The following is a 276,505-nucleotide window of genomic DNA, read 5'->3' as shown; positions in this document are numbered from 1 at the left end:
GGCGCGGCGGGCTGAGGTGTTCTCTGCGTGGTGGGGGCCGCGCGCGCTGCGCTGCCGTGCGAGGGGCCTGCGCGGCTTGGCGCGGCGCGGCGGCCCTGCGGGTACCGGGGCGCCGAGCAGCGGCTGCCGGGGACGGCGCGGGCGCCCGCGCCGCGCCAGAGAACGGGCGGGCTCGGCGCGGGAGAGGAAAGCGGCCGCGGTGCCCGCAGCGGCGTCCAGTAATGCCGTTCCTGGCAGCTGTGTGCGCGTCACGGAACTGAGCGGAGCTGCTCGATGGGTGCCGGTGTCTCTCTCGGTGCTGTAGGGCTCGTCCAGTCGCACTGTTCGCTGAGGCACGAAAGCTCTCCAGACCTCAGCACGAAGGCGGTTGTCCTTGTGGGCACAGCGGGTGCCACATCTCAGGCCTTGCCCAACTTTCTCGTGTTATCTCAGTGGTGATAAGGGTGCGGTGCTGGAGGGTCACCATGGTTTCCCTGAACCCAAAGTAGTTCTGCCCCTGCACTGAGTTCCTGTTCATCTGCACGTAACAAAGTTACCCGGTGTGTGTTCCAGTGGTCTGAACCATTGGGCAGTTGGAGGAAAGCGCTGGGTCAGAAGGCCATGTAAAGAAGTTCCTGTGGAACCAGAGGCCGGTTTGTTTTCCTGGCAGTGCTGTGATGAGCTGTTGGTGGGTGCTGTGAGGAAGTGCTGGTTGTGGTGCAAACCTCCCCAGCACGACTGCCCTGTGGCACAGCCATGGCTGGGAGCAGGAGCTGTGTCACAGGGTGCCTCTGGTAGGACTGCCCAACCAATGGACTCTGATGAAGCAGCAGGGGATAGCGGTGCAGAGTGGAGCTGCTTGGATGCAGAGGACCTCCTCAGCGCATGGCAGCTCCCTGTTTATGCTACTTCCCCTTATCCTACTGATGTGGCCAAACCTGCACAGCAGCACGCTGGGCAATGGTTTGCAGAGCAGCTGGTATCCCCAGACCTATGGAGGGGGTCTCCATGCTCTGCTGTGTCTGTGTTGTGTACATTTTATATCACACCTGCTGTATGCACAGCGCACCTCCTGAGAGCTGGGAAGGTTTATGAACATTAAACATTTGATGCATCCTCAAAATGAGCAATTCAGGATGTTTAGGGACTCAGTGGGTGAATAGTCCTGTCTGGAAAATACCCTTTCCCAAAGAAGAATTTATACCTCAGGTTTGCTTTCTTGCTCATTCCCTTTGTTGCAAAGGCTTGCCTTGCTACAAGATGACTAAATGCTGGTGTTTTAAATACAATTTTAGCAGGCAGTTGAGCCTGGAGGAGTATAAAGATGTGGTGGGAGAGAAACGCTTAATTGTGATGACTTACTAAGGAAAGTCCTGTTGCTGGGATAAGGACATACCTTCACCATGACATCTGTAAATGATGTTCCATTGGGATGCAGAAATGACTCAAACACCCTCTGAAGATCTGAAAATTCTACAGGTGACACAAGACATACCAGGAGCAATAAAGTTGGCTCTTCCTGTGCTTACAGCATGCAGGAGTGGCAGAGAGTGAATTTGGACGTGGTGCTGTGTCAGGATAGGCAGCTGGCCTCTGCCCTGTGGCTTTCCCAGCCCTGCACCTGAAGTGCCCACATTTACATAAAGCCCCACCTGCACTGCTCAAAGCCTGGAATGAGGCTGTGCTTCTCTAAATCCGACAGATCTGCTTTGGGATTCCCAATGACAACCAAAAGGTGTTAAATGCACAGTGATTTGTTCATTTCTTTTGAAGTTCGGGTGTTTTATTTTCAGTCACTCACTTAACCTGGAGCTCTGGAACTCTCGCATTGCAAATGGCCAGCTGCTTGTTTGCAGCATGACTGCATTCTGTCTATTGGCTGGGAACAGACAGGCACAGAGTTGGTTTTCTTTCGTGCAAGGGAGAGGGAGGTTTGACAAGGTTTGTGTTCACAACATGCAGCTCTGTTGATTCTGTTCTGCACGTAGGGATACGCTGTACTCTTCACAATATCTTTCATTTCCAAACTGATTTCACTTGGTTAGTTTTGGTGTTAAATATGTGATCAGAGTGGAAAGACCTCTCTTTGTTCCTCTAAGCAGTGGGAGGTTTAGAGAGCATTATGACTCCATGTTGCAACTTCTCAGTGTGAAAATGTACTTCCTGAGGCAGGCGTTGTTTTGGGAAGATCCCTCCTCGTCACCTTAATTATTTTAAGGTGAGCACCCCTTCAGCTGGATGAAAGAGCTGAGTTGCACTGGGGCATTTCTGTCAGCCTTCAGCCTTAGCTACTTCCTAATTGCTGGCAGTCTCAGTGCAGATGATGGTTTCACCACTTGCCAACTTGTATCATTTGTGAGAACAGCCCATAACTTGGGTCCTTTGCTGGTGTTACAGGGACCTGAGGTTGTGATGATTTGGCAAGGTGTTTGGTTCGCATCTCTGTAGGAAACCTTTTAGAATGCTTTTTAATAACAACAGCGTGCTTGAAATAGTAAAGATATCTTGGCAAAGGATATCTGAGCCCAGGCCATACCACATACCCCGGTTTGGAACATAGGTTTGGTATAAACCTTGTCTGTTTCATTTACACAACCTCCAAAGCGTTTTTGTATCAGAAGAAAACATCCCCTTAAAAGGGATGAGGCAGAGGGTGCCCTGCTCAGCCCTCCCAGCTGGAAGGCAGCTTGTTCCCGTGGCTCCCCAGAGCAGCGCTGTATGGACAGCCGTGGTCCTTGTTGTGCAGGAGTTCACACAGAATAAGTGCCGTTTATTCTATAAATAAATGAAGTGAGCCTGTGTTCTGTGAGCACACAGCACACTGGTGTGGTGCTGGCAAGTTAGCTGAGGGGAAACAGCTCTGACAAATGGTTTGGCTCATAGGATAAGAACGTTCTTTGTGGAGGTGCACAGGACTAGATCTGTGTGTCAGAAGTGTTCCGTAATGTCAGAGATTTTCTACAATAAAATAAAAGTAATAACAATCCATCTTGAATGCATGTTGTTTTTTTTTTTTAACAGTAGGGAATAGCATGTGTTATGGTTTTTGGAAACAAAAGTCAGATGCCAAGATAAGAATCTGTCGCTGCCTTCCCAGGGGGGTTTCCTCTCCTTTTCAGGGTTGGAATCCCATAGGAGCAGGAAGACACCAATGTGTTAGTGTTTAAAACTGGAAAATACAACTTCATCTGGAAATGACTAATGAATTCCATCTAAGTGAGTAATAAGCGTGCAGGCTTTGCACTGCTGCTCCTAGTGCTCTCCAGGCCCACAAGAACTGTTCCTGCGTGTGGAATTGCATGGGATGCTTGAGCTGATGTAACAGCCTGCTGCAGCTCCAGGAGGCCCCTTCCCTTTCCCATTGGGTTTGCTATCTGACAAGCTCTCAGTGTTTGCAATGAGAGGGGTTTTCCTGTCAGGTGAGTGACCTGAATCGGGTGCTGTAGAGGCGATGCAAGGTCAACACCACAATGTTCTTTGGGAGGAATTGTTCTGGAGGGTTAAAACTCCACCTTCCTCCGGTGGGAGATGCGAAGGGGCACAGATGTGTGTGCTTACCCTCGTAGCTGTGTTCAGCTTGGGGCTGGGTTTGTGTGTTCCTGTGGGTATCTCACTGCTGGATCCCCCCACCCAGCTTTACCATCATTTCAGTCTGTGCTGGCTCTTCTGTTCTTTGCTGCTGCCCCTGCCTGCAGCACCAGGAGGAACTGGGTGTTACCAGCAGATGGTCACTTCAGCTCTTACCTCCTTTTCCACATGGACATTCTTACCAACACCGCCAAGTTTGGGCTCCCGCTCTGTGAGGCTTCACTGTTGGCCTCAGCACTGTCAGAAATGGCTGTTTGTTCCTGCTCAGTTTCCTGCCCACGGCTTGATAACCCCTGGTGCCAGGCCTGTGGTTGCCATGGCAGCTTATTTTCCTTAAGAGCCTTTTGTGAAGAAGCTTGTTCAGTGTCTCCTAGAAATGAAGGTGGGCTGTATCCAGAAGAGTCAGTAGGCATGTGGATAAGCAAGATCTTGTAGAGAAATCCCACAGGCTTGTGAAATCCAGCTTTTCTGCAGCACTGATGTGCCCTTTCTTATGCTGTCATTTATCTGTTCTCTACTGCTGTGGTCTCTGGGATCACTTCTATTTACAGGCTCGTTTGGCTGTCACGTCGTGTTGTTGGGGGGGAGGGTGGGCACAACCTCTAACAGCCCATAAGAGCAAGCACCATTTTGCATGGGAGAATTTTCAAAGGATGTCATTGTGTGGCTTCTTTGGTGTCTCATGTCATTTTGTTTTCCTGCAGCCTTGCTTTGATAGAACGACACCTGGCAAAGAGAAATGAAGAATCTCCTTTAAAAAGTAAATGTTGTAAATTTATGAGAGCTTATATGCTGGGATTTTTGTTTTGCTCAGTTTAGTAGGAATTGGTCCACGGACTGAAAATTACTGGTAGTGGGAATTAGAGGAAAACAGGGAAAGGGATGTGCACCCAGCATACAGTTGTATAGGTCTGTTTCTGTAGGATGAGTTTAAAAACGTTTAATTGTGGTGCTACCATAAATACGATGAAATAAATCATGTAGAGCAAGACATAGCGAGCATGTGTACAGCTTGGTAGTGTGAGCAAGGGCAGAGAGCTAAAGCAGTACAAATAGCTGCCAAGGCTTCTGAAGGGCTGCTGTGACACTGTGATGTTTCGGATCCTCTGCCCTTGTAGTTCCAGACCGTGGTTCGTTCATTCTTCATCTCCTTCCTATTCCACAGCTCCAGAGTGTTTCTTCAGCTCTTCGAGGCTCTCCCCATGACGTACCTAAGCTCCAGCTGATTGTTCCCCTTGCCTTTACAGAAATCAAATGCACCAATAATGTCATTTCTCTCATCTTCCTAAGAAGAAGAGGGTCAGTATGCTGGGTCAGAAGAAGTGGTGTCACTTCTGTAGGTCTGCACACATCTCTTGCCATCTTCCCTCACCTGGGTGGTTTGTTTAACCCCTCTAACAGCCATCACCTCCATGAGCTGCATATGGAACAGCTTTCTTTGCCAAAGCAGTGAAGGCAGTGCTGAAATTTCCTTTGTCTCAAAATGTGTTGTAGGTAATTTTGAATGCTAATTACTGAGCTCTTGTGCAGAGCGCTGGATGTGTTCAGACCCTGACGAGGAGAGATGCTGCAAGTTGTATTTCGTTAAAAGCAGCCAGTGTGGATTCTGGCAGTGCTGTCCTTGTCCTTATGCTGGATGACAGTGAGAACTTGCAGTCAGGTCTTATCAAACATCCTGCAGTTCAAGTGGAACCGTGTTACCAGTGCTGCCAGAGAAGGAATGGAAACAAAAATGCAGGGAGCAGGGCATTTTAAATGTGTGTTTCAGTATCAGACTGCAATACATGCTTTTCTTCCCAACAGAAAAGCTGTGTCTTACACTTTGCAAAGGAATGTTTCCATGCCTTTCTGTCAGTATGTGGAAGGGTTGAGCACTGGTGCTGCGAAATGAAAGCCCTGCTGGATGTCTGCTGTGTGTACATCTGTGCTTCCTGGACTGACTGTTGAGGTGGCACCACCTTGTCTTTGAGTTGAAATGTTTGTTACTGCCACAGCCATTAAAGCTGGTAAAACAAACTGCTCTTTGCTATGCCATACTCTTCTGGTTTCTCATTACTGTTTGTGGATTTGCTCTGTCAGTGACCAGGTGGGACATTTGGGGTGAAGAGGCAGGGATATTGATGAGGAGTGAGAAACCAAGGAAGCAATGACGTCCCATTTACAGCAACTCAAATGACCATCTGTTTAGATGCCATTACTTCATGGACACTTCATTTTCTCTGGGCAAATGGGTTTTTATGAAGCTGCTGAAGCTTGAAGGTGTGTCCTGTTAAAACCATCAGAGTGTTTTCTCTGAGACTTCTGCCAGGGCTTCGTCCATGGGGACTGCCAGACCTGCGGGAATGCTTCACTTGCTGGAATGTCCGTAGCCTTTGTGCAGAGCTCGGTGTCTGCCCAAATAGTGCCAAAAACCACCTGCATTTTCTGTGCTGGATTCTGAGGGCTGCTCTCTTGTGTCACTGATGTAGTAGATGTAATTGTAAAACAGGCAGCTGGGAATAACCCTTTCAACTCTTACTTGCTCATAAATATTTTTGGCAGGCAGCTCCTTTGTTGCATCTCCATCAAACAACTTCCTTGACCTGAAGTCATGCTTTGATAACACCCACATCTGCAGTTTAACCATTGTATCTGCCTTTGTCCTGAAGGCAACCTGTTGCTCCTTTGTAAGTCCTGTTTGCATTCAAGCTCCTGACACGAGATAGTGACTCTCTGTGACTGTGATCACAGAAAGCATTCAGTGCGTGGGGCAGTCTGAACTGATCTGTAGTTCCCCAGGTCTGATCCCTTCACCTACAGACTGCTGAACAGCACACACAGCCTTTGCTGGATGTTACAAGGCGCAGTTGGTTTAACTTGGGTTGTTTGAATTGTGAATGTGTGACCAGGTTCATTGCTGCTTGGAGAGGTGAGCGTGACACAGGGAGAGCTTATGGGATCTGCATAGGAATGAGTGCATGATTGGAGAATGTGGGAATAGGGACAGGTTGCTCTGAAAGTAATGCCTCCTATTTATATCCTCAGAAACTACTACAGCTACAAAGAGCACAGTAACACTGTTTGTAATGCTTCATAGCTGGGAATTTGCTGTTTTCCAGCAGTCACCACTGCTAGCTCTGTGTTTTCACCAGGGACAAACATGAGTTTGCATGCCATGCTCATAAACATTTGCACCAGTGGAAATGACTGCTGTTGCCACTGCTGAAACACACCAGGCACCACCTCACCGTGTGCTGCACCCACTGTTTGGTCTCCAGCAGTGTTCAGCAAGCACTGATGAACATCCCTGGGTGCCTGTTTTTCTGCATGGAGGAATTCAGTGCTACTCCTTTGCTGTACCCACACTTCCATGCCAGCTGCTGTTGTGTCGGTCTGCCCCTCTGCTGCCATCTGTCACGTGGCCACAGCAGGCAATGGGATTGCATCCTGCTCCCCACAGCACGCAGACCTTGCACTGCACATTCCTGCATCAGACTCAGAGCTGCAGGCTGATTTTACAGCAAAAGTTATTCAAATTAATTCCTGAATATGAGATAAAGGCTTTTTTTTTTTTTTTGCCACTTTTTTTCCCTTAAGTATTTCAGAGGGAAAATTCTGCTGTTTTCCTGCTTCAGAGCCGAGAGCTGTAGCTGCCCTGTTCTGTGGCTTTCACGTGATAGCTGCACGTTGCTGCTGCGAGTGAATGAATCCCTGAAGTGACCGGTGTGTAAGCATCTGCAAAGTAGTGGGTGCTAGCTTGGCAGAGGCCATGAGATAGGTTCTTCAGAGTGGATCTGCACTTAGCAGATTTCACCGTTGTGCAGCTTTTACAGAAAGAACAGATTGCATCTGCCTCACTAAGAGTAACCTACACTGTATCCTTCCAGTTTTGTCAGGAAGGATGGGGCTGTGACAGACACCAGTCTGTTGTGGTGTAAACACAAGGCGTCCCCTGAGCACCAAACTATCTTAAACATAACTTCCAGGGCTGGGAAGCAAGGCTCTGAGTTCTTTGTGTGCTGTCACTGAGTTCTCGCTGTTGGTGTCTTTGTGTTGCATTCACGTTGCTTCCAAAGCATGCAAGTTACTGTGAACACAAACAGTCAACAAATGTTTCTTCTAACTTTGCTTGGGAGAGAACATTTGTTTTGGCAGAGGAGGAACTTGAACTAGCAGCAGCACAGCGCAGTGAACACAGCCAGCAGGGCGCTGCTGTGTGAGGGCAGAGCGTGGTGTTCAAGGAAGGGCAAGAACAATGCAAACTGCTTTAGCCTTGCTGAGAACTCACTGAGCTGTTAGTGCTTCAGAGTGCACTTGAAGACAAGCAGAAGCATCTGTGCGTGGAACTTGTCCTTTTTGCTGTGCTGAATCTTATGTCACCTGAGAGGTCGATGGGCTGGGGAGCAGCTGGGTGATGCTGTCTGTTGGTGGCTGGCAGTGCACTCACTGCTGGAGTCCAGTGACTTTAATGCTGTTTTTTTTCTTTCAATCTAAACATCCTGATTATATGGGATGAGAAAAATGGAGCTCGCCCTGCCTTCCCCATGTTCTTTTCTTTACAACCTCTTGTCTTACTCTCCACTTCATCAGAATTTTCTTGATAGTACAAGGGGGAATGGTTTTAAACTGAGACAGGGAGGTTGAGGCTGGATATTAGGAGGAAGTTCTTCACCCAGAGGGTGGTGAGGCACTGGCACAGGTTGCCCAAGGAGGCTGTGGATGCCCCATCCCTGCAGGCATTCAAGGCCAGGCTGGATGTGGCTCTGGGCAGCCTGGGCTGCTGGTTGGTGACCTGCACACAGCAGGAGGTTGGAAGCAGATGAGCACTGTGCTCCTTTGCAACCCAGGCCATTCTAGGATTCTTTGATTTTCCTGTTTTAGCTTTGCAGTATGTTTTCTTGAAGACCCCCAGCTCAGCATGTTGAGGTGGTTAAGGGTTTAATGTAACATTGGTTCTGTGGCCCTCTAGCAGCTTGCTCGCAAGCAGAGAGCTAGGCTCCTGTTTTGCCTTGCAGTTGTTTCCCTTTTGAATCCTCAGTGTGCTTTCGAAGAATTGCAGAACATTGATCACTCAGACACAGCTCTGTCCTCTAAGCAGGGCATGCTCCAGTGAGGGAAGATATCCTGTACAGATTTTTATCTTCGAAGTTTTGTCTAATGAAAACTATTACTGTGGAGACTATTAAAATGTGTTTATATCTAGTCATTCTGTTTGTTAACGTTTTCACTGATTGTTTTGCTGGCATTTCCAGCCATATAGCTTGGAATCCAGATCCACGTTGCACTTACAGCCGCTGAGAGATATGAAAGCTGTAGCATCCTGAGATCTCTATCTGATGTTGTGCCTTTATTGAAAGAAGGAGTTGCACGCAGTGGTTCTTTACTTTTACTTCCCAGCTCTGTCTGGGCATTCTTTGTTCCAGGACAATGCTGAACACAACAAAAAAGGAGAGACCTTGAGTTAGTCTCTTGCTCTGTCTTGGGGAAGGTCATTTACCATGTTCTTGACAGGTGCTTGTCTAATCTCTTAATTGCTGGGAATTCCACTGCATTTCTTAAGCAGGTTATTTCAGTGCTTTTTGTTCTTGCTGCTTTTTTGTTTGATTTTTCCTGCTGTGTAACTGACAGATGTTGCAGTAATAACCTGACTTGGTCACACCCAGCTGTTTCTGATGAGCCATTTTCTCCCAGGATCTCTAACACAAATTGTGTGTCTTGTGTCCCAGTTTCCAATGTTTGCTCACAGATCTTGTTCTCGTGCTTCCTGACCCCGCTCACTGCTGAGCACACACTCCCCCATCGGTTCCTCTCCTGCCTCCTGGAGCCCAGCTGGGCACCGTGCTGTGATGCTGGTGTTGTGCAGGTGCCGGTGGATTGCTCTGTGCCGACGTGTTTTGGAGAGCTGTGCACAGGCTCAGAAGTGCTCCTCTTGCGCACAGCTCAGACGAGGCTTTGCCAGTGCTGGAGGTTCTGTCTTTGCCTGTGCTCAGTGGTGTGCCTGGGTCACTGTTGGTTCTGCCATTCAGAAAAGTGCGTTTGTCCTCCTCCCACGTGGGGAACGAGAGGGACAGGATGGGAAGCTGCTTGGGACAGATGGATATCTGCCCTCTGCAGAAGCAGCTGCCCGGCCTGCTTAACGAGAGGCACGATGCCACGTTTGTCTGGCTTCTTGTCTGGACGTGGTTGATTGCTCAGGAGCTGGGGCTTTCTTGCTTGCTCTTGTCTGGGGGAATGAAGGCCTTCCATCTGGATGCTGTTGCCCCATGCAGTTGTCTGCTGCCATTTGATTATCTGCAGCCTTCAGTATTCATAAAGAGAGGTGAAGAGAGGCTGCCTTGTTTGCTGAGAGTTAAGCTGCTGAAAGCATACTGGAGCGTGGCTTCTCCACGTCCTTTCAAATGCTCTTTTCTTTGTTACTATAAAGTGGTACAAATCCTTATGACTACCTCTGACAATACAGCAAGAGGATTTACTTGATTGTGGTAAAAGTATAGAAGCACCTTTGTGGGAGGGGAAAAAAAAAGAAAAAAATGGGAATAAGTGAAAAAAAATGTGCAAAAAGGTGTAAAAGGGGTTTTAATGGGAACATCTAATGGGAATGTAGCCTCTGCCTTCAAAATCTTCCTCTAAGATGTGTGTGGGTAATAGCTGTCTGCCAGCACTGTGTGTGCAGCTCGCGTCTCTCACGCTGGAGGCCCACTTTTGTACCTGTGGGTGTGTTTGAGCCTTGGAGTCAATCTTTCAGTTATGTCGTAATTAACAACACTTATTTGGGTCCCAGCTTCTTCAAATAACATTATTTGTTCCCCATCCATGTGTAGTTTGAAATGAATTAGTTAGACACAGTGTGGAAGTGGTACTGTGCAGTGTTACGCGTGGGATGAGCTGTACTTAGATTTCATTCCTTTTTTATTTTGATATCATCTCTTAATGTGTTTACAAGCTAAATTTTCGGTGGGCTGGTAGAAATGGGATGAAAAATTAAATTTGCAATGATACCGTTTTGTGTTTTTTAGTCTTTCCTGGCTTTTGTTCATGCTGTAGATCGATATTGATGACCATGCCCAGTGGTTTCGCAGTGTATTTTTGCTGTGGATTGGTGTTTTCCCACCTCTTTATCTCACTGGGTGACAATCGGTGCTGTCACCTTTGCTGCCCTCCTGTCACCCTGAGTGCCGGCCTCTGATGGATCGGCCCCGTCCCCCCCGGAGCACTGCGGGGTGCTGCAGGCCTGGGCTGTGGTGGGGAAGCAGCCTCTGTGCAGCTGTAACAGATGGCTGTTGTGGGGTTTCCTTGGCTGTTGGACGCTGACTGCGTACGAGGAATCATCACCAACCACCACAGCCGTTCTGCTTTTCTGCATGAATTTGGAATTCCACGGCGGTCGGATTGACAGCAGATGAACGAGTCTTTCAGTACTGAAAAACCCGCGGTGACAGTGATTGAAGCAGCTTTTTTTTCCTTTCCCCCGCCTGTGCTCTTTGTTACTCCCAGCAACGTTAGCTGTGTTTTGCTCTGCTGTGTGTTTGGTGGTGGTGGTGGTTGTCAGTAAAGGCATGCAGGAAGACAGGTACCTCTGCGAGTTAAAGAGCAGTTTGTGGTCTCATGTATAATAATTGTGATACTGAGGTTTGTCTGGAGGTGGGAAAGCAGCTGGCATTTTGCTTCTGTGCTGTGGCTCTCAGTGCAATGGGGCTTTGCTCTGTAGTTGAGCACCTTCCCAGGTGCAGCAGCAAGTAGTAGAGGAGCAAACAGCTTCTCCACTCACCTGGCTGTTCTCCTGAGAGTAGGAATTTCTTTTCTATTGCTGCAACTCAGAGGTCAGCAGTACTTTATTCTAAAATACAGCTTGTATTATGTCGCTTACCTTGGCAATGTATTTCATCGATACTTAGAAGAACAGTCGAGAAGATTCATCAATCTCTTGTTTGCTTTCCCTTCTCAGAGCTCTCAGTTATCCAAGGCAAAAAAGAAGTCAGATGCCCTCTGACTCCTTGACAGAGTCATATGTTACGCTGTGCCTGAGCTTCACCTCTCTGCTTCAGAAGCCATTTGTCTTGTGCTCTGCTCTCATGAGCACAGTGCACAGTTCCACTGCTGGTTTATCTTCTGCTCTGTTCTGTTTCGACTTCAGATGATCTGTTCCCTGTTCAATCTCCAGAGCTGTTTCCTGCCCCTCCAAAGGATTTTCACATTGGCTGTGTTTGAGCCATCATTCGATAGGCTTTGTGAGTCTATTGATCAGTAAGTCAATTCTAATAGTTGCAAAGCCCCCCATCTTCAGAAAAAAAGAAAGTTTGTGCTGTGTGTCCCTAATTTGTAGCTCCTCCTCATTGGAAAGGAAGATGTTTAAGAAAAAGGAAGGCTAGAATGGAGTGGAACAGCAGTGGCTGGAAGCAGGAGCTGGAGGGCTAAGCACGGGGTTTAGCAGCTTGAATCAGAACTTCTAGCCTTTGGCAGCAGGGAAGTAGCTGTTTTGGTGTGAGGAGCAGGAATGTGACCAGCGAGCCAACCAGCTGCTCTGCCACCAGTCCTGTCTGTGAGAACTGCTGTTGCCTTTCTGGCTGCAAGGATCCATTTTGCTCCGTGACCCGGAGTGGGCAGTTCAACACAATACGAGTACTCTGCTCAGAAAAGCAATCACAGACTTCAGGTGTCCCCTTTGGTATTACCTTGGGCTTGTCATGACAACAGTGTGTTGGTTTCAGGCAACCAGGCAAGCCAGAATTTACCATAGCGATCGTCTCCTCCATCTGCTTGTAAGGCAGCCTAGTTGTAGCAAGTCTGGGCACTGGCAGGTAGGTTACAAATGAACATCGTGTTAGAGAGCAGTCAATAATAAACATCCTTTCCAAAGTTCATGTACAAATAAAAAGTATTTTAGCAGAACGTTGTGCTGAACAGCACGTTCAGGTTCTTCTTTTTCCGGTGAATTACATTCAGGGCTTTTCTTCCTTTGGCAGTTTGTCTGATCATCCACTTCTCGCAGATGATTCTCTTGTTATTTGAGGGAGGTCAGTTCCTACTTAGCATGACAACCTCTTTCAAGTGTCTCTGCCAAAATTGTTTTCATGTTCGAGTATCCTTTGGCTTCGCAGAACACATGGATGCTCCTGCTGCAGCAACTGCTGTGTGGTGCTTGCTGCTGTAATGAATCACTGCTCTCTCTGCTCTGCAGAATAACCAAAAACTGATGGTAGAGCCTTTTGTATCTGTTGGTATTGACACTTGTTAAGCTTAAAACCTGAGTTCCTTAGCTTTGCTCTCTGAATGCTGGTGAGGTGTTTGTAGCTTCAGCACGGGAAATGTCGATGTAACCAAGAACTGTCTCATTGGGCTTTCTCTCCATTTATCCACTGTATCCAGAATGGAAGATGGGTATATTGACTGCATTTAATTTCTGAATAGAACATGAGCACTGAAGTGTTGAAGAAGTCCCTGAACTGTGGCTGCAGAGGAAGGGCTGGGTGCTCAGCACTGCTGGGCTTTGCTGGCGTTGTTGGGATGGTTGGCACTAAAACAGATCTTTCATTAAAAGCTGCAGTTCTGTCACACAGAAACAGGCCTTTGAAAGTATTGATCTTTGGTCCGTCGATGTCCCTGTGGTGACTGCATCATCTGCAAGCAGGGGAGGCCGTCCAGCCATACTGCAGGAGAGTGGCAACTTAATTACATTGCTTTGATGTGGGCTAGTGAGCGTGATAGAAATGTGTGCAGAGTCTGTCATCTTTTGTGCTTTTTCTTGACCAGTCGTCTGTTGTTAGCTGGTGTCATAAGAGTTGTGTTACCAGGAGGGCTTGGGCTCTGAGACCAAACACAGGTAGAAGACGTAAGCAGCCATGCTGCAGGGCAGGGAAAATGGAACTTATTTGCATTCAGTGCTGTGTGCTACATGTTACCAATTTGTAGTGTAAAACCAGTGAGAAAACTGGTTATATATGAATATATATATATATATATAATTGAAACAAACCTAATTGAGGCAAGAACGAGTGCAGCCACATCTGAATGGTTTCTGTGCCCCTGGAGAAGGCAGGCGCTGTGCTGAGATGTCAGATCTGCTGCTGGTACTGTTCTGTGTGGCGTTAAGTCAGTGCTGGTTTTGCATGGTATGTGCAAAAAACAAGAAGTTTTAGAAGTCAATTTCATTCCTTTTTTTTTTCTTACTGAAAGGGTACCAAGAGGGAAAAAAAACAACACATGGAATGCTCGAGTGTGGTAAAACCTAGTAAGTAACAGTGTTGATTTTTTTTCCCTAAATGGGCAGTGAACTCCAAATTCTATGGGAGTCTGGTATTCAGGAGTTCCCAGTGCTCAGGAAGGTGTGCTGTTGTCAACATACATATCTTAAAACAGTGGCTCTGAGCACAGAGCAAAGCCAGGTTTTACCCTGCAGGTAGGGAAGGTGTCTTGCACAGGAGGAGCCATAAACCTAAAGGGGTTCGTTCCAAAAGATGATTTGTTGCCGTTTGTCTCTTTAGCAGCATCAGGAGCCAATATAGGAACATTTTTGCTAAATGTAAAAATCAGTGATGGAAATGGCTCTAGAGCTGCCCAGCTTTGAAACTGCTCTCTCTGGTTGCCTCTGGCAGGCAGCAGGAGCCCAGCAGGCAGGCTGTCATGGTGTTCCTGTCTGGAAGTGCCCAGAGGTGTTGGTTCCACCATAACGTGTTCTGTTAGAGATTTTACAAGTGCACGTTGGAGTACATCCCTGTTGGAAAACATTATTTACAAAGCAAGGGAAGACTGTTATAACGGTAGAAAAGGCAGTGCTGAGTTAAAGAATAAAAGGTGAGATTCCTCGTTGTTTCCCCCAGCCACAGACGCAGAATTGATTAGAGCAGTATTGGACTTGAGCTACGTAATTAATGAATGATGAAAAGGGCCACGAGCAATCTGGATGGTATTGAACGCGAGCTGTGTAATGAAGTACGGAGGTGAGCTCAACAACATTAAATGGGAGAACCTGTCACATCTGTAATATTAAAAAGCTGTTCCACTATTGGAAAAACCTGCAAGGGCAAAGTACTCAAATTCGGAATGTTAAGCAGAAAATTTTTTGAATGAGCCAAATGGCCCCAGTAAAATCTGAAGGTTTATAAAAGCTCTAAGCACTAAATAAGGACTCTATTTTAATTCATAACAGCCATTAAAGTTGAATGAGGAAAAACCCTGCTGCAACCCGTGAGAGTAAGTGCACAAGGAGAAGCTGCTTTGAAATCCTTGTGAACATCTCTCCACTGGACTCAGTTAAATACTGTGGAACATGGATCTGGGCTGGTCTCATGCATGGTGCGATTGCTGATATCCTCTTGTTCTTGCTAGAACTGGAAAAGATAATCCTTGGTATGTTTGTTTAATTGTATACTTCCACTGATGAGGGACTCAAAACTGAATTATTGTCTGTTATGAATCTTTGGAGATTTTTCTGGTTTAGGGCTCCTAGGATCATGGTTGAGATGAAACCTACGCTTTTCTGCCTAATCAAGCAGCTTCCTTGTCTTCGGCTGATGAAAGCTTTTTGGCACCCTGCTCTGGAGCTCTCCTTGCTGTCGCTGTCAGCTTGCTGCTGCCGAGGTAATGGCAGCTCCGTGCAGGAAGAGAAGAGAAGCTCGCTGTTGGCTGGAGCCGACTCCAGGAGTCCCTTCTGGTGCCTGGAACCGCTCAGCTGAGCAGGAGAAGGTCCAGGATATCCCCCCACTCTGATCAACATGCACAGCTCGGGATGAGCCCCAGCAGTAGCTGAGCAGCCACAGGGAAGCAAGGAAAGCTGGCCAGAAGTTCCCTAGCTTTACAATTTCTTCAAAAGTTCAGATCCTGCACTGGGTTTTCTGGGGTACTGAGTCGCACCACGTCACCTGGAAACACATTTTTCCACAAATTGTTTCATAACTGCTTTTGAGCCATCCAGCTCACTCCTTGCAGTAAGGTAGCTGTCTTTGGTGTGCTGATGAGTTGAATTAGATAAGCAGAGCAACGCCTTTCAGATTTACCACCAGCTTCTTTTCTTAGCTGCTTTTCACAATTCCTTTGGTTGTAATCAGGATTTTTCATTTACTTCTTCCCAGGATGTGCCCCTTCCTGCTCAACACGTGGCTGCTTTTCCTGCAGCACATGCTTGTACCATTCAGAACTGGGGCTGCTGCAGGAGGCACCGATGGGTAAGCAGGTTTGTAGCGTAAGGCTGAGGCAGTAACCACATTTAGCTGGGCAGTTTGTGTAAAACATTGCTGCCTTTTTCCAGTAATAAAGTTGTGATAAAAATTCTGAGCTGTTCTAGCTCGCTGTTAATGTGTGCTCCCTAATGCAGTTGGGTGCTCCGTTCCCTCTTGTTGAAACCCGAAGCAGGAAAATAAATGTTTTGTCACTGGAAAAACAATACTGGAAATGTTTTAATTTGCTCTCAGCCACTCTTATGAACTCACTGCATTTTCCTCAGAAAGTATTTTTGAAAAAATGAGGATATTAATTTAGTTGGTTTTCCCTCAAATTATAGGAAAGTGCCTTTTGTTGTTACATGTAGCTGTGTAAGTGAATGGTTATTGCCTTGACTACTCAACTTCCCCACTGAATAGGACCTAGAGTGTGTGTGTGTGTGTGTGCAGGATTGCACTGATGTGCCATTTAGTGCTTCTCTAAGGAGGAATGGAATCAATAGACTAATTCATGATTTCTCAGAATGGACTCAGATTGAGATAGATGTGATATTAGTACGTGAAAGTTGGTTTTCTTTTTAATGAAGCTTTTTCTTTGGTAGAGATGCTGCTGCTAGCCCTTTGAGAAGACAAAAACAACTTGTACCAGACCAGAAGGCTGGCTCTTACTGCATCTGTATAATCATTTATTAAATTATCTACTCTCATTGTCGTCTGTGCATAGCAGTGCTTTGCGTGTTATCAGGGAAGCCATAAATAACTTCCTTTTCTCCAAGCTTACTTTATGATTTTGAAAAGCCAATTATCACTCCGAGTTCTATTTAAACATCGTAACAGTTCTGAACGTCTGGGATCCGGGAGGTCAGCTGGGCAATGTCTGAAGGTAGCTGTGCTGAGTGGAACAGGCTGAGGTGTTCTCTGCACACACAGCTGCCCCAAGTTCTTAGGGTTTGTCTGCACACTGGGAGTCCCTTCAAACCTGAACATTGAGCTGTGCTCTCCTAGAGGGAAGTCCAGGTGTTTGCTTCTAAGTGGTCTCACAGGTATTGGGAAGCAAGCAAATACACTCCTATCATCAGGAGGAACAATTCTATTTATCGGATAATGCAGTATTATTTGTTCTTTTATTAGGAGACACCCCTTCATTCAGCAATATTTCATGTACTGTTTTATCACTGGGAAATTTATTGTGACTTTCTAACTGCTTCTCAGTCAGGGAGTGGAGTTTTGTGAGGTTACATATTACCCAGCAAACTGCACTTAGAAAAATCACCCAGTCTTTCCTGGCTATTAGATACATTTGCTGTTGGTTCTTTAGATTTATCAGTTATATTTTGGATTGGTGTCAGCTGAGGTAGTGAAGTGCTTCTTAAACGTGTTGAAGGGTTATCACAATTTATTTTGTAACCTATAATCCAGTAACTGAACACAACACTTCCTGAGATGCACCTACAGGAAAAATGCTTGTCAGCTGGAAACAGTGCTTTGTAGCATCTCCTTTCCTTCATTTCTGAGCCCTTTTTCTCCTCTGTTAAAATAAGAAAATGCTCACAATATAGAAGGATAAATTGATAAGCAATTGGTAAATCCTGTGCTACTAAAACTCTGGAGCATTCAGAATAGTTCTGTGGGTCTCTATTGGGCTCTGGGAGACATTAAAGCAGACATTCACAGTAAGGAGTGTGAAAGCGTTCAGAACCAGAGCAAGTCCTCTCAAACAGCTCTTCAGTACCCATCTGATCATCCACGTGTATTCCAAATGCTTGTAAGGTAGCAGAGGAGCCTAAGGGTTTTTGGCAAGTAATATGCTGCTTGGGTGGAAAAATAAGTATTGTAACCACTTTTCCTGAGGGATTCCTTGGTTTTTCTTGGTCTACACATATCCATGCAGGTGGTTTGATATCACTTTTTGAAGAATCATGCTTTGCTTTTCTATGTTTCCGTGTTATGTTGGTTTTCTATGGCAGTGAGGCAGCTGATGATGTGCAGTGGGGCAGCAGCAGTGGAGGTGCTGGGTGCTGGTACAGCAGGGGAATGAGATGCATCACTGCTTGGGATGTTTTTTTATATTGTTAATTTTTGATCTTCAGTTGTTCTGAAATAGGCTTATAACTCATTTTTATAGTAAGACATCACATGTTAGATAAATGCATTAGACTGTATTGCTGTGTGCTTCTTCTGAAAACGATGGCCAATTACAATGGAATTTGAAAGAATGACACGGGGGAGTTGTCAGAAGGAGAAATGTCCCATGGTTTTTATGAGGGGAGAAGGCTGAAGGCACTGATATCATCTCTCTTTCTCGTCCTGCTGCTACGCCCGTGCCTCTCTGTCTCCAATGAAAGCAGCAGCAAGATTAAATGGCTGCATGTCAGAGAATCCATGCGGAGTTGCAGGACAGCAGTCCATGGAGAAGCAGGCATTGTTGTTTCCATTATGAATCTGCTGGAAAAGACAAACAGAAGGAATGCATAGAAGTACACAGCAGTCCCAGCTGGACAAACACTAAAAAGAAAACTCAGGTTGGAGTGGCAGGAAGGATTTTCAGGTTCGTGATTCCTGAAAACATGAATAGTGTTCTTATTGTGGAAGGAAATCTTGAAAACAGGTTATACAGAGTAAGTAGGTTCTCTGGAAGGACAGGAGAAGGAGCAGCAGAGTGCATCAGTACCTCCTCAGAAATGGCCGTGGGGCAGCTGATCAGATTTAGGATCACATTTGATGGCTCATGGCTGTTCTTGCAATTTTATTCTTGTTAGTATGACTGTGCTCGCCTTTTCCAAATCCACGCAATCCATTTACTGCACTGACAGAGAGCAGTCCTTGCATAAGAGCAAAATACTGTTAGATGAGATTTTTTTTCTGTTGCCTGGGAGGGGATAGTTTCACTGTTTACTCTTTTTCATTAGTTCTGAAGATATTTCTCTAAGGAAAAGGTTGCTGCACTCATCCTGTCACACGCGGGCAGCAGTGGTTGCAGGATGGGGACACGCACTGACCAGTGCAGCATGCAGTAAGGTTTCATTCTGCTTCACCCATAATAAATTGTGGGAAATGTTATGGAGAAATATTGTAATTTAAGAAGCACTTTATCTGCTTTAAGAACTATTTTTTAAAATTAGTCAGTTGGGGAAAAATTCAGCATGGTGGAGACTTGGACACTGGTGCTCTTCAGCACAAACTAAGTGTTGTGCATTGCCTATGAGCATGCCAGTGAGCAATAGGGTTATGGTTAGATTGCTGGAAAACATCACTTTAATTTTTAATGTTTTTGAGGAAGAGGAAAGCATAACCTTCAAATAAAGCAGAAAGCCTGGTGAGTCCCACAGCCTTATTGCTGATACCCGTTAAGAATGAAACATAAAGTGTGAGAATGATGCATGTGGTGAATAGGTTATTGGAGAAAAGCCATGAAGGCTTCATTTAAACAATCGATTTTTCCTGGCAGTGCTAACATATTAATTTAGTGAGATTATATTCATGGGATTCTGTTAACAAAGCTGGTATTAATGTGGGCTTTTGAGCTCAATCTGAAGAAAAATGTGAGTTGAGAGGTGACTTGTATTTTCACAGATAAGCATCACCATTCAGGTACTTATTTTTAAGAGCAAATTTATGTAGAAAGAAACCAGTAGCATTTTGTAACACTCATTTTGTTTCTCTGAATGGCAGCACTTCACTCCTCTAGACATGAAGACAGAAGCAGCATACATGATCAAATGTAGAGACTCGTTTGGGATGCAGGGAGAGCCCAAGATTTGCTTGGGTTTGTGTGTTCAGGGACAGCAACTTAATTCTGGAGAGCTTTAAGGGAGATAAGAAAGAATGTGATTAAATGGTATTTTTCTTCAAAACTGGCTGCAGGGATTTAAAAAGAATTGAGTTGAAGGGTTGTGTTGATACAAAATCTCACCTATGCAAATACAAGCAGTCGAGTGAGCTGGATCTGGAGATTATTCCAGGGCAGTATGTCCACGTGCACATGGATGCCTTGTGCCCTGCTTCTGGCCTGGGTGGAAGCACTCATCTTTGCAAATCTTCTGCCCAGCATGCTGGTTTTATTATTATAGATTGGTTTATGCTGATGTTTAGAAGTAAGAAAGTATTGAACTGTGAACGAGCCTCACTGTTTAAATAATTTCAAGGTTAAGGCATCTTTCCTCTTTCCTAGTTGTGGGAAGTTGGCTCAGGAAGCTGCCATCAGCCACACTCTGTGTTTAAACTGGGTTACAATTCACAATTCTGGATACAAACTTCCAGGGCTGTGCCTAAGGGTGTCTTACTGCGGAGGCTGAGGGTGCTTGTCTGTCACCTTCAGGCAGTATTCTTCAGTCAGTGCTGCGTGTCCTGAGTGCTGCCTGATGTCCACAGCAGGCAAACACTGCCTCTCACCTTGTTGTGAACACTGGCTTGTAATGCTGGGCTTTTTGTGTTCAGCCCCCCAGCAGCCGCTCTGTGCATACAGCACCGCTCGGCCTTCACCGGCTGCTCCGTGTTCCCAAGCAGAAAACAATGCACAACTGTTTGTTGGGGTGTTCTTGGTTTTTTTGTTTTTGTTCTTTCCCAGTCTTTATCATGTGAGAAAATGATTTGAACTGGGTTTGGAGGATGTGAGAAAGGAAACCAAAGCGCTTCTCAAGGTCACGTTACAGCTGAGCAGCCACTGCAGTGTTTGTGTCATTGCCAGAGGCAGCAATTGGTTCTCCAGAGTGCAAGACTCTCAGACAAACCTTTGTCGGTTACACAGAGAATGTTCTTTGTTTCAATGTAGCTTTCGAAAGGTCAGAAAGGACTCTGTGGACAGGAGATGTGTGGTAGCTGAGGTGGTAAGGCAGAGCGCGTCCATGAGGATGGAGCAACTGCTGAGTCAGCAGCTCCCGGCAGCGCTGCCAGGCTGTCAGCTGTGAGCTGAGTTTTCCTGAGGCTGTCTGTCGCAGGGACTGGCTGTGCTGGGGTGTGTGGTGCTTTACTGCTGTAGGCATCACGGACGGTGGTCATCACCAAGTGAGCTAACAGACATGCAGCCAGCAGCTGGTAGGTGTCCAGCTCTGGATTCAGTCAGCGTTCTTCCTTGAGCTCGGCTGCTGCTGTAGAAAGGCACTGCCAGCTGATTGTGTGAAGTCTGGCGAGGCTGAAACTTTACGCTCTGTTCCTGAGCTGTGTACTCTATACCCAGTTCCCACCTTAGGTACTCTAGAACACAGTGTTCTTTTCTCTTACTATGGGGATTTTACTCAAAAACAAACAATAGAAAATGAAATTACTTCAGGTGCGTTCCGCATCTTGATCAGCTCAGACCGTGTAATGACTCATAATGATCATGTGAAGAATTTTCCCCTTAGAATTGCAGCATTTTTTTCATATTTATGAGTTTTTTGCACTTAAATAGAAATGCAAGAGTTGTATTTTGGAGCTAAATACGTGACAGATATTTTTTGTTTGTGTGAGTCTAAACTTGTAATTGCTTTCCAGACATTTCATTTTGTAGACCTAAAGCTATGCTATCTTTTTTTTTTCTTTTGTGGGTGCATCTGATGTGTTATTCTGAGCCCTGGTTATTAATTGACAGATGAGTTACGCTATGATGGCACTTAAAATGCACAACATGTATTTCTGAAAGCAGTCGTTGCTATAGCAACTTTCTAGTAGGTCACCGGCAGTGTTGTGTGCGTGTGTGTGTATGATTTGGCTGTTAATGCAGGCTAATACTGATAGAAAAATGAGAAATGTAAGCAGGAGAAGGTAGCCCTTCCCCCTGCCCTCTGCACCCCCTCCAAAATAGGGCACGGTAATTTTGGTACTGCTTAGTTAAGGTATTGCATGCGTTGGCAAGAGATTGGCTGTCATCTGCCATAATTAGATGCTTCTGTTCTATTTTTGCAAAGATTGTAAGAGCAAATCGCCTTAATCTCATTCTGTTTTTCTTTTGACATCTTTGCAGTTCATGTAGGAAAGGAATTTGTGTTGAATTATCAGAAAGCAATGCCTGCTATTTATTGAGCAGGGAGATCTATTTTTAGAGACAAAAAGTGCATGAGACGCCACGAGTGAAAATTTGGAAAAGCCATTTTTCCTCCTCATCTTTAAGGCACATCAGTGAGATAGGAGTGCAGAGCGGTGCGGGCCGACGGCGTGCTGCTGGGTCCTGTAGTGCTGCGGCCCCACAGCTGCCTCGGGGAGCCCATCCAGACACCAGCAACGTGGAAACAAGTTTGGAAACTGCTAGATGACTTCCTGGGTTGTGTAAATGGGCAGAAAGCCAAATGGCAGTACAGGCACAGGAGGAGGGAACTGCAGCTGCAGGTCAGCGCTCACGGCAGGGACTGGGGGTGTTCCGAGGGGCTGAAGGTGCTGCTCCTCGTGACTTCTGAAGCATTACTGATGGTACTGTAGAAATGCCATTGTTTTGCAGTTGTATTCTTTGAAACAGGTCTCTAATAGGAGATCATCTGTTTCTTGTGTAGTTGTGGATTTGGGTATTTTTGGTAGTAGTATCATACTGATGAAGTTGAAGTTGTTCATATGTCCTTTGGGGAGATCAACTTATAGCCAAGGTAGTGTTTGCAGTCTCAAATTAACCATTTCCTAAGGCACTGGAAAAGGTTAGATTTCAAGTAACACATTTGGGCAATAAGTAAAAACAATGACAAGTGTAGCAAGTGTTTTACGGTACTGTAACCCACTATATTGTTATCAAATTGTAGTGCTGATTAAAAACCAAACAAAAGTGTAAGGATTGAATGTTGTTGTGTGTTGACTCAGTTGTTTTCCAAAAGAAATGAACAAGTCACACTTGATTACGACTGAGCCAGTAAGGTAGAATAGGTGTGTGGTGTGGGTGGAGGCAATGGAAGGTGATGGTCGGGAGGGCAGTAGGGATGTAGGGATGGGCTGCTGGCCACCTTCTGCTTTTTCCAGTCTTCTCTCTTTCTTCTCAGCCTCGCTGTGGCCAGAGCAGTGTAAGGGCAGTTGTAAGGGCAGAAGCAGGAATGTGAGGCCAGGAGTAGGAGGAAGGAGCAAGGACTGCTTTTCAAACAGTGGCAACCTGACAGTTTAGTTCAAGTGTTGCATGAAACCTCATCCCAAGGCTACTGAAAACGTGTAATCATGTTCTGTGTTTTAAGAACTTGATTTCTGCCAGTACAAAGTGTTGATTTAACTCCTGCAAAAATCTTTCTCAACTCATTTAATTATTGAAATGATTGTTGAGTGCTTTATTACACGATCTCATTGTGTATACTGTGCACTCTGGAAAAGCTTGCTATAATTTAGCCTCTGGGATGAAGGCAGCGCATTGAGATTAATGTTTCCATTTGGTAATTTTGTGGGGAGACAGAAGTAGGAGCAGGTGGAAGAGAAGAGGAAAGTTCATGTCGTTCCTAAAGGAAGCGTTCCCTTGTTTAACTTGTAGCTTTTGGTTTGAACTTATCTCATGGGAGCTGAGAATCTGTTGAAGGAAATGCTTCAAAACATTCCCACTCTTGCTCTTGCAGCCTGACACCTTCAAATGTCAATTGCTGTATGTATTTTTGTTCTGTGTAGCTGTGTAACAGATACTGAAAATTCACTCCCTATCTGTGCAGAGCACAGAAGGAAGTGCCTGCAAATCCTGCACTGTTTGAAACGATGTGCTCTGATCCCTTCTCTGGAAAAAAGAAAAGCTAAGAAGTTTTCCAGGGAAAAGTAACCTCTTGTGTGGATCAGCTGCTGGAATTTCCTCTCCCTGGAGATCCTGTGCTTCTGGCAGTGGCAGTTTTTCTTGTCCAGGGCTTCTGTTATATTTCACTCCATTCTACCTAACAGTAGCTTAGAGAACTTGAGCTTTTCATTTTCAGTGTTTTGTATTTGATAGTGGAGGTATGATGATTCCCTTCTAGGCAAGAGGGTTTTTTTCTCCCCTCATCCATTACTTTTTCTTCTTGCCTTAGTCTCCCATTCACTGGGAGGATGTGTTTAACAGGTTTGACATCAGCAGACCAGTTAGAGACCATCTTTATAACTGAGCAGAGAAGTCTGTGAAGAGCAAGTATTTTTCTGTGTGAGTTGTTGAAGCTTACATGATCCATACTCAGAATGCTGACCTTAATTTTGCAGCTATTTTCTTCCCCTGAATGAACCTGTGACCTCTGCTGCCTCTGAAACCAACTAGATAGCGCTCGATCCTCAAAGTCTGTCTTTATTTCTTTTTTAACAAGTTTTGTTTGTGTCAGCATAGCCTCAGGATTCTGGGTTGCTCTTGTTCTTGTTCTGGGTCTCCCAGAAGTGTTGGTTTGTGCAGCACAGCTTGTATCCGTTCCTGATCTAATCTGTTAGCCTCTTTTCTGTAAGGCAACTGCAGCTGCTCTATTTGGAGGCTACTGGTAGTTGTCCAACATGGGTGTCTCTGTTCTTGCCTTTCCTCCTTATGTTTCAGATAAAACCTGTCTGGTTTTAGAGATCAGTTTGGAATTGGGGTCTTTGCTGGTTCTGCACTCTCCAGTCATCATCCCTCTATCCGGACCACTGAAAAGCAGTGAAATAGGTAGTATTTGGAAGCATAATTTCTCGGTAGAGTTTTCCTTTGAATGGATTTATTTCTGTGTGGGAGATATTTTTAAACAGAAAAGAATAGGCAGTTTCACCCCCTACTGATTCTTCCTGTGGTTGTTGACTGACTGAGACTAATTTCATCACCAAATGATAGAAGCATTTCTTCAAGATCATTTAGTGAGCTAAAATCTTGTCTCCAGCTGCTGCTTTGTCTTTTCCTGAGGATTACCAGTGCTTTGGACTATTGCAGAACTATTTCCAATTTTATGTAGCATTTGTTAATAACTTTCCATGTTTACTGTTACCATTGCATTGATTTCCTGCTCCTGGTGTGTCGGGGCACTCGTTAGGGAATGCTGGTGGTAGCTTATCTTTAAGGTCTTCAGTCCTTATAGATCCCTCTTTTCCCTCAGAGCATCTTCATATGTAAGAGTGCAGAGGCTCTTCAGTGCACATAGGGCGTTATGGAGGTTAGCTGACAGCCTTGTGAAAAAGTAGATAAGATTCTGTGTCAAATGCCTTTAGCCTGAAATAAAATCACAGCCCTCAGTACAGGTGGGAAGCAGTTGCTGTGAGGGGGGGAGAATGCTGACGTTTCCCATAGGGCAGAGAAACAAGTTATCTTAACCATGGAACTTTGGAGGCGGAGGAAACAGCTGTGTAATAAAGCCACTTTCCTTGTTAAGTTCATTATTTAAAGTGCTCACGAATTTTTAATTTCCAGATGTGTTTTACTGTGAGTTTTGGATCATGTGCAACAACTCAGAAGTGCACTGATTTTGTGCCCTGAATTGTTCTGCTGCCAAGCAACTGTTTTGGAGCTCATGCTGCTGGTCCTGCTGTTTTTCACCCGTGCAGTTTTGGGGGAGTCACCTTCAGGCTTGGAATCACGTTAGTCTGGAATATGGCTCTGTAAGGACTCTGGATTCGGGTTGGAATTGGGGCTGCAGTCTGAATTATGTAACGTGGTCACTGGAAACATGTTTGCAGGATTTTTTGTTGTTGGGGTTCTTTTTTGTTGTTGTTTTTGGAGGTGTGGTGGTGTTTTGGGTTTCTTCTTTTAGCTCCAAAATGGTTATATGTGTCCATGGAAAAATAAACTTCTGCCAATCGATTTGTTACGGCTGGATTGTTTTAGGATTGGGAAAGTATTTTAAGGTACACTTTTCCAGTAGAGGTTTTAACAGTGCTCTGATAGAAGGCTGTGGCATTTGTAGAACTCAAGGCACACCCTGAGGCAGAGGCTGTCAGACAAAATCCTGGTGCCCTTCTGTGTAGCAGCGGCTGTAGGCAGAGTTCTGGGTGGATGAGTGAAAGCAAGCAGTGCTGAGTGCCCTGGCAGCAAACGGGACAGTTGTTGGTGCAGTTGTTGGTACGCTGCCTGCGCATTATCGCTTGTTTGCATTTCAGGTGGCTGTTGGCTTTAGGCACAAGGGGTGTTGGTCTGGGTGTGCAGGGAAGCAATAGCAGGGCAGGTTCTGGGAGCAGCCTCACAGAAGAATGGCCAACAGCATGTGTTGGTTGAGTATCAGTGTTCAGACTGCAGAATAGATCTCATATGGATGTTTTAAGAAAGGCTGGTTGTGTCTTCATAATCTCTTAAGTAACTCACGAGGATCACAGCGTATCAGTAGGTTTGCTCCAGTGCCATAAGGCTGTGTCAGTGTCAGGTTAGGATGGAGGTGTCTACCAGCATGCAGATTCTGCAGTTCGTTGTAAATTCCTGAGGCAAAAAACATGGCTTTACAGAATGAGAGAATGGTGATCCCACTTACTGCATCTGTGGTAGCACTGATGGCTTTGTTAGATTACTTAAACTGTATAGTATAGAGAAGAAGTTGATCTTGAAGATAATTAACTTGCTCAGTGGCAAAGAGGATTTTTTTTTCCATGTTTTTTGATGGGTTTTGTTCTACCTGTTGTTCTTGGTTTAAACACCTTCCAGGTTTCTTGCTTGTCCATCTCGAAGAGAATATGAAGTTCGTGGGATGGTAGGTTTCACAGAATCACAGAATCACAGAATTGTAGGGGCTGGAAGGGACCTCTGGAGATCATCGAGTCCAACCCCCCCGCCAAAGCAGGTTCCCTACAGCAGGTCGCACAGGTCAGCTTCCAGGCAGGTCTTGAAAAGGTTTGTTAGTCTGTTGGGAAAAAAACCTGGAAGATTTGTGGTGGAGTCAAATCAGAGTTGCAGCGTTGTTCTGTCGATTACCAGGTTCGGGGTTTCCTGTAGCTGCTCTGTTGGTTTATGGGACGTGGCAGGATATAAAGCTGGGTAATTCTTCAGTGGAAGGTTATAGTTTTGGATTGTCTCGGAGTTGTGGTGCACATGGTAGGTGAGTGGTGTGTGGTTGACATGGGGTTGGGTTTTCTCAGGAAAAGGTTGGGAGGTAAGGTTCGATTCGCCATTTGGTTTTTTTTGCTGTTGTTCTTTAATAGTTTATTGGCCAACTTTATCTTGCCTACATTTGCCACACATTTTAAGCTCTTGTTCTGTTTTCACGAACTTGTTTTAGGAGTTTCATATATTTGTAATTTAGGTATTTTAGTGCTCTTTCTGTTAGCAGCTACATGAACTTATCGTTTTAGTGAATATTCTCCTAGAGCCTCTGTGCACACCCCGCTCACGATGATGAGGACTAGCATGAGCCACTCCCAGAGCTCTGAATTTACATGAACCTCTAAAGTGCTTGTTTTCTTTGCTGATGTGCACAAATTGTTCTGCTGCTCCTCTCGTCTCTTCTCACTAGTGCCAGCTGAGAAGAGATGGAGCAAAAAACAAATGCCCAAGGAATAAAACTCCTAGTCCTCATGAGTTTTCTTCCTTCCTGCAGTGTTCTGCATGTCAGACTTTGCTTCTCGATGTGAAAATCGGTTTTATTGTTGGCAGTGTTCCAGTTGCAATGCCAGATGTCCTCTGCAGCAAAAAAATTACAGATGAGTAAACGCTCTCCTAAGGTAGCATAAAAATCTATTAATGCTGCTTCTGGTGCGCCTGCAGACTGCCCACAAATATCATAGAATCATATGATGGCCCATTGTGCTTTGTGCTGCACACAGATAAAAACTCAAAGCTTTTGTGTCCATCTAAATGTGTTTGACTACACGAGGGACTCCTGCTGTCCCCAAGATGTGGATTATTTAGCAGTAATAAGCACTTACTCAGCAAAGTGCTCGACTGAGGATTTAATCGCTGGATTTAATTTTAATTATTGTCACACGTGGATTTCACTGAGGATAAAGTAACAGAAGCATTAAAATAAATGAGGGGTGGGGAAGGTAAGGAAGGATATTGAGTAGATCTGGTTCTCGCCCTTTCCCCTCCAGCAGGCAGTTACAGTTGTGTTAGCAGACCCAAGGCCTGCTCTGGTTTTCCTGCTGTGTATCAGTCTTTTAGGAGTGGATCTCTTCAGTGGTGGATAATCCGCCACAGTTCTTTCAAGCTAACTATCAAGTGCTTCACTAGATCTTACCAACTTTTTCTCAATGTCTTACTTGACTTTTCTGGGAAAAAGCATTTATTCCCCCCTTGCCTTCCTGTTTGTGGCAGTTTGTATGTGCTGAGGAAGAAATCATCCTTCCTCAATCTTGTCTGATTCCAGCTTTACTGTCCTGATGCCTTTCTGTGCCCAGCTGGTACTGTGCCTCCTGCAGCCCTGGTTTGGCTCCCTGAAACTGCCTATGCAAAAACCTGGAAACTTGAATGCCACTGTAGTGTGCTGAGCTGACTTACTGCGAAAGCAATCAAACAGGTACCCTTTTTGCCTGGCAGTGTGTCGTGTTAACTCAGCTATCTTCTAAAACCTAAACCCTAGCACTAAAAGGGTGTAGTGAACACCTAGGCAGTCCATCTCTTCATTCAGTCTTTTTCCAAGTTCTCATTCCTCATTCTTTTGTTTGCAATATGACTCCAGTTTCATTTCTGTTTGCTAGGCAGATTCTCTCTTTGCTCTGTGGGCTTTTTTGTGCCTCTCAGTTCCCTTGCATCTCCTAAAAATATCACTGAGTTTATCTTACGTCTCCATCTGAGTTATGGAAATATCACTGCAGAGAAGCAGAAGACTTCTTACTGTCTTTTTATACTGACATCTTTATACTGATATCTGAGGACAGTAGAAGCTAATTTCTTTACCGCCCTTTTTAAATTATGTTTATTTTACGTTCAAAGCAGGTAGGTAGGAGAACAGTAGTTAAATAATCCTAGTGACTAGATGACAAGGAGAAAATGCTTGATTTTAATGATGCGTTAATTCCACGTGTTGGCGGAAGGTTGGAATTTTGTGCCATAACTCCAGGTCTTGTGCAGTCAGACCATAATGATTTGCCGTGTGAGTGACGGCATGCCTGCAGCCCCGCCAGCTCAGTCGCAGTTGTGAATGCTCAGCGCTGCAGAAAATCAGGTCAAGTGTCGCGCTGGGTGTCCAGAGCCAGGAGCAGCTCGAGGGTCTGTAGGAGTACAAGGAAAGCAAGCTGGTTTTCATGCCTTCAGTCCATCAGGCTTACTTGGATTTTGAAATAATAGTCTAGAAATTGAAAAAGACAGAAAAGATTCGTTCTTCAGAAAGCTGTATCTTACAAGGAAACATTTGCAACAAGTTGTTTGATTAATTTCTTTAATATCAGCCATTGTAGGTGTTACGAGATGATAAATGAACGCAATTGAAAGCTATTGAAACAAACACTGGAGGTAATCAAACAAAACTGAGTGATGCGTGTTGTGAACTAAGCTGTTAAAACCACGGTTAGCAGATTGTGACATCTTTCCTATGGAATCTTGGTAGCACAGGCCTTTCATCATGCAGGAATTAGCTGCTCCCTTCTGCAAGTACCAGCAGAACATACAGAGAAGTGGATTGCTTTTGGCAGTTCGCACAGTTTTAGAGACAGAAAACCGAGTATAGAAATGTAGTAGTATGACTTAATGCTTGTTGGGCTTTGTCATGTAAGGATTTTATCCCCAGCTCTGCAAGAAGATTTGTGTAACCTTTCAGTGTGAGGTCTTGCATTCGTAATTGTGCAGTGTGCAGAATATTGCACAGTGGAAAGTGGGACTTATTTTTCTGGCTGGCTGGGCAGGACATCTCTAAGCTAAAAGCATTTGGTGAGAGGAAGCAGCAGCAGCTGTTCTGTGTGTTGTTTAGAGTCAGCTCTGCAAGTTGGTGCAACTGTAGATAAACTGAGGAGAAAAGTGAAATCAAACACTACTTTAAAGGGACTGCGAGAGGTTACCAGTAGGTAATCTTTTTCCCCACATTTTATGTGGAACACATCTGGAAATATCCTTAAAGAACTGGGGCTATGAAGCCCTAGTCCGTGGTAATGGGCATCTAAAAGCTTTCATTCCGTGTTGTTCTTGGCTTCACGCTTCTCAGCTTCCCTGGGAGCCTACTTCTTTTTCTATTTTTTTCCATTTTACGTATTAACTTCTTATTGAAGTTAATTGAGGAAAAGACGGATTGTCTTCAACCAGATGCCACAGGCTTCAAAACCACTCTTTCACTGCAAAACAAAAATATGCCTGTGGCTCTGTCCTACTGGGCAGCTCAGCCCAAGACACCAACACATCCCCTGGGCTTGGGCAGAGCAGGAGGGTCACAGCAGTGCTTGCCAGCATGATTTCTATGTTAAAAGTGTGGTGCATTTTTTGTGTAAAAGAACTTGAGTGAAATTATCTTAAAGGTAAGCTAGCTAAGCTATATTGGTTGCCCTTAAATTATAATGCTAATATTCAAAGTTAGGGCTGGAAGACGTCATTTAGCATAGATTTCAGCTTAAGTGGCTGCAGGGTAAACAAATTATTGCTTCTAGTTCCAAACCTGAAGCAGAAATAAAGCTTACACTTTTAGAAATAGGTAATCCACACAAACCTAAAAGCCCTCCACAAGATCAGTAGCCATGAGTAATGAAGAACAGGTCGCAGCGCCTGGTGAATCAGTTACATTGTTAGTTCCTCACAACTTTTTTTTCCCCCTGAAGATTTAGAATTTATGCTTGAAATTCCTAAATATTATTCTCACTTTGCAAATAGGACAGCTGAGCAGGAGGGATTTAAGCAGCTTGCTGAAGGCCGTGCTCAGGGTTGGATAAAGCAGTAAAATGCTGGAATTTATCTGCCTGCCTGCAAGATAACCTCACCTTTGTTGATCAAAGCTTTTGGTGCTCTGTGTAAGTGCAGCACGCTGCTTTCTATCAGCATTGCCCCTTGCTGCTGATGTGCAGCCCTTTTGTGGCTGTCAGGCACCGCTGCTGGGTGGCATAACTGAAGGGACAAGTCTCCTCTCTAAACTGAATATGGAGAGCTCGAGTGTTGCTGGTGCTGCATCACAGCTTACCGTCACGTGTAGCTTCTCTGCACAAGCAGAAGTTTGGAGCTTTCCAGCTTCCTTTGAGCCTTAATGGAATGATGAAGTGTTCTGCTTTATTCATTTTAAACTTGAGAGAAAAGGTACAAGCATGGAGGGAGAAAGCAGAGTCATACCAAGTGGAAAAGGCAGCTGTGGTGTATAGACGTTACCCATTCAGCAGCTGAAGATGTCGTTGCATTCGGATGAGCCACTGTTTGAATATCTTTTCCACCAAGTTGGAACTAAGTCACTTGATCAACAAGGAAAGGGTTTTGAAAATGGGAGTAAATCAGATACCTGTTATCTTTTATTTTGCTTATCTTCTAGGCGACGGAGTTAGCAGTGATGTAACTCCTGTTTTTTTGTGTGTGTGTTTTTGTTTTGGGCTTTGCCTTCAGCTCTATGACATGTAGTTACGTGGTGTGTAGTAAGGTCAGCTGAACCTTGTGTTGCTTCAGGCAGCAACCAAACCTATCTGCGTTCAAGGTTCAGGTCAGGTTCAGCTGTTTGGCTGAAATGGTGTTTTACTTCAGCACCAGAGAGGCAAATTATCTAAAGGCTGCAAGAAGTAGATAGTTTTTAACATTAGTAGGAACTGGAGAAAATGCTGATGAAATGCTGTAAAATTATATGACTTTTCTGAAGGCTGAGCTCCTTGTGAGATACGTCTTGAAGAAAAAGTGCCATAAAACAGATCGTTTACAGGAAGAGGTGCTTTTTCAAATACAGCTTTATTTAACGCTCATAGAAATGAACGTTATAGACATGGCTGTTGTGGCTTTTGCATTGGTTGTTATAGGTTGTCTTAAAAAGAAAACAAAACAACTGGAAGTGAAAACATTTACTTGTTTTCCCAACACGTGTTTAACTGAATGGTCTCTTCCTGCGTGCTTCATGCTCTGTGATTGGTCATTTTTAACCATCCCAGCATAAACTGATGTCACCTGTGAGCACAGGTATGCACATTCAAAGAGCTGCAGCCATGCTAGGAGCATTAAAACTGGGCGTAAGAGAAAACATCACATTAAAAAAAAACAACCCTGCCTCCTACAATAGAAGCAGCTGGCTGCATTTTATAAGGACTTAATTGTGTCATGTTTATTATGGTGTAAATGACACCTTACTCTTCTCTTCCTCTGCTTCCCTATGCAACGTGTAAGGAAAAAAATGACAAAAATGGGAGTCTGCCTCAACTTTCAAGAGTGTATGTAAGTGCCTTTATGTGACCGAAGGAGACAGAAAGGGGAGGGAGGAGCTTCATTTTTTCATTTTATAAAAGCATCATCTTTGAGAAGCAGGTATTGCTTTTATTAAAACCAGTCCATAACGACCAGTGATTTCTCTACAGTTGTCAAATTCGCTTTGATTACAAGACTAAATTGAGAACTCTGTTCCAAGCACATAGGACTTTTCATTAGTCCCTGTAGTAACTTGTATTTCATTTCCAAACCAAGACAGAGCAACATGGGTGACAATTTAAGACTGAATTTTGGAAACAAGGAGTGGTGTTTCTTTGAGCTTAGCAGTTTTACCACTGTGTGAAGCTACAAGATTTTCACAAGGCTTGTAAGGGTTTCCTAGCTTCAACTGAGGAAGAAAGGCACAGCACTGAGAACAGCCAGCAACAGCTGTGTTGGATAGAGGTGAAGATACAGCTGGCTTGGGCCAGGTGAGGGGTAGTGGCATTCCATGCAGTGTAAGATGCCGCTGCTGGTCAGTCCCATGAATTAATCAGGATTGTGGCTTTTCCATTTGGGCTTCTAGTTGTGCGTTGTTCATTTTCCAGCTTGCCAGCACTGATAGTCCTTATATTTAGCTCTCCTTGGCTTAATCCTTCTTAACTGCCTTTAAATAAGCACAAGACAGTAGAAGGGCAATTGTCTTCTAGATGTCTGAGTCTGGACCTGACCACATACAGCTGGGTTTTTTCCAGCATTGTGTTGCAGTTTCCGTTCAGCACATAGGCTTGGGGAAGATACCACAGGACCCCACAGTCGCCTTTGTGTCAGGTTGTCCTCCCCTCACACTGTGTCAAGGCTGCGTGTCCAACTTCCTTGCTGCTTCAGTCTCTTCCGACTTAAGAGCTCACCTCTTCTCCCTTGGACTTTCTGTACCCTTAATACCATACTTTCTTCTTGGCTAAATTATATCTGAGCAAGCATACATCTGAGTGTGATAGCTAAGCTAAAAAAATCAAGTAATAATAATTAGAAAATAAACCAAACAACTCTACATATCAGATGTCCAGAATGCCTTGTATGTGTGCAGAGAATGCTGCACATGAAATACACATCAGTTTCCTTGAACTTCTTTTGAAATTCCTTTTGAGGAGTGAGGTTGATGCCCTGTATCTTTCCAGATGTAGATAAAAACAAACTGTTGATCCCTGATGGATAGATTTCCTTTCGACAATAGCATATTATGGAATGTGTGTGTAAGTACATGAGCTTGTGTGTGCACTAAAGATATTTACTGTGTTTAAAATAAAGGGAACGTACTACTAACTAAGACAGTTATTGCAGTGAAAAAAATGCATCCCTCATGGTGTACATGACATGGTGACACGGTGATGAGATGCTGTAAGAAAAACTGTTGATAGCATGAAGTAGTAAGTGCTGGCAGAAATAGCCATGATGCATAGTGTGCATCTGTGAGCCTAATTGGAACTGTAATAACCAGAGGCAAAGAAGTCTGTTCGCGTTGTACAGTTACAATTTTGTTAAATAAATATTGATGCAGTAGGATGCAAATAGTACTTTACATTTTGTACTGTTTTGCTGACACTGGCGCAGTTCTATTTAGATAGTTTGCTGCTTCTGCTTTCATTTAGCACATGTGCCACATTGCCCTGCTATGTAATGGCAGTCAACTCCTTGGTCAGTCTTCTGCTACAGAAATATTACTAGTAGGCCTAGCAATGCCATGCATGCAGTCTGATTTTTTGCTTAAACTTTGGTTTCATCATTAAATATTTCCTATTGCATCTAGATACTGGTCCAGCTTCTGATTTATCTTCTCTGAAGTTCAGCCATGTGGATCTGTGAGCCTGTTAGTCCGATTTTAGAGGTGTAGTTCAGTTAAGGGAATACCATCAGGGTTGTTGTCATGCCTAAACCAGAACTTGTGTGTTTTGCTGTGGGTCTCCTGCCTTTATTCAGAACTAAAACAGGCTGTTTCTTATGAAACCAAACTTTTATCTTTCAAGTTTATTCTGTTGTTCTGTGAAGAGAGAGTAGATTCCTTCAGTCTACATCATGACATGCTTTCTGGTTGCTCATGTTCATATAGTTATCTTGTTTATTAACATTTTCTCAGTTCTGTTTGCATTTTTATATTAGTTACAGTAAATGCATATGGGAGGTAACAGAAAATACTTTGTTTAGATTACGCAATAGGAAGCCCTGAAGCAGCAGCTGAAGCAAAATCTTAAGCAGAAATGGAACCACGGAATGCAAGAATATGGTTTTGCTGTCCTGGGGATGCTGGTTCTGAGCTTCAAGTGGACTAATAGCGATCATGCTTCAAACTGAGGGCAGAACTTCTCTTTGCAGTGGTTTTCATTCAATGTATGACTGTTCTGGAATCACAACTAACGTTTTTTTTCTCTTTTTTACAGACTGGACTTTGACATTCTTTTCATGACAGAGGTTTCCAAGTAGTTGTCTTGCTATAACTTTGAGAAGAAGTTCTATGTAGCTCTTACTTTCGAGAGTGCTGCAAAAATGATTACTTCAGATTTGCCAGTACTACAGTGAGTATGCACTTCTTTATGTATTTGAATTTCTCAGCTTTCAAAATGCAGAATTGAGCAGGAAGCAGACCGGTGTTCCAGACTTCGTGCGTTGTCATAGCCTGGAAAGCTATAAAACTTAAGGGTTTCCTTTAAAGGGTGGCTCCTTATATGGAGATTTTACTTTGATGTGAAAAGTGAAAACAAGTATTTGCTACTCTTATGCTTCTAATGTTACAAGATTTCAGAAATAGGAATGGGCTTTTGTCATAATTGAGCACTTCTGCGTATTCCAGGAGGGCACTTCTTTCCGTGAGCTGTATTTATTGTACAAAAGGCCTCTGGCTCCTCTGGTTGAAGCGTGCAAGCGGCGTTCACGTGTTCTGGTCCAGCCAGCCCCGCAGTGCTGCTTCCTCACAGTCCTTTTCCCGCCCTTTTTACAACCCGCCCCCCAGCAGAGCTGCCGGCCGCGCTGATTGGCTGAGCCGCTCCTCACGGAGCTGGCTGCGACCGGCTGCAGTGCCCGCGCCTCCTGAGGCTGCAGCAGACAGCGGTCAGCAAGCGATAATCTGATGGGAATGGAGAGGTGAACGTGGAAGTTGGCACTGCATGTCAAACAGCCTTCCTTCTGTGATGGGCCTGACCTCAGATTTAAGTCCCTTTGAAGAATCTGAGTGTTTTGACAACTGTGAAATTATTTGACCTTAATAATAGTATGCCCAGGACTGCCGTTATCTCCTGTATTTTTAAAGCCATTTCCAGAGAAAAGCCAATCCTTGTGGTGAGCCGGCAGTGGGTGGCTGTGATGGGTACCACCGAGGGGCAGCGTTCCAGGAGATGCTCTCAGTTAAAATTTTCCTGTGTGTGCCATGTTCAAGTAACTGAAATGTGCTGAGGACAGAAAGCTTTTACGTTTTGTCACTGTGATTATGGGAAAGGGATATTCCCGTTCCCAGTTCACAAGTCTGCATGGCCCTAAGAAGTGAATGGAGCAGCGTAGAATTTAGAGTTATATAATGCATATTAATAGATTCCATTACTCAGCACCCCAGCTGGGAAGTGTGAGGGACATTTGATAGTGCAGTTCTGCTCAACCCAGAGATGACTGAGGTGGCAGTAAACCACCCATACTGTCCAACTTAAACAACCTAACCAACCTTTAAGGCCATCCTTTTAGACAAAGAGTTTGAAAGTCGATTTGTTTCGTTAATATACTTAGAACAGTATCAGTGACTCCCTCTCAGAATTCTTCCCTTTGAGGGCACACAAAAAGGAGGAATCTTTAGTTTTTCTGGATTCACTGAAGTGGCTTCAGAATGTCCTGAAGGCAGAATGCTACGTATCCATCTTTCAGACGTAGCACAGAGCTCTGTCTGGTTTACGTGACCTAGGTGACTGCTGAAAGCTGGGCCTCGGTGGGATGAGTCATGTTTGCTGTGAGGCACGCTCTCAGATTTTGAAGATCAACCATGAGAGCTGATTCATCCATGATTCATGAGCCTGTGCATTTAGCCATTTTTCTTTGGGAATGCTTTTCTTCACGAGGCTGAGGCTGGTGGCAGCAATTACTGGATTTATGTCTGCCAGAACCTTGAGCCACCTCAACAACACAGACAAGGTCTACAGAAGTGTTTTTATTTACTAGAACTGGTGTATGAACATAGGTTTTTGGTGTGGTTGTTTCTTTAGTTTTGTTTTAAGGGCATGGTATGAATTACACAGCTAGGGCTTTGTGTAGTAGTAGAAGGAAGGTAAATTTAATTCAGTTGATTTATTTTGCAGAGATTTGAAATTTATTGTGTCGATGGAAATATTTTCTTTAGAAGCATGACATAGCAAAGGACTGACGAGTAACCCATTAATTCTTCATTAACACATGATTAGTTTAATTGGCCAGGATTTACAACTTCAGAATAATATCCAGAGTTTCTAGGAGGCATTCTGGAGTTACTGCCAAGTTTTCTAGAATGCCTGTGCCACCACAGAAACCAGAAAGAAAGGCAGAGTATACTTAGGTTCCTTACAGAGGTTATGACTTCTCTTCCTTACTTTGTTCAGCCTGGTCTTGTAGGTCTCCTCACGCTCTGCCAAGTTCTCTCATGTCTCTGCCATGGTCAGGGTGTCTTGGAGAGGAAGAGCTTAGCCTTCAGCACTGCTGCCTTTCCTCTCATGCAGGTCTGTTTAGGCCCACTTTCCATCCCAACAGCTTCAGGAAAGGTAAATGGAAAATTACGGCAAAACCTAGGTTTTTCTCTCAGGTGACGAGTCACACACACACGTGAAGAATAAGGATAGGATAATTCTGGTCTGTTAAGTTGCAGGTGAATGCCACAGGAAAAATCGCTTCCTAGCAGCTCTGAAAGATGTGTAGGGAACGAGAGATGGATGCTGGCCAGATGCTCCTCTCAGTAAGTGTTAAAAACCTGACAGAACTGCAAGCAGTTCTGAGATGCTTTGTTCCTCCCCTGAGTTCATAACTAAGAAGAAAGGAACATGGGTGTGTGCATTCAGAGCAGCTATAAGGCTTCGCCAGGAGCGAGAAGCACTTCCTCCCACACTCTGAAGGAGCTCTAGGCCTCAGTGCAAGGGCCTTTTTGTGCAGGAGCTGCATGGTTCCAGCAGAACCGCCTGCTTCTGGAAATACTGCGGGTGTTTGTTTTCATGATAAGTCAGCCGAGGACTGTAGGTTGTCCTTATCCTGTCACCCCTCTCCATAAACGTGATCTGCTTATTAATTTGTTCACCTGTTACAAGCTTATGTTCCTCTGTGGGAAGAAATATTTTCTCTTCCCCGCTTACTGTTAGGGGGAGATTGATCTTTTTAAAATGTTGAACGTTTGTATTTGAGAACCTTGTCTAGACCACCTTTCTATTAGTGGAGGAAAGAAAACTCATAAATTGTCTAACCTATTTTGGACAGTGATTTCAGCATGAGGTATATTGCAGATTTTCAGTGTGTATTGTATACGTCTAAAAGTAAGACAAAGTGAATCATACCTCGCTGATTTCTTGGGCCTCTCCAAAAAAGCTTCCAGCAAATGAGAGGTGTTTCGACAGGAGAATCAGAGAAGCGTGCTTATCACGTTTGAGACAGAGCTCTGCTGAAAAGTGAAAAGGTTAGTAATAATTCAAATGTTCATTTCATACATAGAGCTCTGAAGTGATTGCTAAACACTCAGGTCTCCATAGATGGAGTTAGACCCAGACACTGGTGTAGCAAAATGAAGATGTCCATGGACTGGGTGCATGCAAAATGGTAGGATGGTTTGATTTATTTCCTTCCATAACTCAGCATTTCGGGGAAGTAGTAGAGCCATTTGTCATGGCAGACTGCTGAATCTGCTTTTAATGGAGAAGAATATTTGTCTCGATGACTTTAGGTGTGTGGTTTTGTAAGCTAAGGAAGTTACAGCATTTCCACAGAACTGCGGTATTGTTTGGACCACCCCATGCCTGACACATTTTTGTTAGGGTTCTGTGGATGAGAGCAGCTGTTTTTTTCTACACAGAGCAAGAGTGAATGGCTTTAATTTATCTGCAGCCACAGAATGCAGCAGATATTTCTATGCATGTTCCTCACTTCTGCATTCAGAAGTTATTAAAAAAAAAAAGCTGTCATTGTAAGGCAAATGCATGTTTTACACATTGAGTTGTAGCATGTGCAGAGCCTGGATACATCCGTCCACGTAGGCATTGTTTTCATCTGCTGGGTTGGTTTTCATCATTGTGAAGCCAAGTCATTTTGAACTGTTGTTGGGTTTCACTGATTTTTTTTTTTCCCTCATTTGGTTTCACTTATTTTTCAAATGAGTTGGGTTTTTCAAATGTCCTGCTTAAGGAGCAGACAAGTTAATTCTCTAGTTCCATCACACCTAAGCTTCAGTTTAAGTTGTAGAAATACTGCCATAAAAACATGCAGTCTGCAAACTAGAATGTGCTTGGATACAGTTGGTATTGAATGTGGGCATGTGCATTTCTGGGATACATAGACTACTGCAGGGTAGTCCATCAGCAGTGCTGTCAGGAAAGCAGATTGCTGTGTCTTCTTCTGTGTTCCAACTTTTGTAAACGCACACTGCATGGTGTTCCTGTGCTTGTAAACTGGAAAAGGTCAGAAAATAATTCCTCAAAATACTAGAATTTCAGCATAGTTCCACAAAATCATCTGTGTTAGAGGAGGCATATGCTAATTTAGGGGAATGCACTAATTTCAGTCAAGACAAGTGTCAAAGATTCCTGATTCTGGTGTAGTGATATTTGCATCTTTCTGCATTATTGAATAGCTTTCTTGGTGATGCAGCAAATTTCTGAGGTATTCCTGATTCAAGCAAACAAGTGAACAGAAATCACTGACAGCGTGGAGGTCTTAGCTTCTCAGTTTCCACAAACCAGATCACTAATGCCTTTCATATTGGAGGGTTTATAATTTAATGGGACAGATGTGATTTTTTCCCCCTTCCCTCCGTACAAGTTTTACTGCAATTTAACTGCCTTCACTTCAAGGAAATTATACTGCCTTTAAGGAAGGCTGTGATTAGAACTAGACTTGACCCAGCTTTGAACAAACGAGGACATTGCTGTAGGTATTCTTTCACTTGTGGAGATGTCATGCACTGCTGGTCTTGCAAAGAACAATGCACATCATTCACAGGTGGTTTTGGTTGTGGGTTTCTCTTGGGCAAAACGTAATGTTGGAACATGACTTATAAGCTGAGTTTGTTCAAGCAGCCAGGTCTGTTTTAAAGGGAGGTACGTGTGGGCCTGGCTTGTAGGGGGAAAGAAGAGGAATTGGAGGTAATGAATGTTTCTCCCTATTGAGTATGGCCTTAGTCTAAACCAGGAATTGCTACAATTGTTATGAGCTTCTCTGCTGATAATCTGAGCTTTGTGAGGTTTCTTTTGTTTGTTTTTTGTTATTATTGCACAAGTGGAAGCATTTTCCTAGCTGCAAGGATCTTCAATGATTTAAGATTGAAGTGAGTCCTCTGGTTTGTGCCTCGTGGTCACTGTTAATCCGTTTTTATTAACAGCTGCACAATGGCGTTGTCTTCAAGCGTGACTAAAAACAGGATTTAACCCTAGTGGGACTTTGTGCAACTGCCCTAATGCTGTGGTAGCCAGATCAGGTGCTTGATTGGTTTCTCTCTAACCTTAAAAGCAGCTCAAAAGTACTTAAGAAAGCTGATACTAGTGAATATACTACGTATGATGGGTATATTGACAATATGCCGCTTGATATAGTGAGTTTTTGAAGTGCAACTTGATTTCAAAAGAAGCTACTAATTTAAAGAAGTTTCAGTCTATAAAATGACATTCCAGCCCATAAAAAGGTAAGGACTTTTGCCAGGGGTGGCATTGCTTGGTTCCTTAGTTTGCAGAATAAATGTGGCAAGCCTTTTAATGCTTTTTTTTCCTGATTTAGGACTAAAAATTTAATCAGTCAGTTATAGATTACTTGTTGATTTCAAATCATTTTCATTTATCTAGTATTTTTCCCCCCTAGGGATTCTACAAATGAAACTACTGCACATTCAGATGCTGGCAGTGAGCTTGAAGAAACAGAAGTCAAAGGAAAAAGAAAAAGGGGCCGTCCTGGCAGGCCTCCAGTATGTGTAATTTAGTTTTATTTTGTTATGCATCTATCTAAAATTGACTGCAAACTGTTTTTCATCTAATCGTCTTGTGGTCACATAAATAGGCTTTTAATGAGCCCTATGTCAAACTATGAAGACTTGTAGTATGAAGTATTTATCAGGTTGAAATACAAGTGTTTGAAGTAATTAAAAAGGGACATAAAAATGAGTTCATACAGCTTTTTAAAATTTACTAGCTCTGTACTGTTTTGTTGCTGTCATGTTACAACATTCTTCCAGACCTGAGCAGAGTCTCACTGAACACAACCACTTTGTCTAGAAAGTTGTAATGATTTTTTTTTCAAGTGACAAATGACAGCTGAGCCATGTTCTTAGGAACTGATCATCTCTTGGTGTGAATGGAATAGCTTCAGCATAGTACTAACAATGTCTCAGAAGATCAATTAATGCATCTTAAAAAATCATATAATTGGCACACCTGATGTTCTGCATATCAGTAGGGAGCTTTGACTTCTTATCTAACATACAACCATAGTTAACCCATGATTTTGCTGTCTGCTGTGTGAGATTTGCTAACAGACTGCTTTTCTTAGCTGTGTTTGCCCATTTCTGGCCCATAAATGGGAAGATGCAGAAACAAATCTCTATCACACAGTGTTAAGGCAGGTTGGTCTTGTATTTTCATTTCCTTTACAAATTACTACCCAGCTTATTAGGAATGACTGAAGTTCTGTTGCGTCTTGTGCTCTTTTTCTTTTGTAAGTTCAAGGCCACGTGATGCAGTTCTCCTGTTTGACATCACCTGAAATACACAGTGTGCAATGAGATTTTTGGTGGCAAGTTCTGTGTTTGCTATTAATTGTTTTGATTCTCCTCTTAGTGTTTGCCTCCAGGTTCACCCCTATATACAGTGCTGAGAGACTGAGATTTTGTGCATTTGTTTTCCTTTTTATCCTAAGAGCATCCACCCTAAATCTAATCCCTAACCATAGCTAGTGAGGCTGTAGGCATGGGCAGAAGCATGTGTTTCTCTCTAGTATGCAGACAAAGCATACTGGCTTTCAGTTTGCATTCCAGTTTCTGGAGTTCATGAGCCAAGATTTTAGGTCCTGGGCTTTTCTTGGCAAGTCTTACTCCTTCCTGAAAGTTTTTGGGTAGTCTTTTCTGTGAGGCTATGTATTTTCCATCAGATAGATAAGCTTACCTTATCTTAACAAGAAAGATGTAAAGAAAAGAAATCGTCTGTTTACACAGCCTGCAAGAAAAGAGTGAAATGAGAAATTCTTAATGTTTCATTAGTGAATGTATCAGTTATTAGATTCCAATTGAAAAAGAAAAGAAAACAAAAAACTTGGTTTTTTGCAACCTGATTGCTAACCCAGAAGGCTGTCAGTCTGTGAATGGAAGGTAAAACAACACTGCTATTATTATATTCCCCTTTCATATTGAGTGGAAAAGAGAGGTGAATGTTATAATGTATTCCTCATCCCTCTGTTTGAGCATATCAGTAACTCCTGTGAGAGCATTTACTGAAGCACTCCTGCTTCAAGTTTCTACAGGAGCATTTGCTTATGTATAGAGCAACCCCCAATGTTAAGCATGCAAGTGTTGAAAATGCTCTTCAGCTCTCTTGATGTGGAGGACCAAGATGCTGTGAAAGGGTCACCTTTATGTTTTCTAGAAGTTAAAAAGAAAAAGCAAATCTAGTGTTTAAAACCAAGGAAGACAATAGAACATGAGTAGTTTTTGTAATTCTTGTTTTCCAAAATTGGACTTCTTTGCATAAGTCTGATTTCTTGACTCCTTTCTACCCCTAACCCAAAATCACAAGGAAGTTACACTGGGACTGGAACGGGTTCAGAGAGGAGTGCAGTGATGAGCAGTCATAGAGTCACTGGAGTGGGAGGGACTTTGTGAGGCTCTGTTCTGACCTGCTCAAAGCACAGTCAGCTTTGGGATCAGAGCATGTCACTCAGAGCTTTTGCAGTCTGGTTCTGAAAACCTTGAGGGCTGGATAGTATACGCCCTCTCTAAGCAATTTGTTTCGTTGCTTGACTTTTCTGCTGCAAAAAAGCTTTTTCTTTTTGCTTGATGAGAACCTTTCTTGCTTCAGTTCTTGACTGTTGTCGCTTGTCTTCGCACTGTATGCTGTTGCAATAAAAGCCCCATTGGGGAAGTGTTCCCAGCCCCTGTCTGTGCTGAGCCAGAACCAGTCACAGTATTCCAGATACAGGCTAACAAGTGCTGAGTGGGAGAGGATAATCCACCTCCTTGATGTACTGGCTGTGTTACATTAGTGCAGGCTAGGCTGCTGATGACCTGTAGTGCCAGGACACCCCGCTGTCTACCATGACTCTGATGGTATTTTCCACAGAATAAAGGCCCAACTAGCCCGCAGCCTGTAGGTGCAGGGATTTGTTACTCTGCCATGGGACAGGTCTTTGTCCATTTTGAAATGGGAGTGTCCTGTTAGCCTAGTCCTCCAGCTGCCCACAGCAGTCTTGCCCTTGATATCACTGTGTGGTCGCCGTGTGGATTTCATGTCGTCTGCACACCTGACAGAAACCCATTTTCTCCCCTCTTTGGCTGTCTGATAAAGATGTGGAATAAGACACATTCCAGTGTAATCTTCCTTCATACCCTTACAGCCAGTAGAGACTGACATGTTAGCCCCTGTCCTCTGAGTTCAGCCATTTCTCCAGCCATCTAATTCTGTTGTCTGCCCATCTGGATCACAACTTCCCAATCTACATACAATTCTGTGATTCTGTGATCTGCATAGAAGAATACTGTGAGAAATTGTGGAAATCGTGGCTAACATTGATAAATAACATTTACTGCTTTCCCCTCACCACAAATTTTCTAAGTTTTTGTGATGGCTTGAGACAAAATGTTTGTGTTTGGATCCACAATGGCACCTTGCCTGCACAGTTCGTACTGCAGCAATGGAAAGGAATAAATAAGCATCTTCAACAGAAAATGACTGAAAAGGAGAAAGCCACACAGTCTTTGATATCTTTAAGGAGAAATGCAAACTCCTTTGAAAGACTAGTTCCAGGCATTTAAATTTATAACATTATTTGATATTGAAAATCATGGCCTTAGTAAGAGGTACTTAGAGGTGTTGGTTTTGCAAACGTTGGACGTTCGCTTTCTTCCTCCTCCTCCCTGTGGCCTCATCCCTGCTGCGATCCTGCCTGGATTGCACAGCTGAATTGTCTGACACAGGAGTTGTGGCTCCCCAGCTCCTCCATCTGCTTGCGTCACTTGTAGTTCCTCCACAGCTACCACCTATCTTTAGTCTTAAATGTGTCACAGATTGCAGTATTTAGAGCTATTCTGCTCAACTGATATTTAGATGTTTTGATTTTCATTTCTCTTACAGACAAAGAAAGGCTTTGTGCCCAAAGATACTGTTTCAGTATTTTTTTCCTCTAACTAAAATATTATGGTCTAATAAGAATTAATCTCTCCTCAGAAATGCTGACTTGCTTACATCCTTTAGGTCATTGCAGCTATGGTGGCATGTCTGCCATAAGCATATTTGGAAAGAAAGTTTACTCTTCTGTGCTGTTCTGTTACAGAGCTGTACACAATGTACTCAATCAAAAAAACCCATACACGTATTTACCTTAATAAGATTTTAGCTGTGGGGTTGTAGAATTGATTTCACATTTTATCAGAAAGACAGGCTGGTGTTTTATTTCCAGCCTTCTTTTTCCAGAAAGACATTTTCTCATTGCAGTTGGGACACTTCTGTAAGTGATAGAGCTCATTTAAATAATTTACCATTGGTAACACAGATTTTTTTGATTCCTAGAAAGCCTTAATACTTGGGGGAAGCCTTCCTTTCTGAAAGGGTTACTTTCCATGTTGCTCCCCCAGTTCTCTAGAGACAGTTCTAAAGAGGTACTGGGTAGAGTCCAAACTGACTGATGAAGAGATTAATCATCTTGATCTGGTGAGTAATCTGACTGCACTGAACTCATGCAGTGAACCTGGCAGGAGTTGCACCATGTTCTGTCCCAGCACTGGTGTGGCTGAGGCAGGCCTCCCCTGGGCCACGTGCTCTTCTGAACAGCCTGGCTGTAGAGCAGATGCCTAGGATCAATTGACTGCGTTGGGTGGCTCTGTCCAGTCAGTGGCTATGTGTTGGTGTGTGTGTTCACATAGAGCTGTGTGTGAGATAGCCAACGAGGTGTACGTTCAGTAAATCGTGTGCTGTGTGTATAAGGAGTTCTCTGGTTGGAGCTGCTGAGCTAAAAAATGCCTTTTCTGTACGCTGCATTATTGAAATTGGATGCTCTCTTCTAGGTAGGGGATTTGAAACCCCAGTGAAGCTTTCACATTAGTGAGCTCAGGCTCAGATCAGTTATTCATTTATCCGCTGTTTTTGCCTCCTCTCTTGGATCAGAGATGTCTTACAGAGTTGTTTAATTTCAGTTGCCATGCTTTATATTAACCTACCTGGCCTTACCTCCCCAGGATCTCAGAATTGCACGGCTTAAACCTCAGCTCTTAGAGGACTAAGGGAATGAGAGAGGTTTGGGTTTTAGAGGTTTTCAGCTATTGTATTTTGAAATGGGAGTAGGTAGAGATTGGCTTGTTTGGAGGATAAGAAGAAAAGTCAGTCTGTTCCAGGGGTGGCAATTCTGAGATCTCTGCTGGTGTGTTTCTCATCTCATAGTCCTGGAGGCTGCTGCATGCTGTTCTTCAGCTTCTCTCCTCGTATTTCTTTTTGAGGTAAGATGAAGCAAAGCACTTTGGATGCTTTTGTTCCCAGCACAGACTGTATGGTTTTGCTTTCAGGTACTTTTGTATTTATTTCTTTTGGTGTGGAGGAGACAGACCACGGTACCTTATATTTGCTTTCATATGTGAGATTTTCAATTGGTCTCATATCTGAATGATAAATATTTTAGGGAATTGAGTTTTCCTCCTAGTTCCAAATCACATGCGTCCCAATTGACAGGAGGCAGAAATCCTCTTGGAAGAATTTAATGGTGGATTTGTGCTTTAGTGTGACATCCATCACTGCCCTGTTTCAGCTTGCTGACCTGGTATTTTACGTCTGTCCCTTAAAACTGGAGTTGAGTCTTTGTGCGTGTCGTGCAGCTGTGCGTGAAGCGGCTGTTAGCAGTCCTGTATCTTGTCTTTATGTGCAGGATGAGGTTTTTCAAATAGGAGCACCTTGTTTGTTTCTGTGATGAAGTTCAAAGGACCGACTCCAATAACTTCCACCTGGATAGCTAGATAGGGAGCTTCTTTCTATAAGGATTCATTCAGAAAGAGCTCAAACCAGATACTCTTTTGCTGAACAGTGTTAAGCAAAGTTTATCGAGACGATGATGCCTTTGAGAGGCAAGTTCTTCTGTCTTGCTCAGGTGGAGGGTTGAAAAACTTCTGTCTTAAGAAATGGGATGTTACTTTAAATTACTTGTGGTGTGAGTGCACATATAGGCTGTCACTGGGGGCAGTGGAATTAATGACCTGTAATTCTTCTAGTGTCTATTTCTTCTTGAAATATTTCCCATCAGTTTGGGCAACATTAATGGAAAATGCCAAGCTGTTTTATTTTCTTGTTTTATTTAGTGTCTCTATTGCTCTATTTAGTGAACTCTATTGCTTGTTAACTCTATAACTTGTTCATTCAAGTGTGAGTCACATTTTTTCCCTTCAGAATCGTTTTAAAGACACGAAAGGGAAAACATTAGCTTATTTATTACAGAATTCTTAATTTTCTCAATGTTAGTCTAGTTACAGTTAAGGATTTTGCTTCTTGTTTGCCCTTAGTTTAAGCCATAAAGCAACAGCTGAGCCTGGGGTCAGTAGTAAGACCATTTCAGAGTTTTTCTGGCATGTTCTGAAATTCCTAGATTTCGTAATGCTTACGTGGTTTAATTCTCAGCCCTGTTTGCTGCTAGTTTAGCCTAATGCACAAACCCCAAAGAGTAAGTAATAACTTCTGTTTTCATATGACTGTACTTTGGAGGCTTTCGTGTATTTGAGGCTGATGTCTGTGACAGCATTTGTCAGAACATTTTTCTGATTTTGAACATGAGCAGAGTCACTTCTACTGAATTCTGTGAGAATGAAACTCATGTCTAATGATTACTTGTGTGGAATAATGGCGTAACAGGGTAAAGTATTTTGTGTATAGGTTGAGCTTAGAATTGGTTTTGGAATAGTTTAGAGAAGAAAAAGTTAGAGAAGTCTCTCTTTGGTCTTGGTGGGGTGACCCCAGTTCCCATCTCAGACAGCACACTGTTCTGGCCTTCCCACCAGTCTGACTCCATGCACCCGGGTCTCAGAGTGAAAGCACAGCTTTGGCTGTTGCAGCCTCGTGCCCCCATGCAGCGCCTTTGTGAGGTTAAGCCTCAAGCTTCCTTTCCTTGCACTACTTCTTTGTCTCTCCCTCTGGATGCCCTGGCTCACGTCATCAGCGTCCTGCTTTGTCTCTGCAGCAGATACCTGCACTAAGGAGGATTACAAATGTATTTAGATACAGTGCAGCCATCCGGCTTGCCTTTTCCATATTCAGGGATTCCTGTTCCCTATTCAGGGATCCCTCTCATTAACAGAAGAAAAGTCAATCTTTTTGAGCCTAGAAAACGAAGCCACTTCAGGATTCTGACAAACTGATGCTTAAAATGAAAAACAGGCAAACCACCACGGGTGACTGTCAAGTTAAGGGGCTTTAGGTAGAAAGCAGCAATTTCGGGCATCTCAAGGTGCTGAAACAGTAGGTGAGATGGGGCACACAGTAACTGCTGTTGTTGCTCCCATTAGAAAGCACAGGAATCTTTTTCCTGTATCTGGATGATAGTTTGGTGGATCCTGAGGAGAGTGGACTTGACACGAACTTATTTCTGTCAGATGTCAAGAAATGTCACGTTATGCTTGTAAGAGGTTTACTGGAGCCCGACTCATCCTTGGTGGGGGCTGCTGCTGTGTGGAAGCTCTTGATGGCATTTGAGGACTTTGTTTTTTGGATTGAGCTGAAGGCCCACCCTAACCTGTGAAAGCATGTCTCTCTTTTGAGATGCAGGACTACCTGTGCTTCACATTCTTGGTGTGTGCATTTCACATCCAGCTCCTACTGTTTTCCCTAGTCCTTGCAGGATTTAACATCACCCTTTTGAATTTCATGTTGAGAGGAGCTGAGTATAGAGGGGCCATGTTCTGGCTTATGTTAGCATCTGTGGAGGGCATCAACTTGCCTTCCTGCTTTCTTTTAGCAATACTTCTAGCTAGATCATATGCTTATGGCTTTCTGTCACCCAGATTGAGTAAGCATGTGGATTGTACATTCTGGAATGGAATCATAGAGTGTTTTAGTTTGGAAGGGTCCTTAAAGACCAGGCAGTTCCAAACCCCTGCCACGAGCAGAGACAACTCCCACTGGGTCAGGTTGCCTGGTCTCCATCCAGCTGAGCCTTGAACACCTGCAGGGATGGGGCATCCACCACCCTCAGCAATCTGTGCCAGGGCCTTGCCACTTTCATAAAGCATTTCTTCAGATCATCTAATCGGTACCTGAACCAAGCTACTTTTACTTCTTCACTCTTATTAAACAGTGGTAGTGTGTCTCTTCAGAGCTTGGTAGATCTCAAACATTAAGTGTATTTATAGCTTTCTTGTTGATAAAGGAAACTTTGCAAAAAAAAAAAAAAAAAAAATTGGGAGGGAACTCTTATTCTTCTAATCATAAATGCAGAGAAGAAGTTTTTCATAGATATTCTGCCATTGTTTTAAGCTTTCTATCTTGCATTTGTATGCAAGGCCTTAACTGACTGTTGTCAAGAAGCAGTTGCACTATTCCTCGCCGTTTTCTCTCTGTCCCCACCAGTGGTGATCCCTTTTAAAGGAGAAGGCTAGCCTACAGCTCTGTCTTCTACCAGCTCTATTCCAGAAATCAGATTCCTTTCCGTTCATCCTGGAAGATGCAACTAAAAACGCTGACTTCCTGCTCTTTACATTAAAAGCTTTAATGGAAACTGGGTGCCTGTATATTCAAGGTAAATGGTACTGTGACAGTATTGTCCTCAGTACAATTTTAGAGTTGCTTGCATGTTGTTTTCTATAACAGTATTCCTCAAAAGGCTGCATTGTTCTGTGGCAGATGGCAGTTTTTGCTTTTGCCTGCCTCACAGTAGGGAGAAAGAGAAGATTCACACATGAGATTGTAGCAGGAATCTTAATTTTTTTCCCCCCAGAAAGTGAATTTTTTCCATGAGATGAAAAATTCTAACAGTTAACTACGTGACCCATCACAAATGGGATCTACAACAGCTGATTGTAAGCTCAAAAAATCTATTAAACAATTCATGTTTACAGGGAAGAAGTTTTACTCAGAATTCTGAAGCAGGAAAGGAGGGGCTTTGATGATGATCTGCCAAATCCAGCTGTAAATTTCATTATTTAATTTTATCGGAGCTGAAGTGTTGTGTCTTCATTGCACTGTTTTTCATTAAGGTTGTATAACTGCTTAGAGAAAATGACTGTTAACATGACAAGTATATGTGTAATAAATTATTTGTTGTTTTCCAAAGGTCCTCATTCTGAAAGTTTACGTTGTATGCCAGCATAAAACACTTCTACTGTCCTGTCTGTAATTTGCTGCCATTTATCCAGTTTGAGTTATGCTGTCAACTGTCTGTTTGTTTTGATTAAGACTAATATGGATGTTGACGTGAACTGATGCTTAAAAACTGGGAATTCAGTGGTTTGGAATTCCTTGGCTTGACAGTGGCTTTTAGGTTATTTCTCAACAGCTGCTGATGATGGAAAATATACATTCCTGACTGAATAAAGCCCTGAATTTCGTAGCTGACTTTGCTTTGACCTTGCAGGAGATAAGACTGGAGACCAGAGATCCGTTTTAGCCTGGCTTGTTCTGTGATGTTCATGTATATTTATGCGTGTGAGTGAACACGTGTGTGTAGTATCTATCTATGATGTATAAGGATACTTGGAGTGATGTCAGATCTCATAGCTATAATAAATTTTTCGTTCTGCTGGTTTTCTTTGCCCAGTCTGCCACTAAGAAACCTCGGAAGTCTCCAGGAGACAAAGGTCGTTCTGAATCTGGAGCCAGAGGAGCAAGTCGTGGAAGAGCTAATGGCCACCCTCAGCAGAATGGAGAAGGAGACCCCGTCACTTTGTTTGAGGTGGTTAAGCTGGGGAAGAGTGCCATGCAGGTAAAATACCTAACTGTGTTATACCTTCAGATTGCAGGGCATCCTGGCTGTAGGAGTTTGACCTAAGCCGTGCTTTTGTAAACACTTGGATTTTTTTCATAAGCTCTATTGGTCCAATAAACTCTCATGTTTAACGTTATCTTAGTCTGTATCTGATAAGGAGCAGTGAGCTGTGTTGGAGCTGGGGCTGTTATGCTTCTGAAAGACAGGTGGCAGTTCAGAAAGTCGTTAGTTGAATTCACAAATATTTTGTTGATTGCTTTTGAGCTGAAAATGCATGTTGCTATTAAGCAGTCCATTAAACAATAAGCTGTGGTATGTTTTGCAGGAAGACAAAGTATAAAATGATACTTCTGTTGGATACAAAGCTTTTTGTTTTCCTGTTTGGCTTTTTTTTCCAAATAGCTGCTGGCACGCTTTTGAGTACTTGCATCCCTCTTGCTGTCTCCACCAGAACTACAGAATAGAGCTAAGCTAGTTGCCTTCACTTCCTCTCTAACTGAGGAGCAAAGATTGACACACCCTGAAGGCAATTTTTTTACTCCAAGATGAATATCTAAGGCAGCTCTTTTGAAATGCCTCCAAAAAAGTTTCGTAGGTCTCTATGTTTTGATCTGAGGTCTTAAAGTTATTTATTAGCCTAGATGAGGCCCATCTGAAGAACCTCTATAGGTGATTGTTTTGTGTTTGTGTGGTTGTAGTAACTTGCTGTGCTTCAGCTATTTCTTTTTGGCATGCAAAGGAGAAATGGTGGGCCCAGAATACTGATAACCTATTGCTGTTAAAAGCCAACAGCAGTTACTGCTGAAGGGTTGTGTAAGAAGACCTCCTTTATTTTGCATTTCAACAAAATGGGTCCCATGCGACATCAACATCAGTTGGTGTGTTTTGATTTTGTGAGAGAAACTGTAAATTAGGAAAGTGAGGCTCAAAATCACAGTCATTATGTTTAGCCTTCCACAGGCATGAAAGCTATGGAATGTTTTCTCTGGATTTCAAATCTGTGATGTAGAATGTTGTTCCTGTTACACAGGATCGTCCCTTGTCTAGTAGGTGAAGACAGAACAAATTTACTCCTAACAAAACTACAGGTTCTGTGTGCCCCTCCTTCCTACATGTTTTACATTGAGGCTTCCAACTCACTTGGATTTCAATGCTTTTTCAAATTTTGTTTTTGGCAGGATTTGAGGAAACATCTGGAGTCTATTTTCTGGTTTTACTGCAGTACTGAACATACATTCTGCTTTACGTAGTGTGTTTGTCTTAGAGTTACTGATATTTGCAGGAGCCAAACGAGAAGTAGTGAGCGATTGCTTTGATGTTTGATGACTCTGTGTGTGTGGGACTGCCTGATACGTTTTCTCTATTTCAAAGAAGTCTTCCTCAAATTAAATTCTAGAAAGAAATCACCTGTGTGTTTGTATTAAGAGACCTTTGGAATTCAAATACAAAGGAACTGTTTTGAGAAATGTAATGGTTGTGTAAAAATATACGAGGGGTGTGTTTATGTGCATGTGCTCATGTGCTTACAAAATGCTCAGCCTGTGTCTGATACGCATGAGAAAGAAGTAGGTGGAGCATCTGAAGCTGTTCCTATGAGTGAACAAAAGGCAGAGGAGTAGGCAGGTTTGTCTGCAGGCACAGAGCACCGATGCCCCGCACTTCAGGGCAGCATCAGGAACTCTGATGCTAATTTCAAGAGTGTGTCACTTGTGTCCCTTCCCAAATTTGCTATTGATTAAAAAAAAATTCCAAAAATAATAATAGTACCAAATGCTACAGTCGGGGAGAGGATGCAATTATGATGGGATTAGATTACTTTGAGTTCCTGGATAATAATGCCACGTGAAACAAAGGTAATAGTTGAGGGATTTTATGAAACAATGAGGAATGCTCAGCTTTTTTTTTTTTTTAGCTCACAGTTTTGATGCAGGTTTTAGTTGTGGATTTTTTAGCAATTTGTCAGTATTGTCAATTGTCAGAGAAATGACATGAATTTGCATTTGTCAGAGCCTATTATTTACTGCTATTTAATTATTTTTCTGTAATATGAGCCTGCCTTTATTGTAGTGCTCTTAGCTTTGCTTCCAGCAATGCAAAACAGAAAAAAATCAATTAATATAGTTTCAAATTACATGGGAATTTTACTTCGTGTGCTTTCATTTCTGATCTGTCTGCTCCAGCTGTTTGCTCTCAGGATGTATTTTAGTTGGTAGATTTTTCTGGCTTAGTATTGCCAGCTCCTGGAAGTCTAGCTGAGGAGTTGTATTCAGTTCCACTTGATTTTTTTCCTCTGTTTTGGTTCTCATTGCAAGCTTACTGCCCTTTGGTTCTTCCAGGGAAGCAAAGTTGTGTTAATATTTTGTTTTCCAAGTGCATATCATAGAATCATAGAATCACCAAGGTTGGAAAAGACCTAAAAGATCACCCAGTCCAACCGTTCACCTATTCCCAATAGCTCCTACTAAACCACGTCCCTCAACACAACATCCAGCCTTTCCTTGAACACCCCCAGGGTCGGTGACTCCACCACCTCCCTGGGCATCCATTCCAGTGCCTGACCACCCTTTCTGACAAGTAATACTTCCTCATGTCCAGCCTGAATCTCCCCTGCCGTAGCTTGAAGCCATTCCCCCTGGTCCTATCACTAATGACACGAGAGAAGAGGCCGACCCCCAGCTCACTACAACCTCCCTTCAGGAAGTTATAGAGAGCAATGAGGTCTCCCCTGAGCCTCCTCTTCTCCAGGCTGAACATTCCCAGCTCCTTCAGCCTCTCCTATCACTTCAGAGGTGCTCTTGGCCTATGAATCTTTGCCTCTTTCATGAAGTGTTAGCTGTATCCATCCATCACATTCTCATTTGAACTCTGTAAATGGATTTGATACCCACATTAGCCTGGTACTGGGTTGCTGGTATTGGTTTTGGTTTTTAGCTCTGGTACCATTAATTGCTTCAGAAGCTGGCAATTCTCTTTGTATGCAGTGCAGTATGTCCTTACTGCTTTCTGATGGTACATTGCTTTGATCCAGTAAAACTGTTCCTAGAGCTGTTTATGCACACGTTTTTCTTTTATGCAAATATGACACTTTCCTGCTTTTTATCATTTAGCTCTTTTCTTTACCTTGAATGCTGGGTGCAGATATATCCACTATATTTCCCCACCCTTAAATTCTGTTGGCCAAAAAGACCGCCTCATCATTTCTCATGTTAAACTGTCTGAGCTCCCACTGGTGGGAGTGAAGGCCGTGGATTAATGCCCACCAGCAGCACAGCTGAGCCCCACTGTGCAGGCTGACCTGTGGCTGAAGATTTCCTGGGCACTTCTGCACTGCTCTCTGACCCGGCATGAAGCCAGTGCTGAGCACGTGCTCATCTCACATGTTGTTTAGACTGCAAGCTGAACATTTCTTATGGGTCAGTTATGTCCAGTTAGCAGTAATGAAGTTTATGCTTCTGTGTTGGTCAACCCAGGTGTGGAGGCATTTTGCTTTCGTGTGTACAGAGGAGATCTGTGCCTCTCCCAGAAAACCAGAGATAATCAGCAGTAATCAAACAAGGCATTTGGTAGCAAAACATAAACAGATCTGTGCTGAGATCATATTGTGTGCACTGCCACTTACCCTTATCTGGAGTGAACTGCAAACATCAGGTTAATGTTGATATTTGAAATATTTGAGCCCCCTGCTTATATGTTGCTGTTGAGTAGTGATGGTTCAGAGTAAAACATCTCCATTGAGTGCAACTTTGTGTGTGTTTTAGGCTTTGTATCCCAAGGTATTTTAGTATGTTGAAATGGAATTGTCATGGTGCTGACATGCATTACAGCATGGCCAGTGCCAGAGCCTGTGCAGCATTACCAGCTGCTTCCCAGCACATTCAGCATCCAGACGAAGCTTTGCTTTGCTTTCTTCTCCACTCCCTGAAATCTAGTCACAGTTATTTTAATTGCATAATTATTATGCAGTGTAATCTCTGTGATCCTTAGACCTCTCATTGGCTCTAGTTAAGAGCAGTTGTTGTCTGCCCACTTCCATTTTCATACACTGAGGCTGCTGTGGATCAGATCTGTCCCACCTTCTCTCCCACCCACAGCTGGTGTATTTTACACTTTTCTGGTGTATTTGGTAGTCACACAGAGGCAGATACGTGGCACTGGGATGGATATTTCTCAGCTGGATCGGCTCTCTGATTCAGCTCATCTCTGGCAGCAGCTCAGAATTATTCTGGGTTGAAATGGTTGTATAGCCACGATCATATCTACCTTATTCAGGAGTTGTGTTCTGCATACACACCTCGTTACTTGAGCTTAAAAACATAAACATTCTAGCTCTGACTGGATCATCTCATAAGTCCAATATCCTGTCACTGGCAAAGGCAAATAAGAAAGGACGATTAGACATCAAAACATATTTTGGGAATTCTCCCTACCTCAGACTGTTTGCAGCTCAGAGTGAATGTCCTTTCTGTGTTTACAGGAGCCTTAATGGCTTTTTTCTCCCTGAATTCTACCAGAAGCCCTCTTCAGTGCGTAGTGTCTCTGCATCTACCATGACTATTTCAGGAAGTCAAGGTTTTCCATAAGATTTAACAGCATACAAACTTTAGGATGTTAAGTGTTATTCCTGTTCTTTGTATTGAAAGCATGGTTTGTTAGTCTTTTGCTGTATTGTAACAGTTCTGCGTTCTCTTGAAGACTGGATAATGACCTGGGATAATGACCTGGTATTTTACCAAACAGCCTCAGAAACTCCTAAGGAGTTTTAAGTAGATGTTCTCTAAAGTTTACAGAATAAAATGACTACAACTATTATTGTCATTTTAAATAGTATTTAGTTTTGATTCTGCTAGATGGATTTTTCTGCAACCTCATCTTGGTTTGCTTTAGATATATGCTGCTGGTTTAAAAGGAAGAATCTGAACCAGGTACATGCTCTCATGCTTGCTGTGCTAGCAACAGCTTAGCTGCCAAATTAAACATCAGTTAAGTGAAGATGCATCCCTTAATACCAAATAACTTTTTTCTGCAGTCATACAGTTCTTCTTTTCCCTTGTGTAATTCACGGTTGATGATTTTGCAACTAAGGTGAGCTTACAGTGCAGTGTGCAAAGACCTGAGAATGCCCACTGTGGTTAAAGCCAGATGAATGTTTTGCTCTCTGGAATGTCAGCCTTTTTTAGAGTATCTGAGCTGATATGTGAACTTTTCCAAATAACATTAGCAAAAGAAATTGAAGCATGGTTTTTAATGATTCTCGTATTGGAATAACTGATTTTGTTTCTGTGCTCCTCTAGTGATTTTCAAATCTCATGCACAGCCATCAGAACCATTTGTGCCCATGAATGGTCCAATTTAAACAGGCAGAGCCCTTTAGAAATTGTGTCATACGTAAATGGTGAGAGATCAGCTGCACAGTCTGTATCATTGTGGAAAATGGGCTTGGTATGAGGCTGCTGCAGCCTGACCTTCTTTCCTGAGGGCTGGGGTGAGGAGGTGCCATTCTGAGTGCTGTAGCTGTGCTGCAGCAAGGATACTCGTCCTTGCTGGCTCCTGTCATTTGAATCCATCTGCAAGAATAATTTTTCCAGTACCTATTATGCATATAAGAGTAATGCCACTTGAGTCGTGCCATTGTAATACTCTTAGGGAGCTAAATATTTTTCAGCAGTGGGTATATTTCCAACCACATTTTTCCATGCAATGCGTTAGAGTGCTTGCCCCACATAATGACAGCTCACACTCAATCTTCTGCATAGAAATACACAAAAAGCAAACAGGTGCCTCTGTGTGGAGAGCGTGAGTCCCTTTGTTTTATCTTAAGATTTTGTTCCTTTACTCTCTGTGCTTCAAGGAAAAAAAGTTACATAGATAAGCACTGCGTAAGCAGATTTTCTTGTCTTTGCTTATAGAGAACAAGAATCAGTGATAAAGTAAGATATAAAATAATCATTTGGGCTTGTTAGAAAATGCTCTCTAGCAGCTAGCAGAGCGTGAACTCTCTTAATTTGAAATAACCATCTTTAGAGGAAAAAGAATAAATTGCAGCTTTTTGATCTACAGTTCTGTTTTATTAACCTTACCTTAGTTCTTTCTGTGGGTGTATATTCCTGTCTGCCATTAGGAATGCAATCAGTCATCTGGAAGTCTGACGCAAACCTTAAATTGCACATACTGTGACATGCTAGGTGCTGCCTTCTCCTTGGTAACTGTGCAGTGACCTCAGTCTTCACAAAATTTGACCCTAAATACTTCCATTATTAAAAAGAAAAGAAGAAAAGAAAAAAGAGAGATAGGGTTACTTGAAGAACTTTACACAGAACACTACGAGTCTTTTGTACTTCAGTTTCTTTCCCTGTATTCTTATTTTCACTGTTCTTTTAAGTTATTCTCACCACCTGTTAAAGGTGTTTCCTAGCTTTTCTCTTTTCTTGAGGCTGTTCTTTATAACTGAAATCATAACGTTCCTGTGCTTTCTGTTTCAGTAAGCTTTGAATTTCATTTGATTAACAATTCATTGGCAGAAGACCTCACTGTAAGCCGCATTTTATGCTTTCGTTTTATTTTCTGTGCCTTCAATACAAACACACCGTGCACTCATCTCCAGTCGTATTTTGTCCTTTGTGTTCAGTGTGAGGGAGGCAAGTCCACAGTCAGATGTAAGAAAAGGCAAATGATTTCAGTGTTCCTAATCACTGCTCTGCCTTAGTGCACAGCAGGCTCACATCTTTCACTTGAACATCCCCTTTGGATATAGTATTTACTTTCTGTTGGTAGCACTGCTGCCAAATTGTTGCTCAATTTAAATTGTGAAATAGCTTTATGAAATGAACTTTCATTAATATTTAGAGAGACTGTGCTAATTTACATGAGCTAGCCAAGTATCACCAGCAGTTAGTCCCTATGGTTCCTCCAGCATGTGATGCTTCTGAGTGCTGTAATGTTCTTCCACTGTAGGAATATGAAATTGATTCATAGCTGAAAAGCCTCCAGGAGGTAATAAGATAATGAGCTTCATTTTTTTTGTTCACTGCCTCAGACTTTTGCTTTTACTGGCATTTGAACCTGTTGTTCCTCTCAGGAATCAGAAGCGTTCTGATGTATCTTTCAGCAGACTTAGAGGTGTGAAGGTCAATGCATCCGTAAAGATTCCATGATTGATTTTAAGTTACTTATTCAGATCTGTTTTGTTGCTTCCTTAACTTTCGTCAAGCTCCTAATTTTCAGCTTACCAGCCTTGTTAAATTTTGTCTTCCAACAGTGCTGTGTGGCAGGTTTTGAAGCAGTTGTCTGTGAGATTGTCTGAAAAGCAGCTATGAAATTTTTAAAATCTCTGTATTGACCCCTTATTCTTAATATATCAACTGTTATTTGCAGAAGATCTTGAGTCTGCATTCAATTCTCATAAGAATGGAAATATTTTAAAATCAAAAAAATACTGGAAAAAATTCATTTGTGTAGCACAAAGCCATCCCAGCAACTGACTCAGATGTGGTGCATCTGGGTGCATGTCTGTGTCTGTCTGTAGCCTCGATACAGGGAGGTGTGTATGCATCTGTGTGTGCACATATGGCTGCTTTCTTAGGGCAGAGAACTAGAAGACGTCATATGGTATTATTGGAGTAATTGCTTGCTCCAGTCCGGAAAGGAAAATGAGAAGCTAAAGAGTTTTTCATGCACTTTCTCATTTGTTGTCCATCGTAATGCTGTCAAAGGCCTTTTCCTTGTTGTGTGCATTCTTTGCATTTGGTGATCTCGAAAGCATTGGTTTCCTGCACCTGGAGAACTTGTACTGTAGATCTCAAGCTCCCCAGGAATGCTGTGTTTAGCTTCGTAAGTGTTATTTTCCATATGGTAGATCAACACTCTCTACTACATCTGAAAGTAACAACGCCTGGCAGCAGATGGGTACCAGCAGCACGACTCATGCAGTCTGTTTGTGCCACCTTTCCTAAGTGTTCTGCTGAAGTAGGCAACAAGATTTGGGGTGAATTCTGCTGGATGGAGCTGACTTGCAGCTGCCTCTTTTCCAAAGAGCTCTCTGAGCCTTTCCTCCCCCGGTGCCTTCGCTCCAACATCAGTGCTGTGTGTAGGGGAGGCGACAAGGAAAGGGCCAGGAAATGAGTTGTTGCTGTGAGAATTATTAATGTAGTTTGTTGCTTGCTTATGTCTGAGATACCCTTGAAAGTGGGATTGCTGGAATGGGAGTAGTAACAAGATCAGTTGATTTGGAAGGGTTGGTTTTAATCTGTGGATTGTCAGCAAGAAGTCCTTGTTTTTAATGGCAGTCTTTCCCTCTGTGCATATTTAGCAAAAAAAATTCCTTTTCTGGCAGTGATTCGTTGTTGCACCCATTGCTACATTATTGCCTGCCCGATCTCTTGTTCTCTGTTTGTGAAACCACACCTCTTTTTGTGGTTTTTGGATTACTGCTGTCTTTTCTTGGTTCAGTTGGTATTTGTCTCTGTTTTGGGTGTGATATGTATCTTTTTCTTATTTTCATCCAAATGTTTTCTGGCTTATAGCTCCTTTCTGTTACATCAAAAGTTAACAGTTTGCTTCGGTTCCAACTGTTGTAGCATATGTAGACTGGCTTCATTATCTCCTGTTGCCTTCAACTGTAATCTATAAAAAAAAAACCCTACCAATAAGCATGCCTAATGTCCGTGAGGGGTTGAATTATGTAGATCTACAGGTGTTACTTCCATTTTGATACATTGGAAATACTTGCCCTCCTCCAGGGTTCCAGGATTAGTGAGCACAGTTTGTGTAGCTGTGCACTGGTGCCAAGGGCTGAGGGGCCTCTTTGTCACCCCCATCTCCCCAGGCAGCCAGCAGGGCACTGCTTGGTGTCACCGTGAGCAGCCTTTAGCAGGAGTTGTCTTGCCTCACAGTGCGTTCCTGTTCTGCACAGATGAATTACACCATAGATTCTACCGAATATTGATATAGATATACATGTAAGTCTGTAGATTGCTCCAAAAGTAATGCCTCTGTAGTTTTCCCCATGGAAACTACAACAGTGAGAACCATACCACCATCTGATGGAGCGAATTTTTGGTACAAAACACTCTTTTTCAACACAATCACCACCATCAGCTATGCATTTTTGCCAGCAATGGACAAGACCCTGCTGCACTCACAATAATCTGTACCAGCAGTTGACAGTTGTTGCCACTGTTGAAGAGTACCATCCACCCTTCACTGTGCTACATCCACTGTTGGTCTCCAGAAATGTTCATCAAGTCAGTTAACATCGCTGTGTTCTCTTTTTTCACATGGAGGAATTCAGTGACACATCTTTGCTTCATCTGCACCTCCCTGTCAGACACCACCTGTCAGACTGCCCCTCGCTGCCATCTGCCACATGGCAACAAGAATATTGTAACAATACATGGTAACAGAATATTGGTGGAAGGTTCAACCTCTGCTGCCTCCCACCAACACCCAACTGTGGTGTCATGGGCCAACCTCATAAAATAGGAGGCATTGCTTTCAGAGCAACTGTTGCACAATGAATATATATATATATATATATATATATATATACACTGTTGAGTTTAGGACTGACTGGCACATAAAGTAAGGTGAGGCAATTCGTACCCAAACCTTAGAAATTTTAGCTCAGCTGTTCTGTCAGTTTTCTGCGAGGTGGTACAGGAAGCAGTCTGCCTGCTGTCCCTGCTCTACGCATTACTTCTGATTTTACTGTTCTCTATCTGCTGCTGGTGCTACTGACTCTGCAGCGCTTCTCGTCTGGTCCGCGGGACTTGAGATCTTCTGTTTGTCTCTGTTCTTCTTGGAATTGCATCGTGGTTCTCAGTTTAACACAGCAAGTACTGTGCTTGTGAGGATGCAGTGGGTGCTTAGTGCTCAAGGCCACAGCTCATCCCTCACTAATTGCAGTTACATGAAAAGATCAAAAAGAAAAAAGAAAAAAAGCAGGAGGTCATTGAGTTGAACTGATGCTACAGTTTTGAGGAACTTTTTACAAACAAAAATTTTGTTTGAAATAAGTAGAATCAAAACAGGAAAATCTTCCTCTGAATCTCCCTCTTTTTAAGGCAGATGGGTTCACTGATGTAATTTATAGCATGGTGCAGAAGCACTTGCAGTGCTATAGCTGAAGGGGCAGAATGTCATAGCGGCAACCAGGAGCAAAACTGAAGTTGGAAAGGAATCTTTCAGGTCAGCCTTGCTTCTGCAGGGAAGGCTTTAGTGACATTGGGCTGGGGTGGTGCACAATCACTGGCTGAGAACTAGATGCTAACGCATCAGAATCACCTGAGATTTCCCAGGCTGAAAAAGAAAGATGGTAAACTTCAGAATACGTTAAGAGCAAAGGTTGAAATATGGAAGTGCTTCTGTGTAAGTCACAGCAGCACTGCATGAGGTGCTGCTGCCTGAGAGCTGGCAAGTGCAGAATGTGATGGAAGCATGGAGAATGTAAATTGGGCTGGAGGTTTGTGTTCTCTTCTGTAAGAATTAGGTGGCATTGAGTAGAACTTGCCCCTAGCAAATTTAAAACACAAGTTACTCTTTTTTTCTTCTTTTTTTTTGTTGTGAATAATTGACTGTTGAGATACACTGCAACCGAATGATGATAAAGTTTTCTGGTTCCCGGACGCATTCTTTACAATAGAAATGAAGTGTGTGGAACAATATTCATAGACCAGGAAACTTGTGAGGTGTAGATTAAGGGTCTGGGAGGGCGACTGGAAGTATCAGTGAGCTGTTACACTACAGGGTGAGACCTGTTGGGCCAGAAGCTGTGGGCTGACTCGGCCCAGCTGCTGTTTTTTAAGCTGGCAATTACGTGTTGTTCTGATAGTCACACTAATAAAGCTGCTCAAGCAAATGTTTTGTTTGTACACCAGCAGGCTGGGCATTAAGCTTGGTCAATATTTGGCTTAGTAAAAAAATTTCACACTTGGCTATATTTGGTTTTATGGGCTGGGAGAATTCTGCAGGTGATTGGTACTAAGAGGAACAGGTCTACATTCGTGCTGAAATTATGGTGAAACATTCTGAATAGTTTTGCTGTGTGTTTTCTCAACTAGGTTAATTTGAGCCAAGTCTTCCTTTGTTGTTTCCTTTTGAGGAGCAGATAGACAGTGCTTCTACTGTGCATGTGTGTGAGTGTGTTGGTAGGCAAAACCTCCAAAAACTTAGTTTCCTGGCAATTGGGATGTGTAGGGATTTATGCTCGTTGTTGAATAACTGCTGATAGTCTCATCCTGACTTGGGTTAAGAACAAGTGTAGTGATTTGTGTTAAAGATGGAGCATATTGGCTAATTTTGCAGATGCTGTTCTTGCAAATACATAGAAAGAAAAGCATTATAAGCCCAAACTTCAAAATACAAGAATCCATTTGTCAGATATGCTCCAAAAGCCTCATCATGCTTCTCCTGGTGAGTGCTGTCTCATGCACGGAGCAGGAAGGATTTTTTTTCTCCTAATCAAATGAGTAAAACATGACATCATAGTGACATTAAGCACGTACAATTCACGACAGTCCCTGCTTGTGTTACTGAGGAAGTCAGAATGGAGAGCTCTGATAATACTGTGTATCAGTGACATGGAAGGAAGTCGTTCGTGTATTGCTAAAGACCTCAGCAACCCACACAACCCTCTTGCTTTTTTACTGTAGTTTTAAAATTATTTCCACAGTTTCTTTCTTTGGTTCTTCCTCGTTGCTTCATTTTAGTGACTTTGGGAGGTTTAAAAATCATGGGTCTCCCCTGCATTGATAGTTCTGCAGTCAGAACTGTAGGCAAAGTGTCAGGGAGGCAGCTATGGGCTTTGCCATTCATTATGTGTTTCTGCATTCATTTCAGCTGGTGTATAACTGCTGTTGGCCCTTTCCAGTGATGTGATTGCACTTTTATGTTGACTGGCAAAATTCATTTATTGGATGTTTTCATCAAGCCACTGAAGCACGTTCTGTGTCCCCAGAGATTAATACATGACAAATACAAACCTCGACACCTGTGTGCTTTCTGTCCTCTCCCCTGCTATGATTCATAGCAATGGCCGCGTGCTGTGCCTGCTGATCAGTGATGATAAAGACATCTGACTAAATACAGTTCTGAGCACGGTTTGAAACTGACTCTGCTGAGAGTCAACTGAGACTCAGGTGGCTTAATGACTTCCAAACACTATAAAAGCAACTTCTGTATATGGGATTTGTTTACAAAATACTCATTTCATTCTGCCTTCTTGAGCTACGTACAGTGTTTCTGAATGATTGATGCAGTATTTAGACCTCTATAAATATTGACATGTTCATTATGCAGTGTAAATTCATTTTTTTTATCCCCAAATGACTTCTGCTCATTAGTTTCCTGGGCATGTATGTTGGTCACTCTGTATGTAGTCATAGTCTTTGTTTTTTTAATGCAAGTGTGAAACTGGATAAATACTGCAAGTGGAATTTTCAGGAATTAAAGTAATCTGAATTTGAACCTGTGTTTTATGTGATTATACTATGGAAAACAGTGCATATGGTTCTGCTCTCTAACAGTATTTGTTCTGTCTCCACCCTGAGAGAAGGTGTACAGATTTCTGCATTTGTATACACATGTAATTATGTAAAATAAATTCTCAGTTATGAAATTAGATTCTGAAAAGAATAAATACTTTGCCTTTAATAAAATGTTTTTTTGAGAGTGTCTGATCAGTATTCTTTTTTTCTTGACAGTCTGTGGTGGACGACTGGATTGAATCATATAAACAAGACAGGGACATAGCACTTCTGGATTTAATCAACTTCTTTATCCAGTGTTCAGGATGTCGAGGTACAGAACGTTGGGAACAAGTTGTATAGAATAAATCTGACAGCCATACAAGTTGTCTTAGTGAAAATGCTGATTCTGTTGTGGGAGGTGTGTGGAGGTATTCCGTGTGTGCATGGTTTATACAGAAATATTGTCTGCATTCAGGAGTAATTTTATTAAAGCTTGTTTGTCAAGGGCATACCCTTTCTTTTTCTCACTTTCCTGTCATCATCCTAAAGTGTACAAATCCTCACAGAGACACTCTGCTCGTCAGCAAAAGGAGACCAAAGATCTGTTAATCAAGGTAGGCGTATCTTTACTTCCCCTTTCTCTTCCTCCCTAATCTTTTTATTACAAGAATTAGTAGGTGTAACTATACTTCAACTGCCTTTTTTTCTCTTTCTCTAGGAAAATAAGCCTTTTTTTAACTGAAGAGGAGGGAGTCGGGCTTGGGTTGCCTTCAAATAGGAAGAAAGAAGCTGTTCTTGGCTTTTTGGTTTGTTTTTTTTCTCCCTGAAGCACCAATCTCAATTCTTCTTCTGTAATATTGTATCAAGCCAGCAGCCAGTGGATAGTCTTCTAAACCCCATTTAATCAGTCTCCATTTATCTGGCACGGGCTGCTCTTTCCAGTATTCTCTTCTACAATGTGCTTTGTAATGAATTTTTCATGTATTGCCATTTTACAGTTAACTCAACCTTGAAAAGAGTGAAAGACAAAACTCCAGTCTGTAGCACCCAGAGCCAAACTGTTAATAGTTTAATAATGTTTCATATGATTTGCCTGGAGTATTATTGAAAATAACCTACAATTCAAAAATACTTTTATTCCATTTTGTAACTGGCATGTAAATATACTGTCAGACCATCCAATGCTTTAGTCAGAAGTCCATTTTCTTCCTTCTTAAATATAAGGAGAAGTCCCAGCTACAGGTAAAAGCATCAGAGAGAAAGAAATGTCAGCCAACAGTAGCTTCAGCAAGTGTGTTTTAGTAGCTTAACAAAATAAAGTTATTTATGGATGGTAGGAAAGACAGGAGCTATGGAAGGACTGAAGCTTGGGGTTTAGGATACCAGCCTGTGTCTGTGCTCTTCACACAGATTACCTGAAATATTTTCCAGACTTGTTTGGCTGCTTATGTGAAAGTGGTTGAACTTTTTTTATTTTTTAATTATTTTTACCACTTTATTTTGAAAGTGCGTGTGGAAAAAAGACCAGACTTCTACACCTTCATTCCTTGGCTGCTCTTCCCTAATTCCTACATTTCCCTATTTGAGAAGGCAGCACTTAAAATCTCAGAAGAATCATATTATTTTAAACATGTTGTTACTGACTGCTGAGGCTGAATGCCCGCTGTCAGCCATATGCTATTGGAGCAAATGCTTCCCAGAAAAGCTATCCATTACTGGCTGTGAAGCACAGCACTTCAAGTGGCTGATGTCATTTAATCTTTATGCTGTTGTTGGGTTTTTTATTTTTATTTGTTTGATGGATTTATGGTAAATAGTTCTGCATTCACAGGGAATCTCTCTGCTGAGTTCGCTTTAGTGGCCTTCTGGTTTCAAATAGCAAGGGCAAGAAAAAGGAGGCAAAGATGACTTGTCCCTTGGCTTTACAGTGTGGTGGTGGAGGGATTTGTTTCTGTGCTGGAGTTTTTGCAGTGGGTGCAAAACAGCTGTGAGGAGGGTTAAAACCCTGGCAAACAGCTCTGTTCTTCACCATTCCCAGCTCTGCCTTTTCTCGCTCTCGTGCTGTAAGCATGCTTGTGCACTGCAAAAAGTAAAAGCTTTACCACAAGATGGTGGATTTCCTTGATAGGCTGCTTAGAGTAAGACCTGCAGTAAGCCATCCTTAAAGCAAATGAGGTCTGGAAATTTGGCCATTTTCTGTGTTTGTGTGAGGAAGTTTCCTTTTCATTGGAAGAATACATGCTCTATTATATCATAGAATCCTAGAATGGCCTGGGTTGCAAAGGAGCACAGTGCTCATCCAGCTCCAACCCCCTGCTGTGTGCAGGTCACCAACCAGCAGCCCAGGCTGCCCAGAGCCACATCCAGCCTGGCCTTGAATGCCTGCAGGGATGGGGCATCCACAGCCTCCTTGGGCAACCTGTTCCAGTGCCTCACCACCCTCTGGCTGAAAAACTTCCTCCCAAATATGACATTTTAATTTCTAATCTAAAATAGAAGTCTGATCTAAATGCTAACCACTAACAGATGTAACTTTGTGAGTATTAATTGAGGGAAGGAGAGCAGCAGCTAACTTGGGAGGAGGCTCCCCAGGGAGCTTTGAAAGGGACACTGAGTTTAGCAAATAGAAATATTTGATATCTAAATATATGTAAAATACACTTAGCTTGACATTTATTTCAAAACCTTCAAATAGCTGAAGAGTAGGTGCCTCTTCTGACTTTTATTAGAGACTGTTTGGGTACCAAACTTAACAGCTTTATTTGGCAGCAGTACTGAACCTGACAAAAATATTTATAATCAGAGAAATAGTGATTTTTACACATTTATTCCATTCTATTGGGCTGCACGTATGCTTGAATGAGTTTTGGCATCCTTCAGTTTTGCTTAGAGATTTTCCTGAAATGAGAAGGTGACTTCTTGCAAGTAGGAATAAGCAGTCACATAGCATCAATTATTTAGAAATGGAAAATGTTATGTATTGTGCAGGCTAACGTGTGAGATATGTGTAACTTCCAATAAATATTAACCAAATGTTCAAGAGTCTGCTTATTTCTTTGTCAGCACTTTTGAGTATTTAATCAGTTACTTTCTGTATGATGTGTTCTGGTTTGTGTAATTATGACAATTAAAACATGAGAGAATTATTTCCAGGATGACTTCCATAATCTTTCCTGTATTTTAAAGGTGATCATGAATGTAGTGGTTGTCCTGTTAAGCTAACAAAAGCATCTCCATCCAATAATTGGATTTTCAAAGGGCCTAAATTAATTCTTTACACCATTTTTTGCACTAGTTTTCCCACTCAACATTTATGTTTATTGCCTTTGCTGATTTTGGTTACAAAAACATGAAAGCAGTTCAAGTTTTCCTTTATTTTACTCTCCTTAAGAATTCCAGCAAAAATCCTTTCCTTTGACACTCTGTTGATGTAGTGTTCTTTGTGACGGTTTGTGCTGCTTCTATGAAAGAAGAATGGCTGCCAAGAACTGGCAAATTGATAAATGTATTTTCTTGTTTCCTCCCACTTTAAGATGCTTCTCATTTTCTAGAGGGAAGTTCTTAAGTTAGCTGGTGGCTTTGAAAGATGAAAAAGTTAATGTTCAGTTTTTAAAAAGCTTTTGCTTTTGGAAAAACCATAAATAAATGCTGTTTCCAGTCCTAGGAAGAAGATTTGTTTGTTTGGTAATACTTGTTTTCTACAGTATTCACAGTTCATAACACAGGTGTTGTATTTGCATTCTTCCAGGTCTGCCAGAAACTAAATGCAGCAGTTTGCATTCTTAAATAACAGGGAGCTTATAGAATTTAGGCTGTTGTGGTGATAAACTGGTTGCTTCCACTTGACAGGAGGGAATAAGTACATCTGTGCAACTGAGTTTGCCAGTGCAGATTTGGTAGTTTGATCTGTGGCAGTGAGGATACAGCTGTCCTCTGCGGTGGCGTTGCAGCTCAGTGTCAGTCTGCTGCGTTTGTTTCAGAGCTCTTTTCAGTTGCTTTCTTATCTGAAGGAACTTTTTTTCTTTCATGCTAGCTGCAAGTAAGCTGAAATGTCTCAGCAGCAGGATGTGTGCCCGGGTCCCTGAAGGATCTGTGTCAGTGTGATGCTGCTTCTGGGCTAATTAGCTCTGCCTCTCAGACTGAGTAATTAGCTCAGGTAGCATGCTCTGCTGCTATGACAACCAGGCTGTTTCCATTTCTGGAGCTCCATGGATTTAGAGCTGATTTGCATTATCTGCATTGCTGTGTGCTTTTGCCTTCTGTTATTGGTACAAAACAAACAGAAAACCCCATAAGCACTCTGACCTTTCTGGATTTTAAAGGCTGAGAGCCATACTTGCGGAATAAATGTATCTTTTTTCCTAACCAAAAGCAATTAGTGGCTGAAACCACCTCTTAAGCTGTGAAGGACAAACCGACCTATCAGGTTCATGTAAGAAAAGAAGCTTTCTTTTGAAGGAAAAAAGCTCACTACGTGTTGAAGGGGAGAACCTCTTGACTACTTCTAAGTATGTAGCAAAATCACTGCCATTTGTTTTCTCCATCTCATTTCTTTTCTGATAGGTAAACCAGAGACCTGCAAATTCTTGAGAGGATTTTACAAAGTGATTTGAGCACTGTGTCCTCTGCTAGCCGTGCCTGGTGTTGACCAGCTTCAGGACACCAGTTACTGAAGGAACATAACTGGCAAAACGCCCTCACTGTTCATTGCTTCGTGTGGCAGCCTTGTCTGGATTTTAGGGGGCTCTCCCTTAGAAAAAGTTAGGTGATACGGCACGCTAAAGCTGATCTTAGGAGTAGTACTGTTGGTCAGGGAAATTAGGGGATTTCCTTTTTATGAAGTTTCTTATGTCTAGTTTCCCATCAGAAGCTTCACTTTGCTCTGTTTGTGGAATCAGATGTTAATGAAAAACGTTCATACTGCCACCTGTCAGCCCTGACTGTTAGTGGGTTTTAGGGTTGCCTTTTTGTAATTGCAGGAAAGCAGGAATCTGTGTAAGAGCTTTGTGCACAGCAGGATGTTTATTGCTGAGGCTCTCCTTGTGAATCAGGCACTTAGGGATCAGCACCCTTCACTTGGAGCGCTTCATCATTCCTCACGCGTTCCTGTAAGATGCTCTGAAAAATGCTGTGATCAAATGATAGAAATCAATAGAATCAAGAAGTGCAGGATTTAGGAGCTAGCTCGTGTGAGTCCAAGACACATGCTCATTTTGGGATCTATTCATGTTCTGTGCTCTTAATTAAGGGCAGGGAGCAAGCTAATGGATTTATATTTCGCCAGAGGAAATTGAAGGCTAAGAACAGGAAAAAGCACTGTGATGTGTCCATTGCATAATCTGGCAAAACAAATGAAGAAACAACTGCTTGCATTGCTCTTGAGCAGGATTTCAGAAAGCAAATTAGGCAGGAAATAGTAACATTTGCTTCAATTAATAATGCTTTAATAAGGCTATGATGTTGTAAATGGAATAATGGTTTGGTTTAGAAAGAATCAGTTGTACATCAGTTACTTACTTGCACAGAATTTTGTTTTGTGATCAGTGGAATAATACTGATCTTACAGACGTTATTGAGCACTGAAAGAAGGATGAATGATAAGAATAATTTTCTGCCAATTGTCTTTACAAAAGGAACTGCAGAATTGCTGGTGGGAAATGTTACTAGCTTTGGCATGTGGAAGACACTTTCTTCAGTCATTCATGTACTATTAAGAAATTAATAGCTTATATGTATTTAATATCTTTAAAATAATTGAAAATAAGGTTCTTCATTATGTTGGACTTTGCATTTTTATTCAGGTGTAAAATATGCTTTCTCTTTGTTGTTTTTATTTTAGTAAAATCCCTTTTTAGTGTGTGAGTATAGGGGAGAAGCTGCAAGGTAAAGGAGCAGTGTGCATGAAAAAAGAAGGCCTGTATATGTTTTAAGTCCTGGTGATGTCGGGGTTTTAGAAAATATTTTCTATGCAAAGCATACAGAAATAAAAATACACCCCCAAAACCTGTATTAGGCATTAAAAGGATTCTGCTAACCACATTCAAGAATATGCAGGACTGAAGAATGGAAGTGACTTTATTTTCTTCTTAATTTTATCTGTTGTGTAGATAAACCAGTTCTGAACTTCATACATTTTGATTCTGAGCCTCGGGGCCATTTTTAGTGTTTATCATGAAATGAAAGCTTACCAAATTCTAAGTGAAAATAAGATGCAAACGATAAACCTGGCTTGGGTGGAAAGCAGATCAGATTACCAGAGCTACTTTAAATCCCTCATCAGTTCATTTCTTTAAATGAAGATAAGTCAGGTTAGAATGTAATAAATGTAATATAAAATACTTGACAGGTGATATGGTTATGTTTAGATATCTTTTTTTTTTTTTCCTTCTTTTTTAGTGAGCATTTGCAAATGGCTGATTTTTGTTGAATTTCTTGGAGCTCAAGCCTTAGCTTCACTGTTGGACTTATAGTTCATAAAGGCTTTCCGTCTTGCTTCCAGTTTCTCTGCAGAACGTATCTGTGCTTTTCATCTCATGTTCTATTTCTTCACTATCTTTTTTGTTCTTTACCTCTTCAAAATGTCTTTGGCTGTGGGCAGAATAGCTGCAGAACTCTGGTTTTAAGCTTTGCATTTCCCTGATGTTTCCAGGGATGGAAAGCCGTGAAAAATTAGAAGTAAAATAATTCAGTTGTGAAAGTATGAAGAAGGTCTGAAGCAGCACATCATGTTTTGATAAGTACCTTTGAGCCCATGTCCATTTTTTCCCCAAAGGTGCATCCTGCTTTCAGGAAGTAGTGGGAAAAACCTTGCAGAAATCTGCTGAGTGTGCAGTGCAGAGATGTGAGTGAGGGCCATGCTGGGTCTGTGGTTCCAGAATCACTGAATGAAATACCTGCTGGTTTGAGGTCTGACTTCAGTCCAGGAGTTCACCCTAGAAATTGGTAACAGAAGCAGCAGTGATTTAAACTAAACTGCTTTTTAAAAATAGATTACTTTCTCAGAAATACGTTTATCTATTCATACATCAAGTACAATGACAAACCAAACATAAGATGGCTTAAAATCAAGATATTACCTGATTAATTCATGTGAATTAATTTAAATTTTCAGATTATCAAAAACAAATTTATTCAGTTAACTGGCAGGACAATCAATACTGGAATATTTTAGAGCACTCAAACGTATAACATAGGGAAGGACAAACTACCTTTGTAGTTACAGTTCAGGAGCGAGTTCTGCACTGCCAGTGCTGTATCGTGTGTTCAAATCTCTGCTGAAGATGAAATTGCTCCTTGTAAGTGTGGAACAAAGTTTATGTTCTACCCTTGTGCACCACTTACTAAATTCATAGTGTGTAGCATTTTTGGTAGTGCTCGCTGAGCCTAAGTTGTACCAGGCTTTCTGATGTTCCCACTTGTTCCCTACCATAGTCATTTGATGACATAGGTATGGACCTGGGAAGTTGTTCTCATTGTGATTATGAAGTCACTGTGTGAGAGATCTCGCAGATAAGTGATGATGCTTCAGCTGTTTTTAAAGAGAAGACCAATCAAACCTCTTGATGTTCAGGATTCAGAAGAGTTGTTGTCTTACTGGTCACATCCGTATGATTTTCTCTGTTTGTTTTCTGTGTCAAACAGATTTAAAAAAAACATCAAAAAGCCATAACAGAGCAGAGATTTTTGTTGGACAGTACTCTTCTAAGGCACATGAGCAAATTGTGCCTGTGCGTGAGTTCTTCTTTACCAATGTTTTAATAACATTTGCTAGGTTTTGTTTGTTTGTTTGTTTTTGATGACTTCAGAGGGACTTTCTGTTGAGACAAAAACTAATTATAAAAAGCCATCAAGTACCACTAGATCTCAGTGCATTCTTAAGAGATGACAAATGCAAAGGCTCCTCATCTCTCTTGTCTTTCCAAACTTATGCTTTCTGCTGAAGCTGGAGTCTGACTGCAGGCAAAGGGTAGGAATTAAGTTCTCAGGTAACACTGTCATTTTGATTCTTTCTCTCTTGCATTAAGGAAACTATAGGCTTCAGTAATTTCTTTTTAATATTGCATGCTTTATTAGCTCTTTACATCAATCTACTCCCTCAATCTTCTTTAACCTGAATCATGACCGCATGAGCTTTAACCTTTCCTCCTCCTTTTAGTGGGTAGTTATGACATATTCTAGTGTGACAAGGCTCAGATCTATTACAGAACGCTGTTACGTATGTCCTTTACCTCCATGTTGTCTTTTGCCTCAAGCAAGAAGCTTAGTACAAATTTTGGGGATACCTGGGAGAACAGAAAAGGGCATCAAACAAAAGTATGATCAACTCTTGCAGGAGCACTGAGGAGCAGCCTTTCCGGCACTGTCTGTGCCTTTGCTTAAATAAGCAAAGGTGATCCCAGTTCTTGGGTAACTTGTCATCAAATGAGAAGTGGGTACATCAGTAGAAATGTGTGTCCTCTTTCAGTTAATACCATCAGGTTAAATTTTAGCTTAGAACAACTGATATTCATGCTCACCATCTGTAGCATTTCAGTTTGAAACTGGTCAATTTCAGAAAGGGCTGAATTTGGGAGTTACAAAGTTAAAACAGCTTTGACTGATGAGAAGATGGTTTCTCTCAGGAGCAGCCTGCTGAGACTAATGGGCACCACCTGCTGCAAAACAAATCCCTGCAAAGTCAAAACGTCATCTTTTGAAATACCTTTCATGTAGTCATCAGATTTATCACAATCCCTGTTGTTTATTATTGAAATGAATCTAGATTGCTTGTGAGTTGTTGTGACTTAGGAAACCATGGTCATGGAAAGAGGGCCTAGAAATTTCAGAAACTTTTGGGAATGAAAGCTGATTTAGTTACACATTGAATCATAGAATCATAGTATCGCTCAGGTTGGAAGATACAGGCAGTAATGTTCTTGCTGACCATATGTGTATATAGCTGATAATGTTACTTGAAATATGCTCCTATTAGACTCTAAACCCACTAAAACAAATTCTGCTTCAGATCTAAGTCAGTATGACAAGAATACGTTTGCTACTGACACATTTATTCCCAGCTCAGACCCTGGACAGACAGTACGGCCAGCTGTATGAATCGAGCCATTAAGTAACGCAAGCAGTGCCTTGGAAGAGGTAGAGGTAATGCTTTACTAAAATACCACCAAAGAGTGATAGCAGTTTAAAAACATTATTAACGTTGTGGAGTGATGGTTCTTAAAAATTTTGCCTGGGTAGTTGTGAATGTTTCGTAACTTAAATATTGCAGCTCAAACAAATTAAAATTTTCTTTCAGGGGTTGCACTGGGGTCCTGTTTACGCAGCTGTGCAAGGTGGTAAATTGGATCACCACAGAGCACCTGTTACAAGAGGTTTCTGTATCATCCAGTTAGAGAAGGTGCTGCAGCAAAAGGCAGAACCATTTCAAGCAAAAACAAATGATATACCAAAAATTGCTTGGAAGGAAGAATCACAAATCTCCAGATAGGACATCCTCAGGTGAACTAATGGCATGCCAATCAGACTGATCAGAGAATGCTCCTCGACTTTTAAACAGTTTAGAAATAAAATCATTAAACTACTAGCAAAAGAATGTCGTCCTCATTAAGGATGGTTATTCTTCCAGAGATGACAGACTGGAATTTTACATAGGTGTAATTTGCTTCTGGGAACAGAAGTCACAGTAATCCTTCAGAGATCAGGGAGGAGAATAATAGTAAAATTAATGAATGAAGTAAGATGTCTGGAACAGAGTGGAAGATAGTATATTCGAGAGAGGAAAGCCACATCGTTTACTGTACTGGCATCCCTTAAGTACACAAAGTAATGTGGAAGAGCAGTTCTGCACAAGAGCTGTTAAGAAAAATAGTTTATGACCAACTATTAAAAGAAAGAGATACATTTTCATTTCAGGAGACCAAAGCTGATTAGTAAGTACCTCATGTGGTATACGTATGGAAATGGAAAGTCATTTAAGTCCCTTTAATTATGCTACTCTGTAATGAGGAAATTTCAGAGGGACCTAACAGTTAAGTAGCCTTTCTTTTATTAAATTGAGAACTATTATACATCTACTTGATGATGGAAATAAATAGTACTTTTTTTTTTTTTTTTTTTTTTTCCTAAATAATGTAGCTGAAAATAGCTTGGTGGATGTGGTGGTGCTGGTGGAACTTTAGCTTTTGGTGAAGTAAGTGTGTGACAAGTTTCTGTTGGGTTGATTCAAACCATTTTTGCCCATAGTTTTCATCTTGTATTCTTCAAATCAGTTTAATTAATTAGGCACTCAGGGTGACTCATTAATAAAGATGAGGAAGATCATCTTCTGAGATTAGCAAAAGATTACTGTTACTTCTGTGTTCTTACTGATTACCTTTGAGCTGTTTTTTCCTGAGGGCTAGGAAGAATAAAGAGGCAAAATTCAGCTGAGGTCAGATGTGTTTCCACAGCTTCTTGTAACATCCTGAGTCATTTCTTCCAGTTAGAGCTGGATTCATTGAGCCTCTTCTTTATTTCTTAAATTATGAACATAAAGAAATGGAGTTTCCCCTTGAATTCATACTGCATTGAGTGTACTAGGATATCTGTAGGGAGCTTCTATGGTACACCAGGTACAGTTCTTGTGACTTTTGTTTGAAGTCGATTCAGACTGAGTCCTTGAAGTAATCGCAATCCCTTCAGACTACAACAAAAAGCCCTGTGAAACTTAGTGAATTATTGAACGTTTTGGAGCTGACAACATTTGCTGGACAAGTCAAGTTGCTGAGCATTCCTTCTGCCCTTACACCAAGTGTTGTAACATGAATGTGCTGTGTTTTAGAGAATAGAGCCAGCGGAAGATTTTCAGTTCCTGTGAAGCAAATACAAGTGGGGAACATAGTGGAATTCATTAAAATCCCTTCTTTCAAGTCTTTGAAAACAAGTTACTTCAGATCTGCAATGAGTCGTTTCTTATAAAACTGATCTAGCAAAAAGAAAAAATCTGTTTTTTGCAATTCAAAATAGAAAAGCACATGCACTAACATTTGTTTTTGAAGGGGGAAGAATATAAATTTAGCTACTGTACCTGACTCTCAATCACATTTTCATAGTGCTGGGGTCACCACTGGTAGAGAAATAGCAAACCCTGTTGTTTTCAGCTTCAGAAAAAAAGTAAGTAGGTCACTCCAAAAGTAATACCTCCTATTTATTTCCATGGAAACTACAACAAGTAAATAACACCACTTGAGAGAGCGAATTCTTAGCTACCTAACACAGTTTTTCAACACAGTCACCACCATTAGCTGTGCATTTTTGCCAGCAGTGCTGCGCTCACTATAATCTGCATCACTGGAGGTGACCACTGTTGCCTTTGCAGAAACACACCACCCTCCTCCTCACTGTGCTCACATCAACTGTTTGGTCTCCAGAAGCATTCAGCAAGCACTGATGAATGTCACTGGGTCTCTTTTTCCCACAGGGAGGAATTTAGTGACACACCTTTGTTTCATCTGCATTTCTGTCAGACTCCATCTGTCAGACGGCCCCTCTGCTGCCACATGGCAATAACGTGTAACAGAATATTGATGGGAAGGTTCAGCCTCTGCTGCCATCCCACCAACGTCTGCCTCTGGTGTCACAGGCCAGTAAAATAGGAGGCATTGCTTTCGGAGCAGCCCTCATTTAAATTTGTGTTCCTGTCTTGCTGTGTTATTTGCCCAATGGATAAATGACGAGTGACAGAATAGCTTTTAGTTTTGAATTATGAGAAGATCGATTTATGGATTGAGGGACTTTGATTTATAATTTTCCAGGCAGCTGTTGGACTGTAATTCTTTTTCAGCAGTTACCACTGGCATTGCATCCAGAAGATGAAGTCCTTTCCATTAATATACAGAAGGAAATATTTGCTAGTCACTTCCTGATGCCACCTGTGAGTAGTTCTCTTACAGGACTGGAGTTCTATGTCTGGAATAACAAAGGAACCATAGGACATTCCAACTGTTTTGAATTGTTCAACTGAGTTAGAAATAATATAATCTTATTATATTTTTAATGCATAATTGTGCATGAGTTAATTTACTCTTTGTTCTCAAGTGATGTTATTTATCTTGTTCCTGTTTGTTGTTACTTGACACACCAACCTCCCAGTGCTAGTATTAGAACCAAGGCAGTATTGGTATTAGAACCAAGGCTTGTAATTGGCCTGGAGATTGGAATTCTTGGAGATGTATGCAAAATACAATTTATCCTCTACCAACCTCACTCACATGACCAGAGTTTAATTTGCAATGTGTACATATAGTTATGTTAACTTTTGTTTTTTTTGAAGGTGTATATTTGAGCTGTGAAGATGTTCAGACACACTAAACATCACGTCTGTGTGGGCTTACAGAGCAGCATGAAAGCGCAAACAGGAAAGACAGCAGTGCAGGCCCGTACCAAGTTACTTTGTCTGATAGCAGTGAAGAACATTCCTATTCACAGATTTGTCTGATAAGCTGATTCTCAATCCGTTTGTATTTCTGGTTTCCATGGTAGCCTGTAGCAGAAGGTGTTGTGCTTCAGCTGTGTGACGTTTACAGAAAATCACTATGTATCTTTCTAATGCTCCACTGGCCAGTTCCTTGGGACTTATTTTGGTTTTCGGTTGTTGTTTTCTTCAGACATCATGTCTTCGTATTAAATAGTTTATTGATACAAATATTTCATATGTATCATTTATATCTTTAGTCCCATGTGGAATTTTGTAAGGACTTCTCATAACTCTGTTTTACCCACTTTTTCCTTTGTATTCCTCTTTGTATAAAAAATGCATCAGTTGAGCTCAGAGAATGAAATGCAAACAGAGCTTTGGTGTTACCATTTTGTTGGTCAGCAGTGCCCAGGTTCAGCAGTTCACAAGACATTTCCAGACTACCTTCCTATCTGTTGGCCTTAAACTTTTCAGTCTTGAGAAGGAGTGGTTGCCCGTTAAAATTGTCAGTTGGTTTAACCTGCAGTATTACTTTATTGCTCTTATTATTTGATATTCAGCCACTATTACTCTTTAGTGTTACTTTGCGTATTACATATATAACACCACAGTTGTTTATTTTACCTCCTTAATTGAGATATGAGATGAACTTTGATTTAGTTTTGACATAATGCTTTTCTGCATGAGTGGTAGCTTGGTAAACTGAACTAATTGATTGCAGAGGTGTTTAGTAATGCATTCTTAGGGAGGAAAGATAAAAATACAGTAGGAAGTTGCAGCGCATTCGAAGTTTGTTAATTGATCTCAATGATGTACTAGATTAATTTAGTATAGTGCAATCTAAACTAATGCATATTAGTAGTGGGATTCTAATAGTAAGGTGTGTTTAATTCAGCTTACAATATTAATAGGAGTTGAGCTCGCTCACTTTGCTCCAACCAAGGTAGGTTAGAAAATAGAGACACTCCAGGGATCAGGTTCAGTATCAAAGACATGGGTCAAGTTACAGATAAACTGCAGGGCTTCTATCTAGGTTTAACTTGCACAGATGATTGCGCAGATGGATATTCCATAGCTTTCCCCAGGGAAAAAAAGAATTAATCTTACTAAGTGGCTTTTGTTTCCCAGTGCTCTGAAGGGAGACTGAGCAGCAAGCTGCTTTCGGGAAACACAAGTGTCTGCGCTCCTCACCCCCTGGTAGTGTTCTTCCCTGCCTGCATGTGCCAAGTAAAGCTTGCAGTTGTGTATAGAAACAGTGAGATATTGCAGTGTTTTGTAAGATGCATTTAACCTTTAGGTATTTTGAGACTTTGATCTCATGGAAACAGCGTAACGTGGCAGGCATTTTGAAAATGGGAAGTACTTGCATTTCTTTTTTGTTCATATCAGCCTGCAGTGACAGCAAAAAAAAAGTAAAGAAATGCTAGGGGGAAAAAATGTAATTAACTGTGTGAGATCTCATTAACAGGGAAAACTCAAGGAGCAGAAGAAACTGAAACATCTGACTTGTACTTTTATATAACAGAGGGATGAAGGATGAAGAGGTAAACTTGTGGCAAGTATAAAGCAAAAGAAAGAAAGAATGGACTCCAAAAGTTAGAAGAAAGGAACGGGTTCTGTGAGGGCAGGTTTTCACAGGTGAGCTTAGGAAGCTGCAGAGGCAGATGGCCGTACATCCCAGTGCTTTAGCTCTGCTTCATTGTCCAAAATGTGTATTTGTTTCATCTGGTGTGTACGCTGTGGAGCTGCTCTAGGCTGCTGCACAGCGGTACAGCTATAATATACTGCTGAACAGGGCTGTCAATTAAAAATGTAACTCGATCTTTGAGCACTCATCAAGCAGATGACCCATAGTGTAATACCCTTTGGTATTAATATTGTGGATATTAAGAAAAATTTCATGTAGGAGGGACAGCAAAGTGATTACTAGACAAGAGTCTGTGTAGACCGGTGGTTACATCTGAGAATGTAGTTATGCCAAAAAAAAATTGGTACAATACAGAAAATGAAGCATTACTAATCATCTTAAAAATTGTAGTGGAGAAATCCTTGCATGAAGACTTCCAGACATCTTAAACTGATAGCAGGGGGGAGAGAGCACTGAGAAGTGGAACCAGAAGAGTGACTGCTTTATTGAGCGGCTGCATGCATGGCATCTTGCATTTGGAAATTGCAGAGAGTTATACTAGCAGCATAATACTTCATGTGTTGTAAGTGCAGTTTGTAGTTCATGTCAAACACAGTTTCAGCTAATTATTTTTTCAAGGTAGTGTCCAAAGCAATCTGAGGGGAAATTGTAAATAAGATTTTAAAGCATTTTCCAGATTAAGCCTGCCATGCTTCCCATATTCCTGTTTTTCTGCTTTTTCCTTAATAGTATTTGATTAATTTTTTTGTTAACTAGTGTTCGTTATTTCTCCACTCAAGCTCTTCATTCCCACTTGTATTTCACCCTCTATTTGTTGCTATTGGTCCTCTAGCACTCTTTCTAATTCTGCATAGGTATAGGTATACCTTTGTCTTTGTCTACTCTCAAATACATAGGGAATCCTAGACATCTGCTGTTGAGGAACTAGGGATTTATTGACCTTTCTCAGCTTTTTGCTGCTCTTTCTGCATTCCCACTTACATACTTTGTCAGCACTGTCATGATCTCTGTGTGTTCTCTCATCTTTCCTTGCTTTGCATCTCCAGTTGCCATTCCATGCAGCTTCAGATGCAGCCTCAGAGCTGCCCTAGAAAGGCCCTTTCTCCAGCCTTCTCATGAAAGCTGCCAGCACTTTTTCTTTTCTTAGTTGTGAGGTGACAGTTCCCACTTGCATTATATTTATTGCAAACATATCCAGACTTTCACTGATTCAGGCTCTAGTATAGGCTCTCTTTCCTCTGCCAAAGCATTTTGAACAGTTAAGTTTACTTTAAGTATGATAATTCCTGTTATTTTTTTATAATAGCCAAATCCAGATAAGGAATTTAAAAAAATTCTTGTGGGCTTTTTTGCATAGGCTTTCAGCTAATTTTTCTTATCTGCCTTGTAAATAAAGACACCTCCTGTTGTGTAATTGGCTAGCCCATGCACAGCACACGGGTAAAAATGTTTTTGAGACAGCAGATACAGTTTTTGTGCCACTCCTATGGGGAGGACTTTTTTCAGATAAATGTTAATGTTTAAAGCACAGCTGTTACTTCTTACTCCTGATTTTCAGTTTACTTGGGGGCTGGGCTCAGCGTTCCTCAGACAGTTCTTGAAGATCATGAAATGGAATCTTGCAGTTCTTAGTTCTATATAACAGATACATATTTGCAGTAAGAAAGGAGCAGGATTCTAGCCAAGGCTAACAGAATGGAATCCTCTCCAGTAAAGAAGGGCTAATGCAAGCTCTTCCCTTTCTTCTTAATTTTTTTCTTACATACCCAAAAGAAGGTGGTAGAGGCAGTGTACTTGCAGATACCATTGTTTGTGTGTTGTATTTTTTGGAATTGAGCTATGATAGCCCAATGTAGATGTCTGAAAAATGAAGAATGTGCCGTTATGGGCCTTCTTCGACATAGTTTAGATTGTCCATGCTCACGTAGGAACTCTGACGTGATAGAAAATAGCAATCTGCAGCATCCTCATCAGTTCCTCATGTACAACCTCCCTCTTTCTTCCATCATTTACCTGCCAAGTTCATTGGCTGTATCAAGAGCTGCACACGTCCAAAATGCAATAATTTCACCAGCACAACCCCCGTTCATTTCCAGGCCTATTCTCTGTTCTGATGAAGTTCAACAGAATTGTGGACAGCTGTGTAAGTTGACTGACACATCACAGTGTGCACAGAAGAAACTAAATGAGGATTGCAGAGAGCGTCTAAAGTTTGGCACATGCTTTCTGCTAAGTGCACAAATTATGTATTTTTTGCAGACAGTTTCTCAAATTTGTTTATTACCTTAAACAAAGAAAAGCCCCATGCATGTGCTCAGATATTCAAAAAGTGCTGGAGTGAACAAACAGATAAGAGAAAATGGAGTTTTTTCTTAGCAAGGTAGGAAAAAAGAGCTATGTGAAAAAGGAGAATTTCTCTCATCTTGTGTACTTGTAAATGGGGAACGATGAAGATAAAGGCGTTGCTGTCAGCCAGCTCTGGTAACCTTTTGCATTGGCTTTTCATAGATGGTGGCTGGTAAATGCTTTTCATCTCTACTTGAAACAAATAATTTCCTGAGAAGCAGAATTAATGAGGAGTAATACCCTGTGTGTCTGCACTGCTTGTCTTTATTGAGTGGTCTGAAAGCTACTGAGCATACTGATCAAGTGGCAGATAGTCTTTGTGAGAGATGATGCTCTGAATGCCATGTAATTCTCTAAAAAAGAGTTTCAGTAGAAGCTTATACATTTTTGGAAGCTAAATCAGCTATATAGACAAACAGCGCTGCGGAAGAGGTTGCTGTGCTCCAGTTGAAGCTTTTCCTGAGAAGGAGCAGCATTCACATTGTGAACATCCCTGCCCGGCTCTGGCCTCGGGGTTTTTTGGTGTCTGAGCAGACTGAGGTAATGATTTAGATTGTTTTTGGCTTCTGCTCAACTACCTGCTTTGGTAAAAGTCATTGGAACATTTTAGATTTGTCAGATTTGGTTGAAAGAAACAGCTTGGATGTTACTAAGCACAATAATTAAAGATAGAAATGCCTACAAACTTCATTTCCTCTTTTCAGATTAATAAAAAAGCAGATCATCTTTTTCAGGAAGCTCATGGCTTTCGTATAATCAGCAGAAACAAATGTTTTAGACTTCAGTTGCTTCAAACACATTTCTGTGTCTCCAGTCTTCTTGTTGTGAAGCACAACAGCATTTATCAAATGGACTGCTCAAGTTTGTTAGCTTTCTGCTGGTTATGTAGCATTAATTTTGCTGTTATGTGGGAAGATACCTGCCTGGTAACTCTCAGAGTGATGAGCAGGGAATTCTGAAAAATGAATATCTATATTTTATCTATTGTTAGTTTCATTATCTATATTTTTTGCCTTTTGGAAAATTCAGTGTTCTTAAAACCACTCAGCTTTATTGCAATTACTACACAATATCGTAGGCACAAAGAGGGTCTGCTGGTTCCTTGTAAGTACAAATACAGGTACAAAACAGTTTGTTTTAGCTGAAATTGGTTTATCAGACAGATTCAGTGTTTTCAAGACCTTTGCTGTTTTTACCCCATGCTTCAGCTGTGCACTGTAACAAGAGACACCTGCTACCAAACTTCAGTTTGCACAGCAGGAACTTATAACACCTCGATAGCCAGCCTAGCAGCATGGGGCTGGTGCAGCGAATGTGGGTTTGGTTATGGCTGTAGCCTTTTAGCAATTGAAGTAATATTTTTACCCAGTCCTTGGCTATGAAAACGTTCTTGGTGTTAAGCTCTATTAATGTGCTTGCGGTTGGATTGTCTGAGTCTTGTGTCCTTGGGCACTGCTGGGAAGGGTCTGGCTGCTTTGTTGTTACACCTTCCAAACAGGTAGGTGTATTTGCTGGTAAGATCCCCATTGGAGGAGGGGGGAAAGCCTCCTTTTCACTGTGGGAAGCTTGAGGGCTTGTATGTTAGCAGTGCAGCTGATGGGTGACATCTTTCCTAGATGTGGAAATAGCCTGATAAAAGTACTCTCAAAGAGTAGTTGTTCCTGCACTTTCAGCCCTTCCTCCGGGCTACTGATGTTTCTGTTGCTGGATTTGAGTAACTTCTGACAGGATGAAGCTGTCATATGAAGGGTTAAACTGTTACTCCTAGAGTCTGTTGTTGTTTCCAGTGATCTGAAAATGTAACCTCTTTGCTCAGTAGTGTCTTGAGAGGTGAAATTAAGAATCAGAAATTAAAGATGAGTTTATGTGTATATATTAAAAATAAATAAGTCTATCATAAAATTACATTGCATCTGCATCTTGAGTGTAGAATGCATTTCAGACCATCTCACTTCCAAAAGAACATAGAGAAAGACCCAAGCACCAGGGAAAAGAATGACAAATAGAGGAATATTTACAGTTTCTTGCAAAAAAAAAATCCCATTTTTATCCTGCAAAACAATTGGGCAGCATTTCTAGAAATAGAATGAGTTACTTTCTTAGAGAGTGTAGAGCTGAGCTGCAGTTCAGTGGTGTGAAAAGTCCAAAACAGCTCAGAGGTGGTAGATCCACTAGCAGCAGTAAGCACAACATTCTCAGTGTGGCTTAGCAACCTGCAGCTGAGTAAACCTGAACTACTGCCCAGTGCAAGCTGGATTTGTACACATGCATGTCCTTGCACACCTCCTAACACCTAGTGCTGATTTCTGAGTATGGAAGTCCTTACGTTGTTTTCTGGTTCCTGAGATCGATGTGAAACGTTTCTCTTAGCAAGTTTCCTTGTAGCACAAACATGGGAAACTGCAAGAATGAATAGTGCCTGCAAAAAAAAAAAAAAAAGAAAAAGAAATCAGTTGTAGAATCAGTAGTAAGCAGGTGGAAAGTTTCAGGAGTTTAAACCCGGGAATGCATTGGAGCCAGTGCTTTGCCCTTGATCACAGGCTGTTCAATCACAGCAAGGTGAGGCAGTGCAGGGCAGGACACAGCTGCTGGGGGCCTGTAGCTGAGGATGCTTCCACAAGCATTAAGACATTACGAGGAACAAAGCACTGCCTTTGGGGTAGCGAAGGCTCTGGAGCTGCTGCTCATGTTTGTGCCATTTACTGTTGTTCAAGTCTGCTGTGATCTGACAAAAAGGTGGATGCCTTCTGAGAATTATTACTTTGAGCCATCAAAGCATGAAAGGATTCGTTTTGTTGTCATTCAGTACAAATACCACAATGCAAGTTGTGTGGCTTTAGTTATTAATTATGTGGCTTCTGTTATTCAAAGTCGGAGACATTAACATCAAGATGAAAAGCAGCTTACCGTTTCCAAAGGCAAATACTGTAAAACTGTGCCAAAACAATATGATCTGACTGAAACTCAGGGAGGAGGTTTCCTGTGTATAAAAAATGTTAAGACTTGAATACATGAAGCGTGCTATTTCTGGATGCATTAAATTATGCAGATCTGCCCCTTTTTCTAGCAATAGCTTGTGGAATTACGGTGGGTTTTTTTCTTCTGAAATGCATTATTTGCTGTTCTATCAGTTTTGTTACTCTGAAATTATTTTGCAGCCTTGGCTGTCAGCCTTAATTTCAGCTATTCTAAATAATTTTGTTACTGGCAAACTTTGCCTGCTTCATCCTTCCTTTCAGAGCATTTATATCTGCTGCTAAGCATATTTCTATCAAAATTCTTGTTTAAAAAGATGTATTGCCTTCTGAAAAGTGGCTATTTTTCTTCTTTTTCTTTCTTTTTTTTTTTTTTTATTAAATCTTTTAATCTAAAAGAAAACCTTTATTATTGTTTGACAGACAATTTAAAAACTAAAATAAGGAAGTTCATTATAAGGTTTTGAAAATGGGTGCGCTTTACGTAAATGCATGACTTTTGACTTATTGGTGCTTAGGAAGCTCCAAACCATTTGTGAAGCACTGCTTTGCCAAAATAACTCCAAGCCTTGGGTAGGCCCAGCTGTTCCATAGCACATAACCTTCTAGGCTGGCACAACAGTCTCATTTAGTGGCTGGTAGTTCTTTGGGTCAGGGCTGGGTTCTGTATTTTTTCTCTTTCATTCTTCAGACGCTTAGATGACTTTAAGCAAGTAGCAGATTCTCACACATAACAGATTGGGAATTCCATAGGATTTTGTTTATTTACAATAGACATTTAATTTCTGTCACTTCTTACAATAAGAATATGTGGTTATTTTTCAGCCTGGAGGAAATGGCTGGATTGTCATTACTGCATATCACTGTCCTCTTTAGCATTTTCAGAGAGTCTTTGGTGTGTATCTCACTGTGTCTGTAATAAGAGAACTGTTATCTTCACTGGTGTGTTCTGGGTCAATATAACTTATATGAAGGATTGAACAGCCAAATGGTATGAATCACTGGTTGTATACATGAATTTGTCAGCTTCTTAATCTTATTCAAAACTTTAAAGTGTGACGTAGAATTGTTCACACTAACAATGAAACAATGTCCTTGAATTGGGATGCCAGAAATAGCAACAATAATTGCTATTTCGTGCTACAGTTCTGCTTCTAGAGCAGTGCAGTGAAGCCTGTGTCAGTCAAAAGAAGTCCTCCCACCTTTATTAGCACTTCTGACCTCTTGTATTGAGGGCTGTGTACAGCTATGCTCACTATTGATGTTACTGGTTGGTTGAAGTCAGTTTCCTGTTCAGTGAATTTTTGAGGTTTCCATACTGAGTATCATCTTTAAGGCCAAATTTGGTTTTGAAATATCAGCAGGAAGTGAAGCTAATTCTTGCCTAAGCTAAAGTTACGTAAACCAGAACAGTAACAGATTTCTGTGCCTTGTATTATGGAGGATGTAGCATTAGAAATGCTTTCATAGAGGTCCCTTTGAACGTGCCTCTCACTGTCTCAGTCAATTACTGTGTAGTTTCACATGCATGCCTTTATTGGCCATGAAATGAGCGCAGAGTAGGAACTGTAGGGGGCAGTCAGGCTTTGGGAGGAGAGAGCACAAAAGGGTCATAGAATGGAAAGGACCCTAATGACCAAAGTTCCCTCCATTCCAGAAACTGGGTTTTGTTGCAGACTTTTTTCTGGTTCAACATGGAAAAATGTCTCTATTCTCAAGTATTTCTTCACGATGATGATTAAAAATTTAGTGTATTTGTTACTTTCTCTTCTGTCTAGTGGAAGTCTATTCCTTTCATATGTTTCTCATGCTGTTTATGGCTCCCAGTGGAGTTAGTAGAGAACTCTGTAATGGCATTTCTGGTCTTTGTTTTTTCTTATTTATTTAATTCAAAGAATAACTGTTTGAAAGCATTTTTAGCAAAAGTTGAGATCTGAAAATTCAGAAGCAGCAGCTTGCCCCTAAATCCTTGTCCCGTGTAATACCAGTGCTTCTGTTTGGTCTGAAGACTAGTGTAAGTCTCTGGAAAATGTCTCAGCAATGATAGAAGGGGAGAGAATGGGGCAGTTTCTGTTGCAGGAGTTTACAGCCACCAAAACAGGTGGCATATGGTTATGTGCCATACAGTAATTGGTGAGATGAAGGGTCTTACACTAGTGAGGTGTCATCAAGGAGTAGAAGATACTAAGTCGAGGATTATCCGTTTAGTTTGTGTAATGTGGTGGTGACTGTTCTCTGATACAGAAGGTAGAGAACACAAATGGAGAATATTTCCTGTGAGAGGTAACTCTTATTGTTGGGATGGCAACTTAAATGGGCTGAGTCATTAAAATAATATTCCCAGTTCTACAAGAGCAAAGTAATGGTGATGATCTTCAGAAGAGGATGTGAACGTACTGAGAACATAGAGATGAAAGTCCGCATGGGAAGCACAACCAAGAGAAAAGAATGAATGCTCCTAAAAAGGATGCTTAACTGTCAGTACAAAATGACTTAAAGCTAAAGAAGAATAGGAACTATAGTAAGTGAACAACATATTTGATTCATACACTATGCAGTAGTCTGAAAATCAGAATGTGGAGTGATAAATAATGAAAGGTAAATATTCAAGAATTGTGGAGTAATGCATACAGCGAGGAAAATGAAGCACAACAAAGTGATGCTGTGGTAAGCAAAAGGATAAGTGGAAGATCAAACCAAGAATTAGACAACAAGAGAATGCACTTTCCTTGTGTGTTTAATTTGACTGGTAAGGTCTTAACTTTGCAGGGAAATTTCAATTAATACATTTGAATGTGATTTGGGAATTGACACACTTGATACTTGGTTTCTGTTTTGTATTAGGATGGTAAACATAAATGAGCTGCTGGAATTCTTTCTAGTAATTTCCTCTGGTTCTCTGGTTGAAAAGGTTTTAATTGTATAAGGATGTGATTTATTTTTTCCCCATTGGGGTTCTTGCTGTTTCATTCAGTATGTGTCCATGATCTGAAACTGTTGGAAGGACAAATCAGGGCTGTGTCTTTTAGGACAATAATGCTTTTGAATACTATTTCTTTGGCAGCAGAAGCTGGGCAATATAGAGAGAGCACAAGTAATTGGGGAATAGGTCGGTTAAAGCATCTTCAATCCTTGGGTGTGCCACAGAAGTTAACATACACCTATTCAGGCTGTCTTCTTTCTAAAACCCTGATCTCTGGTTTGAGTAAAGTGTTTCAGTATTCAAGCTTGGAAGTGAATGGAAAGCTCTGATTTAGGGTGCTTAACATCTATTGGACCCAGTACTGTTTCCATTTAGATTAACGATTAATACATATTCATTCCAATCAGGTAAGATCTATGTTAATATTCCTAGGGTATGGTGTGCAACTCACAGAAAATAGAACTTAAAAAACCAGTGCGTGTAATTTCTGGTTAGTTTCAGGTTGTTCTTTTCTGGGAACAGTCAGTGAAATATTCCAGAAGTACGTATGACATAGGGTGAGTCATGAGAAATAATGTATGGTTTGATGCTGGTCCTTTTTTACCATCTTTCATACAGAGGTTTGTCATTAATGCTCTTGAGATGATTTTGAAACTGTGCTTTATGGATGTTGCAGAAGTGGATTATTTCTGTCCTACAGTGTTAGTGGGGAGAAAGGTGTAGGAAATGAACATTGAATGAAATTGGGGGAAAGAAATATTGCCCACCTAGGTGTTGTGTAATTGTCATTCATCCTTGCAAGATCTTTATTGAACTTATCTTGACGGTTTCACCATGCTCTGATCACTATTGACTTTTTGCTATGCAAAAGAGTACATTTCCCACTCTGTAGCAGCTGTGTTTGGGCAGGTGGTACAAAGAAGGGATGATGCTGGCTTTATAGCTTCCCTGAGTGGAAGTAGTGGAGATGAAACCTCACTGTGATTCATGGGATGTAATTCATTGCCAACTGTCAGGAACTTGGATTTCAGGAGTCCATTTAGTGAGCAATTTGTATTCATTAGCAGTGTTTAAATGACTGTAGGCTATTAGAGGTGGAGCACCACTGCTGCCAAAGCCTTTTTTTTTTGTTGTATAAACTTCTCTTTCTTGCGTAAGTACTGGAATTGCCAACTTTCAGATTTTTGTTGTTGTTGCTTTTTGTCTGTGAAGCTCTCTAGAACAGCTGGATTACTCTTCTCACTGTAAAAATACTGAGCTGTCTTCACTTCCATGGGCTCTCGTCCTCTCTGGCACCCCTTGGAGATGTCAGGAGCTTCTTTCATCCTGTGCATGCCCCTACCCCATGCCCACAGTGAGCTGGGCCAACGCTGATTTGGAAAACATGCCTAGAGTCTGAAGACACTTTCACTGTAACAGCACTGCGTGGTGATCAGTAGCAACCCTCAGGTGCCCAGGAGATAGCTGAAGCCCTTTCTGTTCTAGCTGAGGAAGTTACAACGTCTTGCCATGATTCAGGGGAGATGCCTGTGGTCTGTGGTCCTGTGACTGCAACTTTGCCCCTGGGCAGCTTACAGGTTTCTGCAGTTGTGGAACAGTAGATGCAATCTGTTGTCTGATAGTGACATGGGAGTTGCATCTTATACCAGCCATCAGCTTTCCTTGGGTGCTCATACTGCATCTGTAAGGTTGTGCAATTGAAGAAGCAGGGATAAACAGGCCTAGTCATAAATGTATTATGTTGCAGCAATGCAATTAAAAAAAAAATAAATTCAGTGCTTGAAGTAGTTACTCCTGAAACCAATTGCTTTAAAGAAATTGTTCAGGCAAAAACTATACTTGACTGTTAAGTAACGTAAGTAACAGGAGGTCATTTAAAAGCTAGAAATATCTGAGGCCTTAAGTAATAGTGACCACAGTACAATTACATTCCATACCCTCAGGGAGAAAAGATACAGAGAACTACATCAGAATTACACGAAATTAAAGGGAGATTTGTACTGAGTGAAATGCATTAACAAAGAGCTTTTCTTACAGAACTTTTACTTTTGTCCAACAAAGTAACATGATTATATATTTTGTGGAAACTATTTAAGGTGATTAACAGAAGTCATAAATAAATTGAATGAGTAAAATTTGAATCAGGGCTATGGAAAATATAAAGAACCAACAGTCAGTGAGGTATGCACTCGGTGGGATTACGTTGCTAATCAAAGTAAGGACAGATGATAGCATGGAGTGAGAGGGATAAATGCAGCTGAGGTGGATTTGCTGTTCAACACACTGAGACGTACTGAAACTATAATAATATTGAGGGAAATGTAATTTATCTGTACTTAGAGATGAGTTTGAAGCTGATAAAACAGCATTCTGTCATGCGGTATTCTTTTGGGTTTTTGTTTCATATTAGTATACTATGTTACTAATTGCTTATTCAAAATATGGAAATTGCTATGCACAAACATAAATCACTGTTTTTAGAACTGGGCTGACAGTGTAACCTAGTATGAAGTAGATAAGTAAATATTACTTCATGAAGAAACACTGCTGCGACAAGAAATCAAGACTTACACTGCGTTCTGAAATAGTGTCCCAGCAAAGATGTAGAAGATGGGTGAGCTCTGTGTTTGCACACATTGAAATCTGTATGTTTCTAATGCTTGTTTTTCAAGGAAAAAAAATAGTGGAATTAAAACATTCCCATAACTGTTGCTATACTTACCTTTGTTACCTTTGCACAGAAATTACTGGTAGCTGTTACTGTGGCTTGAATTTTTGGAGCCATGCAGTGGACTGTGAATGTAGTTGAATTTTTAGTCTTTGTAATGCTAACAAGGTTGTGCTGCTGCTCCGTGGTTTACTTAAGTTTTATGAATTTCCTCCATTAGCAAAAAGGGGATTGTCAAGTGGCAAAAAGATGGTGATGAATTAAAATGCGTGCATGTATATCACACAGTAACAAAAAATAAAACTTCCATGTGTTGACTTGTGATACGTGGTTGGAGATTCAGGCAGTGTTTAATTACTAAGGCAGTGGTGTGTTGTAAAGGTATTTGTTTATTCTGATTGAATTTAGGATCAAGTCACAAGAACTTTCATTAATTGCCATTGTGTTGTCATATTTTCAATGTTTGCTATCACTGTTCAATTTACAATGTGGGGTCACCACTAACAATGTAATTGTTCAGCAAAGGGGAGGATGACATAATCCACACGAAGGAGTAATGTAGATGCAAATACTGCTTTAGTCCTGAGCTGGCCCACATCCTGACTGACCCCTTTGAGCCTTTGGTTTTTGAGAACCTTACTGACTGCAGTGCCATGTGATGCAGTTGTTAGCTCTGGTCTGGAAGCCACTCATGTATCTCCAAATAGAGATCATGGAATATCTGTTATTATGGGAGGGGGAGGATTGCTAGTAAAGGCCATAGAACTGAAAGACAGACTTAATTTGATTTTACAGACACAATTAAAACCAATTAAACACACACACACAAAAAAAAAAAAAACCAACAAAAAAAAACACAATTAAATTTGTTGACTGCAGACATGAGTCCTGCATTAGTGTTGAGCTGCTGCTGTATCACACATACTCAGTTTTGAAGAGTAAATTTCATAACTTCTCTTCAGATCGTTGTACCGTTTCTTCAAAAGAACACCTGTTCAAAGTGTTTCTACTATCACTGCATTATATGGTCTTTCATGTGTGTTACTGAGCTGTACGTTCAGCAGCAGAAAGACTTTGATATTGATGTTTTGATATAAAAATACGAGTTGTGTTAATTTCTTTTGTTCCCTTATTACGCTACAGGTACTGTAAGAATTGAAATGTTCAGGAACATGCAAAATGCAGAAATAATAAGGAAAATGACAGAAGAATTTGATGAGGTATGGTATACAGATATTATACAGTACTTTTAGTATATATTCTACAAATAATATACAAACATCAAATAGCTTTAAGCGTTATGAAATATGTTACAGTGTGCTTTGGTTGTAAACCAGAAATGCAGCAGGCAAGAAACCAGTGGTAAGCAATGTTTCTGTACAAGAAATTGCCCCAACAAGCAAAGCAGCAATTTAAACTGCAGTATGAAAATTGGTGGGCCGATATTAGCTTTAGAAGGAATAATAATGGAAAAACAAAAATAAAATAAATTGGAAGGGTAGTTACAGTTATTTATCTTGATAAGTCAGTGATGTGAATTGAGTAGGACTTGGATGCTGAAATAACAATAGTGAAAAGTTTGCTATCTGACATGCTGAAAGGCTTAATTGTACTATCACAAAAATCATGGAGCAGGCTCCCATCTCATACTGTAAGAGAGCCTAGCCAAGTCTGTCTGTATGAAAGCTGCCTTAGGTCCATACTGGTTCTTCATCTATCTGTATCCTAGGTATTAGAGCTGACTGTAGCAGAGACATTAGTAAGAGGAGGCAGTAGAAGAACTGTAGAAAGTTTTCTCACCCCACCTGTATTTGTGCTGCTGTGCTGGATGCTGTAGTTCACTGCTTGAAACTGCCATCCTACAACAAAGAACTCTGCATTCCTGGGACAGGACTGCAGGCTTGGCGTTTGCTCTGTTTCTGTGTGCAAATTAATATTTTGTTCACTTGAATTGGCAGTTTAAACCAAATAGTAAGTTGACACAAAAGTTCTGTTTTGTAGCAGTGTTACACAAATAGTCTTTGAAATGTTCTAAGCATTTTGTTTGAAACAAATGTTCTGCAGAAGAAAAATGTTCCAAATCTTAATGATTTTGAGCTTTGAAATTTTGAAATTAGGGAGTGTGGTGCCTCTAATTAACTTTTTTTGTTTGTTTTGAAACAGAGTTCTTGTTTCTCTTAAATTAGGCATTCAAATGCTATTTGTTAAGATGTCTCTTAGCATTGTAGTGATAGAAATAAGGTCCTTAAGACAACCTTACAGTTGTCTTTTTTTAATATTTGTGTACTTTTTTCTTGGCAATTCTAACCATTGTAGTATGATTGTAATATCACAATACTGAGTTTGAGTTCAGTTTGATTGTGCCTTTTTGTTTTGCTGGAGTACAGCATCTTCTGTAAAGCTCAGGTTAAAGGGTATTTGATTGCAGCTCCTCTGGTGAAGTTGCTGGCTTTGCCTGGATGGATAACAGAGCTGCTTGTTCTTCGTGAAAACACAGAATTAATAAGTAGAGATGGTTTTAACTTTGATGCTGCAGACTTCCTATCTTTGGGGAGAGATCCAGGTTGAACATTAGTACCTTAGCATTTTGAATAAATCTGGAATTGACTTACAAATCAGGTGACCAAGAAGTTTATGAGTTTTCTAGTGGGAGGGGGCAGTCTCACTGAGATGCAGTATTGTGAAATTAATCTTGGAAAGAAGTTAAGCATGAAAAAAATCCATTGCATCTCTCAGAAGGTAGGTTTAACCACAAGAAAAAGGAAAAGTTTGCAAGATCAAAAAAGGGAGATATTTAGTTTCTGATAAGATCTCAGCTGCAAACTTGAGTAAAGCACATTTTGTGGGGAGAGGCAGCCAGATTAGAATATTCCACCTGGGGTGGAGGTGGAGGGTGGAGAATGGTACAAGTATTCAGTCACACAGGACTTTCTTTAGGTTTTGACCTTAGATACTTTGAATTTTTCCTTTGTCATCCTTTGCCTCCATTTCCTAACTCAGGACATAAGGAAAAGAATTGTCAGGATGCGTATTTGGATTAGGTATAGCTAGCTAATAAAGCAAGCATGGCACAGTTACAATCAAATCTCTTAATAAGTGATTTCGTGCCTACAAGGTTCTTTATTTATGGAAGAATTAATAGTTGTTGTTTGTTCTGCATTGTCTGGGGGAAAAGTACACTGTGCAGCTTAGGAACTTGGTCCATGTTCACGGAGACTATTCGTTTTCTCGTCCTCCAGGACAGCGGTGATTACCCCCTTACCATGCCTGGGCCACAGTGGAAGAAGTTTCGATCCAATTTTTGTGAGTTCATTGGAGTGCTCATTCGACAGTGTCAGTACAGCATCATCTATGATGAGTACATGATGGACACGGTGATCTCTCTTCTGACTGGTTTGTCAGATTCCCAGGTCCGGGCTTTCAGGCACACCAGTACATTAGCTGGTAAGTGAAATGGTGCAAAGGGGTGTTTTCAAAGAAGTTATTAATTGTTTCGTTGCTTTGAGAATTACAGCTAATTTTGATACAGGTAGAACTTGACAAGCACTGAGAACTCTGGAAAGCTTGATCAAATCCAAGCACCGTGTGCATCGTAACTGTACTTAGTATGCACTTTTCTTTTTGAAAGAGAATATATCAGCCTCACAGGTTCCTGTCAAATCCAGGGGACTCTAGTGAATCCTTCTGGAGCAGAAGTGGCCTATTCGTGTCTTGTGTTTATTAATCATTTGTTGTATGCCTTAGTCATTTCTCATTTCAGAATGCAAACTGATTCTAAGTGTCAATAAAATTGTGTGCCTTCACTCTTGAGAAACATAATGCTGGGAATATTGGGCCAAAATTCCGTATCTCACTGGTTTCTACCTCTGCCATCCTGCACTTTTCAACACATCTGCCTACATCTGAGTCAGATTGGTTATATTATTAGACAGAAATAGCCTTTGTAAGTGTATTTCATGTGACGTTTGTTAGAAATCTCTGATAACATGGATGAATTGCTGTGTAGAAGTAGCTATATTTCTCCATTTGTAAATTAATACTACAATTCCTAGCTTAGGTACAGACATCTAAAACTAGTTGAATCAGGTGGTGTCTTTCTACCTATCTCATAGTGAAATGCATCTTCTTGGAACGCTGCTGAAAATCTGTGCCAGTTATTTAATCTGAAATGGAGACTGGATTCATCTCTGGCTGATACTGGACACTGATCTTGACTTGCTGTTTGCAAGAGAGATCACAGAGAGAGAATAATGCTAATATATGCCCGGTGTATGTTGTACTCTGAAAGTAATGCCTCCTGTGTATTTCCATGGAAACGATAATGAATACAAAGAGCACGGTAACACTACTGGGTAGAGCAAATTCTTGACTAAAAAACACAGTTTTTCAACATAGTCACCACCATTAGCTGTGCATTTTTGCGAGTGATGACCAAGAGCCTGCATACCACACTCGTGCAAATGTGCACCAGTGAAGGTGACTCACTGTCACTGCAGCCATTGCTGAAGCACACCACCACTACTTCGCTGGGTTACATCCAGTCTTTGGTCTCCAGAAACATTCAGCCAGTGTCAATGAACATCACTGAGTGCCATGTTTTCCACATGGAGGAATTCCCTTCCACTCCTTTGTACACACTTCAGTGTCAGACTCCATTCTGTCAGACTGCCTCTCTGCTGCTGTCTGTCACACAGCAACATGTAGTGGGATATTGATGGGAAGGCTCCACTTCTGCTGCCAAACCACCAGTGTCCACTTCTGATGCCTGGGGCCAAGGTAATAAAATGAGGCATTACTTCTGGAACAGCTCCAATAGTCTTAGTCTCTTAAATTGGTTGGTTCATCCTGATGTGGGCAAATGTTTGAAAAGCATGAGAGGTTTGGTTGGAAAGAGGAAATGGCAGCATACATTAGAGATGTTACCCAAGAACCATGCAATGTAGAAGTTCTGTAACCAGAAACTGTGAGCGAGGATGAGCAAATGCCAAGGCCTGTGTTCATCACAGCTGGTTTCAATTATTTAAGGCAGTGCTGGCTTCTTGCATGAGAGGCAAGATCAATTAATATGCCATACACTTACTTATTTTTATGTATTAACAAGCTATGGGAGCTTTGTTTTGACTCTGCAAATGTCCCTTAGGCTAGTATTTGCACGTTAGATTATACTGCTGTACTGCAAAGAAGAGGTCAGCATGATGCTGTGAAGCTCAGACTTGATAAGAAACTATGAAAATCTTTCAGAATTTCATTTATACTTTCTGAGGTCTTTGTTTTCAATTTTCCTTGTGCTAGCCAATTTGAATGAGAAATGATTCATTGTAGCAAGAAACAAAGGTAAGAAGTTTATGTGGGTACTTCCAGACTTACAGGCTTTAAGCAGTGGTAAGAGTTAACCATACAGTTTCACTTCTCCATTTGTATAATTGCTTGTTGATCTTGAGGACAGTGCTGCATATTTAACCAGAGAGAATGCAATTGTTAATTTTTTTTTTCTGTTTTCAGTGTTGTAAACTGTGATGTAACCACAAAGAACATGGGAAAGACACTTGCTAATGTATTTTTTAACACTGAATTAAGACGGAAATATATATGTTAAGGATGTTGTATCCAGAAGGTTTGCAAATGTGAACAAAAGGGTACTTGAAGTTCTAATAATATATTTATACAATCACACACTTGCCTTTAAAGCAGGGTCGGATTATCTTTCAGAGATGTGTTGCTGTGGTCCCTGTAAATTCATTAATTCTCAGTGTCTAAGAGTTACTCACTGGTTAAGAGTTGCACTTCATGTGGAGGCATCTGTAATGATACTTCCCAGTAGAGAAAGGCCTGTATCCCACAGCAACTGGCTTCACGATATACACTGATCCATGGATTCATACTCTTGGTCTATGATGTTATGCACTTTGAACTTGCAGAAAGGGTAAATAACATTGCCTGGAGCTCAATTTGGTACATATACTCTGATTTCTGATCTTTAGGTCAGCCGAGTGACCCGGGTATTGCTTGGGTGGGAAGTGCCTATCCAGATGGTTCTGTATCAGGGTCAGGATGGTTATTTTCTGTGAGTATGGATCTGCTTGAGGCAATATTTTTGAGCTCTGACTGCAGGTTAAGAGTCATATTCTGTCTTTTGCTTTTGCAGCTATGAAGCTTATGACTGCTCTTGTGAACGTTGCCTTAAACCTGAGCATTCATCAGGATAATACACAGAGGCAGTACGAAGCTGAGAGAAACAAAATGATTGGCAAAAGAGCTAATGAAAGATTGGAGCTGCTGCTTCAGAAAAGAAAAGAGGCAAGTGAAAAGATGTTTTGTTTCCTGGCTCGTGGGTATTCCCTCCAGCAGAAGGTCTGGGCTGATTTGTGACTTCAGTTATAAGAAATGAGGGATTAGTTCTGCTTTGGCGTTTGTGTGATCTCAAGCATGCTACAAGGCCCACACTTGTAAATTTTATATCACCATGTACAGTTGAGTTTGTATGCTGCTCTGCTTACACAAGATGATTTCTATTCTCTGTCTCATACACGTGACCAGGCAGGGAGAAAACCTGTCTCAGTGGTTTATAGTAACCTACTGCAGTTGTGCAGGATGGTTTTTAAAAGATTCTCTTGTAGTCCATCACTGTACCCCCCATTTCTCCCATTAAGCACTGCGATTATTATGCAGTGTCTTGTTATCTCTTCTTTTTGTAACTACTTTTGAAAGACACCAATCAGGGCTATAGCACTTGGACTCTAGAAAGAGAAGCTAGGGAGACATTCAAGTCACCTTTAGCAAATATCACACTGCCACTACGTGATCAAAACCATTAGAAGGATGCTGTAATCATCCTTAAATTCAATACATCCTAGGAAATTCAGTTTTAGAGTTATATTTAAAAAAAAACAAACACAATAACAACAAAAAAAAAACAAACCAGAAATAATAAGAATCAGAATGTGAACATTCACACAGCCAGAATCTGTAAGGATGCCAGGCAAAATTCATAACTTATATATTAAAAATAATAAATTTAAATCTTAGTTTTGAATGCGTTTCTTTCACCGCTGTTTTTCTCTGTGGGAAGTTAAGGATTCCCTACCTGTGTATACCTTGGGTTCTTCTAGGTATAACTTTTGACTTTAAATTGCTTGACATTACAGTTTTAGTCTGGGGAATAATTACAATTGTATCTAAACTGTGATCCACAGAACAGTTTTCTCTTGATTTTATAGTTCTTGAAAATAGTTAATTAATAAAAGTGAGAATCACTTGTGCTGAAACTGAAAGGCAAGCATTTGAAATGAAGCGTGTCAGTCTTAAAGAAGCAGAATCTCAGAAGCAGTGTCGCTTGGCTGTCACAGCTGGGAAACAGGTTTTATCCCACATCTGTTGATGGTCACTTGAATTTTCCAGAGGACCAAGTAGCTATTGAGGCCCACAAACTCAATTCAGTATCTGTGGACGTCCTTTGTTCTTGTTCATCAACATTTCTTTTCAGTGACTTTTGGAGATGCAGCACATAACTGCTCTGGGGAGATCTTGCAACTTTGATGCACAGGGCAGTGAAAGCCTGAATGAGAATAAGGTTAAATGTTTGGCTTTACCTCTTAACATGTCTCTGTTTTCTCTGCTCCTGAAATCTTATAAAAATATTGCATAGGAGCAAGCCAGAGAAGAGTGGTGATGACTGAGTGTGTGTGGTAGCAAACATAGGAGGGCAAATGAAATGAAAAGGAATCGTTAGGTTTAGATGGTATAGTGGCCCTGTGTGAGAATTCATAGCATAGTGCTGTTTATTCCTGTGCTTAAATGTGCTGAATTTACAGTAGTATTTCTGTGCCAGCACTTCCTTACTAGATTCTTTTGATGCAGTGCCATCAATAAAAGCTCATAAGCACCTTCATCAGCATACGTTTATCCTCTTGAAGTTATTCACGGGCAGTTTGCAATCTCAGTGTGGGAAATTAATTAGCAGTAGAAAAGATGGGATGCTTTCTCTGATGTGCTTCGTTCTCGTGTCATTTTCTACATACTTGATGTGAAAGTAGGGCTTGAAGATCTGTGCTTGTCAGTGAGATTTTCAAACTGGATGAGGTTAGTAATATAAACGGCTACAAACAGAAATAGTTGTGCTTTAATTGCTGCCAGTAGTAATTCAAGTTTACACTTCTCATACATGTGTTTTTGAGTCTCCCCAACTGCTTGCAGTCAACAAAAGAGTGTTTCCATTAATTTTGCTTACATTTGAGAGGCATGATATTAAATTGCTTCTGCATTGGTAAGAGCAGGAATTGTAAGGCAGTTCTCTCTCAGAATTAAGCATTCAAATTCAGGTACGTGATCCAGAAAAGCTGCAATTATAAAAACTAGTTGCTGTTATGAAGAAAATTTGTGAAAGAGTTGCTAATATTGATGCTGAAATACACCTGGAATGCCAAAGATTCTGCAGACATTGGGCAGGTTGGGAATCTTCACTGACTGTCCCAGTCCCAATCCTGTGGAAGTTAACCTTACCTTAGTGCTAAGTTACGTGTTTGTAGGAGAATGTACAAAAGTGGGCATTGATGATGCTGACTTTCATTTGTTTACATTAGTGCCTACTATTATATAATGCTTTGTGCTGTGAAATTAATTCATTTCTCAGGTATTTGATAGTTCAGTCAAGAAGCTGCCCCATACTTTTGCAAAAGTTTTCCCATTTGCAAAATTGAGGCTGCACCTCCCTACGTTTTAGAAACCTGTGAGGCTTCATTTACTGAATGTTACAAGATCTTATCTGGAAGGTAGTGTAGAAATATTTATAAACATGGCTTGAAAAATATAAACCCCTAGGGGAAAGTGTTTCTGAGCCTGTGCTATCCAGGAAGTCGAAACAGCTGATGATAATTGTGCCTCTGGCGTGAAGATATTTTCTGTGTTAAATGTATGTGTCCATGATTACAGTTTGTATTATTTTGTGTATATGTGCAGTTACTACAAGGCTCAGTTGTGGTTTTTATACTGAAAATATGAAGATTTTTAAATTAACATTCATTGTTATGTTGTGCTTTGACATTCAAAAAAAAACCTTGGTTGAGGAAAGGTGGCTTTGAGTGTTGTAGCAGTTCTACTCCAAAAGTTGATTGTATAAAATTGGCATCATCTTGTTTATCAGAGCTGCATTTTGATGTCATCAAGTCATCTTTATGTAGGTTAGCACAAAAGCTGATGGTATGAGAATACTTTAATTCTTTCCAAGGTGTTCTTTGAGGGTTTATTAACAGATCCATTGACACAAAGAAATCTTTCCATAGTACTCAATAAGTGCATTCATATTAGAGAGGACCTATTAAGAATTTATTTTTTTAATCATTTTTACCACTCAGAGCACTGTGTTGTTTTGTTTTTGTTTGGCTGCTCTGCAGTGTAAGATTTGGGACTGGGTGGCAGCAGTGTTAAGTGTCCACATTCTGACTCTGGAATGCTTCCTCATTCAGACACTGGATTGCTGTGGGTGATGAAGTTAAAGCAGCTCATACTCATGCTTGAGACTGAGCACATGCTGAAGTACTTTTCTTACATAGGGCATCCAGTTTTTTAAGGGGGCCTTCCTGGTCCATAACTGCTCAGTAACCAGCTTCATGTTTGAGCTGCTGTTCTTACCCAGTTGCCTGTTTGACTGCTGTACTGCTGCCATTACATGTGGAGTCTACAGCCTGAATTTCTGTAGCAAAAAAAAAAGGGGGATGACCTCAAAGGACTAATTTGGAACTAAATTCATTGATGTTTGTAGTGAATGTTAAGGTGCTGTATACATGTGTATGTGAATGCACACCATATAGGCTGGAAAAGTAAAAAATGATTGATCTACTAATACCTTTAATTAAGTGCTCTTTTTGTGGTCTCCTAATGCTTCCCAATAACAAATTGCAGAATATTAAATTATAATGAGCAGTGATCTTTTATTTACTTATTTTACAGCTACAAGAAAACCAAGATGAAATCGAAAATATGATGAACTCTATTTTTAAGGGCATATTTGTTCATAGATACCGGTAAGAAACTGCTACACTATGCTTTGCTAGCAATGTGTGATCATAACTAATGCCAAAGTCAATTTCTCTGATTTTCCCTCTCATGTTCTAGATGTCACAAAAGCAGTATCAAAATAACTGAAGTCCTTGAAGAAAATCTTAAGCCTAGAATTTGCACAGTAGATCTGTCCACAGAACTTTATCTTAATTCAGCAAAACAGCTTTCAGGAGCTGTGGAAGACATGCCATCTCACTCCATGTCTCCTAACAAGAGAAGTTGTCTGCAGTGGGAGCATAAGCATTACATATCTTAAGAAAAATCATGACCGCTGTGTATCGTAACAGGGCAGGTTTGGTTGCTGGCTCCCTGAGTCTTCCATTTCCTTTTGTGTATCTTAAGTGTAAACAGCAAATTTCTGACGTTTCCATAATATATGCATTACTCACAGCTATAAGTTTATTTTAGGCTTTTTGCCCTCTTTAAAAACTACATTAAGGCACTGAAAAACCTTAATTCCAATTAGCATGTAGTGTTTGCTTATTGTTTTGGATGTTTGTAACAAGAGCATTAACCAGTAATTGTAATGATATCACATCACTTTTTTCCAATAGTTGAGATGCTCTGTCTTGTGAATAGAAAGGCACATCAAGTTATATTCATGTGCACCTGTGTGTCCTGTTCATTCTAGCACTGCACAAACCAGTAGATATGGACTATTCTATGCTGTTTTGGAGTATGGTTTATCAGAGCACATTTCAGTCTTTCAGGGTAGATTTAGGGTTGTTTTGCATCTGCAGCGTATTGATGAATCTAGCTTTTTAAATGTTAATTGGCTGACTGCAGTCAAAAGATAAAATTCAACAATGCTTAACTATGCAATTAACCTTTTAGATTTAAATTCTGGATTAAAATATCAACTGTGAAAACTTTCAGACAAAATGCAGAAAGCATGAAAAATGTGATTGAGAAAAGGTTTGGCACACAAAGACCATACAATTAAAGTGGGCGGAGAGATAATTGCACTTATGAGGAAAAGTGTGCAGAAAACTTGGAAGAGGCCTGTCCTAAGGAATGTGTGATTGAGCAGCACAGTGGGGTCTCTTCAAATCGGTGCAGATCAACCACATTAACTTAAATTACCTTCAGCTTTGCACCTCGGTAACCTCAGTTGCTGATCAGATGGACTGAGAAAACCAGTAGGTGCAATGAGCAGCCACTCCAGCAAGAGCCTGAGGAGCAAACCTGCCTCCACCTGACATATCCTAATTATCCGTTATAGACTCTTTGTTTCAGTGTCCCACATACATCTGACGTTAATCAAAATACTCAGATGCAATTTAGCATGAAATATATGTGCTCAGGTGGCACTTTAATTGACTTTTTCTCTGAACATCACTGCTGGGCAACTAGTACAGCCTACTGCCTGTTTGCTATGCTTTGTCCTAAATTTTGTGGGCCTGCCTTGACAAACCAAGTTGCTTCATGTTACTAAGAGTAGAAATATTTGTGTTAGGTATTCCTACAAAAAAGGTGAAAGTTTCTTTTTGGTAATGCCATCACCTGGAAGATGGTGGCAGAATGGAGACTGGTGCGTCTCTAATTGTTGTGTCTCTCCAGCTACTTCAGGCTGTTCTGCTGGTTTTCCATGCCTCACACATGAATTTTTTCTCATGCACTTCTGTACTGAAGATTTTAACTTTTTGTGCTGATAAATCTGTAATTACTTTAATTGCTTTATTCTTTCTGTCTTCCTGCCAGTCTGGCTTTTTTTTCTTTCTTGGGGTAAAAGTTTATGGTGCCTGAGAACTATTTGAACGGGGGATCAGCTTTTCACTGTCTGCCTAGAGAGGCTCAAATGCATTCTTACAGAAAAGATAAATGTTCCTGATATTGTCTGGCTGTGCTGCATGATTAAATAGCTGTTGACAGTTGAGTTCTTCCTGAGCTTGCCGTAAAATCCTTCCAGAATGTTTCGGTTATCAAATTTATAAGGTGGTGAAATAACTTCTCTTCGCTGTCGCTACATTCCCTGTAACAAATGCAGTTCTGGTAGTGCAAAGCCTTGGTTGTAATAACTTATTTAGTACATTCTCCCTTACAGCATTAGAATTCCCTGGTAGGAACAGCTTATTTAATGACTTACTCTGCTTGTAATGCAGCTTATCTACACTGTGGATTGACTGTTACCTTCCAGTTTCAAAGGTTACAGCGCAGCTGTCTGCTGGGAGCTTAAACAGACCGGTTACAGTGATTCTGTTTGGAAGTTGGTAGAAGCAGTGTGGTTCATGTTGCACAATGATGGTGATCTGGTGGCATGCCTAGAGATTTGCTAATAGCACTCGTGTAATAATTAAATGCATGCTATAAGCTGTTATTGCAGTACAGCCTCCTCTCAGTGATATTGCATATAATGAGAAAGGCTCGTATTGGTGACTGAAATGTATCTTCTAGTCATGTGTGATACTGCCATTGTGTGACATGTCAGACAATCTGAATGATCTGTGGTTTTCACCTTGGTGCCTTGAAGATCATCTAAAGTATGGCACACATTGAGCTGGAGCAGTGTGAAGATTGGAAGTACGTAGGCAGACACAGTACAGGTAGTATAACAGTTTTGTTACACTGTACTGTGTGAACTTGTAAGCACCTTAAGCATAAGCTTGAGAACACATTATTCACATTTCATGGAATTGAAGACTTCAGGAATAATACTGTTGCTCTTACATAGCGATTATTCTCTTGCTTGAAGCTTGAAATATATTGCTTTCATAAATTATATTTTGGTTTTGGGCTCTGGTGCTGCTTTAAATGAAATCAGTGTTTCTTACTTTTCCAAAAAGATTTTTTTAAAAAGGCAAAACAAACACCAGAATGGGGTTCTCAGTTATAAGCAAGGCCAGTGTTTGCAAAGCACTGGGCACTCCTTTCTTCAGCACAGTGGCTGTGTACGTTTCTCTTTTATTATAGCTGAGATTTGGAACTGTGAAACAGTGCCAGCTGGAATGGCACAAGCAATTTCTCATAGTAACAGATGTCTGAAAGATGAAATTACCAAAGGGCCAGATGGCCCCAATCCCTTTTCCTGTTGTTTGGCTGTCGTTAGTTATTAGTAAATATGCCATGCTCTGTGTCAGTCAGGCAGGAAAATGCCAATCATACTGAAGTCATTTCCATCTCGAACTCTTTAGGTGATCTCTCCGGACAGTTTCCTGCTGCCCTACCTCAATAAGCAGCTGATAAATCTGTCTGAGATGTGTCTTTGCCTCTTCCATCACTTGTCACAGAAAAAATGGCAGAAATCAAGGTTAAAATATGTACAGTTCTCCTAGATTTTCTTAGAAAGGCTTTTGTGTGCTGGATGAAGCAAATAATCAAATTCCATTCTCCCCCTTTGCTCGGTGTCCTTTGGTTACATCAGATAACTTTTCCTACCTGACACTGCATCTCTACCTGGAGAGTCAAGCCTCTTTAGGAAATCAGGGTGATAATGTTTCAGAAGTTGTTATTGAGAAGAGGTTTGTGGCACTTGGATTCGTAATTTTGCTTGAAGAGGACAAGAAAGATTAAGAGACTAAAAAGTCAACTAGAGGGAGAATTTTTTGAGATAATGGAAACATACCTGACAGTAAAGATACTGAGGTGATTGGACAGGGCAGCGAGTGAGGATGGTGACAAGCTCTGCCTAGTGAGGTTCATTAAACCCGAATAAAAGCAAAATATGGCTGGAGCAATGGGAATTAGGGCTAAATGGTATGTTTATAATCTGTATTTTTTTTTTCTTTTTTCTTACTAGTGATGCTATTGCTGAGATTAGAGCTGTCTGTATTGAAGAAATTGGTGTCTGGATGAAAATGTACAGTGATGCCTTCCTGAATGATAGTTATTTAAAATATGTTGGTTGGACACTACATGACAGGGTAAGTATTTTGTATTACTGTACACAGCAGAGCATATTGCCTTCCACTGCTTAACACATGCTTAGTAGATCATCTTTGATTTATAAAAAGGTAGTTCAATTTATTGTTGGTCATTTGTCTTTCAACCAACATTTTTTAATATGTTCACTTAAACTAGAATCCAGTCATCCTGAATCATATGCTCATTTGTGTAATTTTTATTTTTCAGTCTGAATTAGACTGTCTTAATAGGTTATTTTTTTCCATGCTGCTTTTCTTCTTATTAAAGTCATCTTGTCACATCATTCCTGAGAACCTTTGCGTCTGAAACAGGATGGAAAAGGATTTTCCAGATGACACTGCCATTAACATTAACCAATAGAGAAAAGAAACCCAGAAGTCTCTGGGTCCCAGAATTAACCCAACAGTGGCATTCCTAGTAAATCACTTACCCTTTACTATTTTAGGTATTTACAGCTACAACCACCTTTAAAGGGCATTTTTCTACCCTTGTTGAACATTCTTCAATTCTACCTGGCAAGACTTTTTCAAGTCTACCTCTTTGTGCCAGCTTAGAAGAGCTCAGAGGGTTGCTTGAGTTAATCTTGGAATGCCTTTCTTGCGTGAGAGATTCTTCAAGGAAAAAAAAAAATAATAAAGAAAAATTGAAAGATTTGGTCAAAATGAAAAATATATGGATCTGAAGGTTCTTTACTATCTAACTACTGTTCTTTTGTACTGAAAATATGAACAAAATGCTTCTTTTTTTCTTTGTACCACCTGATTCCTGTAAGAGTAGCACTTTCCTAATGCTAGAAGAACAGGGCTTTGAACTGCTGAATGTCTTTTTCCTACACTAGGCTGCAAATGGGACTAGACATCCTCCCACTCTCACTCAAACCACTAGAAATAGTTGTTTTACTCTCAACTGTTTGCTTGTGGTGTTCAAGAAAAACAGATGAGGCCTACATGCAGTGTTGAAATGCTCATTAAATCCTGGCATCGTGGTTCAGAGTACTCTTTTTTTTTTTTTTTTCTTTTCCCATAGAAGAGCTGCTGGAAAAAATTCAAAATTTGCAAATTTGTTGTGATGACTCGCATAGCAAGTAGTTGATGTGTTCCTTTAAAAAGGTGGTTTCTCTGTACAGCTTATTAATGTTAAGGATGTGACTTCGACCCTCTTCATGCTTTTTGAATAAGAGGTTGTGCTACTTACTGATTACTCTTTTGCTGACAGGGATCTGCATCTCCTCTTGACTTGGATCAGCAGTGTACTAGTTAAGAGTAGCCTTTATGCTTTGGAGACATCAGGCAGGCAGTGGCTTTCCCCTCTAAACCTGTGGTTTCCATACTTTACAGACACTACACTACATTTGTGACTGCACGCCTAAAATCCGCAGTGGCATCTGTGGAGCACGCTCAAATCTGAGCAACGCATTTTCTCAAAGAAGCACTTCCAGTGGTAGTGCTGCACTTAACAGCTCCCAGTCCCTTCCAGTGTCTGTGAAGCCCAGCAATTTCTCACACGACTCCCTTTAACCATCTGTGAAATCTCGCCATTCCTCCCGGCGCTGGCTCTGACTTGTGTCAACTTCTCACACTGTGATCCATTGCATCCAGTGTTTTCTTATGCTGTGTCCAGTAGATTGGCACATCCTCCAGTTAGCTTAACCTCAGGCCAGGATCTAGGCATGTGACTGAAACGTTAACATATTTTACCTCAGCTGTCTCCAAATTAGCACATCATTTCATATTAGACAAATACTGAATTACCGACGTTGCATTTAAACAAAATAACAACAAAAAGCAGGAGAGGATTTTATCTGGACCAAGCACAGAGGAGCATCATCAAGTTGCTCTTCCATTTCTACTGCTTTGTAGTAGCTGTGGTTGCAGTCCTCCCAAGAGGCTTGGGTTTTCTACTAGCTAATCAGACTGTTTTATCCCTGTATACATGCTCTGCAGTGTTTTTTATTGATGTAGTGTATGATTACTGTATTGGAGGAGACAGGCTGAAAGTAGAATGGAAGTGTCAGAGGTAGCTGAAGCTCGCTCGTACCAAGGGATAAAAAGTGAGTAGAGATGGAGACATTGAGGAGGGAAGTGCAAAGAGAAGCACTTATTTTAAAATAAATAAAATTGAATAGAAAACAATTAAAAAATGCAAGTTTTCCAAAAGCACAAGCTCTCTCAATAGCCTTGTTTCCATTGTCATTGCCTGAAAGATTTAGTTGTAATTTGGAAGATTTTGGCAGTGTTAATCCTCTGCCTTTCCTGGATTTTAAATGAGCATCTGTAGGGGGTTTCTGATTCTGCAGTTCTCTCCTTTTACTACTTTTTTCCTTGTTGTGGATCTGGTAGCATGAGTAGAAAAACAGTTTAACCTGGAATACAGCTGCATTAAAAAATCATTTAATAAAAGGAGTTTATCTGTGCAGTCTTAATTTGCTTCTGTTGAATTGATGCATGGAACTGTTTTGAAAACATAATTGTGTCTCGATGCTCAGACAGCCCTGGGTCTGGGAAAGATGTATTAAAGAAAATGTGGACTGGAGCATGGCTCAACCAGAGAAGTGTGGAGTATCCCAAACTGGTGGCACTGGGGCAGATGTATTGCTTTTCACTTCATTAGCAGGGGGGCAATTTTGCTTTACTGTTAAAACTGTCTAGAGGGTTATTTAAAAAAGAATAGGGGAAATATGAGAAATGTTTGTTATTTAACAGTGTTATGAAACATTTGATGTTTTTGCTTCAAGTTCTAATTTCAAATTGCAAGTGAAAGTATTAACAATTCCCATTGTGGAGATATTCATGAAAAGTAATGTTAGATTTACATATTTTTACTATCTTTCTTAAATTAAACAGCTTTGAGAGAAGGAGAATTACGGTTCGGCTGGAGAAAGAGACAAGCATAGAGCTGACAGCAGTGTGACTGAAGTCAGGATTCTGCAGCGCTCAGGTGTCCCAGAAATTGAAGGGCTGGAGGGAAACAAAACAGTTTTTCTGGAAGATGAAACTGAGGAAAGAAAGATCGTAGCAGTCAGGATGCTGAGAATGCAACTGTTTTGTCCATTGTTTACTTAGGAAATTACTTTCCCTTCAGACTTGTTTTTTCTGTATGTAAAGCATAGATGCTACTACACAGAAGTAGTTGGGAAACGCATGCTCCTTTTATTTAGTGGGATTTACAGGTATTGCATGATTGCAAATACTTCCCTTCTTAGGTTGACATAACCTTCAACTCAGAATTCAAGGAAGTCTGCCTGAAAGCTAACCTGGGAAGTAATCTTGCTTACTCCTCTCCTACATAAGGTGCAATAGATCTGTGATATTTCTCTAAAAATTTCCTAAAATGCCCAAACTGTTGGTTTTTCCACATCTTTCTCCAGCAGCTTTTTTGAATGCCTGGCTGTGTATGTCACTAAATGTTTGTCCTTGCAGAAGCTAAAGATTCTGTATATAATTCTATTATTTCTTTATCTACTTCCCGCACACTTAAGAAAAAGTGGCTATTTCCTTCAAAGCAAAGTCACTTTTCTTTGTTGTGTTGTGAACATACTTACCGAATGCTTTCTTTATTGCCTTTTCTGTCTAACCCTACTGTGCTTGGGCCTTTTTGCTTGCTTTCTTTTTTTTTTTTTAATTTATCACTCTTGTGCTTGACCTTGAGTTGTTGAGTTAAATAAGTTAATCTCTTGGTTACGTAAGACTCTTTCTGTCCTTGTCCAGCATCAGTGTGTTTGTACCTTTTCCTTCATATTCTAATTCTTAGGAATTATTTGAACATGAATGTTTCCACCCTTCCTAGGCTGGAAATTCTTGCTGTGTTTCTTTTCCACAAAATATTTGGCATGTTAGAATCTCGAATTAATGCTCACTTTCTGTACTTGGAATGATTCTCATAGTTACACAGTAAACATCTTCTGTTAGGCATATTGATGGTTTGTGGATCATTTTCCGACTTTCATTCTGGATTTCAGTGTGGCATCTGTACGTACAGGCTCACTTTTGCCTTTCTTACATTCTTGTCCAGGTCACTCCTATTTATGCTTAATCGTGGGTTTCTGTCACTGATCTCCATGACTCTTTTAAAACCTCTGTAACAAGACTAGCAAGCTGTTGTGCTTCTTCCTCTCCAGAGTGATGAATTCCAACCTTGATCACCAGTTTAAAAACAGACCTTTCTGTTATCAGAGACAGTAAGTCTTCTCACTGTTTGCCTGCTGAGAAGGGCAGTCATCTACAGAGGCTGCCTCTGTGTCTCCTGTGCCTTTACTCTCAGACAAAGGGACCATGTATCTTTCTTTCTTCCGCTGCTGCTCCCCTAGCTTTGCAGTCTCTTGTCTTCTTCCTTGGCTCTGGTTAGCAGCAGGAGTAGATTAGCTGGCTTCATTGTGCCTTTGTTAATGTCTCAACTTCAGTCTCCTGGCAGCCTATGCAAGTACCAAATGTTCACTGTTCCAGTTTCTATCTACCTTGGTTAGTCTGCTCTCCTAAGTCATTTAGAGACCCTCCGTGTAAAGTCTGAGCTAAACTCTGAGAGCCTGGTCCATGGTGCTGGTGAAGTCAGCAGGCACATCAGTGCTGGCTATGCACTAGCTGCGCTGCAATCCTCAACTCGTGTTGCTGTTGACACTTATTTTTTCTGTCTTTGACCAGTTTAGAGCTTTGCATTTTGAGACTCCAGCACTCACTGAACATCAGGACATCTGCTCACAAGCAGGACAGTCTTCAGGGCAGCTGTAGCTAGACCGGCTGCCTCACTTTTGCTCTGTAGTGTTCATTACGTGCCAAAACTGATACAGATCCTCTGTTGCTAAGTAAGCTAAGGCTGTAGGAAGCTTACATCCTCTTCTAATGATTAGTGATAACTGCAGAGATCCTGGCCTTTCAAAATGCCAGGATTTCACAGCTGAGGAAACACTGATTCTGGTACCGTGGCAATAAGTGCCATTAAATAAAGAATGACAAGCAGCATTTCTCTGTGTTTGCTTATCAGTTGCTGACATCCACATAAACTTTTTTCTTCAAGACAATTATTTTCTGTACCTTGGAAGATTTTGCAATAGATCATATAAACAGAACTGTCATCCCACTGACCAACTCTGCAGTAGTTGAAAAGATCTGTAGTAGAGCACGAGTGCTTAGAAACTCTTCAGAGAAGTAGAGATGATTTGTCAGAACAGTCGTTCTTCAGTGAAAAGTTCTTCTGCAAATCTTCCTTTCAACTTTTTTCCCTCTTCAGTTGCAATTTATGAAATGAGTGGAAACTGAAAAAAATGGATTTTTATCTTCTATTTGTACATCTGCCTCTGAATGTTCACCCAGATGTTAGTCTTATTGAAGGAGCAGTTTTTTAAATACAGACTCGATTACAGAATAGGCTCAGAAACGAAAAGCAGGTTTGTGTAAATAACCCTTTGGCTACCTCCACATGTTTTTGACAAGAACACCTCATTTACCAGGACTTTACAGATGAGCTGAGCTGTGTCTGCAGCTAGACAGATAACATGGAGGTGCCCAGAGGACCCAGCCCTTCCCTTTATCTCCAGCATTCCTATAGGTGACAAACTGTGATCTATAGGCACAGTGTCTGTGTTTCCTGCCTACAGCCAACCAGATCAAAGCAATCCCTATCAAAACTGTCACTGGGAATGAGCTGCTGCCCACAGGATGCCTGCATGATGACAGCAAAACATGAGCTGCTGTCCTTGCTGGTGGCTCCTCAGGCTGTGGCTTGGATGCTTTGTGTTGGCAGCCTGCTCCCTCAGCCCATTCATCCTTCCTGTGCATGGACTGCGATGGGCTTTAGAAAGTTGCAGAGAAAGAAAATTGGTGTGTGTTTGTTATGCCTATTGTTTGGACAGACGATGGCTTAGAGATGACTTGTTTTTGTGTGCTACATGTAGACTGTGCTCTGTCTTCTTGTACATTGATTTTAAACAATAGGTATTGGGAGGAAAACGTTTGTAGACTAAAGATAAATTGCTGCAGTGCCTTCTCACCAACCACCTTGAAGTCAGATATCTTTGTTTTCTATTTGTTTACAGCCTTTTGGGTCTTTTTGAACTGTGCTATTACTTGAAAGGGAAACAGATACAGAAGTTAAAGTGAGGGCACATTAAATTCTTTGTATATGCAAATAGAAAAACTAAATTTGCAGGCAGCTGCACATGTGGTTCTTTGATCTTTAGCTGAACTGCAGCTTGGCTTTGGCAACATATCAGCATAAAATTTTAAATGAACATTAAACAAATTACAGAATGATATTACTTGGTATTCATGCAGATTTGATTAGGATATTATATCAGCTAATCTTAATGTGTTTTATTTAGCAAGGTGAAGTGAGGTTGAAGTGTTTGAAAGCTCTCCAAAGTCTGTATACCAACAGAGAGTTATTTCCAAAACTGGAGCTGTTCACTAATAGATTCAAGGTAAGAGGAAGTACAATTTCTGGGAGGAGTACTTGAAATAAGCATGTGATCTTGCTCGTTGTGTTGTGGTCTTGACATACAAATGCAAAACTGTTCCTGACTGAGATTAAGACAAATTAATTTCACAGTGTTTATCTTTTATAAATTGTCTGGTTTGGCCAAGGTGATTATTTATCTGTATGTATTATTGCTCTTTATTCATTGTTGTTATTTAATCTTCTTGTGCTAATTTAATTTTGGATTTGTTGAATTTCAAGTATTTGTGCAGTGTTTCACACCTACAATAAATGTGAAAGTAACAAACTAAAAAAGCAGTCTGTAGGACAGCTTTTTTTGCTCTATTTGTGCTTGTGTTTGGAGGAAGTTTGATCTGCACCACGATACATTGCTGAGCTAAATAGAACCTCTGCAATGGGAGTTTGCATTGCATTTTTAGACAATTAGCTTGCCATGAATAGCCTGCATAGGAGATCAGTACTGGAGGAATATTTCCTTTTTTTTTTTTTTCCCCTTTTCATTTTTTCTTTTTTCATTTAAACTAGCACAAACACGCTGGGTTTTTGCTTAATATCTTAATGAGAATGTGGACATTAGTTCACTTTTTTGCATAACTGCTTTACTGCACAAGTGAATTATCTGGAGAGATGAGTTAGGAATGCCGTCACTGCTTCTGTTTGGATGCTGTGAGAAGCAAGCTTTGGAGCACTCACCATGTCAGCAGGCACCTTTTGCCATCACTTTTGTGTTTTGGAGAACAGAAAACTGGTTAAGAAACGACCAATAGAATTTAGTTTTGTTTAAATCATGATTATAATGCTGATGAGAAATCCTCTTTGGGAAAGAAGTGGATGCTGAAATACTCATAAATAAGTACTGTGCAGCAGACTGAAAAACTCTCTGTTGATTTTATACTGCTTCACTGGTTGTGTTTGTCATTGCAGTTATAGTTAAATCCTCCACTTGAAACTAGAAAAGCACAAAATAGAGAAAATTAGCCATATCTTTATTCTACATAAACACCTGATAAATAGAATGGTAATCTGCCTTTTGCCACATTGACTTGAGAGATGGAGAAGAAAATACTTACACTGCAGTTAAGTCTTGGATTTTAAGAAAGGCTTTTTGTCCAAACTGATAGTTGTATAACAGCAGACTACTTGGGAAGCGATGGAATCTCCTTCATTTGAGGTTTCTAAGGGCAAGTTAAATAAATATCCGTCAGGAATGAGCTGGGTATGACTTCCAGGTGGAAGATGAAATACATCATTTTGTATGTTCACTTCAGTGCTTGCGTTCTTGTAATTTTATAAAATTGGTTTCTATGTCTGTTGCACTAAAGACAGTTTCCTCTCACAGATGACTTACCTGAGTAACAGACAGTAGAAGCTGCAGGCCTCTGACTAATTTTGTAATGCCTGTATAAATCTTGTTTGCTTAAGATCTCAGGACAACCAGAAATGCTAGATAGCTCTCCAGAAAAATGCTAAATGCTGTTCTCAGTTCCATGGCTGCTTATGTGTATTTCCTCATTAAAACTGAATCAAGCTGCACATTCAGCTGAGATTCAGCTCAATCCATTCAAGCCGTCAATAGGAATCTCTCGAGATCTCCTGGCATGTTAATTTGTTCCAGAATTACTTGCATTGGGTTGTTAATATTGTAGCACATTCTAGATGTCTGTGGGAGTGATGTAATGATGGCACTTTTCAGATGGGGGGTAGATACATATTCCTTATGGCATTTCTGTGTTGCTAGGCGTGGTTGATAAGCTCGAAAGTAAGTTTTGTCCACATAGAAAACAAAACCAGCTTTGTCCATGTTCATCCATCAAAGACACTTCTGTTTTCTACCAAGAAGTCCTGTCTGATGCAAACATTAATTTCTACATAGAAAAGATGCGGGTTAATTCTTTTACAGTCAGTGACGAAGTCGGCATCAGATTTAGCTGCAGCAGCTTAACTGCTGCCCCTCATCCCTGACTTTGCAGAATGCCGTCCCCGTATCCCCAGGAGGTAGATTTACTCTTCAGCCTATCTTGTTCACGGTGCTAATACATAATGCAAAGAGATCTTCACAGTGTAAATTAATATTTCAGGTTATAAATGCAGATGTGACCCATTCCGCTGCATGGAAAATTTCTGTTGGAGAAGATTGAACAGCTGGGTTTTGTAACTTGGTAAACCTCTGAAATTTCATCTTCCAGCTACATTAGGTGCTAGGGTCTCATTTTCAAAGGCTGTAGTATCTGTCTGACAGGTTCCATCACAGAGAGATTCTGGCAATAAAATAAGAAATATCATGTCCATGATGTTGATTCTCGGCCTGATGTTGTTGGCAAAATTGAGTGAATGGTCTTTTTGGATAAGGAAATATTGTCACATCAGTCTGTTTCCAAGACCCTGGATCAGGGATTACCTTTTGCTCTGTAGGCAGGCAAGAAGAGCCCTTCTCTCCCAGGCCTTCTTTAGAGATAGAAAAGGAGTTTTATCCCTGTGTTCTGGCTCTCTGTGTGCAGTTAGTTCTCTTCCAGACCAGTCCAGAACAGCATTCTAGTTTCAAAGTTTGCTTACTTGTTTCTTGGAAAACACAAAAGAGTAAGGACTGTTTTCTTCAGTATTTTATTCCATTCATGTGTATGAGCCTGTTGTTCCATTTTGCACATGGTGCACAGCTGTCTAAGATGTACCTTTGATGACTGAACGACATGAAAGGATTTTCACATTTCCTGTTGAAAGATCTTTCTCCTCAGGAGCATTTATGCCTGTGGGCTTCTGAATCTGATAGCGATTTGTGTGCTTTTGTTTCATCTCTGCAATAACGTTCGTTTCCAGGACCGCATTGTATCAATGACACTTGATAAGGAGTACGACGTTGCTGTGGAAGCCATTCGATTAGTCACACTAATACTTCAGTGAGTATTTTTAAAATAAGTGTTTTCCCTCTGAAAGTTACCTAAGCCAATAATATGTACTTAACTTTATTTCTTCACCTGTGCTATGAATTCACTATATTACTTTACATTTACTAATAAGTTGAACTGAATATGTAGTATTATAGTAAAGAAGCTAAAATAAAATACTTGATCTCCTGGAAATAAAATAGGTGATTTATTGAGATTATTTGTTTTGGTGCGTTTACTGTTGAGGAAAAATGCCAGTGGATATTTATATTGTTCGCCAGGGGCGAAATGATTGCCTTTCGCAAAAGACATGGTTATATCTGCAGAGATAACTTCAGTAGTAACTAAAAAAGGTCTTGTGCTAGGAGATTTGATTATCTAGCATAGCTGAACAGAGAGTCATCTAGCAAATAAGCTGACAGAGAGGAGATGCTATCTTTAATACCCTGATTGGGGTTATGGAGAGGAAGTGCTGGCGATCTGCAGTTTAAAACACTTGGCCATGCAGGATATGTGCTTCCAGGTCCTGGCTTTTCCTTATACAGCTACAGTGGCATCCCTGATACAAAGTTCCATTCTGTGTGTAATCATCCCTTGCCTACACTGCTTGAAACAGTATGTCTCTAAGGGCAAGGTGATTACAGCAGGAACTTTTCCTAAGCTCACTGAAATGTGCTACAAGCATGTATAGAATTCCTGCATCATATTTTATACTCATTCACCCCACTTTGAAGAATCTTTTGGGCATGCACAATTTGGATGAAAGATTAGACTAGTATTTCTTCGTGGTAAAAAAAGAAAAGTATAGGCTTGATTTTTTTTCTTTACCTATGGGTAGCACTGCTTTGCAGATATTGTAATATTTGACTTGTTAAGGATAATCTCTTATTTTATGTTTTTAAAGCAAATACTACAAATATGATCACAAACAAGATGTAGAACATATCTTTCTCCTTTGTTATTAGGATTGTTTGGGAATACAGTAAGATTTTTAAAGCGAAATGTGTTCAGTTCACTCTTTTTCCTGCCCTGTTTTCTCTTTGGTTGTGTGATTAAAACATAGCTGATGCGTTTAGGAGCTGAAGGATATGGGTCACATCAAACAGCACAGGGCAGTATTCTGGCAGGTAGGAGCTCTGAAAAAGATGTTACGAACAATTATGATGGGGAATAATAACTTAAAAATAATTGTAAACAAAAAAAAAACCCAAAAAAATAGCAAATGAGGCATATAGAGTCCTGTCATGGACATGTTTTTCTGATGAATGCTGACTAAACTGGGAGAGAAGTAATACTATTCCTATATGCAGTGTCAGTGATATCATTGATAGAATATACTTACAGTTCCATTACCTATCACATTTTTCAAGAATAGTGCTGAAAAGTGAAAATGTTCCTCCGTTTCATAAAAACATTTTATGTTTATGTGCATTCAGAATCTGTCTGAAGTTTAGAAGTTGCAGAAATTTGCCAGCAGAGTTCTGGGCTGCATTAAAAAGGGGCGGCCAGCAGGGGAGGAAGGTGATCGTCCCCCTCTGCTCAGCTCTTGTGAGGCCCCATCTGCAGCGCTGCGTCCGGGCCTGGGGCCCCCAGCACAGGAAGGATGTGGAGCTCTGGGAGCGGGTCCAAAGGAGGCACTGAGATGAGCAGAGGAGCAGCTCTGTGTGAGGAAAGGCTGAGGGAACTGGGCTTGTTGAGCTTGGAGAAGAGAAGGCTGCAGGGAGACCTCATGGTGGCCTTCCAGTACTTGAAGGGAGCGTATGAACAGGAGGGGGAACGGCTGTTTGTGAGGGTGGATGGTGATAGGACAAGGGGGAATGGTGTTAAACTGAGACAGGGGAGGTTTGGGTTGGAGATGAGGAGGAAGTTCTTCACCCAGAGGGTGGTGAGGCACTGGCACAGGTTGCCCAAGGAGGCTGTGGATGCCCCATCCCTGCAGGCATTCAAGGCCAGGCTGGATGTGGCTCTGGGCAGCCTGGGCTGCTGGTTGGTGACCTGCACACAGCAGGGGGTTGGAAGCAGATGAGCACTGTGCTCCTTTGCAACCCAGGCCATTCTGTGATTCTGTGAAGCTCCAGCTATGTTGTTTACCCACCAAGAGTAAAAGTTGACTTGTTATTGTTAACAAATAATTACAGAAAATAAACTTTTAATCATTTTTTAATCCAGCACAGTATGGTATGATCAGATTCTTTTCCTTGATATTGAAAATGAGTGCATATAGTGAGCACAGTAACTGCTGTAAGAGTGATGGACATTTTATTTTATCAGCATTATTGTAGTTCTAAATCCACATCATGATTCAATCTTGAAGTGATGACGTGTTGATTTTATTGGTACGTGCTCCGTGCTGCTTGTGTCCCCCACTCCATGATCTAATCTGATTTCATTTTCTGCTGCCTTTGTCCAGTGAATTTCTGCAACTTCTCCTATACTGGAGGCAGTTTTACTGCCTGGCCTGGCCCTCTGAGCAGGAATTGGGAATAATAATAAGTGTTTGGTATCCTACAGCATGTATACTGTAGTTAGTGTGATGGTAATTAAGTTGGCAAGACTTGTAAGCAGTGATGAATTTTTTTACATTAATTACTGTGTATGCTGATACAACTGAGAGAAGAACATCAGACAGATTTTCAGTCTTACAAGGCCTTTAAATGTTTCTGTATTTAAAATCAAACAAAGATCTTTGAAGTCAGTTCCTCTGCCTAGGATTTTGTACAAAGGAAACAGTCTTGTAGCTGTCAAAAGTAAGTTATGGGAGGTAAGGGGATTAAAACCAAACATCTGTTTCAGTTCAGTGTTGCTTTTTGCCTGTTTCAGTGGAAGTGAAGAAGCTCTGTCAAATGAAGACTGTGAGAATGTTTATCACTTAGTGTATTCGGCACACCGGCCTGTTGCAGTGGCAGCTGGAGAATTCCTTCATAAAAAGTAAGTTATCCATTAACATGGAAGAAGCCCAGATTGTGAACTGCTCCCTGGTAGTGGTAGTGTCAAAAGGAAAACAAGCAGTTGGCCAAAATACACCAATATTAGCAAGTTAGGTGTTTAACTTGAAACGCAGACTTACGCTCGTGTTTAAAATAAAAACCTAAAAACTTGAGGAAACTGGATTTCCCTTTATCTTGCTCTAGCGTCCAGGTAACCATGCTAACTCCTCACAGCCTAAATGCTTCATGTATCTCTCTGTATTAAAAATAATTTTAAATCCTGCAGTTCTTACTGGATTACTGTCATGATAGTATAGGACCTGTCCAGCCCTGACACTCCACCTGGTATGCAGTCATTATTTTTACAGAATTCTAAACCAGTTTATCTCAAAATCATGAACTTGAAAGGTTTCTGTGTATTAATGACTAATAAAATTGTTTCTAAACTCACTGACATCCTCTAAAAACATGTTACACCTTTATTCCATCTTTCCTATAACCACTGTGCCAAAGGAAATGAGCCAGTGTTTCCATGGAGTGAATCATACTGTGCTGGTGACTGTGAGCAGGACATTGCCACACCAGAGCCATTAACTTTCTGATGTTGGTGTTTGCACTCGAGTCTTTCAGCAGTGATTTTCTTTTTCCCTACATTCTTTAATATACTTACAGAGTATTTCTACCAAAATCCAGCTTTTGTAATTTTTCTTGCCGTGGCAGAAGATGATGAATTAAAAAATATCTGTTTTCCTTTGCTGGTGTTCTTTTATTCACAGTGGTTTATTTGTGATTCACAAATCCACATTGTAAGTGTAAGCTCCTGTTGGTGGATTACTGGAATTCCATCTCTGTGAAGAGACGTTTGTTTCAGGGAATGAATTTCCAAAATTCAATTACATTTAATGTCCCACATAGTGTTTTACAAGAAAATGGTCACTGTTTCTTGTATTGCTTTGTTTTTAAAACTGCATACTGAGATTCCCTTATAAACTAATATGTGAAAAATAGTTCTGTAAAATGCCTGGAGGGTAAATGACTTTGTCTGAAGGCATATCTGTATGTTAGTGTGAAGACAAAACTTCATCCTAACTTTTCTTTACAATGTAATAGTATGCTGTGTTCTATTGATATGTCTCAAAGGAAATAGCCTTGAGGAAAAAATGTCTTATTTCTCTTGGTTTCTTCTAACATCTAAGAGCTGGTGTTTTCCATTTTAAATGACTTAGAGTCTCTACTTAAAGCATTTGGGGTGGGATGTAACCTGATTATGCATTTTAATGCTGCTTTCTGAGTGTAAGCTGGTCAATAGTTTCTCTCTGTAGTTAGCAAATGAAAGCAAATAATGTGGAAAATCACTGAGTTGGCCTTGAGGTGAATGTTTAAGATATTTCAGCACCTGTTGAGATGCTTGTCTCTTACCTGGTAGAGACAAGAGAGAGATGTCTTCAATTAAAATACAAAGTTGCTGTGCAACTCCTTGTCTTTTGATTTAATTCTAGGAGCAAAATCAGGATATTTTTTCACATTTAGGATGTGCTTTGTGGACACAGTAAGAGCAAGGTGCAGTTTTCAAACTTCACAAAGTAAAACAGTCAGTGTAACTGAAACGTAGGCATATCTGAGATCCCTGTAAGCTATGAAATGGGAGTGTTGACAGTACTTTGCAGCTCACTGCAGAATGTGTAATGCACATTTTAAAGAGAACCAAGAAACTTGTCAGTTAGCTTGCTTTATCATTTATGCTGCTACTGATACTTGAAGTTTGTCAAGTTTGCTTATACCACATCCTGTGGTCAATGTAGCAGTGAAGATTCAGCCTTAGTTCTTAAAGCACTACTGGAGTAAATGCTACCAGTGCTGTAGGATTTGATAGCTTAATAATTACATCAATTATGCAAATATATAAAGCTGTGCAAAATTCTTCTGTATAAATATGTTCTGGAGAGCTTTTTCCTGTATGAAATTTCTCCAGGCCTATGAAATTTCTCCAGGCCTAAGAACTTGAAGACTCAGAAGACAAATTCACCCCTTTAGCCTGGTCATGCCCTCTTTCTGTTGAAAAAAGTAGCTTAGCGTACTTTCAGTGTGCTTTATGAACCAATCTGCTATATCAAGAATGAATGTTCATGTTATGGAGTAAATGAGATTTGTGTTGATAAACATGTTAGCTCCTTTTGCTTATTTTTAGACTGTTCAGCAGACATGATCCCCAAGCTGAAGAGGCTCTAGCAAAGAGGAGAGGACGAAATAGTCCAAATGGAAACCTCATTAGAATGTTGGTTCTTTTCTTTCTTGAAAGTGAGGTAAAAAATATATGTTTTTAATATTTACACATTTAATAGAAACTGGAATTTACCTGGTGTAATGAACCTGCTTTGGCAGGGGGGTTGGACTCGATGATTTCTGGAGGTCCCTTCCAACCCCTACAATTCTGTGATTCTGTGAATTTCAGTAGTGACATATCAACATAAGTTGTTATGTCAACAACATAATAAGTTGTTTGTTGTTTACTAATCTCTGAAATACCTTATGCTCTTTACACTGTCCCCCATCTCACTATCAGTTCAAGCAATTCAATCTAAAATCTTTTCCATGTTTTATTATGCTCTTGCATGTTTCCAAATAGTCACTACTGCACTGCTGGTAATGCAGTTGCTTGTAGGTGTCATTGCAACATAGAAATGTTATTGTTTGGCTGGGGTTGTTTCAGATAAGTTGACTGAAGATTGTACTTCTAGAGTTTATTCTTTGTAAAGTGAAATTATTTAAACCAGAAAAGAACAAAATTTATAATTAGAGTTATAGAGTGATTTGGAATGGAAAAGATCTGAGGGGCAATTTAGGTCAAAGTGGAGACAGGTATGAGATTGGGTGAGATTGCTCAGGGCTTTCTATAGCTGCATCTTGAGAACAGCCGAGGGTGGACAATGTAGGTATATGTACAATAACTTCAGTGTTCGATGACCCCATTCAGGACTGGATTGTGCCTGCAGTCTGTAGAGGTCAAATATATGCAAAGCATTAAGCTAGAAGTGCTAACAGTAATTTAGGTGAGGAATAGCATTTGAATGGAAGAAAACTGGAAAAGATGAACTGACAGGTACAGGATAATCTGAAGATACTGTGGGAGAAAGGATTAAAGATGATACATTTGATTCAGTAATTAACAGATGGCAAAGGAAGACTGAAAGAAAGGAATGACAAATGTTTCTCAACAGAATGTACATTTTGTATAAAAAGCAGAAGGAAAGGTACTTGATTCAAACCAGGTATTTGAATTGTTATTAGGGTTTGAAGAGACTTGACTGTGAGGATGAAAAGAAACAATCAGATACTGAAAGAAAGATAACATTTAGGTATAGTGTTAATATTAGCATTGTTTAAAATGACTTAGAAGCCAACAGGACTGGACGGAACATTGCTACCTGTGCGGACCTCCAATCTGCTATCTAAATGTATTCTACAGCTGAATCCTATAGCTTTTTCAAGAAGTAGACTGTGATAGATCATTCTGTTTTCTAGTGAAAATCCCAAGCTGATCGTGGAGAAATGATGAAGATTTGCTAGCTGATGTGTAATCACTCAGTGAAAGTCATTAGGTGAGATGGTCATATAGCCACAGGCATTAGACATGCCCATGGCATGGTGATGAGAAAGGCAGCATGTCCAACAAGATTACCTGTCAGAGGAGGAGCAATGTTTGTTCTGCAGATGCAATATAAGCACATGAGCTTATTTGCCTCCTTTGGACAAGTAAGTTCTTTCAGACTTTGATGTCAGGGTTGCTGTTCATGCGTATCCTGTTCCTCACTAGAAGCTGTATCTGTTGATAGAGCAGCTGTGCTGAATTATCATACTCAGTGTTCTTCATGCCTTAAATCTGAGTGTGTGTGGTGGGGAGTTACCTAGAATTATCTTCTCCATTCTTCTGAGGAGAGAAGAAACCCAGCTTCCTTCCCAAAGTCATGATCAACAGAGCACTCTCCCACATAAGCCATATGCTGCTTGCTGAGACCGCTTAGGTGTCAGGGCTAGCTTTTGCTATTGCTATTTTTGAGGAAGTTGTTACCAACAAATTAGAATATTCTGACTCCAATTTTAGTAGAGTTAGCAATCTGAAAGTTTCCACCAGCACAGAATGAGAAGATTTAAGCACTGCAGTCTGAGAGGGTGCATTCAGAAGGCTGTAAAGGTAATGCTGTGAGAAGGACCAGAAGGTTCTGTGATGTATAGAAAAGTACAAAGATGTATTGGCACCACCTTCCATAAGCTCTTAGATGTTCTTCAACTCAGCAGCCATTCCCATGTCTGGCAAACGAATCAGCTTTGCATGTTATGCTTGTTAATTTTTGATGGTGGCTACAGATTGATTTATAAATAAGTGGAAGTCTGTGGATTGCTTTCTCAGTTAAGAACAGTTGTGGCTATTCATACAGAACCATTTTTTGCAATTAAACATAAGTTAACATTAATTCTATATCCCCTGAGTTCATTAGGATTTCCACTACTTATTTCTGAGAGATGAGGATTAGCCATTGTAGAGCTTATTTCAAAATTTAAGTGAATGTAATGCTAACAAAAAAGTGTCTTATTTCAGATTTACTATATTCTCCTAAACTTGTAATTGTTCTGTCTCAATTATCGATGTATTGTTGAACTGTGTGGTTAAACCAGCCTTGTTCAGCAAGACCAAGAGCTGGGTCCTGCACTTTGGCCGCAACCCCAGGCAGTGCAGCAGGGTTGGGGCAGATGGGTTTGAAGACTTTGTGGAAGACATGACCTGGGGGTGTTGGTCACCGCTCAGCCAGACGTGAGCCAGCAGTGAGCCAGCAGTGTGCACAGGTGGCTGAGGACACAAGTAGCATTCTGGCTTGTATAAGAAATATTACAGCCAGCAAGCACAGGGAAGTGATCCTCCCCTGTACTCGCACTGCTGAGGCCACACCTTGAGTGCTGTGTTCTGTTTTGAGCCCCTTACTGCAAGAGGGACATTGAGGCCCTGGGCAACAGAGCTGTGAGGGGGGTCAGGGTGGAGAAGAGGAGGCTCAGGGGAGACCGTATCACTCTCTCTAAAACTCCCTGAAAGGAGGTTGTAGTGAGGTGGGGTTGGCCTCTTCTCCCTTGTAATTCAATAGGACTAGAGGGAATGGCCTCAAGTTGTGCCAGAGAAGATTCAGGTAGAATGTTAGGAAATATTCTTCTCTGAGAGAGCAGTCGGGCTGGTACAGGCTGCCCAGGGAGGTGGTGGAATCACTGTCCATGGACATTTCAGAAAACCTGTAGATGTGGTGCTAGGGGACATGGTTTAGTGGGAAATACTGGTGGTAGGTGGATGGTGGGACTAGATGATCTTGGAGGTCTTTTCCAACCTTGGTGATTTCATTCTATGATTGTGTATTCCTACTTCAGCAATTAGTTGTAATATGAACACCACTGCACACATTTCCATTCTGTTATTGTTTGTCCCACTCGTTGTAATACTGAATGTTATATTAAAGTGAAAAATATTTCCATATCCATGTTCTGCACTGAAAAATAAATGCCTGTTCAGAAAGAATGTATTAGAACCTCCTCCTAGTATTGTCTCACCGTCTCTTCTTATAGCACAGTAGGAATGTGAGAAAATGGAAATTTTTCACAAACAAGCTGCTTACTGAAAGACAAGCTCCATTTGTTGTTATCCATTTTCCAATAAGGCATATGCCCACTGCCATACAGTTGTATCATTCAGATGAAAGAAAGCCTTCCAGAGCTAGTTTAAAACTGAATTTTCTTTCCCACTTATTTACAAACACGTGCCCATGGACGTTATCCATGCCGTAATGACTGTGACAGCTGAGGAACAACTGCTCGTACCTGAACGCTGTACTGACCAGTGCTTCTGATTTTGTAGTTGCATGAACACGCAGCCTATTTGGTGGACAGTTTGTGGGAGAGCTCTCAAGAACTGTTGAAAGATTGGGAATGCATGACAGAATTGCTCTTGGAGGAGCCAGTCCAAGGAGAGGAAGGTATTTGTTTAACCTCTCTACTGTACTGATATTGCACTTTATTGCTTGTTATGACTTAAAAAGGTGTTTCACTATGGCAGATAGAAGTGCTTATGTTGTGATTTGTTTCGAAAGCATATTTGAGAAAGTGCAACTTAGATTTTAATCCACTTCTAATGCATCCTGCTTCAAAAGGAGAAGTTTTATATTGCGTTTTTCAACTCATGAAGTCTGCTGTAGTGTTGTTGCTTTATATTAAAGGCTAAGATTCTTGTTTGAGCATTTAAATGACTAGTGTATACGTGAACATTTAAGTAAATTAAGTAACTAACACAGTTTTGAGTAAACAAAAACTTCAGGTGGTATTAAATATGGAGCTTTTGCGGACAATTTTAAACCCTCTTGAATTATTAAAAGAAATTAATTGAGTGAATTTTTTCACCATTAATTCTGTATCTCCTTTGTCAGGTAGCCAAGGAGATGGGTGGCAAAGATTTCCTAATGATAATGTCATTAAAGATCTTTATAATATTTCAGGAGTCTTCTCTATAAACCTTCACAGCAGTTAAGGTGTCAGAAATAACAGTGTTCTCTCACTGCTTCATTGCACAGTGCACCAGTCATCTCTGTGTTTCACCTCAACTTCTGGTATTTCCCTGTTACACTTGTGTACCTTTTATGTATATGGTGATTTCCTTAGGAAAGCAGCTGGCACTTTGGTTCATTTAGGTTTCTATGTAGTCTAGTCAGGTGTGGCCCTTGAGATGTGATCAAAAGTACTTAATTCTGCGTGATGGTGAGAGTATTTTATAAATGTTCTCCATGCCACTCAGAATTTTGTAGATCTTTGTTAATAATCCCCTTCATCATTTTTCCAGACTGCCTTTCTCTGGACTTAACTTCAGTTCTGCCATATTCAACTTGAGGTCGCTGAGAGTGAGCAAGCAAGCCTTGGTTTCATAAACTGAACAAAATGAGATGGTCTCTTTTGTTGTTTCTCCTGTGTTTTACAACTGCGTTCACACATTTGTTGTCTTTAAGACTTCTTTCAGAATCATCAAAGCTGATCTTTGTTGTTCATTTTTCTTCATAGCCATGTCTGACCGTCAGGAGAGTGCTCTGATTGAGCTGATGGTGTGTACAATCAGACAGGCTGCTGAAGCACACCCTCCAGTTGGCAGAGGCACTGGCAAAAGAGTAAGTAGGACCATAATGGGTAGCTCAGAACTGTTTGTGTTAATGTATTAACATGAAATACTTTTCTATAAAGCCATATTTTAACACTTCTAAGTGAAATTTTTATAATCGGTTTTTTGTATGCACCCTTTTAAGGAAAAGTAATAAATATGAACAAACTTGTGTAGTGGGAGATGTCCCTGCCAATAGCAATGGGGTTGGAATTAAATGATCATAAAGATCCCTTCCAACCGAAACCACTGTATGATTCTATATTCTGTTTATGAAAATGTCTTTTTTTTTTTTTAATTTGAGTTTTCTTTTGATGAATGGAGCTCTCTGCTCTGAGCAGGAGGGGTAGGACTGGCACTTTGCAAGGTTCCTTCCAGCTTGAATACTTCTGGGAATTTATATATCCATTCACTTTGACCTTTTTCCTTGAGTGCCCAGACATTTTTTAAATCTGAAATAATGTTTGTATTCCTATCTAGATACCTTTTTTATTTATTATACAATGACTGGTGGGGCTCTCCATCAGTTGAGTTCCATTCCTAAGGCTACGTATGCTCTTGTAAGCATTTCAGCATAAGTTACAAGGTCAGGGTGATGAATAGGCTTTAATTTTTATTCTCCGTAAATACAGCATTCAGTTTCAGCTTCCCAAACATATTTGTCTGATTTTCTTAGTCCTCCTCTTACTTAAGTTAGACTATAATGAAATAAACCACGTGGACTTCTGTTAGGTACCACCACTGGTACTTCTGTTAGGTTTTCCTCCGAATAGTCATAACTAATAAAGAAAGAGACAGATATTGTAGATGAAATCTAGAGACACACTAAGGACACCTTATTGCTAAACTAAAGACAGTTACTTAGCTGCTTAATTTTTATGTACTAGAAGTAGATGAGCTTCGTGTCCTAAAACTGCATCCCAGAGAATTTCCAGGAAGCCATCGATTTCAATGCTTTTTGTACCTTGCTTTATAAAGAATATTCTAAGAAATTCCTGATTTATTAAAACATCTCAGAGATGAGAGGGCAGTCTACAAAAGCACTTACTCAAATGTACATGTGTGTGTGAACATTTGCTGCATTAGTGAAAGCATTAAGCCATTACAGGAGGCAACTAATCTTTAAATTTGAAGACATTTTCACATTTGTATTCTGTCTTAGCAGTAAATAACGGTACTGTAAGCTGTCTGTAATTTTCTCTCTCAGATCTACATTTTAGTTGACTTAAATTCAGCAAAATGATTACTCCTAGATTTTTGCTGTCTATAGTTTTACAAAGGTAAAAAAAAAAACCCTTCGCTTTCTGAAGGATGGTCAAAGTAGCATCAAGATCATCCCCAGGGATCCAGCTTAATTAATAGCGCTGCTGAATAGCAATATTAGGTCATCAGAATATGACTGGGTTGTTACAGGGTGAAATCTGAGTTGCTAGCTGCATTTGCTTCTAGCTCATCAGAAGGCAATGCTTTTGCTGGCATGGGTGGTGCTGCTCTGTGAGTTTGTGCAGGAGCTGCAGTTGTTGGTACGTGTATCCATCTATCTGCTATGCACTGTGGGAGTGGTTTCTTACCCTGGTGACAAATCTTTAGGTGTTCCCCTTCATTTCCATGGCTGTTTTGGATGCTTAGCCAGTAGGCTGCCTGTCATCTAAGCGTGTTTTGTTTCCAGCTGTTCCTTCTCACATAGAGAGAGGTGCAGGTATGACATTTAGCTTTCCCTACTTTCCACTTAGATCATGAGTTTTGAGATGGTAACTGCAAGTTTCCTTTGACTTGTCAGCAGAGGTTTGTTGAGTTCTTATGATCTCATTAGCATATTTTCTGAACTGAAATGGGACTTTTAATCATGCACTCACACTCTTGTGAAATAGTTTTCACTTTGGCTTGTAACCCTTATTGAGCAGTTTGGCAGCTCGGATAAACGTAAGTCTTTAGATAATGTAAATATTTTATTACTTCTTTTCAAAAGTATTCTTCATGACCACTCTCCTTTTCTGAAGCCAAGAGGCCAGTTCTAAGCTTTTATGAAGCTATGATGATTACTATCTATATGTTGTTTTAAGGTGGTTTTGCTATGATAGTATTTGTAGCCTCAGTGTAAATGTCACTGAAATTTGTAAATGAATTCTGTGAGCTTGGATGCGTGTTCTCACTGAGAATTGCATTCCAGTTTAGAGATGAGGCCATTAAACTGCTAATGAGAATCACTGTTACAGTGTGGTTTGATTTTGGTTTTCTGAATTATAATTCAGTTCACCCTGAGGTCTTTCATTAACACGTTATTTAATGTGTGAAAGCTAGAGCTCAGCTTATTTGGAAACAATAGCAAAACTTCCACTGCCTTGGGTTATATTTAAAGTTCAGTTCTAAAACCATGTTGATGTGTAACAGCAGCATGAGGCTGGATGATATTTTCCTTTTCAATTGTGGTTTCTTAGGATGTGTGATCCTCCCATTTAATCGCTCTGCAGTCCAAATGTTTATGAATGCCTTTCCTTCCTCTTTTGATTATTAAAAATGTACTTGCATGAGTTTTTCTTGGAAATATCAACTTCAGAGAAATTAATGAATGCTATATGCAGATACTGTATTTACTGTAGTTATCTTTGATCGCTTGCAGGTCTTGACAGCAAAAGAAAGGAAAACACAGATAGATGACAGAAATAAATTGACTGAGCATTTCATTATTGCACTTCCTATGTTGCTATCAAAGGTATATTTTTCTATGAAAATAAATGGCTCACTGGTATTTACAACTGACTTTAAACTTTCCTTCTGTGGTGTGGATGTTCATTTTTATTTCACTGTTTTGTTTTGTTTCAATGATGTTCCAGTATTCCGCTGATGCAGAGAAGGTTGCGAATCTCCTGCAAATCCCTCAGTATTTTGATCTGGAAATCTATAGCACTGGCAGAATGGAAAAGGTATAGTAGTACACTGAGCAACAATGCTGGCTGCTTTCAAGTGTCTGGTCGCTGTTGTTGTACAGTACAGTGCCTTCATTTGGCATATTATAATATAACCTGGTGTATTTGACTTTTTTTTTTTTTTGAGATTTATTGTTTGACAAGGCAGGAGCTGAACTTCTTTTCTGTTCTATAGCATCTGGATGCCTTACTGAAACAAATAAAGTTTGTTGTGGAAAAGCATGTGGAATCGGATGTTCTTGAAGCCTGCAGCAAAACCTACAGCATACTCTGTAGTGAAGAATATACAATCCAGAACAGAGTTGACATAGCACACAGCCAACTTATTGATGAATTTGTGGATCGATTCAACCATTCTGTGGAGGATCTGCTGCAGGAGGTTTGTTTCCTTAAAATGAATTCAGTTAGACTGCCTAAAGCAAACTATGACAGACTGCAGAAAAACATTATTACTAAGTCATGAAATTATCCATGTGAAGAGGGAATGTAGCAGCAATTCTGTCATAATTATTTGGAGCCCTTTCTCCATGTAGAAAATCCCCATGACTAGCATTAAATCTGGTGCTGTAAAAATAAAACAAAGACTCTGGGACAATCTGAAAATTTAGTGTATGATTTAAACAATTCACACATGAAATGAATTTGATGAAAGCTGAGGAAAAAATGCAAGGAAAAGTGCATTTACATTAGTGCTTGGGGTAGTTCCAGTAGTCCCAGATGGATTTGCTGACCACAGAATGAAAATTGGATCATGTCTTGAATGGAAGAGAGGGTTTAGTCAAATATTTATCATGGCATATTGAAACAGCTCTGCAAAGAAGGCATTAAAGATACAAAACTGAAACCTGGAGATACCTGGGATTTACTTACAAGGTATGCATGCACAAGACAGAATGCATTGAATAAGGACTGAAATCTGGTTTATTTTTTCTTGTTTTATGTAAATTTAACTTTGTGTAGCACCACTTAATTTGTTGTAATTCTCTTGATTTTTAAAAGCAACTTAGGGTCTGCACTTCTGCACTTCATAAATCGTGCGTCGTGGCAGATGCACTTACTTGGGATGTACTTTTATAGAAAGTTAAGCTACAGGCTCTGATTTAGAGCTGTGTATTAAATAAACCAAATGTTTTTCTGTCTTTAAGTCATATGGCACGTGCATACTGGCTGATCGTTAAAGAGTAAATCAAAACAGTAAATTTTTATTTGCAGAGTAAATAAAAATAAAAATATATGTACAACACTGAGAAAGATGTGAAGACAAAAATGAGAGTAATTGAGAGAGAAAAAATCTTTGGCTGAATGATTCATTTCAGAATAGTTGATTTTAGTTAAGTTTATTTCCTCATTTCAGAGAGATTTATTTATTTGCAAATTTGTATGCTTTTATTCAATCAAGTACAACATTGTTTTATGGCTTCCCACTGGGTTGATCATGAGAAACATTGACTGGCACTTGCATCTAAAAGCTGGGAGATGATTTAATTGTTGGCCTATAGCTGGAAAGCAATTGATTGATCAAAACAAAATGGAGAAGAATAGCTCTAAGTGGATTTACTTTCAGAAAATTGCTGGAAAAATTAAGTTTCAGAAGCACCTTAATTCCACTTGATTTTCTATTTAACATTGGAATAACGATATTTCAAAATGTCAACCTTAAACACAAATAACAGAAGAGAAAACCTTCCACCCAGTGCTGAATGCATGTTGTTCTATGCAGCATGGTTGTCACGCAGTATAGTGAGCAGCAATGAAGGATAAGAAAACAAAGGAATTTTCCCACTGCTCACTTGAAAATACTTGCTGTTGACATCTGCAGACAAACATTTGGCTGGGTTCTCGTGGCGCATTCTTTAGCTTGTGGTTAAACTGCAGTTCATTCCTTTCTGTAAAGTAGGCTTTTTATCTTGGAAATGGTTTCTATTACTGGAAAATACTTGCTTGAGTATTAATGTTGTAATACTGCTACGTACTTTTGGATGATCTTGCTGATTTTCTAATGTTATGCAGTAGTTATTTAAATATTACTATAGAATGGAGATAAAACTCATTGTAAAATTTGGACCCTGTTTTGTGGTCAACACAAAACCTAAAAGAAATCTGTTCCTTCCCTTTCAGTAATGCTCTCTCAGTTGGTTTGCTGAACTGCCTTCATGGATTTTCTTTCATTTTCAGGGAGAAGAAGCTGATGATGACGACATATACAACGTGCTCTCCACATTGAAGAGATTAACCTCTTTTCACAAGTATGTGTCTTTTCCCTTGAAAATTTATGGTCACTTCAACAAGTATCAGTTGAGATATGGTGCTAAGAAATGAGAACACTTACGGTCTAAAATAAGAAACAGAGTTTGATGAATAACTGGTGGCCCTTCTCAGTGCCATCCAAACTGCCCTTGGATTCATCAGTGTTATTGGTTAGTTAATGACTATTTTACAGATTTAATTTGCAAATGGCATAGCCTCCTTTGCACTAAATGAGTGTTTTACTACAGAAGTCGTACTCTCCTGCATGACTTACGAAGTTTTAACTGTCTGAGTTGTAGTGCAGGGTGAACGAGACCGCTGAACCAGCCAGCATCTTCCCAGGGTTCTGCTGCTCTCAGACATATTGGCACCCTAATGACTTGTAGAGAAACCTGGAAAACTTGACTTCAGTTGTCTGGGTTTTGCTGTATAGCAACAAAGACCTAATCTTCCCCATGTTACCAGCTATAGGAAGTAGTTGCTTCTGGTCAGTGTGCAGGAAAACTTTGTGTGCAGATGACTGAGAGCCAGATGTAATTTCTTCCTTATCACAGTGTAAGAGAGCATCTTGCTTCTGCCACATCTTTTACACTAGTGTATTTGGATTTGCAGTTCTGGTTCTCTTTCCTTTCTGTGCTTAGTATTCAGCTGTCCTGAATCCTGTATTGAATCACTGTATGAGATGATTCGGAAATATCTGCTCTTCGTTTCCATTCAACAGGAGTCCTACAGTGATCATTAAATCGTTACTAATTTGTATAGTGCAGCAGGCTGATGTGCAAATTAGGTTTTTGGTCTCCCTGGTAACACAGCAGAGCCACTTCTGCCATCCCTGAGAGGACTGGTGAAAGCTGTAGTTCACGCTGAAGAGAACAACACAAATCTTAAGCTTTTTGTCAAAGCTTCAGTTATGAGGCTAAGATCTTTAATTCAGAACTTGCATTGAGTTTTCTCACCTTGATAGCTCTTGCCTGATACTGTCGTTATCCATCATCAGCTAACGACTGATGCCTTTCAGGTCTTGTAAAACTGCACTGATAAAGCAAAACATTTGCTGAGGATTTGAATAGAAACAAGTCCCTCTCTTCTTCCAGTGAGAGAAATGTACCTTTTGTTTCCTTTGTTGTTGCTGCTTCTTCATATCCTGGGAGGAAGAAACCCAGCAAGCGGGAAAAACCATGACAGGGATTATCAGAAAAGCTTTCCAGACCAAAAAAAGCTTCTGTACCAAGATTTCCCAAGTCTGAGTTAATCCTCTTTCTTAGAGGGTCACTTTATTGTGCATTTTCATGTAGGAATGAATAAGCTTAAAAAGCTTAGAAGATCAGAGGAGATGTTCAGTAGATCACACTTGCTGCCCAATTTTCTTCCCCTTAAACTAATACAAATCAAGTTTGTTAGTGAAGTTAATCACAGTACTAGAAATCGTCTGCATGCTGGAACAGTGAAACATGCAATGGGAGATGGATGTTTTGGGAAGGCTGGAAAGCTACTTGATGAAAGGCTTGCAGCACGCTTTTTAATTGATAGTTTTCCATCAAGGAAGGATATTAGCATTTCAGTACAAATAAAGTTTGTCATTACAATGTTCCCTTTCAAGTTTTCAAAATGGAATAATAAACTTTTGAGGATTTCTGAATAGGACACCTAGGGTAAATATCTAAGTCTCTTTTCTTTGCCAGGGTCTCACTGATGTTCAAGGCATTTCTTTCTGTGCTTTCATGTGTAAGGACACAATCTTCCCATTCCAACTCTGGCTTAATTCAGCTGAGCTTTCACACTTCATACGTGAGTGCTGTAGCAATTTTTATATCAGCATTTGTTACTGAATTGCTCCAGGTAATTCCACACAAGATACATGAAACTGAGACATCAGCTCCATTCCTCTGGGGGTGCTCATTTCATGCTGTCCTCTGTATAGAACACTGGTTCACATTTAGAAATAAGGATTGTGGGTATCACTGCCCAGTACTCCTCAAATATAATACAGAATTTGATTCCTTCCTGCCCCATGCAGACTTAATAAAATATGCCAGGCAATGACTGTATTAACTTTCCTGTAGTTGAACTATATGTCATATCAGATTCCTTCAGACTACATTATTCAGAATTTCATTATCTCTAGAAAGAGAAGAAATGATTGACTTCTTAATTCTCAGTTAGAGAAGTTAGACTGCATCTTGCAGAGCTGTTGGTAACCCAAGGTATTGCTGCTTTTGCTTTGTGCTGCTCTAAAAAGAGTGAGGTCTGAGGGTGGACAGATCACATTACCTAACAGGAATTTTTGTAGGCTGTTTCTTTCCACACTTTCGGAAACACTGTGGAAATGATTCCTTCACTTCATCTGACTACTTTTCTACTCACTTCATCTACTACTTTCTAGTAGAAATATGTCCCAGTAGGCAGTGCTATCATAGAGATGGAAAGAAACCTCCTTTCAAGTGTTGGCCCTTGCTTTCTGTACTCCACAAAGATGAAGGTAGAGAAAAAGCTGCGTCATATGACTTTTCATTCTTGGAGTCTCTATGTTGCATGGTCTGAACCTCTGTGAAGGATGGGGTTGTGTCCACTGTATCTTCTTTGCTATAGTTTTAATTTCTGAATAGTTCAAAACAGAGAAAAATGAATTAGAATATACCTAAATTTAACGTGGAAGCTTTTCTCAAAGGAAGTTTGCAGTGATAATCTCTATTAGCTAGTACTTTTCAGCTTTGGAAGCTGGAAAGCTCCACCAGAGGACAGTTGTAAGGCCAGGCTCTGAGCAAACAGCTGAGGTGCCCCCAGCTGTCAAGGCAATGAGGGGTGCTTGCTGCCACCGGTCCCTGACATGAAGGGCTCTGCAATAGGAAGGCAGACACGGCACCAGTTTTTCTTTCATGTTCTCTGTAGAATAATCTATTCAGATACCTGCCTCTGCAGACCAAGGAGATTTTACTGCTTTAATTACAATATTGTAATTAAGGAGGTACCTCTCCACTTTACAAGCAGCCTTGTGAGTTGCTGAAGCAGAATTGTTGTGCTTAATATCACTAGTAAGAGGCAGTTCCCTGACAGTCTATGATTTGTCCATAAAACATTTTGTTTCCTTACTTCCAAGACACTCCAAAATCTAGGTGGGGAGTATATTTTCGCTCTTTCATTTTTTCTGGGGGAAGGTGCTGTTTTGCTTTGTTTTAGGTTTTCCTATTGTTTTCCTTCTACTCGTGGATCTTAAGTAGAAATTAAGATACACCTTGGCTTAATGGCACAACTCTAGCGTGTGTACTGGGTGTACTTCATTTATTCTCAGTTGAAAGACATAAGTGTTAGGAACTTTTTATCAGAGAGATTTTCTGTGTTGTGGGACCAACACAGTCCAGACTGGGAAAGGATTTCATGCTTGGGTTCTCAGCAGGATCTTAAAGCTCCTGGTTCAGCTTCTGTTCATCTCAGAACCAGGGAAATATTCTTTCTCACTGAGCAAGGTAGTTAATTATTTAAACAAAGTCAGGCAGCTCCAACACGGGGTGAAAGCAGTGGATAGGGAAAGTGAGCATATCTTAGTGATCAAAGTACTGGGATGAAAGGGAGACAGATGGATGAGGCTGCTTTATCTACTTTAGACTTTCCGGTTCAGTCAGAGCATCCCTTCTTCAAGGTGAGTTATCAACCCTCTTTGAAAGGGTAGATAACTGCAGGACAAGGCGAAATGGTTTTAAGTTGAGGGAGGGAAGATTTAGGTTGGATGTCAGGGCAAAAGTTCTTTACAGAGAGAGTGGTGAGGTGCTGGAACAGCTGCCCAGAGAGGCTGTGGATGCCTCATCCATCCCTGGAGGTGTTCAAGGCCAGGCTGGATGGGGCCCAGGGCAGCCTGGGCTGGTATGAAATGTGGAGGTTGGTGGCCCTGCATGTGGCAGGGGGTTGGAGATTCATGGTCCTTGAGGTTCCTTCCAACCCTGGCCATTCTGTGATTCTGTATTTTAATAATCAAGTTGTCTTTTTATTCTTTTGAGGGGATTGCATTTTATAAACATTTTACAGATGGTTTCAAATTTTCTGTTTCTCTCTTACTGCAAAATCTAAATCTGTTGTGAAAAATAATTCTTCAGGTTACTGTATGTTTCTTTTAGTATTTCTCAGTTTTTTACTGTGAACCTACAACACCAGCTGTTGAGGTGTGTAAGACTAAAACTTCTGTTGCTAATCTCATCTGTATTTCTCTTCCCAGCAAATCAGGTTGGTACAACTGAAATATGAAACGCTGAATGGAAGGAATGGTTAACACGACCTCAGTCTTGTTTACATGTATATTGCTCTTGGTTTGGATATTTCAGGATGTTCAGTATTTAGTGATAACGTATGCAGTTATTTGCCAAATGATAAGACAGAAGATTATGTAGCTATTGTGCAATCAGTCATTCAGTATAACTGCAGTTTGGCCACAGTTTGTGCTGCCATGCCTGAGAAGTGCCTTCTGAAATCCTGCCAATGTTTAGAACACAACAGGAAAAATGACTTAGAGGGCAACACTGAGAAGGAGCCTACAGCTACTCTTAAATAACATTTAAAGCTGCATGGTATGCATCAAGTTTATCTCCTGCCGACAGAAATCCAATGTGGCAAACATTTTCTTTACCTCTATCATCTAAAAGCCTAACATCTGGTTCTAACATGGTGTGAACTAATTATGCAGCTGCCTTGTCAGCATGCTGTATTGTCTCTGCTTTGCAAAAATACCAGACTGCTCGCTGAGCTCCCAGGTCAGACTATATTGCTGCTGCAAGGTGGAGTTTCGAGGAACACAACTAATCTCTCTCTCTTTGTTATGTCTCGTTCTAGTGCTCATGATCTCACAAAATGGGATCTGTTCAGTAACTGCTACAGATTACTAAGAACTGGAATTGAACATGGAGCTATGCCAGAACAGGTACTGCTAGCAACACCTACATTGCATCGTCTGGGGACTCAGTGTTTACAGGAGTTTCGTAATGGAGATAGGCATCAGTTATTTAGGAAAGTCATGGGACCTTAAATGAAATTTTTCTTGTAGTTAAACATTTTTCAGGGGGAAGAAAATCTGATCTTGTTTCTTTTTTACTCAGTGTGATTTTGAGCTACTTGCTTCACCTTTCTCATTTTAAAGCAAGGAGTAACTCGTGTCCTGTGATAAGCACTGCGTAAATCATGATTTTTACACAGGAGCCCATCATTCGTAAACCTTGGCTGTGATTTGAATTATTGCAGTCTTTGTGCACTGAAGGTAAGATGAGTGCTTATGAAAACTGGAAAAACACTCAGCAAGGATGCTGGCCAACCTTTCCAGTGAGGTTCTTTCAGTAGATATGATGTGGACAACTGTTTTCTAAGCGTTCTTAATAAGGGGACCACTGAGCACAGGAATGTTCCAGATTCTCTCAGAATGCTATTTCAGCTTAAACTGCAGACTGCCTGCTGTAGTATTTAAGCTATATTCTCATTTCTCTTGGAAGCCAGCTGTTAGTTAGAAAGAAAATCATGCAACTCTGATCTATTTTAGAAGCCTTTTTTAGAAAGGAAGTGTTGGGAGGTCTGAGGCTTTTCTCACAGCCAAGTTTGGTGAAAGTAGATGGAGCCATAATAGAGACTGACTTCTGTATCCCAACTTATTGCCACATCCCAGATTACTTCTCTGAGGTGTTAGGAAAAAGATTCTGAAACCTTAACTCTCCTCAATATGAAAGTATGGTCTTTCCTCAGACCCCTAGAAGTTTGCTGAATAGGAATACTTTGGCCCCTTTAGTAATATCCTTCAGAAAAGTAATCTGTGAAGCAGCTAAGGGCTGTTAGTTGATTTGCTGTGCACAGAAGCACAAACCATTCAAAGTACCTCCTGAACGTGCTGAAAAGGTTTTGGAATTTTAGCACCTATTACTGAAAATTTAAGAAATTGTACTGAAATTTTAAGAAGACATTGATGCTTTTGTGGGCATCACAAACACATGTCCTGTGTTGTCCATGATTATTTTCTCCTCTTTTTTTAATTGGACTACATGCTCTAGACTGTATTATTCATGCAGTAAGATTTAGAGGTACTTAAACAAATGTTTTTGAACTGGGGTATGCAGGCGTTGTACTTCTGTTGTGCTGTTGTTACACCCATTACTGTGCTCTAATGCATGATTTTCTCTTCTGCTTTGTTTCCCAGCTGACCACAGTAAATTTTCCGTTCATAATGCATAATGTTTCTTATTGCACTAAGCTGAACAAGGAAAATGATGTCCACAGAAACAGAAAATACTTCCTTAGAGCTGCTCTTTTTTTTTCTGTCCCCAAAATATGCTATGTGTTTTATATACAGTTTGTTATTTGCAGCATGCTTAGACTCTTTGTGTTGCCTGTGTTACAGATAGTTGTTCAGGCACTGCAGTGTTCGCATTACTCTATTCTCTGGCAGCTGGTGAAAATCACTGAAGGTTCCCCTTCCAAAGTAAGTAGACAATTGATCACATGAATTTTGCTGAAACAGAACTTACCTTAACAGGCATTAGACCTGATGCTCTGCAACTCCACACAGTGTACAGTCTTTTTATACCACTGTGAAGCTGGTAGAAAATGTTTGCATTTTGACTTGCTTAGTATTTTAAGATCTATTTAGTATCATACATATGTCTGAATAAACTGTGTGAATAGCAGAAGCTTGTCTTTATCAGTACTTGATACTAGTTGACTTCTATATTTTTATTGCTGAATGTATTTAATTTGAATATAAGAGCTAGTATGAGCAGATAAGTAAAATTAACAGTGCTTATCTAATAATTGCAAGCAATACCAGTGGTTTGTACATCACATACAGCTTAATATTTATGTACGTTTACCTTGTTTAGCCTTTAGGTGCATCTTTCATGTTGCTAAATATAGGGTTTCTAGCAGTGACAGTTACTAATAAAAAGCAAATGCATGCAGGTGTAATGCAGTAAAGACAATATTACGTGTAATTTGATCATTATATTTAGTATTTTCAGAACCTTTCCATAGCAATTTCTCAGTTAGAGGCCACTATCTGATCTTTTAGGACATTTTCAGAAGTTACACACCAAATTGAAGTATGAAATCTATAGTAATAGGTGTTATTTTCCTGCCCATGGCAGAAACAAGTTAAAGAGAAATCCACAAGCCTGATGTTTGAAACATATTTTTATGTATGTTTTTTTTCTATCAAACATTTAATTTTCATTTGTTGACGGTGAAAATAAATCCAGATGCAGTTTACCTGTCCATTAAGTCATTATGAGATCATTTTGCCCATGGCTGCTTGGCATGATTTAGGCTTATGAGTTAGCAGGCATTAAAGGGAATCACTTTGGAAGTAAGATGTATGGGAAGACAAAGACTTTAATAGGAAACACATTAGAATGAGGGATGGTGTGTTTCATTAGCATTTTTTAGTTATCTAGGCTGTTAACATTTCTGACACAGTATTTTAATGTGCAGGTCCATTCAGCTTTCTAGTCATACTTTGCTGTAGCTGCAGTAATCTAAGGACACATAAAGGTGATGCTTTGTAGGCTGAAGCAGTATCTTTAGCAGACCAGTGATAATAGCTGTAAAAATTAGATAGGATTTTGGGTACGTAAGCCCTTCAAGTTTGAAATAACAGAAGATCACAGTACAAAGTGGGAACATTTTCATGGTTTCTGTATGGATACAGATCGTGTAAGTTGTCTCTAAAAGAAAAGAGGAGGGTCTCTGATACCTACTAGGAGGGTGGGAGCAAGGGAAGGAGAGGTGACAGGACAGCTATTAGGAGGGAAGAGAAGGCAGAGATGAAAAGGCTAGTGGGGAGAAACCTGTAATTGTTGGAAAAATGAGAAATTCATGATAGGCTATAAAACTAATCTAAGTCCTTCTTTGTTTTGTACCGAGCAGTTTTATGAATTTTTATTACAAGGCTCATGTTTAGAAGACTTTGTTGTTGTTGTTGTTAAGATTTCTCTTGAGCATCCAGACTGAGAGATCGGAGGTAGAGATTGATTTATAAGAAATGTTCATCCATGACTAGCTGGATCATTGGTGTGAACTCATACTCACAAATACTAGTTAGTCTGTTGCTCTTTCAAAGTGAGTTATTGGAGCAGAGCTCAAAATTGAAAATAATTTTGTTAATTATTTTGTTCCAGGGTCAGGCTGTACATGGATGGGGGGGGCACTGAGCAACCTGGTCTAGTGGGAGGTGTCCCTGCCTCTAGTGGGAGGTGTCGGGGGATTGGAACTAGGTGATCTTTAAGGTCCCTTCCAACCCAAACCATTCTGTGATTCTCTGACAACCAGGGAGATACAACTGAGAACAGAATCTTTTGTAGGATGAAGTCGTTATTTATCTGGTATTCAGATGGTTCTTCCAGACACGCAGTCTCTCTCCCAAAAGGAATGTCCTGTTTTGATCACTGTGATGGGCATTGTGCCTAAGCCTATGGCACACTGCCTTCTGAGGGACGTTCTGTGTTACAGCTGCTGAGCATGTTTTGGATTCTGGCTGGCTATACGAGGCTAGGTGTGCTAGTCTGTAGGCTTTGTATGTGTGGCAGGGAAAACCTCATAACTCTTCTAATCTAAATCAAATTAGGATTGTGGTAGCTTATTGATTCATTAAAGGCGCATAATTAACATGCGGTCAATTAAATTCGTCTCCAGGATCAGTATAACCAATACAGCAGGTAAACCACAACACTAGACACTTGAGAAATGCTTCTGAACACAGAAATAGTCCTTCTGTAACTATTTGCAATTGATTTTTAATCCCCTCCCCAACACATGCACATGTTTAGACATGTACAGTCGCTCCCATAGAAAGAGGGCGGTACAAGTCCACTGCCTTTCTTTTGAGAGCTTGAGATCCTCTTCTTAAGCATGGCCCCTGTTGGACAGAAGGGTTCTCCAGCTTTATGTGTATCCATGCTACTTGCTGCAGTCTGTTAAACATTCACGTGCCATGCAAAGCATCTGCAGAGTCATCTATACGCACTGGAGGTGTGGGTCCTTTGTGTTGCACCCCAGGCTGAGTGAGATTCCTTCAGCTGAGTGCAGGCTGCTCAAGGCTGCTGGAAGGGAGGGTGCACGACCAGCCTGGGAGCATGGTGAGAGGGAGAAGGAATGACATCTATTGAAATCAGTCACATCCGTTGGGATCGTTGTGGTGTCTAAAATCTTACAGGAAACATTGATGAGTAAAAGGAAGGTTGCAGTGGGTGAGGATAACGGGCACAAAGCTTGAAGCATCCTCAGCCCAGTACTCTAATCACTGGCCTTGCCCTTGTGGAGCTCAGAGGAGGCTGAGGCCATGACTGGGGGCTGTTGCTAAGCAGAGCAGTGCTCTTTGTGGTAGGCAGCATGGCACAGAGGAGAAGAGATTTATACTGTGTTGTTTGCAGGAAGTTTGTGATGTCCTAGAGAAAAAGTATTCTTCACATGAAAAGGGGACTTAAGGTGGTTTCAAAGGAAAATCAGTTGAAAATGTATAGATCTTGGGAAACAAGTATTGGGAAGTATTAGGTTATACAGCTGTTTTTTCCATCTAGATTTCTGCATGCATTCAACAAACCAGGTGCCTGGGACCATTGAGTTGTGCACTGTACATATATGTAGAGGAAAAAGAAATATCTGCAGAAGAATAGCATCCAAAGTCTTACAACAGTTTAAAAAAAAAAGCAAGAATAGAACAAGCATTCAGAGGCAAGTCAAAAGTGAAAGAGTTCTGAATGAGCTGCAGCCAGACCAGCCAAATGCAGAGCTATTGCTAAGTGATTAGTAGGCAGATGAATTAGTAGAGAGGATTTTAAAAGGATTTAAAGAACACAGTGACTTGGAGGCTTTTCATATTACTGTGAGCACAAAGAAAGAAAGCACAAAATGCTGAAGTGGCAGTGGGTGCAAAAGGTTGGGTTGTGTTCTGCAGAGGAGCTGAATGCTAACTGCTCCTGAACATATTAAAGTTTGTTAAAGAGTTGGGTTTGGAAGAGGTAAGTTAATGCTTCGGAGAAGTAGTTTAGAGGAAAGAAAATAAGAATAAAAACAATAACTAGCAAAACTACAGCATTTCTCATTGACTTCAATGGTGGGAAAAAACCTTCAATTTTAGGCTAGAAAATAACTGAACAATTTTAGATAAGTCTTGCAAACAGTTGTTCAGTTACAGTTGGTGCAAAATCAGTTCAAGGCGTAGTTTTTAGTGGCTCATTCTCGTTCCAAGTACTGGTTACATTTTAAGGTATTAGTTGTATAGCTCAAGAGTGAGTTATTTTTATCGTGCATCTCTTCAGTAATCCAGTGTGACTTCATGATTTTAGCCTAGCAACCAAAAGGACAGTACATATTTTATGCCAGCTTTTCTACTGAAGCCAGCATCTCTTGTAATCACACCTCGAGAACCTTGGCTGTGTGCCTTAGAATGGTAAAAGACTTGAAAATATAATTTGTTTTCTTCCCTACCATTTTCTGTTTAAAAAAAACAAATCAACAACCACATTATCACTCTACAGCAGTCTGGGGATTTCTCCAATTTTAGAAAGTTCCAGATGGCTTTGTTGCACTGTTCAGCAAGGCTTTCTTTTGATGTCTGTACTTCTGGAATGGAATGTTTATTGAGCTATCAAGAGAGGGTAATAAATAGTGTATGCTAGGTGTTATTCAGACTGCGACAGAAAGAAAAATGGGAGACATTCAATTTCTAAATTTTTTTTTTTTTGTAGGTTTCAGTTTCCCTTTTCAATCATTAGCATTTAAATGGAAGGTATTATGTTAGAAAGTAGTTGCTGTAGATAGAAATGAAAGTGATTGTAATACTTAAAAGTATAAGCCAGATGATCACATCACAGCAAATTGATAAGCGTGCTGTCAGTGCTAGGTAAACTCCTGGGAGGGCTGATGGAAAACAGTCAGTAGAAGGCTGAACAAATATGGCCAACAAAAAAGACTAGATGGATCAAATAAACTTGAGGAAGTTGCATTTTTGACTGTTGAAGACACTATTTTGTAATACCAATTTCTGTAAGGCATTGATATCACATTGCAGTGCAGCTGAATGTGTGTTTTTAATGTAATTCATGTTCAGTAGCTAAGAAGTAGTTTTAATATATTAGATGAAAATTGAAATTGGGAAATCATCCCGATGTAATAGCTTCAGAGGCAGCCAAATAGAAGGCATGCCTGGGAACAAGAAGGCTGATCACTAGAGATTTATCACTTAGAAGAGACCAGAGGTACCTTGTAGGTCATGTAATGGTAGTGTAATGCAGTTGCAGAAAGGGATTTTTGCCTATATTAAGAGAGAAAAATGATTAGTAGTAAAAAAGTGGTGTACCTTTTAGATCTTTAGAGACTAGATCAGAAAATCGCTCTTACTCTATTGAAAATCAAGAGGTTCAGAGATCTAGGAACCTGTGGGCTGCTTAGGTGTGTTTGCATACCTGCCTTCTGTTGTGAATTCAGTACAGGAAGAACATACGGACCACAAAAAGGCTTTTCAGTAAACAAGGAATAATCAGATCTTGCGATAGGATGCAATAAAAGAAGCTAAAACTAGAAATGAGACACATGGACTGAAGAGACGGTGAAATCAGAAGTCAGAATTTTGGCAGGGAAAATGCTGCAGTACATGGGATCTTTAGATTTTGTTTGGATGTTCTGTAGGACATGTCTTCTATCTGAAAGCTGATACAGGCAGATACCAAAATGTCAGCAGTAGTGACAGGCCAGCAGTCTCAGTGAGAATTAATGGCTGTAATTTAGATCCCTTCTTTACATGAAATCTCTGTGAAAGCAGGGAGGTAAAAGATCTTTGAAGCAGCTGCAGATACACATCAGAAATGCTGCCAGACAGGTGGCAGACAGGGCAGGAGCTTTGCTGGTGTCACTGAGCAATGCAGAGGTAGCAGAATCTGTCAGTCGGTGCTGACAAAGCTGGTCCTCTTTGACAGAACTTGAGGCTAATGTAAGTCCTGATGGTTTGTGGTTCCTGTTTTCCTCTCTGTGTTGAATTTGCTCCTAATGTGAACAGAGTAACTATTTAAATAGGTGCCAAGTTATGTGTATTTTCATATTTATTTTTTCTACCCACAGATCCTCCTTTCTCTAGATCAACAAACCTCCTTTCTTCTTCCCCATGTCATTAAATTTCTGCCATGTGCCTTCACGTTTCCCATGTCTGCAGGCAGTTAGGATAACGTTCTTGTTGCATTTGAGATTGCTCATTGGTGGTTTTGTTCATGTTGATTTATCTACATACAGAATGACTTTTAAACCACCAGGTGGGCCGACCTCGATGTATTGATCTTTTTCTTCTAAAACATTTATAATTTACATCCAGTATAAAATGCAGATAATTGTAACCCAGAGATGTATTGTTTTATTATGAGTATTTATTGCAGGGAAACCTTGTGCCATTCCTCTGAAGACTAATGACTTGTTTTACTATGCATGCATTTACATGGCCTCTCTTTGTTTTACTAGCTCATGGGATTGAACGTGTGAAATTATCACCATCTTCTTATGCTTTTTTCTTAGCAACCTTTTATTAATACTTACATATCATCTCTTTTTAATATTTATTCTAGGAGGACTTGCTGGTATTGAGGAAAACTGTGAAATCCTTTCTGGCTGTCTGCCAGCAGTGTCTATCAAATGTCAACACCCCAGTTAAAGAACAGGTAAAGGAAGTGTCTGTCACGTGCTCTTACTGAAGTGTGAATGCTAACAACTGTAGTAAAACTCAAGATGACACTGCAACAAACTTAGAAGGCACAGATGGTTTTCCTTCAAGTAAAACTGACCCAACACTCAGTGAAAAGAACTATTGAAATCACCTTCAAAGTACGGCTAATACCAAACTCATTTCAGATGTCACAATAGATGCTTAGGCCCACGTTCAGCTGTCTTAACTGTGGGTGTCTAACTGAACCACCTAAAATTAAAGTCCACTCCTTTTCTTAACTGGTGTATTAGCAGATGTAAGCAGGCACTTTTAGAGGGTGATTCAGACCTCAGATTGGCTCAATCTGTGTATATTTCTGGATTTTTTTTTTTTTCCTCCCTTGCATTGAGTATTGGGGAATCTAGAGCAACTGCCTTCCTACACAAGTCAAATGCCTGATGTTAGATTGGGGAAAAAAGTCTAAGCTTAATATTTAATTGTTCTGTCATCCTAATAATTCCATTAAATGTAGCAGTAAATGCTAACTATTGTGTCTCTGTTTCCCATGGTGGCTAATAGGAGAAAATAGAGGCCTCTAGCAGTACAGGTCATTCTTATGTATGCTTTCTAGCAGGAAAAGAATGTTAAATAATTTTTACAAAAATACTTGGAATGACACTACAAATTTAATTGCACACTATGCAAAAACAGTTACTTGACAAATAGTTATGTCTCCTTGGTAAATCACAGTAAAATATCCAGCTACATAGTGTCTTCAATAAATAAATAGCAGGAGGAGGATTTCTTTAGATTTCCAAGAATGTAGAAATTATAGCATAGGTTGCTGTGCTTCTTCAGAAAGCTGTTTGCAGTCGTAATTGTGTGCATCTGGGCATGAGAGCACACGTATGCCAAAGGTACACATACAAAACATGATAAGAGCAAGGTACCCTTTTTTTTTTATGGCTCAAAGTAGTTATTCAGTTATCTGTGTTCAATTTGTGGAAAGCCATATGTGCGTGGATTGGGGAGCTTTTGTTAGGTGTATTTAGAAATTGTAGTAAAAGAAATTAAATCCAAGCACTCACTGAAATAATTTGCAGTGTCTGCAAGAAACAGTAGCTGGTTTTTGCTCAGATTTTAACATTTGCTGATTTATATCAGGTCTGTTGACATCTTTTAGTTGTCTGAAATTGCTTTTCTGTATCAGCACTTCCATGATTTTGCCAAGACTAATTAAATGGCATGCAGGTATTGTGTTTTTTAAAAGATAACACTTTTTAACAGACACTGGGTTTTGTTTTTTGTTTTTGAAAGATAGCTCTGTTTGGCTTTTATACCATCTTCTACAACTTGATAGAAATATTAAAGGCTCAGAGACCTTCCTACTTACGTAGTTTTACAGGACTCTGAGGTGTCACTGTCTTCCTGTAGATTAACTTCAGTAATTATTTTTAGCACTCTGAACAGTTACTCTTGACATAGAACATATTTTATTAACACTGTATAATGTGAAAATAGCATCTAGCTTCATGAAAATATCAACCATTGTAGCATAAACTTGCTGTAATATTGTTTCTGCATCAACAAATTGTAAATGATTACCATTCCTGCATTGGTTTTGTTCTTGATATATTTTAAAATGTTTTAATTCTCTTATTCTGTCGTGTTTTGTTTTTTCTTCATTGATAATATCAGCTTTTCTTAGAAGTTCCTCTTCAGTTTTGCACTGTTCTATGGAAGCTTTCAAGGCTCCAACCAACCAGAAATAGAGATAGCGAGAGTCCCAGTCAGAGTAGATTGGACTTGAGACTCCAGAGATCCCTTCCACCCATCTCATCTATGATGCTTTTAATTTTCTTTTTTAAAAAGTCTGTTTCTGCAAGTGCAGGAACTCTTCCTCAATTTTACTGATTTTTTTTTGAGAGTTCTTCATGTTACATTTTCTCTCCTGTATGTTTGCTCCTTAATCTGTGCGTGCTTCTCAGCAAAGATCGATTGCATCTTAAAGGAGAGAAGAAAGTGTAAAGTTTAGATACAGAAGTGAAACATCCCACATTTTTTTTAGGCTGAGAGAAATAAATCTCTGACCAGGCATGTCTACAGTACATCATCATCTGAACCTGTCCTGTCTTCATCTTGGTTAGAAGAAAAAAAAAGCACTCTCAGTGCATAATTTTTCCTTTTTAGAGGTATTTTTCTTTTATAGAGATGAACATTAGGATTAGCAGCAGACAAGTCGTGACTGGAATGAATCCTAAATTTCCAGGTACCGTAGAGAAAAATCCCAAATACTGGCACCTGTGTCCAAAGTCTAAGCAGATCGTAGTTTTCTTTAACTTTTTTAACTGTTCATCAAAAGAGGTGTTTTGTGTTGTTTTTTTTTTTTTCTTCAATGCAGTCCTTGGAGTAGAAAGAGATTTACAGTTCTTCCCACAGAGAAGAAAAGGAAACTTAGTGTGGTTCATCCTAGACATGGAACATCAGTAAACAGAGTTCCCTACATAGGAATAAGAGACGTAGTATTTTAAAACTAAGGGAACCCCTAGTGAACAGTCCTCACAGCACAGAAACATACATAACTCAGCTTAGTTAAAGGAGGTAAAGGAGAGAATATCTACAGGTTAGATAAATGGTATTTGGGTTTTTACTTACTTAAGCTTCTTACTCTTCTTATATCTCTTTTGCCTTTCAGGCCTTCATGCTGCTCTGTGATCTCTTGATGATTTTTAGTCACCAGCTGATGACTGGAGGGCGTGAAGGTCTTCAGCCATTGGTGTTTAATCCAGACTCAGGCCTCCAGTCAGAACTTCTCAGTTTTGTGATGGACCATGTCTTCATTGACCAAGATGACGAAAACCAGAGCATGGGTACGTTTAGCTTTCAGGTTTTCTACTTAGCTTTTTTTCCATCACAGATGAAGAAGAAAGAGGAAAACAGAATTGTCAGATCAGTTTACTCAAAAATGTTTTCAAAATTATTCCTTCCTTGGTTTTAGGAAGACAAGGGCTAAGTGTGCATATGAAGCATTCAGTGCTGTGCGTCTTAAAAAGTAGTTACAGAGTTCACTTCATGAGACCTGGTGACTTCAGAAGACCTGGGAGCAGCCTGTAAACAACATGCTATTAATCTGTACAAAACTGTCGTTCTTTTTTTTTTTTTAATCTTTTTATTTTCAAAATACTGACATTTTCAAAATAAATTCAGGATTTCAAAACAGAATCAGGTTTCTTGATTTGAAAGTCGTTGGAGAAGCATTGTGTATGCTTGCTTGTGTTCCTGTTATTTCTTAGGCATCCTTGTGTGGCCGTGCTTTGAGAGGCAGTAGGTCAGGCATCTCTGCTTCCTCAGAAGGATGACAAGATTGTTTGCTTTCAGTCAAGGAAGGACAGATTTGTCACTGAGATCTGTTTTTAAATAACTCATTGCCACTACTGTGCATTACAGATGCCTAAATACATACACAGGGGCACCCAATTTCTGAATCCTAAACAGCTTTGGACAGGAGAAGGAATACCAGAGTCCAAAAAAAAAAAAAAAAAAAAAAACCAATATGAAACACCTGCTGAATGCATACTGCAGTGCTTTTATGGCACATTTTCTGAATTTTCATTGAACTCAGTTACTTGTAAGTTTGCATGGCATGTGGGTGCTGGTTTTGATCTTTTCAGACAGTAGTGTATAGAAGTAAGGTCTCAGAGAATTTGTTCTTGCTTTTGAGCACTTTCAGTCTTCTAGCTCACTAGCTCCCCACTAGCTTGCATCTTTTTGAGCATTTCTTTATGGATTACAATAGCCAGAAAAGAATGCATTTTGAAACACAACTTCACCAGAAGTACACAGTGTGAATTGTACTTTGTGAGCAAAATGATCACAATAATAAATAAAGGGCATATTTTAAGAGGACAGTGTTTATTTTTCTCCTGAGCTCTGTCAGTGCTTTTTCACATCCTGTAATTGGACTGGGAAGACAGCAAAAAGGTGAATGAAGATTTTTATGTGTAATCTGCCTCCCCAAATACTACTTTTAATTCCATGAAGTCAGTCTGACAATTTGCAGCTTTTGGTATTCAGAATATATTATACCTACAAAAAGAAATGAAGAAAAATGAGAGGATGCTTCAGTTCTAAGGATTAAGGTGAACATACAGTCAACTCCACTGCTTGTAAAAGGTCTCCTACTATAAAATACATCATTTATACACAGTGGCTTTGTGGAGAATACAGTAAGAGTGAAGCAAGAGAGTCTCAGAGAGGCTGTGTCCCTTCTGGCCCCTACACAGATCTGTTTTAATTCAAGCTGGTCAGGACATTCCCCTTAAAAAAAAAAAAAAAAAAAAAAAAAAAAGCTCTCTACTAAATAAATGGTATTTGCTGTTATCACAGTTGTTGTAGCTGATTGCATTTTCTTCTGTAAATTGTGTAATACAGTTTTTTACTGTGTGATAATGTATTTCACATTTTATGTCTATGGTTTTCATTTTTATTCAGAGTGAAGTCCTACATGGAGATTTAATGCTTACAACTGGATTTTATCTCCTGTTGTTTATTGCTCCTTTAGAGCTGTGGATTTCACACCTACAAACCCAAGGCATGCAGTACAAGCATCAGTTTCTAATTCTTCTCATATGAAACATTTATAGGTTAGTCATGCTGAAGAAGTATCTCCAACTGTCCTTCAGTTCCAGAAGTTAAGCATAAAACATTCAACAGCTCTTCACTGTGGCCTTTCACAGAGTAAAGAAAATCGGTGATTCAGTTTCACATGGATTGCATTCAGTATTAGTCAGGACTGCAGCATCCTTGGTGCATGGTGTCATCTTCCTGAAATTCCCAAATTCCCTGAAGGTCCTAACATTCCAAAGTAATCATCTTCCGTTTTAGCTTCTCTTGCAACAATACTTGCTTCCATTTTAAATAATTGACTTTTTTCCTGAATGCTACTCTTTAAATAATGTTGCTCTAGAAAATAACAAGCAATTATAACAACTTTATTGTTGATGCTTTCAGAGGGAGATGAAGAAGATGAAGCTAACAAAATAGAAGCTTTACATAAGAGAAGAAACCTTCTGGCTGCCTTTAGCAAGCTGATAATTTATGACATTGTGGACATGCATGCAGCAGCTGATATCTTCAAACACTATATGAAGGTACTGCTCTGTGTGTTCTGCTTCTGCTAAGAGAATAGAGACTGTAGTGTTGGGTTACTTGGTTCTCTTCCTTGCAGTCCAGTTGTTAAAGACTGACCACTTGAAAGCTTTCCCAGCCTTATTTGATTCCTGTACTTTTTCCTTTTTAAATTACACCTGTCACTGAGAAGCTGTAAGGTCTAAACTAGCCTTCCTACATAAGGAGAGCTTTACTAAAGGCAAAGGTTGGCCCTACAAGATGCTGAGTATTTCAGAGAGGCTTATCTTCACAGAGAATTTCTTATCCTGCTCCTCAAATTAATTCTTAGAAACCACAGTAACAGTTGTTTGTCAATTTCACAGTTGTTTCCTAGCAGGGAAGCAGGCTTTTTTTTCCTGTGGGAAAAGGTTGTTTCAAACAAGAATGCAGTAAAAAAGTGCAGTGAGGTACTGCTGTAAGTAGGTATGCAGTACCTGAATATTTTATCAGCGTACACTGCTTCTGTGCAATATTTAGTCCCAAAGGAATTCAGAAGGACTTGCTACACAGCTGCCACTTTACACTCTCCTTGCATGTTTACCTGCTGGTAAGCAGGCCCGTGGCACTTCTGACACTGCCAGGGTACACCAAGTCCCTCAGCTTACATCAGACTGCCAGGTGGACCCAACTTGTCTCTCTGTCAGGGATCCCAAAGAAGACAGAGCAGCAGTTTCAAGATGAAGCTATCACACTCCAAGTTAGTTTCTTAACCTGCTGCTACTCTTTTTTTTAATTCCCTCTCTTTCCCTCTTTCTCTTGAAATAAAGCATGAGTGAGAGAAGCTGAATTGAGAGTGCAAACTAGGAAGATTTCTGTAGCAAAGAAAGCAGAACAATATTTGAAAGGGAATGAAAACAGATGGCTGCAAATGCAGAAGGGTTAATCAAGCTGAAAGAATACTGGAAAAAAGAAAGTTTAGGTTCTCAGCCCAAAGTTTTAATGATGATGCAGGCTGTGGTTCTCAGCAGTCATTCCTCGTTCAGTGCAGAGAATGAAGCAGTGCTTCATACTGACTAATTCCTTATTCAGTTTTTCAGCTTCAGTGAATGATGGCCATCTAATTCACCATGGACCTTCTGTTTGTAACCTATCTGCTCAGTAATGTATAGCTTCAGTGCATTATTGCTTCTTACAATTTTCAGCCACAGCTCACTGCCATCAAACATTTAGTTTGGGGTAGGAAATGCTCTTTTGTTTGTTTTTCAACATATTTGTTACAAAAGATGTAACAAAGATGATAACAAATGTAACACAGGTGATAACAAATGAAGAAGTCCCTTATCAACAGGTGACTAGTCAGCTTGAATTTTCATACAGAAACATTGCCTTCCATTCATACAGGAAATCTGGGTTTGAAACTGTTATGGTTTTGTTGTTCCTTTAAACTGCTGTCTTTTCAAAAGAAGAACTGGAAGTAATCAGAAAAAGAACTGAAATATTGTGTAAGAATTCCTGTTAAAGAGGATTTTTCCCCACATTTTTTCCTAGTACTACAATGACTATGGAGATATCATTAAGGAAACCCTGAGCAAAACAAGGCAAATTGATAAAATCCAGTGTGCAAAGACACTCATTCTCAGTTTGCAACAGGTAAGAATATTGATTTTTGTGAGAAATCCTTCATTGCAAACATTCCCGGGCAGGACTTTTCTCTGGCACTGTCTGTAGTGAGGCAGAAAAATCTGTGCTTTTGGTAAGAGGCTGTGTTGCTCTGCCATTCCAGCTGTCACCATTTGGTCAGGTTAAAATGGAAGAACAGGAGAAGAGAGCTTTGAGTGCAGTTTGATCCAAGCTGATTTGTAGTGTTTGTTTACTGGTAGCTAGTGAACAAGAGAAATTAGAATGACTTTTTCTCCTTCTCCTTTCCTATTGCCTACATAGTGATTGATTTTTCATACTTTGAGGTGATTAGTTGAAGTCCTCCAATTTTATTAAGCGTATCTCTTCCATGTACAATTTGTTTTATAGCAACCATAAGTTATTGGCTTGATGATGAAAGCCATCCTTGTTCCAACACAAAGCTTGTGCTTCCCTAAATACTGTGTAGGCCCTTGAAGTACTAGATATATTCATTGCATGGAGAAGTTTATGATATAAATAAGATGTTTTCAAATCAGCCGGGCCTTCCAGTATTCATTCCAGACTACCTGAGAATTTCCTGTAGCAATCTGGAAGGTAAGAGAGATGTGTGAAAACCTGATAAAAACTGAAGAAACTCCAGAGCAATTGACAAGTGTCAGAGTAATTCCTGTCCTTAAGACTTGGAGAAAGGAAGAAGCCAGATGCCAGAGATCTGTCAGCCTAGTGTCACATCACAAACAAAGTATGTATTAGACAAGCTATTTGCAAGTTTCTAAGTGATAGGTTCGTCAGAATGAATTTGTCAAGGAGAAATCACATCAGGGAAGCTGCTTTTGTGAATTATATGGTAACAGAGCTTGTGGGTAGGGCAGAAACAGTAAATTTAATGCAGTTGTTGACACGGTCTCCTCTGATGCTGCTGTCATTAGCAAGTTAGTAAAATGAGGTCTAAATGGTACCGTAATAAGATAATATAAGTAAAGAACTTTTTAGAAAACTACTGAGTTGTTAATTATGGTGCTGCAGTGGCATTACCAACTGGGTTTTGAAGGCAGTTACCCAAGTGATGCTCTTCAGATATTCATTAAGTCTTGAGTGATGAAATAGAAATTTTGCTTCCTAATTTTCTAGCTGGTGCTGATCTGATGGGGGAGGCAGGTATTTTAGAAAGCAGCTTAAGAATGCAGAATCATCTTGATTTGGGAAAGGAATAGATAGAGTCCAGTGAAGTGAAGTGCAAAACAGTGTGGTCTGCACAAGTACAAGGCAGGGGACAGTTGTCAAACAGCATTTACCAGGAGGTGATCTGGGAGCTGAGTGGATTAGAAGATAAGTGAAATCTGTCTTATCTACGTACAAAAGGAGTGAGCATCGTGTCCGCTCCGCCCTCGCAGGTAAAAATAAAAAAGACTTTGGCAATGAATGTGTTTCCTAGCACACAGATTGTAACCACTGAATTCTTTCTCTAGCTGTTCAATGAACTCGTTCAGGAGCAAGGTCCTAATCTGGACAGGACATCTGCCCATGTTAGTGGCATTAAGGAACTGGCTCGTCGGTTTGCCCTCACTTTTGGCTTGGATCAGATCAAGACAAGAGAGGCCGTGGCCACACTACACAAGTGAGTGGTGGTAAATAAACCAGATTTTTATATTACTTTGCCTTAACTTTTTTGCTTAGTATACTCTTCTATTGGTACATAATTTAGCCAGGTCCTGGAGTAACTATTTATTCTAATTTCAGTGGAAAAATAATGGAGGGTGTAAATGTAAGAAAGGAAAGAAGAAAAAATAACTGCTGCCTATTTATTTGTGTGATTGGAATGGCCATTTTTATCTGAGCTGAAGTCACAGGTATTACATGTACTTGTGTGGACTGTATCTAACAATTGCAGATAGTTCTTTGTAACACTGTAGTGCGCACTCTGTAGGTTTTATAAAAAGGTACCACAATAATAATTTGGAGATCTATTTTATTTTTAAGATGAATTGAGCCTTTTTATTTAACTGCTGGGCAGGAGAGCATGGACAGGTGCTGCTAAGTTTAAATTATAACTCCTCCATGCCATAAAAAGGTTAAAATATTAATGCTTGCTATCTCAGAGCATTAAGACTAAGATGAGCCAAACACGATCATGACTTTATATTCTAAAGGAATGCAAATAATAGAATGAATTTGGCCACGAAAAAAGCATGAGTGATGCAGAAGTTTGGAGGAGACAAAAATTATGTTTGGAAATGGATATCGGATAAATCTGTACCTGCTAGGTTACATTTCCCTTCTGAGTTTGGATAGAAACTCTGGATTCTCCTTCATGCCCATCTTAAGTTTTCAGCAGATATCTGGGGAGCTCTGAAAGTCCTAATGCTTGTCCGAGTAAAAGGTGACATCTTCCTGTCCAAATGGCACGAGGTGGCTGTAGGTGGGGAGTGTGCGAGTTCCAGGCATGCTAAATAATGTGTGTCATACTCAGGATGGGAGAAGCGTGAGCTACTTCAGAACCCAAAGTAATGCGAGTTCCTTCATATCTCGAGCTGAGTGTGCTGTTGTTTTGCATTGAAGATGGCATCTTTTTTGTTCTACCTTCAGATTAGTCACTGGTGAGCAGGGCAGCCTGGTCTACTGGGTGGCAGCCAGCCCACACCAGGGGAGGTTGGAACTGTATGATCTTTGAGGCCCCTTCCAGCCCAAGCCATTCTGTGATTCCATGGTATATGTATGGCAGTGTCCTTTTTCTGTCATGCTCAGTCCCCACCATCTTTTTTTGTTGCTTCCTTGAACACCCAGGTCTCAGGCCATCTGCAGCACTTTCTTTCTAAAGCAGTTCTCAGTGTGAGGAGGCAGCTTCTTCCACTTGGATGTCAGCAGTGTTGTCATCACTACTGGTGAAGACATCCAGTGAAAGAACAGAGATCCTGAAAGAGATTTTTGGTGGTCTGTCTTGATCTTGTCCCCAGCCCTGCACAGCCCATGACTTCCCAGGATTACTGAGAGGGTTCAGCAGCCTGTCAGGGATGTGTCCCTGGAGTCAGCCTAGCTGTCCTGCTTTACTGGAACAGGTTTAGGAATAAATGATTATCCTCAAATTTGTCTGATCTTCAGTATCTCATGACTTTCCTTTCAGATAAGGCAGTACACACCAAGGCATAACTGGTGGAACTGTATTCGTTTTGTATCATCTCAGCTACAGGTTACTGCAACCCAAACATTGCCTGCTTCTGATCTGAGCCTTTCAGCATCAGCCATGTTCCTGGAGTTTGACCTGGGGAATTCCTCAGCCATTTGGTGTTCTGTAGGCACACGAGCAGCTTACCCATACTGTCAGTCCCTTTCCAGAAGGGAAATCCAGTAGTATGCAGTGAACTTAGATCCCAATGAGAAGAAAAAAGTTCCTTTTAGCTGTACTAAATGATTCAAAGCAATTGAAACTGAGGCTGAGTAAGGAAGATAAAATAGATGTAATTGTGAGGCCAAGAATCTGATCTGTTTTTATGAGTATCTTTTCAGGCATCCTTTGTGCTACTGTAAAGGCTTTTCTCATAGCATTAAATACCTGTGCTCTAAGAACCTTTTCAGCAAGCAGACTGTGAGAGAGCACGCGAGCAGAGTAGGATGGCACAGCATCTATTTCTCTGCATGGTCACTGCAACACTGCTGCCACGAGTACCAGAGCTGCTGATACTCTGTGTGTCCCTGAGAAAGGTGCCTATTGCTGACATCTTTGGAAAGGTGCCATCCTTACTCCTTTAACTGGAGTGCTCACTGTTTGCATAACAGGCATCTCAGACCCAGTCCTAGGCCAGGGTTTTGTGATTATACTTTGAAGATGCCTGCAGTATGAAAATACTTGGACGTTTTTAGGCCCAAATCCACCTGTAACAACAGTGTATTTTTTTTTTTTAATCTGGAGTCATTCCTTCCACTTTCTCCTATACTCCTTTCTGGATTTTCTCTGACCTGAAAGGAAATCAGTAGGCTGCTAGATACTTCCTGGGACAAGGAGAAGGGAGGTTCAGGTATGCGTTTGCCATATTGGGTCGTGTAAAAGTAGTTTTCCGTAATCTCAAATGATAAAGCAAAGACAAGGCAGATGCGCATGGATGAGTATGATGGTAAGTAAATTCTCTCCTCTGAGTGTAGATGTGTAAGTTATACCTTGTTGAACCTCATATTAATTATTACTGCAAGCATCTGCTTTAGGCTGAAAAAAGAAGAAGCCGACTGGCTATTCCTGCTGAGGCAGTGGCTTTCCACAGCTGCCAAGTTCCTCATATTGCAGTCTCCTCCTAACCAGGAGACTGGCAATATTCTGTTGTTGACTTCGAATCTGCACACATTCAATTTGTGATTCCCCTCAGGTCCCAAAGCTGCTATTTGCCAGTAATGAAAAATAAGATGGGATGGTCACAGTTTGAATTTGAGGCAGAATTTAGAGGTGATGGGATGATGTTGATATTTTCTTATTTTCTTACAAATGTCTGAACATCTTGAAATTTCTTCACTGTAGGGATGGAATAGAGTTTGCCTTCAAATATCAGAATCAAAAAGGACAAGACTACCCACCTCCTAACCTTGCTTTCCTTGAAGTTCTTAGTGAATTTTCTTCTAAACTCCTGCGGCAGGACAAAAAGACTGTGTAAGTAATAGCCTTGTTTTCTTCAGTGGGCTTTGCTGAGTTGTGTTAATAGTTGAATTGTGTGTTTAAGTTCGCAGCTTTGAGGTTTTCATTGTGTAATGGGGGTTTTGGGAAGGCCCAGTGGGTTTTCACATAATTATTCATCAATTTATATTTTGAAGTAATGAAAATAAATCAGAAAAGAAGAATCAAATCCACTGATTAAGTGAACTTGAGACCTTACAAAAAACAACATTGCTTAAAATTTCCTATGGAGCACTGAAAATAAAAGGAATCATTTTTCAGACAAGCAGAAAAAGGAATGAGCTGTAAGCAGTGTAGGAAATATGGAGGTCTCTAAACATTGCAGTAGCATTCATTTCTGTTGGACATTTGTATGAGAAGTATGTTTATGTTGATTTACTGAGTTGAAGTGAGCTTCTGGAGTTGTCAAAGCTTCTGTTAATGCACAATAGGATAGAAGGACAGGGTGAGAGACAGCACTGCTGTTGTTTAGGAAAGAGCAGAGTGATAGAGACCCCAGACTGAAACAAGCAATCTGTATTGGTGTGGCCATCAGATAAAGTCCCACAAATGAAATAAATCAGATGTACTGCTGATAAGAGTTGAATGTATAGCAAGAAATACTGTTGTATGGCCAACATTTGAAAAAATGTCAAAGGCAGCTGTGGATATTAAGAGAATTGATAAAGAGAAAGCTTCATTAGTGAAGGCAAGCTCATCATAAGGATGTGTTGTCAGCATCACTGCAGAGGTAAGAGTGTACATGTCTAATATGTTCTGTAACAAATATCCAAGATTTGGCCACAGCATAGAAGCAGTAAGGGAAAAACAGTGTAGTTAAACGTCATCGTAGCACTGTGTGCCAGTGTAGAACTGAGTTCTTTGAATAACTTCATTACAATTTAAATATGTAATTACCAGATCTTATCATTTATGGTTATGAATATCTTTCTAGTTATTTTTCTGGCCACAGTGAGTTTATGTCATTCTACAAGTATATATAAAGTCATACCACTGTGACTACCTGAACTGACTCATTCTCTCAAGCTTCTCTGTAATTTTTCTCTTTTGATTGTATAAATGATTTTCCAATTCAGCAAAAGCAGTAGAAGAAATGGTTGAAGTAGCTTGAGAATTAGACTGCTCATCCAGGCTCACCTGGCACTAAGGCTTTCAAACTTCTCTGCATTGTTATATTCTTGAATTTTGTCAACCTCTGTTCTGTTCTTCAGAACAGGGCTTAAGAATCAAGGATTTTCTGGCTGCCTTTCTGGCTGAATCATAGGTTCCCTGTGTCTGTTAACATAAATCTAGTTAGCCTGATTCCAATTGAATTTATCGAAGCTTATTCTTCCTGCTCCCTTACCAGTACTTCCACAAGTTTCTCCATGTCTAAAATCTGAAGTTATATTACCAGTACACAGCGTACCTGACAGCTAAATCAGAGCGGACCCTTTGCATGAAGTTCAGTATTTCTCATTCTTTACCCTTCAGTCTTACCATTCACGTTTTTTCCTCACATTTTTCTCAGGACTGCAGAGGTTGCTCTGGTGGAATCCATTTCTCCTGATTTTAGCTGTCTTGTAGCCTTCTGTATCTGAGCTCTTTATTTTAGCTGCATTGGAAGACTGGTGAAAAGAAGTAGGGTCTTTAGGCCATGTTTCATCTCATCTGTTCTAAATTACTGCTTTAAGATAAGCTTGGACGTGCCCTGGATTCCATTGGCTGCAGTGACTATGGAGAGAGTCAAGATAACTAGCTTATATGTAAAGATGTTGTTTGGACATCTCTGCGTTCCTTCACTTGAGAGATCTGTCATGTTTGCACTCGTTGGGCAGTGGGTGCATTGCCCCATAGCAGTTTGCTGACGTTACATTCTCAGCTATGCTCTGGACAGTTGATTTTTGCCCTTCTCTGTGGCATGGCTGCTCCAATCCACAGGGACCTCTCCCCCGCCCTGCGAAGGGGCAGCAGCCTGCAAGCAGGAAGGAACATGACCACCATCTGGTGGAGAAGTCCTGTGTGCAGGATCACTTACCTCCCTGCTGGCTTGGTCTCCAGCCAGCTGACTGTAAGCTCAGCAATGGGCTGTTAGTCTGGAGGCTAAAGTGCTCTAGAATAACCCTGAAGATCCCATCAACATAGCTGCATGTCTGGAGACATGGGCAAGCTGGAGGGCATCCTACCCTCCAGGCTGCCTTCCCTACCTCAAAATAAATGAATTGATTCAGGCAGCCTGACTGTCACGTGCCCGTGGTGCAAGATACCATTCCCATCACAGTTCAGGAAACACTACTGTTCTGCTAGGCTTCTGCTTCCTTTCTGATTTACTTTAGTGTAACTGATATTATCTGTGTTACTGTTATTATTGTTACTATTGCTCTTATTATTGCCACTTGGCAGTGTGCTGAATGAGATTGTGATCACAGAGTGCATCATAACGTTATTTTTTAACACAATAAGGTAAGGCACTGTACTCCAGCATTCTCGTGCCTGAATTCTGAGTGCTTGGTTCTTTAGTTTGGAACTCATTGGAATCCCTTTCATGTGGCTTTTCTTACTCATTTTATGGACAACCTTAATTGAACGTTCAATGGAAAAGGAAAATAGCTCACTTGTCCTCCAGGCCATGTGTGGGACAGAAGGTGGTTGGTTCCTCCCAGTAGTTAACAGGTACTCACTGGACTTCTCCATGGCAATGGAATGGATCTTCAATTTTTTACTGAAAAATATCTGCTTGGATTTGAGAAAACTGTTCTTTTCCCTTTCCAAAGATGCAAAATTATATCCTCAGACTGCTAACTCAGATTATCTGTTGACACACCAGCATTATAGAGAAGTGGCTTACTTGCTATGCAGAATAGAAGGGGAATTCAAGTAGCGTGCACTGTGAATGATGGCAGGCAAATACAGGAAGGTGTCGGGGAAAGAAAACTTCAAATTCCTTATCTGAATCACCTGTACACAATTAACTGTTACTTTGTTTTGAGGGAATGCCATGAATTCTTAATCAGTTCAAGGTACAAGGCTTTATCAACGTATTTTAATTTGATAACATAAGGAAACACCATGGCAGATTTCTGTTGAGTTCTCAGCACTGTGGGGAGGACTTGCACGTTAAATAGAGGAAACAACGCGCTGAGCCTCTGCACTCATTGTCTTCTATTTTCAGTCACACCTACCTAGAAAAATTTCTGACAGAACAGATGATGGAGAGAAGAGAAGACGTGTGGCTGCCACTCATTTCCTATAGGAACTCATTAGTTACGGGCGGCGAAGACGACAGAATGTCTGTTAACAGTGGGAGCAGCAGCAGCAAAACCTCTTCAGTGAGAAATAAGAAAGGACGGCCACCACTACACAAAAAGAGAGTAGAAGGTTGGTATGGTTTTACCTTGCCTAATAGAGGTATTTCTCATTTTCTATCTACATTACAGCTTTCCTTATATCTTGTATGTAGTGAAAACAAAGCACTTGTTCTGCAAATTGCTATCAAACTTCAACATCTCTGCATGAAAAACAGCCTCATAATTCCCTGTTCCTGCTTGTTCTGAGATTTTCAGATGGAGAACTACAAAAGCTATTGCTGACAGTGGAAACAGGAGGTGGCTGTGGAGTTAACTGCTCTGCACCTTTCCCAGTCACACGTTTCTGCTTTCTGCTTTTGTTTTATTTCGAAGCAGTTGTTAATTTATATGGTGTTAGAGCAAACCTGAGGCAGAAATTCTGATATAAATTGGTATTGTAGATCCGTAGAGATCAGCTCACTGGAGAATACATGGAGATGCATGTTTTTGCTCAGTGTGGCACCAATACACAGTGTATTTACTACTGCTGTGACTTCAGGAGTGTACATCAGGAATTTGGCAACGATGGCCAACTTCTTACAAGATTGCATCTGATCCTGGTTGACAAGTGTGAAATTGCATGATGCAGTGCATGTTTATGTGAACATGCTTACTGTTTCAATAGACAGCAATTATAAGTGAGATCTTTAAACTTCAGAGAGTGTTTTCCAAGATTGTTATCTACCACAGTAACCCCTCAGTGAAGAATCTAATGCTAATTCTCTTATAGTCAGATCTGTCCTCCCCTACAGCTTATGCTGAGCAGTGCATGAGCTAAGTCTTTTAGTTTCCAATAGCCAACCTAGAGTCTAGGTAGGAAAAAGCACAGCTTGCTTTGCTTCCTTCAGGTTGCCATGGTTTACAGAGGATTCAACTGGGGTCATTTTTTTCTTTCCTTCTGTTACTACTTTAATTCTAATTTATTTTATTCTACCAGTATCCTTATTTTTTCCAGGAACTGTAGTAACATCTCTGCTTCCCCGTAAGACAAGTCTTATTCTTAGGGTGTAGGTTTTATGACCATGTTTGCCCTGCTCTCTTTCATTCCTGCCTTGTTCAGTGATCAATAGGAGGAAGAACTGACATAACACCTTCCTTTTGAATATTGCCTTTCTTTGCAATATCTGGGGTCCTGAATTTTCCAAAAACATCTCTGACTTAAAATGCTGTAAGCCTGAGTCTGTGGCTGTTCACCTAATTGTTCACTTTCTGAAATGTCTGAATGTACCAAAGTTTCCACGGGAATTACCTAGCAGCAGTACAGCCTGGAGCCAGTCTGCCTGCTTTTTGAGGGCAGATCTAGACTGCTGCACAAGGAAGGGGCTCATTTTGGATGTACTAATAATGAGCTCAGGAAATAATCAGAAATGTAATCCTCTTCTTAGAAATAATATTTACTGTTCACTGCTCCGTAGAAGTTGAGCTATGAAGAACCAGTCTGCTGAGCAGCTGGTTGCCTACAAATAGTCTGTATTCAGCATGTATGCAGGCCTTTGGTTTTTTTTATCTTTCCCTATTTTTGTAACCCTCCCACAAGTCCTGGTTTTAATTTTAATTAATCTAGCATTAGAACCACAAATGCAGACCTGTTTCTGCATCCTGCTAACCTTTTTTTTCCTTTAAGTCCCACTCTAAAGGAAGGACGTTGGCACTGCAGAAACTATCATGGCATCCAAGAACCAAAGCCAGACCCTGCAGTTCCTTCCTGCCCTCAGTGCAGCACGTATTGCCTTCAGCAGACTGTTGGGGCTGGAGAATATTCTGCATTGTTCCTGAAAGTAGAACTGCTGTCTGTATAGGTGGTGCTGACATTTCTTCATAATGCCTTAAGGAAGTGAAACATAAAAAGGATTTTAAAAAACCCTAGTGTTGTAAAAGGCAAATTCAAGAATAAATAGGCAACTTTTTTAGACAGCTTTTAAGCCCAGAGGGTAATAAAAGGCAAAGGAATGCTATTTCTTCCTGCTAGGAAATCTATATCTTGTCTTCTCCTCTTCTGTAGTCTCTTGTCTTTCACTTGCTGCAGCAACTTCTACATGTCTCTTGTCTGCACAGTTGTGTTCTCACACGTTCATCTCAGGCCCCACCAGCCCTTCGTCTCCAGTTTGCTGCCTTCTCAGTACGAGCCCACCATCCCATATTGCACCTTCAGTCAGCTTCCCATCTCCATCCTCCATCTGCTGTAAACTCTACATACGCTATCTGAAATCACTTTGCATCACTTTCACACCAGCCAGACCTCTCCTTATTTAAAATGTCCCCTCTGTACTCCTGGAATGGTTCTCACTGAAGTTTCTGATGCCTCCACTCCCATCGTAGTGTTCAGTTGTATCTCATCTGATGTGTGTGTATGAAACTAACAGTCTTATATTTAGACTGCAGAATTGGTACTTAGGAATTGCTTTTCTGAAATGCGTATGAGCCACCCAACACTGCAGGCAGTGCTGCAAGGCAGGCACTATGTTTGCAAAGTTTTTTATTTTGTTTTCTGAAGTATTTCTACTTTGAATAGTTGTTATTGCTGGGAATAACTGGTAGTAATCCTTCCTTAACACAAAAATGACCATTTTGATTATTTATCCAGCTTTTCTCTTAAAGATTTCAGTAGATACTAAGCTACAGAAAGCATGAATTTGCAGAAGGTGCTGCCTCTAAAAAGAGCTCTGTATTGAAGTGCATCATAGATGGAAGGCTTTAATTATTAACGCAAGGTTCAGTGAGTTGGCTGAGAGGATTTTAAAGGCAGCAATACTGTGCATTTTACACCATCACTAATGTGTCAGTAATTCTGAATGTTCCTTTCCTAGATGAGAGTCTGGAAGGCTCTTGGCTGAACAGGACTGAAAACATCCATACTCCAGGAGCACTGCAAGCACCACAGCTCACCTCAACTGTCTTGAGAGAGAACACCAGACAAATAGGGGAGCAGATCCAGGAGCACGAGTCGGAGCAGGGATCTGAGCAAGATTTTTTACACAAGTAAGTGTTGGAATGTCTGTACCAAACACAGTAAAATCCAGGTAAAGAAGTTGTGTAAAATGTGTGTGGATAGTTGTGGCTCCACAAATGTAGGCTTTCCAGTTGCTTTTACAAAGGAACATCTTGGCTATGGCTCAGCAATAGCTACATTATTTTAAATCCACCCCCACCCCCAAAAAAAGGTTGTAATGAAGGTAGAAGTCTTATAGCATAACTGTGGGCTTATGGATAAATCATAGTGTCTGTGGGCCCAGGTTGGATTGAACTATTTCTCTGAAAACCTATTAGATGTTATCTTTTTTTTTTTTCCTTCTCTCATAGTACAGTAACTGTTCTCCAGACATCTTTACTGATTTCTTACAAATTAACTCTTCAGTCCAGCTGCTGAACTGGTATCTCCTGCTTCTTGGCACTTCTGCAGGCAGTTTTATTTTGCCCTAAATTAGACATGTTTTTTTGTCATTCAACTCCCATTTTATCACCTCCATTTAAATCAATTTATGGGGGGAGAATGGTTGTTATTATCTGTCAGTAGTTTATTTAACAAAGTCTTCAGAGGATGCTGTTATGTGCTAATTCTATCAATCTGAAGACAAAGAATAACAGCATCTGGGTTGGAGGCTGTTCTTATAACTTTTATAGCCTATTCTTTTCCCTTGGTTGTGCGTGCAGCATGCGCAGACATCAGCAGTGCAACAGATGAAACCTTGATAACATCCATGAATCTGTGTTTGCCACAAGAGATACTTGCATCTCAGCTGGCTACAGATAACTTTATTTCCTCAGCATGTTTGGTGTTTCCATAAATGATTTCAGCTCCCTTATTTCCCCATACAACAACGTGGTATCAGCACAAGGCAGTGTGAGGTGGGTGAAAGGCTCAGCAGGCAGGTTCACACTGCAGGCAGGGCTACCTGTTCTCCTGCACAAAGGCCTGACATGGGCACAGGGTTTCCCAGCTGGTGCTGTATGGAGGAGTGAGGGTTGGCACATGAAGATGTGGATACAAGGCAAGTGGGGGCATGGCTTTTCTCACCTACACAGATGAGATGGGCAGAAAGCCCCAGCTGGCCATGAAAGCACAACTGAGGATGAACTGTTAATGTCCAAACCAAAGTGTCTTATCACCTTACTCCCATGGTACTGAGATCTGCCTTCATTTTCCTTGCTTCCTGCGCTCTTTGCATCCCCAGATATTGCTGTAATTTCTAGATTATAAATAAGACTTTGTAGCTCAACAATTTCTCCTTTTTTCCTAGTCCTCAATTAAAAAGCAAAAACAAAAAAAAAGAAAAACCAAAGAACTTGATGAAGCAAGAGCCTTTTCCCTGCCCCTTTCTGATCCCATCACTGTGCTGAACACTAAGCTACCTCTCTCTCTGTGAATACTTAATCAGTTAAGGAAAGTACGACTGCTTCCACCTGCTGTGCATCACCTTCTTGAGCCCAATGAACAGGAGCTGCCTTAAGGTGTGGGAGAACCTTACTCTTTTCAGGGAGAAGCTGCACCACTTTTCACTCTGTGCTTGAACCTCTGTTTCCCCATCTCAGCTGATGCCGCAGGCAGAGAACTGTTGAGCAAAGACAGACAGCACTGCTCTCCTTGGATCCCACACAGAAGTTCACAGTGTGAACCAACAGTAGAGAATGGTTTCCTTTCAGCCTGGAGTTAGCTGCTCATCCACACACATGCTGGGGGTCACCTCATCTTCCCACTTAACACTGTCTCTTACGTACCACAGCATACCTTACAGTTGGATCCTGCTGATCCCTAATCCTCTTGTGAATTGATCCCAAACATCTTGTGCATTCCATAGAAAGTCCCTAAAGTATGAATGTATACAGTTGTATACAATCTAATGTATGCTATTTGCATAATAGCTGTACACAGCTATCTAACACGAGGTACTTCAATCTTGAAGGTCTTTTCCAGCATAAATAAATCTATGGAAGATGAGGGTCACAAACAAATACAGAGCAGTCGGTTGATGAACAGAATGGTCAGTCATGCCCAAAGCTATATTTCCTCCTGGATTGTTTTCACGTGGTTCTTCCCTTTTATTGTGTCAGTCTTACTAGGGTATGAGATTACATATTTAAAAAGTGGTGTTGCTCTTGAAGATCTGCATGTATCTACTACTGTCTCTTTCTAACTGCAGTACACGAAACATTGAACGTGTTGCTTTCTACTGCTGGATTTAGTTGGTACTGAGTACAGCCTTCCAGGAGTTTGCATACAGACACGTCACTGGATGCTGAAGTTGATGGGAGTATGCATTTGAAAGCAATTTGTTTTTCACTTTCTGTGACTTTTTGTCTTAAGATGTTTCTGTTATTAACTTGGATCTATTCTCACTCTTATTTTTGCCCGATCTGAGGTGGTGAATTAAATTTTTGAAGCGTCCTTATTTCGGATACATGCACATCAATGAATGAGTAATGCTAGCGTTTTATGTAGCTGTTTTTATTGTAACAATTAATGGAATTGTTACACAAGGGGAGGAGCCAAGTTGCAGAAGGGAATCCAGAAGACTTGTACAAGGATGGATGTAATTTAAATAACTAAAGCTGAAGCATACCCAAAGAACTTGAGGAAATGCTGTTTAAAAACAGGCAACTCAGAATCGTTAGCGTTCTCAGTCATAACTCTGCTCTATGTTTGTTAGTCCCCAGATGCAGATATCTTGGTTGGGCCAACAGAAGCTAGAAGATTTAAATCGAAAGGACAGGACAGGAATGAACTACATGAAAGGGAGAACTGGTGTAAGGCACGCAGTGTAAGTGTTCAGAGCATCTTCATTTTAGATGGCAGAACTGCATTTAAATGTTACTTTTCTGGGTTGTGACCAGTAAATTCTGTAATGATGTTTAATGCTTCTTTGTAAAGGCAGAGTAACAGCTGTGTAACGTTGGGATGGATGCCAAGCAACAGGGTGCTGTAGCCAGGTGTTCTGCCCCTAACCACAGCTGTAAGCAGGTGCCTAGTGAATCAGCACATCTTTGTGGGACCATTTTGCATCGTTACCTAATTGCTTTCAACTATTTCCAGACCACTTCCCATGAAACACTGCAATTGGTCTGTTAAGGAATTTACAGCAAGTGTTCATCTCAAGTTGTTCTCCAGTTTTCCCATGAACTTGTTTAAGCTTTGTTCACCCGCCTCATCTATTGTGAAGGTGTCCCACTGGGCAGCTAATGGAGGGAACACACGTGGGTGAATGCAGAAGTGTTCTGTTGTACAAGGTGCTCTGTGCTCCTGATCTAACGAGGTCTTTCAGCACATAAATACTCCTCAGGGCGGGGGCCAGAGTCTCCAGCAAGATCAGGTCATTATAGTGTTAGAAACTGGTCTTGGATTCAGTGGTGGATTCCCAGACACTTAGTAGTGATCTTGGCAGACACTGTAGCTCCTTTTTATAAAAGGGCAGACAAACCCAATGAGGTTATTGCCCTTTCTTTCTTAAGGACAGATTTAATTAGTGATCATAACGATATTACACTGGACTTCCTGCTTTAGCCTCTGCAAGTGGGAGGGTTTTTACATACAATTTTCTTCCAGCTAATACTGAGTAAACATGCTGGTTTTATTCTCGATGCAGTGCTGAGAAGGAATTAGGGGATGGATTTTGCATTTTCTTAATGACCGTGTTCATGGTTGGGAAATTACAATGCCTGAAATCGATGCCTTCTTTCTGCTTAACCAGACGCGGTCTAATGGAAGATGATGCTGAGCCCATCTTCGAAGATGTAATGATGTCCTCACGAGGTCAGCTAGAGGACATGAATGAAGAATTTGAGGACACAATGGTCATTGATCTGGTCAGTAAATCTTATTAATAGCAAATTTAAAGTGGTAAAAGGAGGAGTTAGAAGGAATTCTGTAAGTACAAAGTGTCCAAAATGTTGACCTTTATTTCCTTTGATCTTAACGTTAAAGACTGGAAATAACCTGAATATTTTCTGAAACCTAAAACTGCAGTTTCAGGCCCAGGTGACTTTAGTCGTAGAAACTTGAAGTTACTTTAGTGTAATTCTCTGTCTGCTTCCTTAAATAAATATGAACTTAGGCAGCACTCTCCTATGTCAGGGCCTCAATTTGTATCTGAGCTTTATGGAAATCCATGCAAAGCTGCTTTACAAGGCCATGGACGAACAGGCCAGCAGCTGTAGAGCCAGCAGCTCCTGGGCAGGCAGTCATGGATGTGATGTTCTAACAGCCTGCCCATCTTTGCAGCCACCTTCAAGAAACCGACGAGAACGGGCTGAACTGAGGCCAGACTTCTTTGACTCCGCAGCTATCATTGAGGATGATTCAGTAAGCCTTCCCTCCTACTGCCCGCTGTTTATCAGAGGCTCCTTTCTTGATTACCGTTGCACGTAATTAATCACTCTCTTTTAAATCATTTTTCTAGGGATTTGGAATGCCAATGTTCTGAAGTCTGCTGAAGACATTTTACAAATTTGGAACTCTATTGTTTAGAGCTAGAGGCCTATATACTGTGATAGCTTGTATGAAAACCACATTTTTGATGTGATACGGTTTGATTTTTAACCAAATGATTGAGGTCAATCCCTTTTTGTAGTGACAGAAAGAAGAGGAGCTCCTTAATGACACAAAGGAATGTTGGCCAATCCCGTCACCTCAGAAAGGCTGACCTAGAAAATCATTTGTATCCCTTGTTCTTGACTGTCCTAATACAGATTTTTTTTTCCTGGATGAGGAGGAAGTTTTAAATTGTTAAGACAGCTGTCAAAATAAACACTGTTCTACATATGTTTTCTGAAAACATTGAGTGATAACAGAACTTTTTAACTTTATTTTTCTGCTGTACAATTTAAAACGGTTTTAACATTTGCCTTTTTATGTTTTAAAAGCTAGCCATTTTTATTAAACCTATGCCTATCAGCCATTGACTAGCAATGATGCTATAAGCAGGTCGTTCTGGCTACAGAAAAGTGTTTTTGAACACACTGGATTTGATTAACCTTGTGGTACGCTTATATCCTCTCGTAGGCATTGAGAAGAACACTCTCATAGAGGAGGTTAGAATTCTAATGACGTGCATCTCTGCCAAAAAAATTCAGATTCTGATATGATAAACCCAGATTTTATACTCGTGAGAAGATTTATTTTTATTTATAACGGGACATAAAGTGAGAGATGTCCATGAAGCCACTTTTCCAACAGACGCTGTGTAACATTCATTTTATATAGCACACGGGGACACAAAAGCAGTAAGTTTTCTATTGGTACTTGCTCTGTGCATTTTTAGCAACTTATACCAGCAAATAAAGTATTCTCAGTAAAACACACCAATGGTTCTCAAGTAATCACTTTGCTGTTTTTACTACCTACTTCAAGCCCTGCCAACCCGAGGTACATAAACAGCAACTTTCCTATTAAAGAAACAGTAATTCAAGGGTGGGGGAAAGGAGTCGCTGTAGCATCCTACAAGCACTGTTACCTGTACCATACAGAACCCCCTTCCCATGCCCTCAATTCCCTTCTGCGCTATTTTTGTAAATTAATTTTGCCAGTTAGAAGTACTGTATGTGCTGCATAGAAACTTGTGCTTAGATGGTGAAGTTCTTAAGCTTACAATGGAATACAGCTACATTTTCAGTGTTAACTGTGCATATTAAGAGTAACTACTGGGGGGAAAAAGACAATTTTTCAAAAAAGCAAAAAACATGTAAAAAAAAGATAAGCCCAGAACAGCCTCAGCTGAGTCATGGTAATCAGAGATTTTTCAGTCTTCAATGATTTGGAGTAGAATTATGCTTGGGTTTGATGCCTCAGCCTGGTGGCTGCTGCCAGAGCTGCTGCCCACCCACAGCCTGCACTGAGCGGTGTCTCTGGGCATCAGCCCCAAGCATTCACCTTCCTTTCTGCCTTTGAGATACAAAGCAGACTGACCCACCTGGAGCACAGCAGTTTTAGAGGTGCTTTCTTTTTTTTTTTAAGCAACAGCAAGTAATCATGGAACTTTTCTTTTTTATGGGAGCTTATTTAAAAACAAAACAACATTGACACCCAGTGCTTATTTGCTGGGAGGGGAAAGAACAGCGAAAAAGAACCAACCAGCATTTCACACAGCTGAGGTTTGTTTGTTTCATGTGCAGTTCTCAAACAGAAACGGTTGCCAAAAATGTTGGACCGGGAGATTCAGCCATTCCTCTGCTGTCAGCTGGGTAACACACGAAGCAGAAGTGGCTGGAGCTCCATAACACAGTAACATTACCTCCCTTCCTCTTCTGTCCCTCCCTGCGGTGCTGGGTGGGCTGGGATGGCTGCATTAAACTGCCATCGCAGTAATTCTGTGAGCATAGAGGCACAATCATGGCTGCCTGGTTTGAGTCAGAGCCTCAGACAAACCTTGTGCTTCACAGTCCTCTGTGTGGAAAACTGAGTCCTAATTTAACATTGTAGAATACTGTATAACAAACATTTATTATCACGGTACCTGCAATGGGTTTCCAGTTCAGTTTGCAGTCAATAGGTTTTTGTATTATGAGTGTCTCCTTGATTGGTTTTGCTAGTAATTCTGTAAATTGTACATTTACAATATGAGGTTTTTTTTTTCCTTTTGTACAATTTAAAACTGATGCTTCACCTTTCATTTAATAAACTATTCAAAATCATGAGTACGATGAGCACCCTCTTCACTATAACTTTGTTTAAATACTGGTTTGGGCCATCACATCTTGTCATCCCATTACTTAGCAGCCAAATGAGTGGTAGTTCTCATATAGTCCAGGCTTCAAAAACAATACATATCTTAACCATTCAGCCTTAGAGGAAAGGAAAATGTTATCTGATCTCTCTTTCTCCGCGCCGCACCCCCCCACCCCCCTGCTTTTTTTCCCCCTTTCTCTCCTCTGTGGAGTGGCTTTGGTTGATGGTGGGGTTTTATTGTGAGATTGCAGTACATCTGGTAACTCATCACACAACTTGGGAAGTCTCACTCCTGGGAAGTTCCAGTCTTTGCCCTGCTGTAAAAACTGCCACAAAGTTGGAGAAAAAAATTCACTTTCCTGTCATTTACACCTCCTATGATCTGGACCATGTGGGAAGAAAGCAGCAATAAAGGCCTGGAAGGGCAATGAAGTTTCACAGATTCACAAACTGAAATGCCTCGTGACACCCCCAGCTCAGAGAAGGAGGTGCTGCTTTTCCCCAACCTGTTAATGATTTCATCTCTGCAGAGCTAAAGGACACTGCCTTGTCATCAGAGAAAGATCTGAGAGGAAAAGGAACAGGACCAAACAGGTGAGGAATGGGACAGGAGTTGAGGCCTGAACTGCACTCTAGGTCTACTCCTCAGCCATAACCTGAACCTCCCTCCAGCTGCCTGTAAGTCACCCTTAATGCCTGACATGTCATGCTTGGCTTGCTTCTAAGTTCAAGGACTTTTGAAAGGATTCTTATTTTGTACCTATTGTTTGTGCAGGGGATGAGAATGCAAGAGAAGCTGGAGAAGTGTGGCCAGAACAGCTTTCCAGTATGTTTCCAAAGCATTGTGATGGCAGAGCAATGAAATGCTTGGAACTCACCAGCATGTAAGAGCTGCATTCTTATACTAGCAAGAGGGGGAAGAGAGGATGGAGTCTGTATAACAGCTAATGAGGTTAAGAAACTAGAGAAACAGCTGTGCCGCCTCCTTTGTGACTTGACAATTGGGATTCTCATTTAGCATCTCCTGCTGGCTCCGATCAGGCTGAGAAACCGCACCTACTGCTTTACTGACACAGCTTTTGCCTCTAAACTTGGGACAGCCACTCTCATACCTTTGAAACTACTCATGGTCCTATGTGATAACTCTTAAGGTTACAGACACCTGACTACACCACTTCTCACAACTAACTGAAGAATTCAGTTCATTGCAGGGACCCCCAAACATTCACATTTCAGCTGACCTTGCCTTGTTGCAGTGTGCTGTTTCCTGGGGCAGTAGCAGCAGGCACCCACTTATTCAGTGCATGTCTGCTGCAATACAACCACATACATTCAGACAGCTTAAATGCGTTTCCATAATCTGAATACATCACCTCTAGTCATTACGGAGCTGGGATCATAGCTGAAGCAGTTTTTCTCTGCTATCTTTTAGGTCATTTTTAGTGGCTGCTTCCCCCCTCCTCCCCCCCTCCCCTTTTTTTTTTTTTTTCTCCAGGCTCCATGGCTGAAGACACCAGGCACCAACATGCACCTACCCAGGATTAGTGCCTACCAGCAAAGTTGCACTTTTACCTCTTTCCTCCACTTCAGATGCCTGGGGAGTGGACAGAAGCAGCAGCGATCAGCAGGTACAGTAGTTCTTTATCTTGTAACACATTACTGCTAATTACTGAGGATACTCTCAACAGACAGGTCATCACAGGGCTTCTTGTGCTGGAAGTTATTTGCAGGAGCACTAACCATCACTCACCAGCTTTTGGGGCTGTAGTTCGCAGCTTCTAGTGAGGAGAGTGAGCACAGAGCCATTAGTAGTAACATCTGTTACTTGAAAGTCAGGCAAATTATTAGAGAGGAAAAAAAAACCAGGCTGGAAGACAGGTCTGGAAGTCTCTACTTCAACCCTCTGCTGAAGGAGTTTGGTTTTTTTTATGTCCTATTGGAATTTCCTTTTTTTTTTTCCCCCTAATCTGGGCAAATTGTCTCATCCTCCAAGAGCAGCATGACTCCATTTATGCCACCTATGCCGCCATGGCCCATACATGACTTAGTAGCAACCAGAGGCACAGCACTGCTTCAGCCAGCATATGAAACTGCCACCTGGGTAAGCCTAGCAGAAGAACAGAGCAGGTTAGCCTGAGATCTGCAAAGCTTGGAATGCAACACTCCAAAATCCAAGCCTAGGATTTTTCTTTCTCCGAGCTGTGGTGCAGGAAACACAAGGTGCAGACCCAGGTGATGCTCACAGCACACAGTTGTGAATCTCAGCAGTGATGTCAGTCACTGCAGCTCTGCCTAACATAGCCACCTCTACAGCCCTTGAGATGAGCAATCCAAGGAGCATTCAGCCCTGAACAACCCAGGCACTGCAGACTGTGTCGCTCATCAACCCCCAAAGAAAGGTTTATGAAGATCCTCGGTTAAACGAGGTACATGCTGTGATTTATTGATAAGCATCAGCAAAATCAAAACGAAATACTTCATTGCAGAGCACACTGCCACGTGACAGAAAGACTTGCATTCAGGTACTGCCAGGGCCGGTCCCTCCTCACGCTCACAGTGGGATGTTAGCATGTTTCTTCCAGGGGTTGGTCTGGCTTTTACTTGCCAGCACATCCAGGTCATGGCAGATGCGCATGCGGGTGGTTGAAGGCTGGATGATATCATCAACAAACCCTGTGGAAACAAACCACACCAAGAGCTTCCTCTTAACCTTTTGTATCTCCGCTGCGATTTAAATTCACAAACCTAAAGTAACTCTTGGGATCAACCGTTCACAAGTTACAAATTAACTTAAGAATTTAAAATAGCCTGAAAATATTCCTGTGTCAAGTGTTAAAACAAGAAACTTCTATTCCCCCAAATAAATTAGCCAACCAAGAAAGATAACTGAGGGAGTGGGCTTTACTCACTGAATGCTTCCCCTGTTACTGCAAAGTCTTAGAGAGCTCGTCTCATCTCTGTTATTAACTAGTTTGACTTAAAGGTTCAGAATTGTTGATTGGAAGAATCCCTTAACTTTGCATGTTCACAGCTCTTTTTTCCCTGGCTCTAACAGCAGTAACAGCAAACCAAAGGGAGCAATGCTGTACACACCAGCTGCGGTGACGAGCTTGACTAAGTCTTCCCAGCTCTGGGGCACTATTAAATAAAGCACAAAGCTTATTAATTGGGCAAAGCAGCATAACTGGAAAGATGTAGAGCTGGCAGAGCCTACAGAACTGCCTTCTGGAGCACAGGTAATGCTTCAAAGCTAGAGGTAAAAGTCCTTTCATAAGAAGAGCAGAAAAATTCACACCAACGGCCCTGGGAAAAGCCACTGAACTGAGTCAGACCCTTTTCTCAAGGCTACCGCTCAGCATCTAGAACCATCAAGTAGATTCCCAAAGCACCTATAATTAACAGTACGAGTTTTGAGATGCTCCCCATGATTGCAAAATTGAAAGCATGCCTTCCACTGCAGTCCCTGCATTGTTCCAGTCTCTTCCCACCCAAAGCCATTCAGATGGACAGTTTGGTTGTCTGGTCTAGACAATGACTTTTCTGGACACAAATTTCTTGTCTAAATAACTTACAGCACAATGTGTACTAAATGCTTAAAAATTAAGTGCCTGCACGCAATGGCAAACTCCAACCAAGGGCCACGATACACGCGATCACTGTACCTCTCATGGCTGCCGGAAACGGGTTTGCAAATTTATCCACATATTCTGCCTCTGCGTCTGTCTCTTTTCCTCTGAAAATGATCTGCACAGCACCCTGGGAAGATAAAGCCCACAGGTATTCAACCCATACAGGGCAGAGATGCCTTCTTTACCACCCCCACACACTGCATGGCATTGGGCAAATCGCTTCAGCAAAGCATCACTGGTCTTCCTCTCACTAAGCAGCCTCTGTGCCAGCGAGCAGCGATGGCTGCTGCACACAGTGCGAGTCAGCCTGCATTTATTTACCTTTGCCCCCATCACTGCCACCTCTGCAGTCGGCCAGGCATAGTTTGCATCTCCTCTTAAATGCTTCGAGCTCATCACATCGTAGGCACCGCCATAGGCCTGGAACAAAACCCCAGGGATTCGTTAGTGTGGGTGACCTCACCACAGCAACAACTTAATTTCCTCTTGCCACTTCTACTGTTCCAACAAGCAGCAAGTGGAGCTACATTTCTACCTGTAGCAGTGCACACACCCTACTCAACACCTAGAATCAGACACTGAGTCTATGCAAACACACATTCAAGACATTCTCACTCATAAAAACAATGAAGAACTGTAAAAACTTGCCTGAAGCCACCTCCTAAGTCTAAGCTTCACGAACTTGAAACCACATAAAAGCAGGAAGGGAGTTGCTGGCATATAAAACCTTCCTGAAGGCAGAAAAGAGGAGTCGGTGCCTGTCTGCAGCACCAGGCCTCTCCCTGCACGTGCATTCAAATAAACCAGCATGCTTCTGGGAGCTCCTGGCCAGGGGATGCAGCACTCAGATTCTGCAGTGCTCCACTCTGGACCTGGAAGTGGTCCAGGCAGCACTGGTAAACAAATACTGCAGACCTGCAGAGCAAGCTACAGCCAAGTGTTTCAGGGCACTACGTGAGGTGACAGCAAGGATGCAAGCTTGGGAAGAAGAGAATGGCAATATGCTGTCATGGCAAAGGAAGAGAAACCTGAGCAGCTCTTTTAGTTTCATTGCTGTCAAAAGCCCATCACAAGTGAAACAACCACCAAACAACAAAAGCACAAAACAGAACAGGAGGAACAGGAGAAAGGAGTCAGGAAAGGAAAGGAGAAAGCAGATGTTTAGCTAAGCTTTTTAGGAACTTAGAGAAGCATGGTGTCATGTATCTTACAGAAAAAGAGAAAAGGAAACCAAGCAGGGTATAGGACAAGTACATGGAAGAAAGAAAAGCACAGAAGCATTAAACCTGTAAAGTTAACAGAAAAGAGACACAATCAGCATTGCTTCTGTAACTGGAGTCTGAAGTTGCAAGAACAGAGAAGATGACAAAGATTGCCTGTTGCAGAGGGATGACACAGGCAGATGACAGAGGACAAATACTTGACTGGAGGCTTTCTAGGGAAAAAGCAAAGAGCAGAAAGATGGATTTGGAGGAGCACAGAGACAAAATGAACTGTGAAAATATTTTGAGAACAGAAAAGTGGTCACTTATAAATTGGCACGAAGAGGTGTTACCAAACAGGACAAACCGAGACGTGACCACTACAGAAGGCAGAAGTGGGGCAGACATAAGAAATAACCAGAATGCTACTGGTGAAAACGGGAACTCGTATGAAATAACACCACAGAATTAATACCAACTTACTTTTCTGGTGATTACAGTAATTTTAGGCACAGTTGCTTCTGCAAAGGCAAACAGTAGTTTTGCACCATGGCGTATGATCCCTCCGTACTCCTGAGCTGTACCTGCAAGTGGCAGAAATATTTGTCACTCTAGGAAGTTCACAATCACTCCATGTGCAATGAGGTGTCTTTCATCTTGTCATTACCAGGAGCACATTACAACAACAGAGCCCTGTTAATAGCAGGAGCAGGTAGCAGCCCAGGTGATGTCCTCCACTAGATGCTGAGCAACTGAATGAAAAATACCTTGCCAAAAGCAGCAGAAGTCTGAGTGTAAGGTCACAGAAATGCATTGCTCACCAGATGGTTTCTTCATAGGAAGAAAATAATATTCCATAGTTTTCAGTACTCCAAATGTGACTAGCAGAGAAACATGCAACCCATATTCACTTCCAGAGAGCAGCACTCTTCCAAAACCCTTTCTTCTAGAGCATAAGGAAAGGCAACTTGGCTACCACACAACAAAGACCCATGCCTCCTTCAAGCAAGCCCAAGACCACGGCCCTTAAAGGACAGAGCAAGGAGTCTCCTATAAGGAACCTCACAGCCAGTAATTCTGGAGACCGACAGCACACTGCAAATAGAAATACAAGTCATCTGCTTTAGAGGGTGTTCTACAAAGTTCTGCCCCAGACACAGGCCTAGGATCATAACTTGTCTAAAGATCCTATCAGAGTATTCAGCAGCTGCAAATCTCCACTGAGGCCCAGCTCTAGCAAATCATTACCTTAAAAAACAAATCTAAGCACTAACAGCCCCAGCTGTGACAGCTAGGTGAGGGAACATGGCCAGAGGAACTGATAAAAGAACTCTGGAAATGCCTTTCACAGAATCTAAGAAACCAAAGAAAAGCTTTGCATGCACAGAAAGGAGGACAGCTGATTCACCACCTGACTGACAGCCAGAGGATGCGAGGCACTGCTCTGCCTCCTGTGCCCACACACCTGCACAGGAGGGCTCTGCCTCAGCGTTCCTACTTGTCTGCCACAGTGGGAAAGATGTGCCAGGTGCATTGGATGAGACATGCTCAAGGAGCAACACTTGGAAGTGGCAACCACACATTATTTCTAGCAATTCTGCATTTCAGGCCACTGTGCATGCAACTCTGCAATTACTGTCTGACAGTTCATCCATCTTACAAAAAATTATTAAGTTAAAATTTGTTTTGTGAGATTTCTTAAAATTTGGTAGCTTGATTTCAAGTGTGATTTGATTGCCTCATACTGCATGCCTACACTCACAAATGTCCCTTCTTAACTGCAATTTCACTTAGGATTTCCCTGTATTTCCCTGCAGACCGTCGGACACACCAAGCCTACAGACACTTCCCAGCAGCAGACATCAGAACAGCCAGGGCTTATTGCAGCAACAGCCTGAACACAGCTGAGGTCCTCAGCCTACACCCAGGAGGTGGCAAGCAAGATCCTGCAATCCAGGCAGTGCTTTGCACTCTTAAAGCAGAGCAGGCCGTCACTGCGAGTGCTTCGACTGCAACGTCAGCCCAGCTGTTATTCGAACCATTTACATTGTGAATTAGTATGAACTCTGGACATCAATCTGCTCCCAAATTTGTTCTGTGTTTTTATCCTTAAATGCTGTCTGCACTGAATTGTTTTGGATGTCTCAACGAAGATTCTCTTACCCTACTGGACAGAGAGAAGTAGTGACCACCACACTCAGAATACATTACTTCAATTGATGTTTCTAATGGCAGTGTATTAATCTTTCCAAACTCTGAAATATAACAGTTCATAATCAGTGTAAAATCTCAAGTCTTCTTTCTTCAGCTCTACTTTTATGTCTTTCCTTTATCTGCTTCTAAGACAACACAGTAAGTTAACATTTCTAACAATCAGTGACACACAAATAGCTTTGTTCTTGGATTGTATCTGTCCACACTGCAGCCCCTGAAGCTCTAAGGAGAACCAAGCTGCTTTGTGATCCAAACAAGGGGAGAGTGCAGCAAGAACAGGAGAGAAAGGAAAGTGGTCAAGAAGGAATAGAAGGTTCTCTTAACACCTCTATTGCCTGCTGATAAAACACATAACATGTGGTAAGGCAAGAAACAGAACATTGACAGCAGCATTCTGATGTTCTGATGTCCAGTAAGAGGCCCTGAGGGAAGCCTTAACAGTTTTTATACAGTGCTAACCTTATATTCCATTCTATTGGAGACTTTCTGTTCCTCACATAGGCTGTTTTCTAGTTTTCATTTTAACATTAACTGCTCATGTAACTAATGCTGAGGAAAGCCTAATCTCAAACCCTTTAACTCATGGATGTTCTTATCTGAACAATGCTTGGAGCAGGAATGAACCTGAGCTTTCAAAGCAGAGTCTCATTATAGTAAAGGAGAAAAAAAGTGACTTCCATGTCATTTATGACAAGGATATCTGCAGGGAACACGGTGTGAGTCCTGGACAGGCCACAACCACCCACTGTGCAACTGAGCTGCCATCCCAAACGGCAGGGCACACAGCTTTTGGGGGCTGATGGTTTCCTACCCACACCCAGCCCTGGCCAGCTACATTCATCCCAGTGCTTCCAGCCTGACCTCAGCACCGCTGTGCTGTGAGTTGGCCTCTCCTCAGCAAAGCCCTGCAGAGCTGTCAGAGCACACAGAAACAACAGCGCTGCCTTGTTCAGGCACCCATTTTTCTGGAACACAATTTGCATATTTCAATATCTTATTGTGACTGCTGTACTTACTGAGTAACATTTTAAAGTCTGGCTTATTTAAGCTTCGGTACAGCAAACAGCTCTTCTTACAGTCGTTAAGATTGGGTTTAGCACCACCACCTCCCGCTGCTTCCCCACCCCACAACCAATAGGAACACAAGGACACAGCATACCTGGCAAAAACCCAGGAACGTCCACAAAAGTAATGAGAGGGATGTTGAACGCATCGCAGAAGCGAACAAAGCGGGCTCCCTTGACAGAAGAATTTATATCTAAGCACCCTGGAGGTGAGAAAACAGAGTAAGGTGTAAATGACGTGCTATAGGCAGTAATTCAAGGCAGCATCGAAGTCATGCTGTAGTTAAGCTGTACTGTCTTCTCAAAAAGAAAGACAAACAAGAAATCCTGCCTGCAGTAACGTGGAAATCATCATCTGCTGTCCCAGCACTAAGCTGACCACCAGCTGCAGTCACCTGGCACCCCTCATCCTTCTGAAGCACTGCACGCAATTCCCACCTCCTCCCACAGTGACTGCTGTGCACAGACGGCTCCTACGCCAAAAAGTCCGTTTAAATCACACCCTTGTAAATTAAATTACTTTTCTGTGATTTGCTCTTTAATTATTTTTCCCCAGTCAGTGATATTGGAACAATGGAGCTCCCCATGAAAAAACAAAGGCAATTGTGAAAGACTGGTGTTCTGGGGAAAAGCTGCAAAGTATTTCTGTTCTGCATCACTGCCATTTAGAATTAGATATTATATCAAACCTATACAAGATAAGGACACCTCAAACATTAACTATCTTCAAACTGATAATACCATCTGAAGACTAAAATAATATTACAACCCAGTGATTGCTGGGTACTGTGGTACCCAAGCGCTGGCTGGTCAGCATTCAGTCTCCTCAGAAGTTATCCAGCTATTAAGGAGAGAAATCAAAATCCCTTCTGCAGTTCAAAAAAGGTGATGTAAGCTACAGATGTTTGTATCTTCATGTCTGGATTGTGTGAGCTCCACACACTTGTACGTATGTCTGAATGCTTTGCATTTTCAGAAGAGCTGCACTACAGAACAGACTGGGGCATTCTAATGCTGTGGAAGCAAGCACGCAAGCTCCAGGTTCTGCTTAATCAGTCAATCTCAGCCGCTGCCAGACCACTGGTGGCCTTCTCTTGTGCTAGACACAGCAGCCCTGCAGATACCCAAGAGCAAGACCATCACACTGATAAAGAAATTAATCTTTTTTTCAGGTCTTCATGCAACAAAGCAACAGGCAAGTCACACAGCTGCACAACAGTGAGACTTCAGACAAACAAGGCATTAGGAAAGCAGCATGAAGCAATGGCAGGCCGCACAAACCATCCACAGTTCATCCAGCCAGCCTTACACAGAGGGCAACAAGGAAACCAAACCAAACCAAGAGGAGGCAGCACATCAGAAGCACGCAGCTGTCCCCAACCTGATGCTACTTTGGGTTGGTTGCCCACTATGCCGACTGTCCTTCCGTTCATCCTGGCAAACCCCACAACGATGTTTCTGGCGTAGGATGGCATGATCTCAAAGAATTCCCTTTCGTCAACAATCTGTAAGGAGGACAGGTTGGCAGAGCCCTTAGAATGTCTGCACGCGTATTTATACACACAGCTGTTAGCGTGAGAAACGTTAGCAGAACTTGCAGAATAAAATAAAAAAGGAAGAAATCTTTCTGTCTGCACAGGAAGTAATTAGCACTGCATTCACTCGCAGAACGGCCAATTAGGCATCCCAGCAGATAAAACCATCTTTGTGGCATTTCCTCTGTAGTAAACCTGTTGTAACTTACCACAGAAACCCCAACCAGTTGCTAACCATTTTTACCCTCAGCACACCACTGGCAGACTGCACTTTAACAAACAGCTTCCAACACCAAAAGGCCAATCATACTCCTTGGAACCTGGGGACTTCTCACTATCTGTTTAATTCATACTTTGCTTCTTTGCAAATCCAGAGCATTTCCTCCCGAGGCCCAAATGTGCCATGCTCTGCTGGGGATGACGACTCTGTGCTGACCAGCAGTGTTGCCTGTGCACAACAGAGGGGCATAGGGAAGCACTGCTCTGCACAGCAGGAGAACACTGCGCCAAAAAGATCTCCCTGCAAACACAGACCCTCACACAAACACAAACCCTTGCAGCTGCACGTCCCTGAGCTGGAAGCCCCCATGTGTGCTCTGCAAAGTGGCATCCACCAGTACAGAAAGATTCAATTCAAAGATGATCATTCCAGATGGAGCAGTAGCGACACCTACACACGGCTGCATTTCTGCTCTTCTCCTGCTGTGCTCTACCCTTACTGCCTTCTTTGCAGCTCTTGATGGCAACTTCTCCTACACACACCACAGACTGCCTTCCAATGCATGAAAAATTTCAATTATTTATTATTTAAGCAGTTTTATTTCCTTAGTTAATTCTTCTCAAAGCCCGTGGATGCGTTTTTTTTTCCTAATTCACTTCAGAATTTTTAAACCTCACTTTCTGAGGCAGAACACAGAGCAGGGACATTCAGAAGAGAAGAACCTGCAGATTAAAAGCCCATTCTGAGCTTTTCTTAACCCACCAAAATGGATCTGAACACAGCCAGTTGCACACTGAAAAGTATCGGCTGAATGCTTGCGTGTGGGGAGAGACAGTCAGATAAAACTGCAGAGGGAAAAGTCTGGAAGGATGCCATGAGCTCAGCCCTGCTCCCCCCAGCCACCATTTGTACTCACTGCCTATGAGGCTGCTCTTCCCAGGTCTGTCATCTACCACAGGATCCTGGGCCAATCTGGGATCCTGAACATTCAGAACTGGGACCCCCAGGTGCTCTGCAGGGCTGTAACAGTTACACATAACAGAACTGGGTTTTGTTGGATTTTTTGGATTTGTTTTTGTTTTGTTTTTTACAACCCTGTTCTCTGCACAGCTGTTTTCAATGTATTAAGACGTTAAAACTGACAAAAAATGAATTAGGCAAAGCTGGGCAAGAGAATTCCCAACAATGCCTACACTGCTTCAGTAAAATTCCACTAGATTTATACAGCAGTGCTCTCATCTGTACAGCTGTGCATGCTGTTTGATCGATACTGAAGACAAGCACTGAGACCCTTTTCCCCCACAAACATCTCTCTTCTGCCATTGCTGCTGTCTCTTCATGCATGACTGCTGAACAGGGGAAAAAACAGTAACCTGCAAAGACTGAAGAACAGATCTGAAATGGCACCATCTTGGTTTCCTTCCATGACTAACAACTACATACACAGGAATACGACATGTTCACATTGTTCTCAGCACGGCTCAGACCGGCAGACTTACGGAGCGGATGATATCCAGCATATCGTAGGCTTTGGTGGATTCCATGGGGACAATTGTGTCCAGCTCAGGAACCAAACGGTCGCTGCAGAAAACAAATCCAAGCAATAACATTCGCAGATCAGATGAACGCCAGACCAAAAGCTCAGGCAAACAGCGCCAATGCCATCTCTCCAGAACGTGGTGGGGACTGCTACTCAAACATGGGGAAAAAGCAGTCCTCTTTGCAGCACAGTTATGCTTTGGGCCACTGAGGGCTCACCCATGGCTTACCTGTTGCTCTGAGCTCCTCCATGAATGAGACATCTCTTATAGAGATGTATTTTTGTCTACAAGATCATTGCCTGAAAACACCTCTCCTCCTCTGGCTGGAGGGGCCCACAACACAGGGGACTGCACAAGGGCACTGGAAAGGACCCTGTGCTGGAGCACAGCTCAGCAATGGGGAAATTGGTAGCGCAAAGCACAGTGCAGAATCACAACAGTCCACCAATGCAGTGCTTACAGAGAGGTGAAGTGGCCTCTCCAATGGCAGAGCAAGGCTTCTCATTTACAACTCTGATGCTGCCTCTGCCCATGCTGTATGCTTGTGATCTGAATAAACCTCTGGGAACCTCTCCATACTTCCATACTTCTCACCCCTACCAAGCAGATAAAGACTTGTAGAAGGGTAGAACATCCATTCACAGCTTCTTCAGTTTAAGCACTGGGTTTGAAGTATCTCTGGGTATCTCATCATCTCTGCACTTCAAGAGCTTGACGTTTAACGCCCTGTTAGCAGCTCACCTGTCAGTTACCCATCTTCAATAGTTTCATTAACGACTTCCATGTGCTGGCATTCATGGGGTCATTCACAGTCCCAAGGTGGGGGGGCTGCATGTATGCCAGTTGCTGAGAGTCACAACCGTACTTTTCTATGTTTTAACAATGCCATGGCTTTGTACCTTTAGAACAGTACAACATTAGGCTCTAGAAGTTCAATTTAAAACTGGAAACACGATCTGCAATTTGTCAATCTCAGGCAAAGAGTAGGAACATCAGCCCCACTGCTGCTCTAACTCACCTGCAGTGGACCAACAGACACCTCCCTGCTGAGAGCCACAGCAGCACTGCCAGGGTATTCCCACAGTTAAGAGAATTGCATGCATATATATTCAAATGATATAATTAAGTCTTAATCTGACCAACGCATTCAATGTTATGTTACAATGGACTCAGAAACTTTTACTTTCCCAGAAAGTAACTATGAATATGTTTTAAAATCTTCCTGTTACCTCCAGATTGTATTCTGAGATATCCCAAAGGATAAGGAAAATGGAAAAATGAAGGCATTGCTCCCATAAATCCACAGAGCTGTAAGGCAGAGATGGAAATCGTAACGGCATTAAAACGAACAACCACTGGCAAACAAAGACATTACCCAGAACATCTCAGGGACGAGAACCTCAAACTGTCAGAGATAAAGGACATCTGGAGCTTGCCAGTGGAGTCCCGGGACTCAGGCTGAGAATCTCATTTATCTGTTGGAAATCCTATTTATCTGAAAAGATTTGCTGCTCATCATCAAGGCAGTCAGCTGAAGCCTGCGACAGCCCGAGAAACTCACTCAGGTCAACAGTGGTTTCCATTAAGTGCGAAATGGACCTGTGTGAGGTTCCCAGGAATGGCTCCTCAGAGGAAACAGCACTTGTTTACAAAACCAAATCACATCACACAAATGGGACGGACCAGACGCTCCTCAAAGGCAGAGCACAATCACCATAGGAACTTTCTAATTTTCTTATGGAATCCAAAACAAAAGAAACAACTGTAACCAACAGGTTTCAGCTACCAAACCTGATGTCATCAGCACCACAGAGAACCTGTCTGCAGGGGGGAAGAAGCCAACGTGGTTGGAGTTAGCAATGAAGATGAAAGGATGTAGTGTTTCATTTACATCATTAGAAGCAGTTTCTCCTGGCATGAAAACGGTCCAGTGAGAAAGAAAAGGGAGGAGCGGGCTGCGACTGCAGCAGCAGCAAGAACCCCATCAGTTCAAGGCAGCATGTGCAGATGAAGCATCACCAATATTAAGTATTAGGACCACACAATTTGGTCTATATTGAAGATATCACTATTCACACAGGTAAATTTATCTTCACACGTAGAAAAACAACTGAATTGAAGTTCTCAACACAAATCACTGAGCATTTACTATACGGTGATCCTTTACTAATATACCTGACACTGCATTAAACATCTGCCATAACACAGAACTGATCAATCTCCCAGCCATGGGATAACTGACAGCTTCTCCCAGATAAATAAAGTGCCCAATGTAAGATAAACTGATTACAGAACAGACTGTTGTTTCCATAAATGAAATTAAAATATCAGCCTATTTCAGTACAACATGCTGAATGCTTAGAAAGAAAGCGCCCACCTCAGCAACAGTGCTCCATGTTCACCCAGCAATACTGGGTCTGTCACTGTAAGAACAGTCTTCCAGCTTAGCAATTGCATGAGATGAACACGGCAGGAAATGTTAGGACCAGTAAATGATCAGCTTGTCTGACCATCCCCTTCACAGCAGTTAGCACACTTATTTCTCTTAACAATGTATTTCATTTCCCACAGCAGTGATTTGTAACACTGATACAAAAAAAAACTGCTTCAAAGATGTTACAACACAGAGCATACAGACAGAGCCATTACAAGACAGAGGCCTAAAGAGAGGACAACTTTCCCAATACCCATGTCAAAATCTTCAAGTGTGCAAGAAACCCCAAGATATAAATCATGGGCATCTGCAGAATGGAAAGGATGAACAAGGATAGGAGCAGATGTCATACAGGAGAGGATGGAGACCTTTTAGGGGATGTGCACAGGAAGGGCTGCAGTCAGATCTTTGGTTAAACAGCTTTTATTCCACTGACATTCTGTCTGTCCTGCTACTAGCAAGGCTGCCTACTGAACCACTGCTGCACTGACTCCCAGGCTGTCCCTCCATCTCTTGGCATTTTTTGCCATTTTCCTGTTTTCCAGTCTTGAAGTGATGAGTCCTTCCTTTGTTGTCAGCTACACAACAAACCTTACAGACAGCTGCCTAATGCCTCCTGTACTTCATCATCCCATCCCAACCTCTGCGTTTGGTGACCAAAGCTTACCCAACAGACACATCACTGACAGAGCAGGGCAGGATCTCCCCACTGCACCTTACTGTGCTGTCTTCTGCCTCACTGTGCCTGCCTGAAAAGCTGTGAACTGGACAGAGATTACTTTCCCCATATCCTGTACACAGCACAAACTTAATAATTAATGTTAACAGTGGGCACGTCCGTTATGCACACACACACAGCTGAACACTTCCCATGTTCCCACAGTGTACCACAATTATCACAGCACATTTGTGCCCGTTGAGCCAGAGAAGCCATGAAATGGTCAGACAGCAGAGAGCTCAGCCAGCTTCCTCTCACCTGGGATCGTGGCACTCACACACTGGAGCCGGGTCGCGGTTGCTAAGAGGTAAATAATTAAAGAACTCTCGGAGGTTAAGTAAGGCGTCTACGTCGTTCTCAAAGGCCCTGTGTGCCACTCCTGGAAAGAAGCAGTTATTGAAATTACTTTGCAGTGCTTTGTTTTCAAGTATGTATCCATAAAGACAAGGAAAAACAGCACGATGCATTAAACTTAAGCTACTGACAACTGGGAAATTTAAGCAATCAGATCTGACCAGTTAAAAGTACCTAGAAAATGTGTGGCTGCATCAGTCTTCTTCCAGAAGAGCTCTGGATTGTTCATTTTGTATTTAAAACTGTGTGAACTGGTTTATCAGCTGTCACAGATTGAACTGGATCCCAGCCTTGTGCAATGCAAGAGCTCAAGCTTTTCACTGTGTTCTCTCACAAGGCCTGGATCTGCGGCAGGGGTGCACACACACGTTGCTTTGGTTCACATCAGTCCAGTTCACACAGAGTTTGAAATCCCACTGCCAGCTGGAGCCTCAAGATCAAGGAGACACCAAGTCTCCCCAGAGGAAAAGAAAATAAAAAATACTAAGCCAAAGGAAAAGAACGTTTCTAGGCAAACAAGGGATCGCCAAGAATCCTTCAACCCATGCACATTTCTGGGGAAAAACACACAAAAACCATCATCCCAAACCTTCCTTGAGAGCTCTGCTCTCCTACAGCCCTTCCACTTGTATAATCGTTTGTGGATTTGCTGCTTTCTCCTCAAAATCTCAGAACTCTGCCACACTCCCACTTTTCCTGCTTCGTCTTCCACCACTAAGAGGGATTGGTTTGAGCCCTGCACACCGCAGCATCCTGTGCTCCAGCAGTTTCATCCCTTCACCTCAGGTGACAGCCATGCCCACAGGAATCAGTACGAGGTTCACAGCAGCTCCAACAGCCCCGTCACTTCTGTTAAAGTTAAGATCAGAGCATGAAGTAAGACTTTCCAGCTCTCACCAGACACAGCCGTGTGCGTCTTCGCTCCCCCGAGCTGCTCCTGAGTGACATCTTCATTGGTAACAGACTTAACTACATCTGGGCCAGTGATGAACAGATAGGACGTATCCTAGGGGAGAGAATAAAGCAGAACCAGTGTGTAAATGCCAGAGCCAAGCTGCAAAAGCAGCAAAGGAAAGCTGCCGTCCCGAGAGACTTTCCTCAAAATAGGAAAACTGTTCAACATTGGAAAGAATTCCCTAAAAAAAGAATCCCTGATACATTATACTAAAATCCACAGAAAATACAGCTACCTACAGGTTTCTTTGGAAATTTGTTATTGATTTCCCATGAAGAATAAACTGAATTCAATTTCATTTAACCCAGAAGTGTATTCTGCAGTTTCTGCACACCTTTTATTTTCCAGTTCTGTACCAATCTCTATAGACATTAATAGCTTATACAGAAAAATAACCTGAGACAGAAATCATGAGGTAAAGACAACAGCTATTTCTTAGGACAAAAAGGAAAGACCCATAAATGCTAAGAGACCCAAAGGAAGATGGATGAAGGACTTTTTTGCTGAGTACCCATAGAACTTAGAACAACTGGAACACAGAATGACTCCATGATTTCAAATTTAAAGTGAATAAAAAAGAATAACTCTGAGTCTAACAGTTCAAATATTAGCATGAAATGCAAAAAAAAAAAAACAAAAACGTGAAGGGGTGAAATGTTTGTCCCACCCCACCACCATACACTGATTTCAGATGTTAAAAAACTCATTAACAAAAATCCTTCTGAAGCTCCTCACAGTCATGACCAACTCCTTTTCTACAAACCACCTTTTTCATCGTGTCCTGTCTGTGCCCTGAGCAGTAACCACCACAACCCACCTGCAATCCATACCTGCCAGCAGCACAACCAACCACCAGCAGCTTGTAGTTTGAAAATATATTAAGCACTCCTGTATTAAATGCTTCAGACCTGCTTCATTTAGAACTGAAGCTTAAACAAAAGCGCTTTTTAACAAGAGATTAATTATATCTTCATCTATCCAACGTGCAAAACAATGGCACAGGACTAATTCAGCACTGCCATCCATGCCAATTAACAGCTGGTCGTGTCACAATGGTATTAATGATATTTCTGCAGCAGTTTCCAGGCCTTTAGTGAAGCAGGAGCCCACCAAACAAACCCTGACATGGGGTCTGACTGTGACTGACCCCATTTACCAGCAGCACGGCAGGATCTGCTCCACCCTTACCTTCACCATGAACGTGAAGTCAGTTAAAGCAGGAGAATACACAGCTCCACCAGCACAGGGCCCCATGATGAGCGAGATCTGAGGCACCAGCCCAGAACACAGAACATTTCTCTGCAACAGAAATCACAAAGACATGCAGTCTGAATGGCAGAAGTAAATTAAGCGCGTTTACTTCCCAAAACTGAACTGCCACCACATTCACCTGCCTTAATTAGAGAGAAGGGGACATCACACCTCATACTGAGAGCAAACCCACCGCACGATGGTGACAGGAAATGTCTAAGCAAAGAATTCACTTGTCACATTTTCCAAATGGCAACAAATTTGATCTCTCTGTGCATCACTGCCAGCCTGCTTTGAAGTAAAAAGGTTCACAGGAATCAGAAACAGCATACAGCAGTGGTCAGCAGCAACACCAGGAATGCTGCCTCTATGTAAACCAAAGATGAGTGATTTGAGCATTAACTGGAGCTCAGCAACACCCTTCAAGCATCAGTGAACCTATCGTTTCTGCACCTCACAATTCTCTGAAGTACTGAAACTTATCAGAAATGGAGGCCCATGCAAGGCATTTCCAAACAAGACTGCCAGCTTCTGATGGCTACACATGGAGCTCACACCCTGTTTTAGGCCCCAGTACAAGTCTGACAAACTGGGACACACTGGAAGATGCCCCCACAAGTCATGGGACTCAAGCAGTCAGCAGGCAGCAAGAGGCTGTGGGAATGGGGGCTGCTGAGCACAGAGAAGAGAAGCCAGAGGGAGAACTTGCTGCTACCTTTATATCCTATGTATCTTTTATATATCCTTTATATACCTATATATCTTTATTGATGACCTAGATGAGGGGATTGAGCCTACCCTCAGTAAGTTTGCAGAGGGCACCAAGCTGGGAGGTGGTGTTGATCTGCCTGAAGGTAGGGAGGCCCTTCAGAGGGATCTGGATAAGCTGGATCACTGGGCTGAGGTGAATGGGATGAGGTTGAACAATGCTGAGTGTCAGGTTCTGCACTTTGGCCACAACTACCCCATGCAGCATTATGGGCTTGGGGATGAGTGGCTGGATGAGTGTGAAGAGGAAAGGGACCTGGGGGTGTTGGTTGGTGCTCGGCTGAACATGAGCCCACAGTGTGCTCAGGTGGCCAAGAGGGCCAACGGCATCCTGGCCTGCATTAGAAATGGTGTGGCCAGCAGGAGCAGGGAGGTGAGCATCCCCTGTACTCAGCACTGGTGAGGCTGCACCTTGAATACTGTGTTCAGTTTTGGGTCCCTCCCTACAAAAAAGACATTGAGGCCCTGGAACGTGTCCAGAGAAGGGCAACGAAATGGTGAGGGGTCTGGAGCACAAGTCTTATCAGGAGCGGCTGAGGGAGCTGGGATTGTTCAGTCTGGAGAAGAGGATGCTCAGGGGAGACCTCACTGCACTCTGCAACTTCCTGAAGGGAGGTTGTGATGAGGAGGGGTTTGACCTCTTCTCCCAGGCAAGGAACAGGACCTGGGGAAATGGCCACAGCTTGTACCAGAGGAGGTTTAGATTAGACATGAGGAAGAACTTTTTCTCTCAGAGAGTGGTCAGGCACTGCAGTGGCTGCCCAGGGAGGTGGTGGAGTCGCCGTCCCTGGCAGTGTTCAGGAGGCATCTGGATGAGGAGCTGTGAGATGTGGTTCAGTGCTTGTGGTGGCAGTGATGATGGGAGGTTGGACTGGATGATCTTATAGGTTGTTTCCAACCCTGTGATTCTGTGATACCTGCAGATGTGCTGAGGGACTCCTGTGGAAAAGCATGATACTCTCCTGGGAAATGCACAAGGAAAGGATGAGAACCAAGTGGTACAAATCACAGCAAGAGATAACTGAAAAAATGTCACCATGAGAACAGTTCAGCAAAGCTGCCAAGTGTCTGTCCCTAGAGACATCCATAACGTGGCTAGACGAGATGAAGCAACCTGGTTTGTTGTTAAAAATCAGCCCTGGCTGAGAACATTGGTCTGTACACCCCCAGATGACTCTCTGGACTGGAATTATCCTGTAATTCTATTCTAAATGAGCAAAGCTGATAGTTGACCATGGTCTGCCATTTATTAAGGCAACAGAAAAACAAGATAGCACATGGTTGTGGAAAAGAAAGAACTGAAAGCAGAATGAACTTTGTCCTTTGGGTTAACAGCACAAACATCAGATGGCATCGCAGTGACTCAGGCAGCTGCCAGCATGTTAAAAACCACCAACCAAAAAGCCAGAAATGCACACAAACTAAAGCAAAAAGAAAACTGTCAGTAAGACATCTGATGATCCTTGGAATCTTTCCGTCATTTGTTTTCAAAACAGCTCTAAGAGGTGTTTATGATTACTACTTTTCCTATCATTTATAATAAATGCTATTTCTCATATCTACAGAAAGTACAAATCATCCTTTAAAACAATGCATGTTGGTAGGCATATAAAATAATGTCATTTTAGGGGAAAAAAAAAAAAAAAAGATCAATACTGTGTGCTTTAGCCACAAAGATACTGCATAACATAAAACTTCCACCAGTCCAATCAGTCCTGCACGTCCTCAAGTGGTAACACCAACAAGTTCCACTGTATTCTTTGCACAGAAACCTCTTGCATTTTTTTTCCTCCCCTCATCGACCACCTTGATACAACACCTGGTGCTTCTGCTGCACATTCTCAAGTTACCCTCAAGCACAGGTTGTTGGGTTTACTTAAAGTCCCTTTTTCTGCTGCAGAAAAGTTTCACCATTTATCAGCCCCACAGAAAGCAAGCCTGCTGTGTGAAATTCTTAACAGGCCTGTATTTCTGAGCAGCCACAGAGACAGCTAGTGGTGTGTCACAGCCATCAGACACCTACAAAACACTCCACAGCACAGCATGCCCACTTGTCTCAGACAAACGCATACACACTTTGAAAGAAGTTACATCCCAACACACACAAGCTGTAACTCAGTGTGAATCAACATTATTCACTAAAATAACTAAAAATATTTATAGGTGTTTCCTAATTAAGTAAATTGCTTAACTTTCTATTCTTCTGACAAAGCCCACGTTGCAGTGCAGCTCCTGCAGGGCTTTTCACCAGATCACAGTGTTGGACAACGTTCACTCAAGCAGCAGGGCACTCACCAAGAAGATGTCAGCATAGCCAGCCAGAGACTCCACCCCTTCCTGAATGCGGGCTCCTCCCGAGTCATTGAGCCCAATGACAGGGGCTCCAACCATGGCAGCCTGATCCATGACCTGGTGATGAACACAGACACTTGGTTACCTGCAACACCAGCACGGCCCTCCCCTATCAAACTGTGCATCCCCCAGAAAGAAAATCATGCAACAAACTTTGAACTGCTCACACGGCGCTTCGCATCTCGCTTGCTTGCATTAATTACAATCATTAACAGCTTACTGACATACTGCATTTTGGCTCTGTAGCAATGGGAGAGATCAAAATACGATGGGAAAGACATTACAACAAAGGTGTGACGGCAGGAGCAGCACAATAAAAAGGTGCTATAAAGGAAGGGCAGCAGATTGCTCACCCTTATCAGAAGATTCCAGGTTTGCAGGGGAAAGCTCCACCAAGGAGGGATCTCCAACCACAGACCCTTCCCCAGTGGCAGCCAGCCCTTAAATGAGGTCTAGGAGAGGTGCAGCCAGGCTCCACCCCTTCCAGTCACACAGCTGCATTGCCTCCACCTGTGCTCCCAGGGCTGACCAGTCCTTCCCCAGGTGTTCAGTTGGTGCTTGGGGCCAGGACTCAACAGTTCCCGTAGAGCCTCACTCAGACTGGAGGCTGAAAGGCACACATTTAACCCCTCTCGTGTCCTTCACTGCCTTACCAGCTGTGCATCTCCATACCCACACTGTACCACCAAACCCTTTGCTACAGTGACACAAGCAGAGGGGTTTGGCATTTTCCTGACATTACAGCACTGGTATATAGTAACAAGACCTGCCTTGGTTCTTCAGTCATTTTCCTGTAGAACTGCACATGGTCTGTCAGTCTCTAGTTTGATATTTTTTCCTGCCCTCGCAATCATTTTTACCCAATTACATCCAATCTTTAACTTTTTAAGATTTCTAAATCTTCAGCCCTGTCTTTCAAAGTGCTCACAGCCATCAACAGTAGCAAGCAAGTTTTTATTGCCTGGAAAACCAGAAAGGACATTACGACATTCATACCAACATACCCTAGCAGTACCAAAACTGCAGCCTGAACACGGGTTGCTGATAACTGTCTCTGTGTAGCGCTCAGCTGGCATCACTCCTACTTGCAGTCACTGCACGTAAAATAGGGATCCTTCAAACTTTGTGCCTGGACATTCATTTAACAGTTGGATCACCGCCGTGGCAGACATGGAGAATGATTCTGCAATCAAATACAGTCCAGCACTTTAAAAGCATCTGTGTGGGCCACAAGCAGAGGCTCCATGAGCAGCCTTGTTTGCTTACAGGGATGTTACACACAGCATGATCAAATGTCTTATTAGAAACCAGTTGACATCCATTGCCTTCCCAGGTCAATGAAACAAGTTCACTGACACACTTTGCTATTTCCCAAGGACACACATATGCATTCATTTTTCACTTCCATGATTTTTCCAGATACTGAAATTCTTCACATCAGTGTACACATTTAATACACATTTAGACTACTCGTGTTTGAGGCTTTATTTTTTGCCATACCAGTACCTACAGCTCTTCTGCAAAAGGAGTCTGCCACCTGTAGCCCAGACCTACCTACCCTGCAAACGCCAAATACCTGAACTCCAGGAAAAGATATGCAGAACAGTGACAGCCAAAGGCAAAAGTCCTGCTGAGGGGCAGCAACTTCACTTCATTTTACGTGCCTCAAGCAATTCATAGGGTCTGCAGCAGCCAAGACTGTCTCCCAGAACAGATTTCTGCTTCCCAGAACTCAGCTCAATAAGAACTAAAAGAAGTGACAGATACCACACCATGCAGCTCTCCACTGCCAAGCTGCAGCCTCACAGACCGAGCAACTGATGCACACAGAGCCTTCAAACTTCAAGGCCTACCACTGGTGCTGATGGCAAACATAGTATCAGTTAGGAAGGACTCATGTCTTCCAGTTCTGCTACCACTCCCTGCTGTTTCAGAAGTACCAGATCACAAACAAAACAGCAGAAGGCGTCCCAGTAGCATCACGTTACTCCCATCACAAAGAAACATTTTGGAGCTCTGATGTAAAAGGGCAATACAAACACCTTTGCTGATATCAAGAGCTGGTAAAGCCCAGTACTTATTACTCAGCCCAAAGTCTTTCTGTCTTCTACTTTTATATCTCCTCACTGCACAGGAGGTTATGCCAAAAAATAGTTATTTCTAGCAGGAGAAAAGGCCTCGAGCTCCATACACCTTGTTCCCAGTTCCATAGCAAAAGAAAATGTAGAAGTTTTCATCAGCCCATGCCACTGAATATTCATGCATGAAACAGCTGCTGCCCTCCACACCCCTGGGATTCCAACACCAGCTTTTTCAGTGAGACAGGAGGGCAAATGAGGACCAACAGCCACACGTGCCTGATAACGGAAGCTCGGCATCAAGGTGACCTCTACGCTGTTGTCTGTCTTCAGATTGTTTACTTGTTACATTTCTTTTCATAAATACTACATTTCCACATAACAGAACTCCCAAGTCATTCCATATTTCTCCCTCAGACAGTGGCTAGTTAACCCATGCTCATAGTTGTATGTCTGTCTGGCTTTTTGCACACAACAGGAAAATCAACTTTGAGCAGACATTACTTACAACAGCTTCAAGAGCTCCCAGAGGAAGCCCCTCTGCTCAGCTGTGCCCCCACTCCTTACCAAACTGTGAGGACACAGGCATTCTGAGACTGCCAGCAATATCCACCACAGCCCACTGAAGTCACTACAAAGCATTTCCTCCAAAATTATTAGCACAACAGATTGGAAAAAGAAAACTGGCCATTTTTTGTTGCTGTTCTCTGTTGTGAAATATTACCTTGCAGATCTTCTGGGCGTGAGCTCCAGACAAACTGCCTCCAAATACAGTAAAATCCTGGAAACAAAACAAATTCTGAGATTATGGAAAGAATCTTTTCAATAACAAGCAGCCAAACAAATCCCAATAACTGACCTTAATGAAAAACGTGTCAAGTAAACAGTATAATCCTGCACTGCTCTACATTTAGCACACTGCTCCAAGGCAACATGACTCTGTAAGCAGCCTGCAGACCAATCGTGGTCAATCCAACCTTGTTTACAAGTAAAAAGATCTTTTATGCATTTGCCAGTAGATTCTACGTTCAGATCACAAACTCACTGTGTCTCATTTGCTTTTATTATTCTTCAAACACTCTTCTTCCACAAATACATGTTACTCTTTCAGAGATGCTACCAATACTGGAGTAAGCCTGAGAAATGTCACCGTAAGTAGACTCCTACTGCAAAGGGTGGCAGTAGGATAAAGCTGCAAACAGGCAGAAATCACAAATGAAAGCATGCCCTTGTTCTATATTCATGAGTTATGCTCCAGGAGTTTATTATTCTTTTGTGGGGGCTGCAGGAACGATGCCAGCCAAAATGGACAGCTGGTGTTTCCTCTGGGACTGTGCTGTGAGATTCTGAAAGAGCAAGAAGGAGCCCTGGGGCTGATCCAGAAGGGACAAGGGATGGTGATACCTGGCACCAGGGGTTAACTTCTGGTCAGCTTCACTGATGCATTCCCTCTGAATTTTACTCTCAAAGAAACCCTAAAAACTTAGCGGGCAGAAAACATCACGACCAGTAGCTGAAGCAAAAAGGAAGTGACATCTTAAGTGGCAGCTAAATTTGGAGATGCATAAAGTCTTTCTAAAAAATAATTGTTTTAAAAACAGCACACGATGAAGGGACACATTGAAACCCTTACAAGAACTGCCCTCTACCTGTGTTACTTGAACAAAGAAACTCTGGCTCCTCTTCAAGCCCACATAACAAGAGTGCCCTCCCCTGGAAGAACGACACACCAGGGACAAAACAGGCACAGCATATGCCTCAGTGCAAGCAAGATGGCAACAACCACTCCAGCCATGGAAGCAACTTGAACAAAGGCTACTTGGTAACCCAGCACAGACAGGCAGATATCAACAACTCAGAAGAATGCTCTTCTTCCACTGTGCTAAGACTCGTCCAAGATAAACTCCACCTATGGTGTTTCCTCTAAAACACTTTTAATATAAAACACACAATTTATCTATTTATATACTATCTGTCAGTCTCTTTACTAACCTGAAGAACAGTTCAGGGTTGCTCAGGTGCCCTTTACCACGAATTCAACCCAATGCAATTCCAGCCGGTACCTCCAGCAGGCAGCACCAGACCTGCACCTTCCAAGTGGGAAGGCGGTTCCCTGGGCTCACAAAGCACTCTACTGACATTTGCAGGAGTCCAATCACAACACCTCCAGCTGCACGCACAGCCAGAGCTCTCAGTACTTGCAACACGTTGTGCTCAGAGACCTCTCCATCTCCAAATAAGGTACCAAATAAGTGCTGCATTCATCGCTTACTTCATCCCAACCTTACCTACAACTGCAAATCTCACCAAAAAAACGGCCTGGGAAAGATTTCTTCTGCCTCTTCTTGTCTCCAAGTGCACTGCTTCCTCCCACAGGATGTTATGTTTATCTTATGTTTAATGGCAGGTGGTAAACAGGTACGTTACTACATGGTCACAGTGTAATGCAGCGTATTTATTTCAAAGGATAAGTTCATCTTACTTACAAAAACAAAAAACAGAGACGTACCTGACTGAAAACATAAGCCAGTCGACCATTAATCCGTCCACGGCCAGTCACCACACTGTCTCCAGGGTACTGTAATGGAAAAAAATAAAAAATAACTCTAGATATTTATATCTCAAAATAGCAACAATGTCCGTTAAGAAGCACTGAGCACAAGGTTAAGGTAAAGACTGATAGTGAAAGGACTGGTCTTTATTTGCGCAGTGGAGGCTCCATAAAGACTCGCTTCAGCACTGGAAAAGAATACTGCAGGTAACATCACATCAAAGTTACATATGAATCTAAAGATTTATGAGTTTTGCACTTTCCCCTCAAATTTCAGCATGCCTAGAGTTAAGGCAAACCACGTCCTCAGAGACAGAATGCACATTTTATTAGAATCAGATGTTTTTAAAAGAATGGGCACCATATATAAATCTTTCTTGAGAAAGGTCATAAAATACAGAATCCAAAACATTTCAGCTTGACCTGTCCCATTTTTTTTACCCTGTAAGTAAGGGAAAAGATGAAAGAGGAGATACAGCATGTGAATCCTAAAGTTTCCCTACTGATGTTGTCTCACTTGTAAGTATATGGATGTTTTTCAAAACAGCAGAGGAAGTGTGTTGCCATAAGGGAATTCCAAGCATCTCAATGCTTTTTGCTGCCTAGGAGGAAACAAAAACAAATGAAAAAACCCACTCTCCTCCGCTCTAAGGCCCATTTATACCCAAGGGAATCTGTTCACAGGGAGGTCACATCTTTTGGGGACTTCTCTCAAGCTGCACAGTCAGCACTGTTACCACCTCCTGGCATACAGAAAAGCATTACACACCTCTCCAGCTCCAGCCATCATACTGCAAAGATGGCTCCTAACAGCCCATACAGCAACCTGGACGGAGTACAAGTTTCACCCTACCTTTGGAAACTTCCAGGAACCCTGAGCTATTCAATGCTAAACTAATATTCCAGCTCACTGCCCACCAATTAGGTCATCTGCTGTGGAACTGCGCTCTGTAAACACAACCTGCAGCTCACTGAAAGGTGAATTCTGAAGGACAAGGCAAAAATTAACCCAGCTGTCACTCTCAGGACTTCACTGCTCCTTTTATCTTCAGAGACAGTGCTTGGTTAACAGCACTGTGGGTACAGCATTGTGAACTACAATGAAAAGCAACACAGGAGTTAATTCAGTTTGCTGGGGGAACAAAGTAAGAAGTTACCCATAGAAGAAAAGATGTTTCCTCCTACACTCAGCGAGCGCCATCCTTCCAGCAGAGTCCTGTCAGCAACCTGGCCACTGGAAATGAAAAGAAGCCCTTCTGAGGGTAGAAGCCTACCAAGCCCTCCCTCACCACAGCACGCAGCCTGGCAAACTGGAAGGACTGCAAAACGATCAGCTAGTTTAAGAACTGTGGAATCTGAAACTGCAGTCACTGCACTCAGCATGTGGCAGTGACACACCTGGCGCAGCTTCCTACCACATTCCAAATCAGAGTCACCTACAGGAAGGTTCACCTTCAATAGGCTAATCTGCACTAGCCACCTACACAGCCCAGCACGTTCACCAGTCACTTCTGCAGGACACAGCAACAAAATACTCTTTGCAGGTAGTAATTCATTCACCAGGCATCAATGTCACTGCGAGAGACTTCGGGGAGCCAGATTTTTCCTCTACATAACACACCTCGTGTACCTTGCTGGTTTAGGATATATGGCCACCTATCAAAAACAGCATAAGTGAGGCAGACTGCAGCTTCTCACCAACCAGCAGAACTGCTTGAACATGCAGACACGTCACGTTTTCAAGCCCTAAAGGATTTAATGACTACAGTTCGGCAAGCGTACGTACAGATCTGACTTATTTCAGCCTACAGCTCTACTGATATCTGTAGAGGGGCAGAAGGATCCACATTTGTATAATATACATTGTATATCCAAATGCAGACATATCTGCACACATAAAACGGATTTGCATTGTATGTATCCCTGACTTGACAGACAAACATACGACAGCAGTACTTGAAACAAACAGGTAATCTCCTAAAACAAACAAACAAACAAAAAAATCAAATTTAAACGATGTAAAAATAAACCTCATGAGCTGTTACATGGAAATTACAAGCAACAAAAGGAAATTCGCAAACACTTTCCAAACCCAAAACATACTGTATGCAAACAGAAGAACTTATCTTCAATCACACGCCTGGCTACACAGCAGAGGACAAAGAAACAAGAATTACGTGAAATAAAAATACCTTATTCTTACTAGAGTCCATCCCAAAGTCAGAACACCTGTGTTCCACAAACATGTCATATTCATCAAAGCTGCCGGGGTCCAGCAGCAGAAGAATCCGCTCTCTTGCTGTCAGCTTCCCCTGAAATGGAACACACCGCAGTTAGCACTGCCATTGGGCAGCCCTGGCCCTGCCAGACACCTCTGGGTGCAGTTTAATGAAACATTCCCTCACCAGATCTTCTGCTTGCCCCACTGATTGCACACCCCCAAAGCTGGGAGCATAGCCAGCAATGAGCCTCCTCAAGAGCAAACACAAAGCAAGGAGACTCGGAAAGGAAGGCTGACTATCAGAGCTGCACTCCAACAAGATAAGAGACAGCCTCAGCCTTTTTAACAAGATGTAATGTAATGGCATCTCAGCTATTTTTGCCTACACGTCTGATGGCTGCTATGCTCTTAAGGCCTTTGGTTCTATTCCTGAAAGTGGAACCCTTGCACAGCCAAACCGGCCCGTAAGAGCAGTGCTGGGCATTCTGTGAATCTGAGCTTGGCCAGGGAAAGGCCGCACACAGCCTGCAGGGAACTTCTGGCAGGTTTTGCTGGGACCAACGGGGCACTACAGCACGACGGCCGAGAGCGGAGCACACGGGCGGCCCTGCACGCCCCTCCTCGGCAACGATGATGCCATGAAGTAACCGGTGACGAACAGCTCATTTCGGAGCTCGGCCTTACACAGCTTTCTCTGCAGGCCAGGTCGGCGCCCGGCAGCGCAGGGATCTCACACAGGGGCGGGCTGCCCTTCTACTGGGGGCCGCGCCTGAACGCGGCGTTACACACGGCTGAGGCTCCGCGCGGAAGCGACGGCCGAAGTTCTCAGAGACAGGGGAACGCAGGGCAACGTAAGCGGTGCTCGAGGCCCCCAGGTGAGCACAAACCGCTCGAGGCAGCACTCCGCCGGAAGCCCCGGAGCCTGCGGGCGCCGTTCTGAGCAACGGAGGTTGGGAAATCCCTCCGACTCAACGACGGCCCGCCCCGCGCTGCGTGAGCCGCCGGCTCCGCGCTGCCCGCTTCGCCCGCCGCCCGAGCGCTCGGTGCCGCTCAGAGGCGCGCTGCGGCCCGCCGGAGCACCGGGCCGGCTTCGTTCCACCTTCGGCGGCGGGCGGAGCGAGCCCGAACGGCGCCTCAGGGGAGCGGCTCTCCTTCTGCCGCCCGCGCCTCACCCGCCTGTGCTGTGCGTCGATACGGCTCTGTCCGCCGCCCAGCAGCGCGGCGCGGCGTTTCTCCTCGATGCGCTGCGGCACAGAGCCGCCCGAGGCGGCGCGGCGTCCCCACGGGGCGGCCCGGCACAGCGCCGCCCGCAGCACGCACTGCGCCGCCATGTCGCGAGGCGGCGGCGGACACTGCGCCTGCGCGCCGCCTCTGGGAGCGAGAGCGGGAGCGCCGCGTCCCGTGCGCCACGGGCTGCTGCGGGTGTGGGGAAGGAGCTGTGTGCACGCCGCAGCTGTGTGCGCGCCTCTGCTGTGTGCGCGCCTCAGCTTTGTGCACGCCTCTGCTGTGTGCACACCGGGAGCCGATGTGCCGTGCTTTCTGTGCTGTGCTGCGGGGACGTCAAACGCATTGAGAGAAGACTGGCCAAGAATAGGAATCTTTGGATTGCACAGTGTATACAGGCTGTCATAAAGTAATTCATGTTGTAAGAGCACTAGGGAATATCTGCGCTGAGAATGCATACGTGTCAGACCCACAAAGCGTTAACCCAGAGGAGCAAGTTCATCATTCTCTGCAAGAACGAACTCAAGGCGTGCATAAAAAAGCAAAGTGAATATTGGCTATGATTATTAAGTCATAGAATCATAGAATCACAAGATTGGAAAAGACCTTGGAAAGCCTGGTCTGGTATTAAATGGGGAGATTGGTGGCCCTGCATGTGGCAGGGGGTTGGAGATTCATGATCCTTGAGGTCCCTTCCAACCCTGGCCATTGTGTGATTCTGTGACCTGCAAGATCTTCCAGTCCAGCCACCCTCCTACTGCACTGCTCCCACAAGCACTAACCCACATCTCACAGCTCCTCATCCAGGCATCTCTTGAACACTGCCAGGGACGGCGACTCCACCACCTCCCTGGGCAGCCATTCCAGTGCCTGACCACTCTGAGGGAAAAAGTTCTTCCTTATGCCTAACCTAAACCTCCTCTGGTACAAGTTATGGCCATTTCCTCAGGTCCTGATCCCCTGAAATGTAATTTGGTGATAGGGGCGAAAGGATTTTGAGGCCAAATCAAGCTGCAAGAGGGCTCTGCACCACAAGAAAACAGCCTCCTGCTATTCCATGTCTCTGTGTTTGGGCAAGCATAGTAATTAATGTGTGTTTTTAGAACTAGAAGTAGTAAATAAAGCCCAGCTCCATCATTAGTTTGTAGCCCCGTAAGAAACAACCCAAAGTCACAGATGTTGGTTATTAACTCAGAATAACAGAGGTGTGTAAGAAGTAAATGCTTATTCCTGGGGTAGGATGTGCAGCAGCACTCTCAGTAAACCGAAATGAAGGCATGGAATATACACAGAGGTGGACAAGTATTTCTACATTAGCAGTTTGGCTCAGATTCAGCTTGAATATTTAGTGCCAATCCCAGGACACTGCTACATGCTATGCACCGTTCCAAACCAGAGTGAAGAGAAAGTCCTATTCCAACAAACTGCACTCCTGAAAGCTAGGTGCTGAGCCAGCTCATAGCAAGGATAAGCTGGGGCTTCACAGGTATCAGCAGACCTCAGGCAAGATAGAAACCCACAACTGGATTGACAAACATTAAAGACAGGAGTGACTGCTGTGATCAATGTCAGACACACCGTACAACACAAGATTGTACGTTTTATCACTATCAAATACTGCTGTTACATTGTTTAAAACCAAGAACTTGATATTCTTTTTCTGATGTGGCAAATAATGAGTCTGTCCTGGTTTTTCAAAGAGTCTGTTAAAAGACCTCAGAGTAAAGATGATGTGTTCGTCAGGGAGTAACTACAAAGTTTCTATTGAAATAGACAGTGGTAGTCTTCCAAGTTCAAAAATAAGAACAAGCAGCAATGGCATTAGCAACCCAGCTGTCTGCAGGCAGAGGATTTTTTGCTAGATCCAAAAGGTCAGGAATGTGTTGGTTGAAGAAAAGCTGCACCGAGGGCATATGGATCTAAGAAGTCACCTTAAGAGTAGTGTGTACTTGCCTGAAATTAAAGCAGTCAAGAAAATGAGTAAAACCAGGGTTTTCCAGCAGTTTTTCTGTCCCATTTACAGCCAAGATCCAAAGGAAAGAGGTCAGAATCCCTGCTTTAATAATAATAACAACTACTAAGTTAAAAAACAATCTTGCACGAGCTTCTATAGGGCTTTTCAACACCACAGCTCAGTGACCAGCTGGGAAGATGACCAAAGAGGAAGGGAACAGAAGTTCAGGATTTATGCAGCCGTCAGACAGATTTTTGATTTCGGGGTCCTGCTGTATTTTGGAAAGGGTGACCATCCCAAACTGGCTAGCAGATGTAAGAGCTAAACAAGGATAAAGGGGCATTTTGTCCAAATTGAGAGAAGAGCTGAGATTTTTCTGGCATTCACAGAAAACAAGAACTCTGAGCCTAAAGTAACAACAGCTGATTTTGGATTTGCGGTACCGTGTTTGCCAGAGGAGAGCAGAGAACTTGTATTCCTTTGTTTGGCAACACCATTAAAAAAGGAAACTGCTTCAGTGAGGAGATTGACAGCTGCGAGTTCTATCAGTGCTGTTCTGCATCTAATATGTATGTTGGAAATCTGCTTTGTGACATTTTTCAAAGACATGTAAACATTTATTTTTTACAACTGCCACAATATACTGTCTGCACATACAGCTCATTTGAATACCATGCGAACAATAACCAAAAAAGATCCTGGTGCCGAATTAGAACAACTATTAGGCCATGCATGTTCACATACCTGGAGAGAGGAGACCGCAGTTCTATCCAGTCACTTAGTTTCAGATTTGTGAAGCACTGGGAGAGCAGTTGTCCACCACAGGAGAAAACTTGTGTCGAATAATAAATGCTGGGGAACACGTCCTGCAAATTCAGTCTGTGCAAATTCCTTTTAACACATCACCCAGGTGAAGTTAATGAATTGTGGGTGACTGGTTTGGGCACAACAACAGGCACAATCCATAGCAATAGCAGGTGGTTTTGTAGTGAGATCATTGGTTCCTTAAAATTATTGGGGAATATTTATTGTCAAGTTCCTGCTGTGGTTTATAGAAATAGGATGTCCCTAGACATGGCACTGTACATATGAACGCTGAGAAGGTAAAAATTCCTAGAGAGAGATCTTGAGGTTAGAGTAGTAAGCATCCGGAATGCCCTTGGAACATATGACCAGCCTGGAATGACATATGAGAATGGTTTTGAAAGCAGGAGAAAATGGTCACAAAGGGAAAGTCTGCCATTCATTGACAAATGTGAGATGAGGTAAAAACAATGGAATATCTTCAGTTCATTCCAATTGCTTTGGGGCAAAATGCAATGTTAGTCTTTCTTAGAAGCTGCGGGGGGATTTGCCACTGTTTCTTTCTTACATAGTTACTGCGATTCAGTATTTATTACTGTTTGCTTTGGTTTGTTTATTCATTAATAAGATCAGCTCTGAAAACAAGCAGCCTTATGTTAGCCTGTGACTATTACAATCAATGCAGTCTCATCTGCTCTTCATGATGTCTACAATGCGATGACACAGATAGAAACATCAAACAAGCAAGCAAGTTTGCCACTGGTCCCCTACTTTTCTGAAATACACCCATTGCTGCACAGGCTTTCAGAAGCAGTATACGTGGTGACTTTTTAAATATTTTTTTTATTATCATTTCTCTTTTCAAGTGATTTACTAAATTAATTAGTTTCCTGTAAGGAAGCATGCTTTAAAATACACCATTTTCACAGCAGAAGGATCTCCTGACACAGGGAGCTCCTTCATCACCTCGTGTTTTATATAACATTTATGATGAGCCATCCACTGAGAGCTAAACAGTTATTCTGTGCAAGTGCTGTATCAAAATCAAAAGCTTTAAACTATAGCCTATGAACTCCATCAAACTCAGAGATCTGTACTAATGGCCTAAGTTCTGGAGTGTTAGTTTTAGTAGTTTCTAACCTAATCTGTCTAGTTCTTCCCAAATGCAGCCATGGGCAGAATTTTGACAGCAACTGGAAAACAAAACAATATCCCTATTCTAACCTTATTCAGATTCATATTCCACTGAAAAAATGCTGTAAGTCAAAAGATCAGCACTCGAGCTCAGACTGTAAGTGACCAAATAATGCAGTGACCCATGACCACAGTCTGAGTGATCAGTTGGGCAGCTGTGCTGAGCGGCAGGGACAGACCTTGTGGCAGCCTGTCAGCTCTCGTGAAGAGAAGGCACTTGTTTGTTGTCCAAGACCAAGGAATTTGGTATGTTGAAAGCACCGGCTTCAAATATTTTGAGCTGATTTTCAGAGACGTGTAAAACACACATGAACTTTTTACTTGCCTATTTTTCCTTCCTCTTTTTGAACTACTATTCTCAGTATATTTTCTAAATAAATGCCTGATCTGTCCTCTTTTGGACCCTCTACTCCTTTTCCTAGATTTCCGTAAATAATAGTTTTGGGTTTTTTTCCCCCGGTAGGAAGTAGAATCTACTTCTTGTACTCAAAGTCTCCTAAGGCAGATGGGTTGATGGAGAAGAAAGATGCAGCATAGAAGTAAAACCACAGCAGCTGAAAATGCAAGCAACATCACACAGCACACCTCCCTCTTCACCCTTCTCCCAGGAGAGGAAAGGTAAAGGCTGTTTGCACTGGTATATGAAATAGTGCGAGTGTTCGGGGGCTCATTCAACACTGAGCACACTCCACTGGCTGAACAGGTGGGCAAGTAGTGCCCCAAGGCCAGGTGCCCCATCCCTGGCACACACGTCTGCTGCCAGGGACCTCTCATGTACACAGGCATATGGTTTGGGGAGTTTGGCAGTGTGGGATGCAGAGAGGTCCGTATGAGAACATTCCTGGTGTTGAATGCTATTCTGTTTGTTGGCTTGGTTCAGCACATGAGATGCATAGAGGGGAGAGTTGGAAAAAGAACCGGGCGCTTGGCAGGCAGCATGTATGTGGGCTGTGCTGTGAAACGAGGGTCGGGACTGATTGTGTGCATGGATTAACGGCTGTGTGCTGGGGGCCACGAGAGAGGTATAGGTGCAGACACTGATGTAGGAGCACGCCGAGGGGGGGTGTGCGAGACAGCGTCAAGGAACAGAAAAGGATCAGCGGAACCCCTCGGCTGTCTCTGTACGGGCAGCTCTGCGTGAGCGTGCGTGGGGCCAGCGGGGAGAGGAGAGATGCGAGCAGATGGCGTGCGAAGGGCAGAACAGCGGCATGGAGAATGGCGCCGGCAGCGCTGCCAACAGGAGCCGGGGACGAGCGGGCCGGCCGCTTCCTTCGGGGGGCGGTCACGGAATCCTAGAATGGCTCAGGTTCGAAAAGTCCCTCAAGGACCATCGCTCGGTACCGCGGAGCACCGAACGCGGCCCACAGGCGCCCTGCCGGGCCGCGGACACAGAGGCGGGGCCAGCTCGCGTGTGCAGAGCGCCGAGGGGCGGCGCCCGCCATGACGCGGCACGGACGTTCGCGGCCGGACGGCACCGCCGCCCCGGGAGGCGCAGGCCGGGCGCAGGGGAAGGTCTGAGCGCGCGGAGCGCTGCCGGCGGCCGAGCCCCGACCCCCGACCGCGGGGCGGCGGAGCGGTGGGGCGACTGTCGCCGGGCCGCCGTCCAGACGCGCGCTCGCTACCGCGCTCCCACTCAGGGCTGCGCCGCGCCCGGGCGGAGGGCGGCCCCGCTCCCCGCTGCGGGCCGCGCTGCCGGGCTCCGCCAGAGGGCGCCGCTCTCCCCGCTCTTCCCCCCTCCCCCCCGTCGGGATGGGCCCCCGCTGCGGGAGGGAAGCGCGCCGGGCGCGCATGCGCAGTGCCGGGCGCTAGACGGCAGCGGCGATGGCTCCGCAGTGACGGTTGGATCTAACGGTTGCTATTGACATTGCGGCGAGGATCGGGCGGAGGACCCTCACCCCACGAGCAGCGCCCGGCCCGCGGCCGCGCAGCCTGCAGCCACCGGCCCCGCGGAGAAGGCCGCGGCGATGCGGCCGCGCTGAGGCCCAGGTGCATCCGCCTCCCTCCCTCCTTCCCTCCCTCCCCCGCCGCCGGAGCGGGCAGCGCGGCCCGGCCCGCCGCCGCCCTGAGCTGCCTTCGCGGTTCCTCCCTGCGGCCGTCGCCATGCGGGGCCGCCGCTGAGGCCGCGCCCGCGGGGAGAGCAGCAGGGCCCGGCGGAGCATGGCCCGCAGCCTGGCGTAGCGCCGCCGCCTCCCTGCGCCGCGGGCGGGCCGAGGCCGCCGCCGGGAGCGAGGCCCCGCGGGAGGCGGAGCAGCGGCAGCAGCAGCCAGCGCGGGCCCCGTGACAGGGCCGAGGCCGCCGGGCCTCCGCGCCGCCGCCGCCGCGCGGCTCCGGGTGGCCCCGCAGCGAGGTGACACCCCCGACCCGGGGCCGCCCGCCCCGCCGCCCGCACGGACTCGGCGCCGCGCGTTCTTCTCACTCCGGAGGCGGCGGCGTGCGAGCGGCTGCGATGAACCCGGTGAATGCCACTGCTCTCTACGTTTCCGCGAGCCGCCTGGTGCTCAACTACGACCCGGGGGATCCGCAGTCCTTCACCGAGATTAACAAGCTCCTGCCCTACTTCAGGCAGTCCCTCTCCTGCTGCGTGTGCGGTGAGGACCTTTCTTTTGTTCCCTGCACAATGCGGGCCGCGGCGCGGAGCTCCGCCGGATCCGGGGCGGGGGCGGGCGGCGGGCCGGGCCGTGCTGTGTTACGCCGTGCTGTGCTGGGCCGGGCTGTACTGTGTTGTGCCGTGCTATGCTGTGCCGCGCTGAGTTATGCCGTGCCCTGTTATGCCGTGCCGTGCTGAGTTATGCCGGGCTGCGGGCGGTCCGGTCGCAGAGGGCGGTAGGACCATCATTAGCGGCTGTGGGAACGGCCCGCTGTAGCGCAGCTAATTGTTTTTAAGGAGAGGTGGCTGAGGACGAGCGCGAGGAAAGGTGCTCGAGACACAGCGTAGGGGCAGGGAGAACTTCTGGCTTTCCGTTTTCGCTTTTCGTGCTTTACGTTTCAAGGAAAAAGAAACAAACAACGTAGATTGAGAGGTAGGAATTGTAAGCGCCCAGGAACAACGCTTGGATTGCTTTTGTGCACGGCAGGTAATTATACTGCCTGGACAACCAGCGCGACGAGCCAGGCCTGGAGCTGCCAGGCTACCCCCGTTTCATTCCTTCCCCCAAAAAAGAGCCTTCTGCCTTTCGGGAAGGGTCCGCACCCGGGGCTGCAGGGCTCTGCGCGAATCTGAACCGCTGCGTTCCGAGCGGCGAGCTGTGAGCGCACCGAGCCTCTGCCGGGCGCTGCTGTCTGCTGCTGTCCGCTGCTGTCCTGAGGCCGTGGCAAGCCCTGCTGCTGAGCTTTTGGATCTCCTGGACAGGCCGTGCTTCTGGCCTCTCCGGTTGCTTCTGTTTATCTGTGCTAATGTGTGGTCGCACCAATTTAATTGAATTACCGGAGTGTACAAACTTAGCCGTTTTATTTATTTACAGCCGCCGTTGGGGCTGTTAAGCGAGTCGTGGAGGCTTCCCGTCCTGTAGCCGTAGCTCCTCCCATTTAAAGTCTTAGAAAATAGAGCTCGGTTTGTGCGGGGAAAGGAGCTCGTTCGCAGGCTCGCTGCGTCGTCATTTCCTGAAATAATTTGCCCAAGTGTTTTTTTTTCTTTTCCTCGTGGAACTCTGATGTCGATATGATTGCAACTCTGCTCTTTGTCTCTGGCGCCTTGCCTTCAATTCTGTTACTTCATATCCCTACCTGTGTGTTTTCCCATAAATCGTTACTGCTTTTGCTCACTTAACTGATGGCTTTTGCTTGAAAATAGTATTTTTCTGTTTTTTTTTCTTAAGATACTAACAGAGGGATTATGTGTTTCTAACTACTGTGCTGTCTGAACTTCCCACGTTAAAACTACTCCTCTGAAACACGTTCTTTCCTCTCCATGCCTTGACTTCTTCCCTTAGTGGCCTTCTGCAGTCTTGTTTTTGCACTCTGTGTTATTGAAACTGTCTATCTTTAATTTGTCCCTGCCCAAATTCCCAGGCTCCTTTTCCCCCCTCCAGCATTTCTTGTATGGCTTTTTTGTGGCTTTCAGGTTGTAGAGCAGTCTGTGCTGTTTTAGTTTGTTTTCTTCTACCAGCTTGTGCTTCCACAGATGTTCTGATTTACCAGCTACCTTGCAGTGGTTCCACTTCCTCTCTTCAGCTCCTATTGTCTTTGAATTGTAAGGTTGCTACTTGGAGTTGTTCTTCACTGTTGCAGCTAGCTTTCAGATAAGCAAAGCCACTGTTGGTTTCAAAGATGTAGTCTACAAGGGATTCCCCAGTGTTGTCTTGGTGTCTGTTGGTGGCTCGGTAGATGTGGAGGCCCTGTAAATTCCGGGTTCTTTATGAGGCTGAGTGCTGTGCACCCATGTAGTAGCACGCAGGTCCTGTCCTGCAGAGTTAGTCAGGTGTCTTGCTTGATGCTGCAGGCAGTTAGTCCCAGCAGTGCTCCTGTGCAGTGCCAAACTGCCCACTCTGGTGTTGACCAGCAGTCACAAATCTTCAGCTCAATTCACCTTCTTGTTTGCTTCTCATCTTGCTGCTCTTCTGTCCAGGTGATTATCGGTGCCTCTTCAGCTCTCTGACCTTGCTGTGATACTTTCAGAATGCATTTTGCTTCTTGTACAGGTGTGCGCTGAGAGTTACTACACTTTTTGTGTGTAAAAGATCATTTATGTAAAAGATCATTTATAGCCCATCTTCTGCATGCCTTTCTCCGCTATCAGAGCCTTTTAAATCTCACACAGTGTTTTAAAGGTAAGGTTTAAGTACTGAGGTAGAGGTTACACTGTGAGATGCCACGATAACGAGAGCGGGTGTTTTGAGCACCAGAACCCAACTGTCTGTCTTCTAAAATATTGAAGGTTTTTCAGATGCTCGCTTCTTTTTCTGCATCTGTGGTCCATAGACTGTGAGATCCAAACACCTGCATATGGATTCAAGAGTATGGAACAATGAATGTCTGGTTATTTTCTTTGTTCAGTCTGTAGCGAAATGAAGTTTTGACTGTAAATGTCTAAAAACGGTGCTTTGTTGGAGAAATGCTGCGTGGTTTATCAGTAATGTGTATAAAACAGTTACAATCCCATCGCAGGTCCTTTGGGAGATCCCTGCCCAAATTAGCGCTGCTCTTGTCATCAGCTTCAGCACTTAATCTCTCTGAATGCATCCTGCTAGGCTTTGTTATTCTGTAGGTGTTCATTCTGCAGTCAGGATTGTCCATTTAGTTTCACGGAATTGGTTTTAGGAGCGACAGCTACATACATCAGCTGATGTGGTTGTGCTCCCACTGTTTGCTCAGTGCGTTGGATTCAAGCCAACTGGTTTGCTTCTGATCTGATAGCAAAGCTGCCCCGGCAGAAAGTCGTAATGTGTGGCGTTGTAAATTGGTCAGCTAGCTGTGCTCCAGTGCATTGGAGGTTTCTGCCTTTCCTGACGGGTTGGAAAGGTTAATTCACAGCAATGGGCAGCAGTGTGTGCTTCTAGGATTTAAGTGTGAGCACGTGGTGGCTTCATGGCTGGAGCTGCAGGTGATGCATCGTCCTGTTGGAGGGGCGTGAGATGGAATGTCTGGAGATTTGGGATGAAATAAGTACTCTGTGCAGGGCAGAGGGTGTTTTGAGGATGTGAGATCTGTGTTTTAGACTCTGAACTAACGTGATTATTATTAAATTGCATACTAATACCACGTGCCATCTAAAAATAGCCTGACTGGGTTTATGCAACAAATCTCTGTGTTTTAAAAATACTGCCTACCAGATATAAATCTTAAAAGTGACTCTCTCTGTTTTGAATACTGTGTAGGTTTCTTCAAGTCACTCGGAATGTCAGTTGTCTTTCCATCATTAGCAGCCCTGAACATCAGTTAAAATGTTTGTAGGAGATTGTCATCTGGTCTTTGGCTTTTTTCTGCCCGTGGAAAACTTCACCCTGGAAGCCTCTGACAGACATTTAGAAAATATTTGGAAGATTGTTGCTTCTTTAGAATGTAAAAGGACTGGAAGGGTTGCATGGTTTGAGTGGGACGCTGCACACGTGGCCAGGAACCCAGAGGTAGTCTGCACTATGGAAATGCAGGGTGAGAGTACAGCTCTTGTCTCACATCCCATGGCTTACGTTACAGGATGTTTAAGGCACCGTGTGGCTTCACAGAGATGAAGGGGTGGCACAGAACAAAGAAACAGTGTGATAATACTGACCGGCACCTCACAGCTCCTGGGGGATGTGATGAGGGAGCTGTGAGAATTTTAGCTGGAGGTTTGAAGGCTAAATGGTAAAACAAAGTTAGGGAACCAATTGCCAAGCATTTGGTGCAAGCATTCCCCAAGCAAGGGGAATGGTGTGCATTCAAATGGAAATAAGTATTATGTCAACTCTTTTTATTTGATGTCACTGTAGGGATGCTATTCCCACCCCGCTCTTGTATAAACGCATTAGCCTAGCTGTTGAAACTTTTTATGCTGTAGATAGAAGCTGAGTCTTTGTCCAACCAGCCAGGCACCAAAGTTCTCCAGAGCTGGTGATACACTGAGTTGTGTAAACATGTGCATCTCTCTTTCATCTTGTCCACGTTTGTGGCTTGGTGGTGGCTTTCCTTTTTCCTTCCTTGCCCCTTGCTGAGCTGATTCCCCATTGCTTCTGCAGGTCGACTCCGCTTTTCCCCTCTGCTGGTCCCTAGTGGGACCTCATCCAGCCCCCCTGTCTTCAGCTCTCAGCAGTGCTGGTATTGACCCAAGTGGAATTGCTGACCTTTAGGCTTTGCTTTGCCACTGGAAACTGTGAATTAGACTTTTCAAACAGTACTGTTTCTTCAAACGTTCATAATGAAAATTTCTACAAACATCTAAGGGAACAAGCTTCTAGAAACTAGTGGGGTGCAAATGAATTGTGATTCTGGAGCAATTGAGGTTTGAATTTTGTGATGGCACTGAGACAGAGCGAAGTATGCAGCACTTATGGGGTGTCCTTCACAGGAGATGGCTGTGTGATACTCGGGTGTAAAATTTCTAGAAAATTCAGTTTGCAGTCATGGAGATGGAAAGAGGGAGAAGGAACATATTCCCACTCCTGAAAGGCCTTATTGATGTGCACGAGATTGGACTTTCTTTGCAGATGTGAGCTATTTCTGAGCAAGTTAAACCTGGATATCAGAGGCGTACAGTGAGAAAGCACGATCGATTTTTGTGATGGAAACAATGAGTGGAATTCTCATTCTTTGTCCATTCTCCTTCTGTTGAGGAAAGTGAAGGGTGATTCATGATCTGGGCTGCCAGATCACAGTTCCCTTCTGTGTTTGAAAGAAGTGTGGATTGGCACATTTTTCTCAGGTAATTTTTGTTGATGTTTTCTTCTTTTATCTATTTTAACTAATGAAAACTACTGTCCAGCTATCACATGTTGGCCGTTCTCTGAATGCACCAATTTTTAGCCAGGAACGTGGTTGATTTCTCTTCCTCTTAAATCCCCTTACTTAAATTTGCTGTTTCCTGTTTGAAATCCTGCACGTGACTTTTGGGAGAACTGCTTTTTCAAGGTTGTCTGCATTGCACTGCACACGTTTTGACAACACAAGGCTGTACCTATTGAATTTTAAATTGGTTTCTAAACTAAAAATACTCCAGTCTTAAAACAAAATTGAGAAGCCTTGCTAGGAGTGTCTGTGGTTTCCACCGTGAGATCTGGGTGGCGCTGGGCTTTGGAAGGCAGCTGCAAAGCAAAGTCACAGCATTGCCTTCCAGTGTGACCTGAGGTGTGTGTTTGTCGTTGAGGCAGTGGGAGATGATGGAGTAGTTCTGATGCTCAGCTGAGGATGTTGGCCACTCTGATTGTGTTGCACAGTGTTTAAAGACGAGCTGATAAGTTTCCAACAGGCATCTTTCTGGGGTTAATTACCCAGATCTGTAGGCGAATCCAAACACGGATTTCTTTAGTTTGTTTTCTTACTGTGTTATCATTTACAGATCAGCTTGAGTAGCTATGCAGTAAGGAGTTGCTCGATGCTACGTTGGAGTTGTGTGAGGCCAAAAAAGTTTCTTCACATTTATGTATAACTTGAGAGTAATGCAAAGCACATTGACAGCCGGGTTTTCCAGATAAGTAGAATTTTCCAGCCTCGAGAAAGGAATTCACTTTGAAATCCTTCCATGCTATAATTTGTCAGTCTCCTCTCCTGAGCCCAGTGGTCACAGCACAGCGCTTGCTGCTGCTTAGAATCGTATTCTTAGATCAGAGGAGATCACAGACATAGGATTGGAATTGGAAGGGACCTCTGAGGCCATCTAGTCCAACTCCCCTGCAGTGACACAGCCTGCAGAGCAGGAGCGATAGCGCACGGTTCTGTGGCTGTTGAGCTTCTACTTGCTTGCTGTGCTGTACAAAACAAGGGTGATTTTGGTGAAATTTATACTTTAACAAAATTGGACTTGATTTCTTTACTAGTTTGCTTTGTCTAATTAGGATATAATACTTATATCAGTCCTATAAATTTGGGCCTTTAAGAAGGCAATATACAATGTTCCAGTAGGCTTTCCAAGGGCGTCAAAGCGGGTTTGTGTGCTGAGAATGTACCTCCTTTTCTAGGGCGCTCTGCCTTTGTTCAAGGCAGCTAAGAACGAAAGGAGCACATTTGCTGGATACGTGCACCTCATAACCACGCTGTGCCCAATTCTTCTCCTCCTGTGGTCTGTGAGATACAGTTTGCAGATGCTTCCCCTCTTCCTGCAGCTGTGGAGTAATGCTCATTAAGGAACTCCATAGGAAGTGTTCCTTGGGGCTTAAATGACCTCCCTCCTGGTAACAGCTTTCCAGGACAGCCATGATGTTCTGTAAATAATGTATTAGAAGTCTTTTCTCTGTATATCCTGCTTACTAAGTGTAAGTGCTCACATTAAAGTAGATGTTTGGTAAACCTTTCTGATAGTAGGGAGGTCAAGAGCTGATGTTTAGAGAAATGTGAAGCCTCTTATTGGAGGCATTATAAGAACGAAAGAGGATGAGCAAGGATGAAATTTAGTACTACGAGTTCTTTCAAGTAGGAGCAATAAAGGTCTGTGTTGAGTAATCATGGTGGGATCTTAGGAGGAAGAGTGACTGCACAATAAAATGGCAAATGAGGTTTAGTTGATCAATGCTGAATGATAAACATGGAGAAAAATATTACTTCTCAGAGCACATCATTTTATATCTTAAGGAGTTTCTGTAAACGTATGTAAGTGATAGACTGCTGATGGCTGCCAGCCAGAAGTGAGATCTTGGCCTTTCAGAGTAAAATCGTGGAATTATTATCTCAGTGCTGAGTATCAATCAAAAGTACAACAAATGTTAAAAACCAGGAATGGTGGCAAAGTTTATTATGACACTGTGTAAAGCTGTATAAGCTTCCCAGTGTGGGGAAGAGGCAACGTGGGGGATATGTGAGAGGTGGCTGTGAAACCGTGAGCAGTGCGGTGAGGAGGTGGGGGTGGGGATTGACTGCTGGCCTCTTCCAACACAAGAAGCTGAGATTGCCTGGTGAAACCAGTAGGTGTAATGGTTCGAAACCAAAAATCATGCTTAGCACAGGGACCTTCTTGTCAAAGCCTGTTGTGACAGATAACATTTGAAACAGCTCAAGAAGAGATGAGGCAAGCCTCTGGAGAGAATCTTGAGGGTTACTGAATACGTGGATACGTGGAAACTCCATCTCCAAGAATAACAGCTAAAGGCTGGGCAAGGAGTAAGGGTGTGCTTGCCTTGTTCTTACTCCATGCCGTAGGCATCTGCTTTTGGCCACTAGTGAGATGGGACACTGCACTGCATGGATCTCTGATCTAACTCCGTGTGGTTATTCTGGGCTTTGAGGATGGGTTAGACAACATCTCGGAAGCCTTTCCATCGTCATTCTCTTGGTGAACTTTATAATCTGAATCTGGGGAAATCTGGTAATTTGGGAGCCTGTGCAATCCAACAGTTCAAAACATCCCAGTGCTTAATACCTCCAAATTCTTGGCTAGAGCTCAGATATTGCCTTTCTGGGACAATGTTGTTGACTTGGCATGATTCCCCAAGTATTAAAACTAATTAAGCTTAAATTTCCTGTGAGTTTGCATCTCATGATTATTTTATTTTTTTTTTTTAATATTAGCAATACTAAATCTGAAGAGGGTAATAAGTGCCACAGAGCATGCACAAGAAAAACTTTGACTGACTGGAGAGTGAATATGAGATATGAGCTCAAGCTGAAAATATTCCCATGGCTCAGGCATTCCTAATGTCTCCCCTGTGTAGGTTGCTGGCATTTATGGAGAGTAGAACTCGCTGTGTTCTTTCCTCCAGTGAGAGCATACAGAGTGGTTTGTTTTGTCTGTCCATCTGTCTTCCTCTGGAAATCACCACTTTTTTTTTTTTCGGAGATTTTAATATCTTCTTTTAGCTTTTGCACCCATTCAGCAGCTTCAGCCAAATGTATTTTGGGATAAATGAATTGCACAGTTGCCAGCAAGATTAAAAAAAAAAAAAATCTAATTAAAAGTTAAATTGTGGCTGCACATTTCTTATTTGGACTGATTAGTATTTCATAATCTGTAAAGCGTTGATCACTCTTTAAGAAGCAAAACAGGCTGAGGGTGGACCAAGGCACAGGCACAGCACTGCTGGCCTTTTCCTGCTGGAAGTGCAGTGGATGCATATGTAGTCTCAGAGCATTATGTGAGCAAGTGTTTCTTGTGTTTGCTCCTTGCTCGAGTCAGAGCACAGCTTTCTGCTTTTCCTGCTGGGAGGGCTAACATCCAGAAGGGCCCAACAGCTGCTTGTAAACTCTTTCCACTTACGGACATTGCTTTTAAAACTGGCTGATGCAATTTAAAGCTTTCTTTTGTTTTTCCCCAATGAATGGCGGTTATGGGCTTTTCTCACAAAATCAGATGTTACCTTATGACCACCATGGACATCTCTGCTTGTGTTGCTCTGCAAATAGTGTCATTTAAAGGGAACGTAACGTGTCTTCTGCAGGCTGCATTGTGTGTGTGAGTGGTGAGGTGCTGGAACAGCTGCCCAGAGAGGCTGTGGATGCCCCATCCATCCCTGGAGGTGTTCAAGGCCAGGTTGGATGGGGCCCTGGGCAGCCTGGTCTTGGTATTAAATGTGGAGGTTGGTGGCCCTGCATGTGGCAGGGGGTTGGAGCTTTGTGATCCTTGAGGTCCCTTCCAAGCTGGGCCATTCTGTGATTCTGTTCCACCTGATGGCTTTAAATTTTCACTGCATAACTTGTGTTTTGCTGTTGTCTCTGTTGGATCTGGAGTCAGTCTTCCTCAATTCAGCCTTTCTCAGAGCAGCAAGGAAAAGTTACATACCTACTGTTTGGTTATACGCTCATTTTCCAATTGCTGCAGTTGTGCTTTGAGCCCTTCTTGTGCAGCTTCTATGCATGGTTCCTTCTGTATTGCTTTTGAGGAGCTGTATTAGAATGCTGCATGTTCCGGTACAGTCACAGCTCCAGCTGCAGCATGGGGGCATCTCTCATATCCCATCAGTACCAAAGGATTCAGGTTTCAGAGGGAAAACAGGAAGGTCCCTTCATCTGCTCATTCATGGCATCCAGAAGCTCTGTAAAATGACAGAGCTAATGCAAGTTTCCTATTACTTCAAATGCACAAAAAGCTGAATTTTCAAAAGATGCTTCCATGTAATGGAAGGCAGGGAAGGCTGGGTTAGGAAAGGGCATGGAGCTTTGTCACAAAAGATGGAGCGCAGGGACAAGTTCTGTGATTTAAGGGCAGCTGCAGGCAGTGGTCAGTATGTGCTGTTCTTGGGAGGGACTGGGTTCCCTATAGGGTAACACAGCATAGAGAAGTTGGGGTGATTTTCGTTGAACTCATAGCTCAGTGTGCTCAAGGAGGTTGGGTTGGTTACAGCGCTCCAAAGGGCTCCACGGGAATCTGCTGTGGAAGGTCCATCTGATTTAAAACTTCCTTGAAAGCAACTGATGAAAGGAGATATTTATGACTTGGTCTTTCAGTCTACTTTGCACGCTTTGCCTTCTGTTCCCAATTTTCCAAATAGTACTGATTTGTTCCTCAGAACATGTTTCACTTTGGTGAAATCTGTGTGGGAATCCACTGATGGTTGTCACTCATCCAACAGAGGCTCCTCGTAGGGAGACAGTGCTGATCAAACTGAACATGTGCTGTTAAAGAAGGGGAAACCTGTTGCTGTAGACAACTATAGGTACTGTGAAGTTTATTTAGGCATTAAAATACCTTGCTGGCTTGCAGCTGGCTAAAACCAACCAAGTGATACTGGATATAGTTACTAGCTGGATTGCTTCTATGCAGAATTTAAATTAGCACTGTTCTTTTGTATTTTATTCTTCCATGTCTCTCACCTTGTTCTTGAGAACAAGCAAAGGCATTCTTCCGGACTTCTCATTTCAGAGAGATGAAAACCTCACCTTGCAGATTCTCAGCACCACGAGTGTAAAGGCTGTGCTCTCAGGTGTGTTCAGTACATCAGCAACTGGCTTTTTAAAATGGTTTTCTCCTTAACAGTAAGATCTCCGAGAAATTTCTTGCAGTCCCCTCACATCTGCACAGGATGTGTGAGCTGGTTTTGACACTTTGAAGTATTTAAGCATCGTGGTTGTGACAACTACTGTTATTTTAAATATTGGCCCAATGATGGGAAGTGGGGATCCACTGCTTCCCAGGATAAGTTAACAGTTCCCTGGTTGCATCTTCTTCTCTGGCACGAGAGTAATCTATTAAGGAACAATATACAATATACGTTTCTTTCATTTTTATTCAGATACATTATTGGGTGTTTTATTTGGTACTTAATAAGAATTCGTAGGAGCCATTTAGTTGCTTTTGTTGTTCACAAAACTAAAATCTTTGTGCTTCATTGGTGACGCTGTCATAAAGCTATGCTCTGTTTTCAATCCCAGCCAAATGAAAAGTGAAACAGTCTCTGTTGTGCGTTCCTTTCTTCTGGGCTTGCTATTGCATCATTTTTACATTCCTTTTAGGGTTTCCCTTTACTCGCTTTCCATTTGTTTTCACTGATTTAATTAAAACCTCTGCCTTGGCTCTTCATGGAGGTTTGTTGCTGCACTTCTGGTAAACTCATAGAAATCTTATGTCTTTTGTAGCTTTCAGTGGAAGAATTGCTGAGGGCACATAGGGACTGGATCTGTTGTGCTTCTAAAGGCTGCAGCAGCACAACCAATTACGTGTGGCGTTATGGCGTGATATATTTCTATTTTTTTCTGAAGTTTTAAAATCAGATATGGCATCTGTGAGAATTTTTAGATGATTCTTTGCACAGTATGATTTCCTGTGACTTGTTGGACCTTCTCGGGCCACTTATTGCTGTTACAAGAAATCCATCCTGTGTGATCCGGGAAGCCTGGCTTGAGTTCACGGTAATCTTTCTTTTTCTTTCTTCCTTTAGGAAATTTGCTACAAGATCCTATTGCTCCTACAAACTCCACGTGTCAGCATTATGTCTGCAAAACGTGTAAAGGCAAGAAGATGATGATGAAACCATCCTGCAGCTGGTGCAAGGACTATGAACAGTTTGAGGAGAACAAGCAGCTAAGCATTTTAGTGAATTGCTATAAGAAACTCTGCGAGTACATAACACAGACTCCCCTGGCACGAGACATTATCCAAGCAGTTGACTGTTCTGCAGATCTTTTGGCTTTGCTCAAAGACGGATCGCCACTCCACGAAGAGACGGAAAAATCTCCTGACACAGCCTTGTCTTTGTGTTTGACACATTCCCCAGTACCTTCAACCTCGGAGCTCACAAGCGATCCTCCAGCTAATTTGACATCGAAACCTGAGAGCGCGCAGAATGTTGATATTCGAGGTTCTGTTATCAACGGGTTGCCCAATTGTAATGGGCTTTCAGTAGATAAACTTGGAGTGAATATTCCTTCTCCTGAACACGCCAACACGATCGATGTATGTAGCACCGGAGAGTACATGAAAAATGAAGATAACTCTAGCAGCCTGCAGCCTGTGTGTGACCCAGTTTCTACCAGTGACTTGTGCACGACGGGCATTGACATCTGCAGTTTTAGTGAAGATATCAAGCCAGGCGGATCGCTTCTCCTTAGTGTTGAGGAAGTTCTCCGGAGCTTAGAAACCGTTTCAAATACCGAAGTCTGTGGTTCTAATTTGCAGCCCAGCTTGGAGGCAAACGTGACTAATGGCCCTTTCCTACAGCTTTCTCCCCCGCCTCTTAGCCATAACATTTTTGTGTCCACAGATGCTTCTCCTCATGGGATCTCATGTACAGCAGCAACACCCAAGGTAGTCAAGTTAAACAGAAAGCGATCTCGATCAGAAAGCGACAGTGAAAAGGTGCAACCTCTACCCATCTCCAGCATCATCTGTGGCCCAACACTGGGAGCATCAGCTCCTGTGACAGTGAAACAGGAAAGTAAAATGTCTTTGCAGCCTGTTGCAACTGTACCTAACGGAGGCACTACTCCCAAAATAAGTAAAACTGTGCTCCTGTCTAACAAAAGCGTGAAAAAGAATTTAGAACATGCCCCTAAGAAATCTCACCCAAAAGCCAAACCAGGGGTGCTGAAAACAAAAGACAAAGCAAAGGAGAAAGTCCCTAGCAGTAACGTTATGCCGGGAAGCCCGACAAAAACTGTGTATAAAAAGCCACAAGAAAAGAAAGGGTGCAAATGTGGTCGTGCCACCCAAAATCCAAGTGTTCTTACATGCCGTGGCCAACGCTGCCCTTGCTACTCTAACCGCAAAGCCTGCCTTGACTGCATATGCCGTGGCTGCCAAAACTCCTACATGGCTAATGGGGAGAAGAAGCTGGAGGCATTTGCGGTGCCAGAAAAGGCCTTGGAGCAGACTAGGCTTACTTTGGGCATTAATGTGACAAGCATTGCGGTGCGCAATGCCAGCACAAGCACCAGTGTAATCAATGTGACAGGGTCACCAGTAACTACGTTTTTAGCTGCCAGTACACACGATGACAAAAGTTTGGAGGAAGCTATAGACGTGAGATATGACTGTTGAATCTTTTTCTTTTCCCTGCCGTCAGTAGGGGAACTGCTACAGTTTAAAGGCAGCTATGGTTCTGTTTAACTTGCTGGAGCTCCTGCGTTTAGATCACTTGTATCAAGTGTTTTTCATTGCTATGTTATGTGTATTAGTGTCTGGGAAATAGTTGCAGATAATGGAGGAGTTACCCTAAAACTGTTTTTAGTTCTTACAGCACCTCATAGTTTGAGATGAATTGCTGATGTAAATGATTTTATCACAAGATCTTTGGCAAGGAGAAATATTAACCTCATTGTACTTGCTCATGCTTTGTGCTCAGTCAAAGCTTCTGCTTAAACGTAGAGAAGTGCTATCTAGTTAGCCCGTGCAAACTGTGCTAGATTATGGTGCAGAAAAATAATTCTCAATTGGTTACAATCACTACTGCCAGAAAATCGCCTAGTATTTCTGGAGAAAATGCAGCATTAAGCTGAGGAACACAGTCTGAAAAGGGTAGGTAATTTTTGATTGTTAGAATTGATTATGGAGCAGTTACAAATTAAGATCAGTAAGATCTGAGAAAGCTAACAGCCCACAAAGCAGTTCAGTCTCCCACTGAGGGTCAGGGAGATGAGTTATTCAGACACGAACGTTAAATCACTGTCACCAGTGTGCCATCCCCATTAATACCATCATTCCTTTTTTTTCCCTGCCAGTTCCACTGGTCATGCTCCTGATCTGCTAACGCCCTCCACGCCAGCTCCATTTGTTTGACGTGTGTCTGTTTTGACTGAAGTGGAAAAATTGCTTGTACACAAAGAAGGTTCAGGTGTGAGGAGCACTACCTCCTTAGCAGCCCTCTCCTTTTTTCCTTTCATTGCCAGTTCCTGATGATTTTGATTTTAGTGCTGCTGCTTCTAGAACAGAGCTGCTGGTATTTTTTTAGTGAGCTTCTGAGGAGGGGCTCCGTGGCTGGTTTTCCTCTGCCCCTGTTGTGCTGCCAGTCAGTGAGTGCAGTATGCAGATACCTCCTGCAGTTGCCATTGCTGGGTATGTTTGGTTTTTGAAGCCGAAGCGCAGCACACCTGGGGGAGCTCCTTTGAGGGCAGTTCTTTGCTGACAGGATCTCTTGGCTGGGGCAGAAAATGGATTTCTATCAAAGGCCAAATATTTTGGATGTTTGTTAGGCACAAGAAGCTGTATAATTCACCCGGAATCCGTCACGTTTTTCTGTGATATATTGAAAGTCGCTTTCAAAGGTCAATGTTTTTGTGACTTGGGCTGAAAAGACCCCAAGCAGAAAAATAACAAAAAGTTGTCAGAGAGCTCATTTCAAAAAGTGTTTGAAAGTGAAAACCTTCATAGGAATTCAGCTTTATGATAATTTAAAATAAAAAAAGTTCATTTAATCGTAATCCCTAAATAAAAGTACAGTCAGAAGCATTTAGTCCTGTCGTTAAGATTCCATTGGCAACTTGGAAAATGCAGTTGTTTTGTGAAAGCAGAAATTTCTCCTCTTGGAATGACAGAGCACAGATTGAGCACAGGCTGACTAGAACACACAGCATTACCTTCTAATTTAAAAGGCGATTCCTGTTTCAACAGCATGTTAAATAGTACGTGAGTTTTTCGAGTTAACTGCTTCCATCTTTCTTTAATTCATCTAATGGAGTCTGCAGTGCTTGCTGACCTAACGTTAGGTATATTTTGATTTGGCACAAAGCATGTACAATGATGGTTACTCACCTAAGAAATAAGCAAAAACCTTTGGACACGAATGGCACCTCCTTTCGTTTTGTAGTGTACCATGGTGTCATTTTCTGTGGACGTGGTCAGATCCTTTTGTTGGTTTTGGTTTGTTTCTCCCCCCGTCTTTTTTGTGGGGTGGGTAGGGTGGGGGGTTAAAGCCATAGGAAGAAAAATGTGATGTATGTGTCCAGTCTGTACTTTTTTGTTTTTGTTTTGCAAGAAGAGTTGAAAAATATTTTTGATAATGAGTAAATGGTGGAAAATGCTTCTTAGTATTCTTGTCTTTATTTGCCAACCCAGGTACCTAAGGTCTGTGTTTTCTAGCCCTCATGAGATTTAATGATGTCCTATTAAAATGTATTTAGTTAAACTTGTATGTGATTTTTGTGTTGACCCAAGAGGATCCTACCGTTTCCTGACTTGGTGGTTTGATCGTGACCTACTGATGTAAATCTGTTTCCCAGTCCACTACGTGTAAGAAACGTTGCCAGACCGGAGTCTGATCTAAGAGGAGTAAAATGCACAGCATGGGTTATTTCTGAATGGTTTTGCAGAGCTGTTAAGTTTTGCTGGGATTGTTGGTGGTACATTTATTAGGACTTCTATTAAATTACATGCGTAGTACCTTTGCTCCACAAATGCAGGAGTACTTGGAGTCTTTAGTATCTCACTGCTGCATTAAATATGGTGGTTTAGGTCAAGTGTGTTTTGGAACTGTTGACAGGAGAGCCCTGATCGTTAATGTAACAGTGCAAATGGTAGATTCAGGTTGTTTCTAAAAACGTTTCTTTTTATGCTGCCACGTTTTTGAAATGTGTATTAAAATTCAAATTGATTTAATAAATGTTAGTTTTCTAATTCTATTTTGCAACTGCTCAGAGCATCGGTGTGGCATATTTCAAACTTGCTGTCTACGCACTGCTTAGTTCATTGATGACTAATTCTGTAGTTGTTTAAATTAAGGTTTGGTTGGTTGCATTTTTTTAACCTCCTGGCTAGTTGTTCCTGAATGAGCTGAACAACAGAAAGGGTCACAGTGTTCCTGGTAATGGTTGCAGTGGTTCCAGTTTGAAAAAGCATTTTTTTCCATTTTAAAAGAGATATCAGCAGCCTGCTGGTGTGGGAGCTTCCAACAATGCTTGTAGTCAAAAGGAGTTAAGTGACCAACATCACACACAGCAAGGGCTTGCACCCTGTTGGCCATCAGTGGAGAAGCACAGGAGAATGGCTGGCAGAGAGCCCTTGCAGTGATTCCAGCTATAGCTCAGCCTGGGCTGGCTGGGCTGGGCTGGCAGGACTTCCCTGGGTGCTGTCAGCCTGGCCTTCCTTCTGTAGTGCTGCGCAGTGGGGGAACTCTTCTCTGTGCTGGCAGAAGAGCCTGCTTGGGGATTTCATTTAGGAAGTGCGTGACACTCGAGCTTTCTTCCCAGTCCACCTCAGGAAAGTGAAACTTCCAAGCTTTAATACAATTCTGCCATCGGCAGAGCTGGATCAGAAAGAAGCAGCATAGTTTTAGCGTATGCTTTGCTATGGTGGTCTTCCTGCCTGAAAACTGCTGTAGAGATGGAAGGAACAGCTTCTTGTGGAAGGGGACTTTGGATTGTGTTCTGATGTGTGCCAGTACAAAAATAGTGCTTATGGCCTTCTCAGTCTGAACATGTGGAAGATGCTTTTTCAAGAAAGAAAACATTTAAACTTCTAATTTTAATGGGAAAGGCTCTTTCGATGTATTATGTGAGTGAGGGAGGGAGGAGGGGGCAAGGAAGCAAAACTGGAAATGACCACTTGGTTTATGCTGCTCTTTCAGGCAGTTCAGTTGTGCAGGTGATGTTCTTGCTCTCTGACATTTCTAACCCTCATGTATAATGCCTGTGAACAGTGAGGTTGCAACATGCTCAACTCCCTGCGGATGTTCTGTACATGCATTTGAGTATGGTTTCATTGTCAGAAACTGTGGAGGCAGGTAGCATGTCTTCTTCTGCAGCTGCTTCAATTTGTGTCAGCACGGAGTTTTCAGACAGAAGAAACAAGGCTGCCAGCTCCCCCCTCTCCAAAACCACTGTCAATTTTGCATAGTCACAAGGAAGCCTATGGAGTTGCTACACACCAGCAGTCTGAAATAAAACCTGAAAGCCCTGCTTTCAAAGCAGGTATTGCTAGCACAGCAGGGGCTTGTTGTTTGGTGAGACAGGTGGATTTTAAAGAAAACGATCATACAGACGTGGCACACAAATCTTGCAAAGAATTCTGATGTGATCTAGAATAAAAGCATCTCTTTACTGTATGGAAGCACATGCCCCAGATATTTTTAATGTATTAAATCTTTATACAGTTGAGAATAAAAAGCTGGATTATAAGCAATGCCTTCCTGAGAAGTGAAACAACAAAAAAGAGCAGCTTTGGATACATCAGAATAACTTCAGGTGTAGGTGGTGCAGCTGTAACATTCACCCTGACACTTCACACGTGTTAAGGTGGTACTGCTTGTGCTGCAGGCACGTCTTTGTCCAGTCTTAACTATTCCATTTTTATAACTGAAGGCCTTGGGTATTTTAAAGAAACCAGAGGTCACTACCAAAAGGTGTGCAATCCACAGATCAGATGCGTGTGGGTGCAGCCACCGGTCTCACAAAGTAAGAAGATCATGCAGCACTTTTACTTCAGCATTTGCACGCGATGAAAACAATATTTTTCTTTCTCCCCTCTGTGCCGCTTGCAGAGGATCCAGGAGAAGTCTGTTCTAAGATTAAAATGAGGGACGCAGGAATTTGGTAAGTTGGTACAGGAGCGGGGCTCCTCGCTGAGGAGGAAGACCTGAGGAAGGTGAGTGTTGGGCCTGCTGCTTCTCCCCGGTGTGTTCAGCAGAGCTGCGCCTCCTGGCTCCGTGGGGTTGCTGACAGGCAGCTGGATGAGCTCAGCAGCAATAAGGCCGGCAGGTTTGGGACAGCACTCAGAGCTGAAGTGAACAGTAACACTGTGCCAACACTGTGAGACAGATTTTACCTCCTCATTTCAGAAGTCCTTTATTTGCCAAAAAGAAATGAAGAAATTACAAAGTAGAAATACAAAGATAAAACCATACCAGCACAAAACGCATCCAAAACTACTTTTACAAAGTATAAGAACCTTTATTATTTAAATACTCAGTTTCTAGAACCATCACCCAGCGATACAGAGAAAAGAGGGAAAGGCCATCCATTGCTGAATGTCTTTCTCACAGTAACACGTGCTCCTTACTGAGGTTCACTTCCATTGCGTAGACCTGCAGCTGCTGTGAAGTGCCGTACTCCAAAAGTACGCTTCTTTTCCTTCCTGTTCTTTCAGGCATATTTTATTTCAGAAACTAAGCACGGACCTTGTTCAGAGTCTCTCAGGTCAGCTTCCTTTCATCCTTAGCTCACGAAAGCAGGAAGGTTTTCTGCAGTGTTTCTGTCAACCTGAGGCTGCCTGCCACCTCTTTCTCGCTGTCCGTGTCTGTTTTGCAACACTGCCGCGTGGTGGCAGGCCGGCAGAAGGGGAACTGCGCCAGCGCCTGGGCGCTTCTTGCTGGTGAAAAGTGGTGAAGGAATTACTACCGAGATTGCAGAGAAAAAGAAAAAAATGAGCCTAGTACCATTCCAGCACGTGGTTGTATTGAACCACATCTCCTGTCTGAACAGTGCAGAGGATATTTGTGAATATGAAAATAAGGTTTTTTTCCTAAGGACACGGGACTTGTTTTTGCCAGACAAAAGCAGACTAGAAGGGACAAACAAACACGTATTCTTTTATCATGCAGAACTGAATTGCAGTCGCTTTTCTGACCATTCATTAGCAAAAGGAATCCAGCTCATAACAGACTTACAACCAAAAAGAAGAACGTAAGAGCTGTCTTGAAAGGTCTGCGACATCTACAGCGACACTGACAGCTGCAGGCAGGAGGCAAAGTCAGAGCGCAGTGGGTTCCTGTGAGTGTTCTGTGCTGTAATTCTTGGGTTCGTTGGCTTCATTTCAGAGAGCTTCACAGCCTCTGCAGCTGGTGTGTGCTGCAGGGGAGCAGGCACTGTGTCTGCAGTCCCAAACACCCCGATCTTCTGATGTTGTAACCACCCCAGAAACTCCAGGAGCATGACAGAATTTCCAAATTTACCACGAGAAGTTTTGACAGGGCTAAGACACAAAGGGGGTGTAGAATAAATACCTCATTCACTAATTAATCTGTGACAGCTGAATTATGATTACCTGCACATGGATTAGTAAGACAGAGAACAGATTTCTTTTCCAGAAAGCAAACGCTGTAAGTTACTACATATAGTTTCTGTAGCTTGTTCTTGTACATGAGGCAAAACATCTGCCCTAAGTTGTCCTTTATTCTTTTTTATTATTATTTTATTCCTTAGGCTGGTGTCACAGTGTTGCCCTGCTAGAAGGGACAAATGGAATCACTGTAATTAGAGCAGCAGAGAACCTGTTTTTTAAAAAAGAAATCCTTGGGTTTGGGAGTGAAAGAGCTCAGAAGAGCCACGAATGTCTGCCTCACATTACTGAAGCCAAAGCTTGAAAATGTAACAGGTGATTTTACCAGGCTTAGGATACTCCTCTTTGTTTGCTTTCTTTCCATCCTGGAATAGGTCAGGTTCTTCTCTTGTTACTTTGAATAATCTTTGTTTTGGAGAGATTTAAAACCTTATTGAAGAGTAAAAGGCCACTTCAGGCCCAGATAATGAAGAGGTGAAATGCTTTGTCTTGGTTCTTTCAGGTGAAAGAAGTAGAAAGAGCTGGTTTTAATTGGCTGTTGTGTGATTTCCATCCTATGTTCATTTTTGCAATCATTTACTTTCTTTCTGAACGTGGATCTTTGTGGAATTATTCCACAAGCTTCTCCAAGGGTTACAGTGGTGATGGAGATATAACTCAGACATCCTGGAGCTGAACAGAGCTACTCTTGTGTGCTCGTTGCATTTGAAGGGGCTTATCCTGCCTTGGTCAGAGTGCCCCCTCCTTCATTCTGTCACTGCAGAATGGAGATGACCTCAAAGTACCTTTGCTAAGAATCTGGGCATCCAGAAGTTCCCAAAATATATGAAAAATCCAGGATCCTGGGATGTGTATATGGATCTAGATAAAATAGCAACATTGTTCATGGGAAAGGGAACAGTTCTTCAAGCCCAGTGTAACTGATAACTTCCTCCCTTTCAGATTTTGATCTTGATGATAGTTACTAACCTCAGCAAGGCAGCAGTATGTCCCACCTGGGCATCGGGAGGCAGGCGTGACACTTCAAAGGCTCCTGGAAAAGTTGAAGCTGGGTTGTAGTGATCAGCCAATTCCTTACTTGTTACTAACAGCAACATTTAGACATAGCATCTAGGGATGAATGTACCACTGGGCAGCATTTTTATGCACCAAACACGCTGGGATAATAGTGAGCATGTGTATTCACAAGCTATCTGTCTACGAAGTGAATGGGTTCTGTCTTTCTACATCAATTGTAATTCCATGGGAAAGTCAGTTCAATTTTGCACTTACAGCAAGAATTCATCAGTTACACTGCTTTCTCTCTGAATCTAGGTCTGTTTCATGGGTGGGAAAAAAAAAAAAAACCAGTAATATTTGGATGTTTTCTTTACCAGGTAAAGAATCCCTCTGTTAATAGGAATTTACCACACATGGGTAAGGCAGGTATTTTCATGATATCAGCTTAGACCCTTGCAGAAGGCTACAGATTAGCAGTACAAGAGAAGGGAAGAGCACAGGAAAGAAACAGAACTGAAGCACACAGAACGCAGCAGTTCCAGCACACTGGCTGAACAGTGCATGCATCTCTTGTAAATATACTAGAAAACACTTCTACAGAGAAAAAACCACTATCCTGACTGGTATTCATACAGGAGATCCTCTCACACACAAAAGAATACGCAGAAACATTAATTGTATCATAAATTCTAAGAGAAACATGACATCATTTTAACTGTTCACATATGCATACAAGTACAATTTGTTTGGTACCATCTACAAGAGCTTTATATCACAGAAGGGGACCTCATTCTCCCTATCTGCAGGCATGTTGCCTTTGGTATTCAGGACACCAGCAAAACCAAGGACTGCACTGTGATTTGTGTTTTAAATGATCTCTAGTCATATATATACAAATTAATTTGGCAACTTCTGTCACTCCTGTTGTAAAGTCAAAGAGTCATAATGGCACAGGACTGAACCAACGGACCAATGACCGCTGTAGATGTTGCACGCAGCTGTGAGTTTGTCATTAGATGCTGGCATTTATTGCACATCTGGGGACATTTATATGAAAAGATATGAAGGAAACAAGGTGCAATCACCATTTTTAATGTGTGCACAGTAACACATTGCAGAAAGCTATTTTAAAGAAATTATCTTATTGCAGTTACACAAGAAGAAAAAAAAAGGGGGTTTCAAGTTACAGTGTACAAAATAAAACACATTGCTCCAATGACAGACTTAAGAAAAATCCCTAACTGTCCCTAAGCATCTTGGGACTGACTGCTATCCAGTTCGACAGACACTGATTACACATCTTCCATTCTCTATGCTAAGAGATCTGAGATAACTAGTTTGACTTGTCTCCAGTTTCAGAGGGAGATAAGACTTCATCTGTCTCATAGTCTTCTTCAAATGATCTGTAAAGATAAAAGGTGTGTCTTTAAGAGCTATTTTTTGGTGAGAGCACTTTTCAGCTAAGTTATTTCAGCAGCCACTAAACCATGTGACTAAAATACGATAACATGCAGGATGTTAACCTCAAGGAGCATGTTTGTAAAGCACTGAATAGTGCCTCAGTAGGCAGCATTCTGACAGCTGACTGTCCTCTATCCATTCTCATTCGTAAGTTCTGAAGCAGCTTTTCATTGGTGTTCAGCATTTAGAAATCTGAATACAGTTTTAGTCAGTATCTTGCAGTAGCCTTAGTGTAGAAATCAAGTTGTTCAGGCACAGATTCAGCTCCTAGAGGAAACTTGGCTTGCTCAGACCTGCTCACTAACACTTGGTTTCCAAAGTATTTTTGAGCTTACGATACGCTTTTGTTTTCACAGAAAAATCAATTGTGGCCACACTGTCACATTCCTCTCCCTCTTGGTTTGAAGCTCCAGTCTCTGTGCTTATGACTTAGGGAGGTTTGTCTGCAAATTCTCCTCTCTAGCCAGCTGCAGTATATTGCTGAGAAATGATATTTTTTCCCCAGCCTCAGCCCATCACAAGGTATTTTCTCAGCACTCCCAAGAAATTCAAATTCTTTAGTTCTGAAAGCAACGCTTGTTATGAAGGCAATGTTGCAGCAGGTCTTCCAGTGGCAAGCACAGGAATAGCTCCAGTTTGTTCACTGATAAACTGCCCTAGAAAAAGGTTAACTCCTTTGATACCCTGTGTGGACAGTGCCAAAAAAAGAGCCATCTGCCATTTCTCGTGTTGCTTTTCCCTCTTCTAAGTCATGTGCAGATACAACAAAGCCCTGGGAGCAACTTCTGCCTGCCAATCCTTACGTCCTGCTGCAGAGAGGCTTCTGTGCCATCACCTGCAAAGTCTGTAAGACAGCAATTTTGCTTTCAGAGCCTTCGTGGTCAGATTCAACTTCTGCTTCTGCCTTTACACAAAAACATGTGCATGCATTCACCAGGGAACAGGCTCTCTTCTCAAAAACTCATACACAGATGTATAAACCAGAAAACATGGCTGAGAAGTGTTCAGATCAGCTTAAGCGTTCAGTGAAACACCACGCTCCAAATTGTTGTTTTAAGTAGAAGAACACCTTTCTTTTCTCTTCTTTTTGGTGAGTGTGTTGTCCTTGTGTTTTCCAACATAGGTATTTAATTTACCACACTAGTACTTGCAAATCTCTGAAGCTGCCACTCAGGATCAGAAGTAAACACTTAAGATCTCCCTGACATTACGCAGACAGCGCCTGACCACCTCTGAACAGGCACAGCATCCTTGAAGTCCCTGTGAGCATCCACTATGTCTTGGTGAGATTCCTCTTCCACAGGCAGTGCCCTGTCACAGACAAGCATTCAGGTAGCCAGACACCAACTGGTGTCAGAAACCCTCCAGTCAGAAAAGCTACAGGCAGGAATAAGTCATAAACGTAGTGCAGAATGCCAACTACTTCATCTGCAATTGCTGAACGATGGTTATTCTCAAATCTATTCAGACAAACACTGAATTTCACATTCTGCCAGCTACCTTTGCTAAAAAATCATCTGCTTCTTCATAGAGCTCATAAATCATCTTTGTTTTGTCCCACTCTGTTTCTGTCACCCTCAAAGGACAGCAGAAATGATGAATATGCAAAAACTCAATGCCTCTTTCTAGCAAATTTGTCTGGGCATCCAGCTCTTTTTCTTTTTCCCTTCCTTTTTTTCCTTTGTGGTCTGTTGCTATGCTCCACAAATGAGATCTAATGCCGCTGCCATGACTACAGAGCTTTTCAGGGGCTCTTAAAAGCAAGCAGCAAGGTTGCTGACATGCTCTTTAGAGGAAGACACAGAGCTGTTTCAGACAGACTTCAAAAACCTGACATCACCTGCCAATTCCGTTTTTGGTGAATTTGGTGAGTCGTGGTCCTGCAAAGCTGCTATGGTAGATTCCTATTTCTTTTCTGTACTGAGCACACAGGTGTTGCAGTGCAGATGCAGGAAATACAACAATTTTATCTTCCATCCTCTGTTACATCATCTTTCATTATGGAAGCCACACAAAGACAAGGCAGCTCAAAGGAGATGAATAAACAGCTTACTGCTGTTTGGATGCACATCACAGGGAGAAAGGCAAACGCAGCTCTCCATGGCTTTGTAAATCCCAGTGGCCAATTAGTGGATGCTACTGTTATCCAAGCAGTTTCCATTGTGGGAAATTAGGCAATCATCTCAGGACTCTTATTTCATGGCTCTGTAAATGCTGCTCAAGAATGGGTGAAATCCTGAATCATGCAAGATTAACACCACGTAGAAACACAACATATTTGTTCCAATGCATCTTACAGTAACCATCAAGAAATCTCTGGAGAAATACCCTCAAGAAGATACGACCCCAGCCATGCATACAGCAGGTCTGCATTGGGAGCCTCTGTGGAATGCATACAGAGCATTCCTGGACCTACTGCTGTGCCTAAATTCATTGGCTCTGAGGATAGCTGGAGCTATCAATACACGTTTCTACACGTTTGCAAAAATTACTGTAGATATTGCAGAAGTCAACTGTTTTAAATAAAAAGACTAACAGGCATAAAGTTGGGCAGGAAGTAAAATTATTTGACTAAAATAAAGTCTCCACTAATATGGCAAATGTAACGGCTACAGCTTTTACCATTAACACATAGCCAGGAATAGCAAAAGTCATTTGAGATCTTTTTGGTACCGTTACCAAAAGAAAATTGCATTTTCCTTTTTCCCAGCTATCTTCACACCTGCTGTGTAGCTAATTTAAATGGTTGACAAAAAGAATTCAGAAGATCCCAAGCCTCTTATGACAAATTTACCAACAGAGCCATTTTGGAGCAACCACTTCAGGCTTCACCACGCTCTGATGCAGAGTCCTGATCTCAGCCAGAGCCACGGAACGCGTCTCCAGGCAGTGCAATGCCTCTGCTTACCCTTCTTGGAGCTGCTCGTTCCCAGACTCCTCAGCCACAAGGATCTCGTACTCTTCAGCAGCATACCTGTCCCAGTCAGAAGGTTCAGGGCCATCGTTTTCAAAATCCTGAAGAGAGCAGGCAGTCAAGCACACCACATCTGCAACTCTTTACAACTACATTTAGAATGGGTCTCCTGTTCTGTAACTCCATGCACATGTGAACAGCCAGTTCTAGGAGTAGTCATCAACGGTATCCAAACAGTCAAAAAATGTGTTAACTGAAAGGCTCACAATTACCTTAAATTAACATCTGCACATTATGAAACACACAGACTACGCGCAGACTACAAAACTCAGTGTGTGACCTGACTTGCCAACAAATCAGTCCCCCTCCACTTCAGAAATGCTGAATAACTACTGGCAACCCTGCCCACGGCAGGGGTGTTGGAACTGGATGACCTCAAAGGTCCATTCCAACCCATGTCATTCCACAGTATCTTCTGTGTATTTTCGTTGCTCCAGTTCACAAAGCCATGCATCTTCACAGTTTGCAATTGGTTAAAGGACTTAATTTGAAATCCTTAATTGTCAATTACAGTTGACCCTAACAGTTTGCTAAGAGGGGGAAAGCTTGAAAGGTTACAAAATAACATCTCTATAAACATTTGCCTCTCTGCCATTTAGTAAATAAGCCAAGGGAAGATAGGGGCAGGCAGGTGGGGCCAGGGAGCATAACTTAGGATGATCCTTAAAAAATAAAGACAGAAACCTAAAGCATTAAATAGGGTGGTTCCGAATTTGGATATACTTAAGCCTAGAAGCACTGAACTGCAAAGTTCCTCATTCAGGTTATGCAGGAACCAGCTGGGAAAGAACCAGAGTTGATTTTGGCATCCCCACCACTTTACTGTACTTTTGACTGCATAAAAGCCTTCTGGGAGATAGTTTTTAAGTTACAGTCACATCTGTTTTCAGTGCATATGCAAGGGGAACCAGAGGTGAGGGACTTCACGCCAGCAACTGACAAAGCTCAGGTGCCAGAACACCCTACAGCTAGTGTAACAAGAAATCACAGAAGTGACAACCTTTTCTATGTTTTCTGTCTGGAGGGAGGATGGCGAATGCCGCCAGCACAACCTGATGGATCACTGGCAACTCAGCAGGTGTAGGTCATTCTCTCTAGAATCACACACTGCACCACCAGTGCTGGTGCAGTAGGATCAGCTAAGGCAGTCACATCATAGAATAGTGGAATGGTTTGGGTTGGAAGGTACCCAGGACATCTCTCAGCTTCTGGTCACTTCTGGGTCTGCTGTGAGGTCCGATCAGGGAGTTCAAAGTCACATGCTGAAAACCTCCAAGGTCAGAATATTCACAAACTATTTAGGCAACCTGTTCCAGTGTCTGACTGCCCTAAGCGTGAAAAAGGTTTTTATATATAGACCTTTATAAAAAGGTCTTTATATTCAGTTGGATTTTTCCTCCATCCAGTTTAATTCCAAAGACGAGTTTGAGAAGGCCTGTATTTAGAAACAGAAGTGATTTATACCTTTTGCACTGCAAAGGGATCTCTCTGTTCATTGTCCAGGTATTTCTCTAAATTGAAGAACGTGTTATAGAACACATGAGCCATTCTGCATCTCTTCAAGTCTCGCAGGGTTACTCGTCCTGCAGAAACAAAACAAACAAAAACCCACACATGATACTGTGCTATTAAGCTTTTCCTTAGTGAGAAACTGGACCTGTTCTGGTCAGCTTTAAGGAAGTCTTGTTGCACCACTACGCTACAATATTGCAAAATCTCTTTCCAATCCTGACAAGAAGATAAACATTATTCAATAAATTGGTGTGTGTTAGTTCTAAATTTCACACACATCTGGAGGTAATATGGAGGTCTTTCATATTTATGTGAAATGTGAAAGAATGTGAAGGGGGATGGTAGTTTCACATCTATGCTGTCAGTATGTTCCACAGCTGGACTATACAAGACTTGCTCCAGTGCCAGCAAGTTCATTCAAAAGGTCTTTCGAGTTTTTCAGACTTCTTTATGCATAACATTATGCTGCAAACAGCCATAATGTTACTGTTACTTTGTACAGTAATTCCAGCCCTGTGATTCTAACACAAGACTCTATCCACAAATGGGTTTCAGGGTAACATTACTTTCTCAATCCACCACAGATCAAAGAGCATGGAAGCCCCATTAAACAGAATGTACCTTCTCTCTCTGGCTTAACAAGATCGAGCATCTGACACAGCAAGTCCTGAAATGGCAGTGGTTCTATGCCCATCACTTCCATCCGCTCACACTGCTCCTCATAGAAGTATTCCAGTTCATACATGGAGAGCACCCCATCCCCATCCAGGTCCATGCAGCGAAACCAGTATTCAATGCTAGAAAAAGAGACAGGATTAGTGAAAGCATGGTGACTGCATTAGAGAATCTCTACTGCAGCAATGCACATTCCCCTTCCCCAGTTCTCCAATGCTCCTCTTCACCCAAACGTTGGTATAAATCTAGGGACAAAAATAACCTTTGGGAAGGATTAGGGCACAAGCCAAGGCTCACCAGTGCCACCTGTTAGTTCTGCTTTAGGTGACTTGTGAGCACAGCCACCCTCACGACCTGTCTCACCAGGTAGCTCTAGCAAGTGCCCAGTGTGCACTGTCAACTGTCTCACACAGGCTGTGGTGCTCCTGCCCCATTCAGCATCAGAAGTTAGCCAGATACAACCAACTCTGAAGCCAGGACGCCAGCTATCCCATACTCTTTTATATCAAAGGCAGTGTTTTAAGGCAGCTACACTCTACATCCTACCTTCACCTCTAGATAGTCCAACCATGGATTTGAGTTCTTTACTCAGAGAATTCCTTGCCCTAATAACTGCATGCAGATCTAGTTCTGCTCTGCACAGCAGTCTCCTGCTGGCTGCACAAACCAGGCAGGTGGGTAGGTTTTACTAAGAGACTCATCTCCCTACAAACCCTTCTTAGGAACTTGCTACATGCATAAAGGAAACGTTCCTACCAGCTGCAAACATCTCATGGGTTTACCCCAGAGCCAGGGGTAGGCCAGGAAAAGTGACTGCAGCCCTTGCTATTGCTACACAGACCCCCTCTGAAGTGCACCCCAGCCCTCACAGCATGGTTGAGATATCAGTTCACACGGCCACAAAGCTGCAGCCATGTGAGATGAACTCTGCCCACTACACAGGAGCTCAGTGCTGACAGATGGTATCTACAGCTGCCTCTATAAAAAGGGCCAGGGACCGCCCTTGTGAGAAGCCATCATCCGGTCTGCAGTCAATGAGATCAAGACCTATAGGGAAGTGTGATGGAGACAAAGGGGGAAAACAAACAAATTCAGTCTTTATGCAGCTCACTACTGCTCTCCAAGCAGTTCCTCACAGTGGTAAAATCGCACTAACTTCATGAGCATGGGGGAACCAAAGTGACTGATGGTTACCCAAGACACTTAACATTAAAAGGAAACTCTCCTTCTAAGCAATTTCTCCTCAAGAAAGGAAAATTATTTGACCAAGTATTGACAGTAAGCTGTCTTCTTCCTAATAATCATGGAAACTCAAGCTGCTGTCTGTTTGAGAAAGCAATAAATCACAGAAGTTTCTAAAATCCTATCTGCTCATCTTAGTACTTTTACTAGGACACAGAAATCAGTCAAACCTTGTAGCATTTCTTTTGTCTTCCTCTGAAATCAGCAGCCACACAAAATCAGCATAACTCATGCGGCCTTCCTTCTGAACTTCATTTCCCCTGAAAAACACACCCAGAAAAAACAGGCTTCTTAATACTCAGAATGTTATCAACACAGTTTTTAAAAAGCCCCGAATCACTTGTAAGAGAAAATGGAAACAAGACTGCCCGCTCAGCCTGTACTCCTGCACTTCCTAGCAACAATCCTCCTGTCCTTCCTCCCAAGCACAATGCTTGCTGCCTGGATGTCACCACAAAGCTGAGGCTCACCTGCCAAGTATCCTCACACAGCAGCTGCTGGGCTGTGCTGTTTTTCTGAGGCTTTGCACCAATGCTGTCCAGCTATCCCTGTGCCACTGTTGGGCAAAAATACAGCATCTGTATGCTCCCACGGGCTATGCCTGTTCTAAAATATTTTCTACTACGTGTTCTACAAAGATGTATTTAAGTGATCATCCTACAGCATTTTTTATTTGCTTTCTAAAGATACCACCAAAAGTGCCACTCAATTTTCAAGCAGCTTCAACTGAAGCATCGTGTTGGAAACCATACTCTCAGAAATTCCCACTGATCAGTATCTTGAATTTCTAATCAGCCTGACAGAAATTCACTTCCATTCCCAGCCAGCATGCTATTCCTCACCTCACCACAGCACCGCTGAATATTCGCTCAATAATCCTGCTTGATAGAGCTGGAAACAAAGGAAATAGATAAAATGAAGCAACAGGTCACCAGAATAATGACATTCAGTTATTTAAAGTGAACTCACACAAAGTGATTTCCCACCACTAAAACAAAGCTCTACCTACACTGTCTGTCTAGATACTCCACTGCTCTCTGTTTAGCAGCACTCAGCTAAAAACAAAGATATGCCTGCCTTTGTATCCTACCAAACACTATTACTTCCTCTCAAATATGGCCACCACGAGTGATCTGGATTCTTGCAGTACATCTTCCAGTTTGGGCAGTATTACCCCTAGTTTGCTGCAGTAGGACTAATAGAAGGAGACTACTTCAATGTATACTGCAAAATTAGTTCAGCTGTCAAGCAAAAATCACATCTCAAATCCATACAAAAACATTTCTAAGCAATGCACGAAGTGTTGCAATCCCCTGCTTCAGGGAAAGACAATGAAAAACAAGCATTATTTCAAGTGAGTTGAAGGGCTTTGCCAACCAGGAAATGTATGGGGCTGGTTGCTATGGTAGAGAAGCACCAACCAAGCAATAAGTATCAGTCTTGGGCAGGACTTCCACACTAACCTGACACTGCAGACCACTGAGACACTTCATTTAGACCTGCTGCTGCACCACTGTACTGAAAACATCTCCCCTTCACAGCACTCCTCTCTTCAGCTCCCCAGCACTCCGTGCTCTCAAGTTTCCTGTGTAAGAGGTGCTCCACTCCCACACTCCACCCTCCCCAAAAGGACCTAGTCACCATATAACCTAGTTAGGCACTCCTTATCCTCGGCCCATCCAGGCCTCTCAGCAACCTCCTGACCCGCTGTGACTGCCAGAATCTCCATGGCCTTCTCGTAAACACTTCCACCCCAAGGACATGGGCCACCACAACACACACAGACCTACAGCACTGTCAATCCACACTCCTTTCTTTCTTTCTCACTTCAGCCCTCCAGCATCTTGACCCCTACAAAATGTTGTGTCCCCTCCAGACCTCCAGCAATTCCTCACAATTTGTGATACCTCCAGACCCCTGTAACTCTATGCACTGGAACACCTTTCACCTCTCCCGCTACCTCCAAATTACATGTTGTGTCTAAATATCCCATTTTTCCAAGCCTAACTCTCTATCCTAAAACTACTTTCCTAAAAAGTGTGGTAAACACATTGAAGAATTCAAGACAACTTCATCTTCAAAGTTAAAACATGCTGGTCAATAGCTCAAGCTCTTGTCCAAGACACTAAGTCATGAATCCTAACTGTAAGCGCATGGGCATATCGTGCTCCAAGAACACAGATAATCTTAAACACAGCCCCCTTCTGACTGGGTGCCTCCGTGCAGCCCAGCCAACAAACCATACAGAACAGCTCACACATACAGTGACTATTTTCTAGCACGCCTTCTCAGCCTTCCAGAACTTGCAGAGCAAGGACTTCCTGAGCCAGAGGAATTGCTTTTGCATTATTCACCCCTTCGTGGATTTTTATTCCATTAATTTATCTATGGCACTTGAGCCTTTGAAAACTTTTAGGATCAGCTCAACTTGTGGCAAAGTGTTCCAGAATGAACTCAAAAGATAATCCCCAGATTTCATTTGCAAACCAAAATTCATCAACCTTTGCTGGACTCTGAAACTTCTCTCACCCAACAAGACTGCAATTTGGCAATCTTTAAAGTTCAGAGAGGCTTGGCCTTCTTGTTCATACTTCAACTACCTGCAAAACCCTCAGCAAAAAAAAGAGCTAGTTTGAAAGCATTATTAGCTTGTCCTTCTGGCAGCAATCCACTGAAGCTATTCATGAGGAAAACAGCATCTGCTGCATTTCTCTGTGTCTAAGCCCCTACAAGTAAGTCTGTAAATCAGCATTTGTTTATGAGAAGGATGCCTCCATTTAAATTTTGTTGAGGTGTCAAATTAACTAAATTAAAGGCTTTACTTTTTATTAGGATCATTCTATTTTCAGCAACCACTTTCCTCCCACCATAGCTTGCAGGCAGCATACCTTGATCACTGTACCTAGCCAGGTCCTTCTGGCTGATATAAAGGTCATGGTCAGTGTCCAGCTCCCAGAATTTACAGTATATAACATAGAAGTGCTCGTAGGAGAAATAATCTGTGATTTGATTTATGTCATCCTCTTCTTCCAAGAGAGCAAGAGTCTGAAACAGTATAAATAAAGAGGGAAGTTAAACCTAGACAAAGAAGCAATTTAACAGCTTGAGTCCTCCAACCTCTATTGAAGCTGGGCAAACACAGCTCTGAGAGCTGATCCAAAACGTAGCCCTTCCTCACTGTAGGAGATTTTGTTCTTGCACTTGATGTTTAACAGGCAGTTATAAAGCATCTGGCTTGAACATCTTGGTTAGCATATGTGCACAATACTTTTGCCAATCCCGTGAACAATTCCTGTTAATTTTCAGCCATAGCAAAGAGTCATGCAGAAGATTGAGACAACTGCTGTCTCAGCTGGGATCCATTATTTGTGAACCATCTCTGACCTGTACTAGAGGCTCCTAGAGCCATTTACCACAGCAAATCCACAGGAACTGAGATGCATCTTGACACTGCACTTGCTCGGCTCCTGAAGCAAAAGATCAAGTCTTACTCCAGACTCACACCTGGAATGGGGAAGGATCAATCCAGGCAAATTAAACCAATCACATTGATCTTCCTGGCGGGCTGCTGACAGAAATCAGTCTAGTTTAACTGGAAGGCTTGGGCAGATTTTCAGCTGTGATTTCTGTTACCATATCCCACTATGAAACATTTAGCAATTGTTTTATTTCCACTTTACGCCTACCTCTGTCCTTCCCTCCCATGGCAGAAGGTATCTCACCTTTATCCCCACCTGCCTTTCCCTGAGCGCTGCAGCCAGAGAACAGCAGATACAGCCTTCTCAATCCAATGAATCAAATCAAACGAGCTACGGGTCTTACCCTCCTCTGCCCTCCCAAACCCTCAGAAGGAGGGACAGTCAAAGCTGCAGTCCCAGGCAGCTGTGTCCCTAAGACAGCAGGCCTAGTGGCAGTGGCAGTGAATGCTGATAGTTCACTGTTCTCTCTCCAATATCTCTATATCCTAGGAAGCTAACTGAGCCAGTGCAAAACTCACATCCCGTTAACCATCAGATTCAGTAAAATTTCACACAGGAACAACGGAGCAGCAAACCTACCGAACTATTCTGATTTTCTGACATTCAAGTCACCTAAGACTTAAGACACGTCTGAACACTCACTCACTAGCTTCTTGGGTCTCTTCGTGCCTTTGCAGACAATAAACACTTGAGGAGGTTTTTCAAGAACTTTTTTTTTTTAATAGCTCACGTCAAAATATGCCATTTACACACACAGCAAAGAGCTGTCTCAGCAAGTCATGGTCCCCAAGCTGAACTTCCCTGCTGCAGAAGGTGAAAATCAGAGTAGCTATACAAGCAGAAAGAGGTGAACATATTAAGGGAGAAAAATGAGTGAACAAAGATGTAGTATAAGTTGGAAGGATTGGTTAACAGCAGATGGTAGGGAAGAAGGCTTGGTCTGGCATGAGACAACCTAAGGGAGCACTGATTGTTAGTTGACGTGACAAGTAGGGCAGAATAATCTGAAAGGAGGAGTATGTTTCATGCTTGAGGCTTTTGAGAAAGTACATTACATCTAGACAGTGGGATGCAACAGGGAAATCTCACTGCCTTAACTGATTTACCACCTCGACCTTTCAGCCTAAAGGCTTCTGGCTTTTTAGGCTGGGATGGAATCAAGCAGCCTTAGACAGTCTTAATCTGGTGCTCTTTTGGGTAAATTATACAATGAACAGAGATCTTCATCCCAAAACATCCACCCACCATTCCCTGCTCCGATATATGACAGGAATTGTAACTAGTGCTAAACTTGACAGCTTTTCTGGAGAAGTTTACTGCACAATTAGAAATCAGTACAAACCAGGTGATGCATCCTGACATGCTCTGTCTTGCAACTGCATGGTGCAGTGTGCCTGACCAGCTGGCAGAGGACTGATCGCCAGCTGAGCCAAGAAATTGGCTGTGCTACTCACCACATATCATAGGCCATTCACCAGCTATTCTTGGCTGCTCAGTGAGCCACCTAACAGAGATAAACTGTGTCTCTTGCTTTCCTTTCACTTTAGCTAGATCAGGAGCTAAGAGCCAAACTGCCAGATGCTGTTGCAGAGTTTTGAGTGTACGCCTTCAACTTCTACTTGCTGCAATCTTGGCTGCTCTGGTCCTTGGTCTTCTCTCATCTTGACTCTGAAACACCTCCTTCACCAGTTCTGCCCCTATCCTGGCATTGAGCTGGGCACTGAGTTTGCCTTACTACAACCCCACTGAACAGTACACAGGAATAAAGGAATCAATGCATTCTATATCCCATTCAGGTAGAAACCAACATACTTGCAAGAAGTTGCTTTTCCTCAGCTCTGTTAGGGTGATCTTCCCAGACCAGGATCGATTGACTGTGTAGAATATTCTTTGTATAACCTGCAAGACAAACAACTTTCATTAAACCAACTCCTTGAAACAATCAGTTAGGGAGCTGAAATGGAGTAGCTTTATTTGGATTATTCACTCATCCCAAGCAGACTTCTTAATGAAAACTTTCTGTTGTTGTTGTTTATACTATTATTCTTAATTACAATGGAGTCTGAAAGTAACATTTGTTTCTGAAATAGTATTGTCCATTTTCACTCTGCAACTATTTTCACAGTTCTTAATTAATCTTTGAGCATGTAGATTTATTATTGAAGTGATATGTTCAAAGTGCTGACAAATCACTGCACATTTTTCAGGCTTCAGGCACTGCAGCTTGCAAGGACCTCAACTGATAGTGCTCTGCACTTGTGAAAAAAGAAATCAGGACTTCAGAAGAGGAAATAGGACATGCAAATGAAATCCACAGGTGTTGTCTGACCTATTGTGTCTGTAACAATACCTCACCTTCTTGGTGGCTCCACTAAAAATAATCAGTAGAGATTATCTGTCTGCATTTGTCTTAGGGATGTGTTTACATGGTTCATCTCCTTCACTGTTTCTCATAAAAGGGAATAAAGAGCATGGTGGGGAAAGCACACAACTCATGAGGAACAGTACACAGTATGAGAATGAGTGCTCACAAGCACTCATAAAAAAGCAGGCTGAACTATTTATTCCTAGTCCACTCCTTTTTAGCACATCAAGTATTGCAGGGCAGAGAACATGCAAGTGTGCGATCAAGAGCATGCAAGAATAAACATGACAATGTGAACAAGAATAAATATCAATAACACGACATCTTCAACATGAGAAATTAGAAATGTAGTTAATGACTATCAGTACTGAAGCCTACAGAGTACAATCCTTGTAAATGAAATCTAATACAAGCTGTTGATGTCTCTGACATGTTGACGTATTAGCCTAGGATTTTGGTAAGTCTTAATAGAACATGCTACTCCAACATAAAAGCTAACTTTACAAAACATGGATATTGTAAGGATACAGATAAGACTGTGATGGGTCACTCTGAGCCTAAAGCATAGCTGCAAGTGGGCAAGGACCATTTAAGGACCATGCTTTGACTCAGACACACAAGGGCAGGCTTCTTAGTCCAGAACAGATTTGGAAACAAGTATGAGATCATTGCTAACACTCTGCTTTGGATACAAAGAACAGTGAGACAATAAATGCTGATGAGTCCAGACAGTTTAGGGAACAACGAGAATGATTTGAGGACTCAGAATTTACCCCGAAAAGAGAGAACAGTCAACTCAGCTTACCATGATATCTACTGGTGACTATCCTACTCCTTAGAAGCCAAAGGGGGACATGCAGGACAGCAGAAGGACTTTTTGTCTCTCAAACTAGATATCTAGAGGATTTTGTCTTATTTATTTATTTTTTAAATAAACACTGCCAGTTATTAACCACTGGGACAACTTGCAGAGACACACTGTGGGCTCTTTACCACTCCACACATCAATCACAGACACTTTTTTTTTTTTTTTTTTTTTTTGAAGTTGTGCAATAATTCAGTCAAGAAGAAAATTTATCCTAACCATAGCAATCACTGAGCAATGTTCTGTGGTCTGTGTAGTGCCAGAGGTCAGCCTAGGGAATCACAATGGTCTTTTCTGGTCTTAAACAATTCAAAGCTGCGTCTTCCTTCTTCCATGTTGCTGGCAACCATTGCCATTCTGGACTATTTTTGAACTTTGGGCTTTGCTGCCAGGTTTTACCAGCCAGTTCAGAGACTGAAGTGTCTCACCTCACACACGATCCATTACCACACCTCTCAACTCTAGCAATTCACAAAGATACAGCCTTTCCACAACATTCCAAGGACACAAACAAAAATCTCAAGATAGAAAAAGAACCCCTAACTAGCAGTCTTTTTCTTTCCCCTGCCTGCTGGGTAATAGCAGACAGCAAAATATCCCCCTCAGTGACTCAAGGAAACCATTCCTCTGTCAGATCATATTGATAAAGATGCACCCTCTGCTCTCATCTCATCAGCTGTAAAAATAAGGCATACAGGGGAAAGATGGGATCTCTTTTCACCTCCTCTTTACTGTATCCAGTCACTCAGTGGAGGCTTTATTATTCAAATAATGGTAGTTTTGGTGAGTATTAAACTGCATGTACACATACACACAGTGCCTCCACTTCTCTCTTTTCTAGGTTATAAAGACAAAGCTGTCAAAAAAAGCATTTGGGAAATATCACAGGACATTATAATAGAACTGACATGATTTGCAGCACTCAAACAGCCAGTGTCTACTGTGATAGAAAATTAATTCCTGTGGCCTGCCTGCTTTATGTTTCTCAGTTAGAGCACCTGCTGCATGATTGCATCTCCACTGTAAGCTTAGATACCAAGTAAGAAACTGGCCTCAGGCCCAAGTTGCTACAGGCACTTCTACTCAGCAGCTACAACCTTGTGCGCTGTGCTCTGGCTCCCTTCTTCCTGGCATGGAAGTCTGTTTATTCTGAATTGAGTACATGAGCCTTTGGAAGGGGGAAGCTCCTTCCTTATTTGCCCAATACCATCATGTAAAGTATCTCCAGGTCCAGAACCACTGATGGGTTAGTTCCAGATCTTTTCCCATTATCCCCATAAAAGAAAAACAACACAATTTTGAGGGGAGGGGGAAAGAGGGAACAAACAACACAAAAAAAAAACACCCAAGTCTTTATTAAATCCTGTAGACCATCTTCACTTTCCACATTCACATGGGTAATACTGTATAAGCTGAACATTTTTCACCCAGCAGTAAGGTTTGATAATTTGTTTTCAGTTGACACAGACTTTTAACAACAGCCTGCATTGCTAACACTGAGCTTTCTTTGCACATTCTGGAAGAAGTGATGTTAAATGTCTCATGATATTCTGCATCCTCTTCATTGGTTTCAGGAGTCTACCTCTGTTAAAAGAAACAAGTAGTTCAGTATACTTTAGAAACAAATAGTTTGGCAATACAACAGGTCAAATACACTGATGCAGGTTACATAAAGGCTAGTGTATCCAAAAGGCATGGAAAGAAGTAAAAAATAATGAAACATGCAAACACATCCATTGTTAACTTACTCTCCAGATGATTTCAACCAAGTGATGCCATATTCAATAGTGAGCAGAAAAGCCAGTGTCTCTTTATGGCCCTGATCTGTAATACAACAATGAAATATAACTCTTGCTCTTGCAGCAGATATAGCACTATCACTACAAATAAGTGCAAGGTACTCTACCTTGAAGGGAATGAAAGTGTCCAGGCAGTCTCAAAATCCAAGGACAAAGCTGTTTCCTTCATTACCTCCTGGTGGAAATACTCAATTTCATGGCATTAAAGACAGAAGTGCCAAATTATTCATGAACAGACATGTGAGAAATAGGAATTCCTGCTGTCAGAGAGGAGAGGCACTATGCAGTGGGCCACATATTGCCACTCCATGTGGGACCAATCTGACCCAATAGACTTTGTGTCTCCTTAGGTCTTAGACTCTGCTCCAGCTCAGTGATCCAGCCAAGGCCAAACACAGAGCTCAGGAGGAATCTGTCAGAAGAGACACCCAAAACAGAGTTGTTCTGCAAGCACGAGAAGTCTGTGAAGGATGTCACAGCTTTGTAAGATTCGCTGCCACACACTGTTCACTTCAAACACCAGCACCATCATTTCCTGGGTACCGGAGAGAAAGCTTAAGAAGCCACCATTGTGAACAGTATTACACATAGGGGTGTCTAAAGGCTCTCAGGCTGAAGTAAGAAAGCACAGAGGAGATGAGCAGAATCAAGAAGCACTGAGAAGTTTCATGTACACGTGAAGGATCCTCTTCTGTGCCCAAATTTGGCGGTCATACAGGACATAGTTCATCCAGGTTCAAGGGAAGTTATGAGAAAATAAAGAAAGGAAGGAAAAGATTTCTCCTTTTAGTAGTAGCCTACATTTCAGTTATCCTGAAGTGCAGCTATCTCTCAGAGCAGAACACACAGCACCTGGTGAGATCTAGAAATCACAGCAATTCACCCATTCGTGAGCCTTCATGATCACCTGGACATTTGTTACACCTACTCTGACCAGGTACTATGCTCAACAAATCTGCTGTCTCGCTCCACAGGGACTGAAGATGCTGATAATAATACACTGACATTCACCACCACAGTCAAGAGTGTTTAGACATTTGAAATTGTCTCTCGTTATACAGATTCACAAACACATGATATGGCCGAAGCAGCAGAATCCCTCTGCCATCTGCTCCTTACAAGAAAGGGATAAGTCAGTGCCCGCCACTAATCTCCCAGCTGCTGATATGTGGTGCAGCAGGCCCCCACAGAGAGCCTGTCAAGCCAGTAAGAAAAGCTCTAAACCCAGCTGAGATGAAGCTCTCCTCAGGCCCATTTTTATCTGAGTTTATTATCATTGCAGAGATCAAACATTCTACATTTATATCTTTTATCCATATTCATACCCAACACAACACAGGCTTAAAAAAAAAGTACAAACTTTTTCAGGTAAAGCACAAGTCTAACGTCTGACTGCAGAGTTGGAACAAAGCTATAGCAGTAGTCACAAAAAAAATCAGTGATTCAGAAGACCAGAGAGATGTTCTGGCAAGTGAGATGCAAGAGGGTTGGACAATGGTGGATGCCTTGTACCATGGAACAATCAGAGACCCCACGCCTAAGTGACAGAAATCTTCAAACATGTGGCCACCCAGGGCCACAGGCCCTGCAGTGTTAGGGGTAACTTAGTAGTTCTCAAAGACCAAAGAAGGATCACTCTTATTTTCCTCCAACACAATTAAAGGCCAAAATTGTTTCAAAGATTTGTTTAAGACCAGAAAGAATCATCACTACCCTTGTGAATGACCTCTTCTACACAGACTGATTATTTTTTTGTTCTGAAGAAATTCTGAATGTAACTTCTTGCTAGCGATACAAAAAACATGTATTTTTGCAGTAAATGAATGATTTGGGAATAGTGACAAATAACAAAAGGAGGATTGGTACAGCACTGTGACAGGAGATGAAACAAGCAGCCTACCGTGGTGATGTACCGGGAATGGAACTCTGGAGCATCCTTTAGGAACGTCAGACCAGGGTGCGTTTCTACCACGTCCTGCAAGATAAGACCAAATAAGATGAAACGGAGTTCCTACTCCTTTTATTTAAAGTTCAGGTGTTACTGGGTTTTGTTTTGTTTTACAAACCAATACTTTTGCTTACTTGTTTTAGCATTAACAATAAAACTGAAATTATACCTTTTAATCTATGAAGTGAACCTTCTAGAAATACAAGTACAATACATTTTCTGGGCAATACGCACCTGTTGGGCCATATTGATTTACTTAAGGACAGAAAAACAAAGGAAGAGAGTTAGTGAGTGGATGAAAACTCATTTTTATTGAATGAGATACAAAATCAGTTAGTCGACCATGCAACCACCTCTTCTCCAAAAACATTTTTTCCATTCATTGAAGATATTGGTATTTGTTAGAGCTAAGTGTCAGTAATGAGTGCTCTGTGAAAGGCTAAGAAAGTTGCTTTTCACGTCCTCCTCATCAATGAAAATTCACGTGAACCCTAGAAAGCAGACAGACATCAGTGCTTTCCCAAAATTGACTTGAACTATATGTGGAGTTTTATAAGGTCCGCTTTTTGTAAGTGAAATACTCACTCATGATGTCAAACCTACCAAAAAATGCATGACCAGACACATACAGAAATTGCTTAGATCTTGAGTCAATCAGCTCAGATGCTCTGTGTATCAGAATGTCTGTGTAATTTTACACGTCTGACTCGTCTCCTCTTTAAGAGGTGTCCAGAATTTTGCTGTTTATACCATGCTGTGGCGAAGGGACAGAGCTGATACAGTGCCCTTAGGGGCACAACATGGCCAGGTTTTGGGCAGTCTAACCTGATGTCTAATCAGGTCTACTATGATGGTGTCATATGGTGTAATACTGCTAACATCTGGTTGAATGACAAACAAGACTGTACATGTCTTTGGATGAACCAGTAGCTAGGAAGCAGAGCTGCTATCAGTCAGGAAAGGCAGTATGCCCAGTGGAGAAAAGGTGAAAAAGAACATCAGAAAATTTACCCATTGCAGTCCCAGTTAGGCTTGTTTGAGACACACAAACATCCAGCGCAGAAAAAAAATCTTTCCCTAGCAAGGCATCTATACTAAGATTTTGCAAAGAGGGCAACAAAGTGTGTTAAAGTTAAGGACATTATGGAATAGTCTGGGGAAAAAAAAAAAAATTATCAACAGATGATAAGAGAAGCAGATGGACCTGATTTACAGAGAGACTGTAGAAGAGCTAAATCTATCCAGAGTCTGCATAAATGGCCAGAATACTTTGCTTTCATAGTTGCTCTGCTAAAAATATCACATCTGAATTGAAGGGAAAGAAAGAAATGCAATAAGATGCACAGACTTTGGCCTGCCTACTAAGAAGAAATGAAGGTGCGACGCAGACATTTTGCCTGAATATCAGAAAACAAGCAGCAGTGGAACTTTGCTACTAACAGGTACAGAGATGCACACAGGCCCGTGGGTACTGCAAGGGTATTTTTGTACAGATTTCCATGGGATACTTTATCTGATAGTCTGGCTAGACAAATTCAATTATATGCTCTCTAAAGTAACCCTCCCAGTCACTGTTCAACCATAGGTCTGCATGTTTTTAGTAAACATTTAAAGACACGAGAATAAAGAAGTTAAAAAAGCAAACATTTCCCCACTCTCCCCATCACTTCACTGCTGAGTGCAGGTACCTGAAGCAGCGGGATGAAGTCCTCCTGCTCAAGGTAACCACAGCTGGGCTTTGCTACAAGGTAAGCAAATCTGGATGCGTCATCATGGCAGTTACGTAAGATTCTGTGAGGGAGATGAAAAGTTACTTCAACTGCTTTGCATCTCACAGACAATCACAAATCACAGCTAGATGATCAAGTGCCTTATCACATGTTATGCAATACATCTACAATATGCATTATGCAAAGTTGACCTCAATACTAGCATCATCTTCAGCATCTCCTGGCAGCACCAAGGTACTTCTGCTCAGTGGAGATTTTTTCACGTTAACATTCCTGTGGAAGCAACATATTTCCTTCTGACGACTCCTGTTTTGATTCAATGGCATCTTAGAAAGAAACCTGACTTCTCAAAATGCTGCATGCTCACTGATCTCTTTTGAAGTCAACAGGACCAACCTAACGGTGCCATAGCAGACATGCATCCCAATTCAGCCTTTCACTACATTTCAATGTTTGAAGATACTGTGAAACTGCAGCGACTAAGTCTCAGACCTGAAAAATCACTCTCCAAAAGGAAAATGAGCATCTCTCATTAATTATGGCATGGCTGGTTGCTGTGCACACTAAGTTATGGAGAACAAAATTGCACCAGGGTAAGGCTGGATAGCAGGAAGAACTTCTTTACACAAAGGGTTGTTAAGCATTGGAATGGGCTCCCCAGGGAGGTGGTTGAGTCACCATGCCTGGATGTGTTTAAAAACCATTTGGATGTGGTGCTCAGGGACGTGATTTAGCAGAGGGTTGTTAGTTAGGGAAGGATGGTTAGGTTGTGGTTGGATTTGATGATCCTTAAGGTCTTTTTCAACCTGAGCAACTCCATGATTCTATGATACTCTGAAAGAACTAGTAGGGCTGAGAATTTAGAGACATGGAAATGTTGAAACACAGCACTGAAATGCCTCTAGTCCTCCTGCAGATATCACACTAAGTGGCATGCCACTAATTTGGGTCTTATTACTCTTAATCCAATGCAGATTTAAAAAAAAAAAAAAAAAAAAAAAAGGAGGGTGGGGGGAACAGCTTTTAAGTCTGTAGAGAAAACAAGAAAGGGAAGTAGTGGCTGACAATCCTTTTTGTTAGCTTCACATTCACCTCACGCTGTCAATTAACAAATACATTCTGAATCAGCTGCACGAAAGAGGTGTTTTTTTATTTTTAAATCACACACAAAGACGAAGCCCAAAGCCACGTTTTAACACCAAACTAAAAGCACCAATTTTCAGAAGTACCATGCACACAGCAATTCCTATTGACTTCAAGTGAGATCGGTATGCACACAGCATTCTGAAAAGTCAGACCACTTACTAAGATGCTTAAAAATAGACTGAAACGATCACACATTCCTGTTTTGAAATTAAGGCTGTGTTCATACAGCTGTAGTGCAGCTACACAAAAAACACTACCTTTATTTCTGGGTATCCTGTTTCCAGAGTTAACTGTTACAACCGTCAGAAGGAGGGACAAAAAAAATAGTCTTTAGAGAGAAATCAAAGTGAAGAAAGCATCTTTAAAACAGCTTGGAAGCGGTGTGGATTAAAGGAATACAGAAAAGGAGCACAACCACAGTTTGCAATAATCTGAAGGATGTGCAAATCAGTGGGAGCAAAAATGTGCTATCATACATGAGGGATTAATTTGGATTAGCTGGAGGAACTTCAGGAAGGAAAAAATGCTGCCCTTGTCAAGAAAAACTTGATCACAGTCATCCCCAGCATCTATGTAATTTTGCCAGGGTAACTTGGCTGTTTTGACAACATTGTCATAGGAAATACTTTGGAAACTCAGGATTAAAGACTATTTCAAGAATCCAAATGGTGAGCATTACATCAAAAAGTAGAAGTATCTCTGGGTAGGAGGTGGAGATGCTGTTCAAGTGTTTCACAAAGATTGAATTGCCCTGGAGGAAGAAGATTAGGCAAGAGAACAGGTCTGTTCCACCTAGCACCTCTAACTCCAACCACAATACGTGCAAGAGCTTTCAATTTCAAAAAGAAGTTTTGACAGTGGTACGAGGAAACAACTGCCAAAACCCACACAGTTATTACAGTGTGTGTGAAGAAGGTAACAACTAGCAAAGCTGAGTTTGGCCTACTTGCATGGTGCTTTTATTTCACATTCCTTCTTCCTGCCCTGCTACAGGCTTCCTCTCCCCGTTCCCAAATCAGGCTCACTCAGCACACCAGTGCATTGTCAAGGCCCCAGATAAACATATCCAGGAATTTAGCAGCATTTAGCAGCTATCTTGCAGTAACTGACATTTCCAGGAGTGTGTTAATATATTTTATATGTCAAACAAAACAGCATGTTTAATCATCTGTACAACTAATGTTAATTTTGCTGATGTACATGGCATAGCATCAGTGTTCACAGAATCACAGAATGGCCAGGGTTGGAAGGGACCTCAAGGATCACGAATCTCCAACCCCCTGCCACATGCAGGGCCACCAACCTCCACGTTTAAGTGTTCAGCAATTTCTAAGAAAGGAAAAACAGCTTTTTAAGCCATTGATTTTTTCTAATAAAAGGCACAAAGCTTTCAAAAGAACGGTAGAAGGAAAAGATTCCTCCAAGGCAAATTTACCTTCTTCTAGAAAAAGAATTCTGCGTTTTCTATACTCACTTTCTCCACAAAGACACAAAGGAGTGCACAGATACACATCCTGTCCTTTGTCCTCCCGATGCACTGAACATAGGTGCTTTCCAGTAGAGTGGGCAGCCACATATCTGCAACAAAACACAGGAACAAAGAGAAGTCACACCGAATTGTTTATGCGCTGAAATCACCCTGAGCACTTTCACATACAGGAAAGAAGCAGTAATGGCATACAGCTTAGTCAAAAAGCTGTTTACTGTGTGCTAAGGTTCAGAATCCACCCTTATATGCCTTTGTAAATACCTGAGAAATACATCCTGTCCATCCAGAAATGGTCAGACTCTTCAGATCTGTCTCTGACTAAACTACTCTGCCAACTGGGTGAATATAGGAACCTCCAAAGGACCATCCCTACCAGCACAAACACACCTGAGGACAGGATAATCCATTTCCCATGAGCTAACTTCTCATTAACAGTAAGGGAACTTCAATTCCAGTTACAGACCACAGAATGGTTTGGGTTAGAACAGGCCTCAAAAATCATTTAATTCCAACACCCCTGCCATGGGCAGGAGCACCTCAATTAGCAATTGAATGTCTGAATGTGAAATGATTCCAAACCCAGAGTTATCAGTGCACAGCCTTCTACCCTGAGCAGCCCATTCCCAGCACTGCTAACTCTCAGCAAGAATACGAAAGCACAAATGGAAAGAGGCCAATTCCAACAGGACTCTCTGAACACAACATTCTAATTAACCACTGCATTAGCATTTCTACCTGGGTAGTTTTCAGAATGGTAATTAACAAACATGTCAGGATTAAGCCATTCTTCTGTCAGGTGACTGCATTTCCACAGGTGCTTTGCTATTCCAAGGCAAAAATAACATTTATTTTCTGCAGTTTTCTTTGAGTAGCTGGCTCTCCTGCATTTCCTTTAGAGTCTCCAAACACACACCATTCCCAATAATCCCAGAGAACAGCAGCAAGCCACAGAACAACTGAACAACATAGAGCACACCCATTTAGAGATGGTTGCAGAGACCAAACAGAAAGGCAAAAGTCTCTTCTATGCAGCTCTCCTGCTTTTCCCAGGTTGAATGTGACAAGCCACACACAGTTACCTGTCCTGTCATAAAATCAGTTTCAAAATTTGTTTTGGTCAGTCTAAGAAATTATGCCTTCAGAGATGGCTTACAAGTGTACTGCTCTAAAAACAAACCTAAGCTTCCCTCTTAGAAAACAAGCCCTCCCCTTGGACAGAACATCACTGCTCAATCTATAGTGCCACAGATGCACTCACACACAGGACAAGCTGAACATATGAGGTGCATCTGACAACTGCCAGTCTTAGATTAGCATTACTAAAAACCACGATGGAAGAAGAGGAAAATAGAACAGCCCATCTGCATCGTGCTCCCACACAAGTGCTGTGTTTTGTTCTCTGAAGCCAAGAAATCATTAACAGACTGTAGCAACTCCAAGTCTGCTGACATTGTGGACATTAAACATATGCATCTCAGTGGCGTAGGGCTGACTAAGCATTTCCCTCTTCTGCTATGCCCAAGGTGGCATAGGTTGGAAATTCTTTCCCAAGCAATGCTGTTGCAGTGTACAAAGATCACGTCTAGATCAGGCGGACTGTTAGCCACAGAGAAGGTAACCAGCACTATCTGAAGCCATGGAGGCACTTTACATTTCTGCTATCTTCTATAACTATGGAGAAACAGAAAAACAAACGCATTTTTTATTTGCCAAAAAGTCTGGAAGAACGATTTTGTAAATCTGAGTAAGAAGGAGCACACGCATCAGTCATGGCAAACAGCAATCTTTTCCCACAGACAATTTCACTGAACTCATTTTTCTTAATTATTTTCCTAATCTAAAAGGAAAAAAAAAAAAAAAAAAAAAAAAAACTCAGAGCAGAAGAATTTTGGTTTGTTTTTCACTAAAAAATATATATATATATGGAAAGGAAAAGGTATTTTCTTAGCTTTAGTTTCAGCCTTTCTCCCTTTCCAAGAAGTAAAGAAATCTGGAGAGGTTACCTTTGCAATTTTTCCCATTTCACAGATGTTGGCTTTCTCATCTTCAAACTCTGTGAAGGCTTCTTCAATCCTGGCAATGATCTCTTCATGATTAGTGCAGACATTGGGAAGTCCTTTAGGGAAGTAGAAACGTGGAATGTTTACGGACAAAGGGGTACTGCTGGTGGCTTTATTCACAGGCAGAGCACAAGGGCTAACCACTGAGTTCAAAGGGACTGGGGACGACGTTCCAGGTTTCTTCTCTTGCTTACTTTGAACCTGAAAATACAAGGAATAAATGTTTTTGTTTTTGTTTTAAACAGCGTGAAAAAGAAAAAATTTAAACCATCAGCTAAAGGGATAAAAATGTTTGCCTTAAACTACAAATCTAAGAATCCTCGCAATATCAAACATTGGTCAAACACGTCACATCTAAGGCAGCTTCCACATAGGTTCTGTGCATTTTGTTTGTAGCTGTGGATTATAACACACTGTTTAATCACAGGAGAATATACTCTGCAATTCAGCAGTACTGTAGAACAAGGGCAGTGCTTGCTGTTTCTTATGCTGCTCACTGTGTTGCCATTCTGCCCCACAAACAGACATTTCAGTATAAGCAGCAGAACTCAGACTCCAGGGATTAAAAAATCCATTCCTTGCCCCCCCATGAACACATGCTCTCTTGAGAAAAGCCAACAGAACTGCCTATTGCACAATGGTTCAAACGTAAGAGCTATTATTAATGTAACAACATATGTGATAAGAGGTTAATAAGGAAATAGTCAAGTAAATACAGCTGCAACTTTCAGTTTATTTACTCTAAATCGTTCAAAACAAAATTGTTTCAGGATATAGTATCCAAGACTGAGTTTATTAAATACCAAAGAATGCCTATGATGACCTGACTAAATTCCTTGCCTTAGTATTTTCCAGAAACTTGGAGCTTTCCCTTAACTCACACTGAAGAACCCAACTTGCCATGAGTTTGCTTCCAGGGAGCTGAAGAAGTAAGAATTGTAAAAGCTTCCTTGAGCCACTTTCTCTGTAGTTTTTAAAACACTTTGTAATCTGTTCCCTGATGATCTGGAAAATCAGAGCTGGAAAGGCTTTCTTCCTCTTCACTTCTCTGCTTCCTTTTAAATAGGAAGGACCTCTTCCTTCTTCCAAACATCCCATTTCAGGAACAGTACTACACATGAACACATGCTGATACACACACGCCAGCCCAAGCACACTTCTGTTCTGCAACTGCTCTGTAGTTCTACATCCCTGCACTAACCTGGAGTTTGGGGTTCCCGAAGTCCTCCTCTCCTCCCTTTACAAGAGGTCTCCAATCTCCAACTACTTGGGAAGTTGTTTTCTAAAGCAAGCCAGTCATTTGGGCAGCAGAAAGGCACAGCACTGTTAGTTTGTGCAGCATGTTGCACCCTGCCTGCACTGAGCAGATACAGGAGGCTTCCAGCCACGACCCAACTCTCAGTTGTTTCACCGTCCAGCTTCCAGCAGAGGGAAAAGCCATGCTGCTCTCTAACAATGCTGTATTCATACACAGCAGAGCTGGAACAGACATCAGGGTGCCATCTCCAGCCACTCAACTCCTACAATAGGACATAACAGGGTTTGTCTTGAAGACCCACTTCTCAGAAACAGGTTGATTGCTCATTAATCTCTCTGATGCAGACATGCACCCCTAGTTGCCAGGACTTCCACGAAATAAAAGGAACCACTCAAATTTACAAAAACGTCCACATAACACAAACAAAGAAACAGTGTTCTTTCAAAAGACTCTTCACTTTAACAATATGTCCTCATTCTCTTACAGTACAAGTGAATAATAAAATACTATTTTCTTCTTCGTAGGCAGATCCCCAGAGCATCCTGCCATAACAGCACTGCATCATTTTCTTCCTCTTGTGTAGTGCACGTCCCGCAGCACGCAGTGCAGGACTCCAGCTGAACATCCCATAACAGCGCATTTGCTCTGACCCCACTTTCTGGAAGCAGAGCAAATCAGTCAGCAAGCTTTGGCACCAGTTCATGTTAGACAGGAGCCAGGCCCCCACGGTCTATGTGAATTTTCTGATGCACAACCACACAGCAATGCAAGAGGTTCTAGATAGGTCCATAGATCCATAGGACACATCGAGGGAATGCTCCTAAGCCTCAAAGTAGGAAACCTGTACAGACACAGGCTTGCAGCTGATCTTCCCAGAAAGGCTCATCAATAATCCGGCCCAGTCCACGGCACACGAGGTGGACACTGAGCTCACTAATTGCTTCCTTCTGGAAGGTTCTACAGCAGGAATAGAGAGAATGTTTTTGAACTTTGTCGCCTTCTTCTCATATAAGGAATGAGCTGTCTGCAACAACAAGGACAACAGGCAGTAATTAGCTCTCAAGGATACTTCTGAGAATAATCTTGGGTTTTGGATTTTTTGTTCCTGCTAAAAAAACCAACACTGTGTGAAAAAGCTTCTGGGATGGGTATATCCAGATGTCAACTGCTATGGACACAGCAGGGAGTCAATGACAAATGTCTGTGAACAGCTCATGGAAAAAATAAAGGAAGCGATACGAGGGAGCTCTGTGGCACATCCTTGGTAGGAAACAGTTCCTTATAGCACAAAGTTAACCCAAAATGCTGTTTGATTAGTGCAACATTTCTCCAGAAGAGAGGAGTGTTCTCATGAATGACTGCTAAGGAAGTAAACTGTGAACACTACATAAATCTTTGCTACCAAGAGCTGATTGCTTATTTATTTATTTTTTAAATAAAGGAAAGCAACATCAAAAAAATGTTTTTAGTCCTGTTTCGTAGGGTGGTTTATGTTACCTGTAAGTAAAATCTGTCTATCCACTGTATCATCTCTTGCCAATCATACAATTTATTTATGGACAGGCTAAAACAGTGACATCTGCACTATAAATAAAGCAGACAGAAAAGCAGCCACACCGTAGCTACACAAACAAAGCAGAAAAGCTCTCCCATCGCAGTCTGTCTCTCAGGCAGCAGACAACTCCAGAGAGAAAGCAGTATCTCATTAAGTGCTGTAATATTTTCTGTTCTTTTCTCCTGGCCTTTAATCCCCACCAGGGTCTTTGAATTTACCAGTTATGTGTTTTCTTCCAAATATGATTCTCTGATCCTTTTTCTAGGGTACAGTGACTCAGCCTGGTTACTTGCAGTCCACAATGCTGACTTAATGTCTCCTTTCCTTTTTACTGTTCCTGTCTTGCTGAAGCCTGATGATAACTGGACACCGGCCATCCTCAGACATAATCAGTTCTCCAGAGCTGATTTGTATCAACAGCCCAAGACTTTCCCTTCTTTTCCTGAACTCCTTTCCCATAATTATATCCTTCTGCTGCCTCTTTCCCATCTGAAAGGCGATGAAAAAAAACCAAAAGATTCTTATGCATATGACTGCCAGCATGATGTAGAAGATATGATAAAGTGCATTTCTGGACAGATTTTTTTTTCTACTACAAACTGTAAACTCACCAGCAGAAGCAGAGTCCCACTGCAGCAAAACAAACTCTGTGTAACACAGAACCATAAAGAACGTAGGTGGGAAGGGACACAGGGCCAGCTCTAAGCCCAGATCAAGTTCCTAATGGCCTTATCCAGCTGAGTTCTGAAAATACAGATCTCACGCCTCCGCTGCTAATGTGCCTACAGATATTGCACTGCTCCTCCTGTGGCTGATACACTTCAGCTCAGAGCCCAAGCGTCTACTGAAATGGAAGATACAAGGCCACCAGAGAACATTTGCACTCAAAGGGACAACAGGGATGTAACCCCCTCTGCAGCTCTCCTCTGTCTCAATCTGCAATGACACTTACCTAGGGGGAAGGTCAGCACGGAAAAAGGCAGAACCTCCGGCACAGGAGACCTCAGCAAACCTCCAGCTGCTTCCAGGAGAAGTGCCAAGCCCTGCAGCTGGGCACTGTAACCCCCAGCCCCAGCCGGGAATCCCCTGGCTGCACAACAGCCCTGCTGAGAAGGATGTGGGGTGCACCAGGCTGAACAGGAGCCTGCAGCATGGCCTGACTGCAGATAAAAGCAAATGATGCACCAGGCTGTGATAGGAGTGATACATGGTGCAAAAAGTAACAGCCTTAAGTTGCAGATTGGGAGCGGTGGACAGTAGGAACCAAAGGTTAAGTGAGAGTGAAACAGCCAAGAAAGGGTCACTGAAAGGGTGGGGGGAATCCCCATGCCTGAGGAGCTTCCAAGACTCATAAAAAGCCAGTGCTGCTGTGATCTAGCGTCACTGATAGTCCTTCTATCCTCCTACATGCAAGATGCTGGATTAGAGGCCTCCAGAGGTCTCTTCCTACCATCACTGCTATGGAAAGCTCTCTGATCATAAAAATAAAAAATGCATTTCGCTCCCCAGCCTCTCTTGCTAACATCTACACGTGGCCATCTGTCACTCATCTCCACTCCCTACTGCTGCCTTTTCACCTTTCTTCCTGCAAGCACTTTTTCCTGTGCTTAGCAAATCCAATTACCCTTACTCTCAGGTCACCTCATGTACCCAGGTATAGCTCTGCAAGGCACAAAAATTAACATCTCCTTGCTGCCAAGAGGGAGAATTCCCATCTCTGTCCTCCACTCCTGAACAGATGTTGTTGCTGCTTAGCAAGCTTGCCAGACCCTTCTACAAACTGATTTAACCTGCTTGGAAAGGAAGAAAACAGACTTAATGAAACTGGTGACACGATGAGAAGGATGCAAAAGGGAGCAAACGCTTGAGAGAAGAGGAAGCCTCCTCCCAGCTGCAGCTGCCCACTGCATCAGCACCTGCCTTGCATCCTCAGTTAGCCTCACTGCGCTCAGCCCAGACAGGACTCACCTACCAAAGGCTCACCACAACTTTTCCAGTTGGTCTATAGGAGATCTGATCTCTCCCTGAAAACCACACCCTAATCACATCCTTAGGTGGTCAGATAAACACAACTAAGCCAATGCTGGAGAGTGGAACATTCTTAGCTGCACTGCATGGTTCTCATTAGTCTTCTAAATTGCTCACGGTCCCCGCCCAAACCATTACTACACATCATTACTTCATACAATTCTCCCCTAGGGAGCAAAAAAACATGTTCCAGAGATTAACCTTATACACGCGCTTTAACCTGTCACCAGAACTCATGAAAAAATGAGCCTCATGCTACAGTAGACTGTGGAACTATTTTAATAGCTGTTTATTAGGAAACAGCTGCACCACTGATAATTTCCACTTTTTAACATTGTTACTGGGTCACTGCTTTGATGGAGATGAAGCCCTCGATGGGCAGATTCCAGCATCCCTCACCATGAACGTGGAATGGCCACACGCCGACCTGGTGGCACAGCACAAATCGCTCCCATCTTTTCTGGCTGTCCCACAACACGAGTATAGATGATGGGGTTTACCAAGCAACATATCTTCAGTGCAATTTTCATTTCTGTGGCTATATTGCCTTCAGCCACAGCCCACAGAGACTAGGAAAGAGCCCAATTAAGCACTCTGGGATGATAAATTCTTCACCAAAATCAAGCAGGCAGGTCTGCACACAAACCTGAGTAGCAGAGAGTGCAGCCCTTCCAATGCAGCAGAAAGCTGTGGCCATTCCACATGCAACAAGACACCTTCAGAGCAATCACACAAATAGGGTTTTTCTTAATTAATAAAAAGGCAGAAAAGATTTAATAGACTTCCACTACTTCTCCCCATTAAACCACTGCCCTTCCTGTTAATTTTTTCCCCTTGTTTACAAAGACTTTTTAACTCCACGCTGTAAGCCTGGAAGGTTTATTTTTAAACCTGCTGGTATCTAGCTGCAAATACCTTTCTGCAAATAGACACGCCTAGAGGGGACACAGTTTGATTCTCTAATCCGATTAAAAGAAAATACAAAGCAACAGAAAAAGTGAAAGAAACTCCAAGCGGTCAAACCTGGGCCTGCTGGAATGACTTCAGCCTCTTCTTGAACCGAGATGGGAGAACAAAGTCACAGCCCTTGGCAAGGAAGGCCAGCTCCCCTCCCAGGTCTGGGTCCCTCCGCAGAGAACTCTCCTTGATCATCATCCTGGTCAGCTCTAAGCAGATGCTGCACTCTCCAGAAGAGGCACAAGGACTCGGTAGGAGACCACGCCAACCACGTCAAAACCAGTAGGTTGTTTTCCTGGCTTTGATTTTTACTGGCAAAAAATGGCAAATGGCTTCGTGTAGAAGCATACCAAGTCTTCTCTCTCTTCACAAGGAGGGCATCTAAAGATTGGGTCTCATTCTTGAAGCCAGGCCTTCCTTTTTTAACTGATATACAAAGTATCTTTCAGTACCACCAGGATCTTCTGCCTTGTAATACTTTAATTGAGAAACATGATCTAAAACAGAATCTATTTCCCTGCTGGCTACATGACAGACAATCTGTCCTTGGCTTGTAATAGGCCAGGGGCAATATGGGAAAGGAAGCACCCACCACCACTACCAGAGTGCTAAAATTAGACCAGCTGCAGAAGTGGCTAAATATACCATCTTCCCCAATAGTTTGCACTTGATGTGCCTCTGTGCTGAAACCCGAGGTGCAAACTGCCATCAGTCAGACTCAGCTAGAGTTGAACCACACGCTCTCAGCCAAAACCCACGCACACAGCATCAGTGGTTTGAGGTGATGAGGCAGGACACCAGTGTCAGTTCCACACTAAATCAAAGGCTGTAATTTTCAGGAAACATCAATTTTTCCTTCTTGCTTGGAAAAAGCGAATCATCTGCTTTCTTGAACGCCAAACAGGCGCACAGGGATGATCCTGGATAATGAGCTCAGACATTTGAATACAATTGCAGAGTCAGGAGTTGGACTCTATGACCCTTGTAGCTCCCTTCCAACTCGAGATACTCTACAATTCTATGAAAATTGTTCTATAAAGACACCAAAATGTGCCATGCTATTCATTCACTTTTCCACAGCTCTCACAAGGCAGAGGCTGCTCCCCGAGCCAGATGCAAAGCAATTCTCAGTAGATGGTCTGCTCTTTTTCTATAGAACTCTAAGCAAGCTCATTCAAAGTGTGTTCTCCTCTCCTACCGCAACAACAGCGCTGAGCAAAGGCAGTACAAATGTTCCTCCTGCACACGATGGACAAACATGCAGCCCCATAACCTGCTTCTCACCTTTGACTTGAAAAGTTCTAGCTACTTGCCAGTTTGCTTTCTGGGCAAAATAATGAAGATCATCATCTAATTTCTACCCAACCAGGCTGCTCTTAATAAAACACTATCTCTGGCACAGAAAGGTGTCCCTGATCCTCATTAACAGAAAGCCTTTAATGGACCATGCATGGCTCTGATGTTCTGCACCTTCTGCACAAGGCCCAATGTTCATTCATAAACAGCATCCCCTAAAAGGCTGTGGCTGGTCGACAGACAGACACAGAAGCAACCTGTCCAAAAGGAAGCTCTCGTTATCCTAGCTGTATAAGAACAAACCTGTGATATTTAATGAAGACCCTTTTTTTTTCCCCTCTCTGAAATACCCTCAGGAAGCACACAAATAAGGCATTTTTTTTAATGCTTTCATAACTGCGTAGCAAAAATCCCAAGATGTTTTTTTCTCCTCTTGTTCCTCATTCAACAGAACAAGGTAAAAGTCTAGGCTGTGGAATTCAGCTCTTTATGAAAGAATATTTGAGCAAGAACGGATCACACAGAGCATCATGTAGGTCCCGTTAGGTCACTGAAGCTGTATCTGAATTGTGCAACCTGGGAGCACTCTGCAGCTCCAAAGTGCAGGTGCGTATTCACAGACACAGCTGCAGACCATCACAAGGTTACCACAGTGCCATCAGCTGAGTTTGCCATGTGCCTCGCCAATGAAAGTGTGGCCTAACAGAGGAGCAGGACAAGGAAAGGAATGGGAAGAGTCCTAAAAAAAGAAAATGGAAGGCAGGAAAGTTTTAAATGGGATTGCAGTTAAGCAAAAAGCACATGCATCTGTATGCAGAAGTATGGGAACAAATATTTTCTTGCTCTAATAATTTTTTCTAAACATTAAAGCAATCCCAAAGAGCACAAGAGGCTTCACTGTACATGGAGCCCTGCACATCTCACATAGCAGCACGTCAGAAGATTTATGCCCAGTCATCTGTGGCAAGCGCACTTGCTTCACCTTCCACTGACCTCTCACCCTGCTTACACATCGCAGAGGAAATGTAGCCCCAAGGAACCTCTTATCTCTACAGCTGCATCCAGACCAGCTACACTGTGCTTTAAAAGACATATGAACGGAAGAGACACACTAACCCAGCAACCACTCGCTATTTCTTGAAATAAAGATTTCCCATTCACATATCAACCACTTCAAGATTCCAAAGAGTTACACCACCACCCTGATAGCAAGGAAAAAGAAAAGCAAACTGGAGCTGAAGCTTGAAGAATCTGAATTCCAGATTTTTGCAAAATAGCAGGTTCCTATTATGGTATTTCTTATCCTCAAAGCACAAAAGGAGGGTATGAATAAAGACAGAAATACACAGCACTCTGAGAGACTGGAAGCAAAAGGATGGATTCACAGTCTGCAGTAGGAAAGTATATCAACAGGGTACCTATCAGCTGAACAAAATGCAGGCAAATTTGGAAAGTCCTCTGCTTTGAGTGACCCGATGTAAAGCACAAAGGTGAAAGGTGTTGTATCTAAAGAAATACATATTGCCTTCATCAGCCATCAGAACACGGACAGAATCCCACCTGTGCCTAAAGCTAGAGGCTTGGTTCTAAAACATTCAGACGATTGAATCACCACAGGATTTAGCTGTAGCACAAGTTTGGCTGCAAAAACCCAGTGCATTCTATATAGCTGAAAAGGGCATCAGCTCCAAATGCCTTGAAAACAGATCAAGCTTCTCCAGCAATAGCATCCACTTCTTATTGGTTTTAGAGTCAACAAGGCTGAAAAATTCAATGTATATCAGTTTTGCACCAATACCTTCAGATGTCTGTTTTAAGACAAACCAACCTAACGCAGGAAGAATCTGTATCTGCTGTGAGTACAAAATTAGCCCACCTGCCAGGCATGTCTCCTTAAGTGGTTAATATTGGCTCTTTAAATTCCTTAGTTTCACCTAATTTTCTTGTCATTTCTGATTCCAAGATACTTTAAGATTCATTTATTATTTTCCTTTATTTCAATTACTATTATCAAACAATCAAAATCTCCTTTCTTACCGTTTGGGATTAGAAAGCATGAATAATCGATGTTTGAAAAGAGTGCAGATAACTTAATTGAGTGATGTCACAACATCTGATCCAAACAATTCGTAACATATGTAGAGGAAATCTGATTCCAGGAAGTTATCCATTATATTACAAATGCATTTTGAGACAATGTGATTATTTAATGTAAAAGCCCTGTAAGCTCTGAGCTTTCTGCTTCAAGGTCCATCTCTCCTTGACCAAAGGCAGCTGTACCACCCACTGCACTTCAACATAGCTAATTTCTGATTACTCATTTAGCAGAAAACAAGCTTAAAATATTAAGTTTGTACATAAGCATCGGGGTAAGTAAAAAGAAAGTTCAAAGCCATGCAATAGGGAAGTGGAGAAATGAGGAAGAGAAACAGGAGGCAGGACCACACTTTCTAGCTCACTGCACCGCAAGTAGGCTTTCGATACGAGGTGCTCAGTGGAGGCAGGATGTGAAGAGGCAGCCTCTGCTGGCATCAAACTCCTGGCCTGGTTTCTGCTCTCAAGACTATTCACAAACTTCACCCAGCAGCTCTTAAAACAGAATGCATAAGCAGGGCTTGGAGCAGAGCCCTGCACTTTCAAACTTGATCCTGAAGGCAGAATGAGCATGTAAGGTTCTTAAAGGCTTTATTGCATACTTACACTCCAGTACTATGCACTTTGCAAGCATTCATTAACCAAATTTAAATGCTTCATCAAATCATCCATCCTGCACAGGTTGCAGGGCAAGGGCACAGAGAAGCTAAGGTCAAAAACACCCACCCCTGACTTTTCCAAGAACTCTGCAGGAGACATTTCAAACAAAAGGCAGAACCCTTTACTTTACCCTCCCTCCCCCCTAAAAAATATCTATCAGTCATCACATCTGTAGATCAGATAATTCCTACAGCCCACTTTCTACTTCTCCCTTACTCCCTGTTTCTAGTTTTACCTCATAACTGTCAGTCCAACTAAGCTGTGCTCCTTACTGCCCTCCTGCCTACAAAGAATACAGCTATTTGGTTTGCTGCTGGTCCTTCTCGGACTAGCAAACATTTGGGGTACTTTTTGCTAGCTCCTAGCTAGTCAGCTGAATTATTTTCACTGAACCATGCATTTCAAAAAACATTTTATAAGAAAGATCAGCTTACAGCAGAACACACAGAACAGGAAATTTTAAACTAAATACTTAGTCCCGAGATAAGCAGCGGAAAACTGGATCTCAGATTGGGAAATGTCAAACAGCCTGGAAGCATGCAAAGCTTCCTGGACTGCCTATAAGAAGCATGATTTGCTCATTACGTGCTCTGAAAAACTGATGGACTTCTTGAGTATTCATTTCCTAATTTATAAATATTTTGGTTTTGAAATTGAGGAGGCAAGTAATTCTATTGTTCTGCATGGATGATCATAACCGGCTCTTACGACAAAGGGAAAAATCTGTTGCTGATGCAAGTTAGCACAGATTTCAATGCAGATAGACCAGTCTGAGCCAGCAGGCGGCCTGGCCTGAAGGGGCTTCACCTTTCCTTCCACATTGCTCAAGGGACTGGAACTGCCACAAGCATCAGGAATGAAAATCGCACTGCATTTTCACCAATGTTAGATCTGGTAGGTTTTTGTTTGTTCGCTTTTGCATGTGTGCTGTACAATTACTTGATAATCATTTACGAGCCCCAAGAAAATACAACAAACACTTCAGAAATTCACGGAAATTCTCCAGCCAGATTCAGAGTTAACCAACATGTTATACCCTACAGGCTACACCTACAGGTGAGGTGATGAGCACAAAACATTCTCTATAAACCCCACCAAACCACAGAGAAAGCCATAGCTGGTTTAACCAGCAGTTCAGGTGACTTCTGTCCACTCAGCTAAGGGCTAACCCACTCTGAAGGGCACCAGCTGCACTGTGCAGCACAGGCCCCTCCAGGTCTCCTCTGCTTTCCCAAGGCATTTCTTTTCTTCTGTGAGTTTTGGTGCTAGCCACATGCACAAAGCTGAGCTGTAGTAAGCGAGAGGAGCTCCGGTAATACTGGTACACATTGTATGTCTGTGAAGGCAGGCTAAGAGCAAACACACAAACCACAGGGATAATGAGGGAAACAAACCAGTAGGGAACCAACTGAAAAAAGCTGTTTGACAGTCTAAGAGTATCCAAGTTCTCAGGTATTGTACAAAAGCAGCCACAAAACGCAGATGTCACACGATAATTTTTGTTTCAAGTTCACAAGTTAAAAAAAAATCTTGTAAATACATAAGGCAAGAATAGTTATTAAAAGATTGCTTCAGAACCTTTAAAGCTGCTTAGTTCAACACTTTGAGGAAGAAGCTCTTTTGGCTTGCTGGAGATATCCAACAAGGTCATATCTGCCATTTTCCATAAGCAAAGATGCACAGAGAAGAATTAGAAATGCTTGGAGAGCATCTAGTCTTAAAACTAAGAAAAAAAATCATGTCATGTAGGGAGATAAAATTCTTCTCTCCATCCCAGCCCTTTCAGAACTGCACCAAATACCTGTGTTTTCAGGAAATCAAACATCCTGAAGACATGCAAACCATGCTCCTGCTGGAAAGAGCTCTGAGAGTTCACTGATAACCTGGACGCCTTCTCAAGTATATAAATGGAAAATGGATTTGGGGAAGCAAAGCCCTTCTGTGCACCTTGTGGGACCTTGTTACTGCATTGTTATGGAAGTGTGGCACTCATTTTCAAATGGGAAGTATTAGGAGCTGGACAGAGAGCTTCAGCTTCCCTCTAAAGCAGGCTTCCAACCAGACCCTTCTCAAAAAATCCTGCTTCTTGTTTGAGAAACGCGCAGTGTGGATACCGTAACCACTCTGTGCACTGAGGACACAGGAAGGGAAATAAATAAATAAATCTTCTTAGGTTTCATTGTTGTACCACAGAGGATCTTTATTCAGGATCCACCGATAAGCAGTACAAAGGAAGCTGTTACTCTGAGAAGGGAAAGGGCAAGGTGGAGCCTCCAGTTCCCACTGAACTGGTGAGAGCCAATCCGGTGCCTGCTCCCAGGAATAAAGCAGTAAGCTGAAACACTGCCTCAGCCCTTCTGTTATATAGGACCCACTTAAGTACAAGCAAACAGGAGGCTACAGGAGCACCATCAGGAAAACAACAAGGTGAAAGGTGAAACTGCACGTCAGAGCCCATTTTGTTTGCTCAGTTTTTTTGTTTCCTTTTTCGTTTCTGCATCAATACTACTGCCAGGTTGAGCACATTATTCCACAACGCAGCATCGAAAGAATTGCTTACCACTCGTAACATTTTTTCCACATTTTTTTCCACATTTGTTTTATTATCCACTTAAAGGCTTCATCCTCTTACCTTAATTACTTCTGGTGCCTGCTGAATCAAAGCTGGAACAGAGTCTCTGGAGGCAGCCCCAGCATGGCTTTTTTGCCCTGCAAGGAGGGACTGTGAAGGAGTTGACAATGTTTCCTGAAGAATTTGCATCACTTCCTTCTCCTTGGACAAGCTTCCTTTGCCTGTCTGGAATTCCACTAGTTCCTGGGCAAAGTCCTCGATGCTTTCTAAGATACGCAGTAAAAGGGCTCTGTCATCTTCTTCCATTTTATGACCATTGGTTTCCATGATTTTCGACAAAGGGGAAGTGGGGTCACTGGGTTTACTTTTGGGTTCAAGAGCCGCAGGTAGTACCGGCCTACCCTGCCAGCCAAGCACCTGCAGACAGGCAGGTTCGCTCTCCTTTGGAGGGGGCTCCCTAAAAGTACTCTCCATTTTCTGTGAGAAGTGCTCCAAGTCCAGCAGCAGTTTATCTATTTCATCCTTGTCTATCTTGCACGTCTGTTCTCCTTTGGAGATGCCAGCTTGAGAACCACGCAATACAGAATCTGAAACTGGTTTTAAAAGATTACTTTTCTCAGAAGCGTGAGAAAGTTCACCTCCTACCCTGGCAGGTTCTGCTTTACCATCAGCAATCGCATCTGAAGAACCAGATAGCTGGTAGCTATGCTTTAAACTCTCCCAGTCCTCCTTCTCCTTTGCCCTCGTTGTTTTCTCCAGCACTCTTTCCCCATCTGACTCTTCCTCGATGTACAAAACCTCAGTGGAAGGTGTGCAGTCAGGAAGCCTTGTGGCTGATAACTGAGGTAGAACACAAGCATCTTTCACAGCTCTCACAGTGTTCTCCTGTGAGGTGCTGCAAAGGGAGTTTGAGGTAAAGCTCACAGTGCTTGTTTGGATGGACTGAGAGGCACTTGTCACCTCACACTGGTCGCCTGGTGGTCTGACAGGAACTGCATTTGAGGATGGAAGCTGAATAATATCTTCATACCTAGGTGGCTGCTCATCTCCAAATATTGGCGAAAAGGGAGTTTGCTGCAAGCCATGAAAACAGTTCACTAATTCTCCAAGATCACCTGCCTCCTTGTGCCCAGGTGGCTTGAACTCAAAGGGTAGCTTTTTCAGGTACGAAGAAAATCTTCTCATCAGATTCACATATATCATTTCTGAACTAGCCAGAGGATCGCTGCTATTCCCTCCACTAACACTGTCTGCGGATTTCTTTTTGATGCAGTGCTTTATTATGTCAGTGCACTTCTTCAGATCCTCTGAGCACTTGAGCAAGATGTCTAAGCACACTTTAATATCTCCACCAGAAGAACCATCCAGCTTGTGCTTCTCCAAAATCTGGGTAATGAAGTTTTCGTCAGAAAAGGAATGAGGTGAGAAGGGAACCATGGGATTCATACTGACTTCTGGAGCATCATTGCTCTCCTGCCATTTCTCCACAGGCGAGGGACTCTGCAAAAAGCCACACGGAGGAGAGTTCTCATCGTTGCTGAAGTGCCCATAAATCATGTCAAAATCAAATGATCGTCTGCTGAATGATTCTGAACGAACTTTCCTCCCCTTTCTGTAGGCCACATGATTGGAAGAGTTTTTGAGCTTCTCAAACGAGAATTCCTTTATTTTACCACTGGCGAGATTTATTGCCTCACCAGTAATGTCTTTTAAACTGCCAGAAGCTTGCACCGAAGAGCCCTTTTTGATTCTGGGATTATTCAGGAGTATTTGCTGATAGTCCTCATTCCCAGGTAAGGCAAGGCCATTTTCAGAAACTGGAATTTTGTGGTCTAGGTTGGCATCTTGGACACCGAGTTCTGCACACACACTGTGGTGGGCAACTATACATGCAACTCCTTGCTTAAACACCTGGCAGGTCCCCGTGCAGTAATGCACTGTGTGCTGAAAGTGCTGTTCTATCACCACGCTGCTGTAGCAGTTCACAGTTGTGACCATAAGCCTGTAGGTTGCTGCCATAGCACAGATCCCGCTTGGAAGTGAGGCTTCAAAATTCACCATTAATTTAGCAGGCAAAAATAAACCCCTTTGACTTTGCACAGCCACACCAGATTGAATAGAAATACTCAAACATCAGTTGAAAACATTCAAGCCACGTGAGAAACAACTGTCTTGGAAAGTCCTAGTGAAGTCTGGAGTGGTATCGGCAGTAGTTACAACAATTAGTGCAACCTGCATATGGTTTGACTTAAGGCAACTTGATTTCTGTACTCCACGCAGAGAGCTCTGCTGATCAGAGACACAGCCTGAGCTGCTCCATTTCTAACAGCCCAGGTAGTGTCTCCAAAAGGAGTCATAAATTTCAGGCAGCTTTAGGGCAAAGCTGACAACAATTTTTGTTTGATCTTTCTTTTCAGGTTGATCAGTAGAAGACAGACAATAATCAAGTGGTATGTACAGATAAAAAATCCACAGTATGCTTGTGTGATTCCCTTCTCACATTGTTAAGGAAGGTCCCTGCAAGAGAAAGAGAAACAAGAGTCATTACAACTGACATGTAAGATACAGCCTTTTCTGACACCAAACAAATGGCATCAGACCTTACCAACCAGCATTCAGGCTTGTATGGAGTGAGAACAGGCTGATATTTTTCCTTCACTCAGATCTACCATATAAGAACACTGCTAAGGAGCTAGCCTATATTTATACACGGGCTGTGTGTTGCTCTGTTGCCATTTTAACAGCTCTATTTTAACCGCTCATTGATTTCTTTTTTCCAGACTTGCTTATTTCCCCCCTCTTTCCTATTCTGAGCAAAACATTACCTTTAATTCTAACGGTACACAACACTGTGATAATGTTGCAAATTTCTGGCTTTCATTTCCCAAGACCCTCTAACACAAGGAAAACAGTGGTTGAGAAAAGCACTTTCAGGATTTCCAAATTCTCTGGATTATAAAGCACTGCAAACAGCCTGAAGCAAAGCAGATGAATGCCTCTAAAAATGTTTGGCCTTTCATAAAGGCTACTTCCATTAGCCTTTCACCAAGGTCTCTGGGACTATGGCAAACATTTTAAGGCAAAATTGCTTTTTTTATTCTCCTATAACCCATAAATAGCGTAACAGACTTCTTAAATAAGTCTGCTTGTGTAGACACCAAGAGCAGAAAATAGCATTTGTGTAGAGGTTCTGTCTGTGAAAATCAGAATTGAGAATTTTACACTCAGAGTAAGCATTTATGGTTGCATTTCCTATCATAATGGTTAAATTGTACAAAAAGCAAAAAACAAACCCATCCTGCTGAACATTGACATTTTATATATTATAAATCCTTCATATGAAGTTGAAAAGAACTGATTTTAAGATTATTTGATGGGATTCATAAACACATCAAATCTGCTTATTACAATTAAGTAGAATTGCACGCAGAAGCCTTTCTGATTTGTTCCGTGGATTACATAAAACATTGCAATGATTGCATGCAAGATGAAGTAGCAACTGCTCCAACTACCAGGCTGGTGTCTGTAACAGGCTGCCACCTGCCTATCAAGCACCACAGGCCAATCTGTCTGTTGTACCAGGGCCAGCTTCACAGCGCGCTTCTGTGCCTGCCCCATACTGCTCCTCCCTGCACCCACTGGCATAGCCCCAAAGGCCCACAGGCACAGGAGAGCCTTCCAAAGGGATGATCAGAGGTATGGGGTGTGCCCCAGCCACAGCACTGAGTCAGAGGATAAAGGGCGTAAACAGAACCATTTTTAAACCCTGGGGTCCTTATACGTGGAGCAGAAGCCTAGGTAATAAGACTCCACACCCTCCAGTCACTGACTCTCAGGCTCCACAATCAGGTGCGTTTAATGCTTCGCTGAATCAGAGCCACAGTTTAAAAAATGGCTCACCAACGTGCTCATCTTATAAGACTTAGCAGGCTTTGTTCAGGCAGGAAAACCCATGCTTCCATGACTCCAAGAAGTCTAATGATCTCTGCACTCCAAGAGCCTTCTAACACTTTCAGAGGTAAAAGTCTATTTGCTGCTTGCTCTTTTTTGACTCTCCATCAACAAACTTCCCAGCATCTCCCGAAAGAAAAGTTCCATGATGTTTAGAGAAAATAGAGGCCATCAGAAGAGATTAGAAAAGTCAATATTGTTTCCAAAAAAGCATGAGACTTGTTCAGAGCTCCTTCCTCCCTCCTCCATGAGTCACAGCAGAAGACTGCTCTTCACAATTGCTCCAGTCCTCTCTTCCCTACTTTTCTAATGAAAAGTTTTACCACCAAGGAAGACTGTCTGAGATGTACATAATTTGGGAAACAATTGCATCTTGACAAAGCTATTCCCTAATCATAGAAATAACACGTTAAATCTCTCTGACTCCTCTATCACTCCAAGGGGTTGCTTCCCCCTTGTATATGTACTCCTTCCATTGGGATTAAGTTTCTCCCATCCTTTAAGCTATCTTCAAACACTGAAGCTTTTCATGTCATTAAGATTACTCCACAAGGATTTGTCAAATGAAGTCTCACAGATTCTCAGCCTAAACCGCTGCTTCTTCAGTTCAGTTTTGCTTTTCTAGATATGCTCAACAACACATGAAGCAGCTCCTCCTATCATCTCCGCTTTCCAAATAATTCTACATGCTTAAGCCCTAAGCCACTGCTCAGCCATGCTCAAGCAGTCAGCCCCTTAGAAGAAGGATGCTGTACAGCCACGCTTGCTGCATTCTCTGACCTCTTCCCAACCAGGCTGTGTTTCTCTGGTACCACCACATCCAGGAGCCAACACAATCAAGACACAGACATGTCACGGCTGTCACAACATGACCTCCTCCTCCGTGCTCAGATGTCTTCAGCCCTTTTACTGTTGCGGCAGGGAAAGAAGTAAACAGAGAATGAATATTAAAAACCTAATAGCCTCTTTCCAGCCAGTTTAATGTCTTCTCGGTGAATATCACTTGCCTTATTTTCACTGTCTGCAGAAATGTGCTAAGGTATCTCAAGGCACTGAAGCACTTGTCTCCAGCTACACACAGCCAAGACCAGTAACTTCCCAGGCGGCACAAATGCACACACACACAGAGTATAAACTGCATTTCTCACTCCTCCACTGGCTTTGCTTGACCAGGATTAGCATGCACTCAGCTCACAGCTTTATTTGACACTGAACCACCAAACACGATCCAGCATATAAACCCAGTCAAGACAAAATCTTCCTGTTACCAGATCTGGGAATCTGGTCTCAAATTGAGCTTGAATGGGCTTTTGTTGAGACTTTGGGCTGGTGACTCAAATCTACTATTTATGAACAGCAACAATGGAAAGACTGAGTGCATTAAGAAACATCCATATTTCCATCCTTTCGACCTCCCATTTCATTCCAGTTGTGCTTCTAAACAGCCCCCAGTTCAGATATGCTGGAGATAGATTCAGTAATTAGGACTGCTGCCACGAAACCAACTCCAACCCTAAGGATACAGGGTTGGTTTCACGATATAAACTGTGAATGAATAGGGCTTCTTGTGTGACTGCAGAATAATGCTTCATGTCTTCCCTATCTGCAAGAAGAAATGAATCACTTTCCAAGGGAAAAAATTATTGCAGATACTAATAATATAAAAGGTTACTCTACAGTACACAAGAAATTCTATTCATGTAAAGATTATGCTCAAGTAAAGTAACTGAACAATGACAATCTGTAAGCTAGGGATCCACCAGCCAGCAACTTGGCTTATGTGCAAATGGAGCCTAGCAAGCCAGGAACAGGCCTCTGCTGCCTCTGAAAGCTTCATGGTAAGCACAGCTTTTCCTTCATTCCAAGACTAGCAACAACATTAGCAGTAACCCTAAGAGGAAACCAGCCCTTTCTGCGTCCGTACACAGCAAAGGTGTCACTCACTATGTAAGCATGCTTGCTTCAAGCAGAACAGGTGGTAGGGTAAGTTCTCCAGCTTGGATACTTCTATAAAAATAACAGAGGGGAAAAAAAATAATAAGAAAAATCAATAGCTCTGCCTTTTGACAAGTCATCAAGGTGGTTTCAGAAGCACCATCCCAGCTATGCGATCAGGTGCCATGTCCTAGCTCTGAGAGGAGCTGGTTGTGCCAAAAAGCAGCTTAACTGCATCTTCTCATTCAGAAATGCTTGGATTTTGTTCACGTTTTATTGAACAGCAAATTACATTGATTATAGAAAACAAAAGCTGGCACATAAAGTGATGTTTTCTTGCAAAGCACAAATGTCAGGCAGCCTTTGGTACTTCAGTAAATAAAAGGAAAAAGTATTCACTTACTCCTGTAAGTTCTACAATTCCACAAGCCATTGCAGAGTGGTACTGGGCGTTGGGATTTATCATTATGCTTCTTCCTATGTGGCCCAAGTCGTAATATTGTCAACCGAGATTACAAAGCACACGTGCAAATGCAGACTCAGAGGATGGAGATGAGAATAGAAGAGGTGACTCAGTTGTTGAAGAGTTGCTGTGCAGCATCAGAAGGAGCTGACACAGAGCCACAGTCCACAAAAGCCAAAGAAGCTCAGATCACACAGCAGCCACAGCTCCAATGGCCCCATCCCAGTCAGCACAGCGACTGGTGATTTTATAAAGCATTCTACAGACACTGGAAAAGTCTTGGAAAATCTGGTATTAAAACCATTGGATGTTCCACCTTTGCTGGAACTGCTCATCTGCTGAACTGAGCAGAAATGCTGCAATGAACCATTTGTGTGTTATTTTGACCTGCACCACAAAGGACCCAATTTACAAACGGCCACCACAAGTTACCTTCCAAAGCAGGCTGGACACAAAACTAAGAAAATTTACCTTTTCTTCCCATATTGACACATGTGCAAACATTCAGCACAAAATTTACCTGTGAAATTATAGAATCAGAAGTGCACACACCACTTAAACCAGCAAGGTTTGAGAAACTGCAACATCTCCAAGACCAACGTCTCCAAGACCAACGTCTCCAAGAGCTGCCTTTACCCCTGCCAGGGGATCTGCTGCAGCCAAACAAACCTCTCTTTGAACCACAGCATATTCCTTATTACATTCATTCTGAGTTCTTCAATACTTAATTACATTCACTGTAGAGAAGAGGTCATTATTTCTGATTTGAGCACGTTTAACACCAAGTTCCAGCAAACAGGCATCAGGTTTTCTTAAGATAATCTAGAAAAATCTTTCAGGGAGTGAGGTTTCCTCACCTGCAAATACAGGCATGTTATGATCAAACCACCTCCAAGCTTTCTCCACGATTTACAGACGTTTTGCAATACAGATGTCTTCCAAGTCAATGCTGCAGCCCTTTCCTGAACTTTGTCAGCATTCTTGCAAAGAAAATGAAGCAGACGTGGGATTCATCTCATTCAAGTCATTGACCTCAAAGTAAAGTGTATTTTTATGATGCAGGAAGCCAAACTGCACACAAGATCCAGAATAGATGAAAAACGTATTCAGAAATGAATTTCTAAACTGCCTTTCAAAAACACCATCACTACACAGTGCTCTCACCTTCCAAGACTCACAGAGCATTCTTCAGCCCAGACATTCTCAAATGTCAGTTCTCTCAAGCACCTGAGTAAATTCATATCTTCTCTCTTCCTTCCTCTTTCAAAAGGAAAGGACATTACTGTCCTTGTCAGGACCTATCATGGAAAGGTCTAAACAAGAATGGAGATACTGGCACAGCCTCAGGGGAAGGAGCAGCAGATGGGCAACAAGAGTAACCCAAAGGGTTGGTAAAGCTTTTAAGTGATGAGCAACCAGGCTTGATAAAGCACTTCAGACTGAAAGAGAAGACTTGGGAAGAATAGGATAGCCTAGAAAATCATGAATGGCACATAAAAGATGAATAAGGTCTGACTGCTCACCTCTTCCAGTACAGAACTAGATGCGACTGAGCGGTGCTCCAGGAACCACGCTAAAAACAGGCACACGTGCACTGCAAACCTGCAAAGCTCCCATCAAAGCAGATCACAGACACAGAAAGGTTCTGGGCAATCCAGGGGTTCTGTTTTAATATTTCCTTTAATACCACCAACTAGCACAAGAACCTTCCGCAACTCAATCACCTTTTGTTTCTACTACTCTCATTTTGCAATTCTTAGCATGTATCACCACTTCATTATTCAGCCTCTGTTCCAGATCATTTGCAACTGTTGAGCAACACAAGCCTGAGAATGGATCTCAATGTGATTACTCTTCACTAGAAAATCTGACATTTCTTCCTACACTTTAACCGGGTATTGGTTAATGAAAAACTTACCCTCCCTGCATGGCAGCATATTTCCTTTAAGAAGAGTTAATAAAAGCTTCGTGAGACTCTCCAAAAACCCAGGAACAGCAGAATACTTGCTTCTCTGTCTTTCATGCTTTTTTGCTGAATAGCTTCCAAGCCCTAATTTCTCCAGCTGAAGTGAGACTTCTGCATTCTTGCCGTGAACCACAAAGGTCACAGCAATGGAAGGACTAATGGAGGCACACCTCCAAGCAGACGTGACCTTGAGAATCACCATCTGTGACAGGATGATAAACACTGCTTTACAGTCAATAGAATTTGGAGAAGTCAATTTTCACACCTGGAAATCTATTTCAGTAGCTTTACGCTTAAAAAAAACAAAAAAAACCAACACCAAACGCCTCCTGAAATACAACGTGCCCCTGTTTACAGCAGCATAAAACAAACCCGACACTCAAAAAGATTAGGGCTGGTATCAGTAACAACAGCCTACACTGCTCTTTTAAAACAACCTTGGCACTGGTCCTTAACTATTGTTCTGACATACTGATTTACAGTTAGTGAGCACAGTGTTACTCAGTGCGATCCCCTCAGGTTAAGTCGCAGTGTTATCTAACGCTCGGGAGCTGCTGCACTCCTCACAAACATCAGCACGCAGGGTCCCAGAACACAGCTACACCAAAATGATTGGTGAGAACCAACGCAGGGGCCCTGAGGAGCTTTCTGTTGCTGGAAGAGCAGGACGGCTACAATTATCAAGGAAAGTTTCACCCTTCTCAGTTTTTCAGAAATATCTTTCTACACCTTTCCTTCTGCAGAGATTTGGAACCAAAACTGACCAGACAGGAATGTGTCCCACAGGACTGGCTTCCAGTTATACAGATGAGGCAGCAGGAGGCTGAAAGCTCACGCAATTTTTTTTTTGCCTAACAACCCAATAAGTTTAAATAATTTGCCAACTAATTGTTGTTCCTCTGTCTGTTTAGAGCTATTAGTTAATCTTAGGTTATTTAGCATGCCCCGATATATTAACAGACATGCCAGAACTTAGCAAGCCACAGGTAAAAAAAAAACAACACCTGTAGGAAGAATAAGCCCCACTTAAGTTTGTTATGCTGACAGAAAATAAGGTGACCAACCAGAAGACACTGGAAGTGGAGAAGATTCAAAAGCACATAATTAGCAAGGCTCGGGGCAGAGGTCAGAAAGCCAGCTTGATTAAGTAATGTCTCTGTTGGCTGTTTATACCCTTACAAGGAAAAAATAACTTCATATTAGCAGGATGTATTTCTTTTCCCTGGAAACAGTTAATTTAGTACCAACAACATCCGATGAATTTTCACAAATTAAAGTGATTTTATTGAAGCATTAAGAAAACAAAGGAGGAGTAGTGTTCAAGATGGCATTCCCTCAGTCCCTGCTAATGAGGTCAGCATTTACAGGTTTCACAAAACCATCTTGGAAACTGACAAGTTTCTCCCATAGCAGGCAAGCCATCTGCCAATTATTACCTGCTAGCTAATATAGATTTTTAATTCTATAAATTAACAATATTTTCCTTCATTACTCATCTATTTGGGGCTTATTTACTTTTCACTGCTGCCTTCCCTGACTTCACGTCTCATCTGCACCATACCACACTACTCACTTATTTCCTCAGGTATTCAAGAGTTTTGGTAAAAGTTCTTCACCTATGATGAGAATCCATTTCTCCAGGGTAATCCCAGCCTGGTACCAAGTGCAGCACTGCACGCCTTCAACCGGTCAGCAGTGAGAAGAGAGAAAACACTCCTGTTCTGTGCTGTGCGCCCATCCTCTCCTCTGAGGCATAATCACAGGAGCAAAGAGTACGCAGCCATTTCCACCAGTCATACCTTCCACAAGCCCATTCCTGCCAGCCTCCACTCATGCTCCCAAGACAGCAGCTGTTGAAATGTAACAAATTAGGCCAAAAGGTACAGCATGTCCCAGCATTCAAGAAGTCTGGCACAGCTACAGCTTGTACTGCTTATGACTCGGATAAGCCACACCAGAGGCACAGATCAGCATGATCAAAGCAAGAAGAAAATGAAGGAAGCTTAACTTTTCTATCCCCTTCCCTCCACGAAGGAAAACAAGGAGTGTTGTAGCCTGACATCTCTGCAGGACAGAGGCAGTCATTTCCTTTGTATCTTTATTAACCCAGGACTCTTTACAAAAGAATCAAGTTCTACCCATTTATCTCTGTGTATTTAAAAAGAAGCAGATTAAAATGACACAAAGAAAGATAAGCACTAAGAAGCATAAAGATCCTCATTCTAATTTCAGTGAATAGCAATCAGTGCTCACATTCATGAATATGAATATCTATTAAAACAAACAATCATTTTTAATCAGCTTTCTTAGGTCTGTGACCTCATATATTGCTTAGTATCTCCTACTCGTACAGCGTTCTACAATGAGGATGATTAATTTCTCTATCAGTATAGTATTATAGGCTTCTTAAACATTAACTTATTTGCCCTACTTCTCATGAATTCATGACTATTATCTTCCTTTTACCTGGCAAGAATCATGGCAAAGGAAAGAGTGCACCAGTTTGTAGTGCCCAGCTAGAGGCACTGATTTTTCAAGGCACGGGATGCCACAGAACATTTCATCCTCCAAAACACAACAAACTGCTCCATTGCACCTGCCCACATCGGTGTATCCACAGATCACATCCAGAGACCTAAGCATGAGGAAGAATACAATAGTGTACTTGGTAGAGGAAACTTGTCCTGTAAAACATACGAATCCAGTTCTGCGAGACAGCACTTCAGTGCCTTACTTATGAATAAGAAAGTCTCCTTCATACCATAGTTTTACTTCACTGTCCAGTTTCTGCCAGAATTGGAAAGCAAGTTCCAACCCCTAATTTAGTCTTCAAAAAGGTGCAGTTCTGTGTAACAGCTGAAAACCTAGTTATACAGGGAAAAAATAGCATGCAGTCATTTAGGATGGTACTGGAAAGCACTTATACAAGGGCAGTGAATTACAGCTGTAGGGAATCTCTCTATCTTTACCAAGATATTCCAAGTTCAGAGTGACTGAAGTCACATCCGTGTAATTCTAGGGAGCGGGTGAGGAGGTTTGTAGGAAGGACAGAAAAAGGTCCTGAGAGGATAAACACGGAAAAAAACAACCTGCACTGTGCAGCATCATATCTACCCTCCGTGGCTACCAATAGTGAACATTAAGACCACAGGACCCCATTGCAGCAATCTGAATCACCCACATCACCATGCTCACCAGCTGCACTGCAGGCTGCAGGCGAAGAGGATGGAACATGCATTGCCAGGGCAGCTCTCAGTACTCACACATGTCTGTTGACTTTAACTTGAGGCACTCTGACCACAGCTACCTTTAACGCTGTACCTCTGTGCAAAGTATGAGAGCAAGATAACACATGACAGTAGTTGCAGAGGTCTAGGTAATGGAAACTGGCCACGTGCCACTGGTAAACTTCAACTCTTCTCTGTTGCTTTGTATGCAGTCAATTGTTGCTTCAACTTCTCAGAATCCGACAGGCATTAAATAAATAATTTTACAAAATCAAGAATAGCACTGTCAATCTCCTCCCACTTTTCACAAGAATAACCTCCCTCTACCATAACTGGTGAGGGCAGACCTACCACACTCAAAAGATTCACAAAAATTAATCACGAGGAGAGGGCTATTTTAAGTAGATGCCTGTAAAGTTTATTTCTTGAAGCGGACATCAGTTTGCTTATACACGGCAAAGCCACGAGCACATCACCAATAAAACCCCCGCACTCAAAGGCAGCACTGCACAGCAAACAGTGCAGGGACCCCCGGCTGCTCTGCCACCACCTCCCCTCGGCACCGGCTGCCTTTCCAGGGAGAACAGGCGCAGACAGCACATCTCATCGTGCTTCCTTCTTTAGTGTGAAGAACAGAGGTAATAAAATCAGCCCCGGACTTCACAATATTTACATAACGTGGGACCAGCACAGTGTGTGATGACCTTCAGAGACTTGCTCCAGTAAGAACACGTCCTTCAGTAAATTATTCCATTATTCAATCACAACTTTACAAGTTTATGCCCAGCTTAATCTCGGGTTTGTCTGCCAGGGAACCAGCGAGACTCGCAGCCAAAGCCGCTCCCTTTCTTGCTCAGAAATGACTTTCTCTGTTTCATAGAAAACACTCAAGAAAAAAAATAATAGAAAAAGCCCTTTTTTCATAACCACCGAGCGCGGGGCTCAGCGGGGTTCTGCCTCGCTCAGCTCCCCCCAGGCATCGCGCACTGGCTTTCCGCGCTCACACGAGGTGAGAAGCGTTTCCTCCGCACCCCGCTCAGGACGCGCTACCTGCGCACTCCGCCGAGCCCCGCTCCTCCCGGCCCGGCCCGTCAGCTCCGGGACATCCCGCCCGGCGCCGGATCGCTTCTCCGCAGACATCGCGCCCCGCGGCCCGCCCCGCGGCCCGCCCCGCACCTGCCCCCGCTGCCGGTCCCCGAGGGGAGCGACAGCCACCCCCTCTGAGGGCGGCAGGCCCGGCCCGGCCCGGCCCGGCCCCGCTCCGCTCTCCCCGCACCTACCCGCCGGGGCGGCGCCCCGTCCCATGCCGGCACCGCCGCTCCCGCCGCCGGGCGCGCACTGCTGCCCGGACCGGCCGGCCCCTTCCGCGCGGCGGGGGGCCCCGCCCCGGAGGCGCGGCGGCGGGCGGGCGGCCCCGCAGGTCGAGGCCGGGCGGTGAGGAGCCGGAGGCGGCGGCGGAATGGCGCTGCCCGCGCTGAGGGGAGAGGAGAACAGCCCCCCACCCCCACTACACACACACCCACCCCGCGCGTCCACGCGCCGCCCCCTCGCTTCCCGCCCTCCGCCCCTCCTCAGCTGCGCCTCAGCGCTCTGCCCCGCGCCCCTCGCGCACGCCGAGCCCCCGCCGTCGGCTGTTGTTCGCTCGGCTGCTCCGGGCGTCGGTTTCAGCCCGCCGCGGCTCGAGGTCGTCGGTGCCCTCGCACGGAACGGCGCGATGGGTGAAGGCACAAGAAGAGGGAGGAGAGCAAAAGCGCGGCCGTCACAGACGCAGCGCTGGGGCAGGAGGTGACCGAAGACACCACAACAGCCCTGCGGAGGAGCCTGCAGACGTTTAGGCCGATCTCATCGGTTTTTTTTTCCCGCGGATGAGGCTGAGCTGTCGTTGGGTTGCAGCACCCTTCCATCCCACACACACACACATCCTGCTGCTTTGTGGCACCTCTCAGAGGAACACCTCTGGCCGCTGTGTCACATCTCTCTGCTTCACACACCATCACCTTCCCACCGCTTCTCCCCGTACCTCTTTCAGCCACACCGTCCCTCCCCAGACAGTCAGTGACAGATGCTCCCTTTGCTGTTCTCTTAACTCCAGCGCTTTCTAAATGTGTTTTAGTATCTTCAGAAGATGCTTCGGAGATCTTGACAGGGAGTTCTCCAGGAGTTCCCCCTCAGCTTCTCAGACACCAGTGGTGCAGCCCTGCGTCCCCTCAGCCCCCATTCTTCCTCATGTCTCAGTAGAGAGCTGCTGTACATCTGTGGTTCCACGTTGCTGCTGCCTGATCAGCAGAAAAAGAACCAAACACTCTGCTATCAGTTCAGGCAGGAAATAGCTGAAAGGGCACACCAACGTGGATATTAGGAAAAAAATATGTATTCAGGAAGAGCAGTGAGGCACTGCACAGCTGCACAGAGAGCTGTGGAGATGTGTGGGCAGAGGGCATGGTGAGGTGGGCTGGGGTCGGAATTAGGAATCTGAAGGGTCTTCTTTGGCCTGAATGATTCTACGATTCCACACCTCAAACCCAACAACCACAGAGCTCAGCTTATTTCTTTGGACTCTCTTCACAGCCTGTTCCTATCACCAGCACAGGAGGTGTATCCATTTGGTCACTGAGGAGCAGAGGGCCAGGCACAGAAATGAGGGGCACACAGAACACACTGAGGCACATAGCCGATGACCGCAGAGCCCAATCTGCAACCCAACATGTTAATCATGTGGTGGAGGAGAGCTGCACTTCAGCCATACAGCTTTTAAAGTCTTGAAGGATGGAACAGTACAATAAGGAGCTGAGCATTAACTCACCATTGCTAACTCTGTACGTAGCAGTGTGCCTGCTTCCCTTTGTGGTCCCACTGCTGTGGAAACTTCAGAGCAATTTTACTCAACACCCGCAGTTCAGTTTGGTGAGTTATGATGCATGATGAATGGTGTACAAATACAAAAACGCTGTAACCCAAAAACGTGCAGACTCAGCTCAACACCAATTTACTGGCGAAAAGTGGCACATGGGGATCAGAAATGAGCCAGAGACAACAAACCCAGGAGCTGCAAAGACAGCATCAGCTTGCCTTGCCTGGCTGGGGACTGAGCTGGGTGGGGAAAGGCAGGAAAAGATGAGGCTGACTCAGGAAAAGAAAGGTGAGGACCTGGCTGGCCAGGGAAATGGAGCGAGGAGGCATCTCCTGGCAGCTTCAGGAGGACCCAGAGGATGGCACATCCCAGGTGAGGTGGTACCTTCTGGGGCTCAGGACCTTGCTGTCAACTATCTGTAGCCTTACAGCATATCTGGGACATGGCAATGTGAGTGGCTGCTGTCCCCCAGAGAAGCTGCAAAGCCTTCCCCAGAGAGCTGAGAGTCCCAGCAGTCACCAGAAGAGCCGAGCACAGCAACAGATGATTTGCTGTTTCTCTGAGGACTCTAGGCAGTGGAAGCCAGAAGAACTTTTCCCTTCACTTCAGATGGGCTTGGACAAGAGCCCCAAAGAACACACAGTAACCCAACACTGTGAAATTGTGGAACCCGTTAGAGAACACTCTTGTTTTCTCAGTAACCAAAGAGAGGCCACTGTGTAATATTTGCTACTTCAGGGGAACAGGAATGTCTCCTCGGTTTGATGATTACAGGGTAAGCAGCAGCAAGTTAATGCTTAACTGCGTCGCTGCAAGTTTGTTCAATCCCTCAAGACTGTTAAAATAAAACGTGGAAAAAGTAAGGAGCGGTGTTATTACGTGACGCAGAAATACCGCCCGATGAGTCAGTCCACCGCCCCGCAAAACGAGGAAATCGCTGCTCTGCGAAACGCCACCTGGCAGTCTGCAGGGAAGACGAGGCAGCGGTGTGAAGTCACCGAGCGTCCCGCGTCTGCTTCGTGCGGGGCTACAAGAAACCGGCTAAAAACCCCTTTGCTGAGCCGCCTGGTACCCCGGCACCGCACACAGTTCTGCCGCACCGCGAAGAAAGCACAGCTCCCCCCGTGGCAGTGCGCATGCGCCGCGCGCCCCTTCTGCGTCACGGCCTGTCGGCGCCTGCGCGGTGTCCCGGCGGCGGGATGAAGGTGGCGGTGGCGGGGTGCTGCCACGGCGCCCTGGATAAGATGTACGAGACGCTGGAGCTGCTGCAGAAGCGGCACAACGTGCGGCCCGACCTGTTGCTCTGTTGCGGCGACTTCCAGGCCGTGCGCAACGAGGCGGACCTGCGCTGCATGGCCGTGCCCGCCAAGTACCGCCACATGCAGACGTTCTACCGGTGAGTGCCGCCGGCTCGGCCCACCTGGCCTGGCCGCCCCGCCGCAGCGTGCCGTGTCCCCCCCGCAGGTACTACTCCGGCGAGAAGAAGGCCCCGGTGCTGACGGTGTTCATCGGCGGGAACCACGAGGCCTCCAACCACCTGCAGGAGCTGCCCTACGGCGGATGGGTGGCGCCCAACATCTACTACCTCGGTACGTGCGGCTTCTCCCCGCCTCCCGGTGCCGTCCCCGTTCCCGGCCGTGACGTGCTGCTCCTCTCCGCTCCTCTCCGCAGGTTACGCGGGCGTGGTGCGGTTCCGCGGAGTGAGGATCGGCGGCATTTCGGGCATCTTCAAGTCGCACGACTACCGGAAAGGTACGGCAGGAACGAGGGGCGGCCCGAGCGGGGTTCGGTTCCCCTCAGCTTTATGTGTGCGTGTCTGAGAGGAGCCGGTGATGGGGTCACAAATGACACCGGGGGTCAGCAGATTGGCAGCTCAGTCTGTCTCACTGCTAAATGTGTGGCTGAATGTATGCTCCTGTCCTGGCATGCTGCTCCAAAGGGGCTTTGGAGGTGGCTGCCAAGCTGCCAAGAACAAAGTAGTTTTTTGGAACACTTAATTCTCTTTAATATCCGTGAGTTTTAACTAAATTTGTTGTTACAGAGCATACAATTTCTTTATCTGGATATTGCTTGTGGGAGATGAGACTTGAGGTGATAACGCTAACTACTGAAACAATTTTACAGTTTGTTCTCTGATAATTCTTGTTTCCATCTACTGTACATTCTGTGGCTGTGTCCGTGTGTGTGCAGGCACAGACCTGATGGAACACAGTGCCCAGGCACCAGTGGAATCACCATCCCTGCAGGTGGTCAAGAGGCATGGAGATGTGGCACTGAGAGACATGGTTGAGCAGAGATAGGTCAATGGTTGGGCTTGATCTTAGAGCTCAGTTCCAACCTTTATGACTCTGTGATATTAACAGGCTCAGGCAGATGTTGCGTGGCTGTGCAGCAAATAGCTCTCTGTTATAAGTATGGCATGTGGCGGTGCAGTGTGTCTGTGAGTAAGGAATGTGAGAAGGAAGTAATGAGGAGTGCTGTCTCACGTGAGAGAGACAAAATCTCTGTCGGACAACTATTCTTTTCTCAATGTTCCAGGCCACTTTGAATGTCCACCATACAACCAGCAAACAATCAGAAGTGCTTACCATGTCAGGAACATCGAGGTCTTCAAACTTAAGCAGGTTGGTGAAAAGTCTGTGGTGTTTTTTTGTTGTCTGTTTTCTAAAAACAATAACAAATAAACCAATGGTAAATGTTATTTGTTAACTTAAAAGTGAGATGTTACAGCTGTTTTGAACAGCTAGATAATAAATCATACAAACAAATCTCTGCTAGCTTTATTTTATGGTCATTTTATGCTGCCAGTGACCCCACTGCTGTTCCTGCTCTCTCATTTACCAAGTTGTGTAGCAGTGCAAATTTCATCAGAGGCAAGCAGGAGCAGGAGATACTTTGTTAAATGGGCTGAAGCTCAGAAAGGGAGCAAGTCCAGCTGTACTCCAGTCATTGAGCTTTGTTAGCTGTAGGAAGATGTGCGCTACTTTGTCTAATGTCTGAGCTGGTTGATACAAGGTTTACTAATCAACCTTGAACCAGCTGGATGAGCTGATCTCAAATCACAGTTGAAGTTTTTTTGCTCCTACAGCTAGAAACACAAGGGATGGTTAGCTTTGTTATTGATCCTGCTTCCCCCTTTGTCACAAGGGCTGCTCTGCGGCTAAGGATGCAGTGTGAATACATGTATATTTATAAGCATCTTGTGAATGATTATTCAGGTAGCCATTGGGTGCTGAAGTGTTTAGAACATACAGAGATGCTAAAAATGGCACAAAGATTTGCTGCCCTTGTAAAGAGCTTGATGCACTTCCCCAGGTTTCTTATTAGCTGGCTTTAGATTTCATCTAGAAGTGTGCTCTGATACAGCTGATGGAAATACACTGAATGTTGAACCAAGATGTACTTAAGACATTTGACTGGACTTGTAAGGGATGCTCCCTTTGAGGAGGAATATTATGCTTAGCCATTATCTCTTCTAAACAAAGCTTTAAAAGATCAGTGAGGAAGGCAACTACTCTGATTGTGTGTACTTACTCTGTAGATCTGGTTTTCAGCCTGTCTTACAAGGTAGCAGTGTATGTAAAACACAGCTGCTGGGCCCAGGAAGGTGCGGCGTGACCCGGGGAGACTAGAGACCCTCGACAGCCTCAAAGACAGCTGAAAGATGTGCTTGCTGTTATGCTTAATCCCTTTGGAAAGGGAGCCAGGTGCTCACAGCTAGCTATATCTGATCTGAAGGAGAGCACTTGCTATTGCATGTTGTCTCGTTATGTTTAATTTTAAATTTTTTCTTGTGCGTGCTTTATTTACACGTATGTGTTTTTTGCTTGATAGTTAAAGCATCCAATGGACATATTTATGTCACATGATTGGCCACGGAGCATATATCACTATGGAAACAAGAAACAGCTGCTTAAAATGAAATCCTTCTTCCGTCAAGAAGTGGAGAGCAACACATTAGGAAGCCCTGCTGCTTCTGAGCTTCTGCAGCATCTGAAACCTAATTATTGGTTTTCAGCACATCTCCATGTTAAGTTTGCAGCTTTCATGCAACACGAGGTAAAGAATAAAACCAAGAGTGTCTGTGTAATCTAATAATTTCAAAAGTCTAATGCAAGTAATATGTTCAGAAAAGCATCTAATTAACATGTATTTGCTTAATAGTTAATATTCAGCTTAAGTCCCAAAGCTTTAAGTGGTCCTGAAATTACTAGCTTATGTAAATGAGAGATGTTATAAATCAGAGGTGTTTACCACCTCATCTTCTTCAAGAGCAGTATGAAATAACTCAAGTTACTGCACTTTGAACTTCTGAATTTGAATTTCATAGAAAAGCGCTCTTTTCCCCCTTTATTGGGGAAGAATAAAACTTGAAAACAAAGGTAGAGCAGCAAATTGAGGAGGTAGTGGTTAACCTGAGATGGAGGGTGCCTTGAAGTTGTCTGGCTGCCTACAGTAAAACAAGCAATCGGTCCCCATAGGCTGAAAGTTATCATGTTTGTGTTGTTGCTGAGAGCGATGTGCTGTTCTTATTTGCAATTCGTTAGCTGTAGGAATGGAACTCTAGGTCTGCTGGACTTGAGTCTGTTCGTAATTGTGTTAAGAGTTTTCTTTTGGCATCAAAGCTAAATGTATTCAGCTGCCTTGTTTGAGGGAGACCTGTGGTTCTTGCTTTAGCTTGCTGTCATCAGTGTACAAATTTCTGTTAGACTTTTGCTGATATCTGTCCTTCTCTTTATCCTTCAATTTCTTTCTTACAATCCTGTGCTTCTCTATTTCAGAAACTATTGTTGTGTGCAAAATGTGCCTTTAGATTTCTGTATATAACTTGTTTGGAATAGTCAGATTTCATATAAATGCTGGTAAAACTTTCTGTTTCCTAGACAAAGTCCAAAGAAGAACTACCCAAAGCAACCAAGTTTTTGGCTCTGGATAAATGTCTGCCTCACAGAGACTTTTTGCAGGTGATGACTGTGTGCCATGGGCTTTTTCACTCGAAGTGATTTAAGTATTTGTGTGGACTGCTAAGTGCTGGGCTCAGATATAAGCTGAAGACTAGTTCTGACAAATGGAGGGACTGACAAGAAACTGGGAATTGGTGCATGGGTGGAATTGTCTTTGTAAATATTGCTCTTCTGAGTAGGTCTGGTGTCCTGTCATGCGGGTGAGATGTCTGCTTTCTCCTACCATTTCCTTCCAGTTGAGAACAATTACTTTTCTTAGATCAGTAGCTCTACCTTAACCTGTACTGAATCTCCTGTTGTGTGTTTCTGATAAAGGTCAGACTTAAAACACAATCCTGTTTTGAGGCTTTTCTGCTGCTTTCTTGACATAGTTTGGATCAGATAGTGACTTCCTTCGTGTCTGGATTTATGACTTGATCCTGTTTGAGTTTGTAAGTTGAGTACTGTCATTTGTTTCCAGAGGATTCCAAGAGGCTTCCTAGGAGCGTGGTTCTACTTCAGTTTGGTTGGTGCTAGGAAGGGTGATGGAAGGCTGTAGGAGTTCTTAACGGAAGTGCCAAACTCATTTTCTAAATGCAAAATAATATTCATGTCCATAGCCTGTGTATGCTACCTGCAGTGCCATCTGTAAAAGGGATGAATCTGAAGCCCTTTGATATGAAAGGAGGGAGCTACAGAGATCTTGTTCTTCAAATGCAGTCAAGTCTTAGTTTTACTTGAAAGTAGCTTTTATTTATTGACTTAAAGGTGAGACGATTCATTATCTGTCCTTAGGATGTAAAGTGGGATCTGTTTGCTCTAGTTACTTTTGAAGATGGGAGAAAGTCTGAGGATGGTGGGCTTTTGCTGTGTGAAAGCACACAGGGCTGCCAGTCCTTGCTTAAAATCATAGTGGAACTGGTCCACAGTAAGACTACTTCCAGCAGTGTGGTCATCCACCTGTGTTTAGCTGTTTTGAACTACAGTAAGAAATGGAATTGCTTTATGTGTTATTTAAAATCACAGCTCACTGCTGCGGTTTGGCTCATCTGAATTGTTTGATTTGGGTTGATGTCACTGAAGGTAAAGTGATTTGGGCTTCAATATGTTGTCTGTTTTTAAAAATAATTGATGTTAACCTCGTTGCTGTGCTAAGATGTACATATTCAATGTACGTAGCAAAATAACCATTGCCTTCAATTCTGTCCATGTTTCTTAAAAGACACGGTTTAAATTCTTGCCTTCTAAATTGTGTAACTGTCCAGTGGCTGGCAGCAGTGAGGAGAGATTATTTTTAATTGCTCTAAGATAAAAGAAGAGGAATGTTATGGAAGTGCCTCCTATAATCACTGATTGTCCTTCCTTACCTCCTTGTGGCAATAAGTTCCTAGGTAGTCCTTGAGAGGACTTGTTCGACTGAGGCTACCAGTTTAGTGTACTTCTAACCTGACTGAAACTGTACTATGGAAGTAACACTTCAAACTTTAATCACTTTCTGGTATCAAGAGAAATCTCTAATCTCTTGGTTTGTTTGTTTCTTTCTTTTGAACAGATAATAGACATTGAGCATGATCCTACTGCAGGTGACTCGCTGGAGTATGATGCTGAATGGATTGCAGTCCTCAAGGCCACCAACAGTCTGATTAATGTGACTCAGAGCTCATGGAATGTGCCTGAAAATAATGGCCTCCATGCAAAGTAGGTAGCATGCAAAGTAGGAAGTAAAGCGTGACTTAGGGAGGCTGGAATTATATGTATGTTATTATTGTTCTTCTGTTCTTCTGCAGTCTCTAACGTTTTTAGGATGTGATAAAACGAATGATTGTAGAATGTCAAATGATTTGGAAAACAAAGGAGATGATGACAAGCTGTGTTCTTAGAGCTTACAACTTCCTTACTACTCTGCACAGGCAGTTAATTTCGTTTGCAAACTTAGCACCACTTGCAGAGCCAAAAATACATGGTGGCTGATTTCTTTGTCAGTTGCTGTGCTACTGAAAATCAGGCTGGATTATGGGGCAGGGTGGTGAATGCTCTCTGGGTCGGCTGGCGTAATACACAGACCCTGCTGGGGAGACCAGTGTCTGTATTGCCCTAAGGTAATATGCCTTCCAAGAAAAAAAGTTTAAGAAACTGTGTAAGGTGAATTTGTTACCCATGTTTAAACATTTTTCTTTGCAATGAGAAGAGAAAATAGCTTTAGATTAGCTGCACTCTTTTTAACTTGATGTACTTACTTGATGAACTTACTTAGGTGGGATTACAGTGCAACGGAAGAGGCCATCAAGGAGGTGTTAGAAGAACTGAATCATGACCTCAAAATTCCTTGCAACTTCACCTTGACAGCTGCTTGTTATGATCCCAGCAAGCCCCAAAAGAACATGGAACCAGTTCACACCATCAATCCACAGACCACTGAGTTTTGTGCCCAGTTTGGCCTCACTGACATCAATGGCAGAATCCAGCAGGTTAAAGAAGAGGGCTCAGTACGTGGAGAGTATGAAGAGGAAGAAGAGGAAATGGACAGCAGTGGGTCAGCAGAGGAACCTAGTGAATATAATACTGATAACTCTGGGCTTTCGTCCATTAATCCAGATGAAATAATGCTGGATGATGAAGGTGGTGATGAAGATTTGAGCACGTGTTCCGTAGATCCTTCCCCCGATCATCCTCCTGAGTTTTCTGCAAGTTTTTCTGACATCAGGATCATGCCAGATTCCATGGCGGTATCATCTGATGATGCTATGGACTCCACTAATGAGGAACTGGAGAAATCTGGTGTGAATAAGCAGGTGGAAGAGAAGAGCTTGAATGAGAGACCTTTAAAGCGTGTTAGTGGTAGTGAAAATGGGAACAGTGGCATTAAAATTAAGAGAAGGAATCAAGCCATCTATGCTGCAGAGGATGAAGATGAAACAAAATAGCACTACATGATTTATAACTAAGTTCACTCCCCACCTATTTATGCAATGGTGATGAGAACTATGGTGAATTGCTCGTGCTTTTAACATTATTTGATCTTAATCATGCTGCTTCCTTCAGCTGAAGAGGCACAGTGTACCTCTTGCAGGGAAGAATGTTTCGCTAGATTAAACACTTCAGTCACAAGTGAAATTCTGTAGCAAAGTACTTTGTCAAAGGATTTAAGTCATGTGTAATCAGTTGGTTTTTGCTTCAGTTCTTGGTTATCAGTTTTTACTCAGTATCCTGTGCTGTACTGCTATACAAGATTCACCATGCTTGTTTAACGAGAGCTCTTAAACTGTAGCTGAAATCAAAGTGAGGGGATGTTTGACTCGGGAGATTGAACTATTTGCTTTTATTGCTTTTGTCTTGTTTTATACTGATATATTTTTTTTTAATACAAAGTAGCATATGCAATAACTCTATGGACTAAATTTGAAAGCGGAATTCCCAGGATAACAAAACAGCAATAGAAGAGTGAAGGCTGCTTCTGGTGACATTTGTGCTGTAGAAAAGCTTAATGGTCAAAAACAGAACTATGTGTATTGTCTATTCTAATATTTTTTTCAGTAGAGAACCATGTCTCAATTTGTAGCATGAGTTTTATGAGGACCATGGAGGACTACTGTTCTTAAAAACTCATGTGCTGTTTCTTAAAAGTTGAGAAACATACCTTAAATTAAAATGC

General features: G+C 42.3%; 5 protein-coding genes and 1 long non-coding RNA gene across 15 annotated transcripts in view; 3 read left to right on the top strand and 3 right to left on the bottom strand.

Moving 5' to 3' along the window:
• The first annotated feature begins 34,146 nt into the window (after positions 1-34,146).
• On the top strand, positions 34,147-160,747 carry STAG1 (stromal antigen 1). 5 transcript variants are annotated; one of them, XM_042878159.1, is made up of 33 exons: positions 34,149-34,325; positions 39,808-39,910; positions 48,919-49,098; positions 61,797-61,893; positions 87,717-87,793; positions 89,813-90,017; positions 92,719-92,870; positions 96,519-96,592; positions 100,366-100,489; positions 106,804-106,902; positions 109,734-109,813; positions 112,622-112,729; positions 114,917-115,031; positions 118,622-118,739; positions 119,812-119,915; positions 122,526-122,618; positions 122,740-122,829; positions 123,008-123,211; positions 125,008-125,078; positions 129,898-129,985; positions 131,444-131,524; positions 137,646-137,738; positions 140,418-140,592; positions 142,733-142,872; positions 144,380-144,481; positions 145,942-146,090; positions 148,977-149,105; positions 152,281-152,486; positions 155,263-155,434; positions 158,101-158,211; positions 159,139-159,253; positions 159,669-159,749; positions 159,847-160,747. In XM_042878159.1, exons 1-33 carry the CDS (start codon positions 34,297-34,299, stop codon positions 159,868-159,870), a joined length of 3,789 nt encoding a protein of 1,262 aa, XP_042734093.1. In that variant the 5' UTR covers positions 34,149-34,296; the 3' UTR covers positions 159,871-160,747. The 5 variants fall into 5 exon arrangements, with proteins under 5 accessions (XP_042734096.1, XP_042734097.1, XP_042734093.1 ...); XM_042878161.1 differs by having other exon boundaries at positions 34,150-34,325; positions 48,934-49,098; XM_042878162.1 differs by lacking the exon at positions 158,101-158,211 and having other exon boundaries at positions 34,147-34,325.
• A 3,780-nt stretch (positions 160,748-164,527) lies between these two features.
• Positions 164,528-190,528, bottom strand: PCCB (propionyl-CoA carboxylase subunit beta). The gene is made up of 15 exons (XM_042878213.1): positions 190,370-190,528; positions 189,169-189,288; positions 186,935-187,003; positions 185,150-185,206; positions 182,291-182,404; positions 179,165-179,275; positions 177,919-178,027; positions 176,926-177,046; positions 173,474-173,555; positions 171,601-171,724; positions 170,315-170,422; positions 167,425-167,525; positions 166,061-166,159; positions 165,773-165,866; positions 164,528-164,783 (listed from the first exon to the last, which is right to left on the bottom strand). Exons 1-15 carry the CDS (start codon positions 190,526-190,528, stop codon positions 164,662-164,664), a joined length of 1,590 nt encoding a protein of 529 aa, XP_042734147.1. The 3' UTR covers positions 164,528-164,661.
• Positions 190,529-196,768: 6,240 nt separating this feature from the next.
• On the top strand, positions 196,769-211,487 carry MSL2 (MSL complex subunit 2). Its single transcript, XM_042878262.1, has 2 exons — positions 196,769-196,961; positions 207,807-211,487. The coding sequence occupies exons 1-2, from the start codon at positions 196,820-196,822 to the stop codon at positions 209,402-209,404; spliced, it is 1,740 nt and encodes a 579-aa protein (XP_042734196.1). The 5' UTR covers positions 196,769-196,819; the 3' UTR covers positions 209,405-211,487.
• PPP2R3A (protein phosphatase 2 regulatory subunit B''alpha) lies at positions 205,522-266,392 on the bottom strand. 6 transcript variants are annotated; one of them, XM_042878259.1, is made up of 14 exons: positions 266,340-266,392; positions 253,578-256,034; positions 241,041-241,298; positions 239,023-239,126; positions 236,361-236,463; positions 234,625-234,699; positions 229,508-229,594; positions 227,105-227,261; positions 225,059-225,107; positions 224,387-224,476; positions 222,921-223,096; positions 222,252-222,370; positions 220,722-220,828; positions 205,522-208,781 (listed from the first exon to the last, which is right to left on the bottom strand). In XM_042878259.1, exons 2-14 carry the CDS (start codon positions 255,576-255,578, stop codon positions 208,775-208,777), a joined length of 3,333 nt encoding a protein of 1,110 aa, XP_042734193.1. In that variant the 5' UTR covers positions 255,579-256,034; positions 266,340-266,392; the 3' UTR covers positions 205,522-208,774. The 6 variants fall into 6 exon arrangements, with proteins under 6 accessions (XP_042734193.1, XP_042734189.1, XP_042734190.1 ...); XM_042878255.1 differs by lacking the exon at positions 205,522-208,781 and adding an exon at positions 214,109-219,124; XM_042878256.1 differs by lacking the exon at positions 205,522-208,781 and adding an exon at positions 214,109-217,755.
• Positions 232,154-234,604, bottom strand: LOC122183862. The gene is made up of 3 exons (XR_006180393.1): positions 232,832-234,604; positions 232,674-232,749; positions 232,154-232,509 (listed from the first exon to the last, which is right to left on the bottom strand). It is a non-coding gene; the product is annotated as an uncharacterized LOC122183862 (long non-coding RNA).
• A 2,699-nt stretch (positions 266,393-269,091) lies between the features above and the next one.
• Positions 269,092-276,505, top strand: part of DBR1 (debranching RNA lariats 1) — a 7,653-nt gene continuing 239 nt past the window's right edge. Inside the window, exons 1-8 of the mRNA XM_042878510.1 lie at positions 269,092-269,306; positions 269,375-269,499; positions 269,582-269,662; positions 270,449-270,534; positions 271,745-271,969; positions 272,794-272,874; positions 274,406-274,551; positions 275,108-276,505. The exon at positions 275,108-276,505 is cut by the window's right edge and continues 239 nt beyond it. Of these exons, the coding sequence (XP_042734444.1) occupies positions 269,110-269,306; positions 269,375-269,499; positions 269,582-269,662; positions 270,449-270,534; positions 271,745-271,969; positions 272,794-272,874; positions 274,406-274,551; positions 275,108-275,777 (1,611 nt within the window). The 5' untranslated portion in view covers positions 269,092-269,109 and the 3' untranslated portion in view covers positions 275,778-276,505. The remainder of the gene's footprint in view (positions 269,307-269,374; positions 269,500-269,581; positions 269,663-270,448; positions 270,535-271,744; positions 271,970-272,793; positions 272,875-274,405; positions 274,552-275,107) is intronic.

This window comes from Lagopus leucura, unplaced genomic scaffold, assembly GCF_019238085.1.
Source record: "Lagopus leucura isolate 7727_CA_CO unplaced genomic scaffold, USGS_WTPT01 Super-Scaffold_100021, whole genome shotgun sequence".
Taxonomy (NCBI): Eukaryota; Metazoa; Chordata; class Aves; order Galliformes; family Phasianidae; genus Lagopus; species Lagopus leucura.
This window is presented reverse-complemented; position numbering and strand designations above follow the sequence as displayed.

What these genes read in the sequence shown, in the direction of transcription:
- PCCB (XM_042878213.1), bottom strand. Translation starts at nt 190,528, where the DNA reads ATGGCGGCGCAGTGCGTGCTGCGGGCGGCGCTGTGCCGGGCCGCCCCG. An exon ending in TGTGAGTGCCACGATCCCAG is followed by an intron (nt 173,556 to 176,925) that starts GTGAGAGGAAGC and finishes TGTTTTCTGCAG; the next exon opens with CGACCGTTTGGTTCCTGAGC. An exon ending in CGTTCCTGGGTTTTTGCCAG is followed by an intron (nt 167,526 to 170,314) that starts GTATGCTGTGTC and finishes TGCCACTTGCAG; the next exon opens with GTACAGCTCAGGAGTACGGA.
- MSL2 (XM_042878262.1), top strand. Translation starts at nt 196,820, where the DNA reads ATGAACCCGGTGAATGCCACTGCTCTCTACGTTTCCGCGAGCCGCCTG. An exon ending in CCTCTCCTGCTGCGTGTGCG is followed by an intron (nt 196,962 to 207,806) that starts GTGAGGACCTTT and finishes TTCTTCCTTTAG; the next exon opens with GAAATTTGCTACAAGATCCT.
- STAG1 (XM_042878159.1), top strand. Translation starts at nt 34,297, where the DNA reads ATGATTACTTCAGATTTGCCAGTACTACA. An exon ending in TTCCTATGTTGCTATCAAAG is followed by an intron (nt 122,619 to 122,739) that starts GTATATTTTTCT and finishes ATGATGTTCCAG; the next exon opens with TATTCCGCTGATGCAGAGAA. An exon ending in ATGGAGCTATGCCAGAACAG is followed by an intron (nt 129,986 to 131,443) that starts GTACTGCTAGCA and finishes CCTGTGTTACAG; the next exon opens with ATAGTTGTTCAGGCACTGCA.
- PPP2R3A (XM_042878255.1), bottom strand. Translation starts at nt 255,578, where the DNA reads ATGGTGAATTTTGAAGCCTCACTTCCAAGCGGGATCTGTGCTATGGCA. An exon ending in ATTCCCGGTACATCACCACG is followed by an intron (nt 229,595 to 234,624) that starts GTAGGCTGCTTG and finishes TTTGTCTTGCAG; the next exon opens with GTTATACAAAGAATATTCTA. An exon ending in GGAAAAGCAACTTCTTGCAA is followed by an intron (nt 227,262 to 229,507) that starts GTATGTTGGTTT and finishes ATACTGTTTCAG; the next exon opens with ACTCTTGCTCTCTTGGAAGA.